Source organism: Harpia harpyja, chromosome 22, assembly GCF_026419915.1.
Source record: "Harpia harpyja isolate bHarHar1 chromosome 22, bHarHar1 primary haplotype, whole genome shotgun sequence".
NCBI classification, from domain to species: Eukaryota; Metazoa; Chordata; class Aves; order Accipitriformes; family Accipitridae; genus Harpia; species Harpia harpyja.
Window position 1 is genome coordinate 3,890,836 of NC_068961.1, and position 275,151 is coordinate 4,165,986.

General features: G+C 41.0%; 1 protein-coding gene and 1 long non-coding RNA gene across 7 annotated transcripts; one reads left to right on the top strand and one right to left on the bottom strand.

Moving 5' to 3' along the window:
* The first annotated feature begins 23,950 nt into the window (after positions 1–23,950).
* Positions 23,951–181,149, top strand: MID1 (midline 1). 6 transcript variants are annotated; one of them, XR_008233022.1, is made up of 11 exons: positions 23,951–24,213; positions 76,199–76,914; positions 130,981–131,076; positions 146,068–146,175; positions 149,279–149,427; positions 154,217–154,344; positions 162,831–162,974; positions 171,592–171,753; positions 173,980–174,187; positions 175,755–178,718; positions 180,226–181,149. XR_008233022.1 is itself a non-coding variant. In XM_052773989.1 (10 exons), exons 2-10 carry the CDS (start codon positions 76,255–76,257, stop codon positions 176,101–176,103), a joined length of 2,004 nt encoding a protein of 667 aa, XP_052629949.1. In that variant the 5' UTR covers positions 23,951–24,213; positions 76,199–76,254; the 3' UTR covers positions 176,104–179,036. The 6 variants fall into 6 exon arrangements, 4 of the variants coding, with proteins under 4 accessions (XP_052629949.1, XP_052629951.1, XP_052629950.1 ...); XR_008233023.1 differs by lacking the exon at positions 180,226–181,149 and having other exon boundaries at positions 175,755–178,007; positions 178,416–179,036; XM_052773989.1 differs by lacking the exon at positions 180,226–181,149 and having other exon boundaries at positions 175,755–179,036.
* A 31,697-nt stretch (positions 181,150–212,846) lies between these two features.
* On the bottom strand, positions 212,847–215,648 carry LOC128135258 (uncharacterized). The gene is made up of 3 exons (XR_008233031.1): positions 215,553–215,648; positions 214,365–214,550; positions 212,847–213,959 (listed from the first exon to the last, which is right to left on the bottom strand). It is a non-coding gene; the product is annotated as an uncharacterized LOC128135258 (long non-coding RNA).
* Between the last annotated feature and the right edge of the window lie 59,503 nt (positions 215,649–275,151).

Below are 275,151 nucleotides of genomic sequence, written 5' to 3' on the forward strand. Positions count from 1 at the left end.
AACATAAGAGACAGTAGCTGATAAAGGACACCTTTAAACATTGATTCTTGAGGTGGTCTGGGTATTTGAAGTTTAAATATTTTACTTTTATTTTAGCTATGAACAATAGCTCTGGAAACTCTGTTCCCTCTAAATCCAGAAGGGACCTTTTCCAACAGCAGGTTATAACTTCAGCCTTACCTTCTCTGGAACAGCAGTGGAGGTAACTGCTTGGTCTCTGTTCTGTCTTTTGGTAGACTCGTATTATTAATATGCTTTATATTATTCTTCATTAACTTCCCTTCTGTTATCCATCCTGGATAACTAATTAAAAATGGGGATTTATCTCTGCTAACCTCCATGAATCAAAATGCTAGGTAGTTTCATAGTTTATTCTAAAGGGTAAGTCTTTTCATCCGTGCCTTCTGGAGGTTCATGTCTTTCTCCATTATAACAGAAGCTCACATACTTAGATTTAACCCCTAACTGCAACATCTAAAATACAAGTGAGATAAATCTCTCCTTTAATGACTTAAATTTGGTGTTATTATAATGTTAAAGTCTGAAGAACTGTCCTGACATCTAAAAAACATAAAATACCACCCCTACACAAATAGAGTGCAAAAGTTTTTAAACGGGAGAAACATCCAAACTATTTAATCACTGTTTGAGATTAACAGTTAACAGCAAAAAGCATTTACTAATGTATAACCTGTTTTTCTCTGGAAAGATCTAATTGCAGCGCCTATTTTGAACCATTCTAGAACACTATTTTTCTAAAGTTTTGTTGAGTTCTTAGATTAAATACTGAATTCATAGTAGCATGGAATCATAGAATGGTTTGGGTTGAAAAGGACCTTAAAGATCATCTAGTCCAACCCCCCTGCCATGGGCAGGGACACCTTCCACCAGACCAGGTTGCTCCAAGCCCCATCCAACCTGGCCTTGAACGCTTCCAGGGATGGGGCATCCACAGCCTCTCTGGGCAACCTGTTCCAGTGCCTCACCACCCTCACAGTGAAGAATTCAGGTGAATGCAATTAAGAAGCAAAGCAAAATACTAAAATATGGTGAAGGGGTATGAGCAGCGTTTTCTTAAGGTGCTTAGTTTGCAAGTCTTGAATGAACAACTGTTTTCTGTTTAAGTGCTTACAATGTACTTTCAAAGAGCAAAAGATGTAAAAATATCTTGTATCATACACGGAATTCACTGTGTTGATGTATGCCTGTAATTAGTCATCATCCCAGAAGTATTCAAGTAATAACACTATAATTAACTTGCATTTACACCGTGTTTTTCAGTATAAGAAATACTGTACAAGTGCTCCCATTTCACAGAAAGGAAAACAAAGAGGGAGGTTCAGTGTTTTGATCTTGATTCTGGTATTTCTGAGTCAAGAAGGTCTCTAGTGTTCATGATCAGAGCATGGGACATCTTTCACAGATGATCCTCGCTCCTCTGTGAGAAAAGGTTCTTCTGGAATCACTCCCAGGGAGACATATTGTGGAAGCAGGTGGGGATTTATTGAAAAGAAGACACGGCTATTTGAACACTATTGTAGTCATTAACAATGCAGCCATTAAGCTGAACATACAGAGAAAGTAAATATTTATGTGACTGGTGATCTAGCTGGAAAAAGTGGAAAATGGGAAAAAAACACTTATGTTTTAATTTTGTTTCAGTTAGGTGTCTGACTCTTTCTGTTATGCTATTTTTGTGCTGTCATCTTTCTATAGAGCTGTAGGCTTGAGAAATGCTAGATCAAACCGAGAAAGGTAAAAGTGGAAACAAAAAAAAAAATCAGCTGAGAAAAAGCCAGCCAAGAAAAAACAACCAGCTGTAGTCGATACTGTTCAGTGTGAAAAATGTGGTGTTAATTCTCTCTATTTTTTTCCTGTAGGAGGTCATTAGAGGGCTTTGTGGCCTTTCCAGACCAGTACAAAAGACATTCTTATATCTTGATGTGTCTCTATGAATTTGAAAGATATGACCTCCATAGGGGATACTACTGTTGGTTTTACATCATTAATGTTTCCCTTCATTTATTTCTGCAGAATACCTGCACTGTCTTTTAAAGTGGGAATCGCCTGGGGTAACAAATTGAATCTTGAATCTTTGCACCTGACGCCATGAGAGCCTATAAATTAGTTATGGGCTAGGAAGATACAATCCTAAATGCTTCTATTTCTCATAGAAAAACTGACCCTTGGGGTCACTAACCAAAGAATGAAAAACCTGGACTTGTTAACAAGAAAACAATTAATTATTTACACACATGTGGGTGTTTGCCATTAGCATCTTTAGAATTAGAAGTCCTTGTTCTGCTAGATTTACTTCTGCCCTCGAGACTGTAGTTGTTAAAAAACGGCGTTCAGTCAACCCCTTTTAATACCGGGAAATACATACAACAGAAACAACGAATTAAAGCAGGGCTCTATGTGTCCCTTGCTTCTGGCCTTTCAAAGGTACCAAAGATTAAGCTATCCTATTTCAAAGCTACAATAGCATAGAATCACTAGTAGTAACTGTACTACCACCCATATGGTGGTTTATTATTCTAGCACATTCATGGCCAGGATGAAGCAAATAAATTATTGAGTGCTGTGGGTGATTTCATTTATTTATGTATGTATGTATGTCATTGTTAGAGCAAACAGTAGAGAAAAACCTTGCATCCTAATATGACTCCCATGGGGAAATCTTAGTGCCATTCAGCCAGGTGGAGCTTCTATGTGTTTTTTTTCCATTCACTGCCATCCACCTATCCATCATAATGCCCTGAGCACTTTTCATCCATGAAAACTCCTTGCTATAGCAATATATAAGCTTTGTAAATAAAGTCTGGCACCCCTAAGGGGAACAATATAGACTTCTAGGAATTCTCATATATTTAATCTGTTTTAAGGCCTGAAAAGTATATTTCTGTAATAAAATATTTTAAGACCTTTTTGTCCTGGGAAATCTCTTTTCCATGGCAGGTGACCTTTACAGGTCCTATCTGGCTACATAACTGCTACGGATATGAACATTTAGGGGTTTCAAATGGATACAGTATGATGCAAACATTTTGTAAGGATTACTCCAAGGCTAAAGCACTTCCCCGCTCCCCCGATATTTGAGCAGTCTGAAAGCATCAAGGCCCATGTTATCCCTGCAGATACATGCGGAAAACTCCCCATGGCTACAGCCAAAGCTGCATGTGTGCATCCAAGGGCAGTATTTTGGTTCTGAAAGTTAACTAGGAGATGAGAGAACAGAATTGGATTTTTGTATAGCCCCTTTCATACTTGTTCTGGCTCAAAGCATCTTACAAGGAAATAAAGGAGATACTACTAGCACAGGGAGCATGTAGGAAGGCTGAGAAGACATTACGTGCCTAGTAGAAGATCACACCGTGTTTCAAAAAGCAGAGCTTGATTTATTAAGAAAAGCAATAGTGGCCAGAAACACTGATGTTATTGTTTTTTCCTTCCTTCTTCTCCCTCTGTCTCTTACACCCACAGAAGAAGCCACTGAATTTTTAACTTTAGAGTTTTTAACCTACTATCTTAAAACTGTCAACACTTTCTTTTCACTTGGCCTTGACTTCTGAGCATCCAGCAAGACCTGGGTGCTAGGTTTGAAAAATGAAATGCCTTCTCAGCCTCAAGCCCTACACTGTCACATGCTTTAGTTTAGTCATGTTGGCATCTCATGCATAGCTATGGAGTAGGATACGTGCAGTCGTTTGGAGAAAAGACACTCCTAAGCAGCTAAGCAAGGTAGGCAGAGTTTTCCAGTAGCTTCTTTAGGGCAACCTGCGCTGCTAGAGCAGAGACATCCGAGCTGGATCTGTCTCTGCTCACTCAGGACTCGGGGGTATGCGGTGCAGCACAGTACCTGAGCTGACAAATCATGTGGGAGCTTAAATTCAGAAGCAATATTGTCCCATTTAGCTTGAGCAAAGTATAGGCTAGTGAGTGCTTCCAAGATATTGGACTGCTCCTATCTAGCTTCTTGCCATGACCTGGGTAAATCTTCCCTGGGCTATCTTAATTGAAGTCCCTGGTAGCTTTGACAGCAAGCTACAGTTATCAAGCTCCATGGCGCAGTGAAGACCTGCCATACAGATCCCCATCATATGGGAAATGCTGAGCCAGCAGATTCTTCTGTAACGCTCATTGCAAGATTTGGGGTGGCTGGGATGATAAGTCACTTGAGCCGAAATAATGTTAAATTTTGAAGGGGAAAGAGTCAGTTTTTGCCTGGATGCAATGTATTTAGCCTGGTGTTCCCGACACCAGCAACTGCACAATTTTTAGAATTTGCGGCTTCTGATTATCTGTTTCTGCTGCAACGTGAGAGTCGCGTGTGCCTGTAATCTCCCCTCTAAATCGCTCTGTGAGTAAGTGCTTTTGTGGTGACTGCATAGCTCTGCTTGGAACAGTCTGAATTCATATTATTGACATCAGGGTTGGATTTATCTGATTATATTTCCTTAACTGTTTAATTTGTTAAAGCATTTAATAGAACATTTCTGGAATGATGTACTCAATATTTTCACCATAAAAATGAGCAGCAACATGTGTATCTGTCTGCTGCTGTGTTTGAAGTGGTAGGATTTGCTCTTGGGCAGTGCCAGGAACTTGCTGCTTTTGTAGTTTGGGTGGAATAATTTGGATGCAATCACAGATTTTCTTGCTGATTATTCTCTGCCTTACAGTAAGCAGGATTATGGGAGGTGCCTTTAAGTAATGATTGTAATAATAGTAGGATATTATATACCTACAAGCATCCATGCACACATGCATGTGCTACATTTATGCTTTTTATATCTGATTTTTTTTAATACCTTTACAGTAATTGCTTAGCTGAAGTGCCTCCTTTATTTGTTTGGGGGTTTATATATATATATATATATCTATATATATCTATCTATCTATATCTCTGCTAAGATATCCTTCCTGCTGTTCCCCTTTTTAGGTGGAGGTGAGGGCTATCAATACTGCTGATGTAGGACCTAGGGTTTTTAACCATGTAGTGACTGGGACCCATTTTGCCTCCTTAAGTCATACAAGGATCCCTATTAATCTGTAGCTTTGCACTTTGGTGTTGCAGTAGAAGCTAAAGAAGAAACAATATGAAGAAGTACGATAAGAAGCCCCAAAGCTTCTAAACTATAGTGTTTTAGCTAGAGTTAAGGGAACATTTGCCTTCCTTTTCGGATCATGCCAGCAGAGTCACAGGCAAAGGTCATCTCATGAAAGACAAAGTGGAGCGGGGTCAGGGTGCTCCTCCACGGGGAAGCGCTGGGAGAAAGGGAAAAGCTGGAAAGGAGAGCCAAGGCAAGACCTATGGGAAAAGGGACTTGTGGCTGCTCCAGCTGCTGAGGGAAGGGACATGAAGGGCTGAGATGCAGGAGCCTGCTGGCAAGGAGCAGCCTCCCCTGGGCCCTCTCTGCTCCCGCGGGGCACCCACCGGCACCCACCACCTCTTGGCAAAGCAGGCAAGCTTGCCTGCCCCCAGCAGTCCGGAGCTTCCCTTGCCTGTGCCTAGAGCCAGCTGGCCTGGCTCATGCGGTCTGTGCAATACTGATGAAAAAGGGAAAAATAGAAACCCCGGAATTGTATGCAGAAGCATTTGCCAGTGTTCGGATGCAGGGTAAGTCAGGAGGGCAGGTTAATGAATGTCTTAATTAAAATGCTAGTAATGATGACTGTACCATTAACATTTTTTTTTAAAAAGGTAATGTATAGGTGAGCAATGTGGTTAGTGCCTTGTTGATAGCTGCGCTTCCAAACAGCAGACAGGTGTGGGGAACGGGTAGTTTGTAGGTTGTCTTCAGAAACCAAGATTTCTGTAGTCCCTTCCACTTAAAGACATTGCAAAGCCTGAGCTAAAGCTGATGAATGACATGTAGTCAGAAGGCTCTTTAAAGCAACAGGTATTTAACTTGAAAGTCAGTGTATTTTACATAACCTCCTCTGCATCTGCCTTGCAGAGGAAGGGAGCTTGCAGCAGCCTTTCTAGCTGTAGCAGGACATATTTTCCCCCCGGCGAGCTCCTTGCCTAGGCTCGCATGAGCACAAGGAGGAGTCTTTTCTTACCTGCAGAGGATGGCTAGCTTTCAAAAAGCATTAACCTCCTACCAGGCTCCACCTCTTTCACAATCATAATATTTTAGCTTAAAAATCATAACATGTTAAAGACAATTTTGCATTCCTTTTCTCTAGCCTCTGGCTTTAAAATTGTGGGGTTATATTCAGGTCAGACTGTCAGCTCACTCTCTGCAACAGTCTAAAGGCTAAATCCCTTTTAAAAAAGAAAATAAATCTTCAGTTCTCATATAATGACTTGGTATCTGGAACTGAGGCTTCACAGAAAAGATCAAATAGCCTGAGCCTTGTGACAGAACTGTAAGAAATGGCAACTCCTCATTATCCCATAGAGTAACATCGGAGTTATGGTATTAAAATGGACCAAAAGGACCCCTTCGGTCTTTGAATGTTCCCTGATACAGATGACCAAGGATATAGTCCCTGTGACAGGAGCTGGTACCGCTTCCACGCTGTGTGCGTCGGTGATTGTCACTTGTGCTCCGGCCTCTTACATTGTTATAGCTGCTCACTCAAGTGTTACATGGAGTTACACTGGGTGGTTGCGGCATGCAAAGTGGTAACGAGACGTGGGATGCTGCGCAAAAGTTAATGACTCTTTGGCGCAGATGGGCCCAAAAGTGGTTATGAGCGACTGCTTGATGTTAAACCCCTAGAAAGTTTGAGAAGAGCAGAGGTGGAGGGACTATACAGAGAACAGCTCGTTCTCTCTTGACGATCTTTCTCTAAAAAGAGAGCAGGATCCTTGTCCCCTTCGGACCCAACCATGAGCTCACCTCAGCCTGCACACCCTTCTCCAACAGCTGCAGCTGTGTTACAGCAGCCTCTGTGCCTGTGCTAATGGGATAAAAGCATTTCCATGTGCTCTTTTCATTTGGAGAGCATACACCCCACCCCACAGCCTCCAGTGTATCCTTGTTCCCTTGAAATGGATTCAAGTATTAAAGCCTGTTAAGCTTAATTATCACTAAAAGTCTGGGAGGAAACAAAATCTTATGGGCACTTTAAGCTGTTTCAAGATAGGTATGTATAAATCACAAATGTGCAATCACTTATGGGAAATTCAGAAGCCAGCAGAAAGCAGTAATACATACCGAAGAGAGTGATCGTAAAAATTACACGGCCTTCTCAACCACGTGTGTAAGGTTTTGCAGTGCCTGGCCTGGCGAATATCGCTCCTTAGTGAGGGCCTCTCATGTTCAGGACCTGCGCAGGACAAAGTCGCAGCCACAGGTTGCGGTGTGGTGACATGCCAGAGGTACCACCTGCCTTTCCAGGCTTTCATGAACAAGCTCATGAACAAGTAGATTGCTACTGGGACAACTTTGTGCTTTATCCTGAAAATTGTTAAATCCCTGTAATTTCAAATGAAGGGGAAGAGCTTGCCTTCAGCCCTTGTACCAACCACGTGCAAAACAAAATTTTATTCGGAGACATTTTTTTGCTTGTGAGAGTATAGAATGAGGCACACATGGGAAATTTTTCCCCGTTATAGATACCCTAGCTATCCCTCTGCTATGCTTCTCCCAACACAGGGATTTCTGATTTTGGGGAAGTACTGCATTATGTGCGGACAGTGGATCAGCCAGTGGACATCTACTCTTTGATTTGAATGGAGCTCTGTATATAGATGCAGATTTAACAAGGCTGTGTCTACTCTTCCCCTCTCCCCCTCCTTTTTCTAATACAGAAGTTATTGCTTTCATTAAGTTATGCTGTAGCAAAACAGCACCATAACAAAAAACTAAATCATTCAGGCTACATTGAGCGGCAGTGCAAAGAAAACAGTACTGGTAGGTAGCTGTTCTTATGGAGGGGATGAAGAAAGACGTGTATTTCCTTCTTCAACTGTTGGGCTGACTTCAAATCAAAGTTCACAGGAAATCTCAGTTTAAAATTTAGCATCGTTCTCTCTTCTCCCATTAGAGTATTCATGATGACATCTGGCAGCCACAGCAGCAGCAGGCAAGCTCCACTATCCTTTTTTTTTTTTTTTTAAAGTATTTATGTTTGTTGAGAAGCAACAACCCAATCAAAATAGAAACAGTGGCTTTCAGTTTTGCACATGTGCTACATGCTTCTTAACATTGTCTTTTTTTAATAACGAACTATTTCAGTTTTCTTCTGATGCATAATCACATTACTGTTTCTTCTTGTATAAAATTTTCCTGTAAAAGTTTAAAGCCTCATGTTTCTGCTGGAAAGGCCTCCAGTCTTTCTGTTTCTAAAGACCTTTTTTTTTTTGATCTTTAACTTCATACCACACAGGAAAAAAAGCCATTACTAACAGATCAGGGAGGTGCTATAAAATGTTTCTTGGAAGGGGATGTAAAAAAGCATATATCATGTTTTGTGGAGGATGCTGCACCTAGTATTGTGGTTGGAAGAGCTGAATCACTGTTTTTTCACCTGGAGATGGGACTGTTTGCTAATGCCTGTTGACAATGTGCATTGATGATGCTTGTCCTCTAGGCTGAGCTCTAGCAAATGCTGATAAATTCCAGACTCTAATCAAATCTTTCAGAAACATTAACATTTGCTAAATAAACATCTTTTCCTCTTCTTTGTGGCATGTAATGTTTGTTTTTAACACTGTTTGGAGTCTTTCTACAAAGCATAACAGATGGCCGCTGCTTTTAATGAAATAATTATATTACCTAACCCTTTCCTTGGGAAAGAAAAGGTTTGGGCTTGATTTTTCACTGTCTTATTTCTTGATTTCTGTGAAGTGTCTTGCATCTGTCACTGGTATTTTCTATTAATGATGCTGATGACAAAGATAAGAGGAAAGTTTTGGTTGAAAAATCTATTGCCAGTTTTAAATGAAAGAACGGCTACTTTTCTTGGTATTGCTTTTCGGTTTGGTCACCCTCTCTGTTCATAAAATGTAAAAGGGAAAGCTCAATCCAAAAGTCTGTGAAAAAGCATAGAGCTGTTAAGAGCCAACTATGAGAGTGATGTGGTAGATCTACACCGCTCTCAGAGGCAGATCTTCGGAGTGCTCAGAAACCTGTTGACACAATTGCTTAAAGGATTTTGTGTCAATACCCTCTGGGTGTCTTCTTTGCATATTCTTGGTGACATGCTAAGTCAGTTAGCTGAATATTATTGAGGTATTACACTGGCAGATACACTTAGGTGTGCAAGGAGCCATATGCGGTGGAAATTGGCCTCTAAAATAGGTTGGGTTCAAGCTCCCGGGTCCAGTGTTTCTACAGAGATGCAGCCTTGAAAACTGCCTGCTGGTGAGGTTAGTCTCCTCTCTGAAATACATGGTTGTCCTGCTGAGAACCCAAGCACGCTATCAAAACGGACACACTGGGAGCATACTGGCAAGACGGAGTCTTTCTGCAGCACGCTCCCGCATGTGCATGTGACTGGCAGAGTGAGAACAGAGACTCCTCAGATTCCGAATATACTTGATTCCTAAACATTTCAAGAAACTATTTGGCCTTTGACATTGATGACATACCATAGATTGCTAATAATAGCATGCCTGAACTTTTGTTAGAAAAATAAGCACATCCCTCAGTAATTCCCACACTCGTAGGTTAAATCACCACAATATCGCATTAATGCCAGGGCTGATGAAATACAGAGAAATAGTAAAACCTCAGCTGAATAAAATTTGTTCTCCTTTGAGGGGGGTCTTTTTTATGAGACTGAAAAGAAGAACAATAAGGTGTCGGCTAGTCATTGTCAGCACCACTGCTCTTGGGCACAGATAGGGGTGACAGGATGCTCTTCTTGTCCCACCCTCTTCACAAGTGTCAAGATCTTGCACAAAGCTGCTGATGTTCTGCTGAATTATTATGGCAAATGCAGTTTCATTAACTGCCCCTAAAATAAAGGAAGCATGAGTAAGAGGAAGAATTCACTGAGTTAAGATAGAGGAATTCCTGGAAGGAAATACTGTGAATAGACGAGCTTGGAGAGGAAGCTCAGTCTGAAGGTTAGGTTGTATTGCTTTTGTTTGTTTTTTGTAAGATGAATAAAATCTATCTCCAAGAGGAGTTCAGCCTGGATATTAATTCTAGATCTGCGTGTTTTCTGAGCACAGAGATAAGCACTCAGCCTGTTCACACCCACAAATAGTATGAAACTGATTATTCACAAAGGGGGAGATAGTGGGATTTATGCCAAAGTTCCCGAACATTTACTATTCATGCATCTAGGAAGAAATGAGTGACAGAAATCCATGAGTGCAGGCTGGGATAAAAGTTCATTTAATTATCAGGAGACCTGGTTTTGCATGAATCTTGGAGGATTTAGTAGTTAATGGAATAGTATTGTTTCCACAGAATCATTATATATGAGAGCGCTACCCTGGTACTGAAGTAATTTCTCACCTGTCTGGACATGATATTCAAAACTGTGTTGTTTGTTTGATACAAAAATTCAATGTTTGGGTAACCTCTTCTGAAGGCGAACAAAAAGTATGTGTTAAATCAAGAAAGAAAGAATATGAAAATGAGCAAGACGGATTGATATCCACATACTTTAAGTGGACTGGTTTGAGTTATCCTGAGGTTTACTTGCTGGTGTTTTTATCCCTTTTATGCTGACTATCAGGATATCCTGTTGCTATAGGCTAATGTGGAATGCACTCTGCTTTAATGGTCAGAGTTCAGTGGTTTCATCGTATTTTCACAAGCAGAAAGCTGGTCCTTAACAAAAATTTTTTTGTCCCAAGGGGCTAGGCATATGCTGGGAAGAAAATGTATCACAAATTTCAAGTATGAAAACTCTTGTGGACTTTTAAGACTGTAACTACAGAGAATTACAGCATAGAGACTTCACGGTGGTAGTAGTGCTGGGGCATAAAGTGTAATACTTACAATACTTACATAAAGTGTGTGCTCCTGGTATGGACTAATAGTGTACTTCCTCTACAATCGTTCAAACTAGGAGAAAAATAGTTGGCATTTTGAACTTATGCTGCCTTCTTTTTGCATGTAGAAATCAGCTTTATGCATTAGAAAGGTTTAGAAGCAGAGTTCACGTTACATCTCAGGAGCAAGAGGAAGGTATTTTACAATGTTATAGATGGCATTATCAGCAAGAATCGATAGAACTGCCTGCTGTATATGGGTTTTAAAATTCATTTTAACATTGCTAAATTTGGATCTGAAGCTCAGCTGAGAAGCCACCGAAACTACAGTACTTTAGCTTTTCCCTGCAAAGAGAAAATTTTTGCAGTTCCTACAAGAAACCGGTGTCATGGCTGCCTTGAGGGGAGCCCGCCGAGTGTTCCCGTTTCTGTCTGAGCCACTTGACATCCAAGCTTGCAAATTGTCCTCAGTTACGCGGGGAGAGGAGGCGGTGGCGGCTGCCCGGGGCTGCTCTGTGACCGGCCACAGGGCCGGCTCGGCCTTGCTCAGCCTCCATCTCGGGCTTCCCGGTCAGCCTGTGCTCTCTGGTTTGTTCTGTCTGCTATCGCTTAAATGGAATTGAGTACGTCAATAAATAACCATTGAAAAGCCAATCCCAAGCCAACTCCTTGCTGCCACAGACTTTCCCCGCCCCCCCTTTAGTTGAGATGAGAAAAGTTTTGGGGGGTTGTTTTCTGGAGCAGTGTCTCTTTCTGATCTTCTGATAGCTTTTTCAGTTTTTGTGTATTCACGAGTTTGGTATTCATGAGTTTGTTACTCTATTTTAACATAGTTGTTCATATTTGTGCAGAAGACTTATAGTTCTTTCTTTTCCCACTTCTTTTCTGTCTCATCATTTATCACCCTATCCCCTTTTTCATGCTTATTTCTACAATCATCAGTTATTCTGTAAAGTGCCATAGCTACCTAAATACTGAAAACAGTGACAGAATCCTTATGATAGATGATAGCTATCTTGGTAAACAGAGGGTTAGCTGTAGGTTTGGGAACAGATTTCCTTAAAATTGCTAAGCCTTCTGGTGGCCAGCTTCACCATCAGCTTCAAACTTTGCAAGTCAGGTTGGTGTATGCTGAGGAACGAGGAGGCAACAAAAGACATTCGTGCACTTCAGAAAGGAGCCCAAGTACAGACTGAGTATGGATGAGTTATTTTGTGGATAACAAAAGTGGTGATTGTAGAACAAACATGACAATTTTACAGCACAAAAATGTTTCTTGCTGAATGCTTATTATTGTATTTGCAGATTGACTTCATATGTACCACGTGCTTATTGTTGTTGCATTGTGATTTCAAGCTTTTATGAAGTGATAAGCCACATATTAATAGTTTTAACAGAAGGTGCTCTAGTTGTTAACATGGTAACACCTTGCAAGAACAATATGTTATGTCCATTTTTGATTCTAGAAATATGTAACATTCTGCGCTTCAAAATACATAAGGTAAGTGCCTAGTTAGTACTTAGATCTGCTCAATATATTATCTTCCACAAATTCCTACCCTGTTGCTCAGTCCTGCTATAAAAATTTGCTGCCTCAGACTGCAAAATAATAATTCATTTCCCAGGAATCTCTTTAGGTACAAGCTGTGAAAGCAGATCTGGAAGTTGCAAGCACATTTGCTCTTGCTTAATCTTACTCAAAACTGAACACTAGTATAGTAACAGGTGTTCAAATACATCTAAGTTATTACCCTAGCTTGGAGGAACCTTTTTTTTTTTTCCTTATCACAATCAGGTTATCAGTCGCATATAGATGAAATCCTAGTCACATTCAGCTCAGTAAAAATTGTGCCGTTACTACTGTAAATGAGTTTCATAGTAGTAGGATTCCACCCTATGACTGCAGCTGATGTCAACGAAAATTTTCCAAATAAGGCACCAGGTATATAATGGACACATTGGTCCAAAGAAAGCCAAACAGTAGTGTTTTGATCATAATAAAAATTAGGGAACCTTATAATTGTTTACATTCTGGATATCTGAATAAACAAGATAAAATTAAATGAAGTTAGCATGTTAAAACTTTCCTTTAGTTGCATCGTGAAGGGGACAGACAAGGATAAAAATACCAAATTTGATGCCTTTACAGGAACTCCTTTCAACCTGCCTTTCTGGGTAGGCAGTACATGAAAGCATTTGCCCATGAGAAACATCTTATAAAACTGTCATGATTTGATGTGACACGTTTTTCTCCCAATTTGCATGCCTGATAATAGACTTCCTAAATACCACCTTCAGGTCCATTGGCAAAAAAGTAACCCATCTGAAAGAAACGTTGGATCAAATGTTGGTGATGGGACAATCTCGGGGCTGCGTCTGAATGTGAGAAAAAGGGTTGAGGCCATTAAAAGCTATATGGTCTATTGCCATGCTAATGTTGAGTTCTTTGTGTAGTGTGGGCTTGTTGCCTCGTAAACACGTTTCCATGACTCATTAAATCCTCTGAAATAAAAGCTCTCACAATTCCAGTACAGCGGAGCAGTCATTTTTCGATTTAATTATAAACAGGCTACATAATGAGCTACCTAACTTGTCCCCTTTTCTGAAGGAGAAGAATGGTTAGCGACCTCTCCTTTCTCTAAACAGTACCAAAATCCACTTTATTTGCAAGATGAAGGAGTGGAAGGTCCTTCACAAAATAAAAGGGGTGCATAAGCAAATGCCAGCTGGGCGACTAATATTTTACATAACGAGTAAGAATATATATTTTGTGAACCAATTTAGTATTCAGCTTAAGAGAATACAGTAACCATAGCAACCCCTTATCACCTGTTTGAGACACTGCAACATCTTAATGAAATGTGCACCAAATGCCCTGCTAATATTTGTAAAATGCTGATGATATTATCTCTTGGAGAGACCTACCCTGAAAGGCAAACATGTAAAAATGCTTGAGATTCGTGATTCCCCTGTCTACTATCTGCTACTTTGTTTATATATATCAATTTATCAAAAGTGAAAGATTAATGGGTGCAAGGAGTCAGTGGAGGGAGCAGCGTGGTGGACACACATCACTTTTCACCCACAGCGTGCCTATAATAACCGCCCTCAGTTAAGTGCTCTGAAGGCTTTAGTGGTTTGTGGTGGCCAAACAGAGGCAACATAAAGGGAAAGGTTTCCCAAGAGGGTTGAACATGGGATCTCACAGGAAGGCACCCAAAAATAACTAGGTAAGCACAGATCCCTCCCCTGAAGCAGTTATCAATTTACGGAGACAGTTGTGCCATTTTTTTTATTTGCAGGCTTCTGAATCGCATCAAGCTGTAACAACAATGATCTTTCTGGCTGTAATGACAGCTTCTGCCATTTTAGACTTTGCATTTGAGGTGCTCCCCCTTCCTTCTCAGCTTCCAAGCTGCAACTGGTCAGACCTTTACACTTCTGAAGTCTAAAATGTGGGTAGGGCAGGTGAATTTTTCTGCCGTGTTACTTCTGTGCCCCACAGCCCTAAAGCTAAGGACACTGGGATGGCCTGCAGAGCTCCCCCGCTGAAGCGTCATCACCTTTTCCCAAAGGACTCTGTGCCTTGTACTTTTTTTGTGGTGGACTTTATTTTCCCAGTCTATAAACTACTTAGAGAAGCAGGTGGCTATCATTTATCTGACAATCGCAGTGAATTCAGAGTTCCTTTGATAAAAGATATATGGAAACTGCATTTAAATCATGAAAGTCTTCAATTTCAAATCCTCCGTGTGATTCTTCTTTCTCTCTTACTTCATTGTGAAGTGTTGTATACTGTGTATATATGCTTCCACTCCTGAGTACGCATGTAGAAGGAGGGTAGAAAAATCAATGGTTACCAAGTGATTTGGTAATCACGCACAATTCAGCCTAATTCCGCTGCATGTGCTGAGGCATCTTTATGTCTAATTTTGGTCTGCAGCACCATGTAGTACCAAGCCCTTCACTCTTAATTGCAGGTGGTAGATGGGAAACTGAGCGCACTGAAAGTGTGGGTGGCTGGAGCTGACGGGATTATCAGGGCATCACTCCCTATTCCCATTGCCATAAAGGACCTTCTTGGTGCCCAAGAGGTGTGGAAAAGGCCTCTATGGAACGGGAGTTAGGACCTTTGGATATCATTGCAGTTTCATAGTGTATTACAGCAAAATACAAGCTAAGGAAGATGCTGGCATAAGAGGGAGAGAGAGTATGAGCATATGTGACAAAGTGTGGCCCTAGGGATCAAAATCGACATGAAATAGCTTAGAAGGCATGCATTAACCTTCACTGCTGGGGTAATGTGCAGTAGCAGCTACTTCTATACTTTTTTTTCCTGCTGTTGGTGCAAAACAATGATGTTGGAGAGTGTGTTGCAGGCAGGGGCTAGAATGGTTGGATGTCCCTGTAAAAAAAGACACGTGTACTCACGAATATTTGCGATATCTGCAAATTTCAGCATCGAAGTGACAAATGCGGACTAATAATAAACCGTGGAAGTAAGAGATGCAAAAATTAAAGCCTACTGGTGAGCATTTTATTTCTGTGCAGGCCTTCGTATTCCAAGTCTTACCCGAACCAGATTTTCTGAGTTACTGGATCTTCATGAAAAGGTTTAATACCAACTATGAAAATATAGTTTTCATGGACCAGTCTGTTTTTTTTATTTTAGTGCTTTTTATAAGAGTAGCTTATAAAATGAGAATCAAAGGATTGGATTATAAAACTGGTTTGCCTGGAACCTGGAGAAGTACATTATCTTTGCAGTCGTTGTCTTTTATTGCCAGTGCCACTTAACAAAAATGGAGGCCTGAAGAGGGGACACATCTGGAAATGTGAGCTAAATAAAGTAAAAATTCTTTTGGAAACTGGTAAACCTACACTATATATGTCTGTAATTAAAAGGAATGAGGTACAGTGGGTCATAAAAGTACCATCTGAAAACAGTTTAGAGGTTAAAAAAGGGCTACTTGGCACAGATCGAAGGGTGAGACCTGACCAGACCAGTCCTCCCAGGGCAGTACTCCCAATGGGCCTATTTATAAGTGTACTGTTTCAAACCCCTCCTTAGCTGGTGTACACATAAATAATTTTAAGCAATGCTCCTGGTGAGAAAAAGCGCTAATGCAATAGGGAGGACTCTCTGAAACTGTCTCTTATTTTACTGCTGTGACTAATGCTTTGTGCTATCTGCCCACATCCTTGAATTACTTAATTTAAAATTCTCTGGTAAGAAGATTCTTTTGATTTTCTTCTGAATTCTTTGTCTGTTTTTCTCATTTGAAATTAGAAGAATGTGATTTTTTTTGTGTGCGTGTAAAACTTCCCACATAGATGTATTACATATTCAGTACCGAGGGCCTCGCTGAAGCAGTGGGAAGGGATAGTAATTTGATATTTCATAGGTAATGTGACCTTGACGGTAACCCCAGTGAACTCCAGAAGCTTATGAGTCAAATCATGAGTCACATATGTTAGCAAATTCTCAGTTGTATGAAGAGGTTTTCCTGGGCAGAGCCTAAGGACTTCAGGTTTGGGCTTAGGCTTTTTGTTGTCATTCCCTAGCCTACCCCCCGCAAACCTCACCTCACCACAAATGTTGCAAAATATTTCGCTCAGTTGTAGAGAAGACAAGAGTTGAGTTCTTTCTTTTTAGCGGAGAAAGCCCAAGCATAGACATTCATTTTTACTTGAAGAATTGGAATGTATTTCTCTTATACATTCATGCACTTGGGTACACACACACAATTTTCTAGAAATAATTTCAGTAGTCTACTTGTATTGTCTGATTAATACTGTCTTTCCCATTCTGGCTACCTATATTTAGCCCAGAAACTTGTAGTCATACCTACAAAGATTAGTCTTTTTGTCTCTTTCATTCCTGCTTATGGAAGAGCCTGTGCTGCCCTGATTACAATAAGGTTTTAAAGATAGTATTTATAGATTTATTCTGTCCTTTATTACCCTCAGGAAAATAAGGGCAGCTTCAATACACAGTTTGAGAATTAAAATGGAGGAGATGAAATGCCTTGCCCATGGACACACAAGCAGTTCACAGGTTGCAGTTTGTATTACTATTGTTTAAGATACAATCCTGAGTCGCTTTACTTGACAAGGTTTCCATGTGACCCTGTTGCTGTATAGCTGACAGACAGGTAACTTTTCTATCTCCTCTCCCAAGAGGTTGCTTGTTTCACAGAAGCCCTTTTTCCATGTGGCAGGCAGCTGGCATGGGTAGCCAGAGCACTGGAGAGAAGAGATAAATGAGAATTCTCTACGGGAATATTCTTGGGGAGGTTCAACTGCAAAAAGTAATTTTCTCATGAAATTAGGTTACGTGAGAAAATGTAGATTGACAAATTTTTCTGCCTAGAAAAATGAGACAAAAGCTTTTAGTCTGATTTGAACTTTTAGACAACCTCAGCTCTGTTGATCTGAGCTGAAACATCTGATTTCAAGTCAGTGAAATACTGGTTGGTTGTCCCTCCAGTGGCAGTTTGCTTCCTGGGATTTGTAGAGAGATGCCTGAGCTCCTTTTTTACCTCAGTGTGACCAAAGCTGTGTAGTGTCATTCCAGGGAAATACACCAGAACCTTGAAATATCAAATGTCTTCTGAGAACAAGAAATATGGAGAAGAAAAAATGGTGCAGAAATATTCCAGTTTTTCATGTTAATGCCTTGCCTCAGCTGGGGGGTTGAAAAGATACTAAAATGCCAGCATTTCTTCTGTCTTGGAAAGTTTTGCAACACAGAGTAGATCTCTCTATAATTTTTCCTGGACATGGCATAGTCCCGACAGTGCTTAGAGTTTCTCACTTCTGGCACAGACTTCTGCATGACATATGATATGTCTAACCTGCTGTGTGCAGGTTGAAAAAAACCTCTCTTTTAGAGCAGAATGGCTTAACTGTGAGAATGTTACGCATTTTTTGGTAAAACTGTGGTTCGGGGGGTTCGTTTGGAAAGGAAGGATTTGCATGGTTTGATGGTCTAGGCTAACATGCAGATAATGGGAATTTGAGAAAGGCACCTTCTTGCTTCAGGTGACAATTTATAAGTTTAGGTTTTAACTTGTTTCAATGAAATTGGGGCCAGATGACTCTTCATCCAATCTGTGTGATCATATGTTTGGATATAACTCCTGGAAAACCAGAACAGTTTTGACAGCTACTGTTTGATGTTTTGCTGTAAAAGGCATATGTCATACAACTTTTGCTATTTGCCTTAATCTTTATTTGCTTAGCTTGAGTCATTGCATGAGTGATTTTTGCAATTGGTCACTAAATAAGTAGTTGGCACAAAATGCAATGAAATAAAGTTACTCTTTTTTTTTCTATGCTAATAGCAGTTACAGAAACGTAAGGCAATTTATGTCTTGTTACTTTATCATTCTTGTTTTCATGGAGACTTCTTCAGGCTGGAATATTAAGAAAAAACTGCTGTCATTTAACTATTATCTATTACTTTTAAGAGTAATGAGACGTAATTATCACTGAAGTATCAACTAATTAAAAAAACCCTAGGAAATAAAATGGAGAAACAACAGTAAGCTAATTATGTTTTCCATTTAATTCTGCATGTATATATACTAGAGAACAGATGTTTCAGAAACTCTGAACCCTTATAGCATCCTTCTTTGTCAGTCTTTTTAACTTACTCTACTTCCATATGATTTTGGAATAGGCTATCACAGGGTCTTCTTATCACTAATTTATTACACGTGGATGTGCACCAACTTGTTCAGCCTAGCAGATCAAGTATCTGCCTCATAGCAGATGTGGTAAAATGAAATCCAGCAGATATTATTCTTTTGATTAAAATACCTTAATCAAAAAGCCTAGTCAGTGTTGTCATTAAGGCAAGTGCAGATGGATCGTTTTTTAACCACCTTTCTGTCTGCCTGAGCTGTGGATTACTTAGACTGCATAAGTGACGGAGGAAGACGTTGTCCTGAAGACATCTTCCCTTCTCTTGCCTGTGGCTGGTGCAGCCCCAAGTGAGATCAGAGCAGTCTGAGGGATGCTGTAAATAACCAAGTGAGAATGAATGGTCATCTAAGGACCGCTCCACCAAGAGGACTACAGGATGCTCTGATCTTTCTCAGCTCTGCCTGTTTTAGTGATACCCTGCCAAAAGGCTGAGTCATCTTGCTTGAAAGGCAATGAATTTCCCAAGGGTCTGCCTTAAGGACATCTTTGTGCACTGTGGCTTTCAGTGTGTATTTGTAAATTTAAGGATGTCTGACATTGCTGGTCGTATTTTTAAACTTCTCTTGGAAAATGTGTGTGCATTTAAATACCCATGAGTCAGACACTCTGCCAGGGTAATTAGTTTATCTTCATTGCATTCACTGCAGAGATGCTGATAAAAGCAGTTAAGTACTGCCTTGTGAGATCCAGCCTTGTGCATTCTTATATTCACAAATATTAAGTATATATTTTAAAATCAGTGTGTGACACTTTCACATCTTGAGAACAGTTTTTCTTATTAACACTATTTTGGAATTTTTTCAGTTTTTATACTGTCTTCTCAGAAAATTTTCTACATCTTGCAACCTCGTATTTTGTGCCAGTTCTTCTGGAGGTTATTTTTACATTCCAGTGTTGCCTTGAGTTATATATTCTAGTGTTACTGGGGTTATTAAGTAGTATTTTGTATTCTGCACATCCTGCTCTTCCTGCGGGTGCCAATTTGAAACTGCCAAGGAGGGACTATAAAAACCATTACAAATGAATTTCAACACCAATAGTTTGGGTGTGAATATTACCTTTTCCTCTCAAAGTGCAACAGTTTAGCTGCTTGTTTAATTTAAAAAAGCATGTCTTTATTTTTATCCGTTGTCTATATTGCAAATTAAAGGCAATCTCTTTGTGATTGACTTCATACCTGATGATGTTGCTTTTTAAGCTAGGTTTGTTTCTTTCTAGCCTATGTGCTGGGTCATATTTTTCCCTGCTGCAACTCTTTCACTCCTACTGTATAATCAGATCCTGGGGTTTGGTCTGTCTCTATTTGGCACAGCTCCGTAAGGAGACAGAGTGGTTCTTCTGTCTTTAGCGTATATTGAATTCTCTGGGCCCAGAAGGATTTCCATGGCAGCTGGAATTCAGCTAATGAAAGTCCTTTTCTGCACTTCCCATTCTGCGCTCCCCCTGCAGCTGGTGCAGACCTAGCTTGGTCTGGACTACATAAAATTGTGTTACACCAAAAAAACTCCAGTGACTGAGTAATGCCACATTAGGTTGCTTTGCATCTGCTCGACCAGTTCAAAACCATTCCTGTGTCTGGTAATTGATTGGAAAGAATGAAGCTAATTAAGGAAGGTTTACTTAACAAATCAGAATAAGCAAAAGGTTCAGATTTTGAAACAGTGCTAAATTTTTGGTATCAAGACTGTTGTCCTTGCCTTGCCACAACTTTAAACCTTCAAACTTGTCCACTGCATTGATGAGCACCGAACTAAGCCTCATCCCACTAAACTCAGCTGAACTTTTCCAGAATGAGAGCTGACATGCTGACAGAGAACACACAGCACCAAGTTTACTATGTTTTAGTAAAAATATGTGATATTTGTACATAACGTACAATTTGTAACTGGTATTACGTGGTGGTGGGTTTTGCTGCATGTTTATAGGAAGTCTCAAAGCTTTTGGGCTAGTTCAGCCACCTCAGGACACATGCTAAAATTACCTCTTTATCTTAAGTAGCAATAGGAGGCAGGATTGTGAGCTTTCACAAGTACCTGCTAGCTACTTTTGCCAGGTCAGGAGCAGAACAGCATGGACCACACTGAAGTTCTTGCTGGTCAATGCTGCTGGCAGTGGAAGGCCAGCTAATGTTATCCCGCCTCACCTCTGCTTTAGTGAATGGGGCAGCGTGGTGCTTGAGACATGAGCCTAGACGGAGGACTTGCGTGTCTGCCCTTTTTGCCTGGGAGGTGCTTGGTGTGTGATAAGGAGTGTGGCAGACACCTGCACCGAGCAGCAAGGTCAGAGCTACTTCGGTACTTCTATGTCTGCTGGAGTCACTCATAACTCCAAGGGCAGATTAAACTGAGGTTTGATAAGGGCAATCTGACCATTAGTACTGATAACCAGAGTTGACAGAACGCAAAACCGCCAATGGTTTGGTGTACTTGTGGCCTTTTGTCTTTTAACTTGAATTAATTCCGTAAGAATCCTCTAAAACTATCGGGCTCCCAACCATGCTTTTGGTGTCGCTTATACAGATCTTTGCTCCCAGCGATGCCTGAACTTATATATGGCACCACCTCCTCTGGCTGCCCTTACCTCTGCAGGTTCCCACTGGACAAACTGTAAAAGTTTCCTCCTTCAGGGACAGAATCTTCTTTCACTTCCCCAAAGACTGTATGACTTTCTCGTGCACGCACATACACTTGGGTTATGGATGTGAACCTGGATATTCAGAGGAAGGTGTAAAAAACAGCACTGGTCTTTTCTTGCATCCCAAGTGGCAATTCCTCTTCCTCATTTTGCTCTACCATTGTCTCTTTGGATGCTGACTACCTTCAAAACCAATTCAGTTGTGGACCCTCTTTCTTCCTCTCATGCCATTCAGAAGACCTTAAGAAGTTAAGTGCAGAACCTTTTTTGAATCCACCGCATGTGACAGTACTGCTGCCAGGTGGGTTGATCACAAAGCACGTTCCTCAAAGGTGGAAAGTGAATGGTGGAATTAGAAGGGGGGCTGTCTATGACACTTGGTTATTTCAGTAAAAAAACGTCCACACCCTACCCTGAACATGTGTCACTGACGAATTTTTTTTTAATGATTTTATGTTTTTGCTAACACTAAAAATGAGTTTTCATCCTGTAGAACTAACGCATTTTTTGATGCCACATTCTGCTGAGTTTTCAGAAAAATGTAATTCCCATCCCATCCTGTAAGGAGTGCATGTTGCATATGAAAAGGTGTGCATTTCCAGAAAAGCTCTGCAACTGTTTTATCTTTATAATGTTGGAGTTCTTACTGAATCTTTTGCTATGTTTCCACATGAAACTCTGAAACTGTCCTCAGAATCCCCTTCTTAAAGCCCTGAAACCAAATACAAGGTTTTGGGGTGAATCCTTTTATAATCCTTAGGATTTTCTAAGTTTTGCACCTTTTGCTAAATCACCTTCACCAGGGAAGTTTATCCCTAAGGCTCTAATTACTTCATAAAAGCATTTTTATGCTTCCTTTGAATGCATCCTGGAGAGGATTGTCCTAGATTTAACCACAGTAAAAGGTCTTCACATACCACATACTCATTTCAAGTGACACGTGTCCACTGAGCTATGTTTGGGGAACAGAGGACAAGCATTCCTATTAAGTGCTCTTAATGCACCTCGCTCTGTGCATTGCAGCTGCTTCAAGCTGTTGTGCAAGTGTGCAGGACTAGACCGTCACTGGAGGATCACTAAGTTGTCTCCACGATGGCTAGTGTAAGTGGTTGGTCTTACCCTTATGCAATGCGCTATGTTGATCCCTGGAGAGGCTTGGTTTCTGTTGTACATTAAAGCATATAACTGGATTCTTCCACCGGAGGGCATGGACCAGGCAAGAGCACAGACGACCCTGGATAAAGTGCAATAGTGCTTTAAATCAAGTTTTCCCTCCATCCATGCCTTGCTTCTGAGCTGGACAGTGCCAATATTACACAAACTCCTTTCTTAGTTGCACTTATGAGCAAAATCATTATTGTCTTTAAATGGGAAAGCAAATGAATAAATTTTTCAGACCTTTTCTTCCTTTCCCTGTGACATACCCAGTGCTAGAGCTTATCATACGTTGAAAGAAAATATATTTCAGGAAGCCTTTAATTAAATTCCTGGCAGCACATCATTGTAATATTTTTTTTTTTCTGCAGCTCAATTCAATAAGATTTCTTGTACTGATAGGAATTTTTCTGGATAGTGACTACTTTTCGCATTGGTAGATAAAGCCCTTGCAGAAGCAAATCCATGATATTGGGGCTTTTCTTCAGACATCAGATTTGCCTGATTGTCCCCAGAGATCAAAAGGCAGATTTCCATTTAGAGCGGAACAGAGAGACTAACAGGCTTCTGAACTGATATTAAGTTAGAGGCAAAGAATCTGGAGAAGAGTGGGTGGTATGAGTTTGCAGGTTTGTTTTTTTGTTTGTTTGTTTGGGTTTTTTTACTGAAGAAATGTGTAACTCAAATAGCAATGGTACTTCATATTTGGGATTTTTCATTTTGCCTTTTGTTTGTTTATTCTAATGAGAGCCACCGAGGGGCAGTAGATAGAAGCTGATCTCATTGTTAAAATCTGAAAACCCCCCAAAATCTATTATTATTTTTTCTTTAAAGTTGCATGTGGGGTCCAGCGTTATCCTGCATAAGGAACTAAGCTTCAGGAATGAGGAAATCACCCTCCCTAAAGAAGGGAAAGCAAATAACATTCTAATGCTATGGTTGATTAAACATTTGCCACCGAGACAAATAAAACTTCGCAACAAAACATTTCCAAAGCCTATGGATTCACACACGTACTTCTGTTCCTTCCGGCAGACAAGACACTTGCTCTTGATGTAGGTGGCAGACACTATTTTACTATTTCCTGCTCATGTCATTATGTAATTTACTTTTTAATCTGACGTGAGGAAATTGGTGCTTCTGGAGTGCATGTGGCTCCAACTAGTACGGGATATTGCCACTTTACCGGGCGGCTGTTAAGCGTTTCTGCGTCCCCCGATGTTTCAGTAGTTTCGACTGGACATTCACATTTTCTTGCTGAAGTCCTGGGAGCCCGTTAAGCTTTAGGCAGACCCAGAGCAGTTAGATGAGAATGGGAATAATCTCTTACACCGCAAATTGACTTCCCTCTTTGTAGCCCTAGACACTGTTTCCAGCTGCTTTCAGTCTTTTAAATCCTTGAAAGCTTTCCTAATCCTCGTGTAGGCAGCCTTTATGTGCTCTGCCTCCCTCCCCTTCCTCCTGATTGGCGAGGCTATTTCATGGCCTAATTCAGCCAACTACTACATCCCTGCGCTGCGGTTTGAAATAAGAGCCAGGCGGACAGTTGCCTCCCCGCTCCCGACTTTTAATAGGCTGGGGAAGGAAGGTTGGGAAACTTGACATTGTCTTAAGAAGAGTCCCGTCCCCCCCCCAGCAAAGGATAAAAAGGGGGGAAAAAAAAAAATAAAACAAAAATAGGGAGGAGGAGGGGTGGAAAAACTTGCTTACGGTGGGAAACTTGATGGATTTGTGCGCTGCTGAGAGCAGCGCGGTGTGAGCAGCCCCTCGCCGGCTGGATGGATGATGGGAATCTCACCATGAGGCAGGTAAGGAGCCGCTGCCCGCCGGGGCCGGCCAGGCCAGCCCGGGCAGCCCGGGACGGGCTCGCCTCGCCGGCCCCGGGTAGTACCGGTACCAGCCCCTGCGGAGCTCCAGCTGCTCCCCCCAACCCCCCCTTCTTGTTTCTTAGCCTTGTAAAAAGCAAGTTTCCGGGGTGGGGAAAGGGAGGGGAAAAAAAAAAAAAAATTAACCGATTTGAGGGGTTTTTCGTAATCCTCCGGGCAGGCAGTGCTGCCATGCAGGTCATTGTGCCTTTCGGGGTTGTACGGGGCACGAAAGCGGTTCGCGAGGGATGTAAATCAATTCCAGTTTGCCATGGTTTAAATGCATTGTGTAGGCTGTCTCGCAGCCCTGTTTGTGACATGCGAAAGGAAAGAACTTGCTGTGTTATAAGCCTAAATATGCCAATAATTCAGCCCAGGGATAATTTATTAAACAGCTCTGCGTGAGTTTCTTGCCTGCCAGGGCTTTAATCTTCTGATTGTTTTAAAATGTAGTAGTTTCAAGCTGTCTTACCGCTTCGCGAAAGTACTTTAAGATGGGTTTTCTAGGGGTTTTTTTTTCCCTAAGATTATTCAAATGAGTTTTTTTTCAAGACTTCTGTTCACCTGAGGAGACAAAAGGAGCTTTTATCCTCGTTCTCTCAGTTAAAAGGCACAGTGGCAAAATGTTTTTGATTCTCACTGTTCGTAGTTTTACAACAACAATGTACGGTTAGAAGAGCCTTGTGGGAGCAAGGAAAACTGGCTGGGCTGTATCTTAAGACTGAATCAGAGATCTGTCCCAGTTTAAAAAGGCTTGCCAGTCCACTTCTGAAACTTGCACTTAATATGTTATTTTCTAGGTAGGCAATGGGTAAATACGAGGAAATGAGAGAAGTCTTCTGGGTTCTTTTCTATGTGGGTGTTATTCATTCGGCTCTCGGTGGGATTTTTATAGTACGTGTCCAGGGAACGCATGTGTGAGGATTTTGCACCTGTAGTGCAAATGGAGCATTTGTTTTCCGCTCACTTTCTGAAACCGTGGTGGGAAATCTCAGCTTCCTTACACCAGTTCTCTGTAAGTTACAGGAGGTGGGGAAGGCCAAAGAAAAAGAGGATATAGGTGATGGGAGGAGTAAAGGTATTTCTTTCTCCCACTAGCCAAAAAAATGCTTTTATGGCTCTTGAAGGAGAGAGGGGAATTCTTGTCCTTGCGAAGCAAAATGAAGGGCGTTTTATATACCGCATAGCTCAAATTGGTCAGGAGTCATCAGAAATGATTATCACCACAAGAGGGTACTTTGGCACAGGTGGTTGCCAACGAGGAATGAGAAAGCAGCAGCAATGCTACAGGATGGCAATAATAAAAAGTAAAACGCTCTGTGAAACGTGCCCTTTCCTCTCCTGAAGTACGTCTGCCTAAGGTATAAGGCTTCACGGGTAATGAAGATTCATAGATGGTGGGTTAAAAGAGCAAGGCAAGGAAGTCAGCAGGCGGGGGGGAGGTGTGTTAATGCACACACGAACCCTCCCTCCCCCGCCAAAAGAGGAGGGGAGGGAGACATTCCAGCCTAAAAAGAGGTGCAGGCACAGACACAGGCGGGCTTATTCTCGCAGGGCCCGGCGCGGCCCCGTAGGTGTCTGCCTCCCTACCTCCCTTTCCCCCGCAGGAGCGCAGCGAGGGGGACGCGGGCTCCTGAGGGGGCGCGGGTTCCTGAGGCGGGCGGGCTCCTGAGGGGGACGCGGGTTTCGGAGGCAGGCGGGCTCTCTCCTGAGGGGGACGCGGGTTCCTGAGGGGGACGCGGGTTCCTGAGGGGGACGCGGGTTTCTGAGGCGGGCGGGCTCCTCAGGGGGACGCGGGCTCCTCAGGCGGGCGGGCTCCTGAGGGGGACGCGGGTTTCTGAGGCGGGCGGGCTCGCTCCTCAGGCGGGCGGGCTCCTGAGGGGGACGCGGGTTTCTGAGGCGGGCGGGCTCCTGAGGGGGACGCCGGTTCCTGAGGCGGGCGGGCTCGCTCCTCAGGCGGGCGGGCTCCTGAGGGGGACGCGGGTTTCGGAGGCGGGCGGGCTCTCTCCTGGGGCGGGCGGGCTCCTGAGGGGGACGCGGGCTCCGCGCCCCTCTCCCCCGCCGCAGTGTCCCCTCCCGGTGGGGCGTGGGTGGGGAGCGCCGGCTGAAGCCCTGCCAGAGTTTGTTTAAACACCTGCCTCCGAGTGCGGTTTTTCTCTTCTCCCCCCCGTGCCAAGCGAACAGTTTAGAAGTATTCCTCCGGGTTTGGTTGGTTTGTTGCGCGCAAATATTTTCAGTTTGGCGGGGAAAGTCTGGGCGCGCTGCTGGGGCCTGAGGGACAAAATCCAGGGAGCTGACAGTGAAGGGAGAGGTGAGGGGACAGGCCCACGGGGCGCATGGGCCCACGGTAGCAGACTTCACGCTGTAGTGGGAAGCGGAGGTTGTGATGAGCTGCGAACTAAGCGTACAAAATGTTCAGGAACTCCATTGCAGCAGACGCTTAGGAGCGGGAAGGTCATGTGCAGCTGGAGCCCTTGCTCCTGCTTCTAGGTTGAAGTTGTTACGGGCAAGAGGAATACGCAGAAGGTGACTCTTCTGTTGGCCCGTTTACTGCCCTCCTATTCAGAGCAACAAAGAACTTTTCACCTCATCTTCTCCCTCACCCAGCAATCCTCCCTCTCCCCAGTTTCCTCCCTACCTGTCCCGTTGCCTTCCCTGCCCCTCTGTTGCTCCCCTGCCCTTATGCCAGCTGGCTGTAAGGCAGTCAGGGGTGAGTTAACTCCTTCCTCCTACCAGGTTCTGCAAGCAACTGCTCCCACCTTGAGAGGCTCTTGGTGGGAGCTACAGCTTAATTTGGGGTTGCAGAGTTAACCATCAAGCAGGCAGTGTGTTGTGGGTGTTGGAGTGAAACCGTGGATTATGCTGATGACTGATCTGGCCCAAAGGCAGCCCGCATGTACAGAACAACAGTACGTAGCAAGACAAATGCACTAATTTCCCCAATAGAAGTGCAGGAATTACTGTGGAAATGTAATATGCGGCCCGTTGAGTTGGTAAGATTCAACCTACTTTACCACTGTGCAAGAGCAATAGTCTCTAGCAGGTAACAGGGGGTGGTGTAAATGTCACGTTGAGATTTGTAAATGAGACGGTGTAAAGAAGCAGTTGGTTTTAGGTGGTAATTGAAAACCTCAGCAAGAGGTGTCCCCTTGCTGTCTGAATGACTTCACATATAAGCTCCAGTAACCAACATGGGAAAATTTCTATCCTATTGCTGTGTATGTGACATCTGGGAAAGTATACTGGTCACTGTGTACCTGTAAAAGTTTAAGCATCCACAGGAAATATACCCATCTGAGTGTGCTAGCATGTTATAAGACTAGCGTTAGGAGCCAGAAGTGCAATTTTTTAAAGGTATCTAACATGGCTGCAAGACAAAAAACCCAGCTAACCTGACAAAAAAAAAAAAAATCCTTTGCAGGTAACACATTTTCTGCTTTGCAGAGTACTTGGTTCAGTTTATTACTTAAAAAGAAACTCCTAAGTAAGGAAACTTGCAAGTGGTGGAAACTCCTGAGAAGATGCTCAGCCTTCATGTGGTAGCGTGGTGGTTCTGTGTGGCTGGACACAGTTAAGTGGCTGGATTCCCCGTGTTTGCTGCAGAACTGGAGAGGGCACTGTGGGCTCTGTTTTAAGTTCCCTAAGCCTACTGCACAGAAAATCAAATGTTTTATGAATTTTAATGCTTCATTTTCACTCACTTTCGCCCACAACATATCCCTGAAGTGCAGCTCGTGGGCGTGTCACTGACAACAAATGCAACTCCTTATTTTGTCCTCTTCCTATTGAAGCCCCATTGACTTTGATCGAGGCAGGCTCGAGCCCTTCATCACATTCAACAAAACGACTGTTAACTGACAGGCCACCTAAAAATGAAAAACTGTGTTTCTAAGGCACATAAAGCCATTACAATTACTTGTCACGACTGCAGTCATAGCTTTTAGTGTGCCTATAATTCACCAAGTGAATAAATGCTGCATACAATTTCAGTGCAAAACACATGCAAAATTCAAAATCGGTCCCTTTCCTTACAGCTGTTTAAGTTCTTAGCATGTGTTTCTTATTTCCTATTTTCTTTTGCATACCTTTTAAAATTCTTAATGTGTTCCTCAGTAGAAAAGCTGTATTCTTATCCTGGAGTGCTGTAATCCTTAGCCTTGCTTTAGGAAATTCTCTTTTAAAGTTCCTCCTGGGACGTTTTGTTGTTTGTTTGGCCTGTAAGGGAAGAATGAGCATCTCGGAGAATGCTGCTTTTTTTTGTGTACCGCGTAGAATAAAGAAAACAAGTGTACAGAGTCCACAGGCTGGGAGTGTATCAGTTAATTAGCGGCTGGACATTGCTCGGTAGGAAGCCTGGCGAGGTTTTTTTGTGCGTGTGTGTATGTGTGTTGTCTGCTCCCTTTGATCACTTGTGTGGTAAATAGACATGCAGGGTAGCTATAGCAACATGTGCTGTAGGTTGGTGGGAACAGAGGGGACAGGATCCCCGGACAAAGGGTAGTTTGTTAGAGTGGTTGGTTCTGATTAGGAAAAGGTGGCACCAATCAGGGCATTTAAAAACATCAGTTTTGAAAAACGCAAATGGATGTTATCGGTTTCAAAGTAACGTTTGTTTCTGCAGCTCTGAAAGAGCAGATCATATGGAAGATTGGGGAGGAAGGGGGAGGGATAATAAAAAGCAGAAGCAAAACACTTTTGAATGTAAAAATGCTCATGCTGGTGGTGCTGCAGTGTATATGTATTTTGCAAGAAAGCATTTGTAGGAGCCAAATTACCACAGATGATGCTACAGATAGTAGTGTTTTTAAAATATGGCTTTAGAGATGCAATGATGCTAATCTGATGTTACGTAGCATCATCTGATCCATTACCTTTCTCCAGTTTCTAAAAGTCCTGTGTACAATTTGCGATCAAAAGATACTGTACCTATTTCAGCAGCCTACCTGTAGAGGTCAGACTTGAAGTTCTCAAAATCTTCACATGGTAGAATTTCAACCTAAAGCTAAAGCTATAAAAACACAAAATCAGGCACAGCCACTTTCCTCATTAACTTTATGTGGAATACTCTTAAAATAATGTTGGTTTGTCAGTGTCGGGTTATTAAGTAACACCGTATTCTGCATTGATGGCAGCCTGAAATACATCGAAATTCAGCTTTGTCTCGCGTCTTGAACAGAACCCAACCTAAAGCTTTTATTAGCGCCTGAATTATTTAGATGTGTATCTCCCTCTCTCTGATCCCCACCAGGCCTCCTACCTTTGATGAGATCTGTCTCCAGCTCTCTCCCTCCCGCCTGCCCGGCACTCTGCTGCCTTCCCACTGCTGCCTGGTCCCAGGGCTTCCCGGCTGGGAGGGACTGGGAGGCAGGCAGCAGCGGCATGGAGGGCTTCAACAGCTTCTGAGCTCGGCAAAAAGTTGTCAGAGCTCAGAGTCCCTCCGCAGAGTAGCACCAGAGGTAAGGGGGCTGCTGGAGCCTGGGGTCAAGGCAAGTGAACTGCGGGGAACGAGGAGCTCGCGGTAACGCTGAGGGGATATGCTGAAGCTCAGTAAATGCTTCAGCATTTGGAGAAACAGTTTGATTTGGAGAAACAAACAATTTGATTTGGCTGAGGGTGAAGACTGAGCTGAGAGAAAGGAGCAGACCTGTATTCGCATACAGCCATGTGAATAGCCTTTTGAATGTGTGCTGGAGTTTGAACTGAATTTCAGACTTCTTAGGGTACGCCATTCTTTCTTGGGTTTGAAGTCTTTTATTACAGTTGTGCAGCTTAGAGCTTGTAATGCTTTAGCAAGCTGTAAGGAATTACTGTATATCCCTGAGATCCCTGGCTTGCAGTGCAGAATCCACCCTGTCTGAAGGCTGGGAAAGGCGCTAAAGGGTAGGAAGCTGATTTTGATCTCTTTTCTAAACAATAAACAATCTCTTTTCTAAACAATAGATCTCTCTTCTAAACAATAAAAATAGCTCTTAATTCTTTAAAATTCTTTCCTATTTGCTGTCGTGTCATGGTTGGTTATCATTATGATTTATATCTTCCCAGGGGGACGCGGGAAGACAAAAAAGCTGGCAAATAGGCGATGTTTGTTTGGCCCTGAAGTATGATAAAACTTTTGCGATTGCATAAGTGTTGAGATAGCTGGGTACAAGAACAACTTTAAGATAGTAAAACAAATAAAAGAGAGTCCAGGCTTTTACTCCCGGCTTAGTGGAACAGTAAATGAGGAGATCCACGGGGCTGATAGGATTTTTCATTGTACTGTGATAGACTGCAATGAAAATATTTATGGAGGGATATTTCATGGCCCCAGAAAGGAGCTGGTGACACGCTATGACAGTCGCTCCACATTTTGGGGTGGGGAGGCCAACATATTTCTCACGCCTCCGGCGGCGCCGACAGCTTCCCGTCACGCTGCGCCCCGGCCGCCTTGTGCTGCCTGTGCACCTGCGGGCCCGCGGCGTCGCCCGCCGCCTCCCTTCGGCACCCTGCGTCCCGAGCAGGTGCCCATGACTAATGGCATTAACTTGGCTCTTTGGGTCTGCAGGTATTTAATTACTGAACAGCTGCAGCAGGAGCTCAGAGGGACCCCCCACCACAGCGGTAGGTTGGACTCATTTGTGATACTGGCAAGCCGATGCGCTACTTACACTCAGGTGAAGAGAGAGCTTGCTCAGATGACACCCCGCCAACCATCTCTGGGATCTCCCTTTCTGTTTTTTTTATTAGAACCTGTATTCTGAGCGTTAGCTGAGACTGATGTTTTCTTCCAAAACATACTGAGAAATCAGTATTTTACAACAAAATGATTCTCAGAAAAATTCTTTTCTTTTGTCAGTAGATGTCCCATATGGAAACATGATCCTTCTTTTTTTGTGTTGGATTTCTTTATTTGGTTTGTTTTGTGTATTGTTTTTTTTCTTTTTCTTCCTGAGTGGTAATTGGAGACATAAAAAAAAAAGAAGAAAACAAAAAGAAAAGAGGAACACTACACATTTACATATACATATTTATATATTTAGAATTGGAGTTGCCAAATTCAGCCACTCCGTCATAAGAACAGCCAGCATCCCAGTTTCAAGATACTATTCATCACCAAGCAAGCTTCGAAAGTGTTGGAGGAAGCTTTATCCTTGGAATGTGTTGGGGTTTTCCCCCTAAGGTTATGCCCTTATTGAAAAATCTGTGTATTAAACAGGAAAATGTAAACTCTATTGACAACTTCTGCTTTGTGGACCACCAAGGTCTGCCTCTGTCTCCTGTCTCAGCTTTTTTCCTCTTTCCCGACCAGCTCTAGCTCCCTGGGGCCTCAAGCTCTCAGCCTGGTCTCTGGTCCCACCTCAGCTCTGGAGGCAGGGATACAGACAGATACCACTCTCACTTCTCCTGTTTCTGTTCTTGTGCGAGTCACGAGAGGCTGTAGGCAGAAACCTACACAACTCTGTTTATAGTCTCACTGAAAAATACATGTGCTGTAAATCCGAGGTGCAGAGGAACAAGAAGAGCAGGGGAAGGGAAGGCTGCCCTGAGCAAGAAAAAGGACTGTCCCTTTCAGAGCACCGCGTGTGGATAAAGCTCTTGGGCAGGGACACGTGATGGCCCAGCACTGAGCAGATTTGTCCACGTGATGCTCAGGAGAGTGTGTATGCCTGGGTTCTGCCCTGTGTTAAGTGGCATCAAAATTAGTGTGCACTTTGCTCCCTGACAGGTGTGAGCTATGTAGACCTTGTTTTTGACAAATAATATGCAACTTAGGAAGCTTAGATTTTGAGTTGTATGCAAAGTTACACTATGAGTGGCCTAGTAGGACCTATTGAAAAAAGTGACCATAAAGAGTTAATGACTATGACTTCATTTTGAACTGGATAACCTCAGAAGTATAGTTTAGGCAGAGATTTCAAACTGGGAGTTAAGCAGTTCAAAAGTGCACTATATTGTTTTGGTCTAATTAACACAACATGGTGATAAGACATTAAAGCAGAGTGACAACACTATACATTGATAACAGGGGACATTAATGCCTGCAGACACAGTCTACATTGTAAAAATCTGAAAAAAAAAGGCTTATTATGTTAGATAGGTCAATGTGATTTGACCTAGTTTTGCTTTGCTGCTTGGAAATTATGTCAGTATTCGTTATGTCATCTCCTTGGATGAGCAATTTAACATCCTTTTTGTATTGCAGTGTTGTCCTATTATTTTATATATATTTTCTTGCTCTCTAAAAGGATCCTTCAGGCTAATTCTAGAGATCTGGGAAAAACTGATACAAAACAAAACCTCCTGAAACTGGCTTCCCTTTTATATATGTCCTCAGTGCAACAAAAAGGAGCGAATTTAGTCACAGCAAAATTACAGCTACAAATTCTGAAAAGTATCTTGTCCCTTTTGCATGTATAACTCATTAAAGTTCATGAATAATGAATCACTGTGCTAACTCATGTAGCCATGTACGCCTTTCCTGTGCATGTTTTTCATTGCTAGAAAATAGCATTTTTAACTTTACCTAGATGCTTACGTAAAATAGAGTGGATTAAAGGAATCACGCCATATACTTTCCTTGTGAAATGTAAGGTCTCATATGAAGTCATCAGTATTTCTCTTGGAAAAACTGAGGTTTTTTTTTTTAGTCTTCAACAAAATCACAAGGACTTTCCTTCATATTTATGTTTACGCTCTTTTTTTCTCTCCTGCCATCTGGACTTGTAAGGCAAGACTTTGTGTTTGCCAGGACTCAAATCAAGGAACAACTAGAGGATTAAATGCTACTGTTCTTTGCTTTAATGGAAAAATAATATGTTGCTGTTACCGTGTTTTGGTAAGTGCCAGCAAAGGAAAGCTTTGTCTCTTCCTTAGCTTTATGTGTCCATCCACACCTATGCCCCTTGCTGGTGTGTAACCAATGTAGGGTATTGCAAGGTTGCACCTTTTGCTCCTTAGCCTTTCTCGATCTGAAATGGGCAGCTCTGAAACCTGATTTTGCTTCTGCTGAAGTCAGTGGGATTGGGGAGGTGGGGTGGATTCCCCCTTCAAAATACTGTGTTACTGTAGTTATTCAAGTATGTCTGTGAGTAAATTTGCACCTTTGTGACAAATGCTGAACAGATCAGGTGATAGTGTGAGAGCAAAACCAGGCTTTCTTTCCTGATTTTTTTTTTTACAGTTTTTATTTTCATTTGTATTTTCTTGAACAATAAGAAATTTGTTCTTGAGTTTCAGCATAAGCTTGTTCCTTGCAGTTTTGAAATATTTTAATGAAGGAAGAGCTGTACAGGTTCCTCACCATTTCTTCACAATACGTCTAATCTTCAAAAGGTCCCACGTACTCAGATTTTTCAGCTCAAGTAAAATTTAAAATTGTAATAGCTATCTGAAGTCTTTGAGTATACTTCAGGTGCAAATGCTCTTACATCCCTTGTTAACCAGCTTAATTGGAACAAAAGCCTGATAAGAATGAGCATTCAGGGGTGCCTCTTCTGTGCTATAACATTTGTTCTTGATCCGTAATTAAGCTTTGTTACTGATGGTTAAAAAATCCTCCCATAATACAACTCTCCTTGACTGCAAAAGAAACTGTCATGGGAGAACTCTGTTATTGCCTCCCATGCTCCTCCTCCCTTTAAAGATAACTAAAGTGTAAACTGCTTGTGAAAGATTAGCTATGACTGAAAATAAATACCACGTATCTCCAGAGTAGTAGAAGCCTCATGCTTGAGGGATAAAATGATTGTGGACTGACAATACTATTCATATAGCTAGCAAGACTGTGCACAGATAGGGATTCACAGAAAGTTCTGATTGGACTCTGGAGATTATCTGGTCCAACCTTCTCTTCAACACAGGTCACTACAACAACTTACTCAAACAATCTTGAGCATTTCCAGCACGAAAGTCCACTGCTTCCCTGGGCAGCCTCTTCCAATCTCCAGCTGCTCTCATGGGGAAGAATTTTTTTTTTTTTTTTTTTTTTTTTATATCCAGACAGAATTTTCCTCGAAGCAGCTCATGCCCGCTGCCTCCTGTCCTGTCAGTGGACATCCTTATGAAGAGAGTAGATCTGTTTCCTCTATAAGTAACTTTTTAGATATTCAAGAAGTGTGATTAGATCGCCCTTGAGCCTACTCTTCTCGAGGCTGAGCAAACCTGGTTCCTCCAACCTTTCTTCATATATCAAGTTCTCCAACCTCTTAATAATCCTGGTGGCTTCTGCTGGACCCTTCCCAACTTCTCCAACTGAGGGCACCAAAACTGCTCACAGTATTCCAGGTGTGGCCTAATAAGTGCCAAGTAGACTGAAATAGCCATATTCCTTGATTTACTGACTACTTTTGCTGGTGCAGCCCAGGAGACTGCTGGCGACCTTCCCTTCCCACCACTGGCTCCTGTTCAGCTCACTGCCTGCCACCACCCCCAGGTCCCTTTCAGCAGAGCTGCTCCTCAGCCCATCAGTCCCCAGCTTGTGCTGCTGCTTGGGATTACTTCTTTCCAGGTGCAGGACATTCCATTCATCTTTGTTAAAGCTCGTATTATGGCTGTGTTGAGAAAGTTACTTTACAGCCTCCAAGAGAGGCTTCCTGGCCAACATAGCAAAAAAACCCCAACCCCCAAACCTTTCCCCCTTTAGCTTGATCTTACTGCATGATTGCCCACAAAAGACTTTAGCTGTTTCTCGAGCATCATCTGTGTTTCTGGACAAGAAATCCTAGGGTATTAGATCATGGATCTTGTCTAATTTGTCTATCTCTGTGACTATTTCTATTGTCTGTTTCTATGAATTTATACCTGTAAATGTTGTAGAGGAGTTAGCTTTAGGAAGACAGATTGTGTCGTTGTGGTCTAGAAAATCTGGAAACGGTTACTGGAGAAAACAGGTTTGTGGAGAAATGCACTTTATTTCCCCGTTTGTCTTGAGCTGGTGCAGTAGGTATGCCCCAAGAGAGACTAATAACCAATGGTGCTGATTTTTCCCCTAAGGTTCCCTTGAGTTTTCAGACTAATTCCAGTACATTCTCCTAGTCCAGTGATTTTTTTTTTTTTTTTTTTGCCTCTTTGGATGGAGCCTTTCTGCTCCTCACTCTGACTGTGCTGTAGGATTTCTAATACTGCCTCCTCACTTTCCTGCCCCCAGTTTTTTGGCCTCTGTCTTCAATCTCCTGCTTCTTCCCCAGACATCTGGACACTAGAGCTCGCAGAACTGTAGGGTAAACCCAGGGGGAAGAGAGGGGTCTGGAAGAAAGAGGGGAAATGCCATCTCAATCCCTCGCCTTTCCAAATGTGCTTTTAACCTCATCAGTCAGGTAGGCTTTGCCAACCTAGGTATTTTTTAGTCTTTCTGAATGTCTTTTGGCTGATGCTTGTGCCATTGGTTGGTGCTATGCCAGGGAAGAGAAAGAGAAGGAAAGGGGCAGCTCTGGCTGTTTGTGTGCTATTCCTACATAACAACAGGGGAAGCAGCTCTCTGTTTTTCTTGACAGCAGTACATTTTGAAATACCAGGGTGCATTCCTGAGACTAGACTAAGTTACTCAGAAAATAAAGTACAGAAGAGAGGGACAGAGAGAGGCCCAGAGGGAAAACAACTATGTGGGAGAGGAGACCAGGAGGAGCCCGCGGGGAAGGAAAAGATTACCACACTCTCATCTTAAAATTGCATTAGGAAAGCAGAGGAAGCAGCCTTTATGCAGAAATTGTGAATGAAGCTTGTTTGAAAGCCTTGAGGATGAAAATAGGACTTTTCAGTGCTATAGAATCAGAAGTTGCCCTGGTAAGCACAGATGCAAGAAAAAGGAATAGTTCATAAACGTCAAGAGCTTGGAGGCAAAGAGAAGGAAGGCAGCAGACAGAAAGGTAAGGAGGATAAAGACAACCTCTGAAGCATACAAAGGGGGTTAAACACTCACAACAGCCCCTGTAACTTCCCATTCTTTCTCCATTAAACTGTCTGACCTATCTCTTCTTGAAAGAACCGTTCCTGATGGTACCTTTTTTTACAGGCGCCTTTGCGTTGCAGTGTAAAGGTGTAATGGGACGATCAATGGAGTTTTGTTTTATAAATCCTCTGGAAAACTATTTTCCTAGCAAGGTTTTCTTTCTAACAGGTATTAAAAAGACACTGCAATATTCTGGGGTGTTGGATTTTTAACATCTCTAAAAGCAGCTAAAATATAAGGCTTAGTTTTCTGATCAAACTGAAAGGCGTTTGGCCTTTTCAGTCTTGAGGTCATTACGTAGTGTGTGTAAATAAACGTTTTCTACCAGGCACTGAAACCTTGCACGTGAGGGCTAGAGGTATACATAATCCATTAAAAAGTCAAATAACTTTATGCATCTTCATTTCTAAAATTTGTAAGCTAGACGTATGGGACAGCATCAATGTAAAAAATTCTGGGAATTTTTTTACCATAAGGTGCTGTTAAAAAAGGGCTTCATTCCAACTGTAAGACCCTTAGTCCTGCCTGATGATCTTGTAGGTCTTCCACTGTGTGAATAAAGACTCACCCTGCAGAAGTGACAATCTGGCTTTTAGCAGACAGAAAAACAAACCCATGTTGCTTTATTTTGCAAAAGTCTTACTCCCCAAAACTGAACTAATTTCATGACTGCAATTATATGGGAAAAGCTAGGGTTTACGATAAAGACGTTTGATGTTGTGATATGTCATCTCAGTAGAAAGTACTATGAAAGATGTGACACCAGTTAGAAAATAAGGACAGATATTGTACAATGCTGTACTTCAGGCCAGGCCTAAGTCCAGCCATTAGAGTTGAAAGGTGACTGACTTAATTAATTTTCCCAGCTTTGGACCATTTCATTTGAAAGTGCTGTGCTAAGACTTATCCATTAGAGATTTAAAAAATACGTGTTAATGTGCTTTGCTGTGCAGATACACACTAAGCGGTATTAGGATGGCATATGCACTGTAGCAAATGAAGCAAGCTTGGGGATTTAGTCATATTTACAATAGATGTTTGTTCACTTACTCTGTTCTCTCTCTTGTGTAGGGTGAAAAGCTTACATATGTCTTCAGGTGATAATGGACAAATTAATTAATAGGTGTGGGTTTGCTCCAAATCAGAAGGTCGAGAATCTTTGCCTAGTGTGTGGGAAAGAATGATACTCAGAGTGATTAACACCCAGAGGAAATTTCTCGGAGTTTATTTTAGCTAGGCTATAGTTGATAACTCCCTTGGCTAATAGCATGCCCGGCTACACGTCAATCACCATTTGCAGAGCTTAACTCTGAATAGCAGTTATTGGTCACATATGTTGGCCTGTCAACTCTCGTTTCAGAAACAGGATGCAAAATGGCACATGGGTAAACTCTAGCATTTGGGGGTTTTGTTTCTATTTTATTGTTGTTGAAAAACTCCAATTTTTAAAGAAGGAAATATAGGAAGGCTCTTGGTGAAAGTCTGCTTAAATGAAGCAAGAGACTCTCCATGCCACGCTACTTCATTTTGCAGGCAGGAGAAGTTTGAGGGAGAGAGGTTAGGAGAATGGGAATAACTGAACAAATTCCCATGGCTGTTGTCACTTGTGCCCTAGGCTGACAGGCGGGTGCTGTATGCGGATGCTCTAATGATATTAAAGATTGTATATGGATAAAAATGATGACCTAACATCTTACTTTTTGTTGTTGTTGATGGTACGCAACTGAGAGTTGTAGGAGAGGATGCCGATGTGTGGTCCAGCGCAGCTAAGTCTTTCTGGTGTACTGCTGCTAAGAGAGTAGCAAGAACAGCAAATCCTTTGTTGGCCACTCCACACCAGCTAGCTGAAACGAATTGTTAATCAGGAAGGAGAGTCGGACAATGACATACCAGATAGCCTCTGGAAAATTTTGTCATGCCTTGGTCTTGCCTGGAAATGGAGATTATAATAATGACTTTGAAAGATGTTTTGAAGTTTACTTACAGTTTTACTTACAAAAAGCAGTAAGAACTGGTGATATTGATGATTTAAGAAGGCATAGGAGACAGCTCCTTACCGTAGGGTTGAAATGTATACTGTGTCTTTGTGGAATATACTTCTCTTCAAATGGTACTCTCTTCCCCAGCAATATCCAATCTTTCTTCTCTCTCCAACTCTCTCAAAAAAACCCCAAACCCTTCCAAAGCAATCAGCCCACTAAAACTGTTTCATTTTCAGATGACAGGGCTAAGTTTTTGTGTTCTGGGTTGTATCTGGACTGAGCAATTGTTTTGTTCAACTTGACTATATTAAAGCACTAAATATGCTATTCTACATACTATATGTAAAAAAAAAAATATTTGTATTTAATGGCAAAATTAATTGAAATAATTACTTTTGACTTATTCCTTAAAACATTTTATTCAAGTTGACATACTGCTGTAAAATGTGTATATTTTGATGAAACTGAACTTCTCAGCAGGGAGCTGGTCTATCAAAAAAATTTTGATCTATTCCTGTGATCTGTGAATCAGACTGAAATACTCGTTGGAATTAAAATATCTGGTGAAAGAAGAGGTGAAGAATTCACATGAATTTTTAAAAACATTGTTTCATTGTGAAATTTTGTGTCAGACCAGATGATATAAAAGAGGCTTTATGAAATGTAAAATACAAAATATTTTAATTTTATTAAGAATGTTTGTGTTTCATTGTTGAAGAACAAGGTCTCCAGTAGTTAGAAGCACTTCATCTGATCAGTTCCCCAACACCAGTAATAACAAAATTGGTCTTTTCTATAATCATAGGATTACTATTACATTTTAGATATTCGGGAAGAGAAAAAGTCATGATATGGTGGATAAACATCCTTAGCCAAGGCTATAGTGAGGATCTTGCTAAGTACCTTAAGGTAAACATTACAGGTACCTTGTTTCTTCATAGGCTTTTATAACAAGGTAACTAACATGTTTATTTCTTTAATTCTTCCTCCCTTACCACACCTCTATCCTGACAGACATACACATACCTTTCTAAGAAGTGAAGAAGAAATGCTTTAAAGGTTGCATGAAGCATCAACAGTGGGCTATGCTCAGATATCATGCAGTGATTGTCCTGAAGCGGAACTGATGCAAAATTTAGTGGTGATATGTAGATAAGAACAAGGGACCAATTCCAATCTCGAATACAATTGCTTGAATATAATTCCAGCAATGATGTTCCAGTAGCTCAGAAAGGTACAGGGAACATCCATTCTCCAAATCCTGATTATACAAGTAATGAAATGAGTCATAGTATCTCATAAAATATTTAAGGGAAATGGTATAAAAGATCAAAAGCCATAAAAGCTTCTAGAATGACTTAGAATGAGGGAGATAAATTGCTAGTGTCCTCTCACTAGCAGGAAATTCTTTGGGGGAAAATTGCAAATGATACTAGGAAGTGGACTATACTCATACTAAGAAGGGCTGCTTCACAAAATATACTCTAAATCCCCAAATCTGACCTGGGGAATTTCTGTCCAGACTCTAGATGCATTATCGGTTTAACTTTGAGCACGTAAGATGTGTTGACCGCATTTTCCGAAAATGCAGAGCATTTCATTTCAGTGGATGAAATAATTCACAGATGTTTTACTATGCCAAAATTTGGCTGTAGTTTAAAGCATCATGTTAAAGGTTTGGTACATGGTTGTATTTTTAATATTTTGCAGGTTTATCTTTGTCTCTTAAATGCAAATGTGCTGAGACAGGAAGCCTGGACCAGGTCAGTCTGTGGCTCTGTTACAATTTCACGTCTCCATATGTCCATGCTGCAACTGAGGAGTTACTTTCTCATCTTATTTGCGTGGTGACCCCCAACTCTCCCACGCTAACGACATAGGCATAGGTATGAAGTAGGCCCCCAGTTCTACTTTTACGTCAGCCACTATACATCCCCTATTCACCTCAGGGGTCAACACAGATTAAATCAGTTTATGCTGCTAGATCTCTAGTACCTGTCTATATTTTCCTCCAAGTGTCCAGAAGCCTTCCTGCAATTGAGTGGAAAGCATCATGGAGTGGTTCAGCTGCAGCTGGAGGAACCACAGCAATTGCCCCAACAAATCTTAGTAACAGACTTCAGTCTGAAAACTGGTGTGAAAAAACAATAGAGTGAAAATTGTAAATACCTGAGTGAACACAAGTTTATCTGCCTTACTAACTGGATTTTAGATGTCTGGGTCTAAATCCGTGGCTTATTACTTATATCAAGCAAGGGAAGAGATATATATACAAGAGGAGCTGCAGAATCAGGCCTTTCCCAACAAAACCTTGTATAACTAATCTTTATAATCTGTGCAATCTGTCTATCTTCAAACTATGTATGGACTGACATACAGAGCTGAAGCCTCCTGGTGTTACGTAGGATGCTCACTTTAATTTAAGGAAGAAGAGTGGTGGGAAGGCTTTAAATAGATTGTGGTGAAAGATACTTTTTTTTAAACATAGGTTTGATCTAGGCAGAACGATACAGGATAATGGAAATAATACTGAGCATTGCTGCTGTCTGAGAAGTCAGGTTTAGTGAAGGAGTGCTGTGTTAGTGTTTCAGCAAGGTCTAATACAGCATGAGGGAACAAGGTGGGGAAAGGCATCTCCAGTAGGTTTGGGATTTTTAAGAAAACAATAAAAAATACATGGTAGCCTGAAATCCAATAGTACTCTTAGTTTGCAGTGTTCTCCCCTCATCCTTATTTAAAAAGATTAAAATAGAAGTGTTTGTTTTTAAGACAGAAATGTTATTTACACAAGACAGTAGAAGTCTATGCTGCCTATAAAAGACATACCTTTTAAAACTGACTTCAACAGGAAATCCAAATGTGATATTCTGTAGGTTTAAAAGAAGCCATTTCATAAGCATTTGCATATAATTAAACATTTGCAAGAAATTCAGTGGCCCATTTGATATGTATGAGGGAAGGGATACCATCCAGAGGGAGCTTGACAGACTTGAGGAGTGGACCAATGTGAACCTAACAAAGTCAGGGCAATGCCCAGTATCAATACAGACTGGGTGAGGAATGGATTGAGAGCAGCCCTGCAGAGAAGGACTCAACGATATTGGTGGATGAGAAGCTGGACATGAGCTGAGAATGTGTGCTTGCAGCCCAAAAGCCAACCATATCTTGGGCAGCATTGAAAGAAATGTCGCCAGCAGGTCGAGGGAGGTGATTCTCCCTCTCTACTCTGCTCTCATGAGACCCCACCTGGAGTTAATGCATCCAGCTCTGGGGTCTCCAGCACAGGAAAGACATGGACCTCTTAGAGCAGGTCCAGAGGAGGCCCACAAAAATGATCAGAGGGCTGGAACACCTCTCCTCTGAAGAAAAGCTGAGAGAGTTGGAGTTGTTGAGCTGGGAGAAGAGAAGGGTCCAGGGAGACTTTATTGTGGCCTTTTAGTACTTAAAGGGGGCTTATAAGAAAGATGGAGAGAAACTTTTTACCAGGGCCTGTAGTGACAGGACAAGGGGCAACAGTTTTAAACTGAAAGAGGGTAGGTTTAGGTTGGATATAAGGAAGACATTTTTTATGATGAGAGTGGTGAGACACTCAAACAGATTGCCCAGAGAAGTTGTGGATGCTCCATCATTAGAAGTGTTCAAGGTCAGGCTGGATGGGGCTTTGAGCAACCTGATCTAGTGATGTCCCTGCCCACAGCAGGGGGGGTGGACTAGATGATCTTTGAAGGTCTTTTCAACCCAAACCATTCTATGATTCTGTTGGTTTTTTTCTTTTTGTTTATTTAGGTCCTGTTTTAGGCAATATTATGAGATGCCCTCTTTTAATAAATCATGCTAATCTTGATTAAACCATGCATGATTGCATTCCAAGAAGTATACTAATTTAACTGGAAATATCTGGATATACTGCACTCTTGTGATGGGAGTCATCTGACAATACAGTCACTGACAATAGGACATCTATGTCTTAGCCGAATTGCTGCAGGCTTCTTTTATAGTCCGTAGATATAGGTACTTCCAGAACAGGATTCTTTTTTGCACTGAAGCCATCTAAAACCGGTCAGATAAATTGCTTCCTTGAAATGCCTATTGAGTATAAAAGGATCCCAGGATTGGTAGGATCTAGTCATCTGTAGGCTTCTATATTATGAACACCTCTAATTCATCAGAAGAACTGAAATTTAGTATCATTTAGAGTGGGCTTTGTTTTCCCAGACATCTGTTAGATCCCATTCAAAGATGGCTGTATAAAACATGCAGAAAAATCTTGCTTTATGTTGTCTTTCTGACCTAAAGTCAGGTGAGATGAATTTCAGCCTTTATAGAGGATGTGACCAACTAAGGTTAGCAGAGTGGCACTACAGTCTCCTAGCAGCCAGGGATGGTTCCTTCAGCAGAATTCATGCTACCGTTTATTTTAAGTGCTACTGTATGATATTTAGTCACGGAGAACTGAGCAAAGGCACAAACTGACAACTTAATTTCAAAAATGTTAACTTCAGAAACATTTCTCCCATGCAGAATGTTAATATGGCTGAGAGCTGTATTACACCCTGCAGGTCTCCTAAGGGGAATCTCACCTGTGACAAGTGTTACCTACTTCATACCACACATTTTTATCTTCATAAACCAGGCCTCCAACCATGAGTATCTCCTGTCTTTTCAGTGGCTTCCATTTCCACTCATTCCCATGACTTCACCTCTTCTGATACTCTCTATTTCTGAAACTCCATGTTCCCCACTTCCCAAACTTGCCTATGCCTGAATCCTCCGTCAGATTTTCCCGAAGGTGCCGAGCTCTTGGCATGCTCAGTGCCTGTGTTCACGTTAACAAGTCACGCTGGGCCAGTTAACAGCAGATCCGTAGAGTGAAATGGTTGATGCAGAGAACCTGGACTATGAGTATTTTACTCCCATACTGTACTCCTTCTAGTCAGGGCCTGAGGACTGGATATTCATTAGTGGCTGAAGGTCATTATTAAGTGCTCATCTAGAGCTCATCATCTGGGTTATTTCATCCGAGAGGATGAAACTTCACACAGTCCAGCATCAGTCAGAGATGTGAACCGAAGCTTGATTAATGGAGAGGATTGGGAGATTGCTTAAAAATGTTCTCATGACCTGAACTAAAGCACTAAGGGGAAGACACACAGCAAGCACAGGGGCTTCTGCCTTGCAAAGGCACAGATATCCTTGAATTAGCATTTGAACTGCTGATTTCCCTAATACTGCTTTCCAAACCAGGCTCATCCTGAGTGATGATGTTAACAATGCAGATACAGCTAATGAGCAAGCCACACTCAAACTGCTCATAAGGCACAATGGTGTGACTATTCCTCAAGTGAGGAGGTTAAGTTATACATGAGTGAACTTAGGTATTCTGAGCACAGTAAAAACGATGAAGGGCAGACTTAGTAGGAGGAAGATGGGTTTGGGTCAGGCTGAGAGAGAGGAGTACTAATGCTAAACAGTGTTATAGTGCTAATCCTTTTAACTTCCTCTCTGGGCTTTGTTGCAGACCCCTCTGGGGGGGCTGATTATTCAGACTCCGCTCTGTCTTCCCAGGCATCCGTTTTGAGCAGAGCTGCCTCCTTCCATAGTTAACGGGGAGCTGAACTGCAAAAGGCAGCTAGTGTTTCTTCAAGGTGGCAGAGAGCTTTTTACTGTTAAAACATTGTAATTCAACCAAAGGTACGGAATATCTGCTGACCAAGCATGTGAATGTGTTTAGGAAGCTATACTGCTCAGAAGTATGGGAGTATTGTATCTGTGTTGCATTATTTCTTATCTCTACTAACCATGGAAGGATCTCTTCTATAGAAAAGCTCAGGAGTACATAAAGGCACCGTTGTTTCTTGGAGTTAGTGAAGCTATGAAACGCATGAACTTTACCCCTTGCTGCTACAAAAGATCTGCCAATTCTATGAATTTTAAATCCATGGGAAATTTTTGTTGCCCTCAGCTGTTGAGTTTCAATGGCTAAAACTCTTTCTGAAGTTATGCTTGAATGCTATTTTCTTTATACTCTCCAAAATGACACCTTATGCTTTTCCTGCATTCATAATGCTGAGAAAAAGATAAACAAGTGTTCTCTGTTCAGAAAACCGTCATGTATAATCTGGTCTGTTTGGCTGTTTGAATGTAGTGATTTAATGCCAATAATTCCAAGAAATACTAAAATGTGTTTAGCAGTTTGGTGTTTTAAAGTCTGGGAATAAAAAAGCTGATGTTATGATCCATGAAGGAACAGCACATACAAACTGGGGCTGGGACACAAGAAAACTTCAACTGTTTCCTGTGTAATTAGCCATGCATGGCAAAGACTGTAAGGAATGGCTGGCAGCAAAAAGCTATCTACAGTGATGTCATTTTATGTTCCATTAAGGTCTTGTTATTTTAGTATTTAAACAAAATTATGCTGCAGGAAAATACAGAGCCTGTTGTGCAACTCTGGTAAGGAATAAAATCAAACTTCAAAGTGTTGGCCTATCATTTAGAAGAATTACATGCATCAAATTCTGATTTTTAGCTGAGTATTTTGGAGGCGAAAGGGGGGAAAAACTTTGATTCAGGAAAGAAATGGTGGCATACTGAGCATTGGAAATGTCAAGGCACATGTGGGCGGATGCAAACAGCACTTTTTTGGCTATGTGGCTCCAAATTCATTTTTGCTTACTCAAGATGACGGGCGGAGAGAACAGGCTGTATTTTCAAGAGTCACTCGTCACATATTAAATGGATCTGTTTTTTAAAGAGTACCAAGCACTCACTTACTCCTTTGAAAAGTTGGACAGCAGCTGGACATACAAAAAATAGATATTCTTGTATGCCCTTTTGAAAATGTAAAACACAGCAGTAAGAAAGGGGAAAAAAATGAAATCTGTCTCCAGTTTTCCCATCTGTATTGTAAACTAACATCATAACCAAAACCAGTCCAAGATCCGTCTAGGCTACTGCATCAGAAAACCAAAGATCCCAATTTGAGAGCTCAGGTAGGTCTCTGCATCTGTATTTTCTCCTATAAGGAACACTATGACTTGTGTCAGACAATTTATCCACCACTTCCCCATTGGGAATCCAGCCATACCACTATTTTAATTGTCAAACATGCTCCTAACTTTAAATACATCAGGTAAAACCCACGAATAAGCCTCGTGTCCAGATCTCTGTCTGTAGCAGTGTGTCCAGGTTGACAGACACAGAAGTATCTTGTCATGGTTTAACCCCCGCCAGCAACTAAGCACCACGCAGCTGCTCGCTCACGTCCCCCCCCCCCAGTGGAACTGGAGAAAAAAAAAAAGTGAAACTCATGGGTTGAGATAAAGACAGTTTAATAGGACAGAAAGTAAGAAAATAATAATAATAATGATAAAATGAAAATAATAGTAATAATAAAAGAATTGGAATATACAAAACAAGTGATGCACAATGCAATTGCTCACCACTTGCCAACCGATGCCCAGTCAGTTCCTGAGCAGCGATGTGCCACCTGCCCCCCCCCCCCCCCCCGCCCCCAGCCAGCTCCCCCCCCCAGTTTATATACTGGGCGTGATGTCACATGGTATGGAATATCCCTTTGGCCAGTTTGGGTCAGCTGTCCTGGCTGTGTCCCGTCCCAACTTCTTGTGAAAATTAACTCCATCCCAGCCAAACCCAGGACACTGCTAAAGGTGTAGGCGTGATGACTTCCACCCTCCGTGAGGCTAACGCTCACTCGTGTCACTCACTGGGTGGCTTTTGCAGGCTCAGCTTTCACACAGAAGAAGAGTTGAGCTCTTGTGACAGTGCAGAAATTCGAACAAATCAAAGTCCAGGAAGCACATCGAAAGATTTCTCTATTTATTTTATGTCAAGTGTAATAAAATAATAGCTTTTAAGTAGTTTTTCTAAATCCTGTTTCTGACTTGTGTGCATGTGAGGGTAGTAATAATGAGGCTCCTGCTTGCCTATGGTGCTTGCGTTGTTGTGGGCTGTGATGGAAAGAGGTGGATATCAGATCCATTCTCCCTGATGGCACACTGCTAACCAATTCACAAACCAGTTGTCCTGGAAAATTCAACCTGTTCCAGATGCGTGTACCATCACACAATTCCTTTCCGCTCCTCAAGCACCTGAGAAAAGCAGATGCGGAGCTGAAAGGAGGCTTGGTCGTACTGACCATAAAAAGACATCCCTTCCCCCTATATATAAACTATATCTTTTTAATATGTCATTTTCCAATATAAACACACATTTATTTCTGAAATATCTAAGTTGAAAGTGAGACTGTGGCCCTGATTCTTTAAAATATGAAGTAACAATAGAAATATATATGTGAGAAGTGAGAATGCTTTAAAAGACTGTATTTTAAAAATGTTTAGTCCTAAGAACAAGCACTACTCAATGTACTAGAGGTCTTTTCCAAACAAGCAATCTGTTATGAGAACTGGTATACTTCATCTGGTACAATAGGGTGATATTTATCTTCAGACTAGACAGAACAAATTTTCTTTTCAAGCCCTTGTGGCCCTTTGAGTACTGGTCTGACTCAAAGTAAAGAAAGGTATTTATCAGAGAATCTCAAGTGGATGGTGAAGTATTATGCTTTGAATGGTTTATATTCTCCTCTCTCTCCTATATATTATTTTAAACTCTGTTTTGCTTTGCATCTGAAATATGATGGTAGGATATCTATGTTCCCGATGCAACATGAAGGAATGCGACATAGGGGTTTTTGTTTGACTGTTTGGGGGGAGGGGTGTTACACAAATGCTGCTGAAAAATTAACATCACTTGCTGATTGAGGGCTCAGATTTCATACGTCTGATTTTCACTGTTCAGACCATTGGTGGTGGCATACACATGAATAATTCTGTTCATAATATTGTCACATGCTTTCCCTGTTACTTGGGTATAAAACATGAATAATATAATTTACTTTATTGGCTTCTAGAAGTGAAAATCATTCTAGGCATTGTGGTCAGGCACTTGAATTTGAAATTTTTCACCATATAGTTGAGTCATCTCAAGAATCTCTCATGCAGCAAGTGTTTTGGGTTTTTGTTGCTTTTTCCGTGTCTGCATGTAATATATTGAGATTTCCACAAAAATGAAAGAGGAAATGTCTAAAGAAAGGCTGATAATACCTTTTAGTTGTTTATATGTTTCATAATTACAAACCATCTTGACCACATCTTGATTGGGTACAAATGGTCCAGCCCAGCTTCCACCTAAAGACAGTTACGAAGCTCAGTTTGACTTGATAATAAAGCACTCAGGAAGGCAAGGATGGTGTCTCACAGAATCACGTTTTATTACTTTGGTTTCTAGGAACTGCTAATTCTTATAACTTCATAATCCCAAGCACAAATATAATGCAAAGCCATAGGCCTTAATAAGATATGTTTTTTATTTGAGTAGTAGCACTTCAACATTTCAGAATAATTTACAATAAAATAAGTGGTAAAGGGAGCAGAGTTTCTCTGCTAAAGGCACTCTATGCTCTGTGAGTGTGATAAAATCCCAGCATGAATGCGCAGCAAAATGAAGTATTAACTTTCTTTTCTTCCTAAGAGTGCAAAACATTTTGCTCCTGTGGGATTTAATGTAAGTGATGCTGGATGTTTAGTCTACAGTCTTCTATTCACCTTTGAAAAGCCTAGGTTGTAATCTGATTTAGGTGTCAACTGAAAGAGCTCAGTGGTCTCAGTTTAGTTCCTTGTTTATGAAACCACTATTACACACTTAACGCAGTGCTGAGCATAACAATAATATACCATTTTGAGGCATACTGGCACAATTGCGGTAAAAGAGGCATGGAGTATAAACTGGGCTTAAAAAAAAAAATCCAACAAATTCCTTTCTTTTAAACAGCACAAACATTCACTGAAATTTTGCAAAGTCGAACCCTCCCCACTGGATGGGATGCCTTTATTCTCACAGATTATACACTATTCTGCATTACAAATGGCAAAGCCTTTGGTACTGCTGGAAAAGACATCCTCAGTAGGAGGAAGAGCATTATAGTAAAAGTGATTTGCACTGGTTTATTAAAGGTATCGGTATAGCAGAATCTGGCTAGATGGTATATTGTTAGGCTACCATCAAGTCAGAAACTATGCTAGGTTAAGAACATGGTGACTGATCAATGTCTTCAACCGTCTGTTTCCATCTGACCCATCCTGAAGTTGTAATAGACATGATAGGGTGGTGTAAAACTCCGCAATAATAAATTAATTAATTAAAATAAGCTGATATTGGAATAAACTAAAATGTGGCCTTAAGTAATAAAGGCAACACAAAAAGAATTCCTTTATGAAAAGGATGTTTCTCATACTGCATTATTAAATTCTGAAAAGAAATCTCTATTGTAGTTTTTGAAAAACAGTATGCCAGTTAATTCCATTTCTGTAACCAGGTATGGATGAAAACCTGTGCATCGCAACCATCAGTAAAGGTTTTTGCGAGATACAGAGTAGGCATAGCAGAAGAAAGAGGTTTAGAGTTTAGCACTTCAGGGGGCTGATGTGTGTTAAAGCTACTTCTCGAATGGACCATAGCTTAATCCCTCTGCTGCTAGTCAAGATAGTAATTAAAAATCACCCATCCAGGGAATTGCTTCTGGGTGTTGATGTGCTGGGTTGTGGGGATGGAGTTAAGGGGGCGGAGAAGAGGAGGGTTTATGTGTGTATGGCTGATGTTTGAGCAGCTGAATTTCAAAAAGAGGGAGGGGAAGAGAGGGAAAAACTTGGCCGGCCCCAAGAAGGAGAAAAGGGAGAAAACAAAGCTTCCTTCAGTAAACTCAGCCAGTGACATAATCATAATTTCTGAGTTCCTCACAAGAGAGCTACCCCACTATCACTACTCTAAAGAGAAAACAAGATTGTGAAATCAAAAGACAGCACTGGAGGCAGAGGGTGGGAGGGGGGGACGTATTTTGTAAATGAGGCAGGATTTAAGCTGAAATAATAACCTTAGCAGTGATAGCAAGGCTCCTGGTGAAGCACTTGGTGGACTTTTTAATCTGTCTTCTCAGATGCAGAGTGTCTGCTCTTTTTAAAGTAGGTTCTTTGTGTCAAAAGAGCTTAGCACTGGTGACAGAATAACATACTCTTTAATGTGAATATGGAGGAAAATATACCTTCCCCCATCTCCCCTGCTGGTAATTCTGATATGTAGATAATATCTCTATATTGCTTGCTTGTTTATTTTGTAGATTTTTTGGTATCCGGTTACTACTAAATGACTTTAAAAAAAATCAATGTGGAGAAAATACATTTGTTTTCTGGTTAACTAAAGCAAATGAAGATTTCCTGAGGATAGCATTAAACCTTCTTTCAGCATTAAACATTTAAGTAAGTGATGGCTGTGCTGCTGCCTTTTGAATTCACGCATGGCTGCTAAAATATTTCATCTCTCGGGCTTTCTTGCACATCTCATCCATGCTAATGGGAGGAGAATGTGTTGGTTTCTGATCATTGCCAGAGAATATCTCATTGCGTGGCTGGTACGCTCAGCTCCTTGAACAGAGAGGGTAACGTATTGCTGATGGTTTTAGTCCGATAGATTTACTTCAGATTAGCTGAAACACATGGAGTCCTTAAGGACCATACATTTTTAATAGAACAAAGCAGCATGCCATAAATTACTTTCCTGTCCTTTAGATTCATTTCCTTTGAAAGAAGGGAAAAAAATTAATATCTTGTCAAGTAGAATGGCTAAGTTGGCAACAAAGAAGATCATTCAGAATATAGTATATAGTTAAATTTAGAAATACAGACAAGAAAAACGAGTCCTATCAGTTCTATTTCCAATAGATTCACTTCTTTTTTTCTTTCTTCTTTTTTTTTTAATTTTTCATTTGGCATTACTGTCTGAGAAATGGGCTGCACAACAGCTGCAGGGTGTTCTACACGTTTTGGACTGTAAAACTTGGTGGTTTACACAGGGTCTTTCTCAGAATAACACTTCAGAATCTGGTCTTCCCCCTGCTTTAGGAACTCTGTTGTTTCATTGCTAAATTATAGGCAACTCAAGATGAGCTGGAAGCTGTGCCAGGTTCTGCTGCTACCACCTCATCTTTTGTGTCTTGCTTGTATCTTTTGGACAGGAGACCTGCCGTGCTTCTTGCCAGGGATTTAAACTAATCCTTATTTTCTAGAGGTGTCCCTAGTTTAGGGAAGGAAACACTCCAGAAGATATCCTAAAAGTAGTATTTTAACAAACAAGGTGTCCATACATGACCCTTTCACATGTGTAAGGCTGCTGATAGATTTTTAAAGACAAGCAAAAAAATAGAAGCGGCTTCTATGAGGGATTTTTCAAGGCTTGGTTCCTATGGGCTGGAAATGAGAGCTGCCATTGGCTTTAATCAGTATTTTAGATACTGTTCAAAATTGGGCTAAAGCAAGCTACTCAAAATGGACTTAATTTCTTGCCCTGGCTTGTGTGAGTATTTTTATGTCATGAAGATAGAATCTCCCCTCACCACTGCATCTGGAAGTCTTCCAAGTGCATTTGCAAAGTTAGCGGAAAGGGGAAATACGCAGTGGAACAAGCTCTGCCCATTTCTGCTTGGCTTAAGTAGGTCTGGCCTTTGTCAGAGTCTTGAACGCTGGCTCATCCATTCCTGATGGCAATCCAGGAACGTGAGCAAGCTTTGAAGGAAGTAATATAAACTGGATATCAACTATTTGCCCACTGCAATTACATGCCCTCCTCCCTTCCAGAGAGGACTGGTTTAGCTGCCTGAAGGTCAGGAACCCAGAATATCCTGGCTGTACTGGCTTTCTCTGAGTTAACAGTGGAAGAGATGGTTACCTACAAAGGGACCCTCATGCTATCTATTTTGGACATCTGTCTCCAGAGGAAGATTTATCCCATCCTGGGGTACTGCTTCACTCCATTTTCTAGACAGAAACTAAACAGCTGGGTAAAATTTTGCCTAGCTTTTCAATGGCTAAAATTAAAGTTTTGCTCTCAGTCATGTCTAGAGGAACTTACCTATCAATCTTTTGACACAGGAAATGTAATTTAAGCAATACCTATCTCCTGCCCTGCCCCCTTGCCATTTCTCAGACCTGTTTCTTGACAATATAATCAGCCCCATGCTATCTAGCTCATCCTGTCTGTGGCCCTAGAGATGGATGAAGTTGTCTTTTCCTAACTGAAGATGGGAAAAGAAGCTGCAGAAATCTAATCATGGAGTGAACGGATCAAAGCATGGATTTATATTCCAGGTGTGACTCCATGGCAGATGACAGTTCTGCCGGTATTGTGGGTGTGGGTGTCTGTGCTGATGAGGAACTTAGAAGGAGTAGGAAACACTGCAAAACAGAGGGCAGGAGCAGAGCCCTTAACACAGCAGTCTCAAAGGATATAACAACTATATTTACTCTAACTTCCAGTAGCAACAAAAATGTTCTGTCTGGCATACTGTAGCTACTTCTTTTCTCCAGCACCTCAGGTGACACGATACCTCTTTGTCATTTTTTGTGGCTAGAAGGGAGATGATGATTGTTCAACTTCTGCTAGGGGATTTTCTCAGCTAGGAGAAATGCAAGCAGAAGACAATATTGGGTTGATCCAGTAGAAAACAAAGGTGGTGAGAAAATTGTGACTTTTACATCTTTACACCCACCTAAAAGAGTCTGTGAATTTAAGACTGATATAGCAAGTGTCCTGTCGGGGGGAGCTAGCTGCCAGCCAGATTGGTTTCCCAGAAAAACAATGAAACAGCTGGCTGCTGTTTAATAGGTGCACTGTGGCCATCATTCAAGCTTTTGAACAGATTCTTTTTGTTTGTTATGGAAAAAATGGAATTATTCTCTTTTTGTTACACAAAAATCATCATGATCTTGAATTTACCACAGATTCATAGAAGTTAGTGCAGAGTAATCCAAAGGTGGGTTGTTTGGCGTGTCTTGTCTGTCTGGTTTTTTAGCTTTTTTTTTTTTTTTTCAAGTCATTCTTGGATGTCAGATGTTGCTGAACCTGTTTGGTTGCTTTGTGAAATATGGATGGGCATGAACTACCACCTGGAGCAGCTACCTGGAGCAGCCGCTACTATGTCTGAGTAGTTCACAAAGACACATTTATTCAGGTTGGCATTAATTAGATGGAGAAGGTGGGAAAGAAAAAAAGGAAGAAAAGAGAAGTTATTGCATTCCTGAGCTGATAATACATACAGGACTGACAAATGGAGAGGAAAATTGCAGAGCATAGCGGCTGTTTCTACTGGCAACTGAGAACTGAGCTAAGTCAACAAACGTGGCTAAAGAATAACCCAACCTAGTCCATTCTTTGCAGCCCAGTAACTTTATTTTTTCAAGGGACTTCTGCTTTTTCTATTTGATCTAAAAAGAGCTAGTAGAATAAATTAGTGATAGCTGTGGCAAATAAATGTTACCTGGAATGGAAAATTGAATTTGCAATTTATATTAAAATGCTGTTGTGGTGCGTTGACCCTGGCTGCAGGCCAGGTGCCCACCAAAGCTGCTTTATCACTCTCCTCCTCAACTGGACAGGGGAGAGAAAATATAATGAAAAGCTCGTGGGTCGAGATAAGGACAGGGAGAGATCACTCAGCAATTACCATCATGGGCAAAATAGACTCGACTTGGGGAAATTAGTTTCATTTATTATCAATCAAATCAAAGTAGGATATTGAGAAGTAAACCCAAACCTCAGAACACATTCCCCCCAGCCCTCCCTTCTGCCTGGCTCAACCCCACTCCCGGTTCTCTCTCCCTCCTCCCCCGGCAGCGCAGGGGGACGGGGAATGGGGGTTGGGGTCAGTCCGCCATACCTGGTCTCTGCCGCTCCTTCCTCCTCAGGGGGAGGAGGACTCTGCACTCGGGCCCTGCTCCGCCGTGGGGTGTCTCCCACGGGAGACAGTCCTCCACCAACTTCTCCAAGGTGAGTCCTTCCTGCGGGCTGCAGTCCTTCAGGCACAGACTGCTCCAGTGTGGGTCCCCTGCGGGGTCACAAGCCCTGCCAGCAAACCTGCTCCAGCGTGGGCTCCTCTCTCCACATGTCCACAGGTCCTGCCAGGAGCCTGCTCCAGCGCGGGCTTCCCACGGGGTCACAGCCTCCTTCGGGCACCCACCTGCTCCGGCGTGGGGTCCTCCCCGGGCTGCAGGTGGAGATCTGCTCCCCCGTGGACCTCCGTGGGCTGCAGGGGGACAGCCTGCCTCACCGTGGTCTTCCCCACGGGCTGCAGGGGAATCTCTGCCCCCTCCTTCTTCACTGACCTTGGTCTGCAGAGTTGTTTCTCTCGCATGTTCTCACTCCTCTCTCTGGCTGCAGTTTCTGTTGCACAGCAACTTTTTTCCCTTCTGAAATCTGTTCTCCCAGAGGCACTACCACTGTCGCTGATGGGCTCGGCCTTGGCCAGCAGCGGGTCCATCTTGGGGCCAGCTGGCATTGGCTCTATTGGACATCGGGGAAGCTTCTAGCAGCTTCTCACAGAAGCCACCCCTGTAGCCCCCCTGCTACCAAAACCTTGCCACGCAAGCCCAGGACAGCCATGCAGCTTCACTATGTAAAGTACTACTAGGCATCGCATCTGCTTTTTTGTGAAATTATTGCTCAGCAGGTCCAAAGCTTAAAATGAACAGTGGATCTCATTGCCATGGGATGTTATGAAGGCCAAAAATATAAAAGGGCTCTCAAAGGAATAACTGATGGAGATGGGCACGCAGATGGCTGTCCATTTCCCTATTGCCAGCAGAAGAGTGGGTATTCCTGGGAAAGCTTCAGTCAGTAACTGGTTTGTTCCTCAGTTTTCTCTTAACTCGTGCATATTCTATGGGACATAGCTTTTCCGTGGCAACAGTAAAGAGAACTTTTGGTTAATCTAGCGTGACTGTTTTCTATGAAAAAGTATGTCTGTATTACAAATCTGCAGTTCAAGTAGATTAAAATTAATAGCTGCAATATGTATTATTCTCAGCTGGTCTTCTCTGTGACATATTAATATTAGTCTTGTACGATGTTTAGCTTTTGAAACATATAATTGACTGTGTGATGGCTTCTTCATCAACAGTAAGTTGAAGTTTAACACCGGTACCAGTTACAGGACTTTGTCATTCTTTTCAGGCTGGAAAATTTCATGGTCTAGACCTGGAAGTTTCATGACAATTCCTCTCTAAAGATATTGTTACTGCTTAAATAACCAGCTAATTTTTTTCTTGAGTCACTATTGGAGCCTTTGTTCTTAGGTTTACCTATTACACTTTGTTTTTATTTAAGCTTTCTCCTTTTCTCTTGCTTGAGAAGAAATGCCCTGTTTCCCATTGTTTTTGAGCTGAGAGGTATGCTTTTACTTGTAATTTATGATAGGTTACCGTAGCAAGAGATTCTTTTGAAGAAAAGCAGAAGGAAAACTGTATTGTATTTCCTTGTCTCTTGGTCAGCATTACTTTTGGGGGAAAACTCCTTTACATAGAGTACAGTGATAGTGATACCAAGAACTGCAGGGGCTCTGGAGAACCTACAACTTTAGTGACAGGCTCTTCTTTCAGGCTCGTGGGAGAGAATACCTGCATGAGTCCTTAATCTGTACTTTGGCAATGAGTTGTGTTTTTTCTGTCTAGATGCAGGTGCACCACCCTGATGAAGACACTGACAAGAGAATAAAGAGTAAAGAGTATGACACAAGAGGAAAGTTGCTAGATAATTAGAGATTTAATAAAATAGAAAAAAATGGTTGCTCTGTTACCCAAGATTGGTCCTCGTTTAATTTCTTGCAAATCATGAGTACTTAAAGAGGGAGAGTGATTGATTGAAGGGATTAATTAGAGCTATATGTTTAACAAGTGCTTCTAGCTATAATGGCCTCATTAATTAAAACTTGAACTTTGTAAAAAAGCTCTTTGCAATCCATATTTGTTTATGAATTCTCTCCTTTTTTTGTTTTTGAATGGAGGAAAAATCAGACTAACAGGTCGTTAGTGCATACAAAAAATAATATGTAATGCGTTACAGTGATTTATATTTCTTGGAGAATCAGAAAAACATGAATCAACACATAAATCAAGCATAATCAGCAAGGCCAGCCTTTGTGGAGAAGTTTTCTTTAGCAGTCTTTAGAGGTCTGTGTTTAAATTCATTTTATGTGAGGTTACACAACCAGTCTTTGAACTAACTGTAGACTAAGTATATCATTTTTATGTTTTAAGCAATTTGCTTTCCATTGAGGACATTGAATATCCATAATCCTCCTCTTTTACACATTTTCATTTGTGAATAGTTATATCTCTTAACTTGATAAACTCTTAGGAAAATAACATAAGGTTGTATATGTTTCCATATACATTGAGGGTCTCAATCCTGCAGTCTTTTGCAAATGTAAAATGCACTTAAGTCACTCAACAGGCCCTATGCTGTTAACTGAGGATTTGTGTTCCCTGATGCTTTGCTTTGTTTTGTATGAGTTAATGTTCTTTATTAAAAGGCACAGCTTTCTTTTACTAATACATTTCAAGGTTCTTCATTTCAATTTGCTAATGGTCTTCATTCATTTTAAAATATACTGGTACAGTGAATATAGGAATATCCCTGGAAGACAATAGATATACTCTCAGGACTAAAGATCATTTCATTAGCATACACATGCTTTGGCTCTAATCCTCTAAGTATTTGTCTATGAACTTAACTTTATTTAGCATTCCCAGGAAATTTCATGTATCTGATGCTGTCTCTTAGTGTCTGCAGAGCAATTGCCACTACTATTTGCAGTAAGAAGACACACTCTTTATAGGAAAGCTGTTGAACTATGGCTTTAGTTGGAAACAGAACTGAAGTTTCACCTGCAATTCACGTGTGCATGTGAATGAGAAAGGCATTTATCACATATTTGTGCGAGTCATTTGAAACAGCATTTTATTAATATGCACATAATAGATTCCAGTATGCATTCCTAAGTTTGTAATTAAAGTAATAGCTTGGTAATAGTGAGCTGTGTACTTTCCAATTATTGTGTAGTTGCTTGGGAATACATTAATTTCTGTAATACAAAGCATAACCTGTAGGAAGTATGTATGGCAAAGAGAAATGTAGTTGGACTTGCCTGTGAACATACAGTGTCTGGGTCACTAAAGATAACATATTATGTCTTATAAGGTTTATGTTTAATGTTGGTGTTTCATATCTATCAGTCTCGATCACTTTTCTGCAAATTTTCAGGAATTTTGTTTTATATGTAATTTTTTAAAGAAACCTTGACCTAATTCTGTATTCTTTATGTGACTCAAAACTTGCATCACTTTCAGCAAGGATGCTGGCTTAAAAGCAAAGAATAGACAATTTGGTACTTACTAAGACACTTGGACATGGAAATACTAATTGTTCCGTATTGAGCATAGAGCCTGTGCTTGCAGATCTCTTTGAGAAACTCATCTTTCGATTTTTAACACTGAAGCATCACTGTTGCCCTCAGCAAAACTGAGAGCTGGGTATGAGGCTAAAATATACTTTTAATTACTGGAAGTGTAGATTTGTAATGCTACTCGTGAGTACCACATAATCTTCCTGTGACACTAAGGTTTATGTTACAACGCTTATGAATATAAATTTAAATTGGTTCTCTGATGCAGTTCCTTGTGGCCACTGTATAAAAACATGAACAGATTCAGGCAGTGTTTCTCAAGTTTGTTAACATGATACTCACATCCCAGTTTTCTGAATCAGATCATGTAGAGGTAAAGCATAATCAGGCATCCTCTTTGTAAAGCACCTTCACCATAGCGACTAATCTGCCTTATATGCTAAAAAAATATTTTTAAAAAAAGTATAGAACACTGGGGGATTTAGATATAGCCAGCAGCCTCAAAATCAAGACTGCTGTCTAAACCTCTGGAAGTTTTGAGGCTTCCTATATTTGAGATCTCATTGTCCTCTGCACTATTTAGGATTAATTGCCTTTCCAAATACTGTAGCAGAGACTTTGACTTCAGAAGATGTCTTTAGAAACCTCAGGCTTCATGTTTAGTAAGTTTCAGATCAAGTTTGTTTTGGTATCATACTGCTAAAAAGCAGTTTACAACAAAGGGAAAGAAAAGAATTTTCTTATCTTTTCAGTAGAAAACCTTTTCGTGTGATGAGTTTGAACAGGTAAACAATCCTTTAGGCTATGCTGGAGGAGAAGACATAAAAAGGAAGAAGTTCCTGTGGATTTGGCTGGGGTAGTTTTTGTCTTTTTCCCCTGTTTTTAAGCATACATTTGCACACTGATATTCTTCAGATCTTTTTTAATAATTTGGTCCTACTGATGTTTTCATACTCCTGCCTTGATCATTCCCTCAATGCCCTTCAAGGGGACAGATTAGCATTCAGTGCTGTATTGTTAATCTAACAATTGGGAACAGAATAATTACTCTCTTTCTCTGTCCAAAACCCAAAATGCAGCACTGAGCAAATGGCTTCATTGATCACAGGGAACTGTTAAAAGCAAGTCCTGTGTAGCAGTGAAATGGGATGGGAGTAGCTTTTATTTTTCCCTCTCCCTGCCTCACCTACTCCCCAAGATTACAAGTAGCTGCTGTACATTGCAAGGAAGGGGATTTTTTGTTTGTGGCCTACTTTCAAGTTTAGAAAGATACTATTTTGTCTGAATAAGGGAAATCTGATATTTGATGGTGCAATTAATAAGCTATTCATCTAATATGAATCAAGTACTACACATTGCTCCTCCAGCAAGGCACAAAGTGTTTCAGGATCACATGCTGCTGTTGAAATTACAGTTTGCCTTTCTCCAGAGAGCATTAATGGTGGGTCATTTATAGTATGTCTTATTGGGCTAAATTAAAATATTTAAATACCGTTATAAAATGCAGATGAAGCATTAGAGGGGAAAATGGCATATGTGTATAGAGTCACCCATCGTTATCTTAAGACTTCCATCAATGAGACAACAGGGGTTTTCTAGCTCAAAGAGCAATTAATATTAAACAATTATTTGAAGGAGAATTGGTACTCGGCATTCATATGAAACAGTTTCATATTAAGAAGCTGTTCATATTGTAGCACATGAGTTGCTCTTGCTGACATGACATTTCCTCATTTTTCCAAAAAGCCAGACTGCCTTTTTCTTCCTTCCACGTCCTTGATGCACAAAGAGAATCACAAGGTGCAGACACTGACTAAAAGGCAGGAGCATCTATGCTTTCTCCACTTCTCTTACTTGGGGTGGGCAGAGGACGTGACTGATCAGTAATGGACTGAAGGTATTTGCCCAGAGCAGGAGAGCCCTACATCTCTGGCGTGCTGTTAGGAAAAGCGATGAGGCTGCTCTAACTCTGGCTCTGTTCAGCAAAAGAGTGAGTCGCAAATGTCTTTTGGATCACCCCTCTGTGCTGACCGGCAATATGGCAAAAGAAGAAAGAATGGAGAGAGACTATTTTTAACCAATCCACTGTTGTTATTTTTCATCAACATAAAATCCTATGATTAGCTGTACAGAATTAGTAATTTATGTGAGTGTGCTTGCCTGTGAGAAAGTTACAGACTGCAGACATATTAGCATATTTGTTCCAATTGTTAATATTACAGCCCCACTATGACCTCATTATACTACACTATGGCATCTGCTTTCCGTAGACAGCGGACCGATTGTTTGCAGTATGTGCCTGGCAGCAGCACCTATCAATCTAAAAAAGTATGTCCCCTGTCCATCAAAATAAGAGAAAATAAAATTCCACAAGTAATGAGCTTTAAAACAAAGATCGTATTTCAGTTCTGCACATGGAATGAGTGGCATAGAGAATTCTCTTCTGTGGGCAGATGGCAAAGCAGTAAAAATGAGATTTTGGAAACGGCATATTAGGATTTCCAGACCAAAAAGTAAAAATCTTATTTTCTAGCTTTCTTAAAAAACACCTGGACCAATTTTCAAGTCCAACTGTTTTTACCAAGATATTTATGCCTGACGTATTAGTGAGACAGCTGAACCCAGCAAAAAGCTGTACTGGATGCTTGTGGGTCAGTGAATTCCAGTAGTGACACTGGAGTACAGTTTTGTGCCCCATCTAAGTTGCTTCTCCCAGTCAGTCCTGGTTTTATCTTTTTCTAGGACTTTGAATGCTTTGTGGAAATAGGATTTCTTGTAACCTCATCGGGCACCTGCTTGTTTCTATCCTATTGTTGACCTGCTGCAGCTCCTAAGGTGCTCTGTGCCTTGATTGCAAGGAGCATTGTAACCAGAACACTGTACTGGATTACTATACAGTACAGCTATGAGATGTGCAGAATACGAAGCATGCTGTTTGGCACTCCCTTGAACAACAGGATCGCACTGGCCAAACTCTTGCCACGCAGATCTGACCCTGAATTCTGCAGAAACAGAAGGCGGCACAGCAAATAGATACATTCTGGAGATTCTGTCGTCAGAAATACATAATTTAGAACTCACACATGATGAAATAATAATTTTACAGTGGTTCAGTAGATAGATATTTGTTAAGTATCTGAGCCTTAAGCTATGTTAAATTTAGATACATTAACTTACCTCTCTAGTAATATATTAGCTCAGAGTCTTAGACTGAATTTCTTCACAACTTGACTGCGCTAGGGATATTGCCAGTTGAAATCTAGTGAATCTCTCGGACATAGTTTAAGAAATTACTGTCACCAGCTATCCGCTTCCTTCCCCTGCTGTAACCTGCTGCAACCATACACACCTTAAGCAATCATTTTTTAGTTTGTACCTTGCAAAGAAACTCATGGGCTGTGGTTCAGCACGTAATCTACTGATTCTGTGGTGTAGGTGGTAACTTTTAGCAGAAAGGGGCCATTGGTGGCTGACACATCTTGTGTTTCCTTAGTAAGATTCACCAAAGCTCTTAGTGGGACCATAAGTATGTAAATACACAGCTGTGCTGGCACTGAGCTCTGACGGTATCTTGTTAAACTGTGATAATTTGATCATATTCAGTCATATATCTCAGTCCTTCTGCTACCTGAGAATCTACCTCCGTGTCCAAAGACTTGTCTAGTGGGGCTTTCATGAATTTTGATAGATATTGCGGAGGAGGGAGGCTAGAAGTCGTCTATTTTACACTTGACACGTGAGTTCAGAAAGTAGAAGAAGGGAGATTAGTATGGTAGGGGATGGGGATATTTGTGAGATGCATACTTTATCTTAAGCTAAGGTTCTTGAATGATAGCTGGAACAAAGTAGCATAGCCAGTGGCACAAGCAGAAGGTTTTGAGGCTATGGATTTGAACACATAATTATTTCCTTGCCCACATGCATGTGTGTGTGCATACTTGTGTAAGTGCAGTGAAAAGTGCACTGAAGCCTTTGCAGGCATACCATCACACAGCCATACTCAGATAAGTTTTGAAAGCTTTTTCAAGTGTTGTCTGTTCAAACGTATGCAATGTTCCCCTCAAACTGAAGAAGCAAGCATGCAGAAATCAAGGCAGATGTATCAGTAGAATTAAGGTTATTGGAATTGTTTTGCATCACTTTCAGGATTGATTAAGGAGAAGATTTAAATATAAAAAACTATTTATTATTGGAACTTTGCGGCTGGTTGTCTGCAAGCAAAGGGCATGAAAAACTCAGGCTAACTATAATGTGGACAAACAGAGCAGCAGGGCAGCACCTGCTAATAATACTAGTCTTTGGACTGGTTGATGCCAAATGCGTCTGGATGAGTGTGAGCCAGCATGGCTGGAGGAAAGGTCCAAAGAAACTGCATGTTGCTGTTTAATGAAAGATCAAGGCCAGGATATGAACTGAAGAACCTAAAATCCTTCCGGCTAGGACTTGTGCTCTGGCCCCTGCTGGGCTGCTTATAACTTGACTTGACTATAGATTATCCATGGATATTTAATACCATGGAAAAGAGTTCCAATAATCATAATCCCTCTGCACATCTGTCTTGCTTTCTGCATGCTCATTTCGCATGTTACAAGCTGTCATTCCACACACATACTAACAGACATTGCCAGCAGAAACCTTTAAAAACCTTATGAGGAGTGTACGTTTGTGAGGGCTCCGGTCTATTGTTTCAAGTAAATGAAATGAATAGGAAATTAAATAATCACAACAGTTGTTTATTGTTTCAATGAGAACAAAGTGCAGGCTTGTCCATGGAAGAAAGACCAAAGACAGCGTGGGTTTGCAACCTTATGCTCAAATGTCTGAGGTATGTTTTGTTTCACTTTGTTGTGTTACCATTGTATGAAAGAGGGCATTGCAACATGAAAAACAGAGAACAGGAGGAAGCAATTCTTTCCTGCTGTTTCCACTTTGCATGAATTTTTAACACCTTTGTTGGAGACCGAATGTCTGGTGTGACTTCAGTCAGGATTCCTCCTGGGCACTTTGCTGAAGCACTTGTAGTTTTCTGTTGCAGTTTCCTGCTTACACGCAAGTTTAGCTAAAAAAAAAAAAATAAAAAATTAAGCAACTGCTATCATCTTGTGTTTCACCTGCTGAATTTCAGAAAGTGGGGTCTCCATGCTGTTTGTAGGAAGAAAAGTCTTTCCCTCAGGCGCTATGCTCTTTCAAACTGTCCCCACTTTCCCACTTTTGGCGAACTCCTGCTGGACTTTGCGCTGTTAAGTTTTTGAGTAATATTTGGAGAAAACAGTAAAAAAACCCCATGAACCGGTTATTTACCGCGAGTCTGTCGTGCAGAGTTCTGCCGTTCTGGAGACCAGCAATTTCGGAAATGTTCATTTTTGCACGTGACAGGTTTGGCCAGTCCGGGTCAGCCTCCTGTTACGAGCCTGGGTGCTGCCAGCCCTCATTCAGCGCTGGGTTAATTGCCCCCCAGGTCCGAGCTTGCCCTCGCCCGGGGCTGCGGGGATGCTCTGGGAGAGGATCCATTTCTTCCCACCTTCTCAGCCCACCGAGGCCGGCCCTTGGGAGGGAGAGGAGGTATTTTGCTGTGGGTGCAACGCGAAGGGCTGGCTTGGGGAGCGTGGATCCTGGCGGAGGCGGTTAGGTGGAGCGGGTTTTCCTGCAATTGTAGGGGAGATTTTCCTGTTGTGTTTCAGCCGTGACCGTCTCACAGTCGCAGACGCAGTCGGTGCTGCCACAGGATTACTGGGACGGCGGTCCCAGCTGGGCTGCCGGTGCTTTTCCGAGAGGGTCAGCGCGGTCCCTGTCGCTGCAGCGATGTTTCAGCCAGAAGATGTAGGGCGGGATCCAGCGGTGGGTATGCGGCTGGGTGACTTCTCAGGAGCTGGGGCTAATGCGTACGTGTAGGCTTGCCGTTGCAAGTAGTTTAGGAAGTATTTTATAATGTGTTTAGCAGTCGTAGGGGAGGAGTTGAAGTTTGCTCTGTTGCTGTGATGAATTATCTTTTCGGTACTGAAAACTCGGGAAAAAAGGGAACTTTTTTAGCAAAGAGTATTTTTCATCTTGTGTTTTCAAACAAGGGCTTATTGTTGTCTTGTTAGTTGTCGTAAAACTAGCGAGAGAGATAAAGAGGGCATTATCATCTGCGTACTGTTTGTATCTGGAACGTTATAATTCTGTATTAAAAATAACAGATGAAGGCTGAGATACATGTTTACATGAGAAGAATGAAAAAAATATGGTCATTCCCTAAAGCCTGCTCCACTCCTTGTGCAAAGTCTTTCAAATCCCATTTATTTATTTGTAACTGATAAAGTTACATAACCTAAAGCGATGACGTGTTTAAATATGATGGCCAAGAGACGATGTTTTTTCAAAGGATGTACTTTTTGGCACCGGTATGCTCACAGTGATGGTCTGGTCACTACAGTTATTTTATATGTAAGTTCTGTATCCACAGAAGTCCACAAAACGCACCATACATTTAGGAAGATCAGAAGCATGTATAGTCCACAGGAAAAGAATTTCTAATGTGATTTGTCCAGTACAATATTTCAAGCCGAGCAATTCTCTGAGAACAAGATAAGCTGACATTGTCAAGTTTTGAAGTAGATATTTAATAAGCTCCTGGAAAAAAAAGCTTGAGGCTGGAGGTTGTGCAGATGCATGCCAGTAATTCTTTCATGAGTGCTACTCTCTTTATTACAGTAACAGTGACCTGCTTGCTAGCTGACAGGAAATGTACAATTTATTCTAGTTTTCTGAGATAAACTGTGAGACTTTATATGTTGTTGATGAGGAGCGTCTCAAAGGGATGTAATTAAGCTATTGTTTTCTCTTTCCATGCTATCTTAAAAGCTACTAAGCTATTTTGTGAGTGACGTTGAGAACCTTTTACTTGAGAGGCCTATCTGGGGTATTGAGACAGTTATTCAGAAGCAATTGCTCATTTTAGTTGTTTTTTCCTACCCCCTTTTGGGATGTTCTGAAGACTATCTGCAGGACGATTAATTTGAGGATGTCAAGTAAACTAATAAGTAGTCCAACCAAACTAGTAAGTAGTCCAAGCACCTATAGCCAATGGATGCTTTTCTTGCGCATGTGTGTGCGAGCCTATGTGTGCGTACGTTTGGCAGAACACAGCCATAGCCAGGTAGTGAAAAAGCACTTTCCATTCATTTCATGCGGCTACTCAGCAAGGCCTTTCCCATGATCAGGATCTCCTTGAGCACAGGAGAAGAGCTGTACAAACCAACCACCACCCACATCCCAGGGCTGGAAGGAACTGGGACTCTAAGTTACAAAGACACCGTATAGTGACGGTTCAAAACCACAACACTTCCAGTCAGCAGAGTGAGATTAAATTTAATATTGGATCTCCTGGCTGTTGTACAGTTTTCTGGTTACTGTCAAGTGAAGCTCGGGTAAATTGGATCATTTTTTTCTTATCGCTTCACTAGCTGGATTAGAAACCGATGTTACCTGGTTTCCTAATTTACTTCAGCTCCCAGAGCATCTCTCTGGTCATCAGAAGGGTTTAAAAAGACTAGTAGTATTTACCACTTCAGTTTCTAAGCTGCAAATTACATTGCTGATGCAACACAGCCCTTTGCCGCTTAATTTCTTAGCTTGAAGCAATAAAGTTTTGCCACAGTGTGGTTACTAAAAACCTGTGAGGCAAGATTATGTGGCTGTGGTGAATGATTGGTTTTGTCTCAGGTCTTTAAAAAGTCTTTAAAGGATAACATTCTTAAAGGATGTAAATGCATAGAAGAAAATATTTGAGATCACCAGGGTTTATTATGGTATGTTTCTGTTAAGTAACACTTTCTCAAGAAATAAAATACACGTGGGTGTGCCTCCGGTAAGCAACAAAGCATTACTGGCTCTTTGCAAAAAGCACCAGCTGACATGACTCAGAAAGTCCTCAAGAGAGGTTAAGTGGAAACTTGCCACCTTCTTAGGATTTAGCTTTATTCACAAGGCACAAAAACGAAGACTTTGCATCTCATTGTGAGTGAAGGGTGGTACCTCACTGAACAGGCTGGGTTGGGATGCCAAACCCTTGAGTGTCTTAGGGGCAGAACACCGGCTCGTTAACCACTACACACAACTCTGTACTTCTTTCTATTCTCAGTTGATTTTGCTGTTTTCATTTTGTGTCCTGTTGTGTCAGGGTCAGAATTTTTACTCACGCACTATTTTACTCGTGCACTAACTGTTTTGGGTTATTTGGGTTAATACTGCTATTTGATAATGCCAAGCAACCTGAGAGGACTAGTAAAGTTGTTACTACACTCAGAGGTATTGTGAGTGGGAGAAACTCAACCCTCTGAAGCCTGTTAGAGAGCTGCAGTGGGATGGCAGGAAGGACAGGGATGAACAGTTGGAAGGACAAGGGTCTTGCACCTGCTTCATGATCTGCAGTATAGGAAGGCAAGCTACTATTTTGTCAAAAAACTATGAATAAAATACAGAAGTTGAAGTTAAGTTTGTCTCGCTAAGCAGGCTGGTCTTAAGACTTAGTGCAGACCCCATTGCGTCTGCTTCTCAGGAACTGTCCGCATGCCCTTCACGTGCAGCAGGGACCAGAACCATCCGAATCCAGAAAAATCCCCGCTCAGTAGTGTCAGCTGGAAACAGGTTGCTTTGGGATCATTCTCCTGCAACTCAATTCAGTTTCTTTGTATCCTCTTGGATCTTTAAATACAAAGAACGATAGAAATGAGGTACATTGGAAGAGAACTACTGGAAGCAAATTTGACTACATGAGTGCTTGTTGAGCTCATAAGAATAACAAAGAATAGATGCAGATGCTCCATTTTCTTTTTTTAAAGCTCAAGAACACTGGAAATAGTTACTTGTTAGTTGATGTAGTCTTAATTTCTTACGTTCTTAAGTTCCTTTCATACCTGGAATGAAATAAGCATTACTTAATCCTAAAGATAATCTAAAATAGTTTAAATGAGACGGCTTTAGAGATGTCTGTTTCTTTCTGTTGACTGCCAAGGGACCCTACAGAGACCAGTTCAGATGAATGCCACCCACTGTGTTTAGGAACCACTGTGCAGCAAGAGAGAGGAACTGGTTTCTCATATTTGTTCTGCTAGTGATTTGCTACGAGGTATTTGCAGATTTCTGTTGTGGTCTACAGGGCCAAAGAATGCTCCCAAAATCATTCTGCTGATGGAGAACAGGAACCTAGTACCCCAAGGTGGGGTGCCAAAAGCATGCTTATGGTGGCCCCAGTGACACCGGTAGGATGGGAAACGTCCCCACTCCTCTCGGAGCTGGCCTCGGGGTCTGGCGAGGGGCCATGTGAGGGTTCTGCTCCCCAAATGGAGGAGCAGCCCTGCCAGTTCCCGTTTTGTTATTCCTGGGCCCAGGAAGGCCGAGGAGGGTGTTTCCTGCACCAGTGACAGAGGTTTCTGTCAGAGGTCTAAAATAGATTATCTTCAGAGCACAGATATAATTTGTTCCTTATCCTCCACCCTCCCATGGTTCACAGCCAATTTCCCCTTCTAATTACCTGATTACAATCTTGATTTTTAAATACACCATTGATCTTGGAGTTCAGTGGATCTATGGAGTTCAGTGTACTGAGAGTGCAGCAGGCATAAATTTGAAGGAGCTCCTCAGTGTTGGACAGTGGTGTTTTTTGCAATTGCCAGAATCTCTTTGTAGTCTTTACACATGTGCAGAATATAACTCTGAGAGTGTGTGTTTGTTCTTTTAAAAAAAAATCAAAAAACTTTTATAGGCTTTTTTAACAACCACATATGAGGAGCAGAGAGCAGGACAGCGAGAGGCTGTGTGCCTTGTAATGCATAGGGATAGCTTTATAAACATAAGGAGCTTTAGTCATTAAAAGTGCATCTTGCAGGATGTTTAAATTCAGAGTCCTGTGTGGCGGGTGAGGTCACACCTTCATACCTGTTGTAGTTCCTGGGACATTTTTTGCTGCTATTTTAAATGCTTTCTTTGATATGAAAGCAGACCTTGGGGTTCTTCCTTGGGAACTTCTAATGTCATTATCTAGGTGGAGGCGATGATTATGAATTTAAGTAGTAGTTACGATTCCCTTTACTTAGCTACAGGGAAAGAATTCATAGGACAACTTGGTGGAAGGAGAATGCAACCATTTCTTTAAGCCACCCTAAGATCTTCCCTGAAAACTTGGAGTAGCTCAAGGGCCCCGGTGTTTCCAAGCTGCACTAAATTATGTATCCATGTGTGTGAACACGTATGACTAGAAGGAATGTGCTGAACTATTTCTGGCTATTTCTGTTGCTGTATCATCTACGTTAAAGATCAGGGAGTACCATGTCACCTAAGGCATTACACAAGTGAAATTCCCAGCTGGGGAAATGTGAGAGATTTCCAGTTCTACGGTGCAACTAAAGCCCTATGAAAACTGGTGGGGTTTGGTATTTACTATTTGGGTAAAATTATTTCACCTTCCTTTCGTTGCAGAGTAGTATCCATCATCTAGAAAGCTCTCAGCTTGAAATGAGAGAGAAGAAAATCTGTGTGGTATAGAGCAATTTGTCCCCTTTGGCAAGTTTTGGGGGTTGCTCCAGTTGTTGTTTCCCCTGCTGCCAGTATCCAGACCAAGATGTGAACCCGATTCCTCAATATTTGTTGTTGTATAGTTATGATATACCCCAGAATAAATACCCATTTCTCAAATGAAGAGTGCAAATTTAGTTGAAGAGGGTTTTGGAACAGACCTTCAGCTATAAATTTGTTAGGAGGTCACTGCTGATGCCAGTAGACCTATGCTGATTCACATGTGCTAAAGATTAAACAATCCTTTGCTTTTCTTCCCCTGAAGCATTTTGAGGAAATATTAAATCTTGTATCTAAAGAATGTAAAGCTACAAGAGTTGCACGAATATAATAAACAAAGGTCAAAAAGCATTCTGAATGTATACTAGTATAGGTTTATGCACACCTGTGTAATACTGTATCTAATATATTACTACAGATAATATTAAATCAGCTATTTATTGATTGCCTTGGGATTTACAGGACGTGATTTTTTTTTTTTCTCTCGCCTGTTAGCTTTTGAGGCTCAGTTATTGTTTTAGCTCTCATGAGAAGGAATATGTGATGTTGTGCCAAAGACCTTAATTCTGTGAAATGTTCTTGTCTCACTGAATAACATACAGGATTCGGCTTTTTGAAAATATGTTCTCCTACTAGCATACGTTTCAACCAGAGAGGGATGTTGTCTAGGCTTTATACCACTCCAAACAGGAAAGCAGGTGTGCTTTTGGTGGATTAATATCCTTTAAATATTGCAAACAACTATCTCAACATCATGGAAACATTGCGTGTAACTTACTTCTAGACACAGCAGCTAATCATTCTTCTATCAATGAAAATGTATAACTAGGATGAACTAGTAATTTTCTTTTATGCTGAGTATTTGTTTTTGCATATCAGGAGCTGTTGAACAGCACTATCCTTTGAATATTTATTAATTTTCATTGCTTTGATAAAAACCAGTGGGAAAACAAGTATTTGCTTGCTTCAGGGTGTGTGCAGCTTGCTTTCTTCAGCATTATAGAAGTTTTCATTAAACATTTCTAAACAAAAAATTCTGAGTTCTGATTATTAATTTGTTTTACACTACTTACACAAATTACACTACTTACATGAATATCTCACTAGCCGTGCTGCTGGTAATTACTAGCATCATGAGTACTCATAGACTTCTGTGTCTGTGCTGTAGAAGGTGAATGCTGTAGAGGACTTGGGACAACCTGGGCTATGAAGCAGTCCATTGGTTTAATCACATTTGAAATGTTTATTGAATGTGATGTGAAACAATCACATTCGCTTGTTGGAAGGAAAAGTTGTTCCCAAGACAATTTTGTGTATATCCTAGAACAGGATAGAAAATGGCAAAAAGAATAGCGTGGTTTGGGTTTTTTTTTTTCCAGAGCTAAGAGAAGAAATTGCAAGTAGTTCCTTTATTGCCCATAGCAGATTTTATGACAAGAATGTAAACTTAAAATTTTCCTTTTATAGTGCACTTAACAGAAAAATACTGCCACTTTGAAAACTACAGCTGTGTACTATGATAGTAGCCTGCTTAAGCAGTCCATAGTTTATTCAGGAATAGTGTGTGTGTTGACTGTAATTCCTCTTGTACTATAAACCCAGGATACGTATATGTATGCACACACACATGCCTGCATACATGTATAATACATTTTATTACATTTCTTACATGTTCGTATTTTGTATAAAATTTCATTTCATATTCATATAATGGCAGTTTAATAAATTAGATTTTCTTACTGAAGAAGTTGGCAAGTGTTTTCTACAAAAATACTTAATCTTCAAGTGTTCAAGGTTTAATTTAGCCTGCAGTCTTGTGTCCGTTTATGAACATTCCTATATATGAGTTTGGAGGACCAGGGCTGAAACAGCCTTATGGTAGTAGGCATTTGGTAGTAGCCTTAACACAACAAATTGTTAGAACACATTATTAGGAAAAATGCTGTTTGAACCTGCTTGGGTGTATTTTGGCCATAATTCACCAAAACATGACAAACTGCGATTTTGCCAGAGAGATAACACATCAAGGAATTGTGGAATGTGGCACAAGTCCAGCTCTTTTGCCCAGCGCTATTTTTTAGTGAGATGCTTAAAATTTCCAGAATGACCTACAGCTCTGTTTCCTCCTTCAGTGTCACTGAGTTCACTACAATTTAAAAATTAACTGAAACAGCTTTAATTCATACAATGAGCTCCACCTTTACTACAGCAGAAAGCGAACTTCGTAGGATATCCTCTTCCACTGCTTTTTCACTCCTGGTAGATGCTCTTCTCACCTTCCCTGAAAGTTGTAGGAGCAGCTGGAATAGAAAAGGAGCAGGAGGCAACACGTGGCCTGCTAAAACATTGCCTGCTAACTTTATTCTAATAGCTAGGGATTTATTCTGCGTGGGGAGAATTCTGTAGCGTTTTACTGACAAAAAGTGACCTCAGTATACCGGAATTTTTGACACATTCATTTTTAAGTGTAGTTTTATACTTGTAGTGGGTTGACCATGGCTGGACACCAGGTGCCCACCAAAGCTGCTCTATCACTGCCCTCCTCAGCCAGACAGGGGGACAGGGGAGAGAAAAATATAATGAAAGGCTTGTGGGTCAAGATAAGGACAGGGATAAATTATTCACCAATTATCGTTGTGGGCAAAACAGACTCGGCTTGGGGAAATTAGTTTCATTTATTACCAATCAAATCGGAGTAGGATAATGAGAAATAAAAACTAAATCTTAAAACACCTATCCCCCCACCCCTTCCTTCTTCCCGGGCTTAACTCCACTCCTGGTTCTCTCCACCTCCTCCCCCCCAGAGGCACAGGGGGACGGGGAATGGGGGTTGGGGTCAGTTCATCACACGTTGTCTCTGCCGCTCCTTCCTCCTCAGAGGGAGGACTCCTCACTCTTCTTCTGCTCTGGCATGGGGTCCCTGCCATGGGAGACAGTTCTCCATGAACTTCTCCAATGTGGGGCCTTCCCCGGGCTGCAGTCCTTCAGGCACAGACTGCTCCAGCGTGGGTCCCCCACGGGGTCACAAGCCCTGCCAGCAAACCTGCTCCAGCGTGGGCTCCTCTCTCCACATGTCCACAGGTCCTGCCAGGAGCCTGCTCCAGCGCGGGCTTCCCACGGGGTCACAGCCTCCTTCGGGCACCCACCTGCTCCGGCGTGGGGTCCTCCCCGGGCTGCAGGTGGAGATCTGCTCCCCCGTGGACCTCCGTGGGCTGCAGGGGGACAGCCTGCCTCACCGTGGTCTTCCCCACGGGCTGCAGGGGAATCTCTGCCCCCTCCTTCTTCACTGACCTTGGTCTGCAGAGTTGTTTCTCTCGCATGTTCTCACTCCTCTCTCTGGCTGCAGTTTCTGTTGCACAGCAACTTTTTTCCCTTCTGAAATCTGCTCTCCCAGAGGCACTACCACCATCGCTGATGGGCTCGGCCTTGGCCAGCAGCGGGTCTGATCTGGAGCCGGCTGGCATTGGCTCTATTGGACATGGGGGAAGCTTCTAGCAGCTTCTCACAGAAGCCACCCCTGTAGACCCCCACTACCAAAACCTTGCCATGTGTTACGGGTTTGTGTGGCATGGTTTTTTTGGTAGCAGGGGAGGGGCTGCAGGGCCGGCTCCTGTGAGAAGCTGCTGGAAGCTTCCCCAGCTCCAAGCCGGACCCACCGCTGGCCCAGGCCGAGCCCGTCAGTGACAGTGGAAACACCTGTGGGAGAGCAGATTTAAGAGGGGAAACCTGTGGTGAGTTGGGGATTGGGATGGGAGAGGAACCCCTGTGCTGTCCCCTGTCCCCCCCAGCCATGGAGGGGAGCGGGGGAGCAGATGCCCACCTGCAGCCCGGGGAGAGAGGAGCCCACGCCGGAGCAGGGGGATGGATGCCCCCCGAGATGGCCGGGGCTCCGTGGGGAAGCCCGCGCTGGAGCAGGCTGGGACTGAAGGACTGCAGCCCGGGGAAGGGACCCGCGCCAGGGAAGTTTGTGAGGAACTGCAGCCCGGGGAAGGACCCACATTGGAGAAGTTGGTGGAGGGCTGCCTCCCGCGGGAGACACCCCACGGCAGAGCAGGGGCCGAGTGCGGAGGAGTCCTCCTCCCCCTGAGGAGGAAGGAGCGGCAGAGACCAGGGGTGAGGAACCGACCCCAGCCCCCATTCCCCGTGGAGGGAGAGAGAACCGGGAGTGGGGTTGAGCCGGGCAGGAGGGAGGGATGGGGGGAAGGTGTTCTCAGGTCTGGTTTTGCTTCTCAGTATCCTTGTTTTGATTTGATTGGTAGTAAGTTAAACTGATGTTGTTTCTTCCCCAAGTTGAGCCTGTCTTTTGCCTGTGCCCATAAGTGGGGAGTGATCCCTCCCTGTCCTTGTCTCGACCCACGAGCCTGCCTTTACATTTTCTCCTCATCCCACCATGGCCTGGGAAGAAGAGTGAGCGAGCGGCTGCGTGGTGCTTTGTTACCAGCTGGGCTTAAACCACAACACCATGGAAACCCAATTACAGTATTTCAGGCATTTTACCTCAGACGTTACGTTAACACTTCAGATATATCGTGTTCTGGCTTGAATGTACTGAGTTAAGGTGTAGGATGCTCTTTGGCAATATCACACTATAATTACTTTGTTAATACAACAAATGTAAATAATTATCAGTATTATTGATAGTGTAGTTAACATCAGTTAAAAAACAGATAAATGTAAAGACCATGTCAGGTCACCAGTTGTCTCTCTGATGAGCATTAGTAGTTAGGCTGAAATGCCCTATCCAGATCCAACTTTAAAGAATGCTCTTAGCCTTCTTGAAGTATTTTATTACTGTAGCATCACCAGGTCCTATGGTATTACTGCTGGATGTTTGTCTTTTTCCCAAGGAGGTTAGCAGGATAATTGTTTTGGACATTAATTGCAATTTTCTGATTGTCATTTGGGTGCAGAAAGAGTGCGAGTCTGTGTACGGGAGCCATATAGGGGTATTTGCTGTGAGAACAACTCCACGTAGCAACATGTGGTTTGCAGTATCTTTCTAACGGCAGGTGACTTCTTCAGAACATAGAAGTGTGTTGCTTCCTGTGAGGAAGTGCTTACAGTTCTGATTCATGGAAGTCTTCCCCACCACCACTTTCTGGTATTTTTATCCTGCTGCTTCTATATACTGCTTTCTGTACTTAAAACATAGGGATCATCCATTACACCGGCACTCCTAGCAATGAAAAATCAGGAGTCAGCCTTCAGTCAGCCATGGGCTGATTTTGGGCACACCAAATCACCAGATTTTCCTATAAATAGTAATGTTTCAAAGAGTGATGAACTGCATATTTTATGTGGGTTTGGCTTTGATTACTAGGGTCGCATTAAGATCAGTGGTAACAGTCTTCTGGACTTTGGTAGTATCTCTGATCCCTAATTTTTCAAGTAGAAAACAAATGGAAGGTACAATACAGCATTTTTGCAGCATAGCATTGCATCCAGTTATGAAACAGCTTGAGAGATTTCTTCATCTATTCAGCTCTACTAGTACTTAATATACAGAAATTTATCTAGTTCAGCTTTAGTTTTAATTTCTCTCATGTCTTTTTATGTCTGAAGAGTTTTGGGTGCGCTTCTGTGCTACTGGAGGTATTAATGCCACCTGCAAAATATGCCGTGCTTAAAAAAAAGAGGTATAAAGGTGCTAATTCCACTAGGGTTAGTAGAAATCTTGCCATGAACTACATTGAGATTGGGATTTCATTTACTGCATTGCTTACCACATAATGCATAACTAATCATCATGTGCTGGGGAGATGTCACAATCCAAAGTTACTTAAGTATATTTTTGATTTTTAAATAACACTTGACTTTTGACAATCTCTTTTACTTTGATATTTGTTCTTAAAACTACCTCTTGTGGGTAGAAAAAGAATACTTCTCGTTTCAATGATATTTTGGTAATAGTATAATTTTCCGCCAGTAATTCCACATTTTTGCAGATATGTAATTATGTACTTGAAATTCCTTCTTTCTGGGTCTGGAGGCTGTCTATGTGGCTTTCAGTTTATGGGCCATGTTGAATATGGAATATGGAATACAACCATGTGCATATATAAACCTTGCGTATTGAGTTTCTGCCTAATCTTCCAGTTTACTGTAGCCATGGATTCTCTACCACTCTCAAGAAAAAAAATAAATTACTGAATATGAAACCTTAAGGCAAGGGCCAGTGAGTTTGAAAGATTCTGTAGCTGGATCAGCAGCACACTCTGTACTTCAGGCACCAACCTAAAAGTGAAAGCAGTCGATTAAAGAGTAATCATTGGATTGCCCAGAAAATGCAGCCCCTCTTCAGTGCCTCTTAAAGGTTTCATTATTCAGTCCCAGATACAGTGTGTTTTGACTTATGGGCAACTGCAAAAGAAACAGGGAAGTGTCATTTTTTGGTTTCTATCAGTGTGCTCAGCTTTGATTACCTTGGAAGATAGGCTCTTATTCCAAGATGTTTACAGTCCAAGATCAGATTTTGGCACCCTTGCTCATACTGAATAGCATTAGTCAGGGCTGAGCTGCTGCTCATTCAGGTCAGATAGATCAGAATTAGTCATCAATTGAGACGGTGGTATTTATGTAGAGCCATGACGATGATTCAAGCATCTTTCCATGAGGCAGTGATGCAGATGTTTTTCTGCTGCTTTTATCTGTTTATCTATACCTCCCTTTTACATGAGTAACACAAAAAAGCCTTTGGTTAAAAAAAAGTGCTTTAAGAAGGAAACCAAATGAATGAAACTGGCACATGAAGGAGCAGATGGGGTTTTGTACAGAAAGAGTAGCATGGAAGAAAGCCCCGTATTTCAATCATGGTCCTAAGAAACAAACCCAAAAGGTTTTCACTGGTCTGCCAATAGATGAGCAATGATTAGTTTGCCTTTTTAAAACGTTGTCTCCTGCCAACCCTAAATCCCCTTCTCCCATTTCCAGCACAGCATTCAGTCTGCAGTGTAAGTGGATGATGAGGTACACAGTCGTGGTGTGGAAGGGATTCAAACAATGTGAATGAGATTTTGATCTTCTGGGACTTCTGTGATACAGAGAGTGAAGAGGAAGAAAGACAAACTGGTCTTCATTTGCAGAAAAGTCTTTCATCTTTTCTGTGCTGTGTGGCTATGGCTGAGGAGAGAGGAGGGGAGTTGTCTTCCTGCTTATATCAAATTGCCAGGCCTTTAATTTTGACCAGATGCACCATGCAATTATGGCAGCTGATGGATAGTTATAAATGAATTAGTCTTTGGCAAACTGAACTTTATTTCAAGTAAGATCAGTGTCACAGAAGATACGGGAAAGCACATTTTGTGACGGCGTGAGTGCATTTTTTAAATGCTCAGATTTCTTGGCAGAATAAAAGGACACATTATTGCCAAGAGGCAAAGTATCCTAATTTCTAAGCATACCTCTGGAACAGACGCCTTGCTGCTCTTCCCACAGAGCAAGGAGCACTAAATACCAATGGGCAGTCTGAACCTTGCCTCTGTTTGCTGAACTTTCCTTTTTGCTGTGATTTATACTGGGGTTATAGGTAGCATTCCTGTCACTGCCACCGCGCTCCCCACACTAATTGTCATGAAGTACAGAAGGTTCAAGCACGCTTGGTTCCCAAGGCTGCTAATGAGCCCTGAGCTCTGCTCACCCTTAATGAACCAAGGTTTGTTTGTCAGGGATTCTTGTCCATCCCTCCTTTTCCCTGGTCAGGGGAGGAGGCAAGAGTTCACCCAACCAGACAATGACTTTACAGTGTAAAGGCGATGCAGCTGTGCCATCTGAAGCCGTCCTCAGCTATGAGCAACAAAGCTTAAATAGATTGTACTGTGAAGAGGTACAGCTCTGTGAGTGTGAAGCATAGCTTTTGCTTCTGCTTCACTGACCTGTCTGCTTGCAGCAGCGACGGGCCCTTGACGGGAGCTTAGGCAGGGAGAGCTGCGTAGGGCGACTCTTTCAAAACCACTCTCGGTAATGCTGAGCGCAGGAAAAGAAGCAAAATGAAGTTTCGGTTGATCTCTGATGGGGGTGTACTGCTGCGTTCTCCAGAAAATCCCATGCCCTCCCTTTAAAAGCCATTGATTCCTCATCCACTTCAGGTGATTAATAAGGCCACTAAGGCAAGCGGTAGTTCATAAGTTTCAGCAGTAGAGAGTACTCACACAAAAGTGGATGCACGTACACGCACACACAAACTCCTCTTAGGCTAATCACACATTTCACTATCTCACTACATTTTACTTTCTTACTCTCCAGAGGCTCTTCTTGTACCAGAGGTTAGGATCATCAGAAATTTGGGCTAAACTACTGTTTATCGTTTACTTCGTGCACCTTCCTTTAGGCATTTCAGTTACAACACTGCGATCCTCTAGCTATATTTATGTTACTACAAACATGTGTGTGATATATTTTGGGGCATATGTCTACAGGTACATGTGCACAAAAGTAGAGGTACGTATAAATACAGTTGCATATGTTCTTGAAATACACAGGAGGAGTATACTAGTATATGATATATATATCATACATATATATTATATGTAAAATACCACATGCTTTCCTAGAAACATTATTCCCTGTATATATTCAGATACATATTTATGTAAGTAAACACAGACATGTAGTCTAAATGCTGTGCTATTGCTATAATAGCAAATGAAAATTTCAGTCTGATAAAATAACTCTGTTAACTGTAATACCAATTGTAAAGTTATCAGTTATATTACCGTGCATTAATCCTTGCACAATACTATACAAAGGTGAAGTTTTTTTAAAAAGTTTTACTCCTAGATGAGTGAAGCCAAAAGCAGCATCTGCAGAAGAAATCTGATTTTGCTGTAATAGGCTCTTTGAAGGTCATCATTTTGGGTTTTAATAATGCACAGAAACATCTGCTGTTTTCCTCGATCGCATGAGAGAGAAAGGGAAAGAGAAAGAAATTAAGAAGGAGCTTTTGTTTTGCATTCTTAAGTGAACAGAGGGAGGGGAAAAAAAATAAAGCAGTCCAGTTTTAAATACCTTGATGTGTGCATGTGGAGGTTCAAAACTTTAGATTGCTCTCCTGCCCGGCGTGGTGGGTTGATAGCCCTGGGAGCAGTGGCGAAAGTTGACAACCCCCCACGGCTGACCCCTCATGTTCTCTTTCGCCTAATCGAATTTTACGTGTGTTTCCAGATAGCTGATCAGCTTCCCTGGATTTCGCTGACGCCACAGGAAAGCTTTGCCTGAAGATGGAAACACTGGAGTCGGAACTGACCTGCCCTATCTGTCTGGAGCTGTTTGAAGACCCGCTGCTGCTGCCTTGCGCTCACAGCCTCTGCTTCAACTGCGCGCATCGCATCCTGGTCTCCCACTGCGCCACCAACGAGCCGGTGGAGTCTATCACCGCCTTCCAGTGCCCGACGTGCCGCTATGTCATCACCCTCAGCCAGCGCGGTCTAGACGGGCTCAAGCGCAACGTCACCCTGCAGAACATCATCGACAGGTTTCAGAAAGCCTCGGTCAGTGGGCCCAATTCCCCCAGCGAGACCCGCCGGGAGCGGGCGTTCGATAGCAACAGCATGTCGTCCTGCGAGAAGGTCCTCTGCCAGTTCTGTGACCAGGACCCTGCCCAGGAGGCGGTGAAAACCTGCGTTACCTGCGAGGTGTCCTACTGCGAGGAGTGCCTGAAAGCCACTCACCCCAACAAGAAGCCGTTCACCGGCCACCGGCTCATCGAGCCCATCCCAGACTCTCACATCAGGGGATTAATGTGCTTGGAGCACGAGGACGAGAAAGTTAACATGTACTGCGTGACCGACGACCAGTTAATCTGTGCCTTGTGTAAACTGGTCGGGCGACACCGTGACCATCAGGTGGCAGCTTTAAGTGAGCGCTATGACAAGCTAAAGGTTAGTGCTACTTATCGACCTTTCTAGCCAAGCAGCGTGTGGTTGGGAAGGAAAGAGCCCTTCAGTTGCATGCTAAATTCCTCCTTTGGGCAGGTGTCGGGAAAGGTAGGTGCGCGGTCTGTAATCAAGACAAGATACCCATACAGATCTATACATGCATTTGCTCATCACCCTTGGAACGGCGTCAGATTTTGCTTAAAGAAAGGTTCCTCAGTTGTGCTTTGATTTCTCTATAGCTATCACGAGGAATATGCAGCATATACTACTGTTTCGGTGAATTTTCTTACCTACCTACAGCTTTATTGCTGGCAGCTGGCAACGTTTAGCACTGACTGCACAGAGAGAGGCACTGATTGAAATGTCAGGCATTCTTTGCGTACGCTCCGCTGTTGATTACTTTTCATTTGGTTGCTTTCATTGTGAAAAGTCCTTTGCATCGTCGCTAACAGGCGATGCATTTATCCATGCCTGCTTCAGGGATGCCAGCTGCCTGTCCAGCCAGGGAAACTGAATGCTGGCTCCGCTCTTCCCGCACTGCCTCCCTCCCGGCCTCACAGGCGGCGCAGTCCTGGAAACAAACCCAAATTGTTTCTGAGCTTCTTGTGGTATTCCCGTGGTTCGGTGAGCTGCTGGCGCATCTCCTGCCAGGTAGCCGGCCGGCTCCGGCAGCCCCCTGAACCCATGGAGGACAGTCTGCATGTGCCTGTGCGTGGCTGGGAGGGTTTGGTTTTTTTTTTTTTAAAGATGGACTGCAATTGAGAAACCGCAAGTGCAGAGGGCAAAGCTTATCTGTCAGCCTTCTCACTTGGAATTTCAGAGGTGGAAAAAGAAACGGAATTAATAGGTTTAACTAGCTGGAAGGGTTTTCTTAAATACCTTCAGACAAAAATATGTGGCTGCACACATGTCTGTAATAACTTTATGTGAGTGGAGGTGAAAATCTGCATACACGTGCTCTGTGGGTTTTGTGCCTCTATGCATGTGCAAACATGCAGATCGTATTCTATGATTATTTTAGCGTAATGAAAGACACTTCTTTACCTGGACCTCATAGCTTCCTTTCATCTCTTAAAGACTTTTTTAGGTACTAAGGAGGAGTTGTTATTTTTGCTTTCTTTTTTTTTCTAAACAGGATTGTTATTTTAATAATTAAGAGTTTAGCCATTGTTAAAATGGGGCGTGGGCTATAAATGTGAATAGAAGGTGCCTGGACACTTACAGTACTTTTCAATAATCCAAGGGCTTATATCCTTGACAGGTGCTACTATTTAGTAAGCTAACAGCGATTGAACAATTATATTTTTTATCAACTTTATATGAGTAGGAATGCACTACTTAACATGAAATACCCTCAGAATTAAATACTGGATAAGTATATTTTTGAGGATGTCAATAAATATTAAACATTTTAGTGTTGGTGTACTTAGATATGGCAAGTCTTGAAAGAAAACTTTAAAAGGCATGTATCTTCTTCTGAGATCTTTGACTTCGTATTGCAGATAGGAAAAAAGAAATTTAGGGTATATTTGCATGTTCTATGGCTTTTCTGTGCCAAGATGCCTAAGCAGACTCTGAATGGGTATGTCAGATAGGCAAGCAACATTATCGTTAGATGTTACACAATTTAACTAACTTGGCAGAAGTCTAATAAAGTACTTTCTGCCAGCCACCTTGAAGAGCAATTCAAGTACTAATTTACACTGGTTAGTGTAGGTCTGGGTCAAATAACTCCTTCCTTATAATGGCAACTGCTATCATTGTAATAACTGTACAATTTTTTTTAAGATGTGGACTTTCTTTGTGCCCAAACTATCTAGAAGTACTTTATACAGATAATCATTAACCAACATGACATCTGGTTCCTATCCCCTTTGTCGTGAGGCAGCCTGTTTCCTTTGCTAATGTCAGTGATGACATCAGTCATGCCAATTATGCCAGTGATTAAGACACATTTATACTCTTGAGCCCAGGAACAGTAGGCTAGGTGGTTTCCATCCAGATCCAGCGTCCATTCTCTGTTCATAAGAAGGTAACGTGAAAACTATGTCTTTCCCTTCCTCATTGCCTCTTCCATCTCAGAAATTTGTGCTGTTTTATGTATCAAACTCCACAAATGAGATTTTCAGTTCCATATATTGGCATTTATCCCTCAGGAGTAGAGGAATGATACCTGTTCACACCAGCATTTGGTCACTGAGAGGCAAGAATTTCAGGTCTATTTTCACATTCAGGTCTCCTCCTTCATAAATGGTGATATGACCTCTTGAGTCGCTGGCCATGCTACTAACGTAAATCTTGGGTACGAGCTTGCAGATGGTCTTCGTTAACTTACAGATAACGTGCCCGCGCCATTGGCAAATTCAGCGTTCAAGTGGATCGGAAAATCCCTACCTGAAAAACAGGTTGTTGCTTGCTATATTGCTGCTGCAGGTTTTTAAAATACATGGGGTTTGACAGATAGGCTACCCAAATCTTTAAAAAAAATTCTGAAAGAATGAGCATGCACTAGACAGTAGTATAGTGGATTCATTCAAAAATGAGTCGTTAATTATATCTTTAAAAAAGAAAAGCAAAACGCTTCAAGTGACACTTTCTTTCTTGTGGTTTTCTTTTTAAATCAACACATTGTTGATGCTAACAACAGCAACTGGTGTTGCTCTGGGTGTCAAGCTATGCTAATTACTTGCATTCTTTTCCAGGGGTGTTACTAATTATTTAAACAATATCTCACCCTTCATTAAGCATAGGACAAAAGATGCCATTACAATCTAGCTCCTTTTGTGGCAAAAATGAAAGCCCTTAATTAGGAGCTCTGTACACTTGTCCAACAGAGGCGTCTATGCTGAAGTGTGTTTAACAGTCAATGTAATAGCAATTGTGGATATCTGAAAATGAGAAAGTGTTTTCCTTTGGCAACTACGGCTCCAACCCTGAGAGATGCTTTTCTTTCTCAGCTTGTACTGGGGTGGATGGGGTTGAGGGCACTTGTGTTCTTCCAGGAGCGGTCCTTTCTTGCTTAGTTACGCGACCACATGATATATGTTCACGTTTATAGTTGCTTTAGCGTTTATAGATGTGGTGTTGGGGTTTTTTTTTTAAGTAGATCATAGACAGATGCATATTAAAAATGGAAAAATGATAAACCATGACCAAAACAGAGAACAGGAAATATCCTGGTGATACACTGAATTTATGAAGAGGTGGTCAAAATTGTGGTATGAATTAGAAATAATTTTTAGCTACATAAACAATGAGAGCTTTAAAAATAGAAGGTGCAAATGCTTATGCTTAGCCCACCATATTACCTCAAAGAAAATATTTATGGCTAATTACTTTTGATATTGATTCTTTGCTTTTTGTCTTTTTGCAATGGAAAGGAAAAGACAGTTGAAAAGTACGTTCTTTTTTTTCAGAGAAAATTAATGAAATTACCATTGTTCTGTAGATGTATTTATCCTCAAGAAAGTGATAAGAAAAATGGAGAGAAAAGATTTATTTTGAACAAGAGGGAATATTTGGGGGAGAAGTTACAAGGTGTGGATGGATAGGTATCGCTCATTTAGTATTAGCAAAGCGCCATGAAGAGGTGTAACAAAAAAGGAAGAGAGACGGTAAGCCATATTTTTAAACGGTGTAAAGCCAGCGTAACTCCATTGAAACCAACGATTTTACTCACCTTCATATTTACTGAGAATCTGTCCGCTGACACATACATTCTTGCCAAAACTTAATTTTGGCACACTTTTGGTAGTGCTTAGTCAAGAAAGATCTTTTGTTGAATCAAACTGCCATAGGTTAGCTGTGGTTCTCCAGGTTTTTGTTTGAATCTTATTAGTGCTGATGTGTATTGGGCATGTTTATGAAGGCAGGGCAGTCCTCCGAATGGCACTCGGCAATTCCAGGAACAAAAGGAAGCTTCTTGTTTGTGTGGTTTTCACCTAGTTTTAGTGGCAGAATCCATACACATCTATCTTTCCTACACTGATGATTCAGGATGTAGGGATTCGGTTTTCTAAGGTGTGTCAATTCAATTACTCACAAGTATTTTTTTGGTGGGAAGCAGGCATAAACTGTTTCCAAGTAGGGAGGATTGCATTCAACTCTTAGAAGCCTACTTTGACTGTATAAAGGTAGGAGACTTTGTCAAGTCCACAGCTTCTACAAATGGAGCACAAAAATATGTCTGCTTCCCTTCTAAGCATATTATGGATTAAAAACCTTTTAATATTTAAATGTCTTTTCAGAGCTACTGGCAAAATATTTGTTGAAGCTTTCCAACTATTTTTATGTGGCATTATTTTGTAGTTGCAGCTTGATTATTAATTGGTATACTGTGATACCGTAAGAACCCAGCACTTACTAATCTATACTCGTACAAATAGTGGGGTTGACAATCCGGGAACGTTGGTATCTGGACTTACGTATAAATAAATATATTATTCACTTACATGTAAATATGTGCCTATATACATTTTATTCATTTTATGCACATATTTATAGTGCTTGTGTTAGTATATAAAGGCAATACTACGTATGTTTGTATGTATGTGTATGTAGTCTTGTTTGTCTAGCATAGAAATACACGTAATTTCTAGTAATGTCTAAGTTCATGAATATCTACGATCTTGAATTTAAATAAATACACATATGCCTATATTTTAAGTAAATATATACAGTTTCATATATATGTGTAGGTCAGTAAAAATATATTTGATCACATATATATATATAAACTGCATGCTAATTGTTTTCCTTGGTATCCATTTTTAATATTCCATGCATATATCTTTTTTTAGTAGCTGAATATTCTCACATAGAAATTTATAATTTCCCTGTGTACCCTTAACTTTACTAACTTCCTATTTAATGGAAGCTATTTTACTAAAAAAAAAAATCCAACTGATATGTAAAGACATAGTATGTCAGTGTTACAGTGATATGTGTTATTACACATTTAAATAAGTGGCACTTTCCCTTACATTGTACTTAATAGATTCAGAGTGTATAAAGTTACTTTCTATAGTGCCAGTCATGCAGGTTTAACATATAGTTGAAATGCTATATCCAACCTGACAAAATGTGAAACTCATGGACTTTCATTATTATTAGATGCAGCTTGATACTATTATTAGATTAGATACTGCTTGACAGGTATTTCAGTGTATTAATTTTTTATGAAATTAAAATGATGAATGGTCCCATCTATTAGAATGGAATATTGTCTGGTATTACTTAACATAGAAATAGATGCAAAAATATAACTCACTGGCTGTGCTTCAGTATTTGCAAAGGTCCAAAAATATTAAGTTGTTGCATGGAAGAGGATCAATGTAGGAATGAACTATATTACTACAAAGTTTTCCAGCTACACTTACTTCATTACATTAATATATAAATGTTAAGGCAGCCTTTAGAACATTCTCTCTTTAGTGTTATCTCAAGGGGCTGTGTTTCCTCCATCTGGTATTTCTTTGGTGGAGTTTAGAAGGATAATAGAAAATGTCAATACAGTAATAACAACATTAGTCCTTTTGGGGAGGGGTGGTTTGGTTGGTTTGTTTTGTAAATTTTAGACTGGTTTAGAGTAGTTTGAAGTTCCTTGTGTTTATGACTGTGGATAATGAATTATGACTTTACATTAGCTATAAGTACTATGAGATTGTTTTTATTTTATCTACCTAAGATCCTTTAAATAATATAAGCCATAGTTTTTTAAAACGTACTTTCACAAAGTGGCAGTCTTTGGCAAGTCTTTAAAATTGTTCACATACTACTTATTTCCTTCAATTTTTAGTGGAAATGATGGTCTTGAAGGCATAATCTATTCAGGAAGACCAAGAGAATTAAATAAAATTTTAAACAGTACGGCATTATTATCTTTGTTCTCATGACTCTAGTTTCCAGGGAAGCCAGACTAGGCATTAAGTAAAATGTATTTTCATACTTTTCCATGGATTTGGTCTCAACTGTTCAGATAACGGACTGTAAGTCCATGTTCTATCTCTGAATTTGCTTATTGTAATGACTTGGCCCTTTGTTGCTTATACGTTTTTAGACAATACGATGCTTGAAAGCTGGTGGTGGAACATAACGCACGACAGATACTTCCTCGGAATGAGAATTTGTGTTTAAACAATAAATAATAAAGCAATAAAAAATAAAGCAATAAAAATGGAAACTAAGCACATAGATGAGGTTAAGGGCAAATTACAAACTGTTTTAGAACGTTGGGCACAGGTAGACCCTTTGTTTACACAATGGAGTGTCTGCCTACCAGAGTAACAAAGACAGGGTTGGTAACAGGAAAAGTTACAAACAAGTGACCTTTCAAAGGCAGAACATTTATGGGTTTTTAGCATGACAGTATGCTTTCTTATAACTGATAAATAGAAGGAGTAAGCTAATTCTTTTAGTGCTTTACTGGGGAGTGATAAAGCTAGTTGGGGGAGTATGGCTAAAAACACCACAGACAGTAGGCTAAAACTCACACTCTTTGGTGGCATTAAGAGGTGTATGGAAGGGTGTGAATATGTATGTCTATATGTTGGATATGTATATTCTGAACTTATTTTAAAGTATAACCTTATTTTACTGCAAATATTTTAAAAAATAATGTGATAGCAAATACATTTTCAGACAAAGGTGAAGGTGGTTAATAGTATGCTTCAAATAGGAAAAAATCCCACCCCAAAACCTGGATGTAAATATCTCCCAAATAAGCACTGCAGAACGCTCAATATTCAGATTTCTCTCAAGCTTTAATTTAATATGTTAAATTACTCCATGAAGAGAAATCCAAATTACTTCAACTCTGCTCTGTAATGACACACAATCACAGGATCACGATTAAAGCATTTTAGTTCTTCATCTTACGTTGAACAATTTTTGTGACCTATTATATTTTTTTCATATTGTCTGACCTTAAAACACAAATCCCGCAATGATCCCCGTGCACTACTTTCCATTTCAGGCTTTACAAGTGTACATCTATTACGATTTTCTTTGGCCCTCTTTTTTCAGCAAAATGTACGCTTCCTAGCAAAATGATAATACTTGTTTGTATCCTCAGCACTGTGAACCTATACATAGCGGTTCATACCAGTCAGAAATGGTACCAAATTTGGAAAGTCTGAATAGTCCATGGAGAGGGAATGTCCTCCAGAAGTTCATGGACTCAAAAGCCACGTTGGGTTGCTAAAGCATGCTTTGGACTCAAAGCCTGATATGGGTGATAAGACTGTGTGTTCCCTCTTTCTCCCACCTGTATTTACATCTCCCCAAAAGCAGCCATCCAGGCCCCTGTCTCCCTTAGGATCTCTTGACCCTCCACGCAGCAAGCCTTGGCTTTGGCTGGGAAGGACATTGTTGCCCTCGAGAGTGAGCAGCCACACTGAGGACATGGGGAGAGAGGATTCCTGCCCTTCACAGTTTTCATGTCGCATTTATAATGCGCTCTCACAAATCAGACAGAGCCTGCTCCTTTTTCCAGTTATCTAAAATCAGTGAAAAAAGAAGGAGGAGCAAAGAAAATGGAAAATTAGATTATTTTTATCATAGTGTGTCTATACTGAGTTATTCCTAGACCTTCTGTAAATGCTTACTTAAGGAATTCTTACCCTTTTACAGTATAAATGCTTAATTGAAAGCGCATTGTCTTTGTCAATAAAATGCTTAGAACATGTTGGGTAGCTAATAAATAAGTAATATATCAGTGACTTTCTTGATGATGTGCCTTGATGGTGCCAGCAGGATTGCTTTTTACGATAGCCTTTTTTAATTTCTGCAGGCTGGAGTAGAAGTAGCACTTGTTTTACAAATTTCTCCTTTGTGTGGGGTGTTGGTCCTGTGCAATAATCCAGTTTATGACTGTGAAAGGGGAGCACATGCAGGGTTGTTTTAATGCCTCAGACAAAAGAGTTTGAGGGACTGGAAAGCAACAGGGTTTGGTGGTTTGGTTTTTTTTTCCATGTGCACAACATGTGCATTTTTTGAGAAATTAAAATTTCCTGCCAAAATGTAATCTCAGTCTTCTCTTTTGAAACGTTGCAATTTTAGCTTCCTTACAGTCTGTTGGCCATAATAACGTAAAGTAGCAGTATGATCCCATAATTATATTTTACAGTATGAGAGGGATCAAATTCAGCACAGATGAGAGATTAACTGGAGTGCCTATGGCTAGCTTCTTCCTTTGCAACTTATCTGTTCAATTAGTTGTGATATTGAGAGTGATCTTCTAAAGTGTGGTAGGTTGACCCTGGCTGGGCGCCAGGTGCCCACCAAAGCCGCTCTATCACTCCCCCCACCTCAACTGGACAGGGAAGAGAAAATATAACAAAAGGCTCGTGGGTCAAGATAAGGACAGTTTAATAAAGTGAAAGCAAAGAAAAACAAATGATGTTATTCTCTACTTCCCATCAGCAGGCAATGTCTGGCCACTTCCCGGGAAGCAGGGCTTCAGTACGCGTAGCGGTTGCTCTGGAAAACGAAAATGCCCCCCTTCCATCTCCCTTTACTTAGCTTTTATATCTGAGCTGATGTCATATGGTACGGAATATCTGTTTGGTTAGTTTAGGTCAGCTGTGCTGGCTATGTCCCCTCCTGAGATCTTGCCCAGCCCCAGCCTGCCGTTGAGGGGAGCAAAAATGTTGGAGACAGCCGTGGTGCTGTGCCGGCACTGCTCAGCAGTAGCCAAAACACTGGTGTGTTATCGACACCTTTCTAGCTACCGATGCAAAGCACAGCACTACAAAAAGGAAATCTCTGTAGGCATTTGTGATTTTGGAATAGATGGTATTCCACTGTACTATCATCTCTGCCAACCCCACCTGTAAAGTATAGAAATTATTTTACTTAATTTTACTATGGTAATTGCCAAAGGCTCAATTAAAAAAAAAGTCCTGTAATATAAGATCCTGTACAAGTACATGAGATGTAATCCCAGCTTCAAGGAATATTCATTTAACTATGCTTAGAACAAAATAAGAAAGCAAGAATGACAGGTACGTAGAAATTTTATATGGTCACAGTAATATTCAGATGAGCTGTTGGCATGACGTAATGAGTAAGATTAAATACGAAAAAAGTTTTAAATTAATATTGGCTAGTTCCAGTAGTCAGCGGAGGCACTACTGTTTGATTTCTTATAATTATTCTGGTTTGAAATACAATAGCCTCACTCTCCCTTGTCCGTACGCTGAAAGACCTGGATACTTGTGCCCTTCATCTAGAAGAGGTCCCAGGGCAACTCCTGGCTCTGCATGTCCAGTCTTATGTACCTGTCTAATAAATTAATTCTGATGTCCAAACTGACGTTAGTACATTGTTATAACAGTACTCTCTATTGACTGACAACTTCCATTCCCTAAATTTGAAAAAAGAACTGAAATATGAGAGATTCCAAAATATGAGAGAATCTCCATCTCATGTCTTATGAGATGGAGATTCTTCTCTATATCATAAGTGTTTCAGCTTTTATTTCTTAATGACATTATGGGTTTGATATCACATTCTGTTTCCAAAGGGTATTCTAAATAAAATGAAAATAAAAACCTGGTACAAGGAGAAGAGATCTTTCAGGTAACATATGCAACAGCTCATATGAATTACAAGAAATTGTAATATAACGTATAGTCTTTTCTTAAAAAGCTAAAAGGTACGAGGGGGCCTTTTCGATGCCATTACTTCCTAGTGCCATACTGCACAAATAATTTCTTACACCATTACTTACAGTAGGGTCACCAGTTGTGCGTGATAAATCGTTGTTAATACCAGGACAGATGAAGATGGGAGCAGCAATCTGCTGTTAGGCTGAGTGAAGAGATGGGCGTGAGAGGGGGACGGAGCTCTTGGATCCCAGAACTAATATCAGGATGGGATTGTTAATATATCTTTTGTTCAGGGGTATGCCTAAAATCATAAGCCACCCCAGCATTATTTTCTGTATTGTGTCCTGTAATTCCACCTGTAATTCACACACATTTTGAAATACATACTTTAAAGGTATTAAACTTTCTGGTTTTGCCTCAGAAGATAAACACTAACCTGTTCAGCTACAGATAAGCTGGAACATCTCTGATGGCAGACAGTACTGGAAGTTCTTAGCATGCTCAGAGTATCAGAGCTGGAGGAAGCAATGGCTAATTTGAAGCTGATGAAGAAAAAAATTTTTAAAAGTGCTTCCCTGATCAAAATAATCCAGCTTTTCTCTAAAAGAATCCACATACATGCAAACAAAACTTAAGACTTGTCAAATTCTCCTGTTTACCACATGCAGTTTATATTGAGATTTCATGCTATCTATGTATAACAATGTCAATTCAAGCTTGTAATGTGTTTGAATTTCAGAGAAATTTTCCATATCTAAGTCTAGCTAATAGGTAAAATTAGTTAAAGGTAGAAAAAAAAAAAATCATCTTTCGTTAACTATTAGAGAAATGTAAATATCCTGTGACAAAGTAAAAGAGAAAAACCTACATTGTTGTATTGGTTATATAGATTAATATTCTCTCGGTAAGCACCCAGTGCTTTACTCTTAAGACTGGCTGGCAGTTGCTGTAGGTTCCCACGTTACGGTAGCCTCTTCACTGAAACTTGTCTTTGTGCTTCTGGAGATGTACTGGCTATTTTGAAATGTGAGGCTATACGCCTGAGTTTTGTTATTTGCTGTGATACAGTCAAACTTTAAAAGAGATTAAAGCTGGGCAGCTGTTCACAACATATGTGTCTCGTGGTAGAAGCATTAAGCAGACTCGTTAGGCTATAGTTAATGATAGTGTGTGCAAACTTTATTTCCAGATTAAGCCAGCAGCATATGGAGAATATAATTCATTCAAACTGAATTTGAGCAATATCTATCTTAATATTAAGTTACTGAAGAGAAGAAAACATATTGATCAGTGTATGGATGATGGTTCCACTTCGTAGGTATTTAAAATGTTTTATTTGTGACCCAAGGACTCTAAACACATACGTGCAAGAAATCCCTTCAAAGGAATAATTGAAGGAACTATTAAAATACTATAAATAATATTTGACTGACATCATCAGTTTTAAAAAAATTCAAATTTGTCAGTCCAAAAATAGATGTTTTCAATGCCTTTCCCAACATACCAAACCTGACTGTATTCTGTAAACTAGAAAAGGGGAAAAATATATGTGCAGATATGCAAGAGATCGGTAGAGGTGAATGCTTGGGAGAGAAAGCCCCTGGTTTTTTTCCAGTAGCCGTGGACCTCCTGGTCGCTGTATGGTCTTTCCTATGGTTCCTGCTTCCTCCGCGCAGACGGCCGCTGGGGCAGCGGGTGGCTCCAGGATGGCCCGACCAACGCTGGGGCTCTCCCCTTGCGCAGGGTGTTCTTCAGCTTGGCGGGAGCGAGCCGCATTTGCTTTTCTGTGAGTAAGTGCTTGCTTGCTGTTGGAAGGCTAGGACTGAGGGTTAAAATTCATCTGTACGTTGAAAACTCTGCCATGTGAGGGAGCTCCTGCAGTGAGACCCTTTTTCATCCCAAGGGGTGATAGGAGCCCACTTACCAAAAGGACCCACTCAAGATGCCTGGTGGGGTTATGCAAACTTTGGGTGAATTTAAACGATGATGCAATCTTTTCTTTCATGTGGCTTAAGTATGGGCAGGCCTTGTTCTCTGCCCTGCACTTGATTAAAACAGTCAACTTAAAAAATATGCTACAGCTTGGGGGGGAAGGGGCATTATATTAGACATACAATAATGTTTTCACCCTCTTCTGAGCATTTCTTATGATCACTCTTGAGGAAAAAGTGACCTTTCCCTTCAGATCCACCAATTAGAGCAGCAACCATGAAGCCGATTTGTGTCTTTTTTACGTCGTCTTTCCCTCTGCTGAATTAGCTTTCTTTTCAGACTTGGTGGACACATGCTCCAGCTCTCCTCAAATTCCGATGCATTGAAATTCTTCTGCAGGCAGGATGCTATGAATTACTGTAGTTCTTTTTGGGTAAGAGTATTATCAGAGGAACCTTTTTTTATGCCTTTAATTTACTTGATTACTTCCAGCTTTGTCCATATTTATACAAATTGAAAACCTATACATACAGTGAATTACTCTACCTCTTTAAATTAATAATGTTCTTGTAATGTCTTTTGTTAAAAGAGGCTGGATAAAGAGAGTGATAAGCTAATAAAACATTTTCCTGAACACCTGAAAAACATTTAAATGACGTCTGAATTTTGAGCAGTTTTAAATGGATTCCTGCCTAAATCAGTTTGCACATTCTCACTTGAAAGCAATGTAATTTTTCTGTCAAATAAATCACTACTAATCTTTAGGAAGAACCAAACAAACAAACAAGCAAGCAAACAAAACCGATTTGGAGTTCTGCTCTTAAATCTCACAATACTTAATTTCAGCGCTGTTAAAGTCAGTGAAGGCTTTAAATTTTAAGGTGTACAATATGAAAATAATTTTGAATAAATTAGGAAGCTATTTTAATCTAATCGTTGCCTTTATTGTGTGCAGAGTTGAGTGTTTGCAGTATAGGGGTACAAGTAAATTGTTGGGTTACGGGTAAATGATTGTCACAAGTTACAAATTCAGATGTGGGAGAGCTTATTTTTTTAATGACTCTGCTTATAGTTAGCAATGAAACTGTCACTCCAAGGAAGAAAACAACAGAAAAGTAAGGGGGAGGATGCTTGGTTTTTTACATTTTTTTTCTGACATATTCTAAGCATGGTAGGAACCCCAGTGCACCCTGAAGTTCAAGACTGGAGTGCCGCGTTGAATGACTCCTGCTTGCAGAACAGGCTCTGAATCTGCTGTCACGTGTTTTCCTTGGAGGAACTCGTTTTCTTCCTGAGGAGGTCTGCGAGGTCAGGCAAATATCCGATCCTGGAAGCTGCCTGTCTCGGGGCTGCTCTCTGTGAGTCATTATTTCTACAGAAAAATTCACAGGGAAAGTCCGTCAGAAACCCTGGAGTGTAGCTAAGCGCTTCAGTAATGGGAAGCCATTTTAAACTGGGTATGCCAGGTAGAAGAGAAGTGTTTTGAAGCTTTGGGCTTTTGTTCGCTTATACAGTATATACGGAATTTCGGTATTCTCGTTTAAGAGTCAGAATTCATGTAATTTGTTTCTAGTGCTGTGAAGCAGTGACAGCTTCGTTGTGTGAGTAAAAGGCCTCCTGTCCAGTCTTAAAAATTTGGCCTTATTACTACTTTTGCTTTATATTATGTTTACAGTATACACCAAATTTTGGCCTCAGGCACACCAGCAGAATCCCACATTGCTTCAGCAAATATTACTGGATTTTTTTATTATTCTTACTTACAAATTATTTATTTATTAGGTACTTATTGACTATTGGGGGTTTTTCTTATTTATACTGTTAGCACTGAGAATCCATTATGGGATCACTGAACTGATTTTACAAGCCCACTGCTGCCAAAAATTGGTTTATCCTGTTATGTTGTTCTCCCTGTCTTTTCTGCACGCTACTGTCGTCCTGCTGAAGCAGCTCCGGCGCTTGCGCAATCGTTTGGGGAACTGATTCCCTGCATTTTCTGCTGGCAGCGAGCAGCCCCGGCAATGCAGGCATGCCTCGAGGTGGGACCACAGAGCCTACTCCATTTTCTCCCTCTTTAGGTACCGCACAGGGGTACTCTAGGAGGATTGCTGCGCTAGGTGCTGATAGTAGATGCAGAAGTCAGGTGCCTAAAATGCAATTTCCCAGCAGCCAAATGAATTTAATGGCTAGTTTCTGTGCGTCCAACATTTTCCCCCTCCTGTAGCAGCACATCCCTATCTCCTCCTCAGCATCTGGGCTATGCTTGTCTGATTCCACCCTGAGCTATGCCAGCTCTCAAGGTCAGTAAAAAACAACTTTGCATATTAAGTGAATAATTTTCTGGACGTCTAGTAAGTTGAAATGGCTCAGTGATGGGTCAGACTACGCTGGTTCTGGCACAAAGTAATGAGGATCTTGCAGAATAGGCCAGGGTAGAAAGTGATTGAATGGGCTTTAAATATGATCCTAAGCAAGGAGGAGCAATTCCACCTACAGCCCTTAACTGTGTATAAAAAGGGGATATAGCAACTTCTCTATGTCTAGCTCTGTTAAGGATTGTTCTCTTTATCACCACAGAATGCAGTTAAGATGTACGGATGTAGCTCTTGACATTGAGTCAACCTTTCAGAATTTGAGGAAAGCTGAAAAAAGAAAGCTTTCTTTTTCCTTGTGTCGTTAAGTGGCCAAAATGTATTTTTGCCAATAAAGACAACTATATTGATAAACAAAGCAAAATAAACTACAGAGGTACAAAAGTGGTGCTATAACTATGCCTATACAAAGACTTTTTTCAGTACAAAAATTCCCTGCAGAAGTTACGCCCTTCGCATGATGTTAGCACTCTGGCAAAAGCTTCTAATGTAGCTTCTAATGTGGAGCTGCGGCTTTTGTTAGGAATAGTGGTAGAACAAATTTGATCTTTGGAGGTTTTTACACCCCTGCTGTGAATTTTGCCCTATGATTAGGCTTCATATTACCCCCTAGTACATACTTAGAACTTACTGTAAGTCCTCCAGACAGTTCCAAAAAAATTGAACAAATATTTCACAAATCTGGCTTAAAGTTTGAGCTTGGAAGCAGCCACAGAAGTAATTTGTTTTAGATTTCCTTGAGAACCCTTACTAGGTTTCTAGTAGGCATATAATCTTTTCTGCTTTGGGAAAAGTTCATCCATGAAAAATATGGACAAAACTGAGGATTTGTTATTTATGTATTTATTTTGATTTATACACATGGCTTTTGAAATAGTCCTGGAATATTCCTTGAAATATAATCGAATGGATCTGTCTGGTAATTCCCTTTTAACCACAAACCAGCAGGACTTCAATAGCTGAGCTGCAACAGGTGTAGATATATCTGATTTTTAAGAACTCCTGTCAGAGCCTTCCCACTTTCTCACAGACTGCAGGATCAAATGGGCTTGGGAGTCATGCTCACTACAGCAGGGCTATTCTAAACTAAATAAAGAGCAAATTCCAAAACACATCAGAGCTAATTTGCCATTGTTTTCACCATAAACCATAATGAATCCTCATCAAATGAGTGCAGCTGCTATGGTGCTGTATCCAAAATAATGTAATTAAATTGCTGCTTGGGGAATTTTAGAATATAAATTTGGCAGAGACTCGTTACTGGCAATTTGACAGAGAAGCATTTATAATCTTATCCAGAGAGGTGATCCTGTGTTCTGTCATTTTAAGAACAGAGAGAGGAGAAGCAGATCCAGGATGATAAATGGCCAGACTGAAATCTGAAACAAGAAACTGCAAGAATTTACGGCTAATCCAAGCCATGCTGGAAAGCCTATGGGGAAGGCAAGGGGAGGACAGGAGGGGGAACCTTGGATGGGTTACAGTAGAAAAATTCTCCACCATGCCCTGCGGTGACAAGGTCAACAAGGAAAGAGGGTCCACCAAAGGGAGCCTGCAGGAGCCACGGCTTTGCCACCATCAGGGTCAGAAGAGTCACAACCCTCATCAGGCAAGGGTAGCTCTGAGGCATCGTGCCCAGAGCTGACTTGTCCTCCTCACCTGCTCCCCCACAAAAACATTCCCCCCCCCATGCTGTCAGCGAGCGTGTGGATGCTTGATCGTAACTTAAACAACTTCCATCTGGGGGAAAGCAGTGATGTTGGGCAGCTTGGCCTCTTGCGTGATGAGTTCCCCGGAGCTGTCAGGACCCAGGCTGGCACATGGAGATACAACACACAACTCAAACATCTGTACAAACTTCCGTGATGAACGTGTGCTGAACACACCAACGCTGTCTTTGTTTGGGCTGTTCAAGATCAAACAAGCTGTCGTTAAAATGTCGAGAGTGATGATGAAGTGACTACTAAGATAATTTTCGTGGTTACAAAACTGTAAAACTAAACCCAGGCTCATCCTGTCTCATCAGAAAGCAGGTTTTATTTCTAATTTGTGTTAAAAGCGACCTCAAATTAAATTCTAATTCCAGGAGAGAGGAATTTGCACTGGGGCCAAATCTGAGCCTTTAAATGTTTATGTTTAATAATCCTTAGTATGCCCATTGTAATTAAGCATCTATGAAATATTGCAGCTTAGAGCATACTTTAGTTTAACGTCTATGTTTCTGTTCCTTTATATGCTAAGCAAAGCTCCTGGGATTGTGTTTCCAATATGAATATTCAGTATTATGACTTCAAAATTCCATGAATATTTAACATTACATGTTCCCAAAGGAGTTACCTAACACTTCAGCTCAGGGACAGCTGATCAGATGAAGCCAACAAAGTCCTTCACATTATCTTCAAACCAAGTTCTTTACATTATCTTCTCTTTTTAATTTTTTTTTTTTTATTCCTTAGTGCATAGCAGTTATTGGCAAAGTTGCAGAAACAGCAGCTGACAGCAATGCCAGCAGAAGTAATTGAAAAAGGGGGTGGGGGGAGAACAGGAAAATTTCAGGCTTTTGATGAAAAACAAAAAAAAATCATTTGCTAAAGGAAGAAAAGTGTAGAGATCAAATGTTGAGATTAGAGACTAACATGTTCAACAGTAACGTTCACAGAACAACTTTTGATGTGGAAAGAACATTAAAAAATACTAAGAGCAAAGAGTTCAGAGCTAGGTGGGAATCCCTATCATGTGTATATACTTAGAGAAAACTGTATTTTGAGGTTCGATATTCTTTCTACCCTACGGTTTAAAACAAGAAGACAAAATGAGCCTGCTGTATCCTTCTGTTGCTCAGCATTGGCCAGTAAACATTCTTTTGGATGGGAATAAAAAAATAGTTATTAGAGCTAACATTTGGCCTCAGGTAAATATTCCAGCAACATAAATCTACTCTAGCAATGGACTGATGTCTCCTGAATTTGAACTGCCAGAAGGGGAACTGAAAAGAGAAACAGGCAGGGTGGGATTTGTAGGTCAGTCACAGATTTCATGTAATTCATTTGTTTATGTAGCTTTGCAAACGCAAAGCTGTCTGAGATACAGAAAAACAAACATTCATGTCTTCTCAGAGGTTTGCCAAATGACAGAGTGCTGGCAATCCTAGCGAGAGGCTGCAATCATTTGTTGCTGTGTTGTTTCAGCTCACAATAAGCTTTACAGTTATCCTGGATTTCATAGGTAATACCTTCAGCATTGCTGAAGGCAGTTGGGTGCCTCAATCCTGTGCCATACCCCCAAAAATGTTGTAGCAGTTGCTTAACAACTCCACTGTGATTTTTTTAGCATTACTGGATGATGAGTTTGGTTTTGGCCTGTCTGGTCAGGTTAATTGGCTGCTGTAAGGTTCTGCAAAGTCACTGAGAAAATGCTGGCATAATCTTGAGCTTATTGGAAGGATCAGACTGGCCTTATCCTGCAATTTAATCAATAGAGTTGGGTAACATTTTTAGTGACTGCAAATTCATCACAAATGGGGCTTTGATCCTAAAGCTGTTTCCACTTTTGAGTAGAACTACAGAACGGGTTTGAGGTGAGGAAAAAAATAGCCTGGAGATAAATTCTAGCCATGTTGCCCCTCTTTTACCCACTAACTCAGGGATTATAGAATTTGATTTTTATCTCAGCATGAGAGTCTTGGAAACCGCACCTCCCTCTGCAAAAGGACAGTGTCTCCGAGGAGAAAATTAGAGGGAATTTGGAGTGGGCTCTTCTTTTTCTCTCTTCACTGCACTTTGTGTCTTTCACTTGTGAGGCTAGAAAGCAATTCTTCCTCCGACCCTTTTCTCACTAAACCGCGGTAGCATAGTTTGTCCCTGGTGCCGTGCATGGTGTCTCTTGTGCCCAGCCAGCCAGAGGTGCTGGGCTCTGCTGTCCCTGGGGTCCACAGCCTGCTGCCGTGGCTGCTTTGAGGTCCCCTGCAGCACGTGGCCTCGACGCTCACTCCGCTGCTGAAACAGCTTTACCAGGAGAGGCATCGTTGGCTGCATTTGCTCTCCTGCTTGTTGTCCTGGAGCCTGCAGGTTCAGTCTCTCTTAGAAAAGTTGGAACTCCAGGTCAAGTTTGTTCTTTTCCAAGTCCAAGGCAGGGACAGGAGCAAAGAAACACGGCCATTTTTTTGCTTCCAGTACTTCGGTTTGGCTGCTGACCCAGAAAATTAATTACAGTCACAGCCCTACGTAGCGCAGAAGGTGGTAATATTCAGTATGACAGTGGGTATGTCTGGCCGATGTGGAGCTAAGACACCTGCGGAGGCTGCTTTCCATGCTGCCTTATTTACCCCTTTATACTCCTTTACATTCTCCAAAGGAATCCTGTTTTCTGTGCAGTTTTATTTAAAATAGAGATGCAGCACGTTAAGAGAATACCGACCTTTTTTTTTTTTTTGGCACAATAGTTCTACAGACTGGTCTTAGATGAAGTTCAGCTAATTTATATACTAACAATAGTGAGCTGATATTTCCTCTGATGCTGAGACTTGGCAGAGAGGACCAGAAGGAAGTGTTTCAATCCAATATATAAGAGAACAGCAAAAGGGAAAAAAAGAGACTTCCTCTTTATTATGTGAGGAGAATAATATATTACAAATAATTTCCACCCATTAAAATGCCCTTTTGTTTTTACAGCCTGGTTTGGGATATGTGGTCAGTCCAGTTTTGATCACTGTGATATCTTTGCAACATCTCACCTTTGCTTCCTCTTATCTATAGCTTGCCTTTACATGTGTTGCATCTGGTGCCAGCTGCTTATATTCAGAGATCATTAACCAGGACACTTATTACTAAAGAGTAGTGGTCAAAGTTTGGGCTATTCTGGCCCAGCTGTTGCAGCTGGATTTTTGTGGTCCTCAAATCCAGTCATTTCTGGATACCTTCATCTTTAATCAACTGACTAGCTGTAATTTAGTGAGAGGGCTGGTGGGCCAAGTTCTCCAAACAGGGATATTTAAATCAGCTCTCTGTAGTTTTGCAAATTCCAAGGTTAAATCCCAGGTTGAGAAGCTTCGAAGAAAAAACTTTGTGCCATGCTATCAGCTTTTTTTGTGTTTGCACGAGTTATCACTCCTATTACTGAATGGTATGTTTTTGCATTACAAATGAATAGTAACTGGCGGAGAAAGAAGGAAAGATTTTGCACCATTCTTTTTTTTTACACCACCAGCAGCACAGCAATGCTTCATTCGTTCGTGTAAGGGAGATTTTCTTTACCGAAGCACGTGTCTTCTGTGGCCCATTTTGTCCCACCGGCATTAGGAAACTGTCTGTTAGCAACTTGTCCCTGCAAGTGTTATTTTGCCTCAGAGCACTGAGGGGCTTGTGCTGTTTGCAAACCACACAGCGGAGAAGAGCTTTTCCATCAGAGGCATGCCGCGAAGCCTGATGTGTGTCTGATTTGGAAACCCTGGGGCAGCGTGCGGTTTAACAGCAGAAGGGACTAGGAGGGACGCTGCCAAGTCCTCTGGAACCCAACGCCAGGTTTCCCAGTGTGGCAGAGAAGGCGAGGAAGATTTCTGATGCCAAGGTTTTCAAAACAATCAAGAAACGGCAGCAAGTTCTGTGATGCCTTGGGAAAGGCCTGATTTGTAACCACTGATTTTTGATAGCTTTAGGACATAGTCAAGCTATAAATGCCAAAAGAGCGCTGCTCTCTTCTGCACTTTCACGTCGGTTGCAGCTGAAATCCAGAAGCCTGGAGGTTTGTTTAACAGCCTATGGAGTGCAGTCCTGGGTATTAAAATTATCCAAATAATAAGCAATATGGAAAAAGTTGTGTTTCTGACTTGGTCAAATTTTTGGTTGATTTCTCTTCACTAAAACTAACTGCTATCATAACGAACCTCTCCCTCTGAGAAGCACTGAAGGACTCACATCCAAAATGTTACTTACTGTCGCTTAGTTCTTATTTAAGTAGAAATTTACAATTGCAAAGTTTCAATCACAGACTAAAGTTAGAATGGGCACTTTTTTTTTGCGATGGTTATTGTGTGTGAGCCAGAGGTCCATTCCCAATGAGGGAACTTCTGTTTTAAGAAGTCAAAATTTTTTGCAAAATACAGATACTGATACTCTAGTAGACAGCTGATGGCAGCAAAAAGCATTTATCCGTTTCTGGAAAATAATGCCTTACTAGTTTAAGTGGAATTTCTTAATGATGAACAAGCTATAGTACTAGTTTTTACCCAGCTTTTCAGCTGAGTTTAGCTTGTATACTAACAACACAGTTTTTCTGCGTCAACTCTGCATCAGATCAGAAGGATATTTTCTATTAGCCTTGTCCATTCTGCTCAAGTGGACTTCATGGGAGAGATGGGCTCAGGAAACCGACTGTGTGGTTCCCTGATTCTGGCTAACTGAAGTTCAGCAGCATTCATTATTATGCTACATTTTTCACATTCTTATCCTTGGCAAGTTTGTAATAAAAAGCTTCCATACACCCAGGTTTTCTCGGGTGAGTCCTCTCCTTCTGGATTGTGCAAATTTTAAAGGCTGTAAAAGAGTGCCCAGAATTTCCAGATGGTAACTCTAATGGATCACACGCTTGTAATTTGGCTGCTTTTCATCTGGAGTCCTAAATGTCTTTGGGGTTTCCAGCGATCACCACCCAGGCACGTGCACGCTGCGCTTTACCCACGCACAGGAATTCTGATGCTGTCAGGACATCCTAGCGTTCCTGAACACGCACTGTATTATATATTCACTTTCAACTGGATAATAAGCCTTCAGTAGGTCCCTGGGAAGGTTTCACACGCTGCCCAGATGGCCTTAGCAGCCCCAGGAATTCTATATGCTCTTAATACCTCAGATTTATTGAATATACAGCAAATATTGGCAGCCTTTTGATCCGGAAATCTTGCCTAGCAATAACAGAGTCCTCCTCTATGTAACCCAAGCTCCTGCCTCCCTGGATGATCCACATCGTGGTAGACATAGGTGGAAACAAAACCACTACCAGCTTTCTAACCACAAAAAGGTTTTTGCATAGTGAGAATGGTCCATTTTACTTTTGCTGACCCACTTAACACTTTGTGTTGGTGCTTCACTAGAAAAACTGGCCCTGTTAGGGAAATACCTCTAGTGAGTATTTAAAGTTTATATAAATACCCTGCGAGCATATTGGCTACATTAGTCTTGAAGGTAAAAGAATGACTGTGTGGTGCAAGGAAATCTGTCACCAGGATATTGTGCATTTAGTCTTTATTTCATTATTTATTTCTCTATTTCATTCTTCTTTATTTTCTTTATTTCATTCATGAACTAGTAGCCTAAGAAGTTATGGTGAAAACAGTTGGAAAATATGTCCTATCTTTCTGCTATTGATTCCAATTCATTTCTGGAATTTCTGGAGTGACTTGTCACTATATTTACTTGTTTTATTTCTGGTCACAGAGTCATAAGAGACACAAAATAAGTTAGTGTCTACTTTAAAGAGCAAAAATCAATGTCTCTTGAAGACTTTTTTTTTTCCTTCTGAGACAGTATTCTTTCCTCCTGAATTAAGATAATGCTACTCAACTACTTTGATTTCTGAAGTATATAATTACATATATTTTGAGTATCCTAATGCATTTTTTGCTTTCAAACTGCATGTGAAAAAGGATAATTGCTATGTCTCTGAAATTCATGGTTCTAATATGTTTTAAGATATTTCTGAAGCAGATATTTGGTGGGCCTGTTATTTATTGATTTCTTATTCTGGAGAACATCAGCGCTCATGGTCTCATTATAGTTGTTGATCTCTCTGAACATCATAACTTGCTATCTGACTGGAGTGAAGGGCTGCTTATTTTGATGACATACAAATGAATTGGTGAAAATTCTGGGTTTGATGTAATTTAATAATTACAAATATTTCGAGACACGTATTTTACTCCATTAATTTGTAAAAAATTATAAAAGAGAGAAGGCGAGGAAAGAATGAAAACTAGCATAGAAAATATGTAAGAAAAGAAAAGGTAAATAAAAGCTGTGTAAAGGCCCAGTCCTTTACGTGGAAATCTTGCTGTTGATTTAAATGGGAGCAGGAACTTGCCCTTTAGCAGAATGACTGCTTACAAGATATGGGACTGTCATTATGTAAAATGGTTTTGTGTATTTGCTACATTTTTTTCACATCACAGAAGACACCCAAGAGCTAAAGACCCCTCAGGCTAGCATTTAATGTCTAAAACAAGTTTAGTAAACCTCTTATTTTTATTGGCAACCTGCAGTCTGTTGCAACTCTCATTCTGCTGTCAAAAAAAGGGTCTTCAGTGATGTAAAACATGAGTTTTTCATGTCTGGGGACTCGGCAGAAGATGAACACTGGAGTCTCAGTTCGGCATCTGACGTACAATAGGTGATTTCACAAAGCACCTTTGCAATTTGGCAGCCTTGTTTGCAAGAGGCCTCAGGATTAAATGAGCCTATAGTGAATTACTTAACGTTAGCCCATAGAAACCTGCCTCTGTAGGTCAAATCTGAAGTTAATTCACTAAAAGTACTGCAATTTCTTCTTTCTGTGCTGTTCTGGGCCCCAGTGTACAGCAGGAGACGGCTAGCTCAACCCAGTACCTACTTCACCCTTTAGGTATTGGTGTGAAATGTATTTACAGCTCTGAAATACACTGAAGAACTCAGTGAATATAGATGTGACACTCAATGAGAGACTTTAAACATTTTTTTCACTTAAAAAAAATGTATCCAGAATCACCAAATTAAATCTTACTTCAAATACTGTGGGTTATGTTTAGGGAATTAGAACTAATATTACCCTAGTTCTTTATACTCTGATTGTGACTCCTTACAAAGCACCATCTGGTTTTTATCATCCATTTTTAGGGGTGTGCTTCGGTTTCTGTACCCTACTCTTTCCAAGTTGGTATTAACTTTGTTCTGCGATGGCAGGCCTGATTCAGGGCTCGCTGGCATCAGCAGAAAAGGCCCCTGATGACTTTGGAGGCCGCTGCACAAGTACCACAGGGAATTGCTGGCTATACCCATAAAAAATTTACTGGGATTAATTTGAGTGTTTTGTCTGCATCTTGAGTAGTAAAGTCTCAAGTGAGGTCCACAGAGTCAAACTGTGTATAAACCATTTAAAAGCACTGCAGCAAAACCCATGTGCTTTGACTGAGTGCTTAATTGAGCAACTAAATGCCCAAGTACCATGAACTTGGCATTGTGAATTAGGCGTCTGACTTATTTATTGATTAATTCCTCTACAAGCCCTAATAATGTCATTGAACAGTATTTTTCTCACATATCTTTTGTCTCATTCCATGCAAAATATGCCCGGAAACCTTTAAAATACTAGGTTTTTCTAAACTACATTTTTTCTGTATTTGGTTTGGAGAAAAAAAATATACACACTCTTTCAGATTATTCTTCGTTCTATTTGCTCTTAGCTGTTTGATTTAAATTTAACAAAGCAGAGATCACGTCTCCTCTGGTTTTATAAAGATCCATGGGTACTTTTACCACATATAGGTGATGGAGGGTCTAATTCTAAGATTAGCTCTTCATGGTTAAGGGGGCCATGAAACATGTATTATTAAATCCAGGCGTATAATTGCCCACAGAATCCGGGGTCTCATATGTGAATTTTTTAGTTCAGGCATGTTTGATGCAAATGTTGCATGTAATTTTTAGTGCAGTCCTACTTTACTTAATTATCCTTGTAGTCTGACTGAGGTATAAGGAGGTAAATTGACTTTCACAAGGTTCATGAGGTTCTTTAACTCAGTTCCTCAACAGACAGAGTGAGTGACCTCCTTATTTAACACTCATGTCTTCCACAAATTAGGGACAACCTCTGTTTTGAGACTCTTAGAGATGGATGTTTACTAGCAGTATTTTTTTGATAGGTTCATAATTTTTTCACATATCATTTTATACTGCACTTGTACGATGCAGAAACCTTCAGGATTATAGTTAACTCAAGACATCATGAAAAAAAGGCTATGTTTTCAAATAAAGTCAACTTTTCTAAATACATGCATTGGATAAATTGTGGCATTTACCTGTTGGCCTAGGCTAGGGATAATGGGAAGCTGTTTATTCTGCCCTTATGGGTAACCTGCCCCTTCAGTGTGCTTAAGTCCCATGAGGTGGGATAACTGGGATGGGACCTCTACCTGGAAGAGGTCACAGCAGACCAATGCATGTCGCTTGCAAATAAAAATTATCCTGCATTTTGTGGTACCATTTGGAATGGAACTTTTAAGGACCGCACACGTTATCTCAAAGCTTTTAAGGGAGAGGCATGAACAGTAAAAAACAATATAGTGTATCAGCGCCATGTAATGGAAATATATGGTACATAGTGATCTGTTGTTATCTCCAGTTGTACTACTTGCAAAAGTAAGGGTCACTCATATGAGGGCTTGTGGGATAAAGTCCAGGGCTGCAGTTTCAAAGCACTAAGCAGAACTGCTAAATAATAGCGTTTTCCAGGAATGCTTCCAACCAGCATTTTTTTTACCACAGTACAAGAAACAACAAACTGAAAGCATCCCTTTCTCTTCGGCATATTTTCCACCACATGACAAAGCTACATAGACATGTTAGAAAAAAAGAACATGCTATTTTGAATGTAGGGCTGCATAAAGCAGGACAGATTCATTTGAAAAATGAAAAATAGAAGAGTCTATTTTTTTTTTATCCTCTAAATGTCTTGGTATCCTAGGTTTAAATAAAAAATTACTGAGACTTAAACATTGTCTGGACGGGAATCCATATAAAGCATTACAGCTAGCATTATTGTGTCTTGTAAGTCGTCATTGCAGAATAGGAGTATAGCATGTCCTAAATGTATAAACAACCTGAAAATCAGAGATGCAGCCTGTTACTACTAGCTGTGACTTTATTTATTCCTGTGAGTCACCATCAAAGGTTGCAGTAGAGATCACAGAGATTATGCAGTTTTTGTACTGTATAGTCAATTGCACCTGAAAATCAGCTCTTTCGGTCACTGAGCTGGCATTACTCTTGGAGAATTTTGGAGGCTGGAAATTATTTTGGACACTATGCCAGGTATAGCTATGATCTCTTGATTTTTGTCTGTACTTTTAAATCTAGATTCTTTATCTAAACTTTTGAGTTAAGGTGCTAGCAGAACTTAGGACGGGAGAAAAGCTTTGTCGGAACCTCAAAGAAAACCACAGCGCGAAGTGGAAGCAATGTGACACAGCAGAATACCACAAACACTCTTTCATTGCTTCTACTGTGCTGTCTCCTCTTGAAGCGCTTCATATCTACTCCCACATTTTCTGTGAGTGTACCCTTAGTTTAAAGCAGGAACAGAAAGCATCATGTTCATCTCACCCACAGTAGTTGCCAAGACTTGAGATGGAACCTAGGTTTTTTTCTTGTGTCAATAGTCGAGTATTGTGCTCATATTCTAACTAGTAAATGATGCTGCCTCAAGTAACTGAAAAAAACCTCAGTTCCTATCTAGGTTTCAGATTTGGATTGCCTGTTTTATTCCAAACGTTTCAATGGTTATTTCAAACAAGGAAGCTGAACAAATGTTTTATTTTTAATTACATTAGATAGAGTATCTTAAAAGTCTGACAAAGCATTATGTCCTAGTGGAACAAACAGAGCAACCTGAAACTTCACAAATAATGAATGGTGCAGTGTAACTTCCGATAGAAAATCTCAGTAGAGAGCACAGGCAGATCAGATTAGGTTTATCTTTGATCAAGAGCCAAAAGCATCAGGAAAATAATGATAGTAATTTTGTATTCTTTTATTTTCATAGAGAACACAAGATAAGCATTGGAAACAGTTATTACTTATGTTAACAGGGGAATTCATTATTAAATTATTTTATTTAAAACAAAGCTAAGACTTAATGAAATAGAATTGTATACTCTCCTCCCATCTTTACTCTTAATATTTAATAAATTATCTTATCTTCTATCATCTGCTGTCTAATATTCTATTCCATTCTTCAGTCTGCAAGAAGAAAACTTTAAATTAAATATAGTCTAATGCCTGGGCACAGAGCCACTTTTAATGCTGTAATTCACTTCAATAGGTTTTGATCATTTCAGAACCAGTAACTGAATCTCCTGTCACTTATACACATTATTAGGTCACAAAGATTCAATTTCTATTCCGGTGTAAACTTTCAAATAGAGACACTTTGGGGTTTTGGCTTGGGTTTTTTTTTCCCTTAATTAAGGCATTCCAATCTGTGTTGCAAAGAAAAGAGTTAGTCCAAAGGTGAACCCTACATATCTTTACAGAACTGTTATTACAGAAATCTCTATATATCAGGGTGATAGGATTGTGTATGGGATTGGGAGCAGGGACAATTAGGAATTTGGGAGCAAACTTTCTATTGCTGTTTTTTGTAGATGCTGGTGTATATATAATTATTTTTTTTCCTCCAGGAATGATCCATTTTTAATAAAATTTCTGTGGAGAGAGCCAGAAATTGCTTGAGGGAAAGAGAAAAGGAGAACCATCTCAGAATAACCTTTGCATTCTTCAGTAATGATTCAGGAGAACTCCCTGTTGGAAGTTCATAGCTGTTTCTATAAGTGAACGTATATGTAAGGGGGAGGACTTTGTGAAACAGGATGATAGGAACTGCATGCCCCAGTCACAGGTAGGCTGCTAACTGACACTTAAGGCAACTTGTTCAAATCAATAACATGGTATACCAAAGTTCGAGTATATGTTCAATATAATGTATGTTCAATATGTAACTATCTATAAACATTGAAATCATGGCAGGAACACGGACCTCACACACTAGTATATTCATACACAATGAGAAACTTGCTCTGCAATGCAGGGAAGAAAACATAGCTCCTTATATGCGTAGCTACGTTGAAAAGAGTCATCTTGGGGCCAGAAAGAAATCTAGAAGCTAAAGCCTACTTTTTGCTTATCTCGTGAAATTTCTGACCAGTGCTCAGTTAATACAGTTATCTTTCTACCATCATTCTTACAAAGCTCTACAGTCTTCATTCATTTTTTGCTAGAATACATTCACCCAGCTGTGGTTTTCCTCATAGACACTTCCCTCCCTGTGCTCCCACACTTTCTTCTGCTCCTTAAACCACGTAGACTTCCTTTCTGAATAGCTGCAACTGTTTCCTTGTCCCCATCTGTCTACTGCTCTCTTTAAAACTTTCCCTCAGAGAATATGCATCTAAGAAATCGATTTTTAAGATTTTTGACACTCTGACCTTTAATGATGTTTGTGGGGCTTGACATCTTTCTCTGAGAGTTCTATCTCAGCATCCCATACACTCAGACAGTACTTCTCATCAGCGTGCTTGGTTTTAGCTTATTGGAGTTGAGATCAGTCAGGAACAAGCTCTGAAGGCGAAGGAGCTGAGGGAGAAACAAACACAGCTTGAAACAAAAATAAAAATTACTGGGGTCTGGAGAAAATAAGCCAGTCACATTCATTGAATAATGCACATTCACAGAAGTTATTTAATTTTTTCAAGATATTTTTGACCACTGACAAACACGTGCACATATATACATCTATCTGTGTGTGTAATTATACACTTACATGCATACACGGGTAGGTATTTTTATATATGTATATGTGTGTATGTATGTATGCATTTGCCTAAAACAATGGGGGGGGTGCCTAAAACACAGTTTCTCATCTCTTTAGCCTTTCATTTTCTGATACAGCTGCTCAGACGCTCGTGGCCTTGCTTGTCCATATTCTGATCATTGCCCATAGAGGCTGCTGCTCTTGCCTCCTGGTGAATGTTGATTCCAGCCTCGCTTTACTCCTCCTCATTGTCCAAGGTACTGCTGTCAAAATTGTATGTCTCAGCCATTGCTGCAGCCACGTTACTTTGCCATCACTTTAGTAGCCTCCTGTTTTTATGTCCCCTGAATTGCAACTTCCCATGGTTCCTTTGAAAAATGTACATGGTGGTACTTTTGCTGCATCTTCTATGTCTTCCCTGTTCTTCTCATTGTCTCAGTACTGCCAGTTTCCAAATACATATCCATTTCTCACATTCAGTCCCCTTAGCTAGAACAAAGCTCAGTGATTCAAGGCAAGGTCTCTTCAGGCTCTAAGACTTCACTTCCAAAGCACTGAAGTCTGTATTTTCGCTCATGTAGAATATTTGTCATATGTCAAAGAATTAAAAAAATGTTAACAAAAGGCGATACTAGCTTTTCTCTTTTTTTAATGCTAGGATTTTTGTTTGTAATGTTTACTCTTGGGTGGGGACTAAATTTTTGTTTCACATTTATAGAGTATCTAGCAGAGCAGAGTTCTGATGTATGACAGGACTCTGCAGCAGGAGACAGAAGAAAGAATACTGAATGTTGCTTCAATTGCTTATAAATTGATTGCTTTATTGCAGGTATTTCAAAACTACTGACTAATTCACTTTTAATCTTGGATCCACTATATAACAATATAGTAAGTATCAAAAACTGCAGGAAAAACTTTTAAATGTCAGTTTTGTGATTTTTTTACTTATAAACAATTGGGATAGTTCTCTAATCATAAATTATTGTTTTTAAAGCATACTCCGTAATATTTACATATGAAGTTGATAAATTAGTTTAATTTTGACCAACTATCGCTCATCAGTAATCAATTAGTCATCTGTGGGTTATGGATAATTATCATTATTTAAGTTTTAGCCTAAATTCTCTAAACAAGGCAGTATTTGAGTAAGTGGCCCTGGAGGGAATGTTTCAGTGCTCAGCTCTGCCTTTAATTACTACAAATTTCTTTTAACTTCACAATTATTCACTAGTGACATTTTATTTACAGATAAATGTCTCATGCACTAAAAAAGGAAAGGGTTTCTAGCAGGCTTAAAATTTAGTGTTTTGTCCTTTCCTCTCTGTTGATACTTAGTACATTAACTGATTCCCTGAATATTGTTTTATTTCATGTGCTTATTTTTTTATAATTTGAAGGCTCCCATCAGCCTTTGCATGTTGTAGAAGTGATGTAGTTCAGATGGATTCCTAGTGCTGGGTAACTGTATAATTACAAAGGAGCTTAAGAGTGAGCACATACTTATGCAGCTTGATGAATTCCAGCCTAAGTCTGCTGAACCATTCCAAGAGGCAAGAAAAAGGCTCCCTTCCCGCTCAGCAGATGTAGAAATGGGGCACTATCATTGCAGATGGCAAAGTCTGCTTACCTAAGTATGATGGATTAGCTGAGTGCTTGGTGTTATTCTTTGGAAGGAATTAGCTGAAGAACAGCTCTTTAGGATAGACCAGTTCTTGGGAACCTTCTTAAAAAGTGCTGAGAGGAAATGTGCCAGACTATAGATCTATCTGTATTATTTTGATAATCTAGATCTTTCTCATTAATTTAGGCACTTTTCCCAAATTTGACAGGCACACAAATGTTGCAAACATGAACATGAAACTCTGATAATGCAACAGATGTGCTAAAAATGCAAAGCTGTATTCAATGTAATACTTGACTCTAATCCTTTGCAGGCCACGGACTATGGTTTTACTCATCCTGTTACAGCTAGTGATACTGCAGTAGTACATTGGAATATTGCAATGTAGTATACCATGTACTAATGTACAGTATATAGTATCATATGTATTTTAGTATACTACATAATGATATATAGTGGTACCCTGCAGTACTGCTGGTGATAGTGCTGGTATTATTGTAGCACTTTCCAGCTGAGGCTGATACTATACTTTCTGCTTCGAGAGTGGTAGATGCTCAAGAATTTAGGCAAGGATTTATTCTTTGCTTTTACTTCTCCTGTGGCCAGAGGTTAGCTCCTTTCCTGGTGTGCATAACCCAGCCCTAGTCCAGGTTGGAGACTCTGGAAAGGTGGCAAGTGCATGGTGAAGCAGGCTGTATGGGCAACAGGATTAACAAAGCTGCAAGTAGAGTGGCCTGTGCCTTGATAACACTTCCAAATAAGCCAAGTTTCCTCCCACACTCTGCGGATTCAGTTTTCCTTCCTTGGAATACTTTCTTGAAAACCCATGGGCATCCTCAGTACGTCTTCCCTTCCTTAGGCGACCAGCTGGGCAAGCAGCAGTGCGGCACAGGGCGCGCGTCCAGGGTAGGTGCACGCTCCAGCAGGCCCTGTGGGTCAGCTCAGTTCACACCGTGGTCTTCCTCCTCAGCGGAGTCATTAACTGAGTCCTCACTCCACTACTCAGCAGCCAATTTTAATGAACTTTGTAGGACTTCAACATATCCGATTTCTGCCTCTCTTTGAAGCTAGCCATTCAGTTTGTAAGCTGTTGTAGATGTGGCAGATAGCTGGACGGAGGTATAACAGGCAGTCAGGTCAAAGTTAGAAGGATGAATGTAAATGAAACACTAAACCATTTCTATCCTCAATATATTCTTTCCCTCTAGAATGCTAAAAAGATGCTTTTTTACCTCCTGCTCTTCCCTCCTTTCCCAGCACAGCTCTACACAGTTAGTTGGACCAAATTTTTGCAGGGAGAGGCTGTTGTATTTTTCTGTACTTATGAGTGACCCACGTGCTTCTAGATATAAATGTTCTAAGGATACTCACCATTCTACTGTTGTAACTTGTTCGTCTAGAAAGATAAGCAAACTATAACGGCCAGCAAATAAAATATTTCTGACTAGCCGAAATCTGACTGACCCTTTGCTCGTAGAGCTTGCAGTAAGATGCTTCTTTGTGTGGCAAACCATAGAGATGCTACAATGGGGGATGTAAATCAACTATGTTGAGCTTATGCAAGATTTGAAAAAGTTACTCAGGATGGCCAAAATGTAATGCTTTATGGGAGCCTAATTTTTCTAGTGTTTTTTAAAATCCGTACCTTGCAAACCTGTCCTTCAAATCCAAGGCATCTGGAAAAACAAACCAGTAATATTTCTAAGTAAAAGTAGCTTAATTTTCAGAGGGGCTGTAAGACTTTCAACAGTCATAAGCCTAAAGAAAATAGTGTAGGCTCTAGAAAATTCTGAGAAAAATGTCACTTAGAGAAGTTTTGTGAGCAGTTTCAGCTAATCTGAGACCTCATCGATAGGAGGGATGGTTCTGCTTCAGCACTTGCTTCAAGATAATTTGTTATCCACTGCCTCACTGGTCCTGGCTGTTACAATCATGCACCTTTGGCAAGGATTTGTTTTCAGCAAGATTAATATTTTGATGCACTTGACTATATGCTCCCACATGCTATAGTGCTGATGAAAGGGTGACAGCAGGAATGCCCCTTTCAACAACGGGATGTTCTTAAGTTATTTTAATAACTTTTGAAATTAAGTCACTAGCTGCCAAAAAAAAGGAAGGGAAATAAAATTTAAGAGGTTTTGTCTGACTATCTGGGGGAAGGAGATAAAACAGAGTCCTTCCTCTACTTGGAGAAACAGCGTGGGGTTTGGTGCGAGGGAATCTTTCCTGGAGTTTCAGAACCAGTCTCTCAGTCACGTACCACACGCTGACTTTGCTATCTAACGCCTCTCTTTAAAATTGCATCTACTGTAAATAAAAGATGCAAGGATGCCATAAACTCTATCTGTGTCAATTAATTTCTTTCTCACCAAGGAACTAAGCCCACCCTGGAGTCCAGAACTTGCTGAGAATTCAGGAGCTGTGGCAGTACCACTCTGTAGTGCCATGATAGGCCAGGTAAGGAAACCTGCATTCTTAATTCAGTTTCCTGAACACAAGCATACATGCGTCCAGTAATGAGTACGTTTTCAGTGGTCATGTGAAATAAATGCTGTCAGATAATGGAAGTAAATGAGGGCATTGTTTATTGTACTTTAAAGTAGAGCAAGTCTTTTGGCCACACACATAAATTTAAAACAGATCTTTGAAGGGAAGACAGACATTCATAGCAGAGATCATCATGCCAGTTCAAAATAAGTAAATAGAACATCATTAAATTACCAGGTTTAATGACTAAGTAACATTCATTTGCAGCTGGAGTTGAGTGGCTGTTTTGAATTGAATTTGAATTCAATTTTGCAAATTGAATAATGCTTGACCAAGGAGACATGATCACACACCTCACCTTATGCTGTGCTGAGAACTGGCACCAGTTATACAGTTACTCTGTTCCTTCCCTTTCTCTTTTATCATCACATGTAGTATCAGATGCTGACTTTACATTCTTCTTTAGTAAATTCCTCCGTCCTTTTAATATCACAACATCAGTGAAAAGTAGTGATCTATATAATTATATTTCACAGCACTTAAAGGGACTTAGTGAGTCAGGATTACTTTATAGTGAATGCACGAGATGCTGGCTTTGGTGTGAAGAGCACCAGGCAATTCCTGACCCTTCAGCACCTTGCTCTCCCTGCTCTGTCACAGCTCATCACCTCCTCAGTTTTTCTGCTACAACTGTCTGTGGAGCTGCGTGGCAAACTGGATTTGTTATACTGGTTTAAAGTATATTACCATTCCCTCCTCCTTTCTTTCGGAGGTTTATTTTTAACCCAGACCAGTGCAGCTGCACAGCATGGTGCCAGCAGGGGTAGGGCAGTACTTCTTAAACTGGCCTTGTCATCACAGCCGGTAAGTGACGATATCATGCTAAAGACTACAGGACTCTTCATGTTCAGTCTTCTTGTAACACTTATATCTAGCTGGTCCCCATCAGTTGACTGGTGCATGCTGAGAATTAACTTATACAGGCTGCCAGAACATTTGTAGTGGCTGCTCCCACCCCACGAAAACCAGCAAGTGGCAGCACATGGAGGGTAGCTGTGGAAGGCCTCTGGGTACTGCCCCGAGGCCAGTTTTGCATTGCCTCATTAAATAGATTTAGGCCAGTATTACTTTTTCTCTTTTATAGATGAAGGAACTGAAATACTCAGTGATGTGAAGTGGCAAAGGCCAGGGAATAAACATCACTCCTGGGAATAAAAGTCAAGACAAAATGTATGTGAAAAACTTGCTCCGTAGTTTTTTTCCTAACAGACTGTACTCAAAATAATGTGGCTCTCATAATTTATTTTTTTTTAATTTGCCAGATGTTACCAGTCAGGAATGCTTTTTCCTTAAAACAATTAAGAAAGTAACATAGTAAACCTCTTACTTTTAAAAGCATGCTTACTTTGCACTAGAGCTATATGCCATTTCTAGGATCTCTTAAAGAAATGGTAAATCTTGTTTTGCCTAAGTATTTTTTTCAGAAGGGAATTGGCATTTGCTGGGATATCTCTGTGTGTGTTAAGTCAGACATAGGAATTTTATTTTCAGAAGCAGTTTTTCTTCCAGGCAGTGACTTACTCCTTGAACAAATAGCAATATCTAGCAATATAAGAGAAATGGCTAGCACTGAATAAAAGTATTGGGGGAGAGCATTTCACCTTTGGCATATGGCAAGTGTTGGATGAATACTAAAATATCTCTAAACCAGCTAGCAGAATCAGGCTGTGGCTTTCCTTAAGTGGTCTTAACTTCTCTCTGGATTTAAGGAATACAGACAGGTTTGGTTACTCCAGTATTAGCACCTAGCAATGGTTTTTTCCATTGTGTAATATTTTCACCACATTTGGCCACAGTGCAAGACATAGGGAGATAGGCTTTGGATATAGAAACATGGATGACTGAAGAGAGTGAGCTTTTTTACCTGATATTTTCAAAAGTTCAGAATGGGCCTTGCATTTAGGAGTCTAAGTCCCTTTGAAATTAACAAGTTAGATATGAACAACTTTTTTCAGATCTCTATTCTAGATGCCTGCTTCTCTAGGCATTTATGAATATCCCACAAAGAACATATTTGCAATTACAGCCAACATACCTTTGAAAAACAAAGTCAACACATTGACCCTGCTATAACACCACCTGCTTCTTTACCTGGTTGCAATCCAAACCAGGGCCTCAGAACCGAACGTACGCGCAGATCGGAAAACAGTGCAGTTCAGTGCTGTACGCGCAGCCTTGACTGGGCTGTATCTGGTAATAAAGATGGACTTGAAACTCAGTGAACCCCGTGCATTCATAATTAACATTTTAGCATGCTTTTGATGCACTTTGATAGGAAAATCTTTCACCACTTCTTTGGCATGAGACAAAGTGTCGCCAGGTGGCTGGACCCAAATTTTGAATGTTGCTGGTTGTAGGACCACACGAAATATGGGGTTGTGAGGGCAGGGTGGCTCAGTCAGGGCAGTGTGGGCAACGGGGCTAATCTGGGGCAAGTCCCTGTGATCTAGCATATGGCTTGGTGTCAGGGCAGAGCAAGGGACCCCAGGTGCCAGAGGGAGCTGCTCCAAGAGGTGGCTACAGCGTAACCCGCCTTCAACCTGTTTGACATCTATCCACTGAGTAGCACGCTAAAAAATGCCTCCTGTAGTTTTCTGATCTGTTTTCCCTTTCTTATGACAAAGTTATGCCACCGCTTGGCTAAATCCTACACTTCAGATCTGTCATTATATTTGTACTTGACTGTTCTATATTAGCCTGAAAACTCAGTGCTCTTTGTGTTTTTAACATAAGCTTTTAAATGACTGGTTTGGGTTTGGGGTTGTGTGGTGGGGTCTTGGTAGCCGGGAGGGGCCGCAGGGCCGGCTCCTGTGAGAAGCTGCTGGAAGCTTCCCCGGCTCCAAGCCGGACCCACCGCTGGCCCAGGCCGAGCCCGTCAGTGACAGTGGAAACACCTGTGGGAGAGCAGATTTAAGAGGGGAAACCTGCAGGGAGTGGGGGATTGGGATGGGAGAGGAACCCCTCTGTGGGTACCGAGGTCAGGGAGGAAGGAGAGGGTGCCCCAGCAGCCTGTGAGGCGGCAGGCTGTCCCCCCCCCAGCCCATGGAGGGGAGCGGGGGAGCGGAGGCCCCCTAAGATGGCCGGGACTCCATGGGAAAGCCCGCGCTGGAGCAGGCTGTGCCTGAAGGACTGCAGCCCGCAGGAATGACCCACACCAGAGAAGTTTGTGAGGAACTGCAGCCCGCAGAAGGGACCCACATTGGAGACGTTCATGAAGGACTGCCTCTCGTGAGAGGGACCCCACGGTGGAGCAGGGGACGAGCGCGGAGTCCTCCTCTCCCTGAGGAGGAAGGAGCGGCAGAGACCAGGTGTGAGGAACCGACCCCAGCCCCCATTCCCCGTCCCCCTGTGCCGCCGGGGGGAGGAGGGAGAGAGAACCGGGAGGGGGGTTGAGGCGGGCAGGAGGGAGGGATGGGGGGAAGGCGTTCTAAGCTTTGGTTTTGCTTCTCAGTATCCTTGTTTTGATTTGATTAGTAGTAAATTAAATTGATGTTGTTTCCTCCCCGAGCTGAGCCTGTCTTTTGCCCGTGCCCATAAGTGGGGAGTGATCCCTCCCCGTCCTTGTCTCAACCCACGAGCCTGCCTTTATGTTTTCTCCTCATCATCCCACTGGCGGGGAGGAGTGAGCGAGCGGCTTCATGGTTCTTTGTTGCCAGCTGGGCTTAAACCATGTAGAACCTTAGGCTTGTATGTCAGATTAAGTAGCGCAGCATCAAAAATATCATATCTGGGGGAGATTTATCATGATAAATATAATAAGGTACCTTATCTGTTTTTCAGAGTAAATATCAGCATCACAGTTAGCAGGGACACATTCTCAGCTGACATAAATAACTTTGTCAGAGTCACAATTTCCATCAACCAAAGCTCTGCTTCTTAAAAGCAGGTGCTTAAAATTCTAGATACTTTCCAAAGCAACAAATTGCTGCAGGCCAAAACTGTCACATTTTGTGAGAAAACACATTTTGTGAAATAATTGCAATATGTGAAATGAAACCCCTTTAATTTCTTCTTTGATTGGCAATGTCAAGGGAAAAAAAAACCCTACAAGCTCCACAGAGTCTTCTATTTGGAGAACTTATTAATAAGAACGCTAAACACTCAATCTAACTAAAGCTGATGACAGGTTGCATTGTATTATTCATTATACTTGGTAGCAGGTAGAAGGAAGTAATGTCGTCCTCTAACACTCTGCTAACTTGCAGAGAGTAAAGAGCGAATCCTTACACTGAAATATCCTTAACAAAAATGGAAACCAAACAATCACATTAACATTGCAGCCTTTTATTAATTAAGAGCTGGATTATGAGAACAAGTGCTTTATTTCAGTTTCCTTGAAATCCTACCTAGATCAAATCAATGGCAAAACTCATAGAAAGAGAAAGCATGGGTTGGTAACTTAGAGGAGTAAAGGATCCTTTGATATTTCCCTTTTTCAGTGTGTACAAAAGAGCAGCTTTTCCAGAGACGACTATTGGACTGCTTATGTTTTTTACTTCTCAGTTTTTGCATGTGAACAGAATTCCCAAGGTTGCAAAAAAGAATTCTGAGAAACAATTAAAAACACAACATTGCCTCTGTTGGTCTCATTTATGTGATTCCATTGTAATATATGATTGCATTTCTGCTGGCAGATGGAAATGTTTTGCTAAATGGGAAAGTATAGCTGATATCGTAGGGATCATTTGAGAATCATAAGACTGCCGTCTGGAGCTGATGTTTTTCTCTGGCAGTATAAGCCCACACAAAGGCTTGCAAAATTATACACCTAGAGGCTTCTCCCTCTGAGGGAGACTAATTTCTAATTCACATCTTCTTTCTGTAGACTCAGTCTTCCCCTTTCCTGACACCCAGTCTCAGTCTCCTTGCCTGCTCAGGTCCTTTTCCAGTTGTGTATGCTCAGCATCCATGCCCCAAGACTACCATTTCCCTAGCTCTACACATGTATTTATTCTGAACCTTTTCCTTTGGTTCCCAGGCTGCTTGGATCTCCATGGATGCTCATCTATTTTCGGTAAGGCCCCACTCCCACAGATGACTGTTCTGCTCAGGGCTCTGCCTTCCCTTGTCCCTTGCCCCTGTGGCTCTGCCCTGCAGGGCTTGCTTTTCCCAGTCCCAGCTGTTTCCCTGCCACAGTAATTCCCTTATGCAGATTCTTGTCTTAACTCATGCTGACCTTCCCCTGGTCCTTCTTCTGTTCTGATTCTTCCTCCCCTCCCCTTATCTTTCAACCATCTCTGCCCCTTTTTAATTTCTGGGGTTATAATTTCCAGTATTTACCCTGCTATTCTACCCTCTCACTTCCAGGCTCTCTTGTCTGGCTGTACTTCCACAGGGGCTTCCAGCTTACCTGAATCCCAGTCTCACCATCCTTTTCCAAAGTCGCTCTTTGCTCGCTCTGTTTTTCCAGCTCTCCATCCCTGTTTCTTCGCAGCACCTCCTTCCAATCCAGCCTCACCAGGAGCAATTTTTATCCGTTGCTAATCTACCAGATCCCATGTCTTTGTCAAACTCCTTTCTCTGTCTCTGATCAAACTATGGCACTTGCTTCATTTCAGGTTTCAATTGAACTTCTCTGCGTTAACTAGTGGGTCCTCATGGGAGGGGAACTGAGGGCGCCGGAGAGACAAACTCTCTTCTTTTAGACTGGAATTTGAGCCTGCCTTAGGTCATCAGTGGGAGACGTCATTACAAGGATATTGTAATTTGGTTTTAGTAGCTCTGAGTTGTACTGTGATGGTACTTGTACCATCTGGTCAGCTGGGAGTCTGGAGCTCAGCTAATGTTGACAATCTTCAGAGCTTTTAGTTGCAAAAGTGTGATGTACAGTTTTTTTCAGATCTTGCCTGAATATGGAAGGACTGGCAGCAAATGGCAAAAAGACATATACCTAGCACAGAAACCTCTCCTGCAAAATTTAATTCCAGCGTTCAAAACACTGAAGCAGCAGAGCAAGACTTTGTCTCATTGACGGCAGCATATTTTCCCTAGCCTGTTTTGTGAAATTAGCTGCTGGTTTTACCTGGCATTTTCATAAAAATAAAAATTAAATAAAATCAGGACAAGGAAACACTGTAACTGGAAAATTTAATCTGGGAAAACTGAAGTTTGACATTGCTGTATGTGAAATCAGTATCTAATAATGGAAAATGTCAAATGTGCATAATCGTAGGTGAAACTACAATCCCTGCTGATATGAGTAACAGCTATAAAAAGTCTGAAATATGTTCTAAATAGTTAAGGATAAATTATGAACTGAGCTACATCTCTGGAAATGATCTGATTCTTACATTCAGCTAATGGTTGAATTTAGCCCTTTGTGTATAGCAAAACTTCTACTTTTTAAAACTTGCTGCAGGCGGACATTATAAATTCTCAGCTTTCTAAGGTCAGACGTGACCACAGTAATTGCAGAATCTGACCGCATGTGCAAGAGGGACTGCAACATTTTGCTTGCTAATTCTTTTATTTCACCTAAAACTCGCAGTCGAACAAGAAGATAGCTGTTAGTGTATCTAAAGCCAGCTATCAATATGCATGTATTCGGGAGGGGCTGTTTCCTCGGTTGTATTCAAGAGAAAAGGTTGAGCTTAACGGCTGTAATGACATGACTGTATCTTAATGGGAACACACCACTAGCAAAACATTCCAATTAACAGGGGATGTACTGAGCTGAAATAAATGGGTTTAAGTGATGATCAGCCTGGTGTGAAATTATAAACTCCATTGTTAGTATCAAAATGACTAATTACAGCTCTGATGCAGAATAGCACTCAAATTTTTAAATCTGTGGGACTAAACTGAAAATGCTTTCAGCCTTTTGCAAGACCTCCAGGGAAAAATGAAGAGTGTGCAGTTTTTAGCTTGCATTTTTATTTAATTGGTGCATTATTTCAGTACAAAGTACTATATAGTATTTCTTTCCTCTTTCTCCAGTCTTTTTTTAAATTGAGTTTCCACAGGATGTCCTAATTAGGAGACCCATACTGTATACCCTCAAAAGAATTAAGGATTTCACTTCAGCTAAGTGGCATTTTTGACTGGGGAAAAAAAGCACAATTTAATGGGGTGGAGACAAACAGGGTCAGCCAGGCTATTCAGGGAAAACTGAGAAATAGGCACAAGTTTTATATAAGGATTTGTAACTCATTTAGGTGGTGCTCTTTTCTTTACACTTTTCTAACGCTGTATAGTACTAAATTCTCTTAATCTAATTTGTACTTCTATGTAAAGCAATCCACACACATTTTAAGGCTTTTTTTTTTTTTCTTTTGCCCTACAGCTTTCCTATTGAGCAAGCAAATGTTAAAAGCAGTTAAAAGCAAGCTTGAATCTGTTCTCTCCATTGATAGGTTTTAAAATTAAAGCTCTTTGAAACTTTCATGCCTGTCAGTGCAGCCCAGGAGCACTAAGCCACAGCTGTCTGGTGCCACATGCTAACAGACCAAGTCTTGAAAAAAGGGTGGCAATTTTTCTACCCTTGCTTAGAGTTCCCAGCCAATGCTGAATGGAAGAAAATAAATCAGATCTTTCTTTTTAGTAGGGTGTATGAAATAGCAAAGGCTGAAGATGCCTTGGAGTTCCTGTTCTGTTTAATTTATCATCTCTCACAATTGCCCTGAAAACTGGAAACATCCCTTAATGGATACAGTTTCTTTGTGACAGAAACTTCATTAAATTCTTTATATAAAAATTACTTAAGGCTCAACTATCGATCTTAAAAGATCTTCAGATTTTCACAATTATAGTAAAATTTATGATTTGTGAAGATAAGCATCTTAATTACAGAATATTTTAGTTTGGAAGAGACCTCTGGAGGTTATCTAGTCCAGCCCTCTGCACAATGAAGGCAGGTTGCTTAGGGAGTAATTATTTTTAATATCTTCGAGGGTGGAACCCCACAGCCTTTTTGGGCAACATCTTCCAACATTTGAACACCGTCAAGGTGACAACAGCCACTTTTGCTGTGAGAGCACATTGTCAGCTTGTTGTCTACCAGGATCCGTGGGGCCTTTTCTGCAACGGTCAGGGTAAACAGCTCTTTTACCAAGTACAGTTTCCTTAAAGAAAATCACCAAGTTGCGTTATTAGATGCATTGCTTTTACTGTGATTTCTTTCATTCACATTTGATTTTAGTGCTAGTTGTTCGGCCCTGAGCCTCAAGAGCAATTTTTGATGTACAAATTTCATTTGTACCTAAGACATTTCTGCAGGTACCTGTAGAGAACTCTGCAAAATGAAACAAACCAAACTTCTATTTACTTTGAAAAGGACCCAGCAGCTCATGTCGTACACTGGAGACAAACCGCAGCGCATGTTTAGTAATGGGAATGTACAGCCTTAAAGGTCTGGACAAACCCATCAGGAACTACTGAAATCTCCTTTTTTCAGACATGACGTTTCAAACTGACGTTCAGCAGCGAGACAATAATTTTTCATAAAATGTTTCTGAGGTGCTAGTTTTAGAAGTTTGAATTGGCAATGTTTATCCAGTAAGTTTTCAATTCGATCACGTCAGTGGACTGTGGCAAGGGCAATGTACCTCTGTTATGTCAAACCTAGGCATCTTTGAGTCATTGCTTTTGTTGTTATTGGTAATCATGTGTATGTTGTTTGAGCAATAGTTTGATATCAAATACACCGATACTACTCTGACAACAAAGTCATAATTAATATCTTGAGCACCCAGATTACTTGCCTGTACAAGCATGTGTTACCAGAACATGGTATCTGTGGCGGGATGGACCACCTTCTTAATTTTACTGGCTTCTGATGAATCTCATTCAAAATCTACTGACTCAGTAGAAAAACTAGTATAGCCTTCAGTGGGTTTTGGATTAAAGGCATTTGATCTTAGGGAAATTGGATAATCTGTAAAAGAAGGATCATAATGTTTCTCTCTTGTTAAAAGTAATTGAAATGCCTAGAGGGAAAGTACAAAGTATGCACTATTACTGTTTTATCTATTAAGAAAACTGGTTTTATCAATTCTTATTTAATTACTTAAATGAGTAATTTAAGGCTTTGTAAGGCCTCATGTATCTGGTTTTTCATTTGTTTCTTCCAGTTGAAACAGGGTGGTTACTATGGAAACAAAGACATTGCAAGATTTGAGTTGCTGTTAGCTTTGGGAACAAATACATTATTATGAAAACAACCCCCCCCCCCCCCCCCGAGATATTGAACTATAAAGTAGAATAAGGTCCTTATTAATTGATAAATCCTGGGTAAAAGCTAGTTTTATACTGTAAGTGTGTGGAATAGAAACCACTCTGGCAGAAACAAATGAAAAAAATGGAAGTTAATGGAGCTGTCATTTCAATATTCAATAATATTATCTAGAATATGCAATTTCCCAGATGTAATTCCCATATCCTACATGAACAGTTACAACAAAGTGAAAGGCTTACCGACACCAACGTGCTTTTCCTGTCACAGTGTAACAGCAAAATGTGTACACTTCTAGAAACAGCAGAGCAGTTGGGAAAATAGAGCCGCTCTCGACATCAGTTATGCGGGCAATATATGGCATAGTCCTCCTGGCACCCCCTCAGCTATTTGCACAATTATTTTTTTGGCCATCTCACAGACTTGCATGTTTATGCACAGGGCAAACAGGCGTGCATGCAGAAAGGAGGAATTGAAGCCCCTCAGTGTGGGAGGACCTGACGTCCTGAGGGTTGACAAATGTTTCCAGTCTTTGCTTTCCAAGCTCCTGAAGATACAGGAAAGAGTGGACCAGGCCGGTAGGAATTAGAGAGATGTCAGTTCTCCTCTCCCATACATAACTCACTTTTGACTGTAGTGACCCTACAGTGTTCAAAATCAGGAACGAGTTGCATAATTGAAATTGGCTCAAACTGGGCAAATCAGCTCAAATACAGGCATGGAGCCCAGTGAGCTAGAATAAGAGCCCAAGCTAACCTGTAGGTTGATTTCACTGGAGTATTTGCTAAAACACAGCCGGTATGCATGCGCACGCATGCATATAGAGCCATGCTTAGAAGAATGATTCAATTATAGATACAGCTCTTTGACTAATAAAAGTACTTAATAAATCATCAATCACCAAACACCCCAGTTTGGAAGGGACCTCGAACTGGTCCAATCTTTCATGTGAAAGGGAGCCTAGATGAAGTTATCTAGACTGTCTGTCCAATTGCATCCTGAAAACCTCCAGTGATGAGGTGTCTACCATGTCCCTGGGGAGGCTGTTGCAGTAAATGATTGTTCCCACTGTCAAAAATATCTTTCTTACATGGAGGTGAAATGTCTCCCAGTGCAACTTGTACCTGTTGCCCCTTGTCTTCTCCATGTGGCTCCTTGTGAAGAAAGAGTCCTCTCTGTGGGTGCCCTTTAGGTACAGGAGTAGTGTGATGAGGTCCCCCTGAGCCTTCTCCAGGGAGAAGAGATCTAACTCCTTCAGTCAAACCTAACTCCTTCAGTCAAGGAAAAGAAAAAAAGCAAATTAAAGAGCTGTATTTTTGTGGGGCATTTTAAAAACTGTTGAGTGTATGAAATCAGGCTCAGCCCTCAACCAGTACTTTGTGACCTCAAAATGCTGTTGTTGGTTATGCACAGAAACATCAGAGGAGACTCTGTGTTCTTCCTCTACACCATTTGCACTTGCACAACTTATTTTTAGCACGTTACAGAGCATGTGTGAGTACCTATGTAAATGCATGCTTGTTTGTGTATGTTTTATCTGGCTAAAGAGAAGGTGTTTCTCACGAAGTTTGTAGGCCTGACTCTCAGAAACAACGCACGTAGAAAATACAGACCTGAAGTCATTTACTGGGTGAATGAAGTCCATGTCTTTTCTCCAAAGAAAACTTTGTCTGAGATCAAAATCAAAATTAGTTAATTGAAGGCCCCAAATAAATACTTCCATGGGCTTTGCAGTTTTTATATCTTCCCGAAGTGCCATGAAAAGCATACTTACATAATGAGCATTGGCTCATGTTTTCAGGGGAAAGAGTTTGCCAGCCTTGATAGTAGGGAAAACTTCAAAGGCTGTGATAAATCAAATGAATAATTTGTCTGGAGGAAGTCTGTATAAATTGGTCATGTTATCTAAATGTGTCAAATGAAATGTTAAGATCTCCCTCTCTCTTTCTCCGGGAATAATTGGATTTGCACATCTCTCTAAATCGCTAGTCTTTTCACCAAAATGTAAGCACATTTATTTTTCATTACCTGAGTGCCTGTCATGATACATGGTTACAGAAAAGTGGCCAAAGCTATACGGGAGGGCTCAAGCAGGCTGATTCTACATATTCCTACTGTTGGCCCACCTGATGTGAAGATGATCAGCAGGCCATGTAAGACTAGCTCAGTTGTGCATCCCCAATTCAGATAAGCTGGACTGGATAAGATGAAAGGGTCTAAGATTCTTTGTAAGTCATTCAAAGGTAAGTTAGAAGGCTTCATTACTGACACATGAGTTCCTCTAGAGGATCATTGTTTCTGTATTTAGCATTCTGGAGGAAGAAGAGGTAACAGGAAAATGGCACTTTAAAATTATTTTGATTTTTCTTCAGTTTCTAAGCTTTTAAAGAAGCGTTGGGTTATACCTATCACTTGCTGTTCTTATAGGAAAGGGACTGTGGATTCAGAGGTTTTATTCTCTGTTATTCATAAGTATTTTTTTCTTAACTGGGTATTTATGAAATTCTAGTATGTACTTACTTAAAAATTGATTTGGTTTTCTATGCATTAAATGCTCTTTTTTCTGATGCCAGATTTACCAAATTTACTAATGCAAATTTGGATGTTTAATGTTAAAGCCAAGGACAAAGCATCTTGTCCATATTTTATGAGTAAAATGTTCAAAGTTCCTTCCTAGTAGAACATGCAGATCTCTTAATTGTTCCAGTTATCTTATGAAGAGAACACGTAGATCTTTCCTTAGTGTTCTGCCTTTCAGCTGAGAATCTGAAATGTCAAGAAAACAGAGAAAGTTCCAACTTGGAAGCTGCAGTACAAAATAATGTGTTAGAAATTGAAATAGTGATAGATAAGCCTGTGCTTGTGCAGTGCGAGTTTGAAATCTTATAGGTGCATGTATTTCAGCTTCTATTTACACTTTTTATCTAAAAACATCCTTTGATTTCATATGAAGTGATCTATCGCCTTACCACACTACAGCAGAATTTTTATTTTTTAATGTTATGTTTTAAATGTCTTGAGAGACCAGATTTCTGTGGCAATACTAGAAACATATTGTCACAATCCGCCAATTGTTACCGACAGCAGTTTTACCCTGGATATGCTTTCAAGCCGTGTGTAAGCCGAAAGCAAAAAATGGAAAATAACATTTGGAATATAATGATGGGACCTCAGGTATTGATGAAGTAGAGCTGGCTTGAGTTACGTTTATGGTTTGGCATGCTACAAGTGATTTTTTATCACAGGAACATAGTAAAAATAAACTACAAAAGTACTTGCAAACATGCTTTCTTGAGCTAAAATTCACTACTTTGAAGTATCTTCATGCAATTATTCATATTAGTATGAACAATTCATTAGTTCATACTAATTGATTAGTTCATATTAGTAAAATGAAACACATCTGTGATTATCTGCAATGCTGAAATAAGTGAAATAGGCAAGTCTGCTGTGGCCTCCACATGGGACATTTGCTTTTGGCTTGTTGAGTTTTTTAACTATTCCATATACATTGTTGAGGGCTGTTAAATAATAATCTGTCCTTCGATTATTGGCCCCTCAGATGACAGTTGGATTAACATTGAATTGATTATTGCATTTTAATCTGGGTGAACGTGTGCTCCAGTAGGGACTGAAAAATAATATCTTAGCAGGGGAAGGAAAGGAATTATTTCTTTGGGTGCTCCCCTGGCTATAGCACACACCCCTCAACCCCAAGCATTTTCTTGAGCATCCAAGTTACGTTCAGACCTTCCACCCAGAAACTCTTGGCACCATGCACTGCCGGCAAAGCAAGAGCCAGCAAGTGGGTTCAACTCAGGTTCATAAAATTTAGCAGGAGGTGAGGGGTGCGTCGTAGCAGCAGCTGGGCAGGTCACAGCATGACCAAAGAAAAAGGGGCAAAATTACATACATGTTTTGGAGGTAAGAGTGGTGAGGGAGATCAGGATGTTTGGGGATGGAGTTGGGTCCATTGCTGAGGTAAGGGAAGGAACACCTTTTAGAGTTGTGCATTAAACGAGAGAGGATGATACTTCTGCCTGCTGACTGTTTCCTTGGTATGCTTTTCTTTCATTTATCAGTTGCAAATGCAAGGCAAAAAGGCAGTGCTGTTTTTGTTGTGGTTATTTTTCCAGTGGATCGATATTTAAATTATACTCAGACCTGAACCTGGTTGTCCAACCAAAAGCTCCTATTTTTTTGTTGGTGGTGGTTTGGTTTAGTTATTGTCTTTTTGGTTTGGGGTGGGGGGCTTTTTTTTGGTTGGTGAATTTGAAATCTGGAGCTGATCTCTGATGAAGTGTTGGCAATAAGGGTTAGGCAGGTCAGAACAGAAACTTCACCTGAGTATGACAGAAATGTGAAACAAAATCTGATTCCAAATCATGATCTGTACCTTGCAATTTATACTCACTATTTACTTTAAACTTAGCTCATCACCATCACATTGTTTTAATAAGTTCCTAAGTATGTAATTGTACTAAGATTATTTAACATTATTCTCTGGTTTTATCCATAGCAACTTGTAAAGTGAAATACTTAAATACAATAACAACTTTCCAGCTGAAATCTGAATCAAGGTTCATTATTTCCCTAACTCCTTAAATCAAGATCTGGTGCTTGGTCAAAAGGTTTGTACAGAAAAATACTGTTAAATTATATTATCAGGCAAGATTGGCAAGTATTTTAGATGACTTTTTAAACCTTCTTTTCAGAAAAGTACTTAAGCCCGTGTCTAAACCTTAAAACTGTAAGTAACTCAAGTTCACCGTGCCAGACTTCTTTCGGGGCATTTACTCAATATAGTAGAGGGGTTTAGTATACTGAATAGGAAACAGAGCAAATGAAGAGAAGAAAAAACAGAGAGATTTACACTTCTGTCTAGACCGAGCTCTAACTGTGGGCAGCACGGTAATGAGCATGTGCCAGAATGAGCATTAAAGTGGACAGGTGCCAACTTTTTCATTGTGAGTAACCTCTTGCAGCTGGAGCCTATTCACTGGAAGGAAAAGGCAGAGCCACCGATGACTCCAGTGGTGCAAAACCAGAGCGCTCCCGAGTGGAAGAATTAGCTCATGGTGTACTCCTTGGCAAAATCCTGGAGAGTTTGTAAACACACAAAAAAATACCATAAAACGTAATTGTAAGTGGTGCTTTGTTTAGTATGATTCGCCCTAAGTCAGGGTTGGGTCTTTCTGGTTGACTGGTTGGTTGACACTTGCCTCATGCACCATGCCGTTGGATAGTGGGATCAGCATTTTCCGAAAGAGGTGCTGTGCTATGGCTTCACTTGCGCTTACCAGTGGTGCCTATATGGCTCCTAATATGCCACCAGAGCAACAGCTGGGAATATATTGCCTTCACAGATGTACCTGTTGCCTCTCTATAGAGGAACTGCACAGAAAGTCACTCCTGTTTCTTGAATAAGAACTGCTGGTGGTCTGTTTAGCCCAACTGCTAGATGCCACACGTGTAGCAGACAAAGCCAGCGTGTGCCCTGGGTGTCCCAGTCCTCCCAACTGTGCCAGGAGATGGACTTCCAGCTTCGTTCTCTGGATGGACAATCATCCTCAGGAGGGCAATCTACAGAGGTCCTTCAAAGTCCTGTTTGCCATACGGAGAAACATAAATGCAGATGGGTGCAGCTGCCTCAAATGTCAGCTTTGTTACAAGCCAGCAGAAAGAGCTGAATTAGGTTTGTGACAGCTCCACTGGTCTGCTACCTAACACAGACCAAATCACCATGTTGACCTCTACTCCTTGCCTATCTAGCCGTCCTTTCTAACCTGCCAGTTTTGCATATTACTGAATTGCTTTTTATACATACCTGCTTAGATAAGATGGAATTTTTCAACCGCAAAAGGCAGTAATATGTACTGACTGATTAAAACCAGATTTTTTTCCATGATACAACCTCTTAAATAAAATACAAAATTTCAGAAACGTTTAAGCAGATATCTGTAGAAGCCAGGACTTTAATAACACTGCATAAATTGTGGTTCTTTAGATGAGCTTTTTGCTTTCTCTTCATATAAATGTCTGTCATTAGTTATGTGCAAAACTCAGAACTTCAGTTTTTGGAATGAATACTTCCCGGATCTTGCTTGCGCAAGATTAGTTTAAGCATCTCATGAGCAGGAGCTCTTGTTGGACTCCTGCTTTTAAGTACGTTCCATGTCTTGGGAGGTTGGAAGTGGATGCAGCCAGGATGCTGCAGGGCAGCTGCTCAACAGTTCAAGTTCTCCTTAACCCCCTTCATTGCACTGGATTAGCCCATGGGGAAAAGAATGAGCTTATGAACCCTCTAGCTCTCCACAATAAGTCTTTAATGACATGCTTCAAATGCAGGGTGTCTGGTGTTTGTTGTGCTCTTTTAACACTTCAGCTTCCAGTCTGACTACTGCATTGAAGCAAAAAAAAAAAAAAAAAATCAAATATGTTGGGGCCTCAAATGGAGCTACAGTTTTGCAAACCTTTATTAACTCACCTGTCAGTCTAAGACTGGTTTTAGTTTTTAATTTAGTGAAATGCTTAATGTAGTCTGTCTTGATCCTTGATTGCTGATTATTATTCTGGTCCTTCTTTGATTAATGACTCATTAGAAATAGGGCTGAAGCAGCCCCCCAGTTCCCAGCCAAGCCAACATTTGGATATCTTCTAATAGTTTAACTGAAATGGGAATTGCTAAAAATATTGCTTGTCCTATAAAGTCAGTTTTGTCACTGTCTAAACTGGGACAGAGTTCTTTATAACATGTTTGAATGCCCTCAGAAAACAAATTGCTTTCTCTGTTTAAAAGAAAATGTTATTTTCTTTTCATTTTTTGTATGCCCATTTCACTTTATAATACTGAAAATAACTACGCAGCGTCAGTTCTGTTGGCCTGTGTTCTTTGTAATCATGGTCCCTTTTACAGGCAGAATAGTTTTTAAGTATATATATTGTTTCTTTCCCAAACCTAATAATGCACATCAAAGGAGAACTTTTGCTATAGTGCACTGTATCTACAGCTCTAGTCCTGTCCTTTTTCCTCAGAGGCCCCAGTTGTGAAATTTCTCTTATGCTCTGAGGAAGGGAGAAGAAGCAGTGAAGGAGGACTAAAGAGCATTGCAGCAAAGCAACTCACAAGGCAGATTAGCGTAGTTAAATCAAAGGGCAGAGCTGTGGCTGCAAGTGGCAAGCACCCACGGTATATTTGAGGGCATGGCTTTGCAGAGAAGCGAGAGTGCAATTGCAGGTTTTCCCTAGAATGTTGTCCTCTCAGTTAATAAAGATTTTATGTGGTCAAGAATCTGAAATGCTTGGCTTTCCTTTAATTTCCACAATTTCCCATTTTAAATAAGGGTTAATAAAAAAATAAGCGACATTCCTATGAAATATGCAAATAGACCCAACTTAGTTAACATCATTTAAGTCATAGTGGCTTTGAGTGCAGCTATTTTTATTGCACTTTTAATAAAAATAGTCCTGGACAATTAATTAACATTGCAGTATCTCATGGGTCTTTCCTTGTGATATACTGTAATCACTTGAGGTAAAAAATCTTAGTCCCCAAGAGTGTATCAACATCATAGCTGTTATTTCTTTTCACGTAGAAATGTGGAGTGCCGTTGTCAAGCTCTGCACATTTGAGACTTGAGGTCAATCATTCCTATTAGCTGCAAATGTTACCATTCCCTGGCTGGAGAAATACAGGGTCGAGCATGTGTATCCCATGGAAGAGTAGTCATCTGTTTCAGACAAGTACATAGAATAAAAATTAGCTTAAGTTTTTCCATGTGCACCTGGCATGTCCATTTAAATAAAGAACACCAAAGGAAACATTAAACTCACATACACCCAAAACCTGGCCCAAAACCATGCTTGATACTCTGGTAGTTCGTCTGGAATTGATTGGCAACTTTTTTACTAGGTTAGACACAAGTAGGCAGCAGTCTTAGTTCATAGGCTATGTCACCACAACGAGGTGGAAACGTAACTGGAGCACATGCAAGCATAACTTCTTCAAGTTAGGAGGAAAAAACCAGTTGCAGTGAAGATGTAGTTGCATGGACTTCGTTAGTGACAGGGAATATATTTATGATCTCTAGCCAGCCTGCGTGTACTAAAGACTGATCTGCCACGTCAACACCGCTAGCTTGAGTAAGGTAGGATACGATCACGCTTCTGCTTTGTGGTGTTTTATTCCTCGTCTCTGTTTTACTGCAGTGTAACTGTGGGGCTTTTGGTTACACACTTTAACCAACCAAATCTGAAAATATATAACCTCTGTTTCAGTTTGACCATTTGTAAAGAGATGATGGGAGGGTGGCTGTGGTTCTCATGAAACCTATATAATTACTGAACTTAATTTCCACTATGCAGGGCTCTGATAAGCCCAGAAGGCTCTCCAAAGTTGTTTTCTTGTTTAAGCCAGGAGGTAGCCTCAAAACATGCTTTACTTTGGTCGGTTCTACAGCAGGAGCAAAGGAAATGCAAACTGCTGTCAATGTTTGCAGCCAAAAGGCTTTGATCATGATGGATTGGATGTAAATGGCGATCAAGGCTGTCCTTACAAAGTGCTGTCCCACAGTGTGTGTCTTAGCATGTGCTGCAGTTTCAGCAGACCAGTTCTCAAAGCCTTCCAGTAAGCCATGAGTGGAAAATCCAAATGCGTACTTATATTTACCAATGGCAGGAAAAAGAATATTTTTAATGAGAAAAAGACAGTGGCTTTATTTCAAATGGAATTTAAAACCTCATTGTAGCTGATAGCTGCATGTTTTATTTTGTGGCCCTTTGAATAGACATTTTTTATGGAGCAGAAAAATGCCTCTGAGAAGATGATCTCAGGGATGTTGTTATTTTCTCTGCTGTGACGTAAGGCAGGAGCACACAACTCAGCATTTTTCGTCTTTACAAGCTTACATTAATTTACTTTGACAGCATTTCCAACCCATATAGTAGTTTAGGACTATCTGCTTGTGCTACCTTCCTATTTTAGACAAGCAATGCTTTGCGTGAGACTGTTAATTTGGCAAAGGGCATGGGTTCACATTTGGTTTTCATAGACTGATAGATTTAAAGGCCAGAGGAGACCATTATGATCATCTAGTCTGACCTCCCACTTCAATCAGGGCACAAGCCTCACGCAATCGTTACTGCAATGAGATCGTGACTTCAGTGTGAGCCAGACAACAGCTTAAAGAAAGCATCCAGTCCTGAGTTACCTTCCTCTAATTTTTAGCATTAGTTTTTCCAACTTCAGACTCCAGTCCCTGGATCATATCATTTTATAGGCATGCAGAGTCAAAATGAAACATCATCCCCAACTGTCTTTTTCAATTACGTGTCTGTGATTTCATCTACTTGGATTTATCCCAAGATCATAGGAATATTTATGTTGTATAGTTGTCAGACCATGTTAAATGGACAGTAAGCATTTTTTTCACTTTTTACTGGATGTTGTAAAAACAGTTGCAAAGCACGCATGGAATGTCAAGATCTTGGGCTAGGTCTGCATTGGTATGTCAGGAAGCATTCAGCCTGGCTTTTGCTTTTTGAGAGCAGTTTGCATCCACTGAGTTAACATGCGTGTAGCCTGTTCACAGAGCAAATGCACAGCAACTATTGTCCTTTTAAAAACCAACCCCTGCATTTCTAAGATCAGTTTTTAATAGATAATGAAAATTGGCAAGTGACAAGAAAGATAAGGAAAGGCAGGTGCAAATATTTAAGAAATCATGATTTACCTAGAACATTTCCAAAAATACAGTTGTAATTTTTGTTCACCTAAGAGAAAGGGCAGTGGCAGCGGAAGATTAGGTGGGAGGAAGGAAGATACTTTGAATAAGCTTATTCTGCCACTCATTTTCACATGTACTCATTATAATGTGAGAGCACGCTTTCTCCAGACTTAAAACCTGGCCACAATTCACTATCCCAGGAATTCTGGTCTACAGCACTGGATCAATTTTTCAAGATGGCCAGAGCTCCAAGTTTGGCATTGACGTTTTACACAACTTAGGAAGTTTCTGGTGTGGATGTGAAATGAGTCTGCGATGCTTTGGAAAGCCTGTGAGCAAACTTCTTCTTCTGAAATTTAAATGTCTTTCAGGCCCTTTCTGGCTCTCCCTGTATGGAGTAAAGAAAGAGGGCAGGGCTTGAACTCTGCTTCTGGTACCTACTATCATGTGGTAGCCAAAATGGTACCATGGTCTGTATGGGAATAGAATAGGGGAAGGAACTAGAGGAAGATATTGCCAAGAGAAAATCGGGGTAAACATACTGCAAGAATCGATCGAGTTTTATGACCTTTAAAACTTTCAAGTCAGGCCAGTCTTAAGAGCTGCAATATAGTACTTGCCCAGTGAAACTGGAAAGGTTGACATTAATTTCAGAAAGCAGCTGCCACGTTCTTGTTATCTTGTAAAGCATTAATGTAAACTGATGTTCTTCAACAAAATTTTAACAAAATTCTGGTAATTCTTGACTTCAAAAGACCCCGATCTCTTACATACCAAACTGCATGGAAACAAAATTCCAGGATTTCCAGTATGAAAATGACAGATCGAGGAGCTAGAGCACAGGAATGCATTAACTGCAATTTTTGTAAGGCAACTCACTTGTTTAGTAGTTATCTTCTATTTTCACGGTTGAGAAATACAGAGGACATCAAGAGACCTGAGTGAAACCATAATAATATATATGGGTTTATGTTTATATTCACTGGATAGGAAACTTACTCTAAAATGTTGTTCTTTATCCAGGATTTGAAAATATCCTGGATATAATAATCTGTGGGTAAATAAATTTCTCTTTCAGAGAAAAATACTTACTCTTCATGTATTAATGGCCTTAGTTGAAGACACTTTGAGGTTATTTAAAATCACCGTAGTGTTCCATATCAGCTTTGAGAACATTTTTTCTTCATGGTATGTATAGGTCCCGACTGTTAGCATTTATTATGTCCCATAATACATTTTAAATTAGGCAATCTCAATCAAGAATATACATTTTTCATTTTAAACCTTTTAGTATAAAATATCAGAACATGTACAAAATGAATATATGAGCAATAAGAAGGTACATAAATATGATTTCAAGAGCATTTGCACATTTGGATCCCCTTAGCAAACTGGTTTTTAAAGACAAAGGTTATCTGATACTGTAACTATATATGTTATTTTGACTATGCATGTGAGTCTCAGCTCTACAAAGGGACATCTAACAGCACAGCAAACATGCCTTTGCAATTAAATGATCGTTCACAGTATAGCTTATGGAAATATAAGATACAGCTCAAACTGTTCGGTAAAGAATGCCCATTCTTGTTACTCTTTGTTTTAATGGGCTATAAAATAAATGCAGTGTAGAAGGTATTTTTACAGCCAGAGCTTGTGATACACGATATGCATAGCTGTGCTGGGAAGAAAATGCCAAAATTATGTACTTCAAACACCCATCACGCTTCTCGGAAGGGTTACATACATAAAGCCATCAAAATCCTGTGCTATCTTTAATGGAACAGGACGGACTGGTCCTCCGGTGTTTACAGCATCAGCCCTGGTAAATGCCAATGTACGTATGGTTCAGCAATGAAATACTGCCAGCTTCGTTTGTTTGTAGCCATATGCAAGAAGGAGTAAGGAGACTGCACGGCTGCAGAAAGGGAGGGCAAGGAACAAAGTTTTAAACCAGCATAAAATAGGCAGGCAGGGCCAGAAAACAAACAGACAAACACACACACACAAAGTGGTAACCGGGGGGAAGGATGAGTTAACGGTAGCTGGAGGGACTTAAGCGATGGAATAGATACGTTGGGGGGAAAAGTAGTAGTGTGAAGAAAAAAAGCCCATTAATAAAAGATGAGGAGGGATGAAATTAATGAGAGCTCTGCAGAGACACTACAGCCCTTGTGGGGAGAGAAGCACAGGGCCCAGTTCTGGTATTCTTGTTCCGTACTTCCTAGATACTGGGGGCTGCTCGGAGGACAAAGTACAATTAAAAGGCAGGGACTGTCAGCCTGTCAGGAATACTAAGCAAGGGACTAGTCTCACACACTTGCATAGGTGAATAACTATGAGAAACAGCTCGTCATGCCAGCAGTCCCCGGGTTTATTCAAAATGAAATATGTGCCCCTCAAGTCACTGAAATAAATGAGTGTTTACAGTTAGGACTCTTTAATGGCTTGCTGCCTTTTTTTCTTCTTTTTTTGTACTTCAGTTATATTTACAGGGCTTTTTTGTATCTCTGGAAACTGTGTTTTATGCAAAAAAAGGACTTTTTTATGCCCATGTGCTTCCAGAAGATGGAATTTCATGCCAAACAGCAGCTATCTTGGGATGCGTAGTAAAAAATGAGGAGCTGGTAGCTGCAAGTTCCACAGTGCATGGCATGGTCCCGGTCCCAAGGCAGCCAGACCAGGGTGCAAGTCACAGCCGTCGCAGACCTCCTCCTCCTCGTGTGCTTGGATTTTCTTCCTGTGGATTTGGAGGGGAGAAGGGAGGCTGAAAGTGTTGTTGCTAGATCCCAATCTCACATGCAATTGCACAGTGGCCAGGATGCAGCCTCAGATCTGGAAAGCACTCTGCTCTCCCACAGTTGCAGATATTTATTGCAACCATAATCGGTTGATGAACACAGACACAAGTCGCAAGTTCTCTCTGAAGAACAGTTAGTGAAGGCACAATTTGTGAATAGATATTTCATTCTTACGCGTAGAAAGGATGTTTTTCTTTAGAATTATTTATTAAAAAATATAACTCTACTGAACTAGAGAATTAAATCAGTTAGATGCTGATCCATCTACTGGGTCCTTACAAGGACAGACCCAAAGGGGCACGTGCTCAGAGACCTCAGTTAGCAGCAAGCTTTTAAATTCAGATATTTAAATTCAGATGACTGAGAGCAGGAAATAAGGAGTCAAAAAGTGGTCTCAGTCAAAATAAACCACTTTTTTTGGTGAGACATTTTTAGCTTCCCTGCTCTTCTCCTTACTCCTCTCTCCCCCCCACCCAAATAAGCCTAATTGCTTAATCTAGTTTTTAATAGGTCTTTAGAAACTCTATTTTCTAGAACTTTCTTTTATTTTGAACATTTCTGCTCTCTTGTCTTGCCATACTTGATGCATGGACAAAACATCTGATGGAGCATATAAAAATTAGTCTCATGTTCATACCTGTGTAATTACAAAATTCAGATCCTGAAAATATATCCATTTTTCAACTGTTCACCTAAACATTAAATTCTTCAAAATGCTAACGTGTTCTTTTCTTTCTTTTTGACAGCAAAATTTGGAGAGTAACCTCACCAACCTTATTAAGAGGAATACTGAACTGGAAACTCTTTTGGCGAAACTTATTCAGACCTGTCAGCATGTAGAAGTGAGTACTGACCTCCATTTGAAATACTTGTAAACTTAATTAATTACATTCACTTCCAGCATTCAGGAACTAAACTTTAAAAAAAAAAAAAAAAAAGCAACAAGCGCAGAACTAAATTTAAATAGTGGTAAACTGATTTGGAGCTTTTTCACTGGTAAGTGGTATTCTTAATACAGATGAACCTCCTTTACATTCCTCCCTATCCCTTTTCAATTATGATATGTTTGTATGGCCCCTGCCACTGCTATACTTGAGCACATCAGTCACTATCTGTAACAGGTTTATCTTTTTAGGTCATTTGTCAGGTAGAGTAATATTTACAGGTGAAAAACTAAGGCAAAGAACCAGATCCACAATGATATTTAGGTTTCTATCTGCCACTGATTTTTTTTTCATCAGAATTAGTATCTAAATACATATGTGGACTCAAAAGTCATACATGAAATATATTTATCTTCGGAAGAAGAAGGATGCTTACAGGCTTTTGAGTTGCCTCAGTTACATATTGCACTTTGAGTATCACAGAAAATCTTTAGCAAGGAGGGATTTGAATCCATATTTCCCCAAGATCTGGGGGATTTTTTAGGTGGCCCCATGCAGGCTGCTGCTCTACATGCAAATTAAAATAACCACAGACTAATTCAGCTATGGGAGATCACACAAGAAGAGATCAGATTCCAAAATAGATTATTTTTTAGCAAAACTTTTCTTTTTACTTTTTGCCATGAGGTAAGACCTTTTCAGCTCCTTATAGTACATTCAGGTCAACAAAGCCAAAACCACTATGAACAAAAAGCTTCTATATCATAAAAAACTTACAAAAAACAACATGAGTTTATGCTTTCTGCCAGTAAATATTATACAAACATCCCCCTGGCATCAAAACTTTATCACCAGTGCTTTCCTTGTTGTCAGTCAGCCATGAGTCCCAGGTGACACACCAGATACAAAATAGTTTTACCCCTTCTCCAGGTAAATTGTGGCTGAGAAACACTAGAAGACTAGGAAAGGCTCAACAGCATGAGGCGCATGTGCTTGCTGACAGATATACTGGATTCACTGAGATACACCAAGTTCATCATTTGCAGTGCTACCAGTTTTCATAAGTTCTAAACTCAATTTAAGATGGCATGGGGAATTTAATGAGGTAGGAATCAGAGGAGCTGGCACAACATAAATACTGCTGATTTAGAGTGGAACAAGCTTTCGACCTCAATCACAGAGAAAAGGTATTTTCAGTTCAACAGCTAGTTACTAGTCAGATTAACAGGGAAAACTTATTTTCCCTGTGAAAAATGGTTGGGGTTTTGTTTGTGTTACAATGGTGCCTGTTGACAGGCTTCTACATCGGACCATTTTGCTTCTGACTGCACCGCAATTCCTGCAGCAGCCTCGTTTATTCAGAGAAGGGTGCACTCTATTTTCCTAGCAGACAGGCAGCATTAAATAATAATAGTGTTGTGTAGAAAAGGTATTCCACTTTGAGTATGGTTGTCTATATATGTGAAAGGAAGCCAGGTTTCTTCACCAGCATTACCTGAGGAATAGCCCTGGGGAATTTGGGAGAGGAAGGTAGCACTGTTTCAGTGCTTCCGAAACATGGATATAATTTAAGAGAAAGTTAGCTGTGACATAAACTGCTGTAACGCAGCCACCTGCCAGCTGTGCAGAAAGGCACTCGGTTTTTAGCGAAGCCTTTTTCTTCCTTATAAAGTCCCATGGAAGTTCTCCATAGGGCTTCTTCATTTCTGTCTTTTTCAGACTAAAATTCAGTGACCTAATTAAGCCCAGGAGCAACTTTTGCTTGTGAATAGATTCAATGTCACATCTTGAAAATTTGGCATCTGTGTAAGTACCTTGTCGACTGTGGTAATGGCACGTGCTGCAGATGAAAAGGAAAAAAAAAGTCCACCCAAAAAACCCAAGGCAACCAAAACCAAACCAAAACACAAACCAAAACAAAAAAAAACCCAAGACTGTTCTTCCAAAGAGATCATCTTATCCATTTTTTCTATCTGCTCCACCTCTGTGGAGCCTCACTGACGCCATGGGGCTCAACCAAACCATGAAAGTCTCCCCACAGTATGGGACATGAGGTGCACGGTTTGAGTTCTTTGTATGGGCAGCAATAACATCAGGCAGAACAACTGTAGTATCAGCTGGAACGACTGGAGTAGGTAATGAGAGACAGAGACAAGGCACGTTTTCTTCCTCTTTATATAAAACTTGGAGCAAAACCCATGAAGCAGATGGGCTCAGGACAGCATAAGGCCTCTTCTTCATTGGTGGCCTATGTCCAGGATGGGCTAGATCTGGAAAATTTAAAATCGCTCCTCCGTCTCCTCTGTAATTCTGCACTATATCACCAACTCTAAAGTTTAGTATTACAAAAAATCCAACTTGTTCAACTGGTAACAGATGCGCTACTGTCCCTGGAGTCCTGTTTTAGAAAATTTCTCTGTAGACATAAAGCAATAGCAGCAAAGTTGTTAATGAATTCCTACCACGTTTTATTCATCAAATTAGTCTAATTAGCATTTAAATTGGCTAAAAATTAAGAAATGAGCTTCAGTCAAAACCCTGGACCTAGGCCACGCTGGAAATCGGGCAAGTGGGGATGTGGAAGTAAACTTTAAAGCTATCTCTGTTTCTCAGAGCTCTGTGAAAACTTCAGATATGATGTGAGTATCTCCAACATTAGAGAAGCTGAGGCTTAGATAGATTTTTAAAAAGTCAGTATGCATTCTTTCTTTCTTGCTTTGTGACAGAAATTAATCCTAAACCAGGAACACGTATGAAGCAAACAGTATGTTGGTTGTAACGTTAATGTTACAAATTTAAAATCATAAAATATTGGGAAAAGAAAAGCTGAAGTTTCCAATGACTGTATTAGCATTGCCATATGAACTCACTCAAAGGTTGAAACCGAACAGATAGTTAATTTAATGGGAAATGTCTTCTTTTTCATTTTTTGATACAATATATTACAGATAATGATGTAAAATATATAGTATACAATTTGTAAACATGTGAAAACATAGGTAGTACACTTTAAAAACTGCTGTTACATACTTCGATTTTCCTTACGTAATTTTAAATAAATAATTTTAATAATGTTATTTTAATGTTGCTTTAGATTTTGGGGGGTTTAAAACCAGTTGAAAAAAAGAAAAGAAGCTTTGGGTGTCACACATAATTTAAACTTTGAAAAACAAGGAAGGAAAGGAAAGGAAATCATTATTCCTTGTGTTGATGTTACGAAGTTTTTATTAGGGGATATATAAACTTTAAAAAAAGCTACGCTAATTAACATTTATTCGTAGAAATAAACGCTAACGTTTTTTAAAGCCTTTGTCAAGTAATAAACCAAAAAATTCAATATTACATAAAAAATGAAAAAGGAATGACTTTTTTGGCTTTTGATATGGAGCAGAAGCTGATGTTTCTGAAAATGAACAATAAACAGGCTTTGTGTCTTTTGCATAAATGAATCCTCACCAACCAAACCAAATGTTGTCGCAGAGCCACTGTTTCTCATCAGCAAAGTGAGCTGTTAATGGCTTCCCAGCAACCAGCTTCACTGCAGATTAATTATCTACCCATACACCCATCCCATCAGGCAAGTGTAACTTCATCGATAGCAAGGGCTATATCCCAATCTCTCTGTGCTTTAAAACTAATGTTTATTCCCTTCTGGAAGAGAGTTATTTTCACTTTTTGCTCGCACGAGCAGGCAAGGACTGGTCAGGGATGTTCGTTATCTGGAAGCTGGATGCCTTCCAGCCCCCGGGGAGGGGGGATCTGGGGCTGCCTTTCATCACAGCAACAGAGGCATAAATCTTGCCTATTTTTAGATGGAGTTTATCAATTTATGACAGGATTTATCCTGATGGGGAACCTGATCTTGGGAGACTCAAGAAGTCCGCTTCCAGTCTTGGATTCCTGTGGGTGGTTCTGGGCATATCGGCAGGAAAACTTTAGTGAATAAATCAAGCCAAACGTGTATTTTTTACTGCTTTAAGTACAGTGGAGATATTATTAAGCATTTTACAGTAATAATAACTTTAATATCGGAATTTCTGATTTCATGCCTCTTATGAAAGTATAGTCTGTGCTAATACTTCATGGTAACACTTAATTTAAAAAATCCCATTTTCTCAAAGGGAGCCACACCCTGAAAAGTGAGTGCTTGAGACTGTAACACTCCTTTCTGTCCCAAATCTTTCTGTTTTGTTAGGAGCACCTGGCACACTGGTTTTGCTCATCTTTCAGACGCATCCCTAACATGTTTTTTGTTTTAAACTCTTTTTTTCCACCTTTCCACTCTCCCTTCCTCTGTAATCCTGCCTGTCATTTCTTGGTTTTGCAGAAACCCCGACGGCTGTTAATCAAGAAGGTTTTGTTTTCCTTCCTTGGAGATGACGGCAGGTCTACAACCCCATGCCTTTGGCCAGGCTGCTTTCTGCAGAGCACCCCCTCGCTCGGGGCAGCTCGCTGGGTTGGCCCTGGTGAGCCAGCTCTGCTCCTCACTCTGCTTAGGGAAGGCGGCTGCGGCTGCCTCCCCAGGGACAGCAGGCTTGGCCACCTAAAATGATAAATGGATTCATAGGATAAAATATAGTTTTCTCTACAAACGGAGAAAATGGAATAAAAATGGCTACTAGTCTGAAATGCGTTTATTTGTAGTCCTAGTCCACAGCATTCACGCATCTCATAGTATCTGTAGAAAACTTTTTTTAAAGCATTAAAAACTATCCTGGAGAATTTTATCTTTAAATTCTGTGGACATTCACCCAATGAGAGAGCCCTCTAGCATGTGGCTAAATCAGCATGTGGCTCTTAAAAGTCCATAAAAATGCCCACGCGTGTCAGGAAAGCAGCTACTTAATTCTGGAGCTGTTATAAGGGGAGGATGTTTGAGGGAAAAGGAAGTAATGTAAATATTTATGCTTTGGCATAAATTAACAGTCTAGGTACAAGCCTTCTACCTCAGCTGAGGGAGAAGAGGCTCTAGCTGGATCCAGTCCTGCTGTGTAGAACAAGGATGGAATAATTTTCTCGTAACAAACATGCTACACAAATTGCTCGTGTGGACGTCTGAAAATTGCTGTAGGAGCCTTGGACAAATTTTACAAAACCGGTTGTAAAATTGGAATTGACAGGCCTAGGATATGGCAATATAGGTTAATCCCTGGGTGATAGCATCCCCGTGGCCATACCAACCCACTGTCAGCTCTCCCTTCTTCCCACCACGTGCTGGAGGGGTCTCAGCACCCCGGGGTGGTCTTTGGCAGGACTCCCCAACGTCTGCCACGTGCAAGGCAATGGGGGCCGCATCCTGCTCTGCTGGCCTGTGCCTTTTCCAGCTGTATGCAGCTCCGGATTTAGCCTCTTCTCTGTTGAATCAGGGAAGGATTTCGTGCTGTAAGCGCTTAGGTTCTCCCCTCGGTTTTAGTGTCACAGGTTTCTCTGGCTGACAAAGTGCGATGTCACAGCAAATCTGCTTCTTTGTCATAGTTTCCGAGGCACATTGCTTCTGTGAATGTGTGAGGCTGCTGCAAATGTCTTTTAGATCGTGACGTTATTTGGCATAAGGCACAAATTTGAGCATGAGCCTCTTTTGCCAGTTACTTTTTTCTAAGCAATTTGAGTTTTGTTTCTGGACTTTCTTTTCATCTCTTCTAGGAAACATATGATTAAACGTCTGTTATATAGTCAATACCATGAAGCTTCTCTCATCTGTTAGGCAGAAACATAATCTGAACTCAGCTGGAGGAAAAATTGGAGCAATTATCTAGGGGGGAGGGTAAAGGAAATAGGTTTTGCTTGTAGACAGCTTTATAACATCTGTATCTCAGTCTTTCTGTTTGTTTTGTTTTGTTTTCAGTTCACCAAACGTCATAGGAAGCAAATTCTGGGCACCACTGCAAAATCATTTTTGGTTGTATAAAGAAGGGAAGGCATTTTCCTCTAACTGTGTAACCCTCAAACTGCTGCATCCTTTGCTTTGTGTTTGTGATGGAAATGCTCAGTTTCTAGCTCACTTCTAAAGATCTGCTGCAGGCTAAATCTTAGCATGAAGTTCCCAGTCCAAAATTGGTTTTGCGTGTGTCGAAGGGTGTTTTTTATAGCCATGTTATATAATCACCTGCAAAAAAAGGAGTCTATTGAAAGACCCTTTATTTCACTGGCACAGATACTGAACACTCACACATATCAGACACATTTTAAATCAGTGTAACAACAGTAGTGCAAAAGTGATGAAGAGAAGATGGCAGCACCTGGAAAATCCTGCTGTTGTCTTTTTTTGTGTGGCTGATCAAAAAGAAATGAGCCAAATAGGAAAATTATATAGATAATGAAAATTTGAGTTTCTGGTAAGACTTCAGCTACAAGATAGTTTCTTCAAATTTTGCAACAAAATGTCTCCATCAGTTTTTATATAAGATACATACAGCATTTCTGTCACTTGAGGGACAGCAAAATCAAAACTCGGCTGTCAGGGTGATTCCCTGAGGACACTCAAACAATAAAGAGGCTTTGTCTGTGACAATAAAAAAACAGTGAGTACTCTCTTTTCACTAAGTTCCGTGGTACTCACTCCTTCTTGAGATTTGGGATGATCTCAGTCAAAGCCCTAGCAAACTGAGAAGTTGTCATTAGGAAAATGTAGGCGGAAAGCCCGTGTGTAAATCCTGGTGTCTGAACCGCAGCAAATGGCCTTTGTAGTCATACAAAGGGGACTAGTAGCAGTTTGGAATAAGGAATCTACTTTGCTGGGGGTATTTTCAGGTAGTAGGAAAGGGGCAATGGGTTAAATAAGTGTTTACCATCACTGCGAAATATGTGGGGTACCTAACTTGGAAAGTAGCTCCACTGAAAGTTGCTTTTTCTTCTGTCCCTGTATCTTCCATTTTTGAGAAGGTACTTGCTCAGCAGCTAAATTTATTTGCTATATTTAAGTGCTAGAAGTAACTGACATTTTTTGATTTGTGAAATAGACAGGAAAATACGACTTGAAGGAAATCGGGAGTTCTTACTCTCAGTAAGAGACTCATTAGCAAACTTCATGATGTGCATAAAACCCTAAGGAGGAGTTTACAGCATTTTTTTCCTAAGACAGTTTCTAATGAGAAAGGGTACAAGAGACACTTTCTCTATTAACATTATTTAGATGAAATATATGGCATGATCTACATTTGATTTCTAATTACTTTAGTTCTACATTCTCTCATAAAAGTTGATTTCATTCAATAAAAATCTCAGGTAAGCTTTAGTCAGAGTCTTAATTTTATATAGTGTTAGAGAAAAGAGAAACTTCAGAGATAAAAACTGACAAAACATGCTTCATGGCATATGGCAATACGGCATATTCATTCAAGGATGTCCTAAGTTGCATGTCCAGTAAGACCTAGCCTAGTAGTCAAATATTATTTGCCTAAAGAATTATTTAATTGCTTTCACAAATTACTAATTAAATGTATAATTGATCCTATATGTATATATATAGAACTGCAGCACTTACGCGTACATTTTATGTACAGATTAGGCACGTGCTGGAATATGTTACTGCACCTACAAATGTTTTGTAACTTCTGGAGATTGGAATCATAAGTATGATAACAAGTCACGTGGATTGTATATAAACTAATAGCAGTGCTTGCCGTTGCCTGTGAAGGCGGCCAGTTCCCATTCGCTCCATCTCTCCCTTTGTCTCACGTCCATACACGTGTGTGTTAATATTCTTGTTAGACTGATATTCCTGCAACTCTTTGTCCTTAGACTAGAAAATGGGGTTTAGTTCACTGTTAATCACTGGTTAACTAATGTGGCAGGTGATATTTTGTGCCTGCCATCAGAGAATATAACTTGTCAGTCAAAATGTTGTTACTTTTTGGAACTCTCTGTCTTTGAGACGTTTACCTTTATGGGAACAAAATAGTTCTGAGTTCCTCCTTTTTCTGCCTAACATAAATAGCTAAACAGCAATTAGAGCAGCAAGAAGACCAAAGGCATTGGTCCTCTAGTGAGTATATTAAATGCTAGGCTAAAGACCCCACGTCCTGGACGAGAGTTTTAAGTACTGAACTGTTGGTTACAAGGACACTGGCTTCATCTTCATCAAAGGATGGGCAGTCCTTTGAACTTCAGTGATTATTTAATTGTTTTGTTTTTCCACCCTAAATAAAACGCACTAAAAGTGGAATATTTTGCTCAACATGAAACAAAGGCTTAGGCTTGATGTCAGCAGGAAAAGCAAAATAAAAACAATAAATAAGTAAATATTGTTCAATTCAAAAAATATTTCCACTATTTAGGTTCAAAGAAAGGACTAACATAAAGGACAAAAATAATGACAGAAAATAAATTATTAACATGACTCTTTTACTGCATCTTAAAACCCCACATACCTCTTAGGGCTTAGTTTCACAAACAGCTTAATCTGATCTTAAGCCTCATTGCTGCCAAAAGTCTCCCCACCTCTGCTTCTGCCTTCCCCATTGGGTTTCTCTACCTGCTTCCCACGTGAGCTCAGCCCAGCCATTTCCCCGGGTGGTCGCACCAGCTTCTGCTAATGGAAGGAAAACGGGGAATACCTTTTTTCTTTTTTGGCAGTATGATCCCAGAGCAGTTTAACCCAGTTGTGAAACTGTGGTTTGTCTCTCAATAAATGTCTTTTCTCCAGTGTGATTTCCTATCCTGAGAAATGTCAGCTATAGTTCCAACATGATGCTGCATTTGTGTTTTATAAAAACAATACTTGGTTCATTGAAGCAAGCCTAGTCGACGGGCTTTACAGCTGTCAGCATAAGCATCTCTGGAGTAGCTGTTTATGAGAACTTTCCAGATCATCTGAGTTTAAGATTGTTTATGTTTTTAATGGAATTCTTAAAAGAAACAATTTGTTTGTTTCCCATGAAACTTCTGGATTTGCTTTGGTTTGTGATTAGATTGGAAATGTCACTAGAGGACTGCTAGGTATCTTGCTGATTAGTTTCTCAACAATGTGCTTCAAAGCACAGTGGGACAAAAAACTTTAAAATAATATTTTAATAAGTAACATGAGTATTTCAAACTTCTAAAGAGGTTTACTTTTAGTCAAGATTGGGGCAGATAGTCTTATCAGCCTGACCCAAAGCAGTTTAGCTATCCTGGCCTAATCGATTCTTCATTCACAAAATTCCTAGGTAGCCAGAGTAAGTTGCTGTATTTTTGCACTGACCTTTGTTTAACCTGCTCTGAGACTGCCTCTAAACACAGGTCTCCTGGTTAGAGATAGATGTGGAATGCAAACAAAAACAAAGCCTCTGGCACACTTGAAATGGGAGAGGACCATTCCCTTTTCTCTTGTGCCAATTCAAAGTAAAGGAGTCGTACATGATCCATTCAGATGGCAAGCTGATTAATATCACATATTTCCAAAGGCACAGTTTGTCATAATAGATAAAATCAGTTTTACGCTTAGACTAGATAAAGTCTGAAAAAGCTTTATTCCAAGAGTTGCTTTTACTCTACAGAAGAGTAAATTGAATAACCTGTAATATCAAACAGGGATATGAAATGAAAGAAGTTTGAATCCATGACTCTCACTCAACCTAGACACCCATAAAAAGAAAGGGAAGAAATGTTTTCATAAATGCACATTAATCATTATCCTTTGTATTTCTATTAAGTAAATTAATGAAACATGGATTTTGTCAAAATATGACTTCAGTGTATTGTGACTTTATGAAGAAAAGTTATTCGCTTTACAACATGGAGTAATGAAAATAAATAGGCCTCTCTTTTTAGATGAGTATAATACTTTCATTCATCTAGAGACTCTAATCCAAGAAAATGTGTTCCACATCTACATCACAACGAAGAAAGTTTTCCTAGAGTAAACAGGTACCGGCTGTTATACGTTATCATTTCAGATTATTTTTTTTTCCTCAATTTCTGGGCTTAGTGTAAGAAGGAATTCAGGCTCAAAATATCTAGAGTGAACTTTGTGGCAATGATGTTACAGTTGTTAAGTGGAATCATTGCAATTTGCTTTTCTGATGTTTTATTTGTGAGTATATAGTAATTCTATAACCGTCAACTCAAACCCATCAGAAAAAGCCAATACCTCTTCTGTACCTGTATGACCACAACCGCAAAGAAATTATTTTTTGAGGCATTGAGACCATTTTTGAATAGTAAAGCTGAAACTCAAATTCATACCTCACTTTCCAAAGATCAGACTCTTTCTACAAGCTACTTTCTTCCATTTTGCATAACCAGCAGAGGACTAGTGAATAAAAATTACTCTGGTTTTGATGAACTTATTCCAGACAGTGTAATCTTAAAAAAGCAGACTACCTCTAATTTAGGGTGTCTTAATTTGCTTGTCATTTAGAGATTATTTGCTGAAGAGACACATGCGCATTTCCACTTGGGGACAAAATTGCCTCACCCGTAAGGAATCTCAGAGGGAGAGTTTTTCTCCTGCAAGGAAAATTCTGCTGAGACACTAAAAAATCCTTTGATTCCAGTATATTAGTTGAGGAAGTTTTCTTGGGTATGAATCTAGCCCTCTGACACTCTGTTTGCCTTTGAATTAACCATAGAAGCTCCGCCGTAACCTTGAACCTCTAGCCATGTTGTAGTTCTGTGATTTCCCAAACATCTGCTGGGGACTTTGAAACCACCACATTCATTTTCTTATGACCTAAGCTGCAATTTAACTCAGGTCTCTGAAGATGAAAGCCAAGGAAGCCTCTGCAGAGAGCAGAGCACTTTCCAAAGCAGTTCTCAGCTTGTGGAGCTGGGAACAGCTGGCCTGCTCTCCCCTTCGGGTTGGGAGGATTTGTTGTTTCCAGCTCCCTGTCAGACGTCTGAGGAACCCCCATTTTTCTTTTTTTGTACACCCACTCCCTGAGGCAAAGGCCAACAGTCCTTATCCATCTGTCTGGAAAACCTGGAAAGAACCCTGAATTTTTTTTTTTTTTTTCAGTAAACTGTCTGTTCGAGGTCTTCGGATATTACAGAAATAGGAATAAATTTCCCACAAAAGCAACAGGACTAGAGTCAGTGCTTGCTTGCTTGTTTGTAGTAGAAAATGTCATAATTTTTGGTAAATCGTAACAAGGCCCCCAAGTCAGTTTTAAAACTGTTTTGTGGCATGGAAGTTTGTAGAAAATGATACCAACAAACCACAAAGCTTTAGCTTCGAAGTTGTTCTGGACATGGATTTTTAAGGAATTTGTTGATGCCAAAGCTAAGTGGATTGATGTCAGTGAAATTTTCTACAGAAAGGTGTCCCCAAGTCCAGCATAAACTCTCAGGCAATAGATAGCTCAGATTAAGGAGTCAGCATTCATCTGGGATGGAGGAAGCCCAGATTTAAGTCTGCTCTCTGCATGACTCAGAGCCTCCCACAACCAAAGTGAGCGACACAGTCTCCAGACTTTTCTAATGCAGCTCTCAGTCTCTTTTAATGAACTCCTTGGAAAGAGAGCTTGTTTTTAATGTGGAAAAATGTAGAACGTAAAACCTCAAATATTTTCACCAGACAGAACTTGCATTCCTTGGCCAGCCCCAGCTGGAAGTTATTGTCAAGGTTGCTGTTCATCAAAGGAGTCAAGCAGAAGGCAGAGCCTTATTCTGGTATTTTTGTAGCACCTGTACAGCGGAGCCCTGCTCCATGCCTGTGGCTCTTTGGTCTGACATATGACTCCTCAGAAACATACAAGTAAATAATATTCAATGCTGATCTCACAAATAGTTCCTTTAGGGCCACAGCTAATATGGTGCACTTAAAGTTAGGCATGTGCTCAATTATAAAGTTATTACTGAATCAGAGGCCTTGTAGGCTGAAAATTTGATTAAGGAGTATTTCAGCTTGAGAAGAGCCCCCAGATTAAATGTGGGGGTTTTTCATACAAAGCTCAGACATATCAAATAATTTTGGAATATTCTTTTCACTTCTAATAAGCTCGTGCAAGCTATGAAGTTGGAAATGTCTTCAAATGAAGCTTATAAAAGAGTATACTTTTCAGATTTCAAAGAAAAAGAGAAGTCTGCAGTCAGTGCGTAAGAAATCCAAAGGTTTTTTCCAAGCATTTTGTTTTTCTTAGTCTAGAGTTTTTTAAGATTTAATTAATACATTATTATTCAAACCAACCAGAGCATTAAATGAAACAATGTTGACTTAACCTTCCTGTAACTCTATGTTTCATGACAGTTACCCCAAAGATTAATTAGATCTGCTCGACAAAACGAATTCGTGACGTGAATGGTGATAGAAGTAACACTTTGAGTGGAAGCTACTCAAAAATCCTGTGAAGTGTTACCATAATTAAGTGCTAAAGTCGGCTCTGGCAAGAGCAGACCTCAGTATCGACCCAGAAGGAGTTGCACCCGTGCGCAGTGGACGTGATCGTTGCCCCTGACTGAGCCCATTTGGGATTCACTGCTCTTTGGTGGAATTTCAGTCCACTAGTGAAACTGGAGTTGGGACTGGGGAAACTGGTGCACCGGCCAGCTCATTGAAAACAGCTCTGCAGAGTTTCATGCCGAAGTACGATACATGACGGGTGTAATGCAGCCAGGGTGGTGGGATGACGAGAAGAGGGGGAATAGGAGGGACAGTGTTGATTGACGAGTTCTTCTAGGCTCCCTGAGCAGTCAGGGGAGAGAGGCTGACACTGCCAGAGGCTTTGGGTGAGCTGCTCCATGGTCCGTCTCTCCTCATGGACCGTGGGGGGAAGCCAGGCAGAGGAAGCGGCTAATTAAGGAGTTAAATAGGCACCTAAAACTGCACAGTGGAAGTACTTTCTACACCTTCACCTACTGTGTGCAGATCTCCCCAGCACTTTCACTACCATCTGACCCCTTCCAGAAACAAATACATTTTCTCTTTATAATCCTGATATCTTAATTAATAATTAAGCCTGTAAAATATGCACTCAAACTTTAATTTTATGAAGGTTTGGGAAGGATAATCCAAAACCTTAATGAAGGCAGGCCTTCGTAAACAAGTCCCCTCTTTGCCTGGAGGACGCAATGTATTTCACATAAGCAGGTTATTTGTAAAAAATTGGCCCTGGTCCAAATTCATATAAGTATTTGCTTAATCTTAATGAGCTCCATAATGTGCTTACAGGTAAATGTTTGTTTAAACTCATTGTTGGAAGAAAAAAAAGAAGGCCGAGGCAAATCAAGGGGTTCATTGGACTGAAAAATAACCAAAGGGAGAAATACAGTTACTTGTCACCTGGAACCGTTCCCTGTTGTTGTTTACTACTAGCTCTTACTAGCCCAATGGAAAAGGTGACATGGTTCTAGGAGCAATTGGCCAGGGCTGAAGACTGCTTTACCCTCTTAGCAAAGTGTGTATGGAAACACAGCTCTGAAATCAAGCCTTTAAATTTTTCTTCATTCTAGATATGATTAGAACTTTCTGCATTTTTCTCTGACTCTTTACGCGTACGTGTAAGCTATACATACTACTGCTGGTGGGGAAGTACATTTTTCTTGTCACATAGAATGTTGACTTTTCACTGAAAAAAATCAGTCTCCCCCAGAAACAAAACATTTTCAGCTGAGAAGCAAAACTTTTCTAGTTTAAGTTTTCTTATTTTTTGACAAAAGTCAACATTTTCCATAGAAAGCTAATATTCTTTGTGAGGTTTTTTGCATTAAAAACAGTTTCACCGGCTCATATATTTATACTGTAGAAAACTACATAAGCACGGATATTATTTTCTATCTGATTCATTGCTGAGGCAAAGTGGTGATAATAAAGACAGTCAATACACATGACTTGGTAATGTTGCTTGGATCTTTGGTAATTTGAATCTTTCAGGAACCACTATATGGACACTGAAAATAATGAACAATATTTTCAAGTGTTAAATTCAGCAAAACAAACATTAGGAATCATTATGAAAGTAATCAAGATGAAGTAGAGAACGTATTGTGCCACTGTATGACTCCATAGTTTGTTTGCACCTTGAGTACTTAGTACTGTTCCCCATATCAAAAAGGAGATGACAGACCTGGCGAAGTTTCAGAGAAGAAAAACAAGGATCATTGAAGATACGGTACGGCTTTCATACGAGGAGAAACTGAATCACTTAAGACTCTTCAATGCAGAAAAGAAGTCCTGCTAGAGGACAAAACAGTGATCTGTATAAGCACAAGCAGCACGGAGATTGTGGATGGGTATCAGTAGTTCACTGTCCTTTCCAGTAATAAGAACTTGGGATCATTAAATGCAGCTGGAAGGAGACAGGTTCAAATCCCCCTAAAGGAGGCAGTTGTTCCCTTGACTGCGAGTTAAGCTGTGGTTCTCATTGCTGTAGGATGATAGGGATACTTAAAGTTTGTAGGTGTTGAAGGAGAGACTAAATAAATCCACAGAAGATAACTCTTCTGAGGATTAGTAATGATGTAGAAATTGCGTCTGGTTCAAGAAGACTCTGAGCTGCAAATGCTTGGAGGATGAGAAAATATTCATGGGCATCATCATACATGTTGGGACTTCTTCCTAAGATGCTTTACTAGCAGATGCTGGCACTAGCAGCCGTGAGAGGCAGGATACCGCGGTAGATGGACTGTCTGATCCGGTACTTGTGTTCTTACGTGCATTAGTATTCACTGCAGTCCTATGTACAGCTTGAAACTGTGATGTGTTAAGCACCTCCTGAAGAGCCTTCACTTCTGACTGATGTCCGCTATAACTGACATCGCTCAGTACTCACAGGACCAGGCTTTTCACACTGGAGTTAGAAATACCTGATGAGTATCTGTTTGCAAGTCCTACCTCCTACAAGCAAGACATTCGGACTGTTTCAGTATTTCACAAAAACCAAGACAGGGAAAACAATGTAACACATAGATTATACACAGAAAGGAGCAAAAAATGCCCAAACCAACATTTTAGAAATTACACTTTTTAAATTAGAAAAAGGAACAGGAAAATGTCAAAAAAGGTTTTGCTAATCATAGTGGTTTGCTTTGTAGGTAAATGCATCCCGCCAAGAAACCAAGTTGATGGAAGAATGTGATCAGCTCATTGAAATAATACAGCAAAGACGACAAATAATTGGAACCAAAATCAAGGAAGGAAAGGTAAAAGCTTTTCTTCTTTAGATTACGAGTAGGTCAACACTGCTTCCTCATGCTTATGGCTTTTTGACCTCAGGTACTATTAATACAAATGTGTAAAAGTCCTTATGTAGTCCTGGGCTACTGCTACTTTCATGTAAAGGAGAATTAAATATATCAAGATTAGTATGCTAGACCTCAACAGTTTATTTGGCATTTCTCTTACTACATGTGATTATGATTTTTGAGGATAAACACAGAGATGATGTCACCATCAGTAAATAAGATGATGACTAATTAATGATGCCATCACTCCGTTATAAGTCTGACAGTGTTGCCCCCAAAGTTTTCACTTTCATGAAGCGTCACAACATTCAGTATCGTGGCTGGCAATGATCTACACAAATATTTTAGTCTCGATACTTTAATTATTTATTAAAATACTGTCACATAAAGAATTTGTCTCAATCATTGTCATTCTTGAGAATAGGAAGTCTAAATTACTTACAAAAATATTCGAAAACATGCAGGAAATTGAATGAAGTGTGCATTTCTAATTACTGATGGACAGTGATTATTAGCGACAAACATATTGAGCAGGAAAAATCTCTGATATTCAAGTTTCAACGCATTTTGCGAGCTACCTGTTAACTCAGGAACACATTAGAGTTGAATTAATGCTCTAATTTTCTAGGTACATGGTGTTTACTCTTTAACTGCTAAACTAAGTAAGTCAAATATAAACTCTTCTTGTGTGGGAAAAGCTCAGGAAAGGAATAAAGTCAAGAGCAGGTTAAATGGTTCATGTGGCTGTCAAGATATTCCAATTAACTTGAAATAAAAAGCCTGTAGGCAAGGGCTGACGTAAACATGTTTGAAACCACAGGTCCTGTACCTTGTGTGACAGAACCTGAATTTCCTCATGCTGTTAACAAAATATAATTCCCTTCAGAATGGAAAAGATGGCCTTCTGCATTATTGTTTCAACTCTGTTTCTCTATGCAGTGAGACCAGCTGTGCTTCCAATGAAGTAGAAAACTTTCCATTAATTTGGATTTATGCTATATACATGAGTTGCTTTAAAAAAAATCTATTGCTTGCAAAGATGTATTCTAATATCCAGTAGAGCATGGAAAATTTATAATACAATTGACTCCAGATTTATTTGAATATAGCTGGTATCAGAACGTGTCCCCATTCTTTGTTCTACTTTGTTCAACCAAAAGTGATACCAATGGAGGTCCAGAAAAGATCTGGAATGCTTTGCCCTAAATGTTGTATATGTTGAAAGATTTCAGGGATTCAAGAGACTGATGTGAAAAGCCACAGGAAATTCTGCCCAATGTACCTTCTTTTAAGAGGGCCTGTGGCTAAGAGTCTTTCTGGCATGTAGGGCATGGCAGATTTGTCTGTAGGACTATAGTTATGGCTACAGAGCTGGAAATACCCAGGTATAAAGTTCTAGCTATGGCTGCAAGCCTGCAGATTCAGACACCCGAGTCTGACAATGTGGTGCAGCTCCATCCTTAATCTCACCAATCACCCCAAACCTGTAAAATCCCACACAGCATGTAACAGGAAAAAAACACTTAAATATCACATAGATAAGACAATTTTAGTGCAGATGTCATTCTTGCCATTGGGGGGGAGGAGTGAGTGAGACAAGACTCTTAAGGTTTATCATCAGTTGTCTTCTTGAAGAAGATACAAAAAAGAATCAAGCAAACAAAAAACCTAATTCATATGTAGACCTCACAAATCATGACATGCCTTCTGATTGCTAAAAGCTAACAAGGTAGCATTTATTTCAGTTCATTGTTTGTTTTACTAATTAATAAGTAAATAAAGAGGAGATGAGCTACTTAATACTGCAATGAACCTTTCCCATGTTAGGCTGGTGCAGACCAAATTGTAATCTCTGCAAATGCACGGTTAGAGAAAACATTATGGCATTAGTTCATCCTACAAGCTGATCAGATCATTAGCATTATCAAAATCTTTATGCTTTCCCGTCATTTTTATCCCTTTATTGTTTCTGTCTTTAGAAGAAATACCAATGTTACAGGACACTAATCATTTGGCCAGTATTTTCTTTTTGAAAGTTTTCCAAAAGATTTATTTTCCTACTGGTTTCTGTTGTTGAGTAGGTGCCCTAAGATACCCTTATCTCTGCTTAGGATGCAATTGTAAATTCAACTTCGTAGCTTGTGCCCTAATTGCCAAGATTGGGAACGTTATCTTGATTATAAATTTGGATATTTCTGCCAATCCACTTGGTTGTTAGTTTCCTCATTTTGCATGTCACTGAGCCTTAATGCCTTTCTAAACTCCAGAATTATTTCATTTCCTTCCTATTTCTTACTCCTGTTCAAACTATGATCCTGATGCGATAACAATGGGAAGGACTCCCAGACCTTTCAGGAACTAGAAGTTTTGTTAGCCAACATTGTCTTTAAATGGAGGATTGACTGTGTCCCTCCCTAACCTTTCAGCTAATGATTACAGTCACATCTACTGTGTTTATCTCCAGCACATATGTTTGCAGTAATAATAGTCAGCTCTCCAGCACTACTGAGCTTTTGTCCAGTTAAAAATATCCAACAAGAAAACACCCTGTTTGACTAAAAGCACATAACAAAAAGGGCAGGCTTGTATTGTTAGCAGACTAGAACAGCCTTTTTCTGTCAAGTTTTATTTTCAGATTGTTTTTTATGAAATTTACCTCGGTAACAGGAAAAAAGTAGTTAATCTATAAGCTGCCTTTAGCGCAGATCTCATCACTTCAGGGAAACTGTTATCTAAATAGCCCTTAGTTATCATGTAAGCAGAAAGTACCAGGAAATGACGTTTCTTCTGTTGGAAAATAGGCCAGCTGTGCTTGTTTTGGCTCTCCGCTGTTGTTTTCCATGTGGAAAATATTGAAGCAGAAAGGCTGTGCCTGTCCCCTTATTAAAAATGTTACGTGGCTAGATGGAGCTCACCATCAAGCTAGTGTGAAAGAAGCTCTTGTCAGCAAAGCCATTCATCTTAACTCCCCCTTTGCATACCAGCTTAGCCTCGGAAGTGCAAATGCAATTATGATTTGTGACCTTAGAGATGTGACTGCTTTCTTATGTTTCCACTCAAGGTGGTGAGGTTGAGAAAACTGGCTCAGCAGATTGCGAACTGCAAACAGTGCATTGAGCGCTCAACATCCCTCATCTCTCAGGCTGAACAGTCGCTGAAGGAGAACGATCATGCTCGCTTCCTGCAAACTGCTAAAAATATCACTGAAAGGTAAAGAAAACATTCCTCTTGCAAAACCTCAATTTAAGGCAAATGGGTTATCATAGTTGCCATATTGTCTTGTCCCACCACAGTTGGGGTGGTACTTGACACATTTCCCCAAAACACTACTTTGTGCTGTACCAGAGTGGGAAGGACCTTATTCTAATGTTAAACCAAAACATCCCTTTGAAAAGAGGAGCAGTTGAAAAAGGATGTGAAATAAGAGTTAGAACAGTAATAGCATGCACAAATGAAGGAGGTAGCACAGATGCCAAGCAGATACCTGGTGCTAAACACGCTAAAAAAAAAGCTTTCTGGAGGCTGGAATTCCTACTCCCTGAACGATTCTGAGATTAAGAAAGAAATCAGGCAGCGAGTACATTCCTTAGAAGAAATTTGGAATCATCTTAATGGATTCATATTCTTCACAAAATAGCAAGTGGCAAGGTAACGAAATGTGTAACTTTGGGAACCTGCAACACGCATCTCTGAGGTAGCCCAGAGTTGGCAATTCAGCAGCCTGGGTGCCTGGAAGTTATGGTAGCTGCTGTGTTGGGTCCCTGAGTGCAGGGAATTTCTGCTGCTTCTGGGATCCTAGCTCCTCTTCAGCATGCCAGATATATCAAGGACCCAAAGACAAGGGAGCAAGTTTTTCCAGGAAGCGATGCTGTCAGAAAATTTGGTCTGGTTTTCAGTGCAACACTGTGAATGCTGAAACATTCCCACTGAATGTCAGCAGTATTTTGTGATGAAAAAATGTTCTGCTGGAATTATCAGCTGTTTAGCCATCAGCCAGAGAAACAAAAAGAAAGGAGAATGTGTCTGGACAATGAAGAAGAAAGCTATAAAAAGTATGCTCATTCATTCAGCTATTTTTTTATCTCTGGGTTCACATTAAATCTTCACATTGTCCAGCCAATTTTCACCAAATCTGAAGCACCTCCCTGCTTTTATTATTTATTTTTTTAAGTCTATCACTTACTCTGGAGTGCTGTATACAGATTCTCTGAATATCAGGCTTCAACAAAGCTATTTAATCAATTTATCAATGAGCCAGCAACACTAGCTTGCTCGTTACAGGTCCAGAGAATAGAAGATCTGTTGAGAAAGGCAAGGAAAGGCAAAGGAAGGCAAGGCAAGGCAATGGATTACACATGATCTGTCAGACTTAGATGCTGATTTGTATTCTGTCACCAAGCTATATTGTGGCATCCCAGCTGAAGCTGATAGTAAAACTACCACATGAGTATCATGAGTAAAAAGCTGAAGGTGAGGGTCTGTCCTTTTTTCAGTATTCAGTGGAACAAGCAGTAGGGCAGAAACCTGTGGAGACACAAAGCTTTTTAACTGACTACCAGAGAATATTCAGAGAAGCTCCATTTTGAACTTGTAAACATGAACAGTTGCATCATAAATACAGTCACAGGAGAGACACTTGGAGAGCAGAAATGAGACCAGCTGACATATGTGCCCAATCAAATCTAATTCTTGGCTATCACAGATTGCTGTCTGTAATGAGATGGCTGTGAACGCCCTGAAAATGAGAGAGTCATTTCAAGCAGTGAATAGAACTGAGGGGAAAAAGCCAGCAAGTGCTTGCAGACAAATTGCAAGTGGAAAAAGAGACTAAACCTGATTAATAAATTATTCCCCACAAGTAACTCTTTTAGTTCTCATGTGGTGAGCAATATTTTGCTTGCTTCTAGACTGCTCATGTAACAGTCTCACCAGGGCCCTGAGCTCCAGCAGCTAAAACAGTCTCCTGAAATTATGCTCATTGCATTTCTTCGTCCACATATTTCAAAGTAATTGCATTATAATATTCTCTGTTGTAAGCACAACAGGTAACTGCAAGCAAAGACATTACACACACTACAGTGATTTAGGTCGTGCACTATTTACAGTGGGTGAAATGCATTTATCCTAGAAAAATCCTTTCCAACCAAGTACAGCGTCAGCTAGAGCAGGCAGAATTACAAGAGGAAATTCAATCTTCTCAACCTAATACAGTGACATGGTGTCTCAAACTGCAAACTGTTGAGCTTACCAAAAACTGACATTAACACACGTACTCACAGTGCACCCTTTGCATAGACCCAAAACAACAGTCCAAAAGGGCCTGGTGGTACAGTCGTCTTCACAATAAATACATGCTGGTCGTGGTTTAACCCCAGCCGGTAACTAAGCACCACGCAGTCGCTCACTTACTCCCCCCCCACCCAGTGGGATGGGGGAGAAAATCGGGAAAAGAAGTAAAACTCGTGGGTTGAGATAAGAACAGTTTAATAGAACAGAAAAGAAGAAACTAATAATGATAATACTAATAAAATGACAACAGTAATAATAAAAGGATTGGAATGTACAAATGATGCGCAGTGCAATTGCTCACCACCCACCAATCGACGCCCAGTTAGTCCCCGAGCGGCGATCCCCCCGCCCCCACTCCCCCCAGTTTATATACTGGGCATGACGTCACATGGTATGGAATAACCCATTGGCCACTTTGGGTCAGCTGCCCTGGCTCTGTCCCGTCCCAACTTCTTGTGTCCCTCCAGCTTTCTCGCTGGCTGGGCATGAGAAGCTGAAAAATCCTTGGCTTTAGACTAAACACTACTTAGCAACAACTGAAAACATCAGTGTGTTATCAGCATTCTTCCCATACTGAACTCAAAACATAGCACCGTACTAGCTGCTAGGAAGACAATTAACTCTATCCCAGCTGAAACCAGGACAGTGCTTTATGGAGGTATTCAAAGAAGCTCTTAATCTTAGATACCTGCTTGCTGTTTTATTAGCAAGGCCTTTGTTAATATTGTAGAGGTGTGTATCACCCTGAGTTTGCCCTAACACAGGGTCTACAAGAAATGCATCATTTTTCCTACTGGATGTAAAAACACCATAGTGTAACTGCAGATGAACTACTGGGGGGTGGGAGGGGTGGGGGAGAAAAAAAAGAAGTGAAAGAGCTCAGGGAATTTTTCCCTCTAAGTACATGGAGCAAAAGGCACTTCAGTTATCCTCTCTAAAAAGAACCCCCATCTATACTAGGATCTACTTTAAACTAAGTTCTACAACCACAGTTGCAAGAGAAACAGTGCTGAAAACAGTATAACAAGAATTATTGACTAGGTGTTGTGGTTTAACCCCATTGGGCAACTAAGCCTCACACAGACGCTCACTTACTCCCTGTCTGGTGGGATGGGGGAGAGAATCGGAAGAGTAAAAGTGAGAAAACTCGTGGGATGAGATAAAGACAGTTTAATAAGTAAAGCAAAAGCCATGCATGCAAGCAAAGCAAACCAAGGAATTCATTCCCCACTTCCCATGGGCAGGCAGGTGTTCAGCCATCTCCAGGACAGCAGGGCTCCAGCGTGCGTAATGGTGACTTGGGAAGACAAACGCCATCACTCTGAACATCCCCCCCTTCCTTCTTCTTGCCCCAGCTTTATCTGCTGAACATGACGTCCTATGGTCAGGGATATCCCTTGGGTCAGTCGGGGTCAGCTGTCCTGGCTGTGTCCCCCCCCAACTCCTTGTGCCCCCCCCAGCCTGCTCGCTGGTGGGGTGTGGGGAGAAGGAGAAAAGACCTTGACTCTGTGTAAAGCACTGCTCAGCAGTAACTAAAAACATATCTGCATTATCAACCCTGTTTTCAGCACAAATCCAAAACGTAGCCCATACTAGCTACTATGAAGAAAACTAACTCTACCCCAGCCCAAACCAGCACGCTAGGAAACCTCCTCAGCTCAGTTTTTTAAAACTATGCTGAAGACAATGAGATGTGCAGCTCAGTTTTTGACTCTCCTAACTGTATTTTCCTAAAATACTGCACAAGAAATGTATGAGAACAGTTCTTAGTAAGCATTTGGCCTGGAGCTGTTTGAGTCCTGTCTACAGAGTAATACTCTTATTTGGGAAAATGTTAATTGAAGCAATCAAAATATTTTGATCTGACGTGTCATGAGTGACAGATAACTGACATACATTGTGTGTGTGGTTGTGTGTTTACCTCCAAACTGGAACAGTTAACAAATTTCTGTTGTATAACACAAGGTTTAATAATCACTCAGCTCTCCAGTAATATGTACTTTGAGATATGAGGCTGACATATTTGAAAAATCCATCCTGATGGCAGTTTTCTTGTGAAAGCTCATCTTTTTATATTAGTACGGCTGGACAGACAAAAAGTGGATGTAGGTCCCGAAATGAGGTAGGCAGGGAAACTTTTCACTTTGGGAGGAAATGTAGGTATGCACACATGCTTTGCAGGGAAAAGCCTTTCAAAATAAACTGTGCTGACATCTATTTGTTTTATCTCCCCCCTGTGCTTTTTGAAGTTAACAGCAGCGTGCAGTGCTGAGCAGCTGAGGAGGTGTGGGGATCTGCACCAAGCCCTTGGGACAGCAGTGCCAAGGAATGCCTGGAGCAAGAAACTGCTTGGGAAAACAAGGGTTGGGAGAGATGCAGCATCTACCAGGATTGCTTAAAACACAGATAAATATGGTGCTATTGCTTCTGTGGTTCAGTGGGTGACTAGAAAGAAAAATTCAAAATATGTTGTTGCTTAACACTGCATGTCAGGCAAAATCTAAGTAATATGAGATTTTTACTGGAGACTTTACTCACAAAAAGTAAAAGTGGCAGGAGAAGCTCCTAACTTAAACTGTATAAATCAAATACATGTAAAAGTTTTTGTCAAGCTTTTTGGGAAGTGATAACAATCATAATGATCAGGTCCTACCTTGATGTGAAAGTTATTGTGTCTCGTGTGCTAAAAGACTTTTTCTTTTCATTATAGGGTTTCCATGGCAACTGCATCCTCCCAGGTTCTGATTCCTGAAATTAATCTCAACGATACTTTTGATACTTTCGCACTTGATTTTACCAGGGAGAAGAAATTGTTGGAATGCCTTGATTACCTTACAGGTAATTTTTTTCTCAAGGTGCTACTATTATATATTCCTCATAAAATAGCAGTGATAGGATTTTCTTCATTCCTCTCTGTGGTCAGTTAACTTTGGCTGACTGCCTGGTGCCCACCAAGCCGCTGTCTCACTCACCTCCTCAGCAAGACATGGGGAGAAGATAAGAAGATGAAAAGCTCGTGGGTTGAGATAAGGGCAGGGAGATTACTCAACAATTAACTGCTACAGGCAAAACAGACTCAACTTGGGGAAGATTAATGTAATTTATTGCCAATTAATTGGAAGAGTAGGATACTGAGAAACAAAAACAAAACTAAAACCACTTTCCCCCTACCCCATCCTTCTTCTTGGGCTCAACTTCACTCCCAACTCTTCTACCTCCTCCCCACCAGTGGGACAGGGGGACAGGGAATAGGGGTTGCGGTCAGTTCACACGTTGTCTGTGCCGCTCCTTCCTCCTCATGTTCTTCCCCTGCTCCAGCATGGGTCCTTTCCATGGGGTACAGTCCTTCAGGGATGGACTGCTCCATTGTGGGTCCACCATGGGCCATGATTCCTGCCAGAAAACTTGCTCCTGCGTGGGCTCCTCTCTGCAGGCTGCAGCTACCTTCAGGGCACAGCCACCTCCTCCACTGTGGGTCCTACACGGGCTGCAGGTGGAGATCTGCTCCACTGCAGTCCTCCATGAGCTGCAGGGGGACAACCTGCGTCACCATGGTCTTCTCCACAGGCTGCAGGGGAATCTCTGCTCCAGCACGTGGAGCACCTCTTCCCTCTCCTTCTTCAATGACCTTGGTGTATGCAGGGCTGTTTCTTTCACATTTTCTCACTCCTCTCTCTCCCAGCTGCTGCACAGCTTTTTTTACCCTTTCTTAAATATGTTATCACAGAGGCACTACTACTAGCATCAGGGATGGGCTCGGCTTTGGCCAGCAGCAGGTCTGTCTTAGAACTGACTGTTTCCCACATGGGGTCAGCTCCCGGTCTTTTCTCACAGAAGTCACCCTTGCAGCCCAACTGCTACCAAAACCTTGCCATATAAACCCAATACAGTTTCCCTCTTAATCCTGAATATATTACCCCCAGCAGCCCCAGAATGCCCCAGGAAACATTAGGTGCTAAAGCACAACAAGGATGCGTTTCCTACCTCCTCTCCTTGCATTCCTCCCCACCAGGGTGTGGGCGAGTGGGAGTGAGAAATGGTTAAAATCCACTGCAGCAGAATGAAATGAAAGACCAGCTGGAGCTCATCCTGGAGCAGCCAGAGGAGGGAGAGCAGGGACCAAATCCCATTTCCCAGGGGACGGATGCTCCACGTGTTACCCTCTCCCTTGGGGCTGCCTCCTCGCTGCAGCAGATTGCAGCCTGGCAGATTTCCCATGAGCAACCAGAAGCTGTTCAAGCAATCAGCATCGAAAGATGTTTTTTCATGCCGGTGACGCTGTGTATATTTTCCCCCATCGCAGGAGTGGAGGACCTCGCTGTGTCTTGGACTAGAGAGCACGCAGTGTGCTCTGCGCCAGGGTATGGGATGGGTTTTCTGCAGAGCAGAGCCCCAGCTCGCTTAACTGAGAGCTTTGGCCTGAAGAAGCCCGCAGGATTAGACCCTTACTGAAGGCCTGAGTAATGTGCTATCTCAGAGTATATAATGACTCACAAAGAGAAACAAATTACTGTAATTTAGGGTGTTTTGATTTCAATGCCAGAATTAGAACAATTCATTCCAGTTCAATTGAAAACAGAAGAGACACAGGGTAGGTTTTCATTTTGCAGGGTCTTTAAGCATCTGCTGTTAACAGCGAGAATTTGCAGTGAAAGGCACAAAGCACTGTTAGAAAAGCACTTGAAAACACTTCCTGGGCCCATTCTCTTAGCCCTGTTTGCAGGAGATATACCAACGTTATTTCAGAAGAATGTGAGAGTGTGGAGTCTTCTCATTGCCAACCACTGGATCTTTTCCATGCAGAGGGTGGCTTCTGGCTTTTCTTCAGAGGACGGGCTGAGAGACCTGGGGTTGTTCAGCCTGCAGAAGAGAAGGCTCCAAGGAGACCCTACTGCGGCCTTTCAGCACTCAAAGGGGGCTTATAAGAAAGTTGCAATAGGACAAGGGATCATGGTTTTAACCTAAAAGAGGGTGGATTCAGAGTAGATATAAAGAAGAAATTTTTCACAATGAGGGTGGTTGAAACACTGGAACAGGTTGCCCAGAGAGGTGGTAGATGCCCCATCCCTGGAAACATTCAAGGTCAGGTTGGATGGGGCTCTGAGCAACCTGATCTAGTTGAAGATGTCCCTGCTTATTGCACAGGGGTTGGACTAGATGACCTTTAAAGGTCCCTTCCAACCCAAACTATTCTATGATTCTATGAATAAGTGAACAGATTAATACTGGGAAGAGCAAGGCTGTCTGCATGCACAGGGCAGCACCACCCTTGGCTTACAGAGCTGTGGGGCTCTTGCTGTATCTGAAAGAGAGATTTTATCTGCAAGGAATTTCTGTATCACTGTGTGACTGGTGAATACAGTTTTAACACATACTCAAGTAAATAATACACAATAATAATGTGGTGAGAGTAATTTGAACTTTTTGTACAGTACCAGTGAAATGTTATGGTGTCTGCCTCTCCCCAAAGTCCGCTGGAATTTTACCACCGTGTTGAGTATTCATCCCAAAGTTATAAAAAGCTAAGGAAATGAAAGGAAGGATTAAGAAAAAGCCAGACTCATTTGCCCTAACCTCGGAATCGACCTGTAAAATAATCAGCCTCAGCTTCCTTTATAGTCGAAGAGGAGTAACCACCTCATTTTTAAGGCACGTATATCAGGTCAGTTAACTCCATTCTGGAGGTGCCTATTTCTCCCAGTTTGCTCCAAACAGAGGCTACAGAGACTCATTCAAATACAGATAATTGTGGTTTAGATCTTTAAAGTTACATGAGGTAAATTCTATCTAGCAGTCTGTTCCCACATGCCCCAGGTCTTCTAGCCTTTGTACATCATATGTCAATATTCCCAGCCTAATTGCTGTACACTGCAGAAAATGAAGGTTGTATCAATACCAAAATGAAGGGTGGTCTTGCTACAAAGATCCTTTCTGTGGTCCATCATGCTGGCTGTGTCATTTACACCGCTCCTTCTCTGCCTTCTTCCTACATTCACAGTCTTGAAAAATTGCTCACAATGCAGTTCAAGGGAACTTGCATATATATCAAGCAGTTTAGCTGGTTTTTCCTAATCTACCATTTTTATCCTTGCCCTTGATGCCCAGTGAATAACAGTTTTAGGTGGCTCTGTCTTTGTACTATTTTTCCTCACACTAATAAATAGCATATGGCTGCAATGGCAAAATCCAAAACACGTGTCCAAATTATCTGAGCATAAAATACAACCTATGCAGACAGTTAAAATACATTTATGTAAATATATGTATATATGTAATGTATATGTGTATATGTATAGTCCCAAGAGTCAAATGCACTTGATTATTCTCTATTTTTGTTCAGAAACTCTAGAGGAAGATTTATTTTATTTTACCTCTTTCAGATTGGTGCATGGAATCTTCATCAATCTTAAACTGAAAACTGTGACAGAGTGAATTTGGCTTTACTTTTATAATGTTTCACAGTTAAGTAAAATGAAGACCATTTGTAAGTCATAGTGGTACATCTATGTTGTGAATTAAGTGAAGAATTCTATCTTATACCTATTGTCTGTACTGCTTCTGAACAAAATGTCAAAGCCTAAATTCCAGCTTCATTCTCTCTGCTGTCAGTTGCATTCGAAGCAATTGACCTTGGTTGTCTTCTGGAGACTTTCTTCTCCTTTGGTTCTTCCCAGTGTACTATTTGTCAATCTTCTTCATCCTCTATCTCCCCAGCCCCAGTTTTCTATGTGGCCCATTGAAGTTTGCGTCTTTCTTCCTTCCTAGGCTATTTCTTTCCCAAATATAAAATTAACTATTTTGCGCTTATCATTTACGCAGCTGTCTGCCCAAAGCTTCTGCTATCCAAATGAAAATCTCTGATATCCCTCTGAAAGTTGCCAGCCAGACATTGAGATGTCAAACTCAGTATATTAAAACAATATCCTTAATCTTCCTCTGACTGTTCTATTCTCTGTATATATAACCTTGATGTCTTTTGAAAGCTTTCTTATCTTGCCAGTTGCTCAAGCTCTTCATCTGGAACTCATCATTTTCTAAACGTGTATCTAGCTAGATCCAGGCAATGCATATGACTTGCAAACTCTCTGCACAATATTACTGACATAAGGACTTTTTTTATCCACTGTGAATCAAAAATACTTGTTCTGTGTCTTAGTACTTTGAAATCAATTGTTGGAACATCTATTCTTTGACCTTGCAATTTGCCCTGCTTCAGAAATCCCATCTGAAACAATGATAAGTTTTCTTCATCCATCACTTCAGCTATGACTGCACAAAGAAATACTTATTGCCTAGCATATGCCAGCAGTTTTTTCACACAAAACCAACTTCATTCTGGAAACCCTTCACAACCTGTCTTCCCTCTTAACTCTTTCAGTATTAGAAGATCAAAAAGGACCTCCAGCCAGCTCAGTCTCATGCTTTGGGTGTAATCTCTTCTCATTCTGTTGTTTTTGAACACTTCTGGTCTACCCAAAGACTACATCTATATGGTTGTATGACTGAGCTCTTGATGCCAACTCATGCATGACATGTTACTAATACATCCAAGTTTGCATCCACATCTGATGTAACTGTCCCTTTCGAATTCCAGAATGCTGGTTCAGTCCAGGGTCATGATACACTATGGAGCCAGTAATGAACAGCTGAGAGAGGTTCAGAGCAGCTTCCTCAACTCCCTCGTGTTCATACCAGCAATATGAATATTTCTAGCACTATTAAGTCAAGGAGATGGCTTAGATCTTCCTTTTTTACTCGGTATCAAAATCAGTAAGGAACCCTTACAAAGTCAATCGCCCTGTGACAGCAGGGACGTGGAGACTGAGCAAACAGAAGGAAGTTGAGGTGGTTTTAGTCAATCCCTGTGATCTTGTGCTGAGAGGATTTGGATACAGTCTCCATAGTCACCCAGGAGCCACTGCATTCATGCTGGGATTCACCAACAAGAGGTGGCAGTTTCCCTAAACTGTCTCTCAGGTGTGTGGACCATGTGAGTGTTTTCATCCTGCTTCAGAGCAAAAGCCATGCCAATGGCATGGACAGGAAGGTGAGTTAGACTAACCTGGTTGAAAGGGAGCAGGTATGCTCACAAGGTCAGTTACTTCTGGGAGCAAATTTAAGAAACTGTTTTTCTAATATTAGTTACTGCCTTTCAGGCACTTCAGACGTGGTTCCTGACTGTTTTAAGTGTGCTCACTTTTGAGTTGAAGTCATACAAATGAACTAAACCAGCCTTCAGCAATGATTTTCTGTCTTGTCAGAGAGTGTTGATTCATGAATACAGGTGGATGAAAGTCAGCGTGACTGAAACAGTTACCACTCCCAGATGTTTGCCCTGGTCCTCTATGGAGATTGCCACCCCATGACCGAGGAGAGCAATTCCTTAAACCACTGCAGCTTTCATTGTGACTTGCGAAGTCTGCTGACACTGATTCCAGGTTCTTTCACTGCTCAAGGCTGTAAATTTGGGGTTTTCAAGAGCTGCTTCACATTTTTTTTCAGCTCCCCCTGGCACTGGGCAGCAGTGTCTGCCAATAACTGAGACTTTAACAGCATCATTGTCAAATTCATGTTGTTTGGTTGTGAGTCAGTGCTCTGTTCTCACCCTGAAATGGACCAGAAAGGCTGATGGGCAATCACCACTTCTCCACTGGGAATCAGGACCAAAGGGTGGGCAATATTCTTCCACTGCTGAGCTGGGAGCGTGCTGGGCTTCCCCTTCGTGAGCAGGGATGGAGCTCAAGTGGGGGAACTTACTGGTGCAGCATTGAGATCGCTCCGGAATCTCTGTAGAGCTTCCCTTGTGGCACCTGAGCTCTGTAACAGTACTAGTAAATTTGATAAGAAAATCACACACTATCAAATGTAATAATGAAGATAACAGATTAAGGTCAATCTCTTTAATTGCATTACGGACACACTCTCCAAAGGAGTATGTGCTGCGGAATGATGAATTTGGCAGTCAGACTTCTACATTATTCTGCAAGTCGTAACAAGCCATTTGCATGTAGACTTCCCTGCCTGTCTGCAGGAGAAGCAGGTATATTTTGTTTTATTCTGAGTGGTTTATGAAATGAGTGTTGCTGAAGAGCTGAGTTTCATGCGGTATAGTCTCAGGTGAGTGTGGATTAATCACAAGAACAAGGGAAAGGATGTCGTGCTTAGGTCAGCTCTCTTTTTTCTGTCATTCTCATTGCATGAAGGCCTGTAAATCTCCAGCCGTAAGGCCAGCCAGGTGTGCATATGAAAAGAGAACTTAGGCTGTCATTTTGAAAGAGTTGAAGACACTTAGGTGCTATTGAAATGCAGTTTACAGTTCATTAAACCTTCAGTAATTGTTGTTTTCCATAAATTAATATTTATTATCTGTGTTGTAGTAATAACAAATACATTTCTCAAATAAAAGGTTTTGCTTTGTTAGGTGCAAGACATGACTGAAGGAGACTTTAGTTGAATACTAGCACCCCAAAAAAGTGGATCCACTTGTATATTTTTAATTAATATTTTTTCCAAATTTTTTTTTGCCTTCAGGGACAGGCAAAATATGAAAATGTAGCCTCAGCTAGGGGAAAAAAAAGAAAAGCTCCAGTGATTGTTCTGCTGCATACAGTTTTGAAGCGTAGCTGATAGGACCAATGCAGTACTGCATAGTCCTCACAACAGTTAATTGGCCTCAGTTATACACAACCTCTAAACTGCAGCACTAACCTTTCCAGAAGGTTTTTTCTCCTGCAGGGTTTTTTCTCCTCCTTTTGTTTATATTCCCCTCCTGGGTGACTGTTCTTATTTTAGTTCATTTTTCTCTCTTTTTGTTAATACCTATCTGTCCCATGGGTTCCTCTGCCAAGTTAAAAGAAAAAGGCATTGATAAGCTTCTGTGCTACAATATTTAGAGCATCACAAATCATGGTCATATCATGAAACACGTTTGAATGTTTCCTTATGCCCCTTGGTTGAAAGAGGCTGCTTGGAAATGCATCTGCACTTTAATCCTTGGGACATACATCAGTAAACCAGGGACATGATCTATAAAAATTCTTAATGGAAAGTAAAATAGATGTTTCATAAAAGTAAGATGTTGCAAAAGTAAAGGTGGAATTCCTTCAGAGGGACTTTTTTTGAGGCCATTATTTGTGGCTAACAGAAGTTAAAGAGCTGACAGCTTTTTCCTTTAATACAGGCGTATTTTGGTTGTTTCAGCTTGAGTGCCCTTCTTCCTCACTCTGTGACAGCTGGGAGGAACACTATTAAGCACAAGGATTTTTTTTTTTTTTTTTTTTTTTTTTTTAATGATGGTGGCATGTAGGGAAGATGACTAGGAATGCAGCTGCCGCCAAGACAAGCATGCAGGAAGACCCACCAGTCTTTCAAAGAAAGACTCATTTGTTTCTTATTTAGGTGTTTGGCTTTGTAAAGAATGCAAATGAGGAAAGTTGAGACCTAAGAAGTTTGCTTCAAGTTTCACTTCTTTAAATAGGTCTTTAAAAGAAACCTATGTGTTAATATGGGAGGAGAATGTATAGCTTGCTACACAGAGATCTTGCTTGTTGATTAAAAAAAAAAAAAGAAACAGAGGGACAACTTTAATATAAAGTGTTTGGATTTTTTTCTAGAATTATTTAATTAGCAATGACATTGAAGATCAGGTTGTAATAGTCATACAATCATGATGTTATGATAAGAACTTCTTATGTAAGGCTGAAAAAAAGTGAGTTGTATAGCCAACAGAAATTATATGCATCTATATTAGAAAGGATAGCTAGGAATAAATAAAAATGAATTTGGAGGGAGGAGAAGATCGAGCATGAAAGCATGAGTATTTGAAGTCTTCCCCAAATTTATATTTCTTAAATACTACTTATGCCAATCTCTGGTAAGATAGGCTATGCAAACACTGCTTTCAAGTCAACAGTGAAGAGTGTTGACTCTCGCCTCTTGATACATGCATCAATGAAACTTTGATAATTTTGGTGTGATGGTCAGAACAACCCTAGAAAAAGTAATACATTGATTTTACCCATTTAATCACAGTTTAATGTGACCACCAACACATCACTTGTGCTAAGGCATCTGAAACTAAAGCTATTTTAATACAAAATATTTTCAAAATCTTGAGTTCTTAGGTGGTTATATTGATAGTAAGAATTCTTTTGCAACAATTTATTGATAATTAAAGTTACTCCTGGAATTAGCAAAAAGTTGTTGAAAAGTCTGTTGGATGGTATAACTACAAACTCATACATCAGACGCATCCTCTAATCTCAGGTGAGAAGGGAAACATTTTACTGATCGTGTCAATAAGTCTCCTCTGTTGTATCTCTCAGCTCCCAACCCACCCACCATTCGAGAAGAGCTCTGTACAGCTTCTTATGATACCATTACTGTCCACTGGACATCGGACGATGAGTTCAGTGTGGTCTCTTACGAGCTGCAGTACACCATCTTCACTGGACAAGCTAATGTTGTTAGTAAGTATAAACCTTCTCTTTCCCAGTGCTGTTTCCTCGTGGTTTCTATGTAAACCAAGTGCCTTTAAATATAATGTACTGCCAAGAACAAAAGGAAAAAAACATTTTCTAGGAAGATTTAAATCCAAACCAATTATGATTTCAAAAGGTTTTAAAATTCAGAATTAATTCAGTTAAAATTTCTTGTGTCTTTTCTGGGAGTGCCACGTAGTGGGAGCTTTCGAAGACTAAAACCACATATTCCCAAAGGCACAGGTATTGTTCATGTTAACAGGACTTGTTGCTTACGTCCTAGGTCCCGTGTTGCAGATGTAACAGGGACAAAGACCTCGGTTCTCTTGTTTGGGCTAGTCAGGCACTCGGGAGCCTGTGTTGAACTGATCATTAGCTTTAGTTAGAACTGCAGCCCCGTTGTCATTTAGGTAACTTTGACAACCGGACCTTTGTCAGAAATACAGATTAAGTCCTTCCCTCTGATTTTTACTGTCTTCAAGGCTACAAAGCGTAGGTCTCAGTATACTGAAGGCTAAGGCAGCAAACGTCAGTGGAACAACAATTAATATGGTAACTTACTTTGACTTATATTGACATTAACAATCTTTGCTTTACATTTTGTATTGTAGCACATTTTTTATTAAATACACTCTCAGTTTTGAATCTGTGACTTTCCTTAATGAACAAACTGACTGATTATTCCTTGGATTGTTTTGTTGTTAAATAACTATTCCTCAGAGAAAAATATATTGTCTAATCTTTGGCCAGGAAGTCAACACTTCTGGGTTCAGTGCATAGTGGTCATTGACTATGAATTTGGAGAAGTCATTTAACTTCTTCCTGTTCCCCGTACGTTTAACGGGAATACCACTAGCTGACACGTACTTGCTTTATGAAACAAGAATTCTGAAATGAACCAAATCAGTCAAAAGGCGGAGGTTGTTCAGTCAACACGTATTTAAATTGGGAACTCATTGCCACAGAGGGTTGTTGTGTTTGTGAGTTCAAGAGAGGACTGGACAGATCATGCAAGAAAAATCCACTGAGAACAATGAAGTGCAGAGATTTCCTTCTGGCTCAGGAAGTCCCAGAGCTGTAAACTGTTGAGACCTGGGAGAGCCTGGTGAGAGATGATCGCTGTGTGCTTTCCCTGTTCCTTAACACCTTCCTATGCTCTTGCTTTCATCCACCATCAGATACCCCAGCCATGCACTGAGCTACATAGGCTTAGTTCTGATCCAGTGCAGAAGTGGTTTTCTTCCTACAAAATTTGTTGAGATGCTTTGATGAAAGTCAGTGCTGTGGACATGTTTACATGCTTTCTGGGAAAATGGTACCGTCTATACCATGTTTCAGTACTGAGCCCAACTCTTGCGCTGACTACTCTGTTGCTGTGTGCACCTCATTTTCTCCATCACTAAACTGTAGTTTTCCAAGCCATCTGAAAGGATATCTTAGGATTCACGTGCTGGCATTTTAACACCATTTTTAAGTAGCATACTGTGAATATATTATGGTATTCAGGATTGACTGAAAAATAAGGTGGACTATTGAAAACTTGATGAGTGTTTTGCCAAAACCTCCATTTAGTATTTCACTGAACAGCCTAATTTTGGACAACACACTGTAAAATTTAAAACTGCTGGACAGACCAAGTAAACTTGAACACGTACTCCTACATCTGAGCAAGCTGGATAACAGAATGGTCTAATAATAATTTGGAACAAATTGGAGCAAGGTAGATAAGGAAGGAAAAGCTTCCCTGATTAATCACTACTAAGCAGAGAGGACTTAATGATAACACAGTACATTGCTTGTTTTCTAACCCATTTTTTGTCCATGGCTTTATGCTAGAAGACTTTATGCAAGTCAGTTATTGGCACTGTGAACATAGCAGCAGAAAGTTGTGCCGTTTCCACACAATGCCACACATTTGTGATGTGGGATTTTACTCTTCGCTTACTAGAGAATAAATAACAAGGTATTTCATTTTTAGGCTGTATTGTAGGTTTCCCATGTGGAGGTGAAAGCTTTGATCTGCAAAACATGTATCAATTAGTCTACTTTCAGAGATGAAATATGATAATTTTGGGGTATAGCACAAAGTGCTCAGTGTGCAGTCTGAACTTTCATTTTATCACTTTGCAAAAATGGTGTCATTAAAAGTTTGAAGAGAAAAGAAATTAACACTGTAAGAGCCTTTGTTTACAAAATGCTCTGAAGACCTTAAATGACAGTAGGAAGAAAGGAAAGAACTGGCCCTTTTCCTTTTTTTTTTTTAATGCAGCTGGCTTTTACACAAATATCCTGGCTGTTAGCTTCAATTTAATTGAAAGCTATAATGTTAACCCAAATTAAATAGGTGCATATATAAGTATATGTGGAAGGATTTTTTAAATGTTGTAAAGTTTTTTTTTAATTTCATTATTTAATGTAGACTTGAACACCTCCAATGGAGATATTCCCACCAAATCTAACGTGCTACAGATCTGCCCAGGTTTCTGACACGTGAGACTCTCCCAGTTCCTTCCAACTTCCACTGGTACTGGAGATGTGCCCACTAACATCCTGATTTTACTCAGAACACTGCTTGGATGTTTCTTCACTTTGTCGGATTATATTCTTTGTCCTGCGGAAGGGCCCGATATCCCAACTTTTATAAATGACTTATCAAGATTGCCCCTAGAATATCGGAGTGTACCTTGGTAGTGTGGTTGAACAGAGAGAGCTATTTTCCCTGTAAGTGGCATTAGGAGGCACTGCACTGCAGCCTTCCTATTTTGATGAACTGAAGCTAGGTGATAATTTTTTTTTAAATCCTGTTTTAATAGAATACATTTTGGATTAGCACAAATTTCTTTCTCTTTATGGCATTTGCATGCTGTTGCACATAGTTATTTTTTAAATTTATTTCTCTGTCATATCCCAACAAGTTTACATTGGTATTGTGTGTTGCCTATAGCAGATAATGTAAACAGGTTCAGAGATTGTCTTCAGTTCTGTGTTTTTGTAGCTATGAATTAGTCACGAGGGAGTAGCTAGAGTACCGCATTAAACCAACAAGCTTTTTTCCCCTGAGACAATAGGAATCACTTTGCATACATACCCACCTACTGTGCTAATGGAGGCTGTTATTTTGGAATCGGTTTCTTAAAACCACATAGCCAGACTGACTGCACTTTCCACTCCTCAGTACATTTCCCCCACCAGAGGCATATATCATTCAGAGATTGCTAAGAATTCAGTAACAAAAACAAGCAATGCTATGTTTTTCTAGTGTATTTTCTATCCAACATAATCAACTATATTCTTTTTTATTAACTGAAAAATTGGAGAGTTAATATTTGATGGAAAAGGTCCAAACAGAGTATTTCATTTTGAATCCTATTTCATACAGGAAAGATTATTTCCAAATGTGGCCAAACTGCTTGCCTATTAGATGCTTGGCAACCCTGTTCTGTGCATAAGAGCAATACAGAACTTTAAATTAAGCAGGCTTTTACTAAAGCAGTTGTTCTCAGAGTTATACCATTCGCACATTTGCATTTCTGAGAGGCAGCTAATCACCTGCAATCTGAATATTGTAAAGGCTTTTAAAATGACTTTGTCACTAGCTAGCTAACATGCATTATAATTTCATTATGCCATTTCAATAAATTTTCAAGTATTTATTGAGTATGTATTTTTTTAACATCATGGATTTGCTTTAGTGTGCTTCAGGAAGATTAAAATTTAAACACCCAGCTAGTTTTTTACTAGCTGTGATACAAGATGTCTTCATGAAAAAACACTTCTCTCTCTTCAAGACAAAAAGCAGTAAATAATTCTCTCTTTCCTAGTAAATGGAATTTAGGTTAGTTACATCAGCTAATGACTAAAAATCACTGTATTAAGGATACAGTGTAGTGTCAGAACCTTTTCAGTGTTACGTGGTTACTCTTCCTATGAGATAGGATAAAATTCTGTTGAAGGATCTAAGACATTTAGGAACGCAAGCGTCCATGAAAAACAGTGAATTTATGATTCACCAGTTAACTTTTTAAATAGTCTAGCTTTTGTCTGTTTCTGGAAGTTTTAATTTATCAAAAGCAGATTCCTTATATCTTCAGACTTCTACTGATGATTTTAGTGAGTATCTTCTAATGGCACAAAAGCAAAATGGGATAAAACCCAGAAAACTTTTTCCTCTTGAAAATGATAAAAAAAAGTGTATTTCTTAAAAAAAAAATGTGATGTGTTTTGCAGAAAACCTGCATATATTATTTTCTTTCATGTGGGAATGCAAAATGGGGGTAGAGAGCTATCTGTTACCTTCACCTACTGTATTTGTTCTACCAATGCGAGTTGGTAATAATTTATTTAAATAAAGCATTTTAAAATAATTAAAATACTAAAGAGATTAAATAACTTTCCCATGACTTTTGTGCTCCTCTTCCAGTTCTCAAGAAGATATATTTTATTAAAATCTACCAGTGTAAATTTTAGGAGGATTTACACCTTGAGATTTTTCCCATCTGTTTTTTAAAGCGCATCAACAGCCAACACCAGGGAAATAGCTTTACAAATTATTACCTCCAGACTCTGAGAAACTTGTTTTGAAAACTCACACATCCTGTACGGACATCACTGTGCTCACTGCACCATTCCAGGATGTGATTTAAATTCTCTACATTTTTCTAGGCTACAGTTTTAAAATACATTGTTTTACCACCTGCACAACCCTGTAAAAAGCCCTGGGTTTTTGAAACAAGAAACCTGAATGTAGCCTGGATTAGGAGTGGGTACAATAGGAGACCCTTAACTCCTGCTGCGGCGCCAGTGGGGAGAAGATGTGTGCTGTTCCACTTAACCTGCTGCCACCGGCACGGAGTGGAGAGGACAAATGCTACCCCCAGATGCCCGCGTTACCAGGCTGCTGGCTCGTTTCCCTGAACTCTCTTCATCATCTTCTTTTGTATTCAGAGAAGAAACGCTGTCCTGACAGGACATAACTGGAGACAAATTCTTTTGATGCAGTGACAAAATATTCTTTCATACCTAAAAGATTAACTTGGCTGCCACTAGTTACTATTCTCTGTTTTGAAGGATTTGGGACTTGTAGTTTGACACCATCAAAACTTAATTCCCAAGATTTTTTAATCAAAGTTCAATTTAAAGCCTTTTATCAAATAGTTCACAGTCAGGAAGCATATGGACACATCACTGAGCCCCTTGGTGCATAGGCAAGAGCCAGCTTGTTGGGACAGCAAGATTTGTCGAGCAAAGGAACCATCAGTCGCTGCACATCCAACATGTATTGTACGCCGGTAGTCTGGGATGCCTAAGACTGGAAGGGCAAAGAAAAGAAACCCAAGGTGTCTTGTGTCATCGAAGAGGACAGAGCCTTCCCCTAGAACATGAGTGAGGTCAAGCGGAGGGTTCCCAACTCTCTCTATTGACTGTGCAGCGAGTTTAGGGTAGGTGAGGTCCTAACTCGGGAACACTGCTCTTTGTTCAAGCTCAGGTGGGATGAATGTACATATATCTGCCTGTGAGTGTTTTGACATTAACCCCAGCAGCAGAAGCCAAGATGTAGCAATACCTAAAATTATTGTGGCTCTGCCTTCTATACACAGAAATCTAAATTAATCATTAACTGGATTATTTAATAATACAATAATTTACTCTGTGTAAGTATTTACAGACCAGTGAGTATTGGGTATGTGTAAATCCTCATACATGGGAGGAGAGGATAGACTGGAGAGGAGACTCATAGCAATGCAACTTTACCTTTACAGTCCTTCATATACCTATTTAGGTCCAAGTTTTATACTTCGTTAAGGAGCAATCAGCCTCTGGAGGGTATCATAAAAAGTGTAATGCAAGCCTGAAAAATCTGCCCTTTAGAGAGTTGTAGTGACTCATACAAACCTAGTTTCAAGATGATTTAGCAAAAATCTGGGCATCTCTATGTCTGTGTAAGGGTTTGTTTATATATGGCCCATGTATACCATAGACCTTTGCTTTCAAAGTGTGCTTGTGGAAGGAGAAGACACTTTCAGGACCACTGTCTGGATCCATCCCGGTTACTGTCATATGTTATTTGTTAGCCCATCAGAGGCATCTAAGTTAAGGACTGTCTGCGCATGCTGCACTGCCTCTAAATCCAGTGCTTCATTTTGTTTTATTTTAATTTAACACTTACTTTGCAGTAACACCTATGAGTCAGGTAAGTGATGGTCTCAATGCGAAATCAGTGTGGTTGTTCAGCTACAGAACAAGTGTGCCTTTAATACCTGTGGCAAATTTTTATTGGGAAAAGATGAGGATTCCTCTGAGCAGTCAGTGAAATACAGTACGCCAGGAAACTGCTGCTTTTATTTCCTTTCTTCCTCTTAGGAAACCTATTCACACCCAGCCTAAAAGAATAAGTATCATTCAGTATGTATGGTTCAGTGAAACACGACATGGACAGGTGTTGCTATAAGCAGTTTACTACAAGTACTGGGCACAGCTGGGGTTTTCATGGGGTATTAACACTGGCTTCTTTTTTTTCAGGAGGTAGACAAGATGATTGCTCTATATGATCTAGTTTTTCAATAGTCTTGAGAAAAACAGTGCTGCAAGGTTGCTTTTCTTTGCTGCTTCTATCCACATATAGCAAACTGTTCGAATGTCTTGTAGCTGATATTTAGGGAGGCTACATGTGGTCAGGATGAGATGCTCACTGGTTGGAGCATAAGGAACATACTGGAATTCTTTTTTCCCACTTTACACCAGAAAACTGCAACAAAGAAATGTTCTCATGCTGGTAACTCATGGTCCAAAGGCCACAACCCATGTCTGAGTTCAGCCACAGGCTGAGACTTCCAGACTTCAAATCAGGGTGGCAGGGGGGGTTCATCTCACCTCATTTTAGATACCTGATGTTAGAGATCTCACCTACGCTAGTCACCTAGTCTTCCTCTGTGGCCAAGAAAAGAAAGGCACTTGTGGTAGGATGTTCACACCTGGAGAAGTGAAATAAACTACTCACTGATTTCTGCCTCTCCTCAGAGTCCAGAAAAATAGGTTAGACATTGCAGCTCTTCACTAGATGACGAGGTGATATGAGTCCCATCTGAAACTGTGCCTCAGTTTCCCATTTGCACAGGAGGATGAACAGCTGCCTGCCTCTCAAGGATGCTATGTAATATAAAAGAACTTTGAGGCAAAAGCTACATAATTCTTAGATTGAAATTTGGGGTTTGAGTTCTGTTTCTAATGATCTTTTGTTATGAAAAGCACTTCCCAAATTAGGAAGGAATCTCCCAGTATGGTTATGAGTCTGTAAACCTGTATGACAGGATTTTTTCTTTCAAGGTTTGTGTCCAGTAGCCTTTTAATTTTTACTTTACAGAAAGGTTTTGTATTGCCTAATATGCAGAGCTGAAATTAATAGTGACTTCTGAAAGATTCTCTTCACTAGTACTTACTGGTTTGCTAGTAAAACATGAGTTAAAAGCTGAGAGCTGTTGTTTAATAACACAGTAGCTTTCATAACATGTTCAATGCCCAGTAAAGGCAGAGACCAAGAAGTCTGTCAGGTTCCTAATCCAGTCAAGCATTTTTCTTTTAAGTTTTCCAGACTTATATATGCACATGCATGCATACACTTCCATCTGCATGTATCCTTTTCTAGCTGTATAACTAGGTAAAAGGTTGTAAATATATATATACTTCGTGAATGTTAGATTTGTTATTTATGTAAACATTTATAATAAGAGAGCTATCAGACTGGGGATCCATTAGACCAGAAGCTGTTCAAAATGTACAGTGAGTAATATGGGTGATTGACTGCCATTGAAGTTATATCACAGTAGGAAAAATGTATGTAGATGAATAAGTTCATCTTAATGGAGTATTTTCCTGTTTTGAAGATGATATTGTTCCTCCCTTATTATACTGACTTCCTACATATTATACTTCTGTGGTAAGCATCAAAAGTACCCCAAAAAGTTTGCAACTGGAAAATTACCCAGCTTTTCCCCAGCTGACATCTGACCATGAGGACATAAATCAAAAAGTTGCATCCATTAAATTTATTGGCTTAGATTACATACTGACAAAGACTGGAGTGTAAGAGCCAAAGCTTGCTCTGAAGCCCGTGCTCTACCCTGTTTGACCTCCCATGACTTGCTTCAGGTCCTGAAGAATGCATACGTGGGTACCATCAGCAAAGGTGCCTCCCCAGCCCTCCTAGCTTTACTGCTTACACTAGTTTTCTGAGGCTTAAACTGAGTTCATTAATCCAAACAGTAGATTGATGGGATCTCCATAATCCTCGAGTTCTTAAGCAATAAAGAATTCCTTGTGCTGGGATATGAAAAATCTCAGACTGCTCGTGCCTCCACTGAGTCATTTCTTAAATGCCCATTTTTTATGGTTGGCTTCACGTAGCAAGAACTTAAAAGGTACCTTGGCTGAGGACTGATGAAATGAGTTAGTGGCATTAAGCAGCAACTCAATAACTAAGTAACAACACTTTAAAAGGCACAGAAGCAAAATTCATATCGGTCATTGGGTGCTTGGGAGTGCTCTAAATGTTCCTCTGTTATAAAGTGTTTAGTATGTTATGACTGACGTGCTCTGTTTGAAATTGCAGGTTTATGCAACTCAGCCGACAGCTGGATGATTGTTCCCAATATCAAACAAAACCACTACACAGTGCACGGGTTACAGAGCGGCACTAAGTACATCTTCGTTGTTAAGGCCATTAATCAGGCAGGCAGCAGAAGCAGCGAGCCCGGCAAGCTCAAGACAAACAGTGAGTAACATGAGATCCAGCACGCACGCATTCTTCTCCTTTCTTGTCTTCCTTTTTAGGTTTGATCTTTGGAAGATACAAGAGCACAGAGCAGTTTAACTTGTTTGAAGTGCTCCCCACAAGGAAAGCTGCTTATTTAACTCAATTCAAGATTGCCAGAGTCTTCAGCAGTGCAGAAATTTTTTTTTTTTTTTTGAGAGAGAGATACATCTGTAGTTTGGTCACTGGAAATATCATTTAGGAACAGAGCCTTCACATGTGAAATGACTGAAAATACTCTTTTGTGGTTTTGTTTTAATGTCCTCTCTATTCTTTTTCCTCTACAAAGCAAAAACTTTTCTTATGTTTGCAATGAAACATTTTATTTTTGTATAGTGTTCGTAAGATAATTGCTAGTTTAATTTTATCCTCCGAAATGATCTCTTTCTTAGGACACTGGAAACCTTCTTAGCTCCACCCCCCTCAGGTTTTTATGGAGTTCAACAAGGTGGTAGAGTAGTCAGAGATCCCACTTCAAAAAAACAATGGTTACACAAATTATTAGCAGATGTAGTATAGCAATTTTAAGACTGGTTTTCAGCCTTTTTCTTCCTGTGTCCCAGCCAATCCCTCAGTCATGTAGTCATCACGGGCAGCTCTGAGTGCTGGGAAGGGAACACTGGGATTTGTGCAGCCTCTGAAATCTCCTTGTTGTAGGGGAGGGTGCTCGAAGAGGGGAGATACTGAATGTTGCAAGAAGGAGGCTGCAGGGAATGGCATGTACACCCTTCTGATTTTCTCCTTTCTGCTAGTAACCTGGCTTGCACTTCTGTGTAAAAGCTGCTCATACAAACCCCACATCTGCTACCAAAAATCTGCGTATTGTTAAACCTGGTAACCTACAAGCAAATGCGTAACAAGAGGACCCATCTGGAAATGACACTCTTTCATCCTTTTGTCTCTTTGTGACCCCGTGTGGCACAAAAGCAATCTCTCGGGTGACTGTGAGAAATGATGTGACCGGATACAATTCAGTACAGAGAAAGACATCCTTCAGATACCGCTTCAGCAACACAAAGGCTACTAACCAGTTAGAGAGGCAGGCCGTAGGTATTTTACTGCTACCAAGTGGTAAGAAAAAGCAGGTAAAACGTGCCCCCAAATACTTTCCAATGGCATTATTTTATACTTGGTCATAATACATAACTAAATACACATTGCAAAAGTAGATAACTGAACAATTTACATCTTATTTGAAGTACACGCGTCAGTGCCTCGCACAGACCTCCTGAGAGTGCTCATTTCTGTTTTCTGTGCATGTCATCAAATCTTCTGCTTACATTTTTTTCCCCTGGATATGAAAGACAGTAAGAAGGGAAAAGGGCTTTGCTGGACCACTTGTGGAGTCATACTTTCCTAGTTGTCTCTTGGTGGAGGTAAATGATCATTCTGCTTTTTGACACAATGAGCAAGCCTGTCAGAATTGTGACGGGCTTTATATATCTACAGGGTTCGGTTTAACAAAAAGCTTCCTGTTATTGTCTACAAACCTTGTGCTACAGCTGAAGATACTTGCCAAGAGCAACAGCCTCAGAAATGTTTTTACACCATATTATTTGGACCAAGTTACAGTTAACTTCCTTCTTTTTAATGCACAGTATCCAGCACCACATGGGCTTCCTTCCAAAGCGATCCTGAATTGTTGACTGTGCTTGTTATAAATAAAGCTGTGAGTGAACAAACAGACAAGGCTAGTGCTTCTTCTTATTTTCAAACTCATGTTGCGGGATTTGAAATCATACTTTTTGTAGTAACAATGAAGATGTTATTACGGAGATTTGTCTCTAGAGAATTAATAGAACGCAATTTATTCTAAATCTAATATGCTGTGAAAAAAGCAACCCTCAGACCTTTATTAGCATGTATATTGGTTTCAATTACATGCAAGAATTAGAGTATTCAGGTTACCTCTAGGTCAGAGATAATGGGCGTGATGATTATGCAGGGCTCTTTTCAGGGATTATCGACACGGGGAAGTTAGTGCACAATGAGATTGACAGTAAACTGACAATGCAAACTAGCTATTGCAGGGAGCAGAATAGGTTCGTTTATCTCAAGAATGCTTCAGAGGAGGAGATTAATATGGTTATGTAATCTTGAGGGCTTCTTAGAGTCTCGCTAATCCGCTCTCCTTTTCAAAATCAAAGCCAAACCATCCTTCTGCCATCTTTGTCTCTGCATCTCTAGGTCAGCCATTTAAACTGGACCCCAAATCTGCTCATAGAAAATTGAAAGTGTCTCATGATAACTTGACAGTGGAACGTGATGAAACATCCTCCAAAAAGAGTCACACGCCAGAGAGATTCACAAGCCAAGGGAGCTACGGAGTAGCTGGCAACGTATTCATTGACAGCGGGCGGCATTACTGGGAAGTGGTTATAAGCGGGAGTACGTGGTATGTATATAAAAATATATGTGAAAAGAATCACTAGTTCACACCGTGCAGGTCCTGGCACAGTTTCTGTGATAGAGATCAGTAACAGAGGCATGGGGAACAGTACTAGAGCAGGACAAGCATATACTTTCACATAGTTTGTCAGACTATTTTCCCAGTCTCCAGCACTTCTGGACTCTGGAACTAAATCTGCCAGATAGAGCATCTTTATATTTAGTGGCCTTCACAGGAGTTTTACTCGATGGCTGAGGATGGTTGTTTTTTGAACCCACATACAGTACATTTTAAGATTTTAGTGAATTGGAGAGCTCAGAAAGTTTCCTCTTGTTTATACAACAGAGCGAATTTTGTAAGTGTGATCATTTCTTTACTAAACTTGAAAGATCTTAGCATCCTTCAGTAAGAAAAAAAAAGAAAATACGAGGGCAATTTGGTGATCTAGTTTCACAGGGGTGGAGGTCAGATTTGCTTCTGGGGAGGGGGCACAGAGCAGCAGAGCTGTAGGGCTGTGCCCCAGGGTATGAAGCAAGGGGCTGGAAATGGAGGAGTGCATTCCTCCACTCCTGAATGATCCTCTGTGTCATACAGGGGTGGATTTCAGGGGCCCTTTAGTCAGTGGAAGAGATGTCATCCTTTGGGATTCAAAGGCAGCAATCATGATGGAGGTTAATGGAGTGGGAAAGTCGGTAAGGTCTTCAGATATGCCCACTGTCTCAGACAAGAAAAATGCTGTTTGCCTGTGCCAACGCCGAGGAATGGAAATAGAGTAACTTATGGCACATTAATCTCTGTTGGTTGAAAGCCCAACAAATACTGCAGTGTCTCTAGAACGTGAGGAACTTTTACATTTCTGTTATATATGAGAAATCAGGTATTTGCCCTCGGTGTCCATTAATGAGAACATTTTCACAATCCCTTTACCCTGCACATCTTGCCATAAATTATGGTTTGCAGAGCAAATGTCTTCACCTCCAATTGCTTCACTTGGCCCAAAACCCAGTCTCAAAAATGCTCATTTGAATCTAAAAACCACACCAACATCTGGCAAAATATATTTGGAAATGGCAAAAATGTTTTTTTTTAATGTGTCCTTGGATGTTTACTCTTGCATTCCTTCTTCTGGGCCATATATTAAAGGAGCAAGGAGAGATCAGATTAGTTGACAGATAGCAGTGTATTTTAAAATCAATGAATTCCTCTGTATTCATCAGTTCGGAAGTGGAAATTTGAGGCCCAGTGATTTAAACTCTGAGTTGCTGAGTACTCACCAATCTTCCTTTTGAATACCAGAGGCGAGTGCTCCAAAAAATTACCATAGCAGCCAAACTACAAACAATACAAGGGACAAGAAAGTTTCCCTGACCTTTCAGACCCAAAAGTGAGATGGAGAAAAACATTAATTAAGCCTGTGCAGATATTGCGGTGAAATGTCACTTAATTAGGACTTAACCAGCAGAAGTAAGAGGCTGGGCCATTCCAGTGAGTCCTCTGGGCTAACATTTGACTTCACTGGGAGACAAACATGGCAGGAAGCATTTGTTTCCTTGAGTCGTTTTTCGTTTTGCAGGTATGCCATTGGTATTTCCTACAAGTCAGCACCGAAGCATGAGTGGATCGGGAAGAATTCTGCCTCCTGGGTGCTTTGCCGCTGCAATAACATGTGGGTGGTGCGGCACAACAGCAAAGAAATCCCCATCGAGCCTGCGCCTCACCTCCGGCGGGTCGGGATTTTGCTGGACTACGACAACGGTTCCCTTGCTTTTTACGATGCTTTGAACTCCCTACACCTTTACACTTTTGACATTACATTTGGGCAGCCGGTGTGCCCCACGTTCACTGTGTGGAATAAGTGTTTGACCATTATAACTGGCTTGCCTATCCCTGACCACCTAGACTCCTCCGAGCAGCTCGCATGACTGCTAAAAGCCAAAAGGTAGGACGACAAATCTTCCCAGGGTGGCCAGGCGGCTGCCCACAGGAGCTTGCCCAGAGCTGGTGGACCGCGTGGCATCCCGGCTGTCGCTGCCAAATCCAGCCAGAACTGAAAAGGGGAGAATATCTCCTTTACTGTGTACTTTGTACGGAAGGACGAGAAGTGGCTTTAATAATACCTTTGAACTTTCATTTGCAGTTGGTTTTGTTTGGTTGGTTTTGTATTTAGTCTCTTACAGGAAGATTTATAAATTATTTATAAAAAAAAAAAAAAGAGCGAGAAGAGAAAGCCTGGTTTGGACACCTGGAAAATGACTTATTTGTTTTGCACATTAATGGTCCTATTAATTAAACTTTCATCAGCCCTTTACATCATTTTATTTTACAGTGGATAAAAGCAGGAAATTGGAAGGATGAAAACTGTGCAGTGGACAAGTCAGTATACTGCAGGTTTTACTCGTGCCAATAGTAGCGCGCTCATTACTAGTCTTACTGAGTGCAAGATCTCCTAATCTCTCCTTTGCCCATGGGAGTGTGCAGACCAAAAAGAACAAAAATGAACAAGTGAGGGAGTGGAGCTAGCCAACACAGCAAAAGAAGAAAGTTTAATTTACTTCTCTTCGCAGGGCAGTGCTCTCTGTGTTCATAAAAAACATGTGGAATATCTCCTAGAAATGTGAGTGGATAAATCACCTGGTGATTTATTTTATTGATGGCAACATTCCCATCTACCAGTGCTTCGCTTTCGTCTTTGGGAAACATTGTAGAATCACTGAGGATGTGAAAGACTGATACCATCTCTGAGAATCAGCAACGCTGGAGGAGAGCAGCCAATCCAAGGTCTGACTGTAGACTAATTTGATAAAGCACGGCATCCTTTAAGGATTGATTGTAATGGAAGATGTCACGGTTCTGATGGTAGACATGTGAATGCTTATTGCTCATTTTACAAGGTTCAACACAGCAAGCCCAGCCACCAACTCCAAAGTGAGACATGTGCCACTTTACCATTGATTTTAAATTAAATACAAATGTTCCATTGTCATACACTATGTAGTCTCTATAACAAAGCAAGGAAATCTGTTTTACATGTGCTGTATGGAGAAACACTGCAGCTGGAGTTTGCTCCTAGTTATCATTGTCCTGGGTTGTTTGGGAAAGCACAGTTCTCTTTGTGAATGAGGAGTAAATAGCAAGTTTTCAGCAGCAGTAGGAATCTGCATGGCCCGGCCCTACATTCATCCTGGTGTTGGTAGATGAACTTCAGTGAAGGCAATAGAGGTTGTACCTACTTTATCTCAAAGCTGAATCAGGTGCATTTTTTTCTCTTTTCCTTCTCCAGAATAGAAGCCCTTTGCAATTAATACAATGCTTATGTATAAATGATCATTTTGGGAGATGCTTGAGGCATATGACAACGTTAAAAGAATGGTTTTCCTACAGTGTTTTGTTTTTACTATGCAAGTGGTGAAAATCTGCCTGTGTAGAAAAAGGATAAATTGAATATCAGCTTTAAGAAAAGTTTTGCTCAGTAATTTATAACCATGCTTTAGGTGTCTTTTGAAAAGGATGCCTCAATGCACTTTGTTCACTAATGGATCCAAAATAAAATGGTCCCAGGCTCAGCTTCAGATTTTTTAAATACTGATTCTCCAGGTACAAAGCTGTACTACAGTTTGCCTTATGATGTAGAAAACTTATGAGCAAGATGAGGAATAGGTACATGCCTACTTGGTTTTTCCTTTTTTTCTAGAAAATAAATGCCTATCCACGTTCCTTTGATTTCCCTTTACATGCCTTTCTAACTGCTGAATTAAATGGAGAAAAGTCTGGCAGCACATTGCTGGTACCGTGGCTTTCAGCTGCGGCAGCATCCTGTGATTCACAGGTAGGAGCCACTGATCTTTCCAGAGTTGACATAAATAAGGGAAAATGTGTACATATAGCGAACTGCAGTGTTTATCACAGTGTCTTTAATAATCAACAAACGTATACCCTCAAAAACGAAAAAGTAAATAAATCCCCAAACATTAAATTTTATAATTGAGCACAGTGTTACTGATACAGTCTGATGTACATTGCCTAGATGATCTGGCCTGGGATGTTTGGGATGTAGCTGAGATGGCATGAAAATTATTATAATGAGACAACAGGAGATGACTGATGCAAAGCAGTGATAAAAAGATGCAGGGGGAAAGGAGTTTTAATCTAGGATTATTGCCAAGTTTCTGCCTAAAAGGAAAGGGTGTATTACCAAAGTACACGTAGCAAGGCTGTGTATCTTCTTTTCTGCCAGAAATACTAAATCTAGAAGCTGATTTCGGTAGTGGACAAACTGAAAACACTGTTCAGTGTTTGGCCATACAATGTTGTCAGAGATTGAGCTGGATGGAAGTAATACCATGAATTTGGAAAGATCCCAAATGATCTCACATATTTTCATTGTAAAGATAGACCATGAGTCTAAAGACAGATCATGGTTTTGGCCAATGGAAAAAGAATGGTCTGTTATCTACAGGCCTTGCTGTCTCGTTTTTATTTTAACACAGAATACTTCATTTGGAGCTAAGCCACATTTCTCCAGTGGACTATTAATTCAGTAAGTACTCTTTGTGCATATATGTTTGTGTATATATGTACACATATGTATGGGTACACACACACCAGTATATGCACAAATGTAGTGTGTAATTTGTGTATATGTATACAGGCATATATACACACACAAACTGACAGTAATTAGTCAGGTGGTCCTTTTTTGCTTGTTTCTTGAACAATTTCATATTCTGTATGACTATGAGGAAACAAGTTTGCTATGAATGGTGTTCTTCTGGACATTTTTTAATGAACAAAATCTGTTTATTTTACAATACTTGATTCAATGCCTGATTAATCAATAAAAACATCCATTTGAAAATATAGCTTCTGTGGTCTGTGGCATTTTGCATGGTCCATAGTAATCAATTGAAATCTGGGGGAATGGTAATCCTCGTGTAAAAATAAAACATGGTACTTTAATGTAGTGTGTAGTCTTAGATGAGGGTTTTTCCCTGATTTTTGAAAGTTTTGTGACTAGGAATGAGGTAGCATTGTATAATGCTGTGTTTAACAAAGGCAGATTTTTGAGGAATCGTCTGCTGAGATGCCAGCAACGAATATAGTAGATAAAGCCTGTGTTGGTATAATGATCGTGTCAAAGGTGTATTTAAAACCCAAGCTGGGATTCAGCAGAGTTAGAGCAAATGATAGCACAATCTGTTTAGAAGACAGTAGTATCAGCTCGGAGTAGTCGAAACTTGAGGTAGTGGAAGGGTAGGGGGGCTTTTTTCCTCTCTGAGGCCAGATAAGATTTTCCATGTGAGGCTCCCATGTGCTAATGCACGTCTAATGGGGAAAAAAATCGTTCAGGAATGGGCTGTATGTCATAAATTATTTAGTAGACTGTCTCTAGCCCACTGTAGTTTCCCGTTGTTGGCTTTCAAGAGAGCAACAAAGTTGCTTGATTTTCTGCCATGAGTTTATTCTTTGTTCTGGGTATCCCATTTCTCAATTGCTCAGCGAAGAGACCCCCACCGAGCAGTGGGTCCTCAGGGTAGGAAGCATAAAAATCCCTCGGGTGAAAAGCAGGAAATTTGCAAGTACAGGTGAAAACAAATGCACGTTCTTCGTTATACTAGCAATAGCAGGTCACTAAACAGCAGTGTGCATCATATGTTTTAATCCTGCGTCTTAATTGCAAAGACTGTATTCTTTCCGTGTTAGAAAACGCAACAGGACACTATTGACAGCACAGATTAAAGTGTCAGCTCTTTAACCAGTTCATTTTGAGATGGCCAGCATTTATAGCACTATGAAGAACTATTGGCTGTGGGAGATTTCATTAAACTATTATCTGACATTGAACACAGTATAAGTATTTCTGTCTTAATTATTCTGATAAAGCAGATGTCTACTAGTTCCAGATTCTGCTTTTAGTTACAGCAGCACAAATTTCAGATGAGCCCATGCACCAAAACAAAGTCAGAATTGCTAGTGGCTCTCATCTGTATCACCAAAACTGAGGCTATTCATTTTAATTGGAAACACTGCCTTCATTTCTGGTTTAGGCGTGAAGAAGTGTTGGACCCACACAGAAAGTACACACTGGGCCATCTCAGTAACTGGCCAGGGCACGCCTGGCCTGAAGACCATTGGTGGGACAGCTTTGGGAAGCCAGTGATAAACAAAAAACGGGCACAGGTGGCTTACGGAGTGACGTACTGGTAATTTTCTTGTAACGCCACCCGTAATGTCTTTTCACATACTGATCTTTCTAGTAGTGGAAGTGCGTACTAAGGTATAGGAATGTAGAATGCAGTATTTTCCCGTGTTATTGGGTTAGTTGCCCATTTAGAAATTAGCACAGTCTTCTGAACTTCAGCCTTAATTTTTGTCTTCTCCACATGGCAAAAAGCCCTGGTGACTCCAAGTGCTGATGGTGGGTGTTCTAGATTATGCTGAGCTATTTGTTTTTATTGCGCTTTCTGAAGTGAAAGAAACTCTCTTTACATTTTAACCTTTGATTTAGCACTTGATTTTGATATTAAAAAATTAAGAGACTAAAGAGCAGTGATGTTAACTGTGCTTCAATGTGGATGAGACTCTTGGTTTGGACTGGGAGGTTTAAGGCAACTGTGTACATAAATCTCTGTGCCAGGATGGATTGATTTGTCATTCATGTGGGAGTTGAACAGTACAGGTGCAAGCGTTTTCTTGTGAGGTAGGCTTTTGCCTGAACTCCACTCTTGGAGTGGAATGTTCTGTTTTCTTTAATTGTTTTTAATTGGTTTTCTGATTCCAGTGCAGACCATGTTAGTAAGACTGTAAGTAATATAATCTTTCATCATGTTACTTGTTTTAGCAAGCCCTACAGTGTCACGTGCCTCTGGCAGGTCGCTGAACACATCAGCTGCAACCATAACCTTTCCAACGTCACCTCCAATGTGTGGACTGATGTTTAAGCCGTTGACCAAGTATGTAACTTTCCCAGGTGGGATGCTGGGAGTAAGGAACTCTAGCACAAATGATACCAGTTAAAGGTGAGAGGCTCATATATTTCCCAAAGGTGATATAGGAAGGGTATGGGCTTGAATACCATCAGTGTCGAGGCAGTTCTGGTTTAGAAGCATGACAATCTATTAGGAAGGCACGAAGTCTTCTACTACAATGTGATCAACGGTGCCGTTATTACTGCTGCCCGAGAGAGGGACAGAGGTAGCAAAAGCGGGAATTCTGGAGCAGTGCTGGGAGAGATCACTCAGAGTGCCTGCCCTGGTGCCATGCTGCAGCTCTGCAAAGCAAGTCTGCACCTATTCTTCCTTTTGTTCCAGCTCAGCCCCAATCCACATTCCCGAATGACAGGAAAAAAATATTGCAATTATATGTTTGAAATCCTAACCTGAATAAAAGCAGCAGGGCGGGGATGACAGCCCGGGGCCTTGATTCTCCTTTATTCACCCAGATTTTTACATCTGTTGACTTCAAAGGAGATAGTCCTGATTTACATAGAGGTAGGTACCAGCCCATGAATCTTCAGTTTCCAAAAGGTCAAACCTGAGTGAAGCAGGAGCCCCTGTGCGAACAGCTCCGCATTCCTATTAAATGGTGTCTTTGCAGAAAGCACGTTAGCTGCTAGCAAAACTGCAGTTTCTCATGAGCTGTTTCCCAAGGCCAGCACAGGTGTGTTTTAAAATGTACGGTTCTTTTAAAATGTACGGTTCAATAACATTCTTCTTGGGTGAATTGTTCAGGCAATGCTTTGCTGTTTCCTCCAAGCAGGGTGGGAACAATTCTCTTAGCAGGTGCTGTGTTACTTTTCTAAAAATCGTGAGAACGGCAGATACATAAGTTATGATATAATGCTGCAACCTAAGGCTATTGTTCTTGGACTTCCATTTAAAAATGGATAACTGAAGAAATTTAGATGTCTACTTCCTCTACCTGTTTGTCCTAATTTACGTAATTATTTGAATGTATGGAGATATTTCCTCTCAAGGAATATCACTTCATTTCTTTTTAATACACACAGACACACAGTAATTAGGAGTATTCCTGAAAGTCCATGAATTCATAGAATAGCTTATAATGAAACCTTTGAAAGACAGCAAATGGGGGTTTTGTATTTTGCATAACATTAGTCATTGAACAGGGGAAAAAAACTATAGCTGTTTATATCACTGAAACATTTAAAAAATGACAGCCAACTGCCACACAAGAGAACAGGAAAGTTTTCATTAGCAATATTTTATTTCTCCCTCATTTTTATTTTATGTGGAAAACAAACTATTCCACTTGAAAATATTTCTGTTATCCATTTCTTCACCTTTCTTTTCTGCTTTCAGTCTCATTTTCAGATTTTAAATATTAGCATAGCAAGAATTGTGTGTTTTAAAAAGTTGGATTTATTTTTTATTTCCTTGAAAATTACCTTTTTCAGGAGGCTCACAGAAAACAAAATGAGAAAACAAAATGAGAAAACAAAATACTAATGCAATATGGCAGCTTGAAAGTTGAGAATATTTTTTAAGTGGAAGTTAAAGAAGGAATGCAGATAAGCCTGTCACTCTTCTACAAGTACTGAATTATTTGGTTTCACTATTCGGGGCTTAATAGTATTGCTCTCTAATTAAAAGAGTGTTATGAGATCTGATTAAGGAGCACAAGCAGAGGAATAGTAGATTATTTTAGGATAACCCTGGAAGAAGTTCCCTTTAACAGCAATATATATATTCAACCTCATTAATGTCAACTCATTTGTTGTTTTTTTTATTTTTAAATATTGTGTGTCCTCTCCAGCAGGAGTTCCGTGCCTAGAAGTATGTGTCTCTTTTGGGAAGCATAGGGTCTAATTCCTTAACGAATTGGGAAAAAGTCCTCCCTATGGCAGGTGTGAAGGTGGTGCTAGCACAGTGAGAACATCTCCCACTGGCAGGCGGCGATGTGATCTGTATTTCTGTCATGTTGTCTGTGCAAGTAGTTGTGATGGCCAAACTGAGGACAAAATAGGTTCATCCAGATTTGGGGGTGTGGGAAGAGGTGGAAGTCCTCTCTAGTGAACCACAACTAGTAATTACAACCAGTGGTAGACCCAGCCCAGAATTAGAAATTAGCAAATGGAGATTTGTTCCTTAATACAACCAGTAACATATCCTTTTAATTTCTTCAAATGACTGTGACCTCTCTCTCAATTTGTCCACCAGTTTACATCCATATGCTCATTGAACATCTGTAAGTTGGAGTTGAAAATGCTTGGGTTTTCTTTAACTGTTAGGTTTTTGTCAAACTACTTTGAAAACAAACATTGCTGATACAATGTCAGTAGCTTATGGCAGAGGGTAGAGGTGAGGAACAACATAGGACCTAGAAAATAAATCCAGGTGCAGATTGAGTTCAGAACAGCATAATACTGCTCATAAACATAGTTTTCATCAATCCTAATTGAAATTCTTCAGGTAGGTGAAGAGAGAAACACAAGTGAATTCAACCTTGACATGTGCATGAATAATGGTCAGTACAAAGAAGCACAGGGGCTGAAACAATTGAAAACCAAGACTTTTCTGTAAAATTATAATTGATACTGTTTATGTTCTAACAGTTGGGTCATAGCATTCCTACATTGCATATATTTAGACAAACAGGAGGTATTATTAAGAAAATGCCCCGAGCTACGCTGTAAATTCTTACAAATGCAAGGGAATTAGGATAAATCTTTGAATGATATACACAAAAAGAACAACAGAAAAAGAAGTTATTTATTCACAATTAATAATTCGAACAACTGTACCCAAACCATCCTTTCTTATTAGAATCCTGATGCTGCCTTCCTGCATCCCTCCATGGAGAGGATGAAACAGGAACGCTTTGTCTTTCTGTTCTTATGAAGTCAGTGCTCCATATTAGTGTTACTTGGAAATCTCTGGGGATGAATAAATTTGGTAGGAACAAGTACAGAGCTCTCACCAGTCTTGAAGCCTGAATAAGCCATTAGCCAGCTTCAAGGCTGAATTACCATCAAGTTATGAATGCTTTCATATATTTTTAACTGTGCAAGAAGAAACATGTAGCATTAAAAAAAAAGTGACCAATTTTATGTAGATGTGGGAATAGACGTCATTCTGCCCAGCTACAAAGCTGCTATTTGGTACAGGGACAGGAAAGTCGTTTTAGGGATTTGGTATAAAGCACCTGCACTTGTGCTGGTTCTCATGCACACAGAAGTGCGGTAGGCTGAGGTCCTGACAACCTTTTATCTGTCTGTGGAATTCAAAAGCTCTGCAAATCATGCGGAGGAGTGGGTTGGTGAGTGTCGGTACAACTTTCCCTGTAAGTGCTCCCACTGGCCCAATTTTTCCTGCTTCCCCAAAAGTAGAAAGAGAGGCAAGCCAGGTCCCAAAGTCTTCAGCTCTAATACTTCCCTTTCTCACGGCAGGAACAGTGAGGCCACAGGCTGGCCCTTGTCTCCACATCTTGTGTGGTAACAGAATTACGCTGTGAAGCTTTAGGCAGGTTCCTCTGGCTGAGGAACCCGACTGCAGAAAGAGAGGTTAAACTAGCTCCACTAGCAACACATCGGACATTTCTCCAGTAGCTTCCCCAGCTTCTGCTATAGTCGGGGAATGCAAGGGAAAACTGCTGCAGGACAGGGTGTGAAGATGACACATCTTCTAAAGGCATGTCCAAAAGGCTCAAAGGGAAAGTTTTAAGCGGCATTCATCCTCGTAGGAAGGTCTGTGTAAGAAGTCTGGGATACATTTTTCCATGTTTCCATGAAGGGATGGAAAGCTGCCTTCTTATGCCTTGGTAGTGCTTGTGGGCAGGCAGGCCTCAGTTGATTTCGAAGAGTGGAAAATCATTGTCCCATGTTTTTCTCCCCACTCTCCTAAAAGTTTGACAAATGGGAAGAAAAAATTGTCAAATTCCACTGCATGAAGGCTCATACCACTGATCTTCATTATCAAAACGAAGACAATGCAAAAAGAGGCAACCAAACGTGTGTTTGCGAAATTGTTATTTGTTACAACTAACATATCTGACATTTTTAATCAGGTATTATAACAGTAACAGAAACAAAGTGGAAGATTTATCATGACTGGAGCTCTGATAATAAAATATAGAAATAGAAGTTGAAGATGAAAATAAAATAACTGGGGAATGCACCTAGGAAGGTAAAACCAGAAAGGGTTGTTACCATGGTGCAATGAGTCTGGTAGAAGCTTATCTGGAAGACTGCAAAATTCTGGTCTACCATAGTCAAGAAAAGTGATATTCAATAACACAGGATCAGAGAAAGGATCATCAGAAGGGAAAGCCAAGGGAGAGCCTAGGTTAGAAGGGGAGATGTGTATGTGGTTTATTTAGTCTAGCAATTGATGGCCGAATGGAGATGAAGTGGTTGTGTCTGTAAACATGATTAGGGGTAGCACCAGGAAAGGAGAATAACAGTTTTAAATAAAAGTCAATATTGCTGTGCGAATAAATGCAGTCAACCTGTTTATAGACAGTTAGGTCTATAGAAATCAGGAAGGTTACTTCACAGGACAGCAAGAGGGAAAAAGGAACCTTGCTGTTTCTGAGACAAAGCTTTGTGGGTGAGATTAATCACACTTCAATCTAAATGCCCAAGTATTAGTTGACTAGGCCGAAGTATATTTTCTATGCATCTTCTATAACAAATGGGAAGCAAATAGCATCTCCAGATATTCATCCCAGATATTCTAGCAACCTAACTCGGACCAGGAAGAATCCCACTCCATGACTGATCTTTCATCGTTGGTCATATGAGGAGTCACAGGCAGCTAGCATGTACTTGATACCTGCCTTTTAGATAGCTAAAGGCAGATCAAGTGACTATAACTCTATATGTTTAGCAAATGAGATATCGACATTTTTATAGTGGTGATTATAGAGTAAATCCATTTCTTTGGATGTAATACAGAAATTAATAGACAGCTTCTGACTTAAAATCCTTGCTGTGCTGAAGTAAGCAGGCAATTTTTCATTGGCCTCAGTGAAGCCCAGATTTCACCTCTTAAATATGAACAAGGTGAAATATTGTAAGTCAAAGTCATATTAAATGCAGACACCTCCCCTAATCAAAGACTGGTTTAGCCACTGAGCCCTTTTTTTTTTCAAAGCAAGTTATTTATAATAGTGCTTCAGTAAAACGGCCATCCAGGCAAAGTCAACGAATTAAAATGTGTCTATTTGACCACAGAACAAACCACCTTGGAGATTGTATGTGCTTGTATGCATTCTATTGCACTGATCGTGTGCACAAGTATTTTAGACTCCAAACTGGGTTGCTTATCCAATGCTGCAAAATGCTATGTATTGATAGTTAGCATTGTTCTAGCATCATTCTTAAAGTTTGTTTTAATAGATGTCACAATCAGATCTCCTCTGACGTTTCCTGAATTCAACATGTAACTATGAGATTGTATCAAAGCTAGAATAGCTAGATACCAGTTGACATGGCTGCATCAGTCATTCCTCAGAATAGTAAGCATATATCAGTACGATAGACTGAGTACAAGTATTAAACTCACAGTGCCTGTGCCAAACGGGTTTTGTGATGGAATCAAGAGCTTCTCAGCATAATTCACTTCTAATGGAAAAGTAGGCAACAACTGTAAGTTGAAAGGAATGTGTAAGACATAACTGAGAAGTGCGGGCTCTTTAACATTGTCAGACGCGCAGGTCAAAACTACTTATTCTACTATGTAATTTATTTGCAACTTCTGCAAAGGAAATAGGGCTGATTCTCTGAAGAATAACTGAGCGTTCTTTTGATATTCATGGCAGATTGTTTTGGATGGCTACCATCCAGAAATTCTTAATGGGGAGAGAAAAATATTCTGTGGATGGATGTAAATATCCCTTTTTCCAGGGTTTTATCTTAGACTCACCTCTCTACACTGTATAGGTTACTTTCAGAGGTTTCTTTTTATCTGTTTCTAAACAGCATGAGCATTTATCTAATGATGCTGTGGTGAGGTATGATTCATCCTTCAGGTTAATAGAGTGCACAGTTTAAAAAACCCTTCACATGCAAAGTATTGTTAACTGTTTGTTCCTCATAAAAGGGAAGGAAATGACTCAGGCTGGAGAAATGTTATAGTGAAGATTGTTGATGCTCTTCACGCTGATAGAAAAAGAATTGCTCAAATAAAAGGTGAGAGTTTCTGCAGGAAGCACTTTGTGATGGGAAAAGGATTCGCGTTCCAGGAAGGATAACTAAGGAAAACAGACAGAAAATCACCCAAACTAGGCAAATATTTTGGAAAAGGCTTGGCAAAGAGGGATTAATGGGGTTCAAGTCCCAGTGAAAAGTGGAATATGGACAGGACTGAGATATAAATAGTCTGGTGTGCTTTGGAGGGACCAGTCTGAGGATTTCTCTTTGCAGAGAGAATGGGAATAGCTTGTGAAACTGCACTGGCCCATCCTGCTTAGGGGACTTGGAGTCGGAAGCAGCAGCAGAAAATAAAGGAACTGAAACACAAGTCAAGAAAGAAGGAACATTTTCTTTCCCTTTTCTACTCATTAAAAAGAAAAAGAAATTTGAAATATCCAACAGCAGGAAACAACACAGCATGAAAAACTTCTGTAAAATGACAGTCTTTTTCCTTACCTTTGTGATTTGTAACATCAATGATCATTGCAATGGAGGCAGCTTTTAAACTGTAACTTATTTTCACTGATTGTGGCAACTTGCTTCATTGCTTCTGTTAATTTTCACTACTTGAACAAAATGTTCCTTCATTTCTGCTGCCTAAAACAGTCAGCCTAAGATCCTGATTCACGTGCAAGCAGGGCCTTAGGTACTTCCCAGTCCATACAAGTGTGGAATTAATCCTATCTCCTTATCAACCCTGGGCCCTTCCACTAGCACGGTGGGAACGTGGAGCCACTTTTTTCTGGCTCTAGTTGACCCTACCAAGGTTTTTGGTAAATTAGGTAACTAGGCAAGTACTGTGTCCCCATGAGGCCTCTAGGTTTGGGAGCTTGGTGGGTTGATGTGGCAGAAGTAGGGCTGCTCTGTCTTTTACACAGAAGCAGGCACTGATTAAATGGTTAAAAGCAACGATGGATGGTTTTCTGGAATGGAATGTGTCTGAAGGGTGGTGAGGATGTTTGATACTGGATGATGAGGAAGTTTTGCCAAGGCGTTGGTGAGGTCTCACTGTCAAGGGTGTTAATGAAATGTAACTACAGTCACCGTAATCCAAAAGGATTTTGAAAAAATCTTTGTAAGGTTATTGTGCTCCGAATGGTGTTAAAATATGGAATTTATGTAAATGTAAATGAACTGATGTTTAGTTATTGGAATAAGATACTGCAGATGTATTGTGGGATATATATATATAAATGAATGTGTAATCTAGATGATTTGGGTTGTGAAAGATGGTGCTTTGGCCATCTGTCAGTGATTTTCTTTTACCAGGCTAAGGAAATTGTGGATATGGAAAGAAATAACAATCTATTAGCAAGTTTTGGATTGTATGAATGTGTCTTGATTTTTGTAATAAAGAATGTTAACTCTACTTCTTAATTTCTGCTAAAGTAAGCCTGTGACTTTCAGTAATGATTTTAGTTTGGGCAGAATCAAGCTTAACAAAAGTAAGGGTGGTAGTTAAACCTTACCTAATCTGAATTTAAGATAATGGTCAACAGACAAGTAATTTGTCCATGAATCACTGCCTCACTAAGGAATTCCCATTGAAGGGAAATCACGGGGCATATGCAGCTGGAGGCAGCTTTCCAGAAATTTATCCCAGTGATAGCCTTGAGGAAAACAGTGAAAGCTGTAGTGAGGAAAACCATCGGGTCAACACATGGGTGGATTTGCCTGATTTTTTATGACCGAGGATAGCCGCCTTCATGGCAAGGGGAAGGGAAGGGCTCCCAGCCTCACACCCTCACCTTAGATCAAGGTGACTCCCTGAAACCAAGTCACTCTTCCCTGCTTGCACAAGCTTTCTCCTCCATGTAATTTCATAGAAACTGAAACAGTTCTGGAGCAAAATTATTTTGTGTTGTAGAACTATTGAAGTCAAGGGTAATAACAGCAAAGCTAAATTTGGAGAGGTGCACAGGTAAGAGAGAAAAAAAAGAGGGGTTTTACTGGGATTGATGGGCTGTGGGCGAGATAAGTAAAACAAAGTTCAGGGGATTTTTTTTTCTCTCTCCAAATCAACATAGTTTGGGATTATCTCTGAGTCACGAATTCCAGCCAGCAGTATAAAAAAATGTTTAATTTCACTTTTGGCTGAAAGACAGCTTTCCATCAGATTCCTGCAGCCTTGCCTCAGAGATACCCTATCTAAACTTGCTCAGAACTGCTCACTGAGCTTGTGCTAAAATAATCACACCTATTTAGTCACCTTTTACTACCAAAAAAAGAAAAGAATATAAAGTACATGAGCCAACTACAATACAAGATTTATAAACTCTGCACTTCTCTCCTGGCAGAGGCATGTCATGATATGTAGTTAATTGCTCCTTGAATTAGCATGCTTTATAACCACTCTAGTCAAGGGAAACTCTCGGTGAATTCGGTGTGCCTGCAACTATCGCAGTCCAGTGCTGGTGTCCCATCAGCTCTCCCAAGGAGGGCTAGGCCAGGCCCAAGTGCTGGGAATGCTGAATAAAGCATCCTTGCCCTTCCAAGAGTATGTGTTGAACCCCATTATGGTATTGTGGCATATCAACACCAGTAAAGAGGCTTAACTGGAGCACAACTGGGCCTACTGAATGAGCTTAACTGATGCCAGTTCTGACACCAAGAGCCATAGACATCCAAATACAGCAGTTGGGCAACATTTCGCTTGCTGTGCTTGAACACTGATACAACATCCCCTATGTTTCTTTTTTTCTCTTGGTTTAAGTTTAAAGTCCCTTGTTGATTCAGCCTTCCCCCCCATAAATTATGTTTTTTGAGATTTGTCATCATTTGTATTGCTTCCTTGTGGGTTCTTTTCAGTTGATCTACATTGCTTTTACGACAAAGGCAGTGCCCAAAACTGGATACAAAATTCAGTGCAAGACTTTAGCAGCTGTTGGGAGCAGAAGAATAAAAATAATCATCTTTCAAGTCTTCATACCCCAATATAGTGCTTGCCTTTCTCATGACACCATGGCAGTGTTGAATAACATACCCGTCATAGTCACTGCAATCCCTGTAGACTCCTCAGGAGATCTACCTCCAGTCTGTCTTCACCTTGTCAGGACCATGTCTGTTTTTAATCCCACCTTGTCAGGATCATGTTTGTTTTCAGTCCTGTGCTGCAATGAATTTACAGCCTGGCTTTGTGTCAGCTGCAAATGTAATAAATATATCCTCTGTTCCACCTCTTTGGGGTGTCTGGGAGCTAACCAAGAAGTGTTCAGCCTGAGACAGACCCTCCCTTCCTCTGAAGAATACCCATCAGTGCCACTATTGTGACAATGAACTTAATGATAGCTGCTCTCTGAGCAGAGTTTTTCTAACGACTCTGATAACATTTCCCTTGTTTGTTTCTAAGATTGTCACAGGAGACAGTGCCAGAAGCTTCACTGAATACTAACTACATGACAGGTACTGCCTCTTCTCTCTTCCCAGATCTGGTTACCCCACTGTAGAAGGAAATAAGATTTGTCAGATATATTTGTTCTTGACAAATGCATGTTAACTTCTACTTATTTTGAAGCTATTTTCTAGGTGCTTACCAATTTATTTTACATGAACAGGCACAAAAAGAGCTGACAATGATGACTTTTATCCTAAAAAAAATTATGCGATTCTTTTTCCAAAAACTACTAAATGCTTTCTCCAGCTTTATATGGAGTATAAAACAAAACAAAACAATTTCAGAGCAGATGAAAGCAGAAACGGGCATTCTGTGAGATGTTTGGTTCAAAACTAAGACAGCTAAATGCCAACATGTAAGTGACTAGTGCCGAAGCACAGGCATCTAGTGCCATTTGAGAAACCCCAGGGCATGGGAGAGATCTTCGGGGGCTGGCAGATGTGCCACAGGATCTGTAGGAGACATGGCTTCTCCAGAGCAGCAGCTAAGGTACTCTAGACACATAAAATGGCCCATAGTTAACAACTGGGTCATTCCTTTGTTGACCTAAATTAATTGACCTTAATTTTGTCATTTTAATCTCTAATGGAATCTCTGCTCATTCAGTTTTCTGTTACTGCTGAACTTTGATCCCCTGTTTTTGGTAGGCCCTTTTGGGCTTATCATCTTAAGGCTCAGGCTAAAAGGAAAAAAAAAAAATTTCCCCTGCCCTTTTAGAATACAGTTATTTTTATGTATAATGGGAAGGGGAAGGAGGAGGAGAGTCTTTTCCCTTTGCTATAGCCTCATCATAGCAGACTTATCAGTAGCTCTATTTAACTGCCTTTGTGCCAGTAATTACAGCGAGTCAGAAACCATTCCCAGCACTGCTACTTGCATTTGAATTACTGGTGTTCTCTCAAGTTTTGAAAAAAGTCAGGAAGCGAAGAAAGGGGATTCGCATACTGGTCTGAGTTTAGAAAAGTCCTTAGTGGATACAATAAATCACTATCCTAATCTAGGAAGAAAAGAGAACATACGAAAAAGATCTCATACCATTGGGAATCAGGATAGCACTGTGATGCAAATGGGGAATCTTAGAATCAGAAAAGAATATGCATAAGGAAAAAGACAGAGTCAGCTGAATTTATTTTTACTTGCACAGAAGCAGCTAATAGGCGCCCTTATCATATGTAAAGAAGTATACAGCAGAAGGCACGAATTCTTCCGTCGATGTTGTGCCATTTGTTCATTTGAGGCCAGATCTCTCTGCTCCCAGAAGGATGCTCACCGCGACGGCTGGAGGTGCGCGGAGGTTTGGAGCTGCATCCGTGCTGCTCTCCTCCACACATGTTGCAGAGGGGTAGATGGATTTGCATTCGCTGGGGGACCAGGTGCTCTGTCTGAGAAAAGCAAAGCGTCCTTTCCGTCGGCCACGCGTACGCTCAGGATGCAGCTGCCAGATCCCCGACTGTCCGTCCGTCCGTCCCGTCTGTCCGTCCGTCCGTCCCGCCTGCTTACAGCCTGGAGAACCCCAGAGGGAGACTCATCTTCTGCAACAGCCCCCTTGGCCCCGGGCTCCGGCAGACCACCATGCACTCTGATGGCTCTTACAGTTTGGGACTCGTCTCCCACGTGCCGTACACGCGTGGGGGTCAAAATTAGCGATGGCAGCATTAGCAGGGAGACCATCGGCGTGGCAAGGACCCATTACACACATAATTATGTTCTCTTTTAGGTACGTCCACTTTGGCAAACGCCCAGTTTTTAAGCTGGCCGTATACCAGCCAGTTGCGGTCTGGAAGCCGTAGAGTTGTGTTAACATCAGACTTTTCCCAAGTCAACATATAATGTTAGGAGGCAAAGCTGAAGAAGTGAATTGCTTTGTTGCAACATAACTCCCATGCTAATGCAGCCATATACTTTCCAGCTGAGGCAGGCTTACAGATGGCGTTCCCAGAGTGTGGGTCTTCTCTATCCGTATGTGCATCTATGCTTCGACAAATTGACATCTCATCCATTGACGTAAGTGAAATACAAGCTAAGTCTTCATAAAGTGCATCTGAAACAAAAACATTTTTTTAAGTGTCCTGGCAAGAAGACTTAACAACTTTTTTCCAAATAAGCTGCTTTGAAAAAAGCCACAAATTTGTAGCCTCACATTTTTTCCAGTTACATCAGTGAATTTAATCCGACTTCCCATCTGTTTTGGAGATGTCTTTTTCGTGCTTTAAAAGAAAAAAAAAAGAATAGAAAAAGTTAAAGAAAAAAGGCATTCAAAAAGTTAAAAAATGATTCAATATTTTTTCCTGGATCAATTTTAATTTAATATTAAAAACTGAAAAGGCATGTGAATGCTGTGATTCCTGATCAATGAACAGCTATAACATGACAAGGAATCTTAAATGTGTTCCAGTTACTAAGCAGCTCATCATTTTCATTGTGAAGCTGTTTAAATTACAGAAGGCTCCTCGTCTTTTTTTCAGTGCCTCCATTCCAGGTGCTACGAGGTTAGCACTTCATGCCCTGGGGAGTGCCGGGTAGCAAACCTCAGCTCTCCGGGGAGAGTCAGAGTAGGATGAGTTACGTCTAGTAGGAGGAGAAGGTGCTGCAGGACCTTGGTGAGTGTCTTAAGCCATTTAAGGAACATTTTTATTCCAGTCTAGTTGTAAATCAGGGCATAGATTCGGTAAATAAATGCGTATATGTTCACACTATATATTACCTACCTTCAATATTTTGCCTAAAAAAATGCAAGTTTCATGCAGATAGGTATCTGGACAGCCGGATTGCGCGTTTTAAGCTCAGAGAGGAGGACTGCCTGCTTCTCTCTTTTCTGTGGCGGGTGGCCTTGGAGGGGGCCAGCCGCTGGGCTGGGGGCTCACCCCTCGCACACCAGCCCGCCGCGAGCGCGGCAGTAAGGGGGAGCAGGACCGTGCCCTTCGGAGGACACTAGGCTCTGCGTGCGAGCGTGCCAGGGCAGCCTGCGGGCTAGCTCGGGGAGGGAGCTGCTAGCCAAGGGGCAGGCAGGGCACGCCGCGGGATGCCGGCTACGGATCCGGCTCCCTCGGAGCGCATCGGCATAGCTGTACCGGGGGGACCTGTCAACCGGGCGTCTTTCAGCCTGCGGAAAGACTTGAGGAAGGACCGTACGCAGTTTGTGAGCACGCAGCATGTATTTGTCGGCTAATAAGCACCGATATGCTCACCGCTCACCGGTGAGGCTCTTGCTGGCCCTGCAGCCATCGGTCGGGCAGGGAAGTGCCATCCCTCATTGCGTGGCTGAACCTTCATCTTGCTGAGTTGCCATCACCTGCCTCTCTACTTCCCACCAGCACCCACTTTTACAGCCTTCACATCAATATTTCCCTCTGAAGTCCTGGACTAACCACTCCAGACTCACTCCCGTTGTTCTTTTCACTTTTCTTTGCTCACGTGGCTTTATCTTAAGAGCGGGCTCACGGTCCCGCAGCAGCACTTCTGCAGGAGCAGCGCTGAGCCAGGCTCACAGCGGTATCTCACAGAGCCGGGGTTGTGTCACCTTTGGCATTAAAACTCAATTTCATTCAGTGATTTACACCAGTACCTTCCAGTGTGAGTGTTTCTCCTACGTGTGTGCTCAGGGTGATTTTTAAAGATTTCAATAAATGGAGAGTTTTTACACTGAAATTGTTCCAGTGATTAATGTAACAGAATTATGGTTTTAAAAATTAAATCTTACCTTAATGCCACTTTTAATTAATGTAGTTTCAGCTGCACATGAAAACACGTAATTCAAGATTTAAACAAATAAAAAATCCCCTTTGGGGAAATAGGTATACTTGAAACAATGGAGGTGGAAAATTTCTTAGAAGAATAATGTTTCTAGAACTTGGCATTATACATATGATTGCTGGGGAGAAAAAAAAAAAAGAAAAAAAATTATTTTTTTCCCCTCTTGTTTAAATCATCAGATAATTGAATAGACAGAGGAGCACCTCTCTTTGCTTGTCGTATTCTCAGCTTTAATCTTGGCAATAAAAAGCTAGTCCATTGTTAAGACTTAAAAACCTCTACTGTGAAAGGGAAATATAATAACCTTTGCTGTATATACACCAGGTGTTTTTTCCCTAACAAGCACTGTTGATAGAGTGATGTTTAATCTTTGATGGTAATATCTAGGATGTATTGAATTGCAATAAAAACACTTTCCAGGCACAGTATCTTCCAGGATTATAAAATCTATGGACAAAACATATGATTCCGTACAATGGCATTAAACACTGACTAGTAGTGCCAGGGAAATTTGGGTAATGTTGCAAGTTTGATCTCTTACGTGGGAAAAATCCAAAGTGTTTAATAGCTTCATTAAGTGGCAAGATTTTGTTCCTGCGTATCAGGTCAGCAATAAATTCTTACGTTACTACTGTTATAAAACTCAGTAACAGAAACCTGAAGCTGTGTTATATGACTGTCCCCTAGGAAGGGTCAGTGATACAATTCTCTCAGTGCTGCACAGTGATGGTAGAATTGTGATCCAAACTCAATACTACACGATTGCAATTTAATGTACCACTATTGAAAAATTCATTTTATTATCATACTCAAAGTGGATTCTTACTGAAAGCAGAATTTGGGAGGCAAAAAATGTTATTAAAATACACTGAGAATGCTGCATGAGCTGAAATGAAAGGGAAGAGTGGGAGGAAGAAAAAGCTAGAGGCAGAAGGTAGAGTGATTTAGTGATTTGCACCCATTCTCATATGACAGTCTTGATCAGGCGTCTAACTTGTTCATAATTTTAAAAATCCTGTCTCAATATAGCATCGTTTTTAATCCTTATCCTGCAAGATAGGTCATGGCCTTACATGTCTGTGGTTCAGTCTTATGCCCTGAAAAAAGCAGGAAAATCACCACCCTTCTCAACATGAAACCCCTAAATAACAGAACCCCAGCAAAAACAAGTCTCATGTTTCTTAGGACCTTTGCCTAGGATATCTTTGTGTTTCTGTAAGACCCAGCTTACTGAAAAGTAAAATCCAGGTTTCAAACCAGCCATGGCCACAAACTGGAACCCAGGAGGAAGTTGAGATAAAAGGTTCATGTGGCCCCAGCAGCTTCGCACGAGGCAGAAGTCTGCCTCTGTGTTCCAGAGCTTGAAACATGCCTCATTTCCACCTCTAGGCACCACTGAAGTATGTTGCAGAATTCATGGGAAGGCATTAAGCATGTTGCAGCCAGGGAAGTTTTAAAATGAACTGGGATTAATCTTGCCTACCAATTAAATGTTAATCATTTAGCCTAAACTAGCACTTGGCTTCCTGCTATAGCCAAGGGAGAAGGACAGACACCTCTAAAGAGTGATTATTCCACCCTCTACTGAATACCCAGGGTGGGATGAATCACCTTTCATAAATGTCTCTAAGTCTCCACAGAATACAGAAGGAGTCTAGACGATCAGCTAAACTCATAACTTTATTCTGAGTCAGCTTAAACTAGGTGACATTAATTTCACTTCTGGTGATTAAAATAAGACATTCTTCACTGCTAGCATCAATTGTCCAGACAATTGTCAAAAGCATCCACTTCTCTCCAGTCTTGTAAATAGAGGAAAACATGGAAATAGAGTATTGTATTTCAGCTAGTTCATTCTTTTCTTGCAGGTAGCATTATTTGAGTCTGGCGTGGATAGTCCAAGTCAGCAGCTTTTCCTCTGGATGCTGATTCCTCCTAGAGAGAAGAGCCATCTTACGATGTTGCTGGCTATGCCAGAACATTGTCAGCTTTCTGTGGGCCTGCCATCACATATCATCCCATCACAAGCCCAAATATTATCTTTATATTTTGAAAAGATGAAAAAAAGAACATTTGGGCTAGAAGGACTTCTGCCTACCATGAGTCACTGACTTTTGTAAAGGAGGAATAATTAAACCCACAGTAATGCCAATTACTCCAGGTGTGGTGACTCTGTAACTCATGCTCTGCAGTTTTGGAGCTGCAGAGAGCCAGACAACAGGAGCTTTAGGATGTGATTGGTATTCATTGTCCTAAGTAATATTATAGTACCTTGAGGACAGGTTCAGCCCAATTACGAAGCATGATAGCAGATATCACATGCTTTTTGTTCTCTGCCTCTCAGCAATTTTCCCAGGCTGCAGATGGGGAAACAGGTGATGTGGCTTTTCTACCTTCCTTCTTCTTTTTGAAACTATGGCTGTTTTCAGGGAGCTTGACAAGCTAGCTTCTTTGAAGAAGGTGTTGATAATTTCCATTAGCAGCAGACAGTAGTTTTTCCACTGGCTTTCACCAGTCAGGGAGAGTACAAATGTGCTTCGTAGGAGGCAGCTCACATAATTCTGGGGGCTTCTAGAGTTTCCTTGTGTTTGATGGAGTTTCATTATGCTGGGGTAGTGAGGTGGTTAATACCTACCAGACCAACTGAAAGTTTTCTGCCCCTGTGAGTTCCTCTCGCATTTAGTTTGTTTCTTCTGCAAAGTAAGATGAGAGGTCTTTGCAACAGGCTGGTCTCAGGTTTAATTCAAAGACATTCAGTCTTTGAATGTCAGCTGTAACTGCCCTTTACTGATTACTGATCATGCTATACTTAAGTAGAAATGAAAATACAGGTAATAGATACAGGCTGATGATAGGCAGACACATTCACACACACAAAGACAGCCTTCACACAGATGTACCACGCATAGAGCTTCCTACAGTCCACAATTCCTCATCCTCTACAAGGTGTATCCCTAGTCACCACACTGTTTGCCAAAACTCAGCTTCTCTGAAGGGAAAAAATATTTAGCTAGCCTCTTAACTAAGCAGCAAGCCATTGAACGTGCATAGAAAGGCATCGGTGTTCCCAGCAAAAGCTATGGTCACGTTCAGGGAAGAAAGCAGCCCTAGGGAACGGAGCTCTCCCCATTTTGTGGTGGGTTACATAGCAAGGCAATACCCAGAGTGGCAAGAACCTCTGTGGCCCTGCTTGGGGTCTTGCGGCCGGTGTGTGAGGTTCAAAAGCTGGAGAGAGGCTGAAGAGTTGGGCTGGGAATCCACGTTTCCCAGGGCCACGCAAAGCTGGCTGCGAGACAGGCACTGCTGGGGAGGAGGAGGAAAGCCTTTCTAGCGCGGTAAACCCTGTGCCTGTTCATGTGGGCAGCTTGGACCAGGAGTATTAACCCCAAAACAGAAAAGGGCTGGTCTCTGCTCAGCTTCCCTGGGTGTACCGCAGAAAGCGGCATAAAACAAATCCAGCCTCAGCATGAATGACCAGAGTCTGGATCAATCGTTTTTACGCTTGCACCTAAAAACAAACCAAAACCAAATTAGGCTGGTACACTGTTGGGAAATTAGCACAAATGACAGCACTGCTAAAGAACACACCAGGATTTTGCCATATGCAAATGGTTGTCTTTGTGTGATTTAAGGAGACAATTACCCTTCTAGATAATTTTAGCTATCATTTATCTTTATTACTGTATCAGCTGTAATTACAGAGCAAATTATTGACATCATGAGGAATTAAAACTACCCATTTAGCTCCAAAGCTTTGTTAAGATTTACTTGATCTTTTACACCTTTTTGCTATTTTGAAAGGACATTCTCAGCAAGTTGAAGACCTTGATTGAAACGACTGTGAAACAACTGTGCATTCTTCCAGTGAGGCATACCACAGGGCACAAGGAAGTAAAAAAAATCTGCCTTGTGCTCAGGACCAAGAGGCATTTCTCTCTACAGGGTATCAAGTCTAAATCTATCTACTGTCAGCAATGGCTACCCTTCATTGTTACCCCATGGCTCTTCGCAGCTTTGGTTGGGATTTCTAATAACTATGTTGTAAATCTCTCATCATTTTACCCTTCTAATTCTGAGTTCAGAGTTTTCATCTGACAACATGCCTAAGAGTATATCGTGGACCTTTTTTCAGTACCAGATGAAAGGCAGGTAGGAATAATTCTTTTTGTTAGTTGCCGCTCTACTCACATCTCTCTTCCTCAAAGTGTGTTCCCACAGGCACCTTTGCACTCCACAGACATTTTTTCTTCATCTTTCTGCTGTCTTTTTTTCCCATAATCTCATAGGACTCCCTTTTCCATGAAGTTTTGAAATCTCCACTTTTTTTCTTCCCCAAATGCTCTTATAGTACTTTTTTTTTTTACCGTGGTGCTCCTTATGCTGGAGCTTTCCCACATACAACCACTCTCTCTGCATCATGCAGAGGCCGAGGGCACAATGCTGGGCAGGCATCAGCTTTCAATTTGTTCTGGATAATCCCTTCCACAGCAGGAAGGGGGGGGTCACAGAGGGGTTTCAGAATCATGGTCAAAAAACTACAGATGTTGCATCAGAGACAGAAATGATCCAGATAAAAATCAGATGTTTAGCAGGTTCCTAGCTTTAAAAGCAGGTTGATACAATGGGAAGAAGGAGAGAAACAAGAAATAAAATAGTACTTGCAAGATAGCAGAAGAAAATAGGAGCTGGGCAGGGACCATAACTGAAAACGCTATAAAAGAGATGAAATCGCAAATAAATAGTAAATGGGATTCAGAGAGGAAGGAAAACCATGGTCTCTGCTTCCCTATCCTTGGTACTGCAGTAAGCATTCAGGGCTCCGAGTATCTGTGGTTTTTTTAGAAAGCCTTTACATACGCAAGTGCTGGAAAACAGATGCTTTGACGGTTCCTGCATTCCTTCTGGTAATTGTCAAAGACTGTAGTAACACACTGCCTGGTGAACTCAGCTGAAATATTAAAAGCCCCCTGCTGCAGACAAGCCATTCATTGCTGACCCAAAAATGGATACTTTCTTAGCTAGTGGAAAAATCCTTGCCAAGTGAGATTGGATTACTTGATATTCTTTAAAAATTGCATAAGATTATTTTTTTTTCCCTCACTTGTCTATGGGGTATTAACTGGAAACTCTCACTGACTGAACAAGAATGGTGTCATGAAAACATTTAATATGCAAAAATGTACTTTTTAATATTGCTCTCAACTTTAGCAAAAAAAGTCTGCTGCATTAGTGCAGCAAAGAAGCGTATTTTGTCTGAAAACCACATGTAATTTGTAGGTATCTGTTGTTGTCTGACCCTTCATTATAGCTAACACTTTTCTTTTTATTTATCATTGGACACAGAGACACCAAACAAGGCTTGAGCTCCATTGTCTTAGGCAGTGTACAAGTTCAGGATAAGAAATGAGCTGTTAAAATGCCTAAAGAAATGTCTGTGTTTGTGTTAGTTGTGAGCATATCAGTCTTTCCCTTTGTCTGAGATTTATGCATGGGTGCTTCCATATGTGCATAAAAAAATAACACGTACATCAGCACACACAGGTATGTCATGTGGCATAAGGCTTTATTACAAGCATTTTTTGAATGACCACATTTCTAAAAAGCCAGCATCTTTTGACTTAAATAGGCATACCGCAGAGTAGTGGAGTTTGAAAGGGACCTCTGAGATCATCTCATCCAACCACTCTGCTCAGAGCAGGGTCAGCTGGAGCAGGTTGCCCAGGACGATGTCCAGTCAGGTTTTGAATCTCTCTATGGCCAGAGCCTCCACTGCCTCTCTGGGCAAACTATGCCAATGTCTGATCATCCTCAGAGGAAGAAAGTTTTTTCTTACGTTTAAGCAGATTTTCCCGTGTTTCATTTTGTGCCCACTGCCTCTTGTCCCATCACTAGGCACCACCAAGCAGAGTCTGGCTCCTTCTTCTTTACTCCCACCACCAGGTATTTACATACACGGACAAGATCCCCCTGAGCTTTCCCATCTCCAGGCTGAATAGTCCCAGCTCTCTCAGCCTCTCCTGGTATGGAAGATGCTCCGGTCTCTTAATCACATTTGTGACCTTCGCTGGACTCACTCCAGTATATCCCTGTCTCTTGTACTGGGGAGCCCAGAACTGGACCCAGCACTCCAGAGGTGTCCCAGGGCTGAGTACAGATCAAGGACCACCTCCCTTGACCTGGTGGTGACACTTTGCCTAAAGCAGCCCAGGATGCTGTTGGCCTTGTTTGCCACGCTGGCTCATGGTCAGCTGGATGTCCACCAGACCACCAAGATCCTCTTCTACCAAGCTGCTTCCCAGCCACTTGGCCCCCAAGTGCCTGATGTTATTCCTTCCCAGGAATAACAAAGGCAGGATTTTGCATTTATCTTTGCCGAACTTCACGCGGTAACTGTATGCCCATTTCTCCAGCCTCTGAAGGTCACTCTGGGTGGCAGCACACCCATCTGGGGTATCAGCCACTTGTCCCAGTTTTGTGGCAACTACCTGCAAACTTGCTGAGAGTGCGCTCTGTCCCAACATCCAGGCCATTAATGAGGATACTAAACAGTACTGGCAATTGTACTAAACCCCTGCGCCCAGCCTCCAGCTGGGCTTTGTGCTGCTAGTCACAACCATCTGAGTCTGGCAATTCAGCCAGTTTTTGATCCACCTCGCTGTTCATTTACCTAGTTCATATATTTTTTGCTGTCCTCTTGGCACTTCCTTATCTGCATGCATATGCCTGAGCTGGGCCTCCTTGGCCCCAATTTGTTGATTAAGAAGTCTCTCTTGTGCACATCGCCCTGCATCTTTTGCTTACCAACCTAGTCTGCCATTTTCTCTCTTGACTGTGGGTCATCATTTCCATCCCTCATTGCTCCTACTTTAAAGGTCTTCTCCCCATGTTGGCCAGCCTGTTGGCAAAAATGCTTTTGCTCTCTTTGGTCAGCTGGATCCTCTCTCTTCTAGACAGTCCCCATCAACACAAGATGCACACCCAGGCATTGAGCTGCAGGATCTCTCCACTCCTCCTGAAGCCCTTCCCCTTCATTGACAGAATCGAGGAGAAAACCCTGGGCGTGTGGACCTCCAAGCCTTTCATCCTTGCTGTGAGAGCCACGTAGCCGTGACTGACACTTTCCAGTTCTCCCCTGGCCTTATTACTGGTGCCAACGTGGAAGAATAGCATGGGACCAAGGGGCAGACACCTACAGCTCTTCCTCCGAGCCCCTGGCAAGCAGCAACCTCCCCCAAAAAACAGCTCAAGTTGGCAGATGGGGGCCTTTATCCCCCCAGGAGGACGTCACCCACCACCACCCACATTTTAGCAGCTCACTAGCTGCTTTTTCCAGGTGCTGCCACAGGGCTCAGGCTCAGTGGCTGTGGTGCTGGGCCGGGGAGAGCTCCCAGCCCTTGACTGCTACCAGGGCACCGAACCCATTTTGGTAGGTACAGCCCTGCAGGTAGAGAAGCTGTCATTGCCCTGATGCCCAAAGTCATGAGCCTTTGCCATTGTGTCTCCATTTCCTAAACTGATAGGCACGGAGAAGCTCCGGTTGCTCTCCTTTTCATCATCCCCGAGGCAACACAGCCGGCTGACCTCCTCTCCCAGCTCCTTTCCCTGTTGACATAGAGCCTCCCCCCACGCAGGTGAGGATCCCCTCCACCATGGTCCACAGAGGGAGGCACCGGGCACCCCTCAGCGCCCTGGACCTGCATCCTCCTGGGGGAGCTCGCTCTGGGTCAAGGCTGTGCCGGGGAGAGTTGCTCCAGTGGGTGCTGGGGATTGTGCCTTGTGGGATGTCACCACCATTGCCAAGGACATGTGCAGGGTTTCTGTCCCTCTCTTACGTACCCTTCTGCACCAACTGCTGCGCCCGTTGGCTGCCTTTGCTAGCTGGACGTGTTCTTCATAGTTTGCTCGGTTTCCATTCGGGTCACCTGACAAATCCCTCTCCATAAAAATTCCCAAGGTTTTATAGCACACCATCACATATTTTATGCATGCTTACAGAGAAATGGACTCAAGCTAACTTGTTGAAGCCACTGCTCTTATTTGTCCCTGCTCTTCTGTCTATACATAATGCATAAAGAATAGGTCAATAATGTAGTTATACTGAAGATACTTTTGCATCTAAATAAATGATTAAATAAATGAAAGCACATGCACACGTGTGCTTGTGCATGTGAGGAAACATCCAGTAAGGCAGGCATGCAGCACAGGACCCGTGGTGATGTGACGGTGTTGCCACAATGCCTAAACGCCCAGAAGCCAAATTTGCCAGGCTCATTTAGGGGCCTGAAGAGCTCTAGACCCTGCACGGGGACACATTAGGCTTTCCCACGGGGGTTTGCCACTGCCAGTGCTGTGGTGCCAAAGACAGGCCAGAGTTTCATGCCCGCCTGTCGTAGCATCAGTGTCTGTATTTGCTTAGGGAGCTAACTCTGTAGCAGGTGTTCTGGAAAAATGGGATTTAGTGCCTGAAATAATTTCCTTCAGTTGGACAACTAGAGTAGTGGTTATGGGACTTTTCTACGGCAAACGGAGGGCTCTGGAATTACTGGTGTCCCCCGGTGGAGCAGCCAGCCAGCCTGGAACATCAGCAGAGCATCCTATCCGCTGGAATCTGGAGAGCAGGGGAGCCCGCACCACCTTTCCTATTGAAATTGGGCTGGCACGCAGCCAGGAAAGCCAAATTGCGGGATTCACTTGCAGGTTTTGGATGAAAAAAAGAAAATAATCCAAAGAGAATTTCCACACACACACGAGTGGAAAATGAATATTATTTCAATCAAAATATTTCATGATGGTAAATAACTTCCAGTGCAATATGAGAGCTACCATTTTCATAGAGCAGAACAAGAGCTTAAAGAGAAAAAAATGTAACTAGAGATGACTTGCTTTACCAATAAGGGCACTAGGCTTTTGCGAGTGGGACTAGGCTAGAAGTTTGCCAGGACCAGTAGTTGCTTGTTTCTTGTTATGTGCTATAATGGTGTACAAATAGTGCCATGATGAGACAGTGTTATCAATCCAGTCACCACTGAAATATTCCTGAAACCATTCTAGGAATTTCAAGTTACATTAAAACTATGTGAACTTTTTTATTTATTTTAAGACTTTTCCTGGAAGATTCCTTACTGCTTTACAAATATAAGAAAAAATATCTCATAAGAGTTTTCTGGGTTGTTTGGGGGGAAAAATAACTTAATTAGCAAGAAAAAAAGGAAGCAGATGCACAGTCACATCAATGTGCTACAAAAATCTTACCTATGAAGTTTATCTGTGAAAAATATATATAGCTAGTCAAACACAGAATTCGCAATTGTCTGTCATGTTTTCCAGAACAGGATGGGTGTTAATTACTGAGTAGTATATCCAAGGACTCTTTGCGCTGGATTTTTTTTCTATTTTGGGATTCTGCGATTTCCAGAGATGTCTGTATCCTCTCAGAGAGACTGAAATTGTATTTCAGAAGAAAATTTCTTACAGCACTTCTGCATCCTTAAAAGTCATTGACAGGAAATAGTATCTCTGAGATACACCGGTGAACTGAAGTTGAAGTCCAGTCCAATTAGTCATTTCCTTGTCTGTGAATGACTGTTCCCTATACACCCCTTTTTAAATTGTATAGCTCAGCCTAGCTTGCAAATGACCTCAGAGCCTTTAAAAAAATCTTAGTGACAGAGCTGAACAGTGCAGTCACAGAAATATATCTCAACAGAAGAAGAAGTTTATTGACCTTTTGAATATTCAGGAATGCAATACAACAATGCATGACTCAAATTATGTGAATCTTTACATATAGTTAGACATACTTTAAGTGTCCCTATTGGAAGTCTACATCAGAGTTCAAACCCTAACTAGGATGTTGATATATTTATTGTCTGCCAGTTACATAATGTATGCTTTTGTCAGGTAAGGGGACCAGCAGCTAGGGAATTAATTGTTAGAATGGGGAAAGATTATTTATCCATGCTGCGATGGGCCTAATTTAAGAGTGTGAACTGTCAGGGAAGGAAACTATGTTTAAAATTCTCATTTTTATTATTTCAGTGAGTCATTCTGGATTCATACCAGACTCCAGTTTTTCATGTTCTAGGCCTAATATGAAGCTCCCATTACAACTGGAATAAAGCCTTTAGCATCTCCTATAGTTCATTAAAATTGCACTTATTTTTATGGTCTCTCCTTCCACACGTCCTTTAGCATACGTTGTCTCAAACTGACAATTTGTTTAGCATATAACCAGGTGGATTTGTATTTTTAGACCAGCTGTTGTGGGGAAACAAGCATCTTGAGTGACAGTCTGCAGATTTTCTTCAGGTTTGCTCAGATGAGCAGTTGCCTTTGGCATCAACAGTTGTCATCCAAGAAGCTCCATGGGTTGGGATGAGATTTGAGTCTTACCCTATAATCACCCTTTCCATGCCATGTGCTGATCAAGCTTCTTTCAGTCGTAAGCTCTGTGAGTGTCAGTGAACCTCAGGGCTCTGTCCTGAGCCTTTCAGATCTTTCATTAAATTTAAATCTCCTTGAAGCATTGATTGTGTCATATGGCTTTCATTATCATAAGCACGCTGATGATATTCAGATTCGTGGTTCACGTTAACCTCTCCTACTGAGGTCAGTAACAGTATCTCTGAGTGTCTAACAGCTGTCTCCCTGTGGATGTCTCATAATTTTTTTACATTAAACACAGGCAGTAGGAGGCTCTGTTAATTGGGTCTGACAGTTTCTATTCTTCTTTTGGTTTCCATTTCGTGGAATCTCCTCAGTACCTTTAGCTGGGAACTTGGGTCTTATTCCTGACAATAATTTGTCATTTACCGCTCTTATTTTTTTCTTCAACAAGAAAAATGTCATTACTTAACATCTCATAAATTTGCCTGTGCTTAATCATTACATCAATAAAAACATCCGTCTGTATGCTTGTGGTTTGGTGTTTAGAGTTTGCCTTTATCCAAAAACATATTTGTCATGTCAACATATGCATACTCTTCTGCTTGCAGCATCTCTCCTTATACTGGCAGCATCGCTCCTTATACTGGATCTGCCAAGGCCAGTAGCTAGAGTGTGCTCCATGCCAACGTATACGAGCTTGGGCACTGTGCCCCCTTAGTGCACAGGGCACTCGTCTTCTGGGCTGGAGCATGTTTGGCCAGCTTGGAGTATGGGCAAAGGAGCCAGCCAGAGACAAATGTTTTTGTAATTTAACTAAATTGTCTCCGTGGGCATGAAAGAAGAGCGTATGGTTTGCTCCCTGCTTCTCAGTAGGGGCTTTTGCTCTCAAGCAGGGTATTAAATAAAACAGTACAGTCATTCTCCAATGGTCCTTGAAGTGATTAGAGGAATACTGTTGTGTCCGACTGGCAGCTCCTCTCCTGAGTGGCAGCAATGTGGCAAGCAAGAAGTTTCTCTTCAAACAGATTAGTAGAGGGAATAAGCATGTGGTTTTCCTTTATCAAAGGCTAAAAGAAAAGTATTAAGTTTTTTATTTGGTGGCTATTGAGAAGTGACAGAGATGGTTTTCATTTTCTGTTTGGGCTCAGTTTTAAATAGGTGCCAGTTGGCCTGCCAGAGTTAAAATGTTGTCCTCATCTGGGCAAAGACCAGCTTGTACTTTTTTTCATTTTAAAACCAGGAGCAACAGAAATATAACCTTCAGCCTGTCATGAAAAAAAATCAACAAATTACAAAGGCTTCAAAGGCTTGAAGGTCTGGAGTGGAGCGTATCGCTGTATATAATCGGGTATCCAAGAATAATCGTGCATATCAGGTAAAGGGTATGCGAATTTTTTGGCATTGCACAACTTGGGTGTCCTTTACAATGGTGAGACTCAAGAGAGGCATAGGAAGGAAATTTGTTTCATGGTAATGGACACAGTAAGTTCTTTACAGTCAATATCGTGCTAATCTGCACCTCCTCAGCTCTCTCAGAAGAGAGATGTCAGCGCTCAACTCAGCGTTGTCCGTCTCCAAGCAGCTTCCCAACAGGAAAGAAGGGAAGACATAAAGCCTGTCTGGATCTGTTCTAAGAGCAGTGTGCTCACACAGGCACAAACGCTAGCCGTGAGCCGAGCAGGTCCCAGAGTAGTGTCTGGGGAGTTATGTCAGAAATGCATGACAAAAATCAGTGCTTGACCTGCCTACTGGCATCGGTAGCTTCCAAACTCTTCCATTTGTGGGGAGAGGGTGGTACCCAGCAGCGCTACCCTCTGGGAGCAGGCTGTCAGCGAGAAATACCCCCGGGAAGGTTTGGATGTGCAGATTAGCTCCTTCTTGAGGAGAGAGCGGACACCTCTGCGTGCTCAGGGCTGCTGCCAGGCACCCCCATCCGAAGCTTAAGGCAGGTCGTTGCTTTCTCAAATAAACTCGGGGGTAATTGCAGCGCTGGGGATTTTCACCTTCACGTACATCGACTTGCCTGACAATCTGGGAACAAGGGTTCTCTGCTTGATTTGAAACTGGGATTTGAACCTCGGTGTCTCACCAGAGTGCCCCAGCTGCTATGTCATTCAGAGACAAATATCTCCCATTACAGTTAGGCATTTGTTATAAGCAGTCGTTATCCCATGAAGCAGTACGATAAAAGTGTCTTGCCCACCAGGCAGTGATAAGTCTTACTTTTTATGCCTTCCTCTGCTCAGTGAACAGGAAATAATTCTGGCATTTAGAATCAAGAAAAAGCATAAAAAATAGGTATTCTACTTTATTGCACTAGGAAATGTTTCGCTTTTTATACATCTATGCTTAAACAAATGGGAATCAAAAGAAGCTAAGACAGGATTCCCAGTTCAGCTTAATACTTTGTGGATGAGGATGGAAGAGAAAATTTGGGGAAAAAAACCACGATGCATATTTCTCTTCTATTGTAATACAGTCTTAGTTGGCAATAAGTTTGGTTTCTCCACTGCAAGGATGGCAAGTGGCACCATGAATCTTCATCTGAAAAAGGCTGTTTCAACATGACCTGCAAATAGAATGAAAGTCATTACAAGCTGAAGGAATGGAATCAGACATATTTTTAACAGTATTGTGCTGCAGGGAAGAATAAGTTTTAACAAGCCTAATACTTTCTGGGGGAGCAGGAGAAAGATTTGGGAGAATTGTGTGGGAAGTTTGATTGACAATTGAAGGAACAGGTAATGATAATGGGTTTATTTTCTAATTTCATAACATTTCTTAAAGCATTACTAGCTGCAATCTAGAGAAAAATAAAAGAACAGATAAAAACTTCCAACACTGACTGTGAAATTAGTAACCACCAAAAAAGCTTTCTCTGAATTTAAATGCCTCTACCTCATGCAGCTAGGTCATTTGCAGACATTTTCAACAGCTGGTATAGTTACATTTTTTCCCTTACTTTTTGGTCAAAATTTCCCTTGCCTCCCAGAAATCTTACAAGAATTTATGTATGTTCAGCAAGTAGAAAGATCATATCAAGACATAATAAAAAAGTCACCGTGAATGAATCTATGAATACAGATTTTGAGGTAAAAAAGCACAAACAACTCTTCCCATTTAGTTGCTTATCTTCTGCATATTTCACTGATGAAGGTGTTACTAGCACCTCAGCGCTGGACACATCTATTAGCTTGAATCGTAGGAGGACTTTCCCTGTTTAAACTCTTTACAAATAATTTCCAGGGCAGTTTCCTTTGTCAGAATATTTCAGTCTCTTTCACTGAACTCCTATAAATAATTTTTGCATTTCTTCCTTTCTGAGGTCATTCCCTGTTGGGAATACCCTATAAGAGCAGAAGCAAACAGTTCCTGGGGACTATCTGAAATAACTGTCTCCAGACTCTTCCTGGAACAGAGTGGTCTGAAGATGTTTGTTGAGAAAGTTCTTAAAATACTGTTGTAAAATTTCCTATTCCCAGTTCCATTTCTCATTATGGCCAATAAAGTTTTTAAGAAGATAAGCAAAACACTAGTGTGTAAGTAAAAACATATAAAAGTATAGACCCAAATATGCTATTCCATTCTTCTGAGAAAGAGCTGTCTTTGTCAAACACAAGCTTATACATCTTTTACTTTCCATATTAATTATGTGCAGCTACCCTATCTGCTCCAAACAGCTAGTGGTTTTGAACAACAATCTGACAGAGAAAATAAAAACACATATCCCTCTTGCCATGGCTGTGGTGTGTCTCAATGCTCAGTGCTAATAAACATGGTTCTTACAGGGTTGTAAAGGGTGTACCAGCAAAAGATCATTGTTACAAACTGCTGAAGACGGGATAGTATTTTTCATTGCATTTTTACTACCTTCATTATATGGCAATGCATTACTAGCAGATGTATAACCTTGAGCATCACGATAAACGTAGAAAGCAAACTGAAATGAATTCTGGTCATGTGAATATTGATGTAATCTAAAACATCATTGCTACCATTCCTATTACAATAAATTTTTGCTAAAGAGAACAATGTATGGCCCAGTCTGTGGTTCATATCTCAAACTTTTCACATTTCTTAGCTTCTGATAATATTTTCCTTAGATTTTTTTTTCCTCCTGCAAAGTTTTATAGAGTAATTCTTGCCACTTTACTAAAGCTAAATTAGAAAAAAAAATCTGAAGTATATGGTCTAAATCGTTACACATATAAAAAATGTCAAGTTAGAAAAATAATAAGCTAATCCTGAAGAGATTTTATTTCTATAAAAATAGGCACATAAGAGCATTTAAATTCAAGTTAAACCAGAGGTAGTTAGGGCTAGTTTGGCCATTCTCCTAAGACTGACAAATCTTACATATGGGAACTATAAATTTGGTAAAGAAATGAAGGACTAACTGAGACCTAATTTGTTTTATTTGACTTGACCATATAAATGAGAACTACATTTTCCCCATCTTGACTACTATTTTTTTTTTTTTTAAGTTGTTACTCAAAGCTACGTTTCTTTGCTCATGTAAAATACCTTATGTTGGATATGTACCTTTAGCATCTTTGGTCTAGGCAGGGGCAGATCCTAAGAACATCCAGAATTCCAAAATAATATAACATGAAACTGAAGGGGAAAAAAAAAAAAAAAACAAAAAACAAAAAAACCAAGCATGTTTTGTGCACATTCCAGGACTATTCAGAAAATCTTTGTATCAGAACCACAAATGATGTAGGGCCAATATCAATAAAGACCTGAAACACATACAAGTTGTGTAAGGTGTTGCGTATATGTTAGATGCTTGGCTTTCAAACCATGATCTGACATGTAGAGTGAGCACCTAGAATCTCTTCTGAGTGCATGGGTCAAGCAAGGTACTCCAGAGGAGCTTTCCAGGGAAACCCAGGCACTGATAGAAGAGGTGCTCTGACTTGTCACTAGGAAAGCTGAATATTTTCCTCCAATCTGACGGCAACAGGGATTTCATTTACACAACAGGTCTTTGTGAAGCGGCTTACTTTGACTAGGTGTCCATACAAGCAGCACCACAGAGGGCACCAGCCCCACTGAGCAGCAACAGTTCAACCCTTTTTGAACTCTGCACTGCCTTGTCTGCTGTATGTGTTTTAATGTGTTAGAATATGTTTAATTAACCCTTGCAAAGACCAGTCTTTTACCATCTTCACATATGCCTTGGAGATGCAATGTCATCTTGACATTGCTTAGCCTTCCCTTAAGGACACTATATCCCATCCAAACTACAGCAACTATCAAATATTGTTGTATCCTTTCTTTTTTTAATTATACTAATTTTTGTTCACAATACCTGGTGTACCTCTGTTTTCCAGCTTCTTTTAACCAATGGCTTGTGATTAGCAAGCTCTAAAGTTTAAGGGGACCTCTTTGTTTGTTTGGTTTTTTCCTGATAATTTCCAGATGTTTCCCATGGCGATTTGTTCTGTGATGCAGGAATTCCCTCTGTTCCTTCCTATACATTGGCTCTGCTTTATTTCACATCTGCATCATATTGTGATTCAGAGGGTTTGAATTAGTCCCTCTTATTTGCTGTACCGCCTATTTATCATAATTTCTGGATTTGCAGATTGTGTCTTCCACTTGGCTGAGTTAATTATTGCAATAAATAATAAATAATTCATAAAAATGTATTAGGCCCTTTTCTATACACTTCAGTGTATCTCTAAACTCATATTTGAACCTCCTTGCAAAAAGCTATCCCTGACCTTAACAGAGTTCCAAAGATAATGGGTAATTGAAAGGTGACGATTAATAAAGACACTGAGGGTAACATTAATACATAGGTATGACAAACATAAAGAGTCTTGGACAGAACATAAACCTCCATTTGTTTATTGCAAAATAATACAGACAAGTTAGTATTCAACTTACTGCTAGAAAGCCAGTAGTTCTCTGTGAATTTGAGTAGCACTCAGAAGTACCAGGTCATTAGCAGGACATTTTATTTATCTTCAGTAAATAGCTGTGTTTACAGGCAAGACCTCTGCTTGGCTTTGACCCGGCAAATTTTAAAAATATCTCAATGCAGAAAAGTGAAACTCTGATGGTCAGCCAGCAGTTGCAATACGGGGCAAAACTGACACCTTGATAAAGTTTATTAAGCATAAGAAGCACCAGCTGGGAAGAGTTCCTCAGTAATGGATCACTCTGTATGGAACCGAATATATGAGAGGACTTCTGCCTCTGTGCATTATCCTATTTAGAAGAAAAGCATCCCCACTGACAGCCGACAGCTTTTTAGTTGAAATAGCAGTAGGAAACCCTTACAGAGCTTACCAAAATCCGGAGTCAACAGGCATGGTTTCTACCTATCTCTGTGCATCTGTCTTTAAACATAATCATTACTTTTTAATCCTTGCAATTATTATAAAATTATTTATGTTACACTTTTCTCATGTTAAATATGGCTTTAGGATGGCTGGCTAAACCTGAAGAAATTTGTTCTCCAAAGGAGCATTTCTAAACAGGTTATTGGTCCATTCTTGTCATGTCCAGGACCCCCGAAAAGACTAGGCAGCAGCAAGCTCTGAGATGCTGGGGGTCAGTTTGGTTATGCAGGGTAGCAGCCTAGAGAAAGCATTTCTTATGAGTGAAATATGTCTGGTATGCAAGGAGGATGCCTATATCGTGGTAGTTTTCTTGAAATTGTAAAATTAGCTTTTGAAGTTCCCACACAAATCCTTGGAGTTATGAAGAACGTAAAACTTACTTACCTTTTAAAATTAACTTGGCAGGTTAAACTCAGTCAGAACTATGATCAGTAAAGGATGAGCAAGTACTGACTGAAATTGCATATTTAAGGACTGAGGGTAACAGACAAAGATGGCATTCAAACCTTTAGAATGCTTCTGGGTAATTATCTTTTACCAATTTTAATGCATTTATTTCATGCAATGCCTTTGTTCTCATCAGCAAGACACCAGCTTTGCTATATTAAGCTTTCACATACAGGCTAATAGATTTCATAATACAAAGTGTGAATCAATAGTAGTTGCTGGAGGAAATCCTGCCTCGTGCTCCAGCACAAGTCTTTGTGCAGCTGTTCTGAACTAAAAAAAACCAAAACCAACCAAACCCAAAAAACCTGACAGAAATTATATTAAACTGATTGGCTCTCTGATAGAGTTCACAGTGTATCCATTCAAGAAACTGTGCAGGTGAACTCAGGAAAAGGTAGTAATGGGTATACCTGCAGCCAATATTGCTGCCAGAAACTTCACGTTGTGGAACCACAGGTCCTGCATGTTCTTCAGGGCAGAACATCTAATTGACGTACCTGGGTCATTATGTACCTTACTGAAAGTTTTAAGTCTTCTCCTCATACTTTCTTTGGCATTCTCGCTGCTTTAGGAAATAATATTCAAGAATTAAGCTCTTTTAGATTTTGTGTCTTACCAGTCATCCAGTTCATCAAATCAGAGTCAGTTCTTCATTGACCTAGTATTTCCGTAAGTGCCAGTGCTCCAATATTGACATTTTAATGTATCTCTGAACTGCATGGTTGCAGAATGATGTAAGGAATTTTACATTTGTATTTTTTAAACCTTCAGGTTTTTACCATCTCCCCATTGAATATTAATCTCATGTCCAAAAGGTCATCTAGTACTTTATCTCTCTTCTGTGCAGTCCGTTGGTACTAAATATATTCTTCTTTATTTCAGGGATTTCTCAAATGCATTCTGTTTTGCACAGTGCTAATGTAGTAAAGACCAAACATTTGGATTGTATATATAAATGTGATTTGTATGGCCTATGTTAAAGTAACTTGCTTTTACTAGCACACTACTGGTGTGCTTATCCAGAATCCAGTCTGCTTTCAATAATTTTTAATCTGCATTTAAAACAGCCTAGTGAGTTGCTATCATCTCTGACTAGAGTGTATAATCTCTGTTTTGGACACTGATAAATAGCTGAGCCACATACAGAAAAAATTCCCTCAAAATTACCAAAAAAAGAAACTGGTGGATGGTTTATCCAGAAAATAAAGTGTAAATCCCAAATATTCACATAAGTTTTGAGAAGCTTGCTTACATATTCAGCTTCATCATTATGTCTTGTTTTCTCTCACCCTAACAAGGCATAAAGCCTCCTTTATTCCTTCTAACCCTTTGCTGTGGAGAGATTTCATCAGCGGAAACCCAATACAGCCATTCCTGTCAATTTACAACAGAAATCCTTTTCTTCCTTCCTTCCCTCTGTTTGTTGTTTTTTCATGTAAACTGTTTAGAAAGGCTACTGAGATTAGACTGCTCCTTGTATCAGTAGGCATTGCTTTCCCAGAGTGACAGGCTAATTTCCTCCTTTTCTCCTCATAGCCTTGCACCCTGCTAGCACTGTCGTGGGAACTGGAGAATTTGCCATTAGCATCCTGAAAAGGTTTACCTAGGTCTTCATTTGTATGCATTGGCAAGTGAAAAAAGGAGGGATAAAACTGAAATGCATGGGGTGGGGCTTTACTGCTTCAAGTGTTGGAAATCAAAACCTTCAAGGACAAAAATGTAGCGTTTAGGGCTCTAACACAGTTGTGGGTATTCTGCAAAATGTAAAGAATCACATACTGGCAAAAAAGTCTGAGTTTAAAACCAGGTTAGGAGATATTTATATAAGCGGAATGAAATCACCCTTTCTGGGGGAAAAGCTGAGGTAGCACACAGCAGTCTGACAAACCGGCACAAACAGACAAAAAGTCAGACAAATCTCGGTGGCTCTTCCTCCCGGCATCACACGATTTAGTTCGGTTTCTGTTTCCACGTCAGAACGTCAAACTGTGAGTTTTCAGAACTGAGCCAATACAGGGGATATGACTGAGTACAAGCGCTCTGCTGCTGGTTTTGTCCACATCGGGCGTTAGATGCCCATTAGATGTTAGCAGGTCCTTGCTCAGCTGTGAAACGTGCTGCGGGGAGGAATACTGTCATTGAGCTGAAAGGCATCTCACCAGCTTCTCCTCAGGGTAAGATGTTCTGCTTCCATGAATCCTCCCCAGAGGATGGTCACAGAGGGGGCCTGCCCTGTCCTTCTGGCACATGGTACAGCCTGCAAGGGCATTTTCTCTCGTTATTGGATGATCGCTGTGGGAAAGTAAATAATCATGAAGTCCTTTGTCATATTCAAATGGGTCAAAAGGAGATTTACGGTCTGAAGTTTTAGCTGAATCATTAATCTGCTCTGAATCAAAATTAGGTATTCTCCTTTTCCTAAAAGCTAAGGCTAAGATGCCTATTGTCAGCCAGATCCTACTGCTAACTCCCTTTACATTTTATTCCCTCAAGCTCATATTTTAGCAAATCACAGTCTTATTCTCATATTGATTATGCCCTCAGCATGAAACTCTGTTTCAATTTCACAGTAAATTGTAGCGCTGGTCTTATTAAACATCACTGAAAGCCCTTACACTATGCACTGATGTCATACCCCTTTCTGATAAACAGCATTAAAAATGTATGTATCTGATATCAACCATGTGTGCTTCTTACCTAGTATGACCATAGCATGGTTAGAAATCACTTGAAGAACTGCTGTTTTGAGAACATCTTTAGTAAAACACTGTGAGAGCTTCCTGACAGCAAAATACTTCACAACTGAGTCAGGATGAATCTGGACTAGTACTAAAATACAGATGACATCCAGTATTTTTACGGTAAAATCCATAGAAATCTAATCTGGAGTACAGAAGAAAATTAATTAGCACAGCAATTTGAATTAATTTAGTACAGCAGTACATGCTGATGTCTTTTATTTGCTTTCTGGCAACTAGAAACTCTATATTTTAGGTAAGTAAAGACACACTACTCAGTCTAAACTGTCCAGCTGCTCAAATACCAGAGACCTGGAGTAAATTATTTTTAAATCTATGTCTTAGGGAGAGAGGCAGAGCTGGTATTTTCTGCAGCAAGCAGGTTTTTCTTTTGGGTTTTTTTGTGTAAAAAAACATGAAAAAAAGATGACCCTTTCAGTTTCCTGCTACGGTTCTTACTTCTAAGGGGGGCATGTAATCAAAGTATGGTCCAGAAGCCATCACAAAATCAGCTTGCGTGTCTGTGTTTAAAAAAGCCTAAAACCAAATAGCAACACCCTCCCCCCTGCAATTTTCAGAAGGTGGAAAAACAGTTCCTGTCCTGAAATTGCTTTAAAGGGTAGAACCACCCTTGCTTTAAAAATAGATTATTATAGCTTGGCAACAGCAACAACCAGAGGTAGGATTCTGCCTCTGGACCTCTGGGCAGCTTCTGGAGTGAGACCTGCTCATGCAGGAGAATTTACATCTCCCTGCAGAGATTTTCTGAAAATGACAGTAAGAGACTGTAGAGGAACACGGCTGGCCAATTTAATCTCTAGGTAGCCCGTATAAGAATATAAAGTCAAAAAGATTCAGTACCGAAATGTGGTTCTGTTACAATTGCCCAGAAATTCAATGCAATGCCAATACAAGCCCATCAAGGATTTCACTTATAAGTGGGTTAGAAAAGCAGAACAACCTGGCATATTATTACACAGAATTCCTTTTAAGTTTGGTGAGTTGAAGCCTCTTTGGACCTACACTTGTTCTCATTAAAACTTAAAGATTTTCCTTTGAACTCAGTAGATCTTATCCGAACCAATACAAAGGGAAGAGGTTGATGTGCTGAAATAATAATACACAAAATATATGGCATTTTTCTCACCTCCCCTTTGTTGTTTTCCTGTAAGCTTTTCATATAGGTTCCCTCTTTAATCAACGCAGAGTGGGTGAGATTTTTCTGCAGAAAGGTTCATTCCATGCTGAAATAGATGTCTAAGGCAAGGGACCCTGGAAGCATCTCCCTCTGCTGACTATGGAGGGAGTTAAGATAACCAGCTTAAACACAGGACTCAGCCAGAAATTCAGTTCCAGACTCAAACTCTTGTGTTCCTGTTATAATTAATGAAAATTGACAGCGACATTCAGCTGCCCCAACTCAGCACCTAGTGCCTTTTAAGACACCCTAGGTAAGGTATTTTGGCTGCCTGCTGGCTGCCTGCCTGCCCATCGTAGTGTGGGTCGCCCGTAAGGCCTGGCCCATATTTGCCATACCTGGGTAGATTTTTGTTGACATCTTGAGTCCTCTGAAAAGGCCTATTTTTAGGCCACTCTTATTTAGGCAACTGAATTGAGCCTCTAGTAACCACAGTAAACAAAAGGTGAGATTCAGTTACCTGAACTTTGGCAGCTAGTGCCAAACGAGAAGCCTAACTTTCTGCAGCAGCAGCTGCAGCTGTGTAGAATAATTGAAAATGTCTAAACAGAGAAAACATTTACCATCCTGAAAGGCCTGTTCAGGCAAATGAACTTTCCCTCTCCCTAAAGAGCTATTCAGCCGATGAAAAGTAATTCTAAATACTGGGTTCAACTCACTGTAACACCTTACTCGCATCCAGAGGGGAGGGTAGACACCTAAATACAGGTGTTTGAATATTGGGCTCGATCTGTAAATTCATTAATTTTAGATGGGATGAAGCCCACTGCAGTTGCTTTATGCAAATGAAGTTATATATAAACCTTTGCTGATCTGGCAGTGATTGCCATGATTAGAATTTGCAAAGTATACATGTTCCTACTGTCAATTATAAAAAGAATACCTCACAAAATATGCACATTATTTAACACCATTTTACTCTCTAGCACTGTGATAGTTATAGTTGGTTAGCATTTCCCTTTACCTTTTATGAATCTGACTTTTCTCAGTGAGTTTTACAGCATTAGAGTAATTTCTTTTCAAATTAAATTACACCCTGCTTTGCTTGTCATCAGCCTAAATACATTTTCAACCAAACACTGTAAATCAGGGAAAACATTTTAACCTCAGGCAGGTTAGTTCTTCTAGACACATTATTGGCATGCTATATATAAAAATTTGGGCTAGAAACAGAAATTTGACATCACAATTTTAGTTCTTCCTGAAGACTGGATTAGGCTGGACGATCCTTTTAGAAGATGTGATCAGGACTGAGCCAAAACTTTCTTTTTCCACTTAGGTTTAAACTATTTGGGGGGATAAATTCTTTTTTTCAAAAGCCAAAGCTATTAGTTTGAAAGTCTAAAAATTCAAACTATTATCACTTATTATTAGAAACAGTTCTGGCAACTTGAGCACCTTTTCGCATTTCATTGACTAATTTCTGGTTCTACTTTTACTTCCTTACTTGATGGTGCCTTAGATGTAGATACACATGCCTGTGTGGTACATACTAATTGTTGGTTACCAGGTTAGTAGTCCTATGAAAAAAAAGAAGATTATAATAGATGTTGGAATGGGAAAACAAGAAAATTAAATTATGTGAACTGCTTCTAGGCACAGAGAAAAGGTCTAGGATGTAAGTACCAGTCACATACCTCAGCCATAATAATGACTTTGCTTCTAGGGTTATAGAAACAAGCATCTCAGATCTCTTGCTCCTGGATGAATTGGGTTAGGATCCTGACTGTCTTCCCTCATTAGGATGCATAGCAGATGTGACATGTTAACTTAATTGTTGCAGCAGAAGCACAGAAAGATGCCATGGGGAAATCTGTTGTCTTTTTTTCATCCTCATATGTTAGAAAAAAAGTTACTGTTTTGACTGGACCAAAATAATTACCTCTGGAAATTGTACCCTGAATGCCACTTTTTTCTTTCCTTTTTTAATTCTTACTGTGTGGCTTAGGGCAAGTGAGCAGCATGATACAACTTTACATGTGACTAATAAAATAAAACTGATCCGAGAAAGGACTCAATACCCACAGCTATAAAATACTGTGTCTTTGCTTAGAGAGCCAACAAGCGTTCCCAAGGGGTCCTGAGACATTTTCTGTTTCTGCAGTTGATTCAACAGCGGATGGGAAGAAAAGTCTGGATGCTTACTGGAGTCCTAAAGGAAGTCCATAACGAGAATAGCTGATCACCTTGGAAAGGATGTGACCGCAAGTGCTGGGAAGTGTCTCCCCGTGTGTGGTTTCCAGTGGCTGGGGTCACGATTCCCCACCGCCAGATGCTTTCTCTCCACGCTGCCTTTTGGGAGTCCGGCTCCTCCCGGCATTCCCTTCAGCTGTCTTCCACATCCAGCTCGCTGCCGGGAACTGCTGGCAACTTGTATTTTAGAGGCACCAGGCTGCTCCAGAACAGATAACTCTTTGTGAACTGAACTTTCTTTGTCCTGAAAGAATGATACTTTCAGCAGTAAAAACACACTTCCAATCTGTGCAGGTAGTCATGTTCCTTAAATGGGATAAATGGTGGCTGGCCCGTTTGCTTAAGCATAGCTTTGATTCATCACTGGTTGGAAGGGACAGAAACTTTGCAGAAGAACCATGCTGTCTGCTGAGTAGTTTAGTAGTTTTGCAGCTGAACCTAACCTCCTCCCCAGTATATGTATTTACTGTCTGTGATATGCAACTGTATCACCTCTCGCTGAAGATCTTAAACGGTTTGTAAATAAAGAGTCTAGTTATATCAGCTTAATGAGACTGAGACACACAATTTTTCAACTACTATATGCCATATTCTTGAATGTGTCATTTTTGTCTTCTAGAAAGCTGTTTTCGTAATATGGGGGAAAAACTTATCCAACCAAAATCACTGCAGTATTGTAGAAACTGCACTCTGCAGCTAGTGAATCTAATCAGAATAACACCTTTTCTATCAAATTTGAAATTCCCCTGAAAACTCCACAGCAAGCATTACCTCTTATATTCTAAGCTACCTTAAAATAGCTATAATTTTCCTTCTGACTCCTGGGGAATTTTCATAAGCAGTAGAAAACTCTTGGCTGAATCCTATTTTCCTTACTCCAAGATTTAATCTGGGTCTTACTGAAATTACCGGGAATGTTTGCATGAGTAAGGCAGGAAACATTTTATGCTATCCCCACAAACTATGCGATAGGGAAATTTGTCAGCCAGGCTTTCCAGGAATGATTACATTGATTTATCTTCAGCGTGGTATGTCTCAACAAGATTTCTTCAAACACTTCATTCTTAAAGTTATTTCCCTTTAAGATACTCCTGACATCTGCAGCTTTTATAGCTTGAAGCGCTAGAAGGTTGCTCCTCAGATGGTCGTTACTTCACAAACAGTTGTGGTTTTGACAGTCATGGGCTATGCACTGCAAAATCCCAAATCTCTGCATCAGAGACTGGAATTCTTCTTTTAGAGAATAATTATTCTGACTTTCTTGTTTTATTTTGCTTAGTTTCTTGTTATACTTTCTGGAGCCAAAAAGGGGGTCTTTATCCCTTCCCATGAGCTCCCTACATGTCATGCTGGCGAGTGCATTCTCTCCTGTGCCTGTCCTCCCAAAAACTTCTCTGCCATGGTGGCTGGCTACATTACAAGTGGAGGACAAAGAATAACAATATCCCCTGGGCCCCTTGACTCCAGGGTAAATCTTGCATGGCAGCGACAGTCCAGGAGAGCTGCAGCGGGACAGATAAGAAAGGCATGTGGGCTTCAGGGACAGCCTCCATGGGCTCCTCCGCAAAAGTGGAGCTCCAAGCACCAGGAGGGAAGCGCCTGGGATATGGCCATGCAGACCGACCAGAAAACAAGGAGATATCCTAATTCCACAACGAGTTCAACATTCTTTCTATTACAGACCTTATAGCTTGAAACGGTTCCTGTTTTAATCTGGAGCCTCCTTCAGTAAGACCACAGTGGCATTCATCCTGAGCTGTGAAGGGAGAACTTTCGAAAGCTCAGGCTTGGCAGCTTTGCCTGGAAAAGCTTCGCTGCTGCCATAATGCCCTGGGAGAATGACAGAGAAAATGTAGGCTGCTAAAAATTAAAAGGATGAATAATGTAAACAAGCTGATTAAATTCTGTAACCTCTTCAACTTCATGGCTCTAGGGTGGCTTATGTCGCGTTAAAATGAATGGATTCTGCAAGCTGAGAGGAGGAAATTAGAGTTGGCTAACAGAAAAAACCAAGTGGTGTGCAGTAAAAGAAGGCACAAATAGCTAGAGAAATTGCTATTTTATTTTATCCATCTGGTCTACCCTTGTGGTGATCTGCCTCATTATTTCATGGGGCAGGATACGATAAGTGCCTACAGACAAGGCCTTAGAGAATGCAGGTAATTTTTTCTACCTAGTTATCTGACCCTGTTTAAAGCAGGTTTTACAGATACCATGCCCAGAGCGCTTTCCAGGGTAATTGTGTCCATCCAAATCTAAAATACCTTAAGATATAATAAGACAAAATTCCTGAGATACAAAGTGTCTTCAAATTAAGAAAAGTATATGAAGGATAAAAGTCAACAGCACAGACTTATTTTCCCAAAGATTAATGGGTATGACTCCATATAATAAGGTAGGAGAGAGAGAGTAAATATAAACTATTAAACATGCTACAGGTTGTCATTTTTATGTGTGTGAACTTAGAAGAGGCATGGGATATTTTGTGTCTCTGTCCTTTGCCAGAAGTTTTGTCAGGTTGGGAAGCTTTATCTTCTCTGGGGTGTCCCAAAGTACCTACACAATGGCAATCCCGTGAAGTATGTGCCTACTTTGTCTGCAGCTGGACATGCAGGTGCAGCTGTAGAGCTGTCTTTGGCGTTACCATTAACATACTTGATAAGCCCTGTGAAGGCCAATGTAATGAAAACACATGGTCACAGGTTCCCTTGGGATCCTTGAAGTTCAGAGGTGCTCTCCACTGCAAGAGGACACATGAGCCAGTAAGGGTGCAGACAGGCAGCTGTCCCTGCTGTCTCAGGTAAGAGGTGCGGGTGGTGGGATGTCATACTCTGAGCATGCCAAAATGGGGTATGTGTACCCCTGGCAGTGGAATAAGACAGAGAAAACTTCCCTTTTCCTCAGGAAACTGTGGGGAAAATCATCACGGAAAGAAATCTGTGCAAGTCTTGAACTGGTAATGTCATTAGCAGAAGAAGAGGTCAGGCAGAGTAGAAATGTACCTACAGATTTACACCTACCTCATGAACACACTTCTAGAAAGACACAGCTCAAGAAGTGTTCAAGAAGTGCACACTTTGCTGTGAAAAAGGATGATGAAGCTACTGCTCTGGAGGTCTTGGGTCGGAAAGGAACGTGATGTAATGAACCGAAATGTCTCATGAAGTTATTGGTCCTGTCTCTCCTCTCTCATATCATGAATACAGCTAGTGTCCCACATGAGGAATTCTGGCCAGGCAGGAGAAAAACTGAGTGTTGAAATACTCCAATAAGAATCAAAGCAGTAGAGGGACTTCAATGCGTTCAGTCCCCTGTCATTTCTGGCAGTCACATCATGTAACCCCATAGGTTTATAATTGATCAAGCTCTATTTTACAGCTAATTAGATTTTTTTTTTTTTTTGCCTTAATGCCTCCAAGTAGAAACCTATTCCAGGTCTTCCCTGTAATAGTGTCTAGAAGTCTTCTAATTATCAGCCTAAGCTTCTTTACAGCCAGGTTGTATTAGTTCCTTAACCTAAATAACACTTTCTCCGCCGCGGGATTTCCTTTGTTAATATATTTATAAAGACCAACCATAGCCCCTTTCATTAATGGGAACCTAAACAAACCAAGTTGGCTGCTTTCACTTATTATTTACACATGCTATACTTAACAAGTGGGAGTGTGGGAGGCAGAGATGGGAATCTGGGGACACAATCTGCATTAAACTTAATATGAGTCAGAGGGTTAGATCTCTCCTCATCACTCAGAAGAGAAGCACCTCTGGGATCTTCCCTTTCTGAACTTGTAGAAGATTGTTCTGGTTTTGGCTGAGATAGATAGAGTTAATTTTCTTTCTAGTAGCTGGTACAGTGCTATGTTTTGGGTTCAGTATGAGAAGAATGTTGATAACACACTCATGTTTTCAGTTGGTGCTAAGCAGTGTTTAGGCTAAGTCAAGGATTTTTCAGCTTCTCATGCCCAGCCAGCGAGAAAGCTGGAGGGGCACAAGAAGTCAGGATGGGACACAGCCAGGGCAGCTGACCCAAACTGGCCAAAGGGATATTCCATACCATGTGACATCATGCCCAGTATATAAAGGGGGGGGGAGCTGGCCTGGGGGGATCGCTGCTTGGGAACTAACTGGGCATTGGTTGCTGAGTGGTGAGTAATTGCATTGTGCATCACTTGTTTTGTATATAGAAATCTTTTTATTATTATTGTCATTTTATTATTGTTACTATTGCCATTCTTAGTTTCTTCCTTTCTGTTCTATTAAACTGTTCTTATCTCAGCCCATGAGTTTCACTTTTTTTTTTTTTCTCTGATTCTCTACCCCATCCCACTGGGGCAGGGGGGGAGCAAGTGAGTGGCTGCATGGTGCTTAGTTGCTGCCTGGGGTTAAACCATGACAAAGAGGGTTTGTCTGACCTCCGATTGATTGAATTGTACTAGATGCCTAAATATTGCCTTTGATACAAACTAAAAATGAGGCAGCGAATGTTATCATCATTATAAACTTGTGGGAATGAGCTTTCATACATGTACTGTACTTTCTCTCATTGATTTCTTCTCTCATTCTGGTTTGTTTGATCTTCATTAACTTGCAATAATAGAGGGAAGAGAAACCTGAACTGGTTTTCCTATTCAGCGTGTAAAGTGTTTGTATAATTTCAAGCACGTAAGAGACAATATAATTTTGTTAGTGTGCTTTTATAAATTCACTGAAAACTAACCTAAGTGGCACTGTTTAGACATTGTTTAAGTAGAGACCACCTTTGATGTAATAAAATACAGTGGATGGGAGCTGAAATAAAATAAAATCAAATTAGAAGTACAATACAAAATTGCAATAGCCAGAATAGGTGAACTTTGGAACAGGTTATTTAGAATAATTGGAGTTTCTACAGCAGCAGCAATTTTAAAATCTAGACTGCATGCTTTTCTAAAATGTATGCATTATCTTAGAGAAGAAATTAACTTAGTGAAGTGTTTAGGTTACACTGGGTGTTCATAGTAATCCTGTCTGTCAATAAAAACAATTTGTTTAAAATTATTGGATGTATTGTAGGATTATTCAAACTGTTCTAGGCTAGAGCTGTAAAAAATGAGGTAACTCCACTGCAGAGAGGTGAAGCTCGTAGCTACCTACTCTAATAAGAAGTTGAAGTGGCAGCAAAAAAAAGCTTATACACAAATATGAAATAGTTATGCTTCCTTTTAATGACTGTTTCCTGTTAAGATTAGCAATTTCACTGGAATAATGAACACAATAGGTAAGGTATTCACTGTTACGGGTGGCTAGGGGAACCAATAAGATTTGCGAGGCCAGCTCCCATTTGTGCTTAAAGGAGCAATTCCCAGAACTTAAAATCCTTGTGAAACCTCTCCATAGGTGTCCAGGATGCTGGGAGAAGCTGACTGGAAGCTTTCTACTACACAAATTTTGAACAAAATGCCAATAATGTGACAGGTTTATATTGAGTACAAACATGCTCCACTACACCAGACCTGCCCTTTCATGTTCAGCATGAGCAAAGCATTGCTATATTGTAAGCAAGATTCATTCCAAGAAAATACATCGTGATACTAAGCAGATGCTGCCCTTCAGTCACCAAAACATACAGTTGTAGAAATGCCGTTTGGAGGAAGCCTCTGGAGTCTTCTAGCTCAAAGAGCTGGGCTACTGCCAGTCATCAGCCCTGGCATTGTCTTGCCAGGTCTTGAAATCCTTTGGAGAGGGAGATCCCACAATGTCTCTGGGCACCTGTTCCAGCACTGCACTGCCCTCCTACATTTTTCACACGTCCTGCCTTCCAGAGTTTCCTAACATCCAAACTGAACAACCACTCTGTGGGCATTGCCTTCTGCTTTACCTTGAATTGAGAGGGCTTGGGTCCATCATCTTTGTAGCAACCTTTCCTTAGCAGGATTGCCCCTTTGGCAAGTTTTGACTTGGTTTGCTCTTTACTTACAGTCATGTAACTTTCTCTACCTCTTTATTGCCTCCCACTCATTAGTCACATTTCTTGACGCCCCTATATTCCAAATTCTATGGCCGTTTTAGTATTCTCTGATGGGGAAAAGCATTGCATTTCCCCTTACCTTGTGATGTTTCCATGACGTAATTCTCAGTTCTGCTTGACTTATGAAGCATTTGAGGGACTGACTCAGAGTTCACTGAAATCTTATGGGAAAGGTCTCAAAAACACTGATTAGATTTCAGCTTCAGGTGAGCGATTCTGACCTTCTTCAATGCATTGACCATTCGAGAAGTAAAAGTGCAATAAGATTGCACAGCAATAAGGTTCCCCGCATATAGCATGAGGCTTAGCAACATAAACTAGTGCAAGGGTAACGATTCGCCCCTCTGTCCAAGTAGGTGTGAATCCAGGCCTTTCCTATTTCTCAAACAAGTACAGAATAGGCTGAAGGGGGACAAAAAATGAGGAATTTTCTTTTTAACATAATGGTGATGGAGTTTTTGACAGTAAGTATTAACTAGTTTCATGGTTCTCTTCTGCAAGATGGGGAGAGAGGAGCATAAGACAAAATTTTTTACTAAGTGCTACCCCATGTACAAGGTACATTCTTTTGAAGTATCAATGCTCTTTTAGAGCATCTGCTCTTCAAAGGAAAAAATGGCAACAGGTTTGAATAGGAAACCTTAAGCCCTAAGCATAATAGATAAAGAATGTGAATGTCTTTTGATGTAACCAGAAGTCTTTGATGTATTTATAAAATCTTGCAACTCATCTTGTCTTTTCAGCCAGTTAATATACGGATTAAAGTAATTAGTTATAACTAACACATTTTACAATGTTTTAAAGCTGTTCTCCTGATCTTCCCTTTTCTTCCTTCGCTGCTGACATGCCTGCTACTTTTGGAAGCCATATCACTGGTTTCTATAGTCAAAGGCAGATGTGCTAATACAGAAATGCTTAATGACCCAAATAAAGCTTCCTTAATACAACTGGAAATTAAAAGCAGAGTGTGTGTTGGGTGAGGGAAACCAGGCTGTTGCTATGCATCTGGTTTCATTTATAAAGTTGACAGTTCCCTTGCATAGCAGAGCAAGAGCCAAACTGTACTTTCATTTCATGACACGATAGTATAATCCACACTAGCTCCACTGAGGTCGGTGAATTTATTCTCAATTTATCTCTTGGGGTGGAGTATTTGGCCTTCACTAGAATAGGATTTCATTTGCCACCTTATAAGATAAATGTGTTGGAGACATTTAAGAAAAATGTAAACTGAAGTATTTGTTCTGTAGAGGTACCAGTGTTATTAAAATAATCTTATTCCTTTTCGATGGCTGTATTCTATGAAAAAAAAAACCCTTCCTCTGGGTTTTGGGAATTTTGTCTGACCAGCACTCTCCACTGCTCCTGTCCTGCAATCTGAGAATAATGCCTTCCCTGAAGCCCTCCTTTAATAGCTCCAGACTTGTCTGGTGCTTCCATTTCATAGAAAAGTTGTTGCCCTCAGAAAATATCAAGAGCTCTTTTGGCTTTTTGGCCACTCACGACTTTATTTTTCACAATAAAATGAGTTGTTTTCAAATCAGCAGAGTGTAATTGCATGTGCTAAGGGAGCGTTCACATCTCCTCTGCTATAACGAATGTGTCCCAGGGCTATGGTATCTATCTGCCCTTTCAAACTGCCTGCTTAGTTTCCCCTGCAGCAGCCCAGCACCTGCTGCTCATTTCACCACAGGGACTCATCATGAATTTTTCTAATAATATTCATGCATCTGTCCTGCACACTTTCTTATGTGAACATCTCTATTACTTTCTTCAATCCACCTACCTTTGTTTCTATGACCTTTCTTTTATGAATAACTAGGGACTTTGTGCTATGTGAAGCTTTATCACATAAGTGCCACCTGGTCTTCAGAGTTGTCCACATACCTGAATGGCAGATATGATATACCAAATACCAAAAATACGACAGAAAGCCTCCTGGTCTTTCGTTCATGTATTTTATACTTTCAGAGAAGGTTTTCCTTGTAAAATCATGTGGTTTAGGGAAAAATGTCAACAAAATGCTCTTTCTGCTTCATATCTCTTCTGTCTTACTGTCCTCTCATCACTTCTTTTTTTGCAGGTCAGTGCAATTGCTCCAGCTGAATTATTGTCAGTCATTACTGCAGTTACTAAGTAATGCTTCTGCTCTTTCCTTGATTTATTGCTTTGTTAGAACTCCACAGGTGTGTCACCATGGCTCTTTTCCAGTGATGTACTGGACAATATGGGGGCAGGATTCAGCGTGCGATTAAGACGTGTGAATTGAGGCGGCTGTGTTTGAGCTACAGGAGAAAATCAGTTGCTAAACTCAGCCTGGAGATAGGTGCTTCATGTCAACTGAGATGTACCAGGACATCCAGCATATCCATAAAGGACCAGCAGGCATGACACAGAAGTCATGGGAGGTCTTCTGGAGAAGCAGGTCCAAGCAGAAGGCCCTATAGCACCTAAAATGATGTTTAAACTCCCACCACCAGGCAACTGCAAGCCTGTTGCTAATACTATCTTTTTTTAGATGTCCTAATCTTGAACTGAATCCTGCCTTATGTTATACAAGAGGGGTCAAGCCAGCCTGCTTTAGTGCGGCAAGAACTACTCTGCTGGTGGATGGGCTTTTGCCTCAACAAGGCCAGTTGGGTTGGGTTTCTAAGCATGTGTGTGAATACTTTTAATGCATGATCTACTTAAAATACTCATTTTTGTTTAGAATATCCTCTGTTAAAACCACTTGTGTAACTTTTTTCCTAAAAAATCAGGCGAAAGCTGCCAAATTTGAAGGTTTCCTTTTCCATTCTCATACAGCAACTTTCAGTTTTTTCTTCCTAAGTCTAGCACATAGGTTTCTCATTATTTCCCTTTGAATTGCTCCCAGATACATAATGGGCCCTATTTGCACTCTTGTTGAATAGGTGTCATGAGCAACAGACTTTGCTCAGCACTGCTGCATCAGGTCTTATCTTCACACATGTTCTGTGGAAATTCTGCAACATTACGGGCCAGATCTGTGCTGTGATCCGAGAATCAGCACAACTCATAACTGGTGTGAGAAGGGCAGTTTCCAAGATTTGAGTAGTGCACAATGATCCAGCTGATGCTTTTCAGACCTGACCTGGACCGCATTTTTAATGCAGCTGGCCTCTTACCTTTGGTTCACATTAGAAAAGGGGTTTCTGTTCATTGATTCTGAAGAACGATCTAAAAATAGTCTTCCAAACCGGCATCTATCACACCGTATTAAGAAGCCCTCTCCCAGTTTGCACCACTTCAGTAATGAATAATAGTAAATGAGGAGCAGAATCCGGAACAGCCTCGTTCAAACTGTTCAGATCCCCCATTCTCTCTCTCTACCTCCTCAGCAAGAACAGGAATGTTGTGGATTGTCATAGGAGCTCCTGCTCTGGAGTCTCAGCCTGACTTCATAGCACTCGGGGCTGAGCAGCTACACGGATGGATAAGGTCCTAATACTTCAGATTGTCTCTGGGAGAGTTTTGTTTACTTTTGACCTTACAGAGATGAACTAATCATAGCCTTTAACTTCTGATTTTTAGCAAGAATCCTTCTCTCTCCTGAATTAGAATAAAATTCCCAGAGGCTTGGTTTTAATAAAGGTGACTTATCTTCTTGTAAGATTTTCTTTATGAATGTGACTATCCCGGTTTTGCAAACTCCTCCTCAAATCTCCTGCTGGTGCCCCATGCACGTACATCAGATGGATGAGTAGAAGAAGACAGGAAGAAAAACTGCAGTGCTTCACTGAAGCTGCATTATATTTCATCTCCTCCAGATACATAATGCTTTGAAAGAATGAGTAATGCAGCGAATTAAAAGGAAAAGCTACTCAGTGGAATTGAGTGAATTAATGAGAAATAGACAAATACCAACACAAAGAAAAGGACTCAAAAGAGAGTAAGGCAAGAAATCAAGAGCAGACAGTTCAGTGAAGCCAACCTTCAACCTTTAAACATAATCTTTTCCTTCTTTAAACAAAAATAACAAGCTAGAAAGGAAAATGCTGGAGGCCTCCCATAAGTTTAAAACAGAAAGTAATCAAATGGCAGGAAATACAAAAGTTCAAATGAGGGGTAAAGGCTTGGAAAAGACTTCCTGGGTCACTAAGTCTGATCCTCTGCCATTTCAGACAATCTTTCTGGTAAACTGAGCAACTGCCCTCAAACTAGCTGAGTTTTTTGTCCCTTCACTCCTAAAGGGAGGCCACTGCAGCATTGCTGATTTCCTGCCTAAATTTGTCCAGATTAGTGCAAACCAATGAATTCTTTTGTCAGCTTTATTAATCGACTTCAATATCCTCTTATATTCACCCCATATGAGTTACTAATACAAAGCAAGCTTTTTTAAAAACAAGTAGTTTTAGATTTCTCCTTTATGAATACATTATGATGATCATCAACTTTAAGTAGTAAGCATTATCTTGCATGTAATACATGCACCAAAGATTAAGATTATTACAATGTTACAGTAAGATTTTAGAAGAATGTTTAATAAAACTCTTCATAACGAAATCACCCCGTAACCCACAAAAGTAAGAGATACAGGTTAACAATGCATATTTCTGTAAATTGAAGAGCGTGGATGATGCAGGCTAAGATTGGTGATAAGTTTCCAGTGCCCATATTATCTTACATTTCCCCTGTGACCTTGTGGTGTCACTTGGCCAGCCTGTGCTGTGCTGTCCCCATATTCAGTAAAATGTGGATAGCAGCATGTCACAGAGTCACCATGAGGGTAAAGGGTTTCAGATCCTGTGATAATGATAGTCATATTTTGGATAGACTGGCAACAGGTGTTTTTCGGGAAAGCGTTGCGCCCTTAATTCTTTATGGGACACACATATGTTTCATATACAGTACATAACGTGTGTGTCATATTTCATATAGCAACACTGAAGACTGCGGTATATTAAAGCTTCTTTCATATAATGAGTTACTCTATGATCTCATAAAAATTCAATCTGTGAAACATTTGCGATGACTATAGTATTTGTAAAAGTACTTGTACCGTATGAATGGCAGTATATACTCCCCAGCAAAGCGCATGTAGCATCCTATTCACATCATGGGACATAAACATATTAATAAACAGAAAATTCTAGTCATGGGAACCTAGAATTAATTTAATACTGGTTGTGAGAGCCTGAGCAGTTAAATAATCCTGAATATTTATATAACTTGCAAATTAGAATGGGCTACTTGCTCACTCCTGAAAAAGGCATTTAGTCAAATGAAAATATGAGTGGAAAAGGGGAAAACCTTTAATTTCCTTTAATTAAGAGAAAGTAAAGGAATTTAATTACCCCAATTAATCATAGGAAATTTTAAGTAAAAATGAGGTAATACAGGGCCAGATTTTTCTGTGTTCATACAAAGTAACACTTGACTTGGCCAGGAGTTTCACAGATTGCATCAGTTTATGTGGATGTTAAGGTGTAACTCATCTCACCTAGCTTTTGGTATTTACACCTTTCATAGTGAACAGAAAGAAACAGATCTTCTGGCATGACTTACAGCATTTTAGATGCCAGTTTTACAGTGGAAAGAGTCCCGCCTAGTTCTGACCACTGACCGTAACGTGAGGTTAGACGCCCAGCTCAGAGGTACATGTACGCTGCGGTATGTTGCCAACATTTACAGCAGGATTCACCTGCCTGAACGTAGGCAAGCAGTGTTGTTTTAGGCACTGTTGGGTGTCTCACCTATCTCCTGCTATTCCAGCAAGACGCGGGTTTCCCAGCTGGCCTGTGTCACGTCTGCTGTTTCCACCCATGTATCTTGGATAAACTACGTCATCTGACACAGAACTGGTGTGCCTGTATTTAGGCAACTAAATGGCCTTCAAAGGTCTATGGCATTACCATCCAAGGGACATACAAAATACAAAGAAAAAGCATAGGAGAAAGTTTGGGGGAGAGGGAAGGAGAAGGGAGAAAACAAACTTGAGCAACTTCAGAAGTACCATATGCTCTAAGCATTTGCAAAAGGATTTCCTGTATACTTAAAAGCTGCAGTGATTTAACATGTCCTACATCTGGAAATCCAAATCTATATGCTAATTAACTTGAACTACAGTATGAGATCTTTAAATGAAAAAGCAGGTGTTTATCAAAAAAGTGGGAATGTTCTTAAAACCTCGTTGTAAACTTTGACCACTCACAGAAAGAATAAACAATTCTTAATATTTTACAGAAAAAGAAAGGTGAAGCAGGAATATTTTAAACTGAAACACATGGCAATATCACTCTTTGCCTAAAGGAGTAATTATTACAGAAAACAAATTGTTACAACTGCATTTTCCTACACGGGATACGAAAGTTCATCTCTTAGCAAAGGGGTGTGATGCAGTTACATCTGAAATTGTCTTTGTATGGGAAAAAAATCTCTGTGTCCATGTAGATCTGTATACTGTGAACATGATTTTTTGGAGAGGTTGATTTTTGCAGGGGGAGGGAGGCTGCTTATTGAGCTGCATGATGAAAACACTAGCACATGCACTTCTGAAACAAGATAAAGGCTATCTTCATATCACTTTCTTATTAGAGTAAGGTACATGGCAGGTGAAGCAAAGAATTTAAAGTATTTTTCTTATCAAGGCCTTTTGATCGTTGCTTCTCCATTTAGCCACATGGGCGTAGACCATTAAAACCACTGATCTTCTGTGGTAATGAAACCTATCCCAGTGGCTTTGCACAGTTTACCTTCAGGCACCTGAACAACCTTCAGAACTCACTTAACTCTCTCCAGTGGTTAAACAGGAACATATGCTTCAACGTAAAGTACTCTGAATCATGTGTAAGGTAGACATCTAAAACCATCTTCTCACAAGTGGCCCAAACCATTATATATCTTCTTTCCATCTTGACCTACCCTGGGTTGATGGTCACCAATGGTCTTTTCCTTCATTGATTTATTCAATCACTTTGTTGTCATATTTGATTCTGATTTCTACAACAGCCTGTGGCAATAAGTTTCACTTTTCTTATTAAGTATTCTGTGAAGTAAATAACTGGTCTGATCTTTAGATTTTGACCTTGGCAAAATGGAGGTGTGTTAAAACTAGACTATGGCCCTCCTCACATAACGATAACTCTGTGCATTACAGTGCTTTTTTACCCTTACAGATAGGTACCCTGTTTGAGAAGGTATCCACATGAATTGTCTTCAAGACTTAAAAATTAAATGACATAATTTTTCTATTGCTTCTTCAGAACACTTAAAAAGAGCAGTTAAATGCACTGTGATTTTTTCTAAAATCTCCGAGAATTGTACAATATCAGAACCTCACAAGGCTGAAATAACGTATTTTTCACTGTCTACAGCCAAACTGCATGAAACATAAGCCCGCTGAGTTGCAGACAGTCTTCCTATTACAAGGGTATACAGTGCCTACCACAAGGGAGACATAACTCCTGGCTCTTCCTCTGTGGCTTTTTTATTCTCCCTGAGCAAATATGTTCTTGTCAGCGCTGCATCTATGGTTTGGCTGGGTGTAATAAGATGGCTTCTGTATTCTTTCATTGGTTGGCCATTGGTGTTGGAATTAGCATTTGTCTAGTCATCTGAGACGCAGTGTCAACATCTGGAAAACTTTAGTACATCGGGGACATTGGGTTTGTGCTTTTTCCTGTGCTTGTAACATTGCCTATATTCCTTAATGTGAACTATTTTTGTTGCATTTTTAACATGAATTTATTGAATGTGCTGGTAGATTGATAATGATTCTATTTTATCATTTTAGATATCCGTATGTACAACATCATTATTTTAAAGAACATGCTTTCCAAGAGTTTATTTCACCTACTGTTTCAATTACGGCTACGAAATAATTCTCAAAATAGATAGTTTTAAACATTGTGGGTGTTTGGCAGGAAGTTTTTTGTGGCTGACTACAAGAATCAGGAAAGCTGCAATACTTTACTCAAAAAACATGTTCAGACCTAAGACGCCTACTTGACAGAGGGAGTTTTCTGGATTGAATCTCTCTGATGCATCACATGAGCATTTTCTACAAAAGTCCTAGGTGGAATTTTACATCATTGAGTATTTTACACCACATGACTCTTTCCCTTTCCCATTTTTACTGCTCTGTTGTCTACACCATTGTTTTTTAGGTTTTTACAGGTTGATTTAATAATTTATGTACAAACACTGTTTAATTTTTTTAATGGGTAGTGGGCCCAGTTTCTTAGCTCTTTTTTAGGTGAATTTAAATATTAAGTATTTAGATACCTTTAGCATAGCTGATCCTTCATGCTTAGAGCATTAGAAAATCTATTGGCAAACTTTATGTTTGTATAGTATTTCATATTGAATGAGTCACCATCTCTATGCTATAGTTGTCTCACCTATTAAACTGGGGACAATAATCTCTGCCGATCTCATAGGGGTAATGTCACTTATGTAATACATTGTACAGCTCTCTAAATATATCAAATACAGTGTGTGATTGTCAGTCATTACTATTAAAGACCCATTGTTTCAAAGTAGATCACTTTTCAGATCATATCTTTTCAAAATGTGAGTTCATTGACATTAAAAATGTATGTCTCTGAACTTAACTGCATATAGCACTGAATTGTTATCAGAGAGCTAAATTGTCTTAAACTATGAGGAACTTACTTTGGTTCTGAAAGTGAACAAGTGAATTTAACTAATGACCTGACATAGAAAAACAAAGGACACTGCAAAAACTTTGGTGCATTACTCCTGTTCAAGCTGCTTTTAAACCTCACATTTTCTAGAGTCTTCAGAGAAATGCGCCTAAATCTTTCATAAAAGGTTCTGTATGCTCAGAGTAAATACTGTCATCATATGCTAAAGTTCTTTTTCTTTAAGAAAAAAAATCTTTTTTTAAATCAAGCAGCTGAATAATAAAAGAAAGAATACGAGAGTCCATAAACCCCTTTTTTTCACTGGTTTTTTCCAGCTCATTCTAGCTCCAGGCCTCAAACAACAGAGTTTCAGTCATTTGCAACTGTCTATGATTCATAACACTTGTTTTTAATCAAGAGAAATTCTGCTTTGATTAAGAGTTTTGAATACAATGTGAGTGTAGGCATGAAGCACTCCCACAGTTGCTCAGGAAGCTGTCCCACCATGCAGGCTGGCTGGAGGGACCTCTGTTACGATCACATACAGCAATGCGTGGCCATCACAAGGAAGAAACTTGCTCATGACCCGCTGGGTGGAAATCTTTCTGCGTCTCCACCCATCCAAAGAAACCAAACCAAACTTTTGGATGTGCTGCTTACAAAAAAATGCCTTCCACAAAGCTCGACCCAGATAATAAGCTCAGAGAGCCTTTACAAGCACTCCTTCCTTTGTTAATGTTATCCGCCTGACAGTAAAGAGCAACCCTCAAGACCACTGGCTTCTCAAACCTGTACAGCTTTGGACCTTGCCAGGTTGTGGGACATGTCACTCTCGAGTCCTGTACAAGAGGCAGGAGGCCACAGCTTACGGCGGGTCTTAGGGCATGTTGGGAAAGGAAGAGGACAGAATACTTCTCCCTGTGGTGCCATGGAACAAATGTTTTCTCTGCTGAATGTAGGTGACAAAATAAGAGGAAGACCAAATACCTTAAAGAAGCTAAATTCTAAAGAAGCAAAAAGAAAGGGATCATTCAATGATATGAAAAAGAAGTTTTGGTGTCTCATTTTATATCAGGGCTTCAGTAAAAGAGGAGGTCTCGGGCCAAGGGAATAGATGCCACTCGGGTGAGGAAGTAACATAAGGCTGCAGCTCAGAGTGGGCACCTAATTATCCTTTTACAATTAGGTCATCATTTAGGATGACAGAGAGAAGGTAACACTGAGTGTATCTCTCGCCTGCTGAAGGCATCTGTGCAGGTAGCAGTCGAGCAAATGTGGACACAGAATAGTTGAGAAATACCTTGTGTGATAGGTGAGAACGCATCTGTCTGAGTAGGCACGGTGGGTTTGCGCTGGGCAGGGTGCCCGCAGCTCACTGAGATGGGCTGCCCGCATGTTATTTGTTAGGCAGTCCCACGAAGAGGAGGTGGAGCAAATGCTAAGCAAAGCTGCTCTGGAGAGCTCTCTTTCTGAGCCCTTATGGCTTGTTGGAAGCTGCTTGAAATGTGAAGTCTGCAATTAAATAGTGTCCCTTTGTCAGAAAGTGGAAAAAAGAATTAAATCCAGATAGATACAAATGCATATACTTGTAAGGAAACGTATCAAGTAGTTACTATATTCCTACAGTAATCAGATAAAGGAATGTACAGTAAAAAAGGGAAGAAATAAGGGAGGTGAAGAGGAACTAATCTGGAGGGAAAACAAGGGTGAGAGAGAAGAATGGAAGACAACGAAAATCATGTATGCATTGACTAACACTGTTTAAAGTCAGGCTAGTAGTTTTTTGGTCAAGCATGCAGATAAGTTACTTTGGGTTTGCTGTTAGGTTTTTCTCCAAAATGCTGATCATTTCCATGTTGCCTGAAGTTGAACAGAGCAACAGAGTGTAATGGGCTAAATAGGGAGCCAGGCTTTTGGTACTTAAATAAAATCCCCAGCTTTCCTTGTAAACAAGGTTAGTATCACTTTTCTGATTTTTTTCTAAATAAAGAAAAGGAAAATATTTCACTCCTTGAGTTTAAGCAGCTAAGGCAGAATGCATGACTTCATCAGGCATTCAACCAGTTAATAGTTAACTATTTGAAGAAATCATTACTAAGACCTCTCTGTCTTAGCTGAATGAGCAGCTGCCTTTGGTGGCTTAAAACCTGCCTGGAAGGTCTGCAAAGTATATATGCATGTAAGAGGGATAGGAAGAGGTAAGGAGAAGTACTCAGCAAAAAATATCCTCAATAAATATCGAACACCCATGGTCAGGCCAAAATGCTGACATAAAAATAAATACTCCAAATATTTCCTAATGTAAAATGTTTAGTTCGAGTTCTGACCTAAAAAGTTTAAATTCTGTTTGTAGCTGAGGCTGCAATCCAGATAACTGCATTGCCTTCAGAATCACTAGCACCATCAAGCAGAACAAAAATTCAGTTAGAGACATGGTACCATTTAACTTGATGCACTTAAAACTCAAAAAAGAAAACAAAAAACCCAACCCTTGCCCAAACCCAAGCAAATTCCTTTTAATATTTCGCACTGATTTTTTCCTAAGACACTGAAAGGCAGTAAAACTGCATGACATTACAATCAATACAGATTGTTTCTATGGATTCCCTCCACTCCTAATCTTACTCTAAAAGATCAGAGTGAATTATCCCAGGCTTCAGGAACATTAAATCCCCAGGACATTGGTGATTCCAAGAAAAGAGTAAGAGTTGATCATAAAAATCAATGCCAATAGTCTGGTTTTCCTCTGTTAACAACTACTAGCAGCACAGTGTTGATTAGCATCCTCTCCTTCCCTCATTTCTGCATCCACCTACATATTAGTTCAGAAGCAAGTAGCCAAACTGATGTTAAGATTTTAAACAGCTTTGTGCCTGCTTTCTCCTTTTCCTGTATCCTAAGGGATCCTAGTCTCACATTGGACCTTGACAGAAATGAAACTCATTTTATTTCAGACAAATCCCTATTAACTTTAATCGTTATTACCACTGCAATCTCCCATAGCATCAGTGCAACTGATGCTGACAGCACCTCAACTGTCTTGCCCTGGCCCTGAAAGGCACTGACGGGGTGACCGTGGGATTCTGCTTCTCCCCCTTTGTCAAAGCGAGTGTCTAGGAGCTGCAGTGCTGAAATTTTGGTGCTGTCAGAAAGGAGCTTGTCACAAGCGCCCCGCGGCTCTTGCAGCTCTTTGAGCACACCCTGTCAAATCCACATATATTTTCTCCCCATGTCAGCTGTGCCATGAGTCCTGTTGGTTAAAAGACATGTTGTTGCAGGCTTTTGCTGAAGAAACATAATAACTAGGCATGAGTTGTCTCACTGAATCTTCTGGCTCATGACTAGCTTAAAATAGACAAGTATATTTTGTATGCTCTTTGCTCTTACCATCCTGCTTTCTTTTTTGACTCTTCATGGCAGTGTCTCTTATTTACACCTGAGTGATGGCTTTACTGAATGAAGGAGAAGAAGGGACACCAGGGGGATGTGCTGCTGCCGTACGACTTGGTAGCCACTCACGGTCCCTTGTCCCACCCACAGTGCAACAATACTCCCTGCTTCCATGTTCATCTTAATGACAGCAGTCACCAGTGCAGTTTGCAGACTTTCCTTCCCAAAGCAGCTTGGCTCAGTCTCCAACAGCAAAGAACTCGTGCGTCTAGGCCATGTCAATACCTCAGTCTTGAGATGGCTGGAAAAAGGTCCTGTGCAAAGCCAAGACTCATTATAGAGAAGAGGACCTCACTCCTCTTTCGCATCCCCAGTGATCAGGATATTTGTTCCTGTCTTTTTGGTTTTTTGCTTCATTTTGAGAGGGAGAATGTGTGGGTGATAGAGAGGTTGTCTCACATTGTCTGAAGGAAGCAAAGTTCAGTACCTCAGATTTGGAAGAAAGAGAAGGAAGGAGATTTTATAAAACATAAAGCAAACTGCCTTTAGCCACCCTTTGCCTTCCATCCCTTACATGCTTCATCCCTCTAGACCACAGTCCTGTTGTATCCAGGTGCAGGGAACAAACTATTATTAGATGCTGCAGAGCACTGCCTGGGTCCTCTGTGTTTATCTTTAGTTGTCCTGTTATCTTTCCTGATTGCAGAAACATGATTCTGCTTCTTTCCTGGCTGCTTGCAAAGAATTTCCCAGACTCTTATGCTCAGGAGTGACTTCTACCATCCTGTCCTTCTTTCTGTAATCAAGGTTGAGTTTGGGTGCTCCAACTAATCCCATGGATCATTAACAAATGGAGCTGCAGAATTTCTAATGTGACATTCTGTTGAACCTTCATAAGTATTCAGTCTGAAATACCGAAGGATATAATTTCTCTGGTGGTAGAGCTGCCTGTATTATAGTTCTATGGGAAATTGCATGGTCACTGCATTCATCAGAGTTCTTGGGTATTTTTCTTTACAGTTTGCAAAAATAATATAAAACCTGATACAATATCTAAGAAAGTTTCTAAGACAATTGCAAAAATTACTGGTGTCTAAATATACTCCAGCTTATTTAAAAATTGAAAACAATCCCACAGTTGCTGCTTTTTTGCCTTCCCCCCTGCCCTTGCTTTTTTTTAGGTTGCCTATGTACAAAACATAAAGGTAAGATGATCCAGAGAGTATTTAAATATTAATGTCAGCTCCTCAAAATAAGATACTTAGTCCAACACTTTTGTTCACTGAATAAAGAAAAAAAGAACTCTGTAATTATAGGTCATGTTAAAATACCTAGAAATTCATACAAAATGCTATTGAGAGAAACTTCTAGGCAGTGTGAGTTGTTGGGGAAGGGATCTCACTTAATGGAGCCCCACAGCACAAATGTGTGAGGCTGTTTGTGATAACCTTGGAGTGTTTGATAAGAAATGTAAGATGCTTTTGCTCTGAGCTACTTCTCCAGCTCTCCACCAGTTTACCATGGTCAGTCCCCCTGCATGAAAGCTTTAATAATTTTGCTATAAATTGCACCATTTCAGAGGTCCCCTGCAACCTATCTGTTTGTTCCTTCAGGACTTGTAAGCTGCATAGCACAGAGGCCTCCGTCCCCTTTCCATGTATTCTTCCCTAATGCTGTCTGAAATAGCTTTCCTGACCAGCTAAAGGATTAAAGCTGAAGAAAACCAGAGACCACCAGCTTTGTCCCTGATGCTAACCAGAGGAATTCTCCAATCAGCGACACTTATCATCAGCCAAGAAACATGAACTTCCAATGTCCAATATGTGCTGGGGTCTTATATATTGAGGGCTCGGAATTAGACACCAGTAACATGTGAGGCATTTTCTACTAGTTTCAGTGGAGTTACTCCAACCTTATTCTAAGAGTTAATGGACTCAAGTCTTTAGCATACTCCTTTGAAAATGACCTCTCGTCTGGTGTGATACCTCATGAGATGGGATACCGAGCCATGGAAGACATGAGAGAGGATGGTAAATCAGGGCTGCACGTGCATGGGATCTGTAGGCCATTCTGCAATGTTTCCAAATGGTTGCCAAACAGAGCTATGTGAGGACAGATCTTCCCTTTTCATGGAGAAAAAAACCAAACCAAAACAAAACAAAACAAAAAACCTTTCAATTAATTTTTTTTTAAAAAAGCTTTAATTCAGAACAGCACCTATGAGAATCTGAACAATTTTCACTCTAATTTTTCTTCTTTATCGGACTTAATTTCCATGATCCTTCATTTTCTTACTCCTCAGGAGAAAAGGAATCCCTTGCTGTGATGTGCTTTGAAGAAAGATGACCTCGACCAATTGAGGAGTAGAGGAACATGAAGTGCTCAAATACAATTCTCCAGAGACACCACTGCTACCTCAGATTTTTTACAAACATTCTTCAGTACCAGATATACTATTTTTAATATGAACTTTCAACAGACATAAACAACCAACATTCTGCTTTTAAAAATATACAGATTAAAAATGTTGTTCATCTTTACTTCTTGTGGAATAATAGCTTTTTAAGGAAATTTCCACCTCCTATTGTAGCATTTTCTTTCGCCTCACCCTCCTACAAATTGTTCTTTCAAATTGTCAGCATTACATGGCCACAGCATAGCTGCATAATTCCTATATGATCCTTTGAGAGCAGCAGGACTGGATTGCTCTGGGCAGTTGTTCACCCTGAAGAAGTGAGTGTTAGGTGGAATGAAGCAGAAGTGTCTATTTCTGGTGGCTCACGTGGGAAAATAAAGTGAGTGCAAAGTTGACAAGACACCTGAGTGCGTCTGATTTGTCAAGAGAGTCTGCTGCCATCAGGTAGCTTCCCCATCAGCCAGTCTTGCCTGCTCTTACAGTGCTGCCATCTCATTAATTTTAATAGGGTTGCTTGCTTGGCTGTGGGGGTCAACACTGATTAACATTGTTTCAGACTGTTGCTGATAAAACTGGAGCCCAGCTGTAACCCTAATGAGAGGTCAAGAAAGGTCGTGAATCAGATCGTACTAGTTTTGGACAATTGGGCCAACAGTTGTCAGAAGAGGAGGGAGTGCAACTAGTAAGCTCTTACAAGTGACCCAATAAACAAGTTACAAGGAGGCAGCAGAAATACCAGGTCCTGTATATAAAGATCATAGTCAAAAGTATTAGTCATGAGGCCTGAAGTACCAGTACTGGCCTTTATATTACAAGGCATTATTCCAAGAAGACACCTCTTTCCCTCTTTCTTTTTATAATACAAGCTGTAGCACTCGGTAATTACACCTCAGGTAAACATCCCGGGCTCACTATGCAGTCAATAGAGAGAACGATGTTCTTCTAAGTGCAATTCATCATTTTGTAAAATCTCAAATAAGCCCAATGTATCACACCCTAGAGGTTTTCTCTGTTGACTGCAAATGAAGTTTAAGACGATTCAATAACCTCAGGTACAGATATCTTCATTGTTACTATCCAGAGTCAGGAGAGATGAATCTCACTGAAAGGTACTGTACTTGTGAAGACACTCTGCTTTTATTAATGGAAAGGCACAGACTCAAGGAATGTGTTCTTGTATTAAAGACATTAATTTCTAGGCAAACCTGGTGGTCTGTATAAACACTGCATGAGGAAACACATAAATGCAGGACCTGATGTGGTTCCCCAGTCACATGCCTCTGCTGGAAACAGACCAAGCTATTGGAGAAAAAACAGTACTTCTGAACACCAACTTTTTGCACAAGCTCCATAGGAAAGAACTGGTTGAATGTGGAGAGACCTTCAGTGACGAGCCTATGAGGTTTCCTTCATCCAGCGTGCTTGCCTGCCCAAAAGCAAAGGCAGCATAGAACAAATAGAGAACAAAAATATCTTTCATTGATATTACTACCCAAATGGCTCTTTTTCAGAGCCCCGCGTCTTCAGGCTGAATCTTAGCAAGCTGAGATCTACATGGGTAACTAAAAAATCAAAATGCAAAGAAGACATTCTTTTAATGATAAATTGTTCATTATTAGCAGAATCACAAAAACAGTACAAAAAGTAAACTACGTATCACTTTTTTTTTTAAGGCCAGGAGATGCAGAAGTGATAGAGGAACTTCCAAAGAGCACATGGTACAGTTTTGCTTGGATGTTTTTCATGATACTAATTTTGTTTTCTTTGGCTGGAGAGTCTTGTTATGCATCTTCATGGGACAAACCTTCCTCTAAGATATCCTGGCATTAGCTGTCTCTGAATGTCATGTGAGAATGGGTGGGGGTTTTTTGTGGAGTTTTGGTATTACTGCCTCTGATCTCGGTCAACTCCTAAGTGTTGAAATCAACAGAGCTGAGTGAGATTATTTTAAGTTTTAAAAATATTACATTTTGAGGCTTCTTACTGAATGTGAATATTTCACTCCCAAAATGGGGGCTTGGCTTCTTCAAGCGGCTGAACAGTTTGCCAAACCTCTACGGTCTCCACTGAGATGTTTGCTTAGTCATGTTTCCTCAGCTCCCACTTGCTCAGGATGGTGCAGGTAGTGTTATGTGTGAACACAGTTGTGAAGATAAATGCAAAGGTGACTAGTGACAGCTCAAAACATTTTAGGTATGTACGTGCTCTTTATAACTGAAGTAAAGCTGTAAGCAAAGAGATGTAAGACGAGGGTGTGTACCAAACACCTGACTGGCCTACCTTTGCAGAAAACAGAGATGAGGTTGTCACAACCCGTGCTGGACAGACCAGGGAGGAGTCGTGGTGAGTTTGGAATTTCCTCGGGCTAAATTGAGGTGAAACGACACCAAACGATCACTTCAACATTTTACTCAGGGCAGAAGCAGCCTGAACTTGGGAGGCATAACAGCGGGTGGCGGGGTTTCTCTCAACAGAAATTGGCATGAAAGGACCTCAGTAAACCGTGTAACCCGTGGTAACCATATGCATCAATTCAGGGAAACAATTAAGGAGAGCCCTCCCGTTGGGTCACGAGGTTCAGAGCGGACCCCCTTGCTTTCCAGACTCCTTCTCACAGAGGAGCCGAGGGGCGGCTGGATCCGCTCCTAGTCCCACACTTGGTCAACAGCTCATGTCTAAAGGGATGAGGTGTAGGGGTTATGGAAAAGGAGAGAGAAGGAAGAAAACCGGTTGTGGGTCCAGCCAGCCTAGAGGCCCAGTCGGGGCGAGCGGGCGCACAGGGCTCCTCATGCCGGCGTCTTTCCTCGCCCGGTTCCCGCCTTTTCTTGCGTCAGTCACGCCCTTCTGGGGCTTCTGCGTGCTGCCCGTCAGGACGTACGTAACTCTCGCCCCGTCGGGACGTACGTAACTCTCGCCCCGTCGGGACGTACGTAACTCTCGGCCGTGTGCGCAGGCGCCATTGGGGGCTGATGGGCGGGAAGTGTCCCTCGGGCGGCCGCCAGCCCCTTCCTCACACAAACGCCTTGCATGGCCGCCGGCCGTGTGTGGCGAGCTGCCCCGCTCAGCACAGCGGGACACGGAACCACGCACCCTCCGGCCCGGCCCGGCCTCCACGTCCTGTCGCTCGTCGTTATGCAGGGCTTGCCCCGCCACAATGTTGGAGACATTACGTCTCTCAGTCTCTCACAGAGGTCAAATATTGAAATGAGCCAGGAGACTACTGGGCAGAAGAGCTTTATGATAACTGGCGACATAGCTCATACCGCTAGTGCTGGCCAGAAACTGAAGAGCTCTTCCATGGAAAATTTTGGGTTTTCCTAAACTTCCTGCAAAATAAACAATCCCAGCCTAATTAGTCATAGCAATACCATATGTGCAGAGAGGGTGCCTGGTCTGAACAATGCAACTTTTGATGGTCGACCAGTTAGAACTCCAGACTGAACTACCTCAGAAATCATACCTTGTATTTGTTTTCAAAGACTCATCAAAGATTTTCAGATGAAAGATGTTGACCTCAACATACTACATTTTCAAATGACTTTTTCTTAATGGGAATGTTTCCAAAGAGTTCAGCATACAGAATTTTTCTCAGCTCCAGAGAGCAGCTGGAAGCAACTGTTGAAAAATCTTCATGAGGGATGTAGCTGGGCATTTAAGGATGACACATTTCACCCTAGGTCAATTGAATAAAAAATCAGTGTTAGACCTTGTTTACTATGCTTAATCTATATTTCATTGATGAGCTATCCAAATCTGGCTTCCTATCCCAAAGCTGTCCTGCCTGTATTAAATATCTATTTTTGGAAGTGACGAACTGCCCCTGGAAGTCTCTCTCTCTCAAGTTACGTGAGATGAATTAAAATCTAAAATGCCACAGAGTAATAGTTTGCAAACTCAGAATAGTACATTCAATCCAATTAAATCTAGCAGTGTGCAGTAATCTATCTAGCCTTCACTTCACCCTCCTTATCTCAGTTACATCATTCTCTGTCTTCCAATAGATGCCAAGTGCCACAGAGAGGTTTGGGCCAAGAAGCAATTTTGGGACCATAAACTGATAAAATTCCCAAGCAAAGATATTTTGACTCTGATATCAAGAACAAGAGCAAGTGATCAAAGACAGGAAAGTAGGGGAAATGGGAAAGTTACCTTGCAAAAACATAGTAAAATCATAGCAGCTATGTTTAGATTCCTTCAGGCTGTCAGTGTCTCATGTTCATCTGGGGAAAGAGATATTTAACATGATGATTTGCAAGATAGCTGCAAGAATGAGTTTCTATAGCACTGCTCTAAGCTGTGGCCATGCTGGAGGTACCAGGGAGCAGGATAAGATATAGCTGAATGGGGACAATCTCCTACATATGCAGGTTCTCACACTTTGCTGTGGTAGATCATGTCATTTCCATACATCTGGGTTGTTTGTCTACATTTTTACCCATTGCCAAAGAAGAAATATTTCAGAAATAAATCCCCATTCCCTAACATTTGATTCCAGTAGCCTGAAGTGACCTTGGCAGCTTAGTAGAAACCCCAGCACCAGACTTTCTCAGTTTGTCTTCCACATCTTTTCTTTTGATGGGTTTATAAGTTCTAGCTATCACATACACACACAGCCAAAGTCAACAGAGCTGATAAGGCCTTGCCCATGCCCTGTTCTAGACACTTTTTCAGCATGCCCAAGTCCTTGCTTTGGACTCCTTTCTTCCCTCTGCCAAAGAGAACTCCAGGTCACAGTAAACACACACAAGGTCTTGCTTCAAAGTCGTTCCCTTGATCTGCTCTGCACCCATGTGAGATTGCTTGTGGTTCTGATCCTGAGTCTTCTGCTGCAGTTTTTGGCTGCTGTTCAGCAGACAGCATTTATTCCAACTTTTTTTTTTTTTTTCTTTCACATCAGAATTTGTATTTGAAAGACCTATCTTCTAGTACATTATAGGATAGAGGAAATCCTGATCAGAGGTTTAACAACTTCTGCTCTGGGTTGGTTTGGGGGTTTTTTTTTTCCTCTTTTAATATGATACTGAAAAAGACCATCCTAAACTTCCCTGCATGGTTTTGTGAAACATTTACTGGCACTGAAAACACTTTATGGATTCCAGCCTCTACTGCAGTACCTTTGATCTGGAACTGGGACCACTCCAATAAACACATTCTCTGTGCATGATGCACTGTATTTCTTTTTCACCTGGTCTGTTTCATTTAAATTCTTTCCGCTCTGTACATTGCTTTTAACTCTTTAATATTACTATTTTAAATATTATGCTCTAATCACTCCATATTGATTTTTCTGTGCTTCTTAATACAGTCATATAAAGCAAGAAAGAGTAGAAAAAAATTCTTGGGAAGACATGAACAAACCTGGTTTGAGATGAGAAGAAAAGTAGCCTAAATCTCTTGAGACTTGCTTTAGAAACTTGTAAGGTACGTGTATTTTTTTAATGAACGTTAGATTCTAAAGCAGTGCATTGCTGTAGCAAGAAGTGTCAGTGTAGCACAGAAGTGGTTCAGTAACAAGTGTGATAAAACAGAATAAGGACATCAGGATTTGCTTCCAATAGTTTCAGGGCAGGCACAGCAGCAAAACTGCATTCTAAATGTCAGAATAAATATTCCATGCTCAGAGACCGTATCCAATGTATGCAACACTGACCTATCAGTTAGACCAGCCATTTGTCTACTGCATTCGGATTACGGGTTATGGATGGTAATCACAAATTAAGGTTATCAAGCAACAAGTCAGGAACAAAACAAACCTGTAAGAGAATAGGTAGAATTTGAAAAGAAAAATTGGATAAACATTTCAGGAGTGCAACAGCCACTGATTTATTTATTCTTGCCATGATCCATTTTCACTTCAACAACACAAGATTTCTTTCTAAGGATTTCCAACAAAGGGCAACATGTTTACATATGTAATCAAATATCAAGGATAAAATAAGACATTTGGAAGAATGTTGAAGTGCCTTATAACAGGAAGGAAAACTTGTTTCCAGTAACTTGATTTTGTACTCCTAAATGAGGTAGGCATATTTTAAAATTCCAGTTACTTTCTAAACCCTTTCATCTTTTTGCAGACATCAGTGCATTTTTTCCACACTACACTAGGAATTCAGTCAACAGGACACTCAGATGTGATTTATCTGACCAGATGTAGATGTTTACATCTGAGTTGGTCATCTGGCTGTATTACCTAGTGAGGACTTCACAGGTGAAATTCATCTGGAAATAGGTACCTCCCTTCATAATGTATGTTTCTACACATGCTACAAGAGCCAAATCCTAGGATTGCCTCTTTCTTTTCTCTGACTGTGAAAAGAGGTACGGGTGAGCAACCCAGGTACAAATGTTTTTATGGTGGACATCTCAAGTCAGGTAGGATGAATCCCCATTTGAGAGTCAGTTCCAGTCAACACATCCCAGTTACCCATATCATACCATAGAGCCACCATCAGTCTTCATTTGCTGCTAAACGAAAGACAGGAGTCTTTCATCCCTATCTTTTATCATTCTGAAGCAAAGGTGGTGATGCCATGACAGAGAGCGTACCCCAGCCAACAAATCTCATTCAAACAAAACACACACAGTTTTTCAGGATGGATGGTAAAAGCACTGTTATTTTCAAATAGAAGAGTCTCCTTGACTGTCTCAAGAGTTTTCCTACCTACTGTATCACACGGCCAAGGGCAAGAAAAATCAATAGGTTATAGTTACCTACTATCAAACCTTCCGTCTTTGAAGTTGTAGTCCTTATTTTCTCCCTTTCTGACAGGAACTGCACATAACAGGCCACCTTTTCTTCAGGTTTTGTTTGTCTTTTATATTAAAGATAGGTTAGTATCAAATAAATCCTAGTAGATAAGGGATTTTTTTGCCTTATGGGACATTGGTACTATTCACAGATCCCCCTTGGTTAAAAGGTGTTCACTGGCACGTCTGCATCCTTTCTGTTAGTATTCCCAAACGTGCTGCCTTTTCAGCTTTTTCCCTCTTTTACCACATTTGACAGCACTGTCTCCATTTCAGCCTCAGTGCGTTAGCGAGGTTGCCTTGTCCAACACAGCGAATTTCTGTCTGGGTTTGGGATAGTTCCTGGGTAAAACATACGATGATTTGTCAGTCAGGCTGTGCTGCAAATTGGAAGCCTTATTATACCTGACAGCTGGTGAAGAGGATGGCTGTGAGGAAGGAAGAGCTGCCTGGTGTCCCAGGCTGGTTTGTGCTGGAGGCAACAACCCAGGGGCCGGTCGTGCACACATGGCCGCACGCCATTCCCGGCTGCTCCAGGGTTGTGGCGGTCCCATCACGCAGAGCTCCTGTGCCCGCTGCCCCTGTGCCCTTTAACTTCATGTATTGTACTGCATTCAACTAGGATGCCCTTTTGAACAAGGCAGGGAGAAGCGGGAAGTCCTCTGAGCTGTTTTCTTTTCGAAAAGGCACTCTTCTTTCAAACTCCGTCAGTCCCAGATTTTTAAAAGTATGATTCACTTGCGAGGTCCTTGTTAGAGGGTAACTATTTTGTCCTTTTTCAAAGCAGGAATGAATAATCCAAGTACAAATTCTTAATTTTCCAGTATAGTAAAGTGGCTATAAATATAATGCCATTCCAAACAACAACTCTTAATTCTTTTCACCCAATACTTTTTCTTTTTCCCCCCTCTGCACTAACTCATAGGAATGAAGCTCATATCTCTGAAAAATATGCTTACTGATATACATATTTGTGGGAACACATAGGTCCTTGGAGTAGTATCTTTAGAATACACAGTGAAGCAACTGGGAAACTGCTGTTACTCTTGCATATCTCCTCTGGAATACATTTACTTCTTCATGCATGATTGCTTTTATATGCACTGTTTGTGATCTTGATTTTGTTTTAATTAATTTATTCCCTGTTCAGAAAACATGTAGACATTACCACCTGGCTGAGTCTTAATTTAAATATGTAGAATAGAATAAAGCCAAACAGAACAAAATAGAACAGAACAGAATGAACATGTCAATGTAATTAATATAGGATATTTTAGCATTTATTACTTTTTAAAGTGCACTTCAGTCATATGCATATTTTAGCTTTTCTCTGCAATCATAATGGCTAACACATTATTTTCTCTTTTTTTAAAAAGTCTTGCACATTGGATGGTTTCAAGACATTTATAAGTAGTGTGAATTATCGTGAGACCTGTCAGAAATTGTGAAAGTTGGCAATGCTGTATAGAGCACCAAGATTTGACTAATTTTTTGCAAATGCAAAAATCCCTTAGCCTTCTTTCTGTCTTTATTCGGAACAAGAAGCAAAAAACCCCAAGATTTTATTTTTAATGCTTTATACTGAACTTGTCTAAAAACGTTTAAAGATACTTCTTTGGGGGCAGTAGTCTTTATTCCCCCATCCTTTGTCTGGATGGCTGAGTGTAGCGCTGCTGGGTAACAGAGTTTTTGCAAACACTGAAGAAATAAGCTTTTGGCCTTCTTTCGAATGGTGTCTATAAACTGGAGCCTTTGCTTGGCTGATTTTGTCTCATCAGACTTTATCTGTCTGGTCTCCCTCTGCATTCAGCAGAGAGAAATAATCACCTCCAGGCACATCCTATCATGTCAGCTGAAATGCCCTCTCTGGGTGCCTACGTGTCTCCACGGAGGGTGCCTTGATGAATACTGAGAATAGATAGACAGCTTTTACGAAGGAAAAAAAATTAGATGAGATGGATCCCTTCTGATTGATCATGAGGGGAAAGAGCCCTGCCCCCATCCTGAGCCAGTGAAACCTGCTACAATAACTCATCCAGGCTTTAAACAGTCAAAGTGCTGGCAATCCTGCATTCCTCGGTACGTGATGTGGAGAGCTTCAAAGGGAGCTTGTTCTTCACTCAGACTTCTGCAAAAATACCAGGTCAAAGGTTGAGGGTTTGTAAACTAATAATCCCCAGATGACAGGAGAGGAGCCCTTACCAAAATTCCTTCCCTCTTTTTTTTTTTTTTTCTCATTTCTTTACTTCATGGGGACTATGTCAAAAAATAGTCAAAGGAAGAGAATTTTTAACGCGAGCAGCAATGCTGTGAATATCTTGGGTAAGGAGAGAAAGAATACATACACATTTTTACACATGCATTTTAAAACAGGAATATGCATGAGCCTAGAAGAGGCTTATGGTTCAACTCACTGAAGACTGTATTAGCATTTGCAGCAATGATAATTTTTGGTGTTTTCTGTCTATCCTCTTTTAGTTGTCTTGGAACCACCTGAATTGTGCAGTAAAGAAGAAAAACAGGAATTCAGCTTATATCCCCACCTTTTTTGGTAAATGAGTTATTAAAAAATACACAAGATAAAGCAGATCCTGGATGCAAATTTCAGTACCCAATCTGCACACAGGTCTGCTTTACTTAACGCAAGGTTTCGAAGTTTCATACGGGAAACTCTGTAGGCAGGGACTATGAGTGGAAGGTTTGCAACAACCTGAGGTGCTGAAATAGTCTTTAGGAGAGCAATTTCCAGCTAGCGGCATCTGTTGTCTCTCAGCCAGCAATCCCAACCTGTGCAAGATCAGAAGTTTATCTCCAGGAAGCTTTCTCCAGCTCAAGCCCCCACAGCTCAAGTACTCCCATCTCTGAAAAAACATGAGACAAAGCAGCTCACTCTTTCACCCATGGTCCCTCACTACTTGGTCTCTGAAAGAATTTCGTTACTGGGCTTTCTATATGTGTAAATAGATAACGAAGACATTTACAGCTACACTAACAGGAAGAAAGCAGCCAGGGAGCAAGCTGTGTGCACAGCAATGCTTTTCCAATGTACAGCCGCACTTCTCAACACATGTAAGGTCCTGCAGAGAAGAGCAGGAGAGGAGGGCAGCCAATCCAGCAACTACTGATGTCAGGGAGGTGTGAAATTTCTTAACTGCCCAGCAGTGGGACAGAGGCTAAAAAGATTGGACTACGCTAAGGCCTGACAGCAAATGTTGAAAAAACATCAAATTTTCCACACAGTTGGTCTTTGACTCCCACCATGGTTTTCTTGAACCATTATGGGCTTTGTCTGAGAGAGATACGGTCAGCTCTGATATGACAGTCACTCTGCATATGCGACTCACCAAATCAGCTCATAGGCTTTCTTGCAGCTAGAAATATGGATGAAAAATGGACCTAAGTGTATCAGTTTAAAGGTTAGATGCCCTGTCTGAGCTGGTTATCCATGCTCTACATATAACTACCGAGGTAAAGGAAGAAAAAAAAAGAATGTAGTTAGCAGCTCCTCTCATGCCATCTGGGAATTATTAATCTGCAAGCCTTCATACCTCGAATTTGTGCTAAAGTCTAAGTGGGAAATAGCTGCTTTGAAGCTCTTTTCAACCTCATGTGCTATGACAACCAGATCCCTATAACTCAGCCTGTCTGAAGCCCATGTGAATTATGGTAGCAGTCTTCACCAGCTCGGGACAGGTTATTTATGCCCATACTGCTTACTCCAAGTGGGAGCCATCTTCAGTTTCCTAAAAGATGGGCTGGTTTAACCTTTCAGGCTCTGCTTAAAAAAATGCTAGAAGGCTTTAGAGTGCAATTCAGCCACCTCTCTTGGGCACCTGTTTTAGGACCTGCTGAACTGCCCTCCTGAGTTGCAGCTCTCCCTCTCTCCCTCTTGCATTGACCACAGGCAGCTCCCAGGGAGCCAGCTCAGAAGAGGCACCTTCTCCAGGAACTCCAATGAACTACTCAGAGAAAATGGCAAAAAGAGATGTGGAAGAGAAAGACAAGAACAGTGGGCATAAAGCTTAAGAGTAAGAGGGGTATGGCATGTAGTGCTTCACAGGTGGAAAAATAAACTGCATCCAATAATTTAGTCGCATACAACTGCTTCCTACACAGCGCTGCTGTTTTTTCTGCTGGGGCTTTGTTCCATCCTCCATCCAAAGAAAAATACTTCAGTTTTTCAGAGAAGTAGCTTTGTCTGCAGAATTTTTTGTCTTTGTGAGCAATGACCAGAAAAAGTTGAAGGTAAAGCCACAGAACGGTGGCCCCTGTCCACATATTCTACCTCCAACGTAGCCAGTGTGGTTTTCCTTAAGAATAACAGATTTGTCATATAACAAATACACGACATGCTCCGTATGGCTTATCATAGCCAAAAATACATGACAGAGAAAAGAAAGAAAATGCTTAGTGTTACAAAATCAACAGACCTCATGCTCAGAAAAATGTAAGTAATTTATTACTAGTCTAACTGGTATCATTCTGCGTGATTGTAAGAAAGCAGGGGAGTTTAATTGTTGGGAAAAAACCAATCAATCTTTTACTGGAATCTGAAGGATCAAGGCAAAACATGGCATTGAGCCCAGCTTTAATAACCTTCAATGACATATGAACCTTAATTTTCTTCAGTAGAAAGGTATTTTTTGTTCAAGTACATTTTTTTTCTTTTGGACAGATATTTGACTACTGTAGAGCACATAATACACACAAGCTGCCTTCAATTCGTTTTTTTATAAAGTATGTGGTATCCAGTTCTGAATTAAGAAGAAAATTTTTGGAACAACTTGAAATCCTTGAATGCACCTTTTAAAATGTTTTTAAGGATTTTCTAACCCTTCTATGGTAAAATAGATGAATTAATTAGAAAGTAATTTAAGTTGGTATAGCTGGCTTCTATGGAAATAATGAAATTCCCAGCTCTCAAGCTGTAAAACTGCATTGCCCTTTAATATAAGCATACCAAATATTGGATAGATCTGTGATCTTTAATTATTTTTTCCAGTGTATCTGTCCCAAATCTCCCCTGTATATTTTTTTCCCACCGGCTTATCTGTGAGGAAAATCCCAGCTGTTGATAAATCCAAGTACAACTGAAAAAACCAGACCTTTGAATTTTCCCACAACACTTCGGCTTCTGCATTTCCTAGATGATGGATGAGGATTGGTTTGAGTCCAGAAGTTTTCCTGTGCACTATGCCATGAAAAGGTGGGGGTGAAACAAAACAGGAGAAATCTCAGCTAGGTTTTGTTGTTTTTGACCTACGTGTCCTTCTTGTACTCCCATTGTATATACAAAAGTTTTGCCGTTAAATTCCATGCTCGCATGCAGCCAGTGAACCATACTGAAGTCAGCTGAAACTGAAATATCTCAATTAATATATGCAAAGTTAAAATCTGTCTTTTAAGCATCTGTAGACAGAACAAATTCTGGTGAGAGAACCTAATACACCCTTTACCACATATATGATGCTGGGAAAAGTTAGAAGGAGCCCAGGGAAGAAATGTTGGCCTTGCCATTAGCTCTCCCTTCCATCATTCCTAGACTCATCCTATAAAGGTGGACTCTGATGCAGTTAACTAATAAGATGTTTTGTCAGAAAACAGAGCTGCATTCAACTCTGGGGCTCCCAGCACAAGACAGACATGGATCCGTTAGAGTGGGTCCAGAGGAGGGCCACAAAAACAGTCAGAGAGCTGGAACATCTCTCCTGTGAAGACAGGCTGAGAGAGTTGGAGTTGTTCAGCCTGGAGAAGAGAAGGCTCCAAGGAGACCTGTTGTGGTTTAACCCCAGCCAGCAACTAAGCATCACATAGCTACCCACTCACTTCCCCCCCACCCAATGCGATGGTGGAGAGAATGGGGAAAAAAAAAAGTAAAACTCATGGGCTGAGATAAGAACGGTTTAACAGAACAGAAAGGAAGAAACTAAGAATGGCAATAGTAACAATAATAAAATGACAATAATAATAAAAGGATTTCTATATACAAAACAAGTGATGCACAATGCAATTACTCACCACTCAGCAACCAATGCCCAGTTAGTTCCCAAGCAGCGATCCCCCCAGGCCAGCTCCTCCCACTTTATATACTGGGCATGACATCCCATGGTATGGAATATCCCTTTGGTCAGTTTGAGTCAGCTGTCCTGGCTGTGTCCCATCCTGACTTCTTGTGCCCCTCCAGCTTTCTCGCTGGCTGGGCATGAGAAGCTGAAAAATCCTTGACTTAGCCTAAACACTACTTAGCACCAACTGAAAACATGAGTGTGTTATCAACATTCTTCTCATACTGAACCCAAAACATAGCACTGTACCAGCTACTAGAAAGAAAATTAACTCTATCCCAGCCCAAACCAGGACAAGACCTTAATGTGGCCTTTCAGTATTTAATGGGGGCTTATAAGAAAGACGGGGAGAAACTTTTCAGTAGGACCTGCTGCAATAGGATAAAGGGTAATGGTTTTAAACTAAAACCATATAGATTTAGATTAGATATACAGAAAACTTTTTTTTTATGATCAGGGTGGTGAGGCACTGGAACAGGTTTCTCGGAGAGGCTGTGGATGCCCCATCCCTGGCAGTGTTCAAGGCCAGGTTGGATGGGGCTTTGAGCAACCTGGTCTGGTGGAAGGTGTCCCTGCCTATGGCAAGGGGGTTGGACTAGATGATCTCTAAAGGTCCCTTCCAACCCAAACCATTCCGTGATTTTATGAAAATATCCCTTACCTTTTTACATTTGTGCCAGCATCCTGGTTCCGTTTTATTTCCATTTAATTATTCTTCCTTTTTCCCCTTTTTCTTCTTCCCTTCCTGCCCAAAGAAAAATACTTCGGGCTACTGGACAATGGAAATTTTAGAAAATGTGATTCTCCAATTCCTTTTTGGATGGAAAACAAACCAAAACCTCACAAATGGTTAGAAGATTGGGAAAGACGTCTCAATTCTGTTGCTAAGTAACTTTTGACATATTGGTGAAATCTTGATCCAATGATATCTGTACAAAAAATTTCAACTGATGTTAGCTGGAGCTGCTCTTACATCATGTCTTACATCCGCTGAGTATCCCAAAATATGATTCTCTACTGCCAAAAGATAAGAGAGACTACTCATTAGTATTGATCTCGATATCACTATTTTAACTTTTATCTGGAGGTCTTACAACAGGAAAAATCTCTTCTCTGTTAGACATGTAATAGCCAGCATGCTAGAGCCAGGGATATTTCTTCTGAACTGCAGAACAAACCCAGTGTCCTTGATGCTGCCAAACTGCAGAGCTACATGGGTTTGTGTGCAGCTGAATGAAGTTTATTATACATTTAATAGACCCTGTTACATCTCTAAAGCCAAAGAAGATAAGAATACCAGCGTCAGTGCTTGAACGTATCATTGCTGGTACTCTACCTAACAGAGCCAAGCATACTATTAATTATACAGGTGCCTCAAGTGACTTGCAGTTACGTTAAGCGATCAGAGTAAAAAATTGCTGAATTTCAACCGGTTGGAAATGGCTGACTGCTGCCCTGCTGTTTTGGTTGGATTCTACCATTAAATCAAAAGGTATGTGAGTGAGTGTTTGAAGATTCCCAATGGGTAAAAATTGTAATATGCCAAAGGGAGCGTGAATGACTCACAGCTATTTTAGGAAGAACTTGCTGCAACAAACTTATGATGGATTTATAACTGCATTTATTTTCAGTACTACCTCCTGCTATAAAAAGGTGCAGAAATTATTTCATCTCTCTCTTGCTGGATGAAAGGCCCACACAAACAGGGTAATTTTAAACTCCAGGAAAACAAAAGGCAGCACAAAGAAAGGAAAAAATGTTTTCCAATCATAGTCTTTTAATGAATGACTTAAAACAACTGATTTCAGCTGATAGTACCCTCATAAAGTCCAAAGAAATTAGCTGATTGTATTGATCTTTATTCTATTGTAGTAAAACACTACTAGCTCCACATAAAATGACCAGAGTTTGACAGCCTCTGTGATGATACGTTTTGAAACCAAATCTTTGGAAGCTAAGTTTTACCACTGCTCATTACTGCCTTTAAATTCAACTGGAAAAATGACATCATGCTCTCACATATGCAATTATCGATGTTTGCTCCGGGGACCTTTGACTTTGAAGAGAACTAAATGATATGGTTGTTTGCATGCATAATATCCTAATATTTGCACGGGCTATATATATTTGCACAGGGCTGTGTTTATACAGGTTCCTGTCTGAAGTGGCTAGCTAAAAACAAACCCCCTTCCTAAAGCTATACGATCGTGTCAGCGTGGAGAGATGCCGGGTGGACTATGTCAGGCAAAGCACTTCATAGGCTTTTTGGATCCAAGCTGGTTTCAGGGGCTCAGCTGCCTCAAAACAGGGGGGTCTCGGGCTTCGCCGCACTTCTCTTCTGTGCAGATGTGCCCCAGGGCTGCACGGAGAGCTGTTTGGAGGCATCTGGGCTCTCAGCTGTGTCGAGGCTTTGTGTCTGCAGGCAGACGGCCAAGGCTGGAGGAGAGAGGGGCACAGGTCGGTGTGTGCTCCCGCACCCCATTCCCGGCTGGAGCTGGGGTACGGCCAGTTTAGAGACAGCCTTTACGTTTTCACTGGAGGCTGAAATTATCTGTAATGGCTTACAGGTTTAGCCTGGATTCTGTAAATACTTAAACATTTGGAAATGGTCAGGGCTGTGGCAGCGGTGGTGCTGGAGAGGTTCCAGTGCCTGCCGGTGGAGCAGGGCCACGCAGGCGGGAGGGATGCCCGAGCCCCCCGTTCCATCCTCCCAGCCCAGCGGGTGCTGAGCTGGTGCTGAGTGAAGAAATGAGCGCAAAGGAGTTATCAGGAGGCGAGCCCGGGGGGGTGTACCGGGGCAGCGTGACGGCACGCTGCGGTGGGGAGCTCTTCTCCTCTCCCCCCTGCCGCGCACGCCGGCTGCCTGGCTGTGCTCCTCAGATACACATCATCTTGAACTCGTTAAAATTGTCCTCGTCTCTTACGGCTTTTTTTCTTTTTTTTTTCCTTTGCACAAACAGACTGTGTTTACCCTCCCTTCATCTACAAAACAAGGGTGATGTCCAGCGATCTGGTAACCCTTCAAGATATTTATTTTAATACACTGGCCTTTCACTTCTGAAGATTAGAGAGTCCTCTGGGGGGCCAAGAAAACCTTACCAGTGAAATTCAAAGAGACGTGGAAATGTTTTGGTTTGGATTCATTAAATATCTTACATGTGTGAAAGACTTCTTTACTAGTTCTTCTAGTAGGGCCAATATGGCACATTGTATTCTGGAACTGGGTTTGTTCCGAGACATTTCTCCTGCTGAGTCGTAAGAAGAAGGGATGATCTCTCTGCCCCAAGACCCAATACCTGGCAGGGAGGGCTCTGTGCTGCGTAAGGGAGGGAAAACACTGGGGGACAGTAGTGATCGTCAGGATGTGTCCAACCTGCTCCATGGGCCATTTTGCAAACCCCCCTCCCGCCTCCCCAAAGGCAGGGAGCGGTGCTGGCTCCTGGGCAGCCAGGGGTCCCACGGGAGGTATTTCTGCCCCGAGCCCCCCCCTACAGCCAGGGAGCAAGTGTGCAGGCTGTGGGGACGATGCAGGAGGGACTCCTCAGAAATGCTGGGACTGTTTCAGTGTTAGAAATTGCAGCCTTCAGAAATTAAGGCTGAAACTGTTCCTTCTCAGCTATGAAGGCTTCGGCTAATGGCTTTGGCAGGAGCAGGTGCCCAATTAGTCAAACAAAAGAGCGGCCGCTGGCCCCTGCATACAGCAGAGATACCCAGACCAGGGATGAAGAAATCTGAGAGACTGACACAGTTTTAAGAAGTAGTTCATAAAGAAATGTAAATACATCCATAAAATCCCTGGAAGATTCTCTTCTGAAGAAATTAAGATGCCTCTTGTCCCCTGTTAAAGCTTTATATTGTTTCTGTCACTTAGAGGAGCTGCTGAGATGTTTCTTTTTAAAATGTGATATTAAGAAATCAGAGTCAAAGGCACATTGGTGGCTTTTCTGTCTGGCTGCTAAATGGCTGTCTTAGAAAGTATGGAGCTCTATTTTTAGGGAGGAAATGGTTTTATGGATTAAAATTCAAAGGATAAGGTAAACAATTGCACAAAACTCTTTACCGTGAAAGATGATTTTTCCCTTCAGTGCAGGTTAGTGCTTTCACAGAAGGCTGATGAAAGAGGCTCTCGCTGCTTTTTTTCCCTCTATAGGCTACACAGGGTCTCAGGTGAAGTAATAAATTATGGAAGAGCAGCACGAGCGTATATGAAGAGGGGAGGGGGGAGGTAAAGCCAGCAAAATTAGCTTCTGATAGTCGACTGTCCCAGCTGGCATTAGATTATGTCACTTGTGAATATTTCATAGTTACCAGCTGAAAGACATCTAGTCAAGCAATTAAAGCCAATCAGCGGAAGATCTGAGTGTTTTGCTTCTCAGCCAGCTAAAATAAGCCATGAGCTGTATTAACATTTTAAGGGGAAAAACAATATGCTTCTTCCTACTGGCAACAGGAAGGAAATACAGGTACGGTTTTGTCAGTAAGTGCACGTTGCTGAGCGGTAATTTCCCCCCACGCCCGGGGTGGGGGAACGGCTCAGGGACTCCTGTGGGAGGCAATATGCCCGGGGAGGGTGGGCATCCTTCTGTGGTGCCCTGGTCCATGCAGGGGCCATCAGGGAAAACCCCTTCTTCCGACCTGACCAAAGCATGTTGGACGATGTTTGGCTAGTTTAGGCGGCCTTCCCCTGAATCCCATCTCTAAGCTGAACTCCCACTGATGTTAAAGCCAATAGTCCAAAGAAGGCAGCAGAGGCAGAGCCTCATGCTGCAACGCAGCCCTTTTTTTTTTTTTTTATTTTTTTATTTTTTTATTTTCCCCTTTTTCTTCTGATGTGATGCTAGGGCCATGGAGCAGATTGCTTGCAGTAGAGAGCAGAAACAAAGTTCTTGTTTCCTGAACACCAGCGCATCAGGAGAAATTAAACCTAATGCTCATTTTCTAGAATATCATTAACTTCTATGAAGAAATGAATTGTTCAGCTGGCCTCTTAATCTAGATGACAGTTTTATTACAATTAAAATATCACCTCTAGGAGGCCCTTTGTTTGCATTTGACAGATTTTATTGTGTTTATATAGGCTAATGAAGCAGAATGAAATTATGCAGCTTATATTAAATTTAAATGACTGATTTATTGTATTTAAAACCCCAAATTTATCATGCATGTTCTTTAATGCCACACAAACTACATTAGTTCACTGCTGGTTTATATTCTACTTCGGTGATTTGCCCAATTGAATAAGGTTTTGTGAGTGCACTAAAATAAGGTGAAATAATGTCCAAATACTTAAAACAGGAAAGACTGCCTTTAAGCATTTTAGAAGGATGAAAATGTTGTGATACTAGGTCTAGCCTGTGCTTCAGGTCAGTGGCTCTAATTTCATGGGTTACTATCAGTGATTTCACTGCAGGGCTTTAATTTGAGCCTTTGCCAACTGAGCTTGACTTTCCACCCGCTCATTTTTGTTGTTGAGCTTTCTTGTTACTTATTTTTATTGATCTAGCAAACTCAGTTATTCCCCATTGAACATGCAGCTCAGATAGTCCCTACTGCATACAGTGTTCCCAAGAAAGGAGCAGTGAGTACTCAGGTCTCCATGTAAGTACTGAGCTGATCACCATAAATCTGAATGCAACCTGATCCACACTGCTGTGGTTTAACCCCAGCCGGCAACTAAGCACCACACAGCCGCTCGCTCACTCCCCCCTGACCCAGTGGGATGGGGGAGAGAATTGGAAAAAAAAAAAGTAAAACTCATGGGCTGAGATAGAGATAGTTCAATAGGACAGAAAAGGAAGGGAAAATACTACTAAGAGAATATACAAAACAAGTGATGCACGATACAATTGCTCACCACCCGCTGACCGATGCTCAGCCAAGCCCTGGTGCCCCCCAGCCAGCTCCCCCCAGTTTATATACTGGGCATGACATAATATGGTGTGGAATACCTGTTTGGGTCAGCTGTCCTGGCTGTGTCCCCTCCCAGTTTCTTGTGCACTCCCAGCCTCCGCTGGCAGGGCAGTATGAAAACCTGAAAAGTCCTTGACTTGTATAAACACTGCTTAGCAACAACGAAAACATCAGTGTGTTATCAACATTATTCTCATCCTAAATCCAAAACATAGCACTATACCAGCTACTAAGAAGAAACTTAACTTTATTCCCGCTGAAACCAGGACATAGGTTAATCTTAATATTTTCTGATGATGGAATTCCTCACTTTACTTTAGATTTCTGTCCCACAGATGCTCACAGCTCATCTCGTTACTCCATGTTTTCTTCCTTCATTAACAGACAGAATTAGATACGTGGCGAGATTCACTGGATGTGTATTTTAGATGCTGACTTTAGGATGAGATGGGTTGTGCTGCAATGCCTCTATTCCTTTCCATACAGAGGAAGCCAAAGGTGACTAGTTCAGATGTAGAAGACATCTGTGGTGCAGAAATCTGCTTAGTCAGATTAATCCCATGGCTAATATCTGAAATATTGCTAAGATATGTTCCAATCACAGTGAATACTGGTACTTTTTATTGTCAATACAGGCATAAACGAAGGGCTTGGAATAAAACTTTTTGTGAATCAACCTCCAGAACACATAACTGGAATCACTGCTATTAGGGCGTACCAGATAATTCTAGGAAGCTTTAAGTAGACCAAGAAGTGCTGTTTAAGAAGAGCAATTTTTCTGAAAACTTGACTTTCAGAGAATAAATTAATTTCATATATCCAGTTTGAATCTGATAACCAATTTTGGCCAGATGAACTACAGAAGGAAAATTTCAGAAGATCATTTTTCTTTTTTAACAGCAGTGCTTGGTGAACTCATGACATCACTGATTTATTTTCCTTTGTAGTATTGCTATATCTTCAGCTTGGCTTTCCACTTTGGCTATTAGCTCATTGACATATATTGTTTCATACGTAATACTATGGGGAAAGAAAGATTTTGGGGCTGATTTTCTGCTCGGTTATTAAAATGGTATGACCGAGTGAACAACTTAAATGATTTCTGTGATTAAATGTATTGTGTAACAATACAGATATTTGTGGCTATGAGTAAGTTGGACCTAGGAGTCAGCTTTAGTTTCTAGGACTTTATGCAGGATGATGAGTCCCACTGTGCTTGTCCTTCAGCTCCCAGCTGTGTGTACACAGGGTCTGTAGTGTATGGATTTGTCTTGCCTCTGGGTGACATCTACCAGTTTCATCAGCAGAAAGCTTCGTGTCATCTCCAGGACTCAGCTGTGCCCATACCAGTTTCTGTTCAGTGTAAGCAAAGATTCAGTAACTTGCATTCCTTTGTGGTGCCTATTTGAACTGTAGAAAGGCAGGTCTAAGCAGGAAACAAGATGGAAATAGGCTCCCGGCAGATCGTTCCTACTGCTTGCTAACTGCTTATTCAGCCATGGAAAACACGTAGGCTCACAGAACAAGTGAAGTAGCTATAGTGTACAGGGATTTGGCAACTGCCATGCATCAGAGGTAGGAAATCCCAGCAAACAGGATCTTCTTTAAAATATAAAGACTCTGATTCTGAAACAGTTAGGTTTTATATCTAATAGGAGGAGCAGCTGTGTCTGGTCATGTAAGTTCAGCATGAAGTTTCCTCCGCGTGACTCACTCAAGGAAGTAACACTTCTGCCCCATTGAATTTCCAGTGAGAAAAGTTAACGCACCATGTTAGAACACACAGAACTTAATACTGAAAAATACAGCTGCTTTAATATACCATAGTTGTCCTCCCTAAAACCAATGGGTCAGGTTATGGCCCATCCTGCAGCAAAGGGCCTAGACCAAAAATCCCGTATGTTGCCCCTTTCGAAGTTTCTAGTCTGAGGGCAGATTTGTGTCTCTAAGACAGGTCCAGGGTCCTGCCCACGGATCGCATGAAGAGCCCAGAAGCCCTGGCAATCCTGGAAAGCTCATTAGTGAAGAATATGAGTTGCCATGGGAGCCTTTCTTATATTAAAAACAAAACAAAAAAGACTAATGTGCCTTGGAGTGGGGGAACAATATAGTTCCTCCCTGGTGCACCATCACCTATTCTTTGCTGTCTGACTTGTCTGGCTTCTGTCCTTTTTTCTCTGCCTAAATCGCAGTGATGCAATGAGCCTTAAAAGCAAAGTTATTCCTGTATGCTAATGATTTGCTTGCCCACTTGGCATTGTTAAATAATGCCTAGGTAAACTGTTGTATTTTGCAGCAGATTTGTTATAAAATGGATATCAGTTTGCAATGTAGAAAAAGATGAAGAATTTGTAACAAAAAAGGAGAAGGTTCTTTCTGTGAGCTTGTGTAAAGGATATCTATCAAGGGTCTTGTCGCTGCGTATGGATCAGCTATAAGTTTGACATGATACCCTTGAAAGTGATGAAGCTGTTCAGAGTTAGAGACATGAAGAAGTCTGTAGAGACAGTTGATGCTGCAGACACTGCATTGCCGTGCTTATCTGGGATAGGATTTTGGTGGTTTCTTTGTGATAATTGAATAACTTACTAGTTTCTTGGGACAGCAAAATTTAAAAACTAAATGTGATCCTCTGCTGCTTTCCCCCTCATTTTTGTGGCGTGATAAGTGACTTATTGCTTTTTCCTCTGCAAAGTTTTGGGTGCGAGCTGGACAAGACAGCCTCACGGAGGGCCTGAGGACAACAGAAGACTGTCTTTACTCCAAACTAACTGGACAAAGCCCTAAAGGTTTTAAATTTTTATTGACAGCTCATGCTGTTAGGGATTCCATACTTTCATTTTAATACTGTTATTTTCATTTTTCATTAAGTCATTTGAATTAGGAAAGGAAGATATTCCATTCTGCAGTTCACAGGTAGAAATCTGTATGTTAGTGTATTTAATTGGGCCTGTTACAACCATTGAGACTGTGCAGCCCAGGCTGTATATGATAAGGCTATATGGAGCAGAAGTGAATATGCTAAAAAAGCAGTCAGCCCCTCCAGTCGCCAGAAAAGGTGTTAATATTTTTCTCTGTTCTAGTAGAAGCTCATTGGGATATGCAAAACTCGTTCGTTAAGCACCGCTGCAGAGTGACAGATGCTGACATATATAATTTGACAGCTGCAAATACCAGGTACTAGAAAGTGTCATTTCCCATAAGTATAAAATAATGGGTCATTATTCCCTGACAGATTAAAACCCAAGTACTATGAATAAATGAATCTGTAATCCTGCGTACTTCAAAAGAAAAATAGAACATTCTTTTTCTTCTTCCAGAAATAAAGGTGATTTCCTTTGTTCTCCTCTCACCTGCATGCATTGCCATCAATTGCCAACCCACTGACGAAGCGGAGCAGAGGAGGGAGTTGCTCACACCATCCACTTATGGCATTTATGACCTTTATGTTTCCAGACAAGGGATGCTGGCTCCCTGGGTAGCCAGTGCAGAAACGGCACGTGCATCCAGCACATGGTTCAGAGGAGAGGCTTATGGTCTTTTTTGACTGCAAGAGGGTCCCAGGAGTGTAGGCACCCAAGCAAGGTGCCTGGTATGAAGGGTGCAAATACTTGCCTCTCAAGGGTTACCTGTCCTGCTTTGTGCCGACCGATAGGACGGACGCACGCTGCTCCGTGGGCCCGTAGGAGGGCCTCAGCTGTGACTGCTTCTTGCCTTTAATTCTGAGCCCGCGTTTCTACTGCTGGGGCACTGGCCACAGTGACCTTCTTCAGGCAGACAGCCAACAGCGGGGGACCCCTGAGGTTTCGGAAGGAGCACTGTTAGAGATGTTTGTCTTGCTCAGGGCAGGGGGAAATCTGTCCGCTGGTTGAAAGTGAAGCGCAGGAGGAGAGCAGGGATGGATCACGCTCAGCAGAGCTCTGCCAGGGCTGCGCTTGCTGGGCTCGCCGGAGGGGCTGTGTCTCACTGGGGGCTTCAGTGATGCTCTGCGTAATGTGTCCCGAGTCCTAAAGCAAGCCACCGGGCACCATTCCCAATATGAATACACTTAATGCATTTAACAGGGATCTAGCCGGTATCAAATCGGTTTCCAGTGCCTGTCTGTACTTGCCACGCTTGCACCTACAAGTATGGCTATTCTGTACCCTGCAATTAGCAGTTAAAACATGGCTATAGCATATCTTCTTTCCTCCCTCCCATCTGATTATCAAACCCATTCCCACAATAATATTATATTGCACTAGATGTTGCTGAGACCAAAGGCCGCTCTCCAGCTGAGGCGGCAGATGTTGCCCAGTGACGAAAACTGCATTGTTATTGTGGAAAGGAGCATGGCAGAAGCTATGGCAGTGCCTTTGAGTCATTGGAGAAGTCACCTGAAGAGAGGATATCTCTTGACATCTAGTTAAGTAGGCTCTGACAATCCTTCCCAGCAGCTCTGCAAAAGCCAAGCAGCTCTTCGCTGCTTGAGAAAAGTGCTCTTTGGTGTCTTTTGGGACAATGTTTTCTTTTGTGCATTAGCTACTTTCAAAAAGAAGCATTATTTATTCATTTATTTCACCTTTTTTAAATCTATGTGCCTCAGATGTAACACAAGATAGGGCCATTACAACTGACAAGTTTGAGCTCTTGTATAATGGAGGCCCCACAGAATTTCACTCTAATTCCCACATTAGGGACTTGCTCTTTTTTTCATATAAGCACAGTCGCTCACATAATAGACAAATAAAATAGTGCCTTCACCCATTACTTGCTGAACCTGTGTTGGTAAGGTTTTTAACAAAATACTTAAAGCTTTTCAATGAATTTTAAAATGTAACTTGCATTATACTGCCAAAGCAGTATAGAGGTTTAGATGGTTTGGCAAATCCTGCCATGTTTAAGATCTATTCTTTGTGTTGATTTTTAGTAAATTATGCTTGCTACTGTCTTTGTGTGTAGCAGATTAATTAGAAGCATCATAAAACCAACTGGAAAAATAACACTGAAGTTAATGGGTAGATTTCCTATAATCTTTGGGGTTCAAGACATTTTTTTTGCCTGTCTTCTACATTTAGCACAGTAGCCTTCTGGTCTGTGACTGGGCTCCTAGGAACTATAATCATATAAATAATAATTAGATGGAAGTTAAAAACGGCATGACTGTACTGAACAAATATGCATAATTACAAATGTGTCTGTATCAGTGGGAGTGAAAGAAAGTGAATATACTTCAAATGTTCAGATTTTAATACCTCATTACTCAGAGATCATAAATATTTGTTTAAGGGATAGATTAAAGGGCACTCTTCCCCTTCCCCCAATCCACTTGTTTTTTCTCCCGTATTTAGCAACTGAAGACAGTTCAGAGATGTGCAGAATTTGTTGAGGTTTTCCCATGTTCCATTCCTAGAAGATTTTATCTTCAGGCTGCCAATCATCAGGCTGAACTGGTTAAAGGGAACATTTCTGGGTGCCTCACACCGGTATTTGTGAACTCAGCCTCGTGCTATCCATGGCGTAAGATGCTGGTCTTCCAGCACTAGTTCTGTTTAAAGACAGATACTTGGACTGTTGGTTGGCAGTGGGGTATATTCTTGGCTTCAAGAACATACTTTTGAAATCTTTGAAGACAAGAAGCATTGGAACAAGTTTGCAGATAGGAGATTACAGACTAAGTTGTGTAGCCAACATTGTGGAGCTGAAATGAATGCTTTCCCCAGTCTCTTAAGCTCCACATCAATCAAGTCTAATATTAAAGAGCTGTTAAATATTGTTATCAATGATTACTTAGACAAGGGTCAAACTTCTATATATTTATAGCATGTGTGGGATACATGTATTTACCATAACATCGGTTAACTTTCAGAGAATATAGGTAACTTTTTTTTTAATTCCTACATCATAAACAGTAGAGTTAATGCATTTTTACCACTTCAAGGGCCAAGATTTAAAAGGGGAAGAAAAAAAGCAAACCAAAAAGTAAGGTTGAAAGCTTTTCTTGAGGGACCTGGGATGCATGTCTACATGTTATCATTTCCTTTTAGTTCTAGGTATCAGTAACTGAAATTTCCCTTTGGTACAGCAGATGGCTATAGTAATATGGCTGTCTCCTTAGTATTTGTTGGCAGTCTAGTTTGTGTGTATAAAGTAGAAAGGAGTTTTAAAGGCAGTAGCTCAGGATATGCGGTGCATGGAGCACTAGTAAAGTGGTTGAGACACTGCTGGCAGCAGGAATCTGCAAAGAAACCATCATATCAGAATGAAAACAGCTGTCTGCCAGTACCATGAACTTTAGGAAATGTTGTGGGTGATTAGTTGCTGCTCCTAATGTGTGAAATTTGGCCTGTCTGCATACAGGCAAAATAAACTCCCTTTTACTTCTTGCCAGTCATACATAGAAATCACAGGACATTATGGGATTGATTATAAGCCATAAAAGCCAGGAAGTTCAGTTTTAGAGTGAAAACCATGGCAATGACTGTCTCTTTCTATTTGGATGTCATTGCCTGAAAAGCTAAGGTGAAATGAAAAGGAACAGGAAACAAACCTCAAATGGGAATGGGACAAAAAACTCTAATGGGAAAAGCAACTTGGTCAGGAAGGAACACTCAAACGTATAATATAAGGCACCTGGCCTCTCTGAAGCTTTGGGGTTTTTTAAGTAAACCTTAGTAGTCCTGGAACAATAGCATGAGAACAGTCCAGCAAACACAAATTCTGCCGAGTGCCACATAGTCTTTTTCCACAAAGACAGACATCCTTCCCATTTCCACCATCTCACTAGCTGGAATATCCTGAATAAGCTCCACTTCAATGAAAGCAAAAAAGAACCCAGGTTGATTGCAAAGAAGAGAATATAAAAGAGGGTTTTTTGTTATGAAACTACTCAGTTACATTTACCTGGGATAAACTGTTTTGCAGGTCATTTCAAAACTGAATCAACTGTGACTGTAAATCTGGGAATTTAACATGGATTAAAATTATCCTTGTGTTGTGCTGCAAGGCAGTTTGAATGTATTCTTTCTGTGAGGGATTTCTCTTGCTGAATTGATTATGAAATAAATGTGAAAACCAAGGGCAGAAGGTGGGGCTACTTAATTTTTTTTCTTTTACATACCTCTGAGCCTTCTGCTTTAAGCAATCATAACAAAGATAAATATTTATATAGCACCTGCCAGTCTATGGCTTAAAAGCACTTAACACACTTTAATATATACTATTGCACAGAAATAGAAAAAATACAGTTCTAGGGTGAAAGGTAATTTCTAGCTGATAGCAATGCTGGAAAACAGAAAGTAAATAGGGTTTAGAGCAAAGTAAAGAAGAACTATTCAAACTAGGAATTGACTAGAAAAGCAAAGCTAATACTTCTACTGCTGCAAAATTTGTCAGCGGGAATTTCAAAGCCTGATTTTTCTTATCTTTCATAAACAGGCTGTAAATCTTAGGGCCTACAAAGTAAATGGATGGTTTAGTACTTACTTACTCTAACAAAGGACAAGATTTTATTCCCCCAATTTAGTAAGGTACAGCCTTGGAAGAAATGGTAAGATCTGAGTCTAAGTGCCCGCAAGGGATTAAGAGGGGCTGTAGAAATGACTAATGCTTTTGCCTAAGCAATAAAACTAAATTCTTGGTTGGGGGGAAACCGCAATATTTCTGAGTGCTTTTTCCTCACAAAAATGTTACAAAAAGGTTTTCTTTCATTCGGCATGATCCACTTCATTGTATTTGTAAGAAAAGCAGAGGAAATGAAGACTTTTACTCTCGGAAATGCCATTTTCATTTTTTTATGCTAGTCAGCAGCCTAGTGATTTAGGAGTCATCCTCAGGAGAATACCAGGACTAGTAGATGATATCGGAGGGAACTTTCATGTCTTCAGTTCTTACTAGTCAACATCATTGACTAAATATTTAATGATTTGCTAGAGAAAGCTATGGAACAGCAGAACCACAGGCCTTAGGTAAAAGTCCTAGAGGTTTTTACAGAAAGTCACTCTCATTCTGTGAAATGCATATTTAGTCTTTGTGGAAAGTAGGACACTTCCGAGAGGAAGGCATGAAAGAGCCCTGCCTCCAAATGCCCTGTCTCAAAGGACAGATTTACTTCATAAACATAACCAAACTCCTAACTTTTGCATGTGTAACCTTCATTATAGCAGAATTAAACATTTTTTTCTTTTAAACCAGTTAGTTAGGAGATTTTTCTGCTTACTGGGGAGACTATTTTAAGAATCAATTTAAATATCCTAAATGATTGTGTATACATAGTACAAATATGCTAAAATTAACCTTTGAAGTAGTTCTTAGCTCTTTTGCTTCCAAAATGAAATCAACTGAATAAAAATTGCTCTGGATTAAAGAGGCATACTCTGTATTTCACTCTTAGCAGAGAGAGACACCTCAGTCCAGGGCTGTAAAGGTACCTGTTTTGCAATAAGCAGCTTTGGTCCCTGACAACTTCAAATGAGGTTTCACAAAATCTCCATCACCTCTCTCAGATCCCTCAGAGTGAGCAGCAATTGATTTACTCACTGCCAACCACATTGGTTCCAACAAGCTGGTACAGGACAATACGTGCTACACCAAGACACTAACCCTAGTCCCTGGGTATTCTAGCTCTGTAGGTACAACACTTACTTTCCACTAATCTTTTCTGCACCCTTCCTAGGAGGGAGGGTTGTTGCTAGCCCAAGCAACAAGTTGTGTTGCCTCCTGTTCAGGATCTGTATCTTTCAGAGCCAGCTACGGCTCTCTAAACACGTGTGCTGTGCTTTGCCATGACTCCCTAAGCTTTTGGAGACATGTCTCCAGCACATGGGAGAACTTGGTCTGTCTTAGCCAAGCCAGCCTTCTGGCACCCACCTCCCACCTTTTTGGGGCTCACAAATTTGGCCTCTCCCCAGCCTGAGCTGGTGCTCTGCCATTGCTAAATGTCACAACCTACTTACTTTCAGGTATATGAGCCAAGGAAGAAGCCATCTACCAGAAGAGAATCACCTGGCTTAAGACCCTCCTCAGCCTGGAGCTATCAGCAGCTACAGCCTCATCTCTCAAGGGACTGCCCTGACCTTCAGGCTAAGAAAGAGCAGAGAGAAAAGCAGTCTCTGCCTTTCCTGCTGAAGCGGAGCCACGGGAATGCATGACGCTGGGCCACAATATGCAAAGGGACAATCTCTGGCCTAATTGCTGTGGCATTTACTTCGGAGATGGGAGACTTCAGTTCTGTCCTTGTTCCCAAGCCCGGTAATATATTGTACATTTAAGAAAAGTAAGTAAAATACATAAGCAAAGTGGGAGAAGGGGTGGGAAAGCAGAGCGTCCTCCTCATCCTACCTGCAGTAATACCTCTCTTCTCCCTCCTGCCGTTCCCACGTTAATTCTGCTGGGGGCTGGGGAGTAGTGTCAGATTCCTGACAAGAAGTGGTGGTGGGGTGGAAAGCCCTGAGCCCTCATTTTCTGCTTCCTGCTCAATGGTCTAAGCACATGTAAGATGCAGGCCACAGCTCCAGAAGGATCTCCACAAGTTCTCAGACATTTTTCACACGAAAGAAGTGAGCAAATGCTCTGAGACTTTGCTCAGGCATATGATCCAGAGGGACAGGAGACTCCTGTGATCTCCAGTACAGAGAAGAGGTGAGGTTTTTAAGGTCTTCTCTGGTATTTTTCAGTAGCTAACATCAGCTTTTGCCTGCTCTGTGGGGTGGCTACAGTGAAACCCATTCCTTAGCACTTAGTTCTCATTATACTTTTAAAAGGATATTTAAGCACCTATCTTAGGGTTGTAAATTGCGCAGAAGCCTAAAGGTTACATATGGTAATGCTGCCCACCAAGGAGCCTATGCTGTTTTCTAGATCTGACCAAATGCTTTACAGGGAAGGCCTTTTACTCAATTCTCTAATGGTGTTTATGTATGTTTTAGAATTGCCATTGCAAAATAAGAGATTTCCATGCCTTAAGGCCCTCTGTGCATTCCTGTCCTGGTTTCAGCTGGGATAGAGTTAACTGTCTTCCTAGTAGCTGGTACAGTGCTATGTTTTGAGTTCAGAGCGAAGAATGTTGATAACACTGATGTTTTCAGTTGTTGCTCAGTAGTGTTTAGACTAATGTCAAGGATTTTTCAGCTTCTCATGCCCAGCCAGTGAGAAAGCTGGAGGGGCACAAGAAGTTGGCACAGGACACAGCCAGGGCACCTGACCCAAACTGGCCAACGGTGTATTCCATACCATGTGACGTCCCATCCAGTACAGAAACGGGGAAGTGGGGGGCAGGGATTCGCCGCTCGGGGGACTGGCGGGGTGTCGGTCGGCGGGTGGTGAGCAATTGCACTGCGTATCATTTGTACATTCCAATCCTTTCATTATTGCTGTTGTCATTTTATTAGTGTTATCATTATCATTATTAGTTTCTTCTTTTCTGTTCTATTAAACCGTTCTTATCTCAACCCACGGGTTTTGCTTCTTCTCCCGATTTTCTCCCCCATCCCACTGGGTGGGGGGGAGTGAGTGAGCGGCTGCGTGGTGTTTAGTTGCTGGCTGGGGTTAAACCACGACAATTCCCTACACAGCTTTTGCTATACCGGGAAATGCTTATGCAAATAGGAATGAGGGTAAAGAAAGTGGAGAAGAAAAACATCAGGACATAAGAACAAAACTGCATTTCTTCTAGCTCCATCAGCTTGGCTATATTTTCTTCCTGACAGCAACTTTGAAACGGCAAAGGAATTCCTTCTTCCAACTCTTCCTGTGACCTAAATGCATAATTGATGAAAAATCTATTTGTTACAAGAAAGCCTCACAGAAAGCACCAGGAAAGCACTGCAGATTATTTTTTCCTCCTTTTGCCACGATGTTTTTACAGATGTGATATGTGGTTTAAGAAGCCAAAGCAGACAGTCGTGCTTTAGCCCTGCCAAATAGTCCAAACAAAAAGGTTTCTTTCTTTCCTCTCCCCTTCCCTACAGAGTATCAGTATATATACATTAAAAAAAAGCTTTTAATTGGCATAGCTAAGAAAATTCTTGAGAAAAACTACACATTTAGAGCAAACAATTAAACATCTTTGATTCCTTCAAGAATCAGAAGTCAGCGGACAGCAAGGACCCCCTCCCCTTGCCTTTGCCAGCCTGTGCGTGGCTTGTGGCACCAGCGCTCAGCCGCTGCCACACGGTTTGAATGCCACCTAGAGGTTCTCCGCGACCTGAACCCACTAGAGCCATTAAATTAATTCCCTGCTCGTTACCCTGGCACTGATTAATAAATGTTGCGGCTGAATCCAGAGCCTGGAGCAGTGGGTCACAAAATACCCTGAGCAATCGGTGCAGCAGCAGCGAGTGAGGGGAGCATGTTGGAGGGGTGCCCGAAATGTTACCTGTTGGTTCAGAGGCAGCACGGAGCGCCCGAGCCACTGCTAGTTCTCACCCACAAAAGGACACTGGCCTCTCAAGTGTCCTCTGGTACTTGAATACCCTTATAACTGATAAGATCTTCTCTTTGAAGCTCATAGAAATTCTAAATGCAAAGACAATTGTGGGGCCCTTTTGGTGCTGCAGGAAAGATAGGAGGATACAGTGGCTGGCTGCGTGAATAAACTGCCAGCCCATCGTGCTCGGTGCAGATGGAGCTGTGGTAGATGTAAGCATGCATTTGGTTCTCCATTGATCTGAGAAATGCAGACTGTGTATATCTGTAAGAAAATAAGCTAATTGCAATTCCTGGTACGGCTGTGTGGTGCGATGCGGTTACTCACTGAATACTCCCCGCCGACAAGCTGTGAGCTTAGCAGGAAGGAGCGGTGGGAAGGAAACGGCCAGCCAGACCTTCTGAGGACCACCTAAAAGGTCAGTCCCAACAGGGAGGATCCTTGGCCAAGTACCACAGCTCTCCACCTTTTTCCTCTGTACATTTCTGTTCCCAGAGCCCTACAGGGCCAGGACAATGGAGATGGGAGGAGGTGGTGACGGCGGTCACAGCCTGCGGCTGTGCTGGGGAGGAGGTGGCCGCGCTGCCTCTGTCACGACCCGGGCTGGACAGACCAGGGAGGAGTCGTGGTGAGTTTGGAATTCCCTCGGGCTAAATTGAGGTGAAACGACACCAAATATTTTACTCAGGGCAGAAGCAGCCTGAACTTGGGAGGCATAACAGCGGGTGGCGGGGTTTCTCTCAACAGGAATTGGCATGAAAGGACCTCAGTAAACCGTGTAACCCGTGGTAACCATATGCATCAATTCAGGGAAGAAATTAAGGAGAGCCCTCCCGTTGGGTCACGAGGTTCAGAGCGGACCCCCTTGCTTTCCAGACTCCTTCTCACAGAGGAGCCGAGGGGCGGCTGGATCCGCTCCTAGTCCCACACTTGGTCAACGGCTCATGTCTAAAGGGATGAGGTGTAGGGGTTATAAAAAAGGAGAGAGAAGGAAGAAAACCGGTCGTGGGTCCAGCCAGCCTAGAGGCCGAGTCGGGGCGAGCGGGCGCACAGGGCTCCTCATGCCAGCGTCTTTCCTCGCCCGGTTCCCGCCTTTTCTCGCATCAGTCACGTCCCTCTGGGGCTTCTGCGCGCCGCCCGTCGGGACGTACGTAACTCTCGCCCCGTCGGGACGTACGTAACTCTCGCCCCGTCGGGACGTACGTAACTCTCGCCCCGTCGGGACGTACATAACTCTCGGCCGTGTGCGCAGGCGCCATTGGGGGCTGATGGGCGGGAAGGGTCCCTCGGGCGGCCGCCAGCCCCTTCCTCACACAAACGCCTTGCATGGCTGCCGGCCGCGTGTGGCGAGCTGCCCCCACGGAATTGCGCGCTCTCGGACCGGCCTGCTCTCCATGCCCTGTTGCTGACCGGCTTCTCAGCTGCGGTTCGTTGTTAGGCGGAACTTGCCCCACCGCAATGTTTGAGACATTAACTCTTTCAGTCTCTCACACGCTTTAACTGCCGTTTGCATGTCACTCTAGGTAGAGGAGAGCAGCTGGTGTTTCTGTGCGTGGGGCTTGGTGTGCCAGTGGTTTGGGGGAAAGGAGCGGTGCAGATGGGGCTTTGCTGGAGGGTCTTTGTGCTGGGAACCACCCGAATGAATACATTAATGTATTGCTGAGGGAGCGTACAGGATGAAGGCACTACCGTTGTAGGGACAGGAGTGGAGAGCGTCAACCGCTTGTTTCTTGTCCCTTACCTTGTGTCAATAGTGAGTTGCAATTCTCCGTTTAGAAAAGAGTAAACTTCTGTAACGGGGTGGGAAGAGAGGGCTTACCCTTCTGTGGAGCCACATTGTGTGACCCGTAGAAGAGCAGGTCCTGTACTTGTCCGTGAGGGGCTGGCCACCAGGCAGCCGCATGTGCTCCAGCTCGTCCCTTTGCCGTAGGAAACCATTTTAGTCTTGCCCCTCACTCCATGTCTATCAATCCATCACAGCTGTTGCAGGTCTTTATACTGGAGAGGATGGTGGGGGTTAACAGCCTGATGTAAAGAGCTCAAACATCCTATATGATGTCTGGTGTAACTCTGGGCACCTACAATAGAAACTGCAGGAGCTGGTCATCTTGGTGGGGTGCTGCCTGTTAGAAACATGGAGGGTGGGTGTGCATTCAACCTTGCCTCTCCACAGGTCTTATCCTGGGCTGAATGTCCAGCTGCATCTTACAGCATTTGGGTTTGGCACTTACTTACACCAGCCACTTCTCACAGTTCCCTTGTTTCCCTGCACACACAGGCTTGCCTCTCTAACACAAACATCGTGAGGGTTTCAGCAGGGAGGCAGATGGGAGGCAGGGGCTTTAGGTTCAGTTCTTGCCTCTCCTTCCAGTGAGCAAATTAACCACTGCGAAAAAGGCTGTTTTCTTCCCTGGCCTAATGGATATGTTCACAGAGAATGAAACAGCTTCAGTAAGAGAGGCAAAAATACTTCATAGCCTCATGAATGGGGCAGTCTCCTGAGGAAAGGGAATCTTGGCAAGGGAATAACTCACCCTCTCCCCCCATATTGTTGGAGCTTGAACACCAAGAAGCCAGAATTATAACACGGAACCAGAAGAAGCACAAATGGGAAAGTATGTGTATGTACCAGGCCATCAGACAAGCAAGCTGGCTTCTGATCCTGGTCCCTCAACAGCCTGTCTTCTACAATTCACCAGCACTGAATGTTTATTCAGTAGAAATAATGCTGGGAACTAGACTATTGCTTAGTTAATGACTTTGTTCCTGGCAAATTTGCATTCTGCACAGTAGTCCCACTTCAACAGAAAGAGCAGATGTGTTGATTTGTTTGGGGTTTTTTGGGTTATTACAGAAAAGCTGCACCAGGGAGGCAGAGTGAGCTGGGACTGGAAGCTGAACAAGGAGGAAGGCAGAAGTGTTCGGAGCAGAGCAGGGAAGTGAGAAAAGGAGGAGAGGGATGAGAGGGTGCTAGTTACCTGCCCTACCTGGTTATCCTTACATGGAGGGAAAACTGGTACTTGGAACGGTGCCTGTGTATCTGGAAGGAGGCAGTCTGGCATGGCAAGATTTATTAAGCAGGAGTTGCTGTAGCTGTCGAAAGTGCAGGGGTTTCTACTGCCTAACCCAGCTTGGTAGCGAGAGAGAGAGTGGTTTCATGTACATTCCCACAGGCTTGGAAAGGAGAGGTGCAGCGGAGATTATGACTTATTCCTTGTGCTCCTGTGACTAGTGCTTTGTGGTAGTGTTCCTTAAAAGTTGAGATGTGGCCAAAACATAATTCAGATTCAATGTTGATTATCTGTGATGTGGAAAACCTTCAGCCAGACTCTGTTTATACCTTTATTCTACCTCTAATTATAATTACCACTTGAATTAGTTAATTGAATAAATAAATAAATAATATGATGAAACAGGTGCTTAAATGTAGGACAGAGATTAAAAATCATTAATTACTACAATAATCCAAATGATGATTGATCTCAAGCAGTGACTGCATAGAATATTAAATATTCTGGTCAATGACAAATGTATGTTAGGTGTTCTGTTCTTTGGCTTTGTTTACTGGGTTTTTTTCCAACCATTTGACCATTCGAATATTCTATGCCAGTAAAATGCCTTAAGGAATCAGAAACTGTGAACCAACTGTTTAGCAGTCTGGAAACCAGGATTTTCGAAAGTGAGGAATTTTTACAGAGGTGAACTCAGACTTTGACCATGCTGTTCTTGTAACTATACTTACATGAAGCCAACTGCTGTGTTCAGGCTACAGCAAGGCCTAAAAATGTGATGGACCCCCCCAGTACGGTAATTATGAGAGTATAAGCAGGAGCCTAAGTTCCCTATAAAAATCAAGATACAGAGTCTGCATCTCAACATCCCTCAGAATAGCCAACTGAGACATCTCTAAGGAGAAATCTACAAATGTTTGCAGGACGATGCTCCTTCTGGCTTGCCAGAAAAACCAACCAGAGCAGCAGTTAGCAAAGAAGGAGCTGCACTGGGGTAAGTAAGCGAGCTGCGCTTACATCAGGAGGTCAGGTGCCACACAACACCTAGAAGACCTGTATTACAGGGATTAGGACATTTACCTAATGTTATAACTGGATACCAGCCCTACCAGATCCCAAGAGTCTCTAACCATGAGGCTACTGTGAAAAAGGAAAGGGCTGGTGATGGCACCTCTTGTGCTTTGGTTTTTTCTGGAACTTAGTGCTGACCGGGGCCATTTTGGAGCCTTTGGTAGAATTTGTGTCCTCCCCCTCATACCTGAATTGCAGCAGAGCTTAGGTGTCGCTCTTCCCAGGCTTGGGGACTTCAAGAGCCTGGTTGCCCCTCTAATTCGTTCAGAAATTTTGGTGCCTAATGGTCATCCAATCTGAGGGTTAGGCGAGTAAAATTTGTCTCTAGGCAAAATGCAAATTTGGTAATGATCTAAACATAAATATACTTTATAAATCATAAGTCTTCATAATAGGGAAATACCTTTCCACTTTACCTGGTGGGAAACTTTAGAAGTAGAGAACTACAGTTCATCTCACTTTTTAATTATTTGGAATGGTCCTTTCCCATGGCACAATTATTGCAGCCACTCATTTCTGCTGCATTTATCAAAGGAGAAACACTCAGCTAGCATTTGACACACCAGCCCTGCAGCACTCCACATCAAATTGTGTGCAGCAGTCACAGCCCAGTTCTCACTAGCAACTGTTGAAAGAAAGACCTTACTTCAAAGGGGGGAAAAGTTGTCTTTTAGAATACATTAGGAAAGAAAAACAATAACAATGGTTGTACTCGATTGAAACAGATATGATTTTAGCTTTATTTTAGGTATTACTCCTTCCTAGTGATGAAACTAGCCAGTGAATACTGCATGGGGGATGGTTCTCCTGAGAGTTAGATGCCTCTGTGGACATAACTTTGAGACAATGAAGCGACTCTCCCTAGCTAATATAGTTGACTGTCTATTTTCCAAGCAATCTGCACATTTTTTCTGCGCCCTTTACTGAACCTCTGTGGATTAAGAAAGGCTGGTTAATCTGTAGGGTATGTGCTCTATAATGATGGCTGGCCCACGCAGACATTGCTCCGAATGCTGTGCAAGCCAGGAACAGACCGCAGGGGCTTTGCAAATCCCCACAAAGAGCCATGCACTGATTGTTTAGGCTGCAGAATCATTTCTCAAATGAAACACAGCTGAAGTGCCAAACACCGACTCTCCCCAATCTGGCTGTTACATATGGTAGTGTCTTCCTAACCAGTTAACTGCTGTGGCTGGGGAAAGCACTGTATCTGTAGGAACACTCAGATTGTTTTGACCCTGATTATACGAGATAATTCCGAGGATAGCAAGGGTTGAAATCATTAACTGTGCTCAAACTGTGCTTATAATGTGCTCAAACTGAGCATACTAATTATTCTCAGAATGCAAGAAAGATTAAAGGAGAGATGCAGAGTTGACCAAATGCTGCAGCTGCAGGTCAGCAATTCCTGTCTCATCCTGCCTAAGATCTCATAACTGCTTCAGGATACAGTTCTCACAGTCATGTCCCAGCTCCTGATTGCCTTCACTGTGAAGTCACTAGTTACTGGCTGAGGCGGTGAACATGTATAGATTAATCTGTGCAAATGCAGCAGCTGCTTTTGTGAAAAGTCCATATTTTTGGCATTGCATTAAGATAGTAAGCCAAAAACCACTCAAAAAACTCAGTGCAGTGTACCAGCGCCAGTAACACCGTGTTTGCCGTGTCCGCCAGCAGGCAGCAATACAAATCCCGTATGCCACAAGAGGTGCCCATCCACCACAGGTGCACCTTTCTTGTGTGGGATACAGTGTCTGTAAAACTGCACTTGCTAGGTATCCGGGCCACCACAGCGGAGAGGAACTGGAAGCAAGATCGCATTTGGAGTAGAGGAGCAGGAGAGCACAGGGGAATAATGTTGCTTGTAGGGAACATATGGGGAGGAAGGGCCTCCTGAAGGAGCAAAAAGGCTCCACAGGGATGGCAATAGGCTGTTTGGTTTGGAGGAAATGAGGACCTAGGCCAGGATACATGGTGCACAGCTGTAACGGGGCAGTGCTGAATTCCTCTCAACTTTGTCTCTTCTATTTCCCAGCTGTGCCATGACAAGCGATGACAGGCAGGTCTAAGGCTTGGTCCCTTGTGACCAAATACAAACTGCAGGAACTATTACTACTTACTTAAGTTGCTGCACACCTGATGCCTCCTGGCTTTTCGGTGGGTGCGTTGGGCCATGTTAGGGCCACAGCAATCCATGGAAGAAGCTGGAGGCCCTGGGACTCCAGCACCAGCTTCTGAAATGAGTAATTTAACTTAAACTAGGATATTGCTGATATATCGATTTTATCAAACTTGTTCTTTGAAGCACGTCTTGAAATCTGTAATGCTTCTTTTGGATAAACCATTGATTAATGTTTCACTTGCACAAAGCCATAGTGCCTTTCTGCCTGCTTGGTTAGTACATTAAGCAGGATGAAGCCCATATTCTTTGCTACTACCTAAAAGTTAGCCTGTGACAGAGATTTAAGGGATGTTTCATCCAATTAAATGGGCATGATCGAACCTGCCATTTTCAGTCTTTGAGCTTAGCTCTGAATTAAAGTGCAAAGGAAAACTATATACAAAACCTGAAATCATAAGGGCTTTGCAACATCTAGCTTTAAAGAAGTTTCATGATTGTAAGCAGAACAACTTGGTAGGAGAAATATTTTTTCTTCTCTTTTTAGATTTCTTTAATAAAGGATTTATGATGCTGAAGTAAAAAACATTTCTCTCTGAAAATAAAACG

Excerpts from the sequence above, each read along its gene's own strand:
- MID1 (XM_052773989.1), top strand. The coding sequence starts at position 76,255 with ATGGAAACACTGGAGTCGGAACTGACCTGCCCTATCTGTCTGGAGCTG. Across the intron at positions 131,077-146,067 it reads AGACCTGTCAGCATGTAGAA|GTAAATGCATCCCGCCAAGA; the intron begins GTGAGTACTGAC and ends TTTGCTTTGTAG. Across the intron at positions 146,176-149,278 it reads CCAAAATCAAGGAAGGAAAG|GTGGTGAGGTTGAGAAAACT; the intron begins GTAAAAGCTTTT and ends TTTCCACTCAAG.